At 47.6% G+C, this 288,358-nt stretch overlaps 1 protein-coding gene across 2 annotated transcripts; it reads left to right on the forward strand.

Moving 5' to 3' along the window:
- The first annotated feature begins 61,711 nt into the window (after positions 1 to 61,711).
- On the forward strand, positions 61,712 to 205,849 carry LOC138251274 (uncharacterized). 2 transcript variants are annotated; one of them, XM_069205637.1, is made up of 3 exons: positions 61,712 to 61,963; positions 118,888 to 119,011; positions 203,568 to 205,849. In XM_069205637.1, exons 2-3 carry the CDS (start codon positions 118,927 to 118,929, stop codon positions 205,637 to 205,639), a joined length of 2,157 nt encoding a protein of 718 aa, XP_069061738.1. In that variant the 5' UTR covers positions 61,712 to 61,963; positions 118,888 to 118,926; the 3' UTR covers positions 205,640 to 205,849. The 2 variants fall into 2 exon arrangements, with proteins under 2 accessions (XP_069061738.1, XP_069061739.1); XM_069205638.1 differs by lacking the exon at positions 61,712 to 61,963 and adding an exon at positions 70,691 to 70,819.
- The last annotated feature ends 82,509 nt before the right edge of the window (positions 205,850 to 288,358 follow it).

The raw sequence follows: 288,358 nt of genomic DNA on the forward strand, positions 1-288,358 counted from the left end.
TATGTTAAAATGACAGTAAGCTATTTTAAAAGTAGACACTTCAATTTTCAGCAGTTCCTGGGGGAGGTAAGTAAAGTACAGTTTCAGAGGTAAGTAACAGACTTACAGGTTCAGTCTCCAGGGTATAGGCAGCCCACTGTTGGGGGTTCAAGATAACCCCAAACACCCAGCAAGGTCAGGTGCAGAGGTCAAACAGGAGCCAAAATACCATAGGCGCCTATGGAGTCAGGGGGTACTCCGGTTCCGGTCTTCTTGCAGATAAGTACCTGCGTTTTCAGAGGACAGACCAGGGGTGTTTAGAGGGGCACTGGAGGGACCCCAAGTAGGCACAAAAACCACACCCTCAGTGGCACAGGGACGGCCGGGTGCAGAGTGCAAACAGGGCATCAGGTTTCCAATAGAATCCTATGAGGGGACCCCGGGGGTCACTTAGGTGCAGGGCACAGGGGGGCTTCTCGGGCAAGCCACTGACTGGATAGGCAAGAGGGCTGCCTGCTGGTCGTAGCTGCAGTGGTGGTCGGGTTCTCTCGAGTCTGGGGGCTGTGGGTGCAATGCTCTCCAGGTGTCAGATATCTTTGTCCCGGGCAGCCACGGTTAGGGGGGTCCTTGGATTACCTCTGCAGGCGTCGTCGTGGTGGTCTGGAGAGGTCAGCTTAGGGTGGACACTTGGTTGAAATCACCTGGGGATCCTCTCTGGCTAGTTGGTTCCTCTGGACATGGGCCAGGGGCGGCGGGTGCAGAGGGGTTTTGGACTTACGCTTCTGGAGTGAGGTGGGAGTCCCTTTAAAGATGGTTGCTTTTCTTTCTTCTTGGACAAGTCCGCTGTCCATGGGAGTTCCTTGGTCCTAGGTAAGGCAGGCAGTCCCCTGGAGGCTTTTCAGGGTTCGTTGGTCCTTCAGAACGTGTTGCTTCTTCTCTTGCAGCTTTTTGAAGCAGGAAAACGTGTTGCTTCTTCTCTTGCAGCTTTTTGAAGCAGGAGATGGTCCGGTAAGGCTGGGGCGAGTCAGTTGTTGTCTCCTTCTCTTCTCTGCGGGTTGGTCAGCTCAGCAGTCCTTCTTCCTTCTTGAAGTCATTCAGAATCTGATGAGCTGGGTTCAGGGAGGCCCTTCAATACAGGATTTAGGGGCGTTTTAGGGGTCAGACGGCACTAGCCAATGGCTACTGTCCCTGAGGGTGGCCACACCCTCCTTGTGCTCACTCCCTTTGGGAAGAGGGAGCACATCCCTATCCCTATTGGGTCTAAACCTCCTAAGCAAGATGGAGGATTTCTCAAAGAGGGGGTCACTTCATCTCTGGACACCTTAGGGGTGGTCCTGGCTGAGGGGGTGACTCCTCCTTGTTTTTCTCACTATCCCTCCCGACTTGTTGCCAAAAGTGGGGGCTTTGTCCGTGGAGTGGGTATCTCCACTAGCTGGAGTCCCCTGGGGCACCGTAACACCAGGCTTGAGCCTCTGAGGCTTACCACCAGGTGTTACAGTTCCTGCAGGGGGGAGCTGTGAAATACCTCCACCCAGGACAGGCTTTGTTTCTGGCCACAGAGTGCACAAAGGCACTCACCCCATGTGGCCAGAAACTCGTCTGGGAGTGGCAGGCTGGCAGAGACCAGTCAGCCTTGCACTAATAGTTGAACTAACATATAGGGGGCATCTCTGAGATGCCCTCTGTGTGCATTTTTCAAAAATACCCACACTGGCATCAATGTGGGTTTATTGTGCTGAGAAGTTTGATACCAAACTTCTCAGTATTTAATTAAGCCATTATGGTGCTGTGGAGATCGTAATGACAAACTCCCAGATCATATACTCAATATGGCTACCCCTACACTTACAATGTCTAAGAATTGACTTAGACACTGTAGGGGCATAATGCTAATGGAGCTATGCCCTCACCTGTGGTATAGTGCACCCTGCCTGAGTGACTTACCTATGCCACAGGCAGTGGTTTGTGGACAGGGCACCCTGAGGGGAGTGCCATGTCAACTTTATCTTTTCTCTCCACTAGCACATACAAGCTGCCAGGCAGTGTGCATGTACTGAGTGAGGGGTCCCTTAGGGTGACATAATACATACTGCAGCCCTTAGGGACCTTCCCTAGCCACAGGGCCCTTGATACCAGGGGTACCTTTTACAAGGGACTTACCTGTGTGCCAGGGCTGTGCCAATTGGGTAGGCAAAGGTACAGTTTGGGGAAAGAACACTGGTATCAACATTAGGCAAAAAGGTAGTGGGTAACCATGCTAAAGGTGGCATTTTCCCTACACAACCCCCCCCCAAACGAAAGAGGATGAGACTAACCTTTCCCAAGAGAGTCTTCATTGTCTAAGTGGAAGAACCTGGAAAGGCCATCTGCATGGGAAGTCCCAGGTCTGTGTTCCACTGCAAAGTCCATTCCCTGTAGGGATATGGACCACCTCAAAGGTTTAGGGTTCTCTCCTTTCATTTGCATAAGCCATCTGAGAGGTCTGTGGTCAGTTGGAACAACAAAGTGAGTGCCAAACAAGTATGGCCTCAACGTTTTCAGGGACCAAACCACATCAAAGGCCTCCCTCTTAATGGCACTCCTACACTGCTCCCTGGGGAGTAAACTCCTGCTAATGAAAGCAACAGGCTGGTCAAGGCCATCATCGTTGGTTTGGGATAGGACTGCTCCTATCCCATGTTCAGAGGCATCTGTCTACACAATGAATTGCTTATAATAATTTGGAGCTTTTAGAACTGGTGCTGAGCACATTGCTTCTTTCAGGGTGTCAAAGGCCTTTTGACAATCCAGGGTCCAGTTTACTTTCTTGGACATTTTCTTAGAAGTCAATTCAGTGAGGGGAGTCACAATGGACCCACATCCCTTCACAAACCTCCTGTAATACCCAGTCAAGCCAAGGAATGCCCTGACTTGAGTGGGTTTTTGGAGATTCTCAGTCCAGAATTGTCTGGATCCTGGGTTGTAATGGTTGCACTTCGCCTCCACCTACAGGGTGTACCAAGTATACAACTGTTCCCTGCCCTATATAGCATTTGGATGCCTTGATAGAGAGGCCTGTTGCTTGCAGGGCCTGCAAAACCTTTCCCAGGTGGATCAGGTGATCCTGCCAGTTGGAACTAAAGACAGCAATATTATCTAGATAACCTGCACTAAAGGACTCCAAACCAGCATGGTCTTCATTCACCAACCTTTGGAAGGTGGCAGGGGCATTCTTTAAGCGAAAGGGCATAACAGTGAACTGATAATGCCCATCAAGTGTAGAGAATGCTGTCTTTTCTTTTGCTCCTGGTGCCATCCCAATTTGCCAGTACCCTGCAGTTAAGTCAAATGTACTTAGAAACTTGGCTGCACCTAACTTGTCAATAAGCTCATCTGCTCTGGATTTGGGGTGTGCATCTGTCTTGGTGACAGAATTGAGTCCTCCAAATCCACACAAAACCTCATTTCTTTATTTCCATCCTTGGTATGAGGTTTGGGGACTAAGACCACTGGGCTAGCCTAGGGACTGTCAGAGTGCTCTATTATCCCTAACTCCAGCATCTTGTGGACTTCCACTTTGATGTTCTCCTTACTTGGTCAGACTGTCTGAATATTTTGTTTTTGACAGGTAAACTGTCTCCTGTGTCCACATCATGGGTACACAGAAGTGTCTGACCAGGGGTCAAAGAGAAGAGCTCAGCATACTGCTGTAGGACGAGCCTACAGCAGCCTGCTGTTGGGCAGGAGAGTCTCTGAGTAGACCACTCCATCTACTGTCTCACCTTTAGGGTCAGTTGAGAGGAGGTCAGGGAGAGGTTCACTCTCTGCTTCCTGATCCTCATAAGTAACCATCAGCATGGTTATCTCTGCCCTTTCATTGTAGGGTTTAAGGTGGTTAACATGGATCACCCTTTTGGGGGTCCTGCTAGTGCTCATGTCCACTAGGTAAGTGACCTGACTTTTTTTCTCAAGCAATGGGTGAGGGCCACTCCATCTGTCCTGAAGTACCCTTGGAGCCACAGGCTCCAGATCCCATACATTCTGCCCTGGCTGAAATTCAACCATTGCAGCCTTTTGGCCATACCACAACGTCTGGAGTTGTTGGCTGGCCTCAAGGTTTTTGGATGCATTTTCCATGTACTCAGCCATCCTTGAGTGTAGGCCAAGCACATAGTCCACCACATCTTGTTTAGGCTCATGGAGAGGTCTCTCCCAGCCCTCTTTAACAAGTGCCAGTGGTCCCCTTACAGGATGGCCAAACAAAAGCTCAAAGGGGGAAAACCCTACTCCTTTCTGTGGCACCTCTCTGTAGACGAAAAGCAAGCATGGCAGGAGGACATCCCATCTCCTTTTGAGTTTTTCAGGGAGCCCCATGATCATGCCCTTCAAGATCTTGTTAAACCTTTCAACAGGGCCATTGGTTTGTGGATGATACGGTGTGGTGAACTTCTAAGTCACCCACACTCATTCCACATGTGTTTGAGGTAAGCTGACATGAAGTTTGTACCTCTGTCAGAAACCACCTCCTTAGGGAAGCCCACTATGGTAAAAATACCTATTAGGGCTTTGGCTACTGCTGGGGCAGTAGTCGACCTAAGGGGAATTGCTTCAGGGTATCTGGTAGCATGATCCACTACTACCAGTATGTATTGGTTCCCTTATGCTGTGGGAGGTTCTAGTGGACCCACAATGTCCACCCCAACCCTTTCAAAGTAAACGCATAAAATTGCATCCCCACACTCTCGAAGTCCGGGAAAATGGGCCTTAAGTTCGTGGGGGCACCTCTGCTAGTGCAGGGGTGCGCTCACACACAGGTACTTTGCGCCCTTCCCTCTGGGCTAGAAGACCTATCATAGGGGTGACTTATAAGTAACCTGGTGTATTGACAAATGGCAGTGAAAGGGTGCTTACACCTTTTCACGCAGGCTGCAGTGGCAGTCCTGCAAAAGCCTTTGCATGGGCTCCCTATGGGTCCCAAAATATATGCTGCAGTCCATAGGGATCCCCTGGAACCCCAATGCCCTGGGTATGTATGTACCATATGCTATGGATTTATAAGGGGGCACCAGTGTACCAATTGTGGATGAAATACATGGTTTTTAGAGAGATAGCTGGAGAGTCCATCTGCATTGGAGTGGTTACTCCTAGGTCTATGTTCAGCTGTAAAGTCTATACCCTGTAGGGAAATGGACCAACTCAGCAATTTTGGGTTTTCTCATTTCATCTGCTTGAGCCATAAGATAGGTTTGTGGTCTGTCTGAACAATGAAGTGAGTACCAAAGGCGTATGGTCTCAACTTCTTCACGGCCTACACCACAGCAAAGGCCTCCCTGTCTATGGCTGACCAACACGTTTCTCTGGGGGACAACCTTGATCTTGGCCCTCTTCATTCAGTTGTGAGAGAACTGCCCCAACCCCTACATCTGAAGCATCAGTCTGAACTATGAACTTCTTGAAGTAGTTTGGGCTTTTTAGAACAGGTACAGAGCACATGGCCTGTTTGAGTTCCTTAAAAGCTTTGTGACAGCTGGCTGCCCATAATACCTTTTTAGGCATTTTCTTGGAGGTGAGGTCATTAAGAGGGGTACCAATGGAGCCATATTTCCTAATGAACCTCCTGTAATACCCAGTGAGACCTAAGAAGGCTCTGACCTGGGTCTGTGTGGTAGGGGGAGTCCAATCCAAGATGGTTTGGATAGTCCCCTGTAGTGGCTGAATCTGTTTCTCACCTACCAGGTGTCCCAGATAAACCACTTTCCACCCGCCCTATCTGGCACTTTGAAGCCTTGATAATAAGGCCTGCTTTCTGCAGAGCCTCCAAAACTTTCCAAATGTAGACATCCCAGGTGGAGCTAAATACAAATATATAATCTAGATATGCTACACTGAAGGCTTGCAGACCTTGGAGGACTATGTTCACCAACCTTTGAAAAGTGGCAGGTGCATTCTTCAGACCAAACTGCATTACTGTGAATTGGTAATGCCCTCCAATGGTTGAAATGCTGTTCTTGGTTTAGCATCTTCTGACAACTTAATCTGCCTATAGCCTACAGTAAGGTCAAAGGTGCTAAGATACTTGGCAGATGCTCGTGTATCTATAAACTCATTTGCCCTTGGGATTGGATGAGCATCTGTTTTGGTTACTGTATTGAGCCCTCTATAGTCAACACAAAACCTCATCTCTCTTTTCCCATTCTGAGAGTGTGGTTTTGGGACCAGCACCACTGGGCTAGCCCAGGGGCTATCTGAGTGCTCAATGAGTCCCAGGTCAAGCATCTTTTGCACCTCTGCTTTGGTGCAATCCCTTACATGATCAGGTTGCCTGTAGATTTTACTCTTGAGATGTAGACTGCCCCCTGTATCAATGGTGTGTTCACACCATGTGGTTTGACCAGGTGTAAGGGAAAACAATTCTGAGAACTGTCCCAGGAGATTTCTGCAGTCTTCTTTCTGAGAATGAGAATGGCAATCTGCTAAGACTACCCTCTCAACTGAACCATCAGCTTCAGAATTTGAAAAGAGATCAGGGAGAGGGTCACTCTCATCTTCCTGTCCCTCATCAGTTGCCATGAGCAGGGTTAAGTCAGCCCTGTCCTAGTAGGGCTTTAGGCGATTCACATTAAGTACTTTGAGAGGACTTCTTGGAGTGCCAAGGTCTACTAAATAAGTGACATCTCTGTTTTATTCCACTATGAGGTGTGGTCCACTCCATTTGTCTTGGAGTGCTCTTGGTGCCACAGGCTCCAGGACCCACACTTTCTGTACTGGTTGACACACAGTGAGGACAGCCTTCTGGTCATGCCATTGCTTTTGCAATTCTTAGTTTGCCTGAAGGTTCTTACTGGCCTTCTTCATGTACTCAGCCATCCTTGATTTGAGGCCAAGAAAATAATACACAATGGGGGTCATTATGACCCCGGCGGTCGGTGATAATGTGGTGGTAGTGTGAGAAGGTAGCCTCTTTCTAGCCTTGTTACCCCCACTTTTGGCCTGTTTGTGAGTGTATGTCAGGGTGTTTGTCACTGTTTTCACTGTCTCACTGGGATCCTGATAGCCAGGCCTCAGTGCTCATAGTGAAAACACTATGTTTTCAGTATGTTTGTTATGTGTCACTGGGATCCTGCTGGTCAGGACCCCAGTGCTCATAGGTTTGTGGCCTATATGTATGTGTCACTGGGACCCTGTCACACAGGGCCCCAGTGCTCATAGGAGTGCATGTATATGTTCCCTGTGTGGTGCCTAACTGTCTCACTGAGGCTCTGCTAACCAGAACCTCAGTGGTTATGCTCTCTCATTACTTTCAAATTGTCACTAACAGGCTAGTGACCAAATTTACCAATTTACATTGGCTTACTGGAACACCCTTATAATTCCCTAGTATATGGTACTGAGGTACCCAGGGTATTGGGGTTCCAGGAGATCCCTATGGGCTGCAGCATTTCTTTTGCCACCCATAGGGAGCTCTGACAATTCTTACACAGGCCTGCCACTGCAGCCTGAGTGAAATAACGTCCACGTTATTTCACAGCCATTTAACACTGCACTTAAGTAACTTATAAGTCACCTATATGTCTAACCTTTACCTGGTAAAGGTTAGGTGCAAAGTTACTTAGTGTGAGGGCACCCTGGCACTAGCCAAGGTGCCCCCACATTGTTCAGAGCCAATTCCCTGAACTTTGTGAGTGCGGGGACACCATTACACGCGTGCACTACATATAGGTCACTACCTATATGTAGCTTCACAATGGTAACTCCGAATATGGCCATGTAACATGTCTATGATCATGGAATTGCCCCCTCTATGCCATCCTGGCATAGTTGGCACAATCCCATGATCCCAGTGGTCTGTAGCACAGACCCTGGTACTGCCAAACTGCCCTTCCTGGGGTTTCACTGCAGCTGCTGCTGCTGCCAACCCCTCAGACAGGCATCTGCCCTCCTGGGGTCCAGCCAGGCCTGGCCCAGGATGGCAGAACAAAGAACTTCCTCTGAGAGAGGGTGTGACACCCTCTCCCTTTGGAAAATGGTGTGAAGGCAGGGGAGGAGTAGCCTCCCCCAGCCTCTGGAAATGCTTTCTTGGGCACAGATGTGCCCAATTCTGCATAAGCCAGTCTACACCGGTTCAGGGACCCCTTAGCCCCTGCTCTGGCGTGAAACTGGACAAAGGAAAGGGGAGTGACCACTCCCCTGACCTGCACCTCCCCTGGGAGGTGTCCAGAGCTCCTCCAGTGTGCTCCAGACCTCTGCCATCTTGGAAACAGAGGTGCTGCTGGCACACTGGACTGCTCTGAGTGGCCAGTGCCACCAGGTGACGTCAGAGACTCCTGCTGATAGGCTCCTTCAGGTGTTAGTAGCCTATCCTCTCTCCTAGGTAGCCAAACCCTCTTTTCTGGCTATTTAGGGTCTCTGTCTCTGGGGAAACTTTAGATAACGAATGCAAGAGCTCATCCGAGTTCCTCTGCATCTCTCTCTTCACCTTCTGATAAGGAAACGACTGCTGACCGCGCTGGAAGCCTGCAAACCTGCAACATAGTAGCAAAGACGACTACTGCAAATCTGTAACGCTGATCCTGCCGCCTTCTCGACTGTTTTCCTGCTTGTGCATGCTGTGGGGGTAGCCTGCCTCCTCTCTGCACCAGAAGCTCCGAAGAAATCTCCCGTGGGTCGACGGAATCTTCCCCCTGCAACCGCAGGCACCAAAAAGCTGCATTACCGGTCCCTTGGGTCTCCTCTCAGCACGACGAGCGAGGTCCCTCGAATCCAGCGACTCTGTCCAAGTGACCCCCACAGTCCAGTGACTCTTCAGCCCAAGTTTGGTGGAGGTAAGTCCTTGCCTCACCTCGCTGGGCTGCATTGCTGGGAACCGCAACTTTGCAGCTACTCCGGCCCCTGTGCACTTCCGGCGGAAATCCTTTGTGCACAGCCAAGCCTGTGTCCACGGCACTCTAACCTGCATTGCACGACTTTCTAAGTTGGTCTCCGGCGATGTGGGACTCCTTTGTGCAACTTCGGCGAGCACCGTTGCACGCATCCTCGTAGTGCCTGTTTTTGGCACTTCTCCGGGTGCTACCTGCTTTAGTGAGGGCTCTTTGTCTTGCTCGACGTCCCCTCTCTCTTCAGGTCCAATTTGCGACCTCCTGGTTTCTCCTGGGCCCCAGCAGCGTCCAAAAACGCCAAACGCACGATTTGCGTCTAGAAAGGCTTGTTGGCGTCCTTTCGGCGGGAAAACACTTCTGCACGACTCTCCAAGGCGAGTGGGATCCGTCCACCAAAGGGGAAGTCTGTCTCTAGCCCTTTTCGTTCCTGCAGAAACCTCAGCTTCTTCTGTCCAGTAGAAGCTTCTTTGCACCCGCAGCTGGCATTTCCTGGGCATCTGCCCATCTCCGACTTGCTTGTGACTTTTGGACTTGGTCCCCTTGTTCCACAGGTACCCTAGATTGGAAATCCACAGTTGTTGCATTGCTGGTTTGTGTCTTTCCTGCCTTATTCCTCTAACACGACTTCTTTGTCCTTAGGGGAACTTTAGTGCACTTTGCACTCACTTTTCAGGGTCTTGGGGAGGGTTATTTTTCTAACTCTCACTATTTTCTAATAGTCCCAGCGACCCTCTACAAGGTCACATAGGTTTGGGGTCCATTCGTGGTTCGCATTCCACTTTTGGAGTATATGGTTTGTGTTGCCCCTATCCCTATGTTTCCCCATTGCATCCTATTGTAACTATACATTGTTTGCACTGCTTTGTAAGACTATACTGCATATTTTTGCTATTGTGTATATATATCTTGTGTATATTTCCTATCCTCTCACTGAGGGTACACTCTAAGATACTTTGGCATATTGTCATAAAAATAAAGTACCTTTATTTTTAGTATAACTGTGTATTGTGTTTTCTTATGATATTGTGCATATGACACTAAGTGGTACTGTAGTAGCTTCACACGTCTCCTAGTTCAGCCTAAGCTGCTCTGCTAAGCTACCATTATCTATCAGCCTAAGCTGCTAGACACCCTATACACTAATAATGGATAACTGGGCCTGGTGCAAGGTGCAAGTACCCCTTGGTACTCACTACAAGCCAGTCCAGCCTCCTACATTGGCTGTGCAGTGGTGGGATAAGTGCTTGAGACTACTTACCACTCTTGTCATTGTACTTTTCATAAGAGAAAAATATACAAAACAAGGTCAGTGTATATACACATAGCCAAAAAGTTTTGCATTTCCTCTTTTCACTCTTATCTAAGTCCTGAAAAGTACTCCTAAACTTTCAAAAAGTTCTTAAAGGTTTAAAAAGTTTTTTTCTGTCTTTCCAAAAAGTTCTGAAAACTTTTTTCTCTTTTTCTATCACTTTAACTCTCTCTAAAAATGTCTGGCACAGGCCAAACTGTTGATCTGTCCAAACTTGCATATGACAACCTTAGCTGGAAAAGAGCAAGGAGTCTCTGTATAGAGAGAGGTTTGAGTGTAGGGAAGAATCCTTCCTTGGAACTGTTACTTAATATGCTTAGAGAACAGGATAAGGCCATAGGTGCCTCATCTGTTGAAAAAGTACCTAATAGTTCCCAATCTGATTCAGGGACTCCCCCAGGAAAAGATTCAGGAAAGAAACTTCCTAGCCTGCCCATTACTAGACAATCTAGCATAGATGGTAATGATGATGAGCCACACCATATAAATAGTGTTGTCTCACATCATAGCAAAAGCATTTATTCTCACCATACTGGTAGTAATGTTTCTGTTAACCAAGCTGTTAGGGTGGCTTCTGTAAGGGACAGGTCTCCTTCTGTTCATTCCCATCATAGCTCTGTTTCTAGGAATGTCCCTCCCACCAACCCTGATGACAGAATGTTAGAGAGGGAACTCAATAAGTTGAGGGTGGAACAAACCAGACTGAAGCTTAAAAAGCAACAGCTAGATTTGGATAGACAGTCTTTTGAATTAGAGAAGGAAAGACAGAAGTTGGGTTTAGATACCCATGGTGGCAGCAGCAGTATTCCCCATAGTCATCCTGCAAAAGAGCATGATTCCAGGAATCTGCATAAGATAGTTCCCCCTTATAAGGAGGGGGATGACATTAACAAGTGGTTTGCTGCACTTGAGAGGGCCTGTGTTGTACAGGATGTCCCTCAAAGGCAGTGGGCTGCTATCCTATGGCTATCATTTAGTGGAAAAGGTAGGGATAGGCTCCTTACTGTGAAAGAAAGTGATGCCAATAATTTTACAGTTCTTAAGAATGCACTCCTGGATGGTTATGGCTTAACCACTGAACAGTACAGGATAAAGTTCAGAGAGACCAAAAAGGAGTCTTCACAAGACTGGGTTGATTTCATTGACCATTCAGTGAAGGCCTTGGAGGGGTGGTTACATGGCAGTAAAGTTACTGATTATGAAAGCCTGTATAACACAATCCTGAGAGAGCATATACTTAATAATTGTGTGTCTGATTTGTTGCACCAGTACCTGGTAGACTCTGATCTGACCTCTCCCCAAGAATTGGGAAAAAAGGCAGACAAATGGGTCAGAACAAGGGTGAACAGAAAAGTTCATACAGGGGGTGACAAAGATGGCAATAAGAAGAAAGATGGTGAAAAATCTCAAGATAAGCATGGGGATAAGGGTAAAACCAAAGATCCCACTTCAAATCTTTAACACTCTTCAGAGGGTGGGGATAAAACAAATTCTTCCTCTTCTTCCCAACCTGCACACATTAAAAAGCCTTGGTGCTTTGTGTGTAAAAATAGAGGCCATAGGCCAGGGGATAAGTCCTGTCCAGGTAAACCCCCTGAGCCTACCACCACTAATACATCAAGCTCTAGTGCCCCTAGCAGTAGTGGTACTAGTGGTGGGACTGCTGGCAACAGTCAAGCAAAGGGTGTAGTTGGGTTCACTTATGGGTCCATAGTGGAAACTGATGTAATCAGTCCCAAGACAGTTTCTGTCACACCGAGTGGCAATCGCCTTGCCACACTGGCTGCTTGTCCCCTTACAATGGATAAGTACAGGCAGACAGTTTCAATAAATGGTGTTGAGGCCTTGGCCTACAGGGACACAGGTGCCAGTTTCACTTTGGTGACTGAAAACCTAGTGCCTCCTGAACAACACATCATTGGACAACAGTATAAGATTATTGATGTCCATAACTCCACTAAGTTTCTTCCCTTAGCTATAATTCAGTTTAGTTGGGGTGGAGTTACTGGCCCTAAGCAGGTGGTGGTATCACCTAGCTTACCTGTAGACTGTCTCTTAGGTAATGACCTAGAGGCCTCAGGTTGGGCTGATGTAGAGTTTTATGCCCATGCAGCCATGCTGGGCATCCCAGAGGAATTGTTCCCTCTCATTTCTACTGAAATGAAAAAGCAAAGGAGAGAAGGCCTGAAAACTCAGGATCCCTCTCCATCAACAGGTAAAAAGGGTATCACAGTATCCCCTAACCACCCTACCATTCAGGATACCATTCCTGTGGTGGGAGAAACCTCTCCTGGGGTGGCACCTGTTCCAAGGGAATCATCAGCTGGCATAGCTGGACTCCCTGAGGTAGAAGTACCTCTCTGTGGGATAACTAACATTGGTGACAAAAAGAGCACCATTTTAGTTAACATGGAGCATCGCTCCAACCCTCCCAGAGAAACTTTAGTGCAGAAACCCTGTACTGCCTCACAACACTTAGGACAGCATCCCTGCCCTAGTGTGGAGCTCATAGGACAGCATCCCTGCCCTGCTCCAACTCAAGAGAAACAGCATCCCTGTTCTCTCTTCCAGCCAAATGGACAAAGTTTTTGCCCAGCTATGGCTTTACTGAGACAGCATCCCTGTCTGGCATTTCCATCATTACAAATAGGTTCAGTGGATAATTCCCACTGCTCTAAACTAAAACTTACTGATAGAAACTCTGAAAATACATCTTCACATTGTTGGTTAGATAAACAACTTCAAACAGGGTGGTTTGCATCCCCACAGGGAAGTAACCATATAGTGGATGATAAAGGGAGTAACCAGTCTATTGCAGAGCTACTCTCTACTTATCACCACTTAGACAATAAAGTCTCAACTGGCCAAGATTAGCCTTATTGTCCTTCGTTTGGGGGGGGGTTGTGTGAGAAGGTAGACTCTTTCTAGCCTTGTTACCCCCACTTTTGGCCTGTTTGTGAGTGTATGTCAGGGTGTTTTTCACTGTTTTCACTGCCTCACTGGGATCCTGATAGCCAGGCCTCAGTGCTCATAGTGAAAACACTATGTTTTCAGTATGTTTGTTATGTGTCACTGGGATCCTGCTGGTCAGGACCCCAGTGCTCATAGGTTTGTGGCCTATATGTATGTGTCACTGGGACCCTGTCACACAGGGCCCCAGTGCTCATAGGTGTGCATGTATATGTTCCCTGTGTGGTGCCTAACTGTCTCACTGAGGCTCTGCTAACCAGAACCTCAGTGGTTATGCTCTCTCATTACTTTCAAATTGTCACTAACAGGCTAGTGACCAATTTTACCAATTTACATTGGCTTACTGGAACACCCTTATAATTCCCTAGTATATGGTACTGAGGTACCCAGGGTATTGGGGTTCCAGGAGATCCCTATGGGCTGCAGCATTTCTTTTGCCACCCATAGGGAGCTCTGACAATTCTTACACAGGCCTGCCACTGCAGCCTGAGTGAAATAACGTCCACGTTATTTCACAGCCATTTTACACTGCACTTAAGTAACTTATAGGTCACCTATATGTCTAACCTTTACCTGGTAAAGGTTAGGTGCAAAGTTACTTAGTGTGAGGGTACCCTGGCACTAGCCAAGGTGCCCCCACATTGTTCAGAGCCAATTCCCTGAACTTTGTGAGTGCGGGGACACCATTACACGCGTGCACTACATATAGGTCACTACCTATATGTAGCTTCACTCACAATGGTAACTCCGAATATGGCCATGTAACATGTCTATGATCATGGAATTGCCCCCTCTATGCCATCCTGGCATAGTTGGCACAATCCCATGATCCCAGTGGTCTGTAGCACAGACCCTGGTACTGCCAAACTGCCCTTCCTGGGGTTTCACTGCAGCTGCTGCTGCTGCCAACCCCTCAGACAGGCATCTGCCCTCCTGGGGTCCAGCCAGGCCTGGCCCAGGATGGCAGAACAAAGAACTTCCTCTGAGAGAGGGTGTGACACCCTCTCCCTTTGGAAAATGGTGTGAAGGCAGGGGAGGAGTAGCCTCCCCCAGCCTCTGGAAATGCTTTCTTGGGCACAGATGTGCCCAATTCTGCATAAGCCAGTCTACACCGGTTCAGGGACCCCTTAGCCCCTGCTCTGGCGCGAAACTGGACAAAGGAAAGGGGAGTGACCACTCCCCTGACCTGCACCTCCCCTGGGAAGTGTCCAGAGCTTCTCCAGTGTGCTCCAGACCTCTGCCATCTTGGAAACAGAGGTGCTGCTGGCACACTGGACTTCTCTGAGTGGCCAGTGCCACCAGGTGACGTCAGAGACTCCTGCTGATAGGCTCCTTCAGGTGTTAGTAGCCTATCCTCTCTCCTACGTAGCCAAACCCTCTTTTCTGGCTATTTAGGGTCTCTGTCTCTGGGGAAACTTTAGATAACGAATGCAAGAGCTCATCCGAGTTCCTCTGCATCTCTCTCTTCACCTTCTGATAAGGAAACGACTGCTGACCGCGCTGGAAGCCTGCATACCTGCAACATAGTAGCAAAGATGACTACTGCAACTCTGTAACGCTGATCCTGCCGCCTTTTCGACTGTTTTCCTGCTTTTGCATGCTGTGGGGGTAGCCTGCCTCCTCTCTGCACCAGAAGCTCCGAAGAAATCTCCCGTGGGTCGACGGAATCTTCCCCCTGCAACCGCAGGCACCAAAAAGCTGCATTACCGGTCCCTTGGGTCTCCTCTCAGCACGACGAGCGAGGTCCTTCGAATCCAGCGACTCTGTCCAAGTGACCCCCACAGTCCAGTGACTCTTCAGCCCAAGTTTGGTGGAGGTAAGTCCTTGCCTCACCTCGCTGGGCTGCATTGCTGGGAACCGCAACTTTGCAGCTACTCCGGCCCCTGTGCACTTCCGGCGGAAATCCTTTGTGCACAGCCAAGCCTGGGTCCACGGCACTCTAACCTGTATTGCACGACTTTCTAAGTTGGTCTCCGGCGACGTGGGACTCCTTTGTGCAACTTCGGCGAGCACCATTTCACGCATCCTCGTAGTGCCTGTTTCTTGCACTTTTCCGGATGCTACCTGCTTTAGTGAGGGCTCTTTGTCTTGCTCGACGTCCCCTCTCTCTGCAGGTCCAATTTGCGACCTTCTGGTCCCTCCTGGGCCCCAGCAGCGTCCAAAAACGCCAAACGCACGATTTGCGTGTAGCAAGGCTTGTTGGCGTCCATCCGGCGGGAAAACACTTCTGCACGACTCTCCAAGGCGTGTTGGATCCATCCTCCAAAGGGGAAGTCTCTAGCCCTTGTCGTTCCTGCAGTATTCACAGTTCTTCAGCCTAGTAAGAGCTTCTTTGCACCAACCGCTGGCATTTCTTGGGCATCTGCCCATCTCCGAGCTGCTTGTGACTTTTGGACTTGGTCCCCTTGTTCCACAGGTACCCTCAGACAGGAATCCATCGTTGTTGCATTGCTGATTTGTGTTTTCCTTGCATTCTCCCTCTAACACGACTATTTTATCCTTAGGGGAACTTTAGTGCACTTTGCACTCACTTTTCAGGGTCTTGGGGAGGGTTATTTTTCTAACTCTCACTATTTTCTAATAGTCCCAGCGACCCTCTACAAGGTCACATAGGTTTGGGGTCCATTTGTGGTTCGCATTCCACTTCTGGAGTATATGGTTTGTGTTGCCCCTATCCCTATGTTTCCCCATTGCATCCTATTGTAACTATACATTGTTTGCACTGTTTTCTAAGACTATACTGCATATTTTTGCTATTGTGTATATATATCTTGTGTATATTTCCTATCCTCTCACTGAGGGTACACTCTAAGATACTTTGGCATATTGTCATAAAAATAAAGTACCTTTATTTTTAGTATAACTGTGTATTGTGTTTTCTTATGATATTGTGCATATGACACTAAGTGGTACTGTAGTAGCTTCACACGTCTCCTAGTTCAGCCTAAGCTGCTCTGCTAAGCTACCATTATCTATCAGCCTAAGCTGCTAGACACCCTATACACTAATAAGGGATAACTGGGCCTGGTGCAAGGTGCAAGTACCCCTTGGTACTCACTACAAGCCAGTCCAGCCTCCTACAGTTGGTTCTTGCAATAACTCTAATCAAGACTTGTAGTGTGTCCTAAAGAAACTTGTAGTACTTTACTACTACTTTCCTGGGCTCTGGGGTGGTCTATTTTACTCACCTTTGTGGTTTTCCTACTCTCCCAGTGATTCTCTACACACTACAATTGTCTAGGGGGAATTTGTGATTTGCATTCCACTTTCTTAGTTTATGATTTGTGTTACCCCTAGACCTATTTTCTCCTATTGCATTCTATAGCATTTTCCATTGTTTGCACTATTATACGACTAATTACTTACCTTATTTTGGTGTCTAGTGTATATGTTGTGTATAATACTTACCTCCAGAATGAGTATTGCCTCTAGGATATTTTTGGCCTTCTGTCATCCAAATAAACTACCTTTATTTTTGGTAACACTGAGTATTGTCTTTACTTGTGTATAAGTACTGTGTAACTATAAATGGTATTGCAGGAGCTTTGCATGCATCCTAGTTCAGCCTAAGCTGCTCTGCTATAGCTAACTCTATCAGCCGAAGCTGCTAGAACACTACTACATTTCTCTAATAAGAGATAACTGGACCTGGTATAAAAGTACCTAGGGTACCCTCTACAAACCAGGCCAGGCTCCTACAGTGCCCCTAATGCCAGCTCAGACTCTTCCATGTCAGACAGGGCTTGGTGGGTCCCAGGAGAGGTGCAGTTGGTGGTGGGTGGCTCTCATCTTGCTGTGGTACCTAGCCAATTGAATGCCAGTGCGATGCATGGTGCTCAATTGTGATCCCTGTGTGTGACGGTAATGTGTATGCCTTCTGTGGTGTTGGTGCTGTAATTGACCCAGTGCTACCTTTCTCTCTCGCCTCCATTTCTTCTTCTGTCGTCCTATCCATGTGTGCATTAGCATCATCTGGCGGAGGAGCAGGGGCACCGGCGACAGAGGGAGGTGCATCCCACAGGACCCAGGAGGCAGAGTTCACCGACGCCGAGGGCACCAGTGGAACGGAGGGCGAGAGGAGCACCATGGCGGAGATAGGAGGGGTCAACACTGACTCTGATTCCTCCTCCGCTGGAAGCTCCGTGGTGGTGGCAGACCCCTCTGGGACCACCCCATCTACAGGTACAGCCACCACCACCTGTACCAGCACCACCCTCCCAGTAACCCCTCACTGAGTTGCCCGTGCCCTCTCACCCAGGAGGGTGGGCATCTCCTTCGCCCCAGGCACCTCAGGCCCTGTCCCAGTGAGCGCTGCTGTCTTGAGTGAGGAGGCTATTGACCTCCTGAGATACATCTCTGTAGGGCCGTCAACCATTGTAAATGCCATCCTGGGGCTGGCATCTCAGATGCATCAATGCAATGCATTCCCGGAGGGCATTCACAGTGTATTGGCGGCCCAACAGAGATTGTTTCAGGCTCTGGCCTCCTCTCTGATGGCAGCCATTGTCCCTGTTCCTACCGCTCCCCCTCCAACTACCACTTCCCAGTCCCAATCTCCTCAACTCCAACCCATCCCATGCACACATACAGACAAGCATGCACACAAAACATCACACAAGAATGGCACAGACAAACACAGGCAGCACAATTCATTCCACAGGCACGCACACAAACAACAGACAGTTGCACACACAACCAGATCCACTGCCTCCACTGTCTCTCACTCCTCCTCCTCTTTCACAATCACAACTATACACACCTGCATGCACTGCTTCAGCAGCCACCACCACCATCACCACACCAAGCAGCACACACACCTCTCTTGCAGACACCTCCACAACATCCATGCACGCGTCCCCTGTGTCCTCTCCCACCCCTGTCTGTCCCACCCCTCCTAAGGGACCCAAATGCACACACTCAGACACCCAACAGCCATCCACCTCACATCAGCACACTGCCCATGCACCTGCACCCAAGTCCAGCAGACGTACTCCTCCAACAACCACTCCCTCAACCTCCACCCCATCCCTCACCCCGCCCCAACGTCCCTAAGAAGCTTTTCCTTGCCCAACTTGACCTCTTCCCTCCCCTTCCACTCCCGGTCCTGCCCGTAAGTGCAGGGTCACAATGATCCAGCCCAGCACCTCAGCCAAACAGTCCACGGAGACAGTGAAGGCACCTCCTAGTCGTGGGGTTAAGAAAAAGAAAGGATCCCACTCCACCAGCCAAGCAAGGGGAAGGATTGTAGGAGGCTGGACTGGCTTGTAGTGAGTGCCAAGGGGTACTTACACCTTGCACCAGGCCCAGGTATCCCTTATTAGTGTATAGGGTGTCTAGCAGCTTAGGCTGATAGATAATAGTAGCTTAGCAGAGCAGCTTAGGCTGAACTAGGAGACGTGTGAAGCTACTACAGTACCACAAGTGTCACTTGCACAATACCATAAGAAAACACAATACACAGGTATACTAAAAATAAAGGTACTTTATTTTTATGACAATATGTCACAGTATCTCAGAGTGTACCCTCAGAGTGAGGATAGCAAATATACACAAGTTATATGTACACAGTACTAAAAATATGCAGTATAGTCTTAGAAAACAGTGCAAACAATGTATAGTTACAATAGGATGCAATGGAGACACATAGGGATAGGGGCAACACAAACCATATACTCCAAAAGTGGAATGCGAACCACGAATGGACCCCAAACCTATGTGACCTTGTAGAGGGTCGCTGGGACTATTAGAAAATAGTGAGAGTTAGAAAACTAGCCCTCCCCAAGACCCTGAAAAGTGAGTGCAAAGTGCACTGAAGTTCCCCAAGAGACAAAGAAGTCGTAATAGAGGAATAATGCAGGAAAGACACAAACCAACAATGCAACAACTGTGGATTTCCAATCTAGGGTACCTGTGGAACAAGGGGACCAAGTCCAAAAGTCACAAGCAAGTCGGAGATGGGCAAATGCCCAGGAAATGGCAGCTGCGGGTGCAAAGAAGCTTCGACTGGACAGAAGAAGCCGCGGTTTCTGCAGGAACAAAAAGAGCTAGAGACGTCCCCTTTGGAGGACAGATCCATCTCGCCTTGGAGAGTCGTGCAGAAGTATTTTCCCGCTGAAAGGATGCCAACAAGCCTTGCTAGCCGCAAATCGTGCGTTTGGCGTTTTTGGACGCTGCTGGGGCCCAGGAGATACCAGGAGGTCGCAAATTGGACCTGGAGAGAGAGAAGACGTCGAGCAAGACAAGAAGCCCTAACTGAAGCAGGTAGCTCCCGGAGAAGTGCCAGAAACAGGCACTACAAGGATGCATGAAACAGTGCTCGCCGAAGTTGCACAAAGGAGTCCCACGTCGCCGAAGACCAACTTAGAAAGTTGTGCAATGCAGGTTAGAGTGCCGTGGACCCAGGCTTGGCTGTGCACAAAGGATTTCCGCCGGAAGTGCACAGGGGCTGGAGAAGTTGCAAAAGTCGTGGTTACAAACAATGCAGTCTGGAGTGGGGAGGCAAGGACTTACCTCCACCAAACTCGGACTGAAGAGTCACTGGACTGTGGCAGTCTCTTGGAAAGAGTTGCTGGATCAAGGGCCCTCGCTCATCGTGCTGAGAGGAGACCCAAGGGACCGGTAATGCAGCTTTTGGTGCCTGCGGTTGCAGGGGGAAGATTCCGTCGACCCACGGGAGATTTCTTCGGAGCTTCTGGTGCAGAGAGGAGGCAGGCTACCCCCACAGCATGCACAAGCAGGAAAACAGTCGAGAAGGCAGCAGGATCAGCGTTACAGAGTTGCAGTAGTCGTCTTTGCTACTATGTTGCAGGTTTGCAGGCTTCCAGCGCGGTCAGCAGTCGATTCCTTATCAGAAGGTGAAGAGAGAGATGCAGAGGAACCCGGATGAGCTCTTGCATTCGTTATCTAAAGTTTCCCCAGAGACAGAAACCCTAAATAGCCAGAAAAGAGGGTTTGGCTACCTAGGAGAGAGGATAGGCTACTAACACCTGAAGGAGCCTATCAGAAGGAGTCTCTGACGTCACCTGGTGGCACTGGCCACTCAGAGCAGTCCAGTGTGCCAGCAGCACCTCTGTTTCCAAGATGGCAGAGGTCTGGAGCACACTGGAGGAGCTCTGGACACCTCCCAGGGGAGGTGCAGGTCAGGGGAGTGGTCACTCCCCTTTCCTTTGTCCAGTTTCGCGCCAGAGCAGGGGCTAGGGGGTCCCTGAACCGGTGTAGACTGGCTTATGCAGAATTGGGCACATCTGTGCCCAAGAAAGCATTTCCAGAGGCTGGGGGAGACTACCCCCTCCCCCTGCCTTCACACCATTTTCCAAAGGGAGAGGGTGTAACACCCTCTCTCAGAGGAAGTCCTTTGTTCTGCCATCCTGGGACAAGCCTGGCTTGACCCCAGGAGGGCAGAAACCTGTCTGAGGGGTTGGCAGCAGCAGCAGCTGCAGTGAAACCCCGGGAAAGGCAGTTTGGCAGTACCAGGGTCTGTGCTACAGACCACTGGGATCATGGAATTGTCCCAATAATGCCAGGATGGCATAGAGGGGGCCATTCCATGATCTTAGACATGTTACATGGCCATATTCGGAGTTACCATTGTGAAGCTACATATAGGTAGTGACCTATATGTAGTGCACACGTGTAATGGTGTCCCCGCACTCACAAAGTTCAGGGAATTGGCTCTGAACAATGTGGGGGCACCTTGGCTAGTGCCAGGGTGCCCTCACACTTAGTAACTTTGCACCTAACCTTTACCAGGTAAAGGTTAGACATATAGGTGACTTATAAGTTACTTAAGTGCAGTGTAAAATGGCTGTAAAATAACATGGATTATTTCACTCAGGCTGCAGTGGCAGGCCTGTGTAAGAATTGTCAGAGGTCCCCATGGGTGGCAAAAGAAATGCTGCAGCCCATAGGGATCTCCTGGAACCCCAATACCCTGGGTACCTCAGTACCATATACTAGGGAATTATAAGGGTGTTCCAGGAAGCCAATGTAAATTGGTAAAATTGGTCACTAGCCTGTTAGTGACAATTTGAAAGAAATGAGAGAGCATAACCACTGAGGTTCTGGTTAGCAGAGCCTCAGTGAGACAGTTAGCCACTACACAGGTAACACAGTCAGGCACACTTATGAGCACTGGGGCCCTGGAGAACAGGGTCCCAGTGACACATACAACTAAAACAACATATATACAGTGAAAAAATGGGGGTAACATGCCAGGCAAGATGGGTACTTTCCTACAAGGATCCTACTCCACCATCCAGGAAAGGAAAGGTTCCCACTCAACCACCAATGAAGTGAAAGGTTTCCACTCAACCACCAATGGAAGGAAAGGTTCCCACTCAACCACCAATGAAGGGAAATGTTCCCACTCAACCACCAATGAAACACAAGAGGCCCACTCAACCACCAATGAAAGGAAAGGTTACCACTCAACCACCAATGAAAGACAAGAAGCCCTCACCTCCAGGTGTGACAAAGCAGCCCTCACCTTCAGGAGAGGCTGCCAAGGAGACACCTTCACCAGCAGAGGCAAAACAGCCCTCACCTCCAGCAGAGGCTGCCAAGGAGACACCTCCACCAGCAGAGGCAAAGAAGCCCTCACCTCCAGTTGAGACACAGCAGGCCCCGCCTCCAGCAGGTAGCATGTAGGCCACCCCCCAGGACTGTTGTACAAGGAGCCCCCCTCCAGAACCAGTGGGCTAGTTCCCTCCTGAGAGACTGTGACCTTGCACTCCCCAGCATTGAGCAATGGGCTTGGAGCCCACTCCATAACCAGTGGGCAAATTCCCCACCTCAGAGACTGTGACCTTTCACTCCCCAGCATTGAGCAATGGGCATGGAGCCCCCTCCAGAACCAGTGGGCAAGTTCCCCACCTCAGAGACTGTGACCTTGCACTCCCCAGCATTGAGCAATGGGCTTGGAGCCCCCTCCAGCACCAGTGGGCAAGTTCCCAACCTCAGAGACTGTGACCTTCCACTCCCAGCATTGAGCAATGGGCATGGAGCCCCCTCAGAACCAGTGGCAAGTTCCCCACCTCAGAGACTGTGAGCTTGCACTCCCCAGCATTGAGCAATGGGCATGGAGCCCCCTCCAGAACCAGTGGGCAAGTTCCCCACCTCAGAGACTGTGACCTTGCACTCCCCAGCATTGAGCAATGGGCTTGGAGCCCCCTCCAGAACCAGTGGGCAAATTAACCACTTCAGAGACTGTGGCCTTACACTCCCCACCAGAGACAATTCGGCATGGAGCCCCCTCCTGAACCAGTGGGCATGTTCCCCACTTCAACTGAGGTGCCCCCCACCCACACACCCCCTATCACATGAGGTGCCTGCCTATTTCCAACATGATGCCCCTGCACAGTAGAGTCCGGAGAATGTCAGGAGTCACATTGGGGCTTAGACTGTGCCCTGTGGCCATATGGGCCTTTTGTACTTTGGACTGGGCATTGGCCCTTTCTGCACATCTACTCCTATTTATTTTCTTTGAAGACAATATGGTGACTGCTGCCATCAAATTTCAATATCAGTTTAACATAATTGTAGTCCTTGCATTTTTATGACGTGTGTCCTGTGACATTGGTTTTCCTCTGTAGTTGGTTGTGTGTATGGTGTTTGTGTGAATTGTGTGTGTTGTGCATGTGTGTGTCACTCTCCTTTCCTTCCCTCCCTCCCTTTTGTGCTAGGCGGCTGTGCTCATTGTCGTCGTCGGCGTTGGTGTTACAGGTGGATCATGGCGTAGAGGAGCATCGGGAAGACTTGCAGTTCCGTTTCCATGGTGGCGTTGATCTTCTCTGTGTCTCTGATGGTGAGTTTTTGGTCTTCTGTGTTCTATTTCAGCCAGGGTTTTGATGGCGTTGGTACCGCCCCGGAAATCCTAGCGGTTTGCTATGTCATAATATGGTGGGCGTTAGCTTGTCTTCCGCCTGGCTGTTGATGGCTACCACAGTGGTGAGTAGTGTTAACGCCCTGGCAGTTGGTGTGGTACATTGGCTGTCTATGGGAGTTATTACCACCATGGTCATAATTTGGCGGTAATTACCGCTAGCCTGTTGACGGTATTACTGCCACTTTAACAGTCACTGCCATTGTCATAATGACCACCTAGATCCTGTTCTAGGTATATATTTGTATAGCTCTAGGTACAGAGTACACTTTCCTGTGGAAAGCACCGGTGACAGAGTGATAAGGCAATTGCAAATACTTATCCCACTAGTGCACCACCAAAGTAGGGGGCTGGCCTGGTTTGTAGTGGGTACCAAAGGTAGTTACACCTTACACCAGGTCCAGTTATCCCTTATTAGTGAAATGTAGGCAGAGTCTAGAAGCCAGGCTGTCTAGGGGTAGCTGTGGATAAGCAGCCAAGGCTTATCTAGGAGACATGCAAAGCTCATGCAATACCACTTTAGTCACACAGTACTTACACACATGAAAGAAAATACTCAGTGTTACAAAAATAAATGTACTTAATTTTTAGTGACACAATGCCAAAATACCTTAGAGACTATACTCCCTTAGGAGGTAAGTAATATACACAGTATATAAACTAGAATGCAGAAATAGCTGTAAAAACAGTGAAAATAATGGAAATCACAATAGATAACAATGGTTCTAGGGGAACACAAACCATATACTAAAATAGTGGAATGTGAAAGTCGGTTTCCCACCTATGCAAGTGTAGTGTGTGGAGGGGTGCTGGGAGTGTAAGAAAACACCAGAGGTAAGTACTAGAACCCACCCCAGAGCCCAGGAAAACAGGAGTAAATCACAGTAAGTTTCCTAGAAAACACAAGATCACGTGATAGAAGATAATGCAAGAACCAGAAGAGACTGCAAGACACCATGATGGATTCCTGGACCTGAAGACCTGTGGAAGAAGGAGACCAAGTCCAAGAAGCACTGAAGAGTCCAGGGAGAACAGGAGCCCCTGCTAACTACAATGAAGGTGCAAAAGTGGAACCTCCGGTGAGAAGACAAAGTCAGTTATTCACTGAAGAAGACAGATGCGGGTTCCTGGTTGGTGCAGAAGATGTCCCACGCTGGATTGATGATTGCAGTCTGGTTTGTATCACTGGATTCCACTAACAAGCATTTGCACACCCAAAGCACGCAGCACGCAGCTAGCAGAAAATTATGCTTCCTGGGACCAGGAGGGACCGGGTGGCCTCTACCCAGGAGGGGTGACAAAGGGGGCTCTCAGCAACTCGGAAAGCCCTCAGAAGACCAGGCAGCTTGCACAGGAGTCCCACAGCACGGGGACAAAGAAGGTGGAAATGGAGGCCCACGCAGCACAACACAAAGGGATCCCACGCTGCTGGAGAACCACTCTGGAAGCCGTGCGTCGCAGGAAGGAGTGCTGGGGGCTGGCTCTGTGCTGTACATGAAGAACTTTGTGGAAGGTTACACACAAGCCTTGGCAACTGCAAATCAAGCGGTGCATGGGGGTACTGTCTTGCGTGGGGAGGCAAGCTCTTACCTCCACCAAAGTTGGACAGCTGGACCTTGGAACTGTCAGAGTCACTTTAGTACACCACCGTGATGCTGGATCCACACTCACTATCTGGATAGGGAACCTACGCTACCAGTCGTTGCTGCAGAGAGATGCCTGCTGAAGCAGAGAAGTGACTCCGTCACTACACAGGAGATTGCTTCGGTTCTTCTGGTGCAGGCTGAAGACAGGCAGACCTTGGAGGATGCAGGACCTGGAAACAGATGCAGTTGCTGGCAGGAGCTGAAGATACAATGTTGCAGAAGTCATCTTTGCTTCTTTGTTGCAGTTTGTAGAGGTCCTGGAGGGTCCAGATGCAGTTCTGTCGGTAGAAAATGAAGTAAAGGATGCAGAGGATTCCTGCTGGAGTCTTGCAATCCGAATCTGAGGAAACACCCAGGAGAGAGACCCTAAATAGCCCTGAAAGGGGGATTGGTCACCTAGCTGAGTGACCGCCTATCAAGAGGGGGCTCTGACATCACCTGCTGAGTCTGGCCACTCAGCTGCTCCCAGAGTTCCCTGCAAACCTAGAGCACCCCAGAGCTACACAGGTAAGCACGTATCAGGGGAGGGTTCTGATGCCTCCTGCTGGCACTGGCCACTCAGATGCTCCCAGAGTGCCCACCACCTTGGAATCCAAGATGGCAAAACCCAGGGACACTCTGGAGGAGCTCTGGGCACCACCCCTGGGGTGATGATTGACAGGGGAGTGGTCACTCCCCTTTCCATTGTCCATTTTCACGCCAGAGCAGGGACTGGGGTCCCTGAACTGGTGTAGACTGGATTACGCAAGAAGGGCACCATCTGTGCCCTTCAAAGCATTTCCAGGGGCTCTTGCAGGCTACCCCTTCCATGCCTGTAACACCTATTTCCAAAGGGAAAGGGTGTAACACCCTTCTCCCAAAGGAAATACTTTGTTTTGCCTTCCTGGGCTCGAGCTGCTTGATCAACAGGAGGGAAGAAACCTGTCTGTGAGGTGGCAGCAGCTGGGGATGCCTTGAAACCCTCAGAAGGCTGGTATGGCAGTAATGGCCGGCCACTGTGGAGCCCGCAGAGTACATGGAATTGTACAACTGTAGGAAAGCACCATCTTGCCTGGCATGTTACCCCCATTTTTTACATGTATGTTAGTTTGTTTTTGCCTGTCTCACTGGGATCCTGCTAGCCAGGACCCCAGTGCTCATAGTTGTGGCCTAAATGTGTGTTTCCTGTGTGTTGCCTGTAGGAAAGTACCATCTTGCCTGGCATGTTACCCCCATTTTTCACTGTATATATGTTGTTTTAGTTGTATGTGTCACTGGGACCCTGTTCACCAGGACCCAGTGCTCATAAGTGTGCCTGAATGTGTTACCTGTGTAGTGACTAACTGTCTCACTGAGGCTCTGCTAATCAGAACCTCAGTGGTTATGCTCTCTCATTTCTTTCAAATTGTCACTAACAGGCTAGTGACCAATTTTACCAATTTACATTGTCTTTCTGGAACACCCTTATAATTCCCTAGTATATGGTACTGAGGTTACCCAGGGTATTGGGTTCCAGGAGATCCGTATGGGGCTGCAGCATTTCTTTTGCCACCCATAGGGAGCTCTGACAATTCTTACACAGGCCTGCCACGTGCAGGCCTGAGTGAAATAACGTCCACGTTATTTCACAGCCATTTTACACTGCACTTAGGTAACTTATAAGTCACCTATATGTCTAACCTTTACCTGGTAAAGATTAAGTGCAAAGTTTACTTAGTGTGAGGGCAACCCTGGCACTAGCCACAGGTGCCCTCCCCACATTGTTCAGGGCCAATTCCTGAACTTTGTGAGTGCGGGGACACCATTACACGCGTGGCACTACATATAGGTCACTACCTATATGTAGCTTCACAATGGTAACTCCGAATATGGCCATGTAACATGTCTATGATCATGGAATTGCCCCCTCTATTGCCATCCTAGCATTATTGGGACAATTCCATGATCCCAGTGGTCTGTAGCACAGACACTGGTACTGCCAAACTGCCTTTCCTCGGGTTTCACTGCAGCTGCTGCTGCTGCCAACCCCTCAGACAGGTTTCTGCCCCCCTGGGGTCAAGCCAGGCTTGTCCAGGATGGCAGAACAAAGGAACTTCCTCTGAGAGAGGGTGTTACACCCTCTCCCTTTGGAAAATGGTGTGAAGGCAGGGGAGGGAGTAGCCTCCCCCAGCCTCTGGAAATGCTTTCTTGGGCACAGATGTGCCCAATTCTGCATAAGCCAGTCTACACCGTTTCAGGGACCCCCTTAGCCCCTGCTCTGGCGTGAAACTGGACAAAGGAAAGGGGAGTGACCACTCCTCTGACCTGCACCTCCCCTGGGAGGTGTCCAGAGCTCCTCCAGTGTGCTCCAGACCTCTGCCATCTTGGAAACAGAGGTGCTGCTGGCACACTGGACTGCTCTGAGTGGCCAGTGCCACCAGGTGACGTCAGAGACTCCTTCTGATAGGCTCCTTCAGGTGTTAGTAGCCTATCCTCTCTCCTAGGTAGCCAAACCCTCTTTTCTGGCTATTTAGGGTCTCTGGGGAAACTTTAGATAACGAATGCAAGAGCTCATCTGAGTTCCTCTGCATCTCTCTCTTCACCTTCTGATAAGGAAACGACTGCTGGCCGCGCTGGAAGCCTGCAAACCTGCAACATAGTAGCAAAGACGACTACTGCAACTCTGTAACGCTGATCCTGCCGCCTTCTCGACTGTTTTCCTGCTTGTGCATGCTGTGGGGGTAGTCTGCCTCCCCTCTACACCAGAAGCTCCGAAGAAATCTCCCGTGGGTCGACGGAATCTTCCCCCTGCAACCGCAGGCACCAAAAAGCTGCATTACCGGTCCCTTGGGTCTCCTCTCAGCACGACGAGCGAGGTCCCTTGAATCCAGCAACTCTGTCCAAGTGACTGCCACAGTCCAGTGACTCTTCAGTCCAAGGTTGGTGGAGGTAAGTCCTTGCCTCCCCACTCCAGACTGCATTGTTGGTAACCGCGACTTTTGCAACTTCTCCGGCCCCTGTGCAGTTCCGGCGGAAATCATTTGTGCACAGCCAAGCCTGGGTCCACGGCACTCTAACCTGCATTGCACGACTTTCTAAGTTGGTGTCCGGCGACGTGGGACTCCTTTGTGCAACTTCGGCGAGCACCGTTTCACGCATCCTCGTAGTGCCTGTTTCTGGCACTTCTCTGGAAGCTACCTGCTGCTGAGAGGGCTCCTTGTCTTGCTCAACGTCCCCTCTTCCTCCTGGTCCAATTTGCGACCTTCTGGTCCCTCCTGGGCCTCAGCAGCGTCCAAAAACGCTAACCACACGATTTGCAGCTAGCAAGGCTTGTTGGCATTCTTTCGGCGGAAAAACACTTCTGCACAACTCTCCACGGCGAGATGGATCTTTCCACCAAAGGAGAAGTCTCTAGCCCTTTTTGTTCCTGCAGAAAACTTTGCTTCTTCTGTACAGTAGAAGATCCTTTGCACCCACAGCTGGCATTTCCTGGGCATTTGCCCATCTCCGACTTGCTTGTGACTTTTGGACTTGGTCCCCTTATTCCACAGGTACCCTAGATTGGAAATCCACAGTTGTTGCATTGTTGGTTTGTGTCTTTCCTGCATTATTCCTCTATCACGACTTCTTTGTCCTCTGGGGAACTTCAGTGCACTTTGCACTCACTTTTCAGGGTCTTGGGGAGGGCTAATTTTCTAACTCTCACTATTTTCTAATAGTCCCAGCGACCCTCTACAAGGTCACATAGGTTTGGGGTCCATTCGTGGTTCGCATTCCACTTTTGGAGTATATGGTTTGTGTTGCCCCGATCCCAATGTGTCTCCATTGCATCCTATTGTAACTATACATTGTTTGCACTGTTTTCTAAGACTATACTGCATATTTTTAGTACTGTGTACATATAACTTGTGTATATTTGCTATCCTCACTCTGAGGGTACACTCTGAGATACTTTGGCATATTGTCATAAAAATAAAGTACCTTTATTTTTAGTATAACTGTGTATTGTGTTTTCTTATGATATTGTGCAAGTGACACTTGTGGTACTGTAGTAGCTTCACACGTCTCCTAGTTCAGCCTAAGCTGCTCTGCTAAGCTACCATTATCTATCAGCCTAAGCTGCTAGACACCCTATACACTAATAAGGGATAACTGGGCCTGGTGCAAGGTGCAAGTACCCCTTGGTACTCACTACAAGCCAGTCCAGCCTCCTACAGTGCCTAACTGTATCACTGAGGCTCTGCTAATCAGAATCTCAGTGTTTATGCTCTCTCTGCTTTAAAATTGTCACTGCAGGCTATCGACCGTTTTTACCAATTCTAATTGCCACACTGGAACACCCTTATAATCCACTAGTATATGGCACCTAGGTACCAAGGGTATTTGGGTTCCAGGAGATCCTATGGGCTGCAGCATTTATTTTGCCACCCATAGGGAGCTCAGTCAAACCTTTACACAGGCTGCCACTGCAACCTGAGTGAAATAAAGCACACGTTATTTCACAGCCATTTTACACTACACTTAAGTAACGTATAAGTCACCTATATGTATAGCCTTCACTTAATGAAGGTTAGGTGTGAGGGCACCCTGGCACTAGGCAAGATGCCCCCACATAGTTTAGGGCAAATTCCCCGGACTCACTTTTCAGGGTCTTGGGGAGGGTTATCCCTTATTAGTGTATAGGGTGTCTAGCAGCATAGGCTGATAGATAATGTTAGCTTAGCAGAGCAGTTTAGGATGAACTAGGAGACGTGTGAAGCTACTACAGTACCACAAGTGTCACTTGCACAATATCATAAGAAAACACAATACACAGTTATACTAAAAATAAAGGTACTTTATTTTTATGACAATATGCCAAAGTATCTTAGAGTGTACCCTCAGTGAGAGGATAGGAAATATACACAAGATATATGTACACAATACCAAAAATATGCAGTATAGTCTTAGAAAACAGTGCAAACAATATATAGTTACAATAGGATGCAATGGGGACACATAGGGATAGGGGCAACACAAACCATATACTCCAAAAGTGGAATGCGAACCACGAATGGACCCCAAACCTATGTGACCTTGTAGAGGGTCGCTGGGACTATTAGAAAATAGTGAGAGTTAGAAAAATAACCCTCCCCAAGACCCTGAAAAGTGAGTGCAAAGTGCACTAAAGTTCCCCAAAGGACAAAGAAGTCGTGATAGGGGAATAATGCAGGAAAGACACAAACCAACAATGCAACAACGATGGATTTCCAATCTAGGGTACCTGTGGAACAAGGGGACCAAGTCCAAAAGTCACAAGCAAGTCGGAGATGGGCAAATGCCCAGGAAATGCCAGCTGCGGGTGCAAAGAAGCTTCTACTGGACAGAAGAAGCTGAGGTTTCTGCAGGAACGAAAAGGGCTAGAGACTTCCCCTTTGGTGGACGGATCCGCCCTGCCGTGAAGAGTCGTGCAAAAGTGTTTTCCCGCCGAAAGAATGCCAACAAGCCTTGCTAGCTGCAAATCGTGCTGTAAGCGTTTTTGGATGCTGCTATGGCCCAGGAGGGACCAGGATGTCGCAAATTGCGTCAGGAGAGAGAGGGGACGTCGAGCAAGAAAAGGAGCCCTCTCAGCAGCAGGTAGCACCCAGAGAAGTGCCAGAAACAGGCACTACAAGGATGCGTGAAATGGTGCTCAACCGAAGTTACACAAAGGAGTCCCAAGTCGCCGGAGACCAACTTAGAAAGTCGTGCAATGCAGGTTAGAGTGCCGTGGACACAGGCTTGGCTGTGCACAAAGGATTTCCGCCTGAAGTGCACAGGGGCCGAAGTAGCTGCAAAAGTCGCGGTTCCCAGCAATGCAGTCTAGCGAGGTGAGGCAAGGACTTACCTCCACCAAACTTGGACTGAAGAGTCACTGGACTGTGGGAGTTACTTGGACAGAGTTTTTGGATTCGAGGGACCTCGCTCGTCGTGCTGAGAGGAGACCCAAGGGACCGGTAATGCAGCTTTTTGATGCCTGCGGTTGCAGGGGGAAGATTCCGTCAACCCACGGGAGATTTCTTCGGAGCTTCTAGTGCAGAGAGGAGGCAGACTACCCCGATAGCATGCACCACCAGGAAAACAGTCGAGAAGGCGGCAGGATCAGCGTTACAGAGTTGCAGTAGTCGTCTTAGCTACTTTGTTGCAGTTTTGCAGGCTTCCAGCGCGGTCAGCAGTCGATTCCTTGGCAGAAGGTGAAGAGAGAGATGCAGAGGAACTCTGATGAGCTCTTTGCATTCGTTATCTAAAGTTTCCCCAGAGACAGAGACCCTAAATAGCCAGAAAAGAGGGTTTGGCTACTTAGGAGAGAGGATAGGCTATCAACACCCGAAGGAGCCTTACAGAAGAAGTCTCTGACGTCACCTGGTGGCACTGGCCACTCAGAGCAGTCCAGTGTGCCAGCAGCACCTCTGTTTCCAAGATGGCAGAGGTCTGGAGCACACTGGAGGAGCTCTGGACACCTCCCAGGGGAGGTGCAGGTCAGGGGAGTGGTCACTCCCCTTTCCTTTGACCAGTTTTGCGCCAGAGCAGGGCTAAGGGGTCCCCTGAACCGGTGTAGACTGGCTTATGCAGAATTGGGCACATCTGTGGCCAAGAAAGCATTTCCAGAGGCTGGGGGAGCCTACTCCTCCCCTGCCTTCACACCATTTTCCAAAGGGAGAGGGTGTAACACCCTCTCTTAGAGGAAGTCCTTTGTTCTGCCATCCTGGGACAAGCCTGGCTTGAACCCAGGGGGGCAGAAACCTGTCTGAGGGGTTGGCAGCAGCAGCAGCTGCAGTGAAACCCCAGGTAAGGCAGTTTGGCAGTACCAGGGTCTGTGCTACAAACCACTGGGATCATGGGATTGTGCCAACTATGCCAGGATGGCATAGAGGGGGCAATTCCATGATCATAGACATGTTACATGGCCATATTCGGAGTTACCATTGCGAAGCTACATATAGGTAGTGACCTATATGTAGTGCACGCGTATAATGGTGTCCCCGCACTCACAAAGTCAGGGGAATTGGCCCTGAACAATGTGGGGGCACCTTGGCTAGTGCCAGGGTGCCCTCACACTAAGTAACTTTGCACCTAACCTTTACCAGGTAAAGGTTAGACATATAGGTGACTTATAAGTTACTTAAGAGCAGTGTAAAATGGCTGTGAAATAACGTGGACGTTATTTCACTCAGGCTGCAGTGGCAGGCCTGTGTAAGAATTGTCAGAGCTCCCTATGGGTGGCAAAAGAAATGCTGCAGCCCATAGGGATCTCCTGGAACCCCAATACCCTGGGTACCTCAGTACCATATACTAGGGAATTATAAGGGTGTTCCAGTATGTAGGAAAGTACCATCTTGCCTGGCATGTTACCCCCATTTTTCACTGTATATATGTTGTTTTAGTTGTATGTGTCACTGGGTCCCTGGTAACCCAGGGCCCCAGTGCTCATAAGTGTGCCTGAATGTGTTACCTGTGTAGTGTCTAACTGTCTCACTGAGGCTCTGCTAATCAGAACCTCAGTGGTTATGCTCTCTCATTTCTTTCCAAATTGTCACTGACAGGCTAGTGACCATTTTTACCAATTTACATTGGCTTACTGGAACACCCTTATAATTCCCTAGTATATGGTACTGAGGTACCCAGGGTATTGGGGTTCCAGGAGATCCCTATGGGCTGCAGCATTTCTTTTGCCACCCATAGGGAGCTCTGACAATTCTTACACAGGCCTGCCACTGCAGCCTGAGTGAAATAACGTCCACGTTATTTCACAGCCATTTTACACTGCACTTAAGTAACTTATAAGTCACCTATATGCCTAACCTTTACCTGGTAAAGGTTAGGTACAAAGTTACTTAGTGTGAGGGCACCCTGGCACTAGCCAAGGTGCCCCCACATTGTTCAGAGCCAATTCACTGAACTTTGCGAGTGCGGGGACACCATTACACGCGTGCACTACATATAGGTCACTACCTATATGTAGCTTCACCATGGTAACTCCGAATATGGCCATGTAACATGTCTATGATCATGGAATTGCCCCCTCTATGCCATCCTGGCATTGTTGGTACAATTCCATGATCCCAGTGGTCTGTAGCACAGACCCTGGTACTGTCAGACTGCCCTTTCCTGGGGTTTCTCTGCAGCTGCTGCTGCCAACCCCTCAGACAGGCAGCTGCCCTCCTGGGGTCCAGCCAGGCCTGGCCCAGGATGGCAGAACAAAGAACTTCCTCTGAGAGAGGGTGTGACACCCTCTCCCTTTGGAAAATGGTGTGAAGGCATGGGAGGAGTAGCCTCCCCCAGCCTCTGGAAATGCTTTGTTGGGCACAGATGTGCCCAATTCTGCATAAGCCAGTCTACACCGGTTCAGGGACCCCTTAGCCCCTGCTCTGGCGCGAAACTGGACAAAGGAAAGGGGAGTGACCACTCCCCTGACCTGCACCTCCCCTGGGAGGTGTCCAGAGCTCCTCCAGTGTGCTCCAGACCTCTGCCATCTTGGAAACAGAGGTGCTGCTGGCACACTGGACTGCTCTGAGTGGCCAGTGCCACCAGGTGACGTCAGAGACTCCTGCTGATAGGCTCCTTCAGGTGTTAGTAGCCTTTCCTCTCTCCTAGGTAGCCAAACCCTCTTTTCTGGCTATTTAGGGTCTCTGTCTCTGGGGAAACTTTAGATAACGAATGCATGAGCTCAGCCGAGTTCCTCTGCATCTCCCTCTTCACCTTCTGATAAGGAATCGACCGCTGACCGCGCTGGAAGCCTGCAAACCTGCAACATAGTAGCAAAGACGACTACTGCAACTCTGTAACGCTGATCCTGCCGCCTTCTCGACTGTTTTCCTGCTTGTGCATGCTGTGGGGGTAGTCTGCCTCCTCTCTGCACCAGAAGCTCCGAAGAAATCTCCCGTGGGTCGACGGAATCTTCCCCCTGCAACCGCAGGCACCAAAAAGCTGCATTACCGGTCCCTTGGGTCTCCTCTCAGCACGACGAGCGAGGTCCCTCGAATCCAGCGACACCGTCCAAGTGACCCCCACTGTCCAGTGACTCTTCAGCCCAAGTTTGGTGGAGGTAAGTCCTTGCCCCACCTCGCGGGGCTGCATTGCTGGGAACCGCGACTTTGCAAGCTACTCCGGCCCCTGTGCACTTTCGGCGGAAATCCTTCGTGCACAGCCAAGCCTGGGTCCACGGCACTCTAACCTGCATTGCACGACTTTCTAAGTTGGTCTCCGGCGACGTGGGACTCCTTTGTGCAACTTCGGCGAGCACCGTTTCACGCATCCTCGTAGCGCCTGTTTCTGGCACTTCTCCGGGTGCTACCTGCTTCAGTGAGGGCTCTTTGTCTTGCTCGACGTCCCCTCTCTCTGCAGGTCCAATTTGCGACCTCCTGGGCCCCAGCAGCGTCCAAAAACCCCAAACGCACGATTTCCGTGTAGCAAGGCTTGTTGGCGTCCATCCGGCGGGAAAACACTTCTGCACGACTCTCCAAGGCGTGGGGGATCCATCCTCCAAAGGGGAAGTCTCTAGCCCTTGTCGTTCCTGCAGTATTCACAGTTCTTCAGCCTAGTAAGAGCTTCTTTGCACCAACCGCTGGCATTTCTTGGGCATCTGCCCATCTCCGAGCTGCTTGTGAATTTTGGACTTGGTCCCCTTGTTCCACAGGTACCCTCAGTCAGGAATCCATCGTTGTTGCATTGCTGATTTGTGTTTTCCTTGCATTTTCCCTCTAACACGACTATTTTGTCCTTAGGGGAACTTTGGTGCACTTTGCACTCACTTTTCAGGGTCTTGGGGAGGGTTATTTTTCTAACTCTCACTATTTTCTAATAGTCCCAGCGACCCTCTACAAGGTCACATAGGTTTGGGGTCCATTCGTGGTTCGCATTCCACTTTTGGAGTATATGGTTTGTGTTGCCCCTATCCCTATGTTTCCCCACTGCATCCTATTGTAACTATACATTGTTTGCACTGTTTTCTAAGACTATACTGCATATTTTTGCTATTGTGTATATATATCTTGTGTATATTTCCTATCCTCTCACTGAGGGTACACTCTAAGATACTTTGGCATATTGTCATAAAAATAAAGTACCTTTATTTTTAGTATAACTGTGTATTGTGTTTTCTTATGATATTGTGCATATGACACTAAGTGGTACTGTAGTAGCTTCACACGTCTCCTAGTTCAGCCTAAGCTGCTCTGCTAAGCTACCATTATCTATCAGCCTAAGCTGCTAGACACCCTATACACTAATAAGGGATAACTGGGCCTGGTGCAAGGTGCAAGTACCCCTTGGTACTCACTACAAGCCAGTCCAGCCTCCTACACAGTAAGCCAATGTAAATTGGTAAAATTGGTCACTAGCCTGTTAGTGACAATTTGAAAGAAATGAGAGAGCATAACCACTGAGGTTCTGATTAGCAGAGCCTCAGTGAGACAGTTAGTCACTACACAGGTAACACATTCAGGCACACTTATGAGCACTGGGGCCCTGGAGAACAGGGTCCCAGTGACACATACAACTAAAACAACATATATACAGTGAAAAATGGGGGTAACATGCCAGGCAAGATGGTACTTTCCTACAGCTTGAAACTGGACAAAGGAAAGGGGAGTGACCTCTCCCCTGACCTGCACCTCCCAGGGGAGGTGCCCAGAGCTCCTCCAGTGTGCTCCAGACCTCTGCCATCTTGGAAACAGAGGTGTTGCTGGCACACTGGACTGCTCTTAGTGGCCACTGCCAGCAGGTGACGTCAGAGACTCCTTCTGATAGGCTCTTACCTGTGTTGCTAGCCTATCCTCCTTCCTAGGTAGCCAAACCTCCTTTTCTGGCTATTTAGGGTCTCTGCTTTGGGAAATTCTTTAGATAACGAATGCAAGAGCTCATCAGAGTTCCTCTGCATCTCTCTCTTCACCTTCTGCCAAAGGATCGACCGCTGACTGCTCAGGACGCCTGCAAAACCGCAACAAAGTAGCCAAAGACAACTACTGCAACCTTGTATTGCTTCTCCTGCCGCTTTCTCGCCTGTTTCCTGGTGGTGCATGCTGTGGGGGTAGCCTGCCTCCTCTCTGCACCAGGAGCTCTGAAGAAATCTCCCGTGGGATGACAGAATCTTCCCTCTGCCACTGCAGGCAACCAAAGACTGCATCACCGGTCCTCTGGGTCCCCTCTCAGCACAACGAGCATGGTCCCTGGAACTCAGCAACTCTGTCCAAGTGACTCCCACAGTCCAGTGACTCTTCAGTCCAAGTTTGGTGGAGGTAAGTCCTTGCCTCCCCACGCTAGACTGCATTGCTGGGTACCGCGTGATTTGCAGCTGCTCCGGCTCCTGTGCACTCATCCAGGATTTCCTTTGTGCACAGCCAAGCCTGGGTCCCCTACACTCTAACCTGCAGTGCACAACCTCCTGAGTTGTCCTCCGGCGTCGTGGGACTCCCTTTTGTGTCTTCGGTTGAGCTCCAGTTCACTCCTCTTCCAAGTGCCTGTTCTGGTACTTCTGCTGGTGCTGCCTGCTTCTGTGAGAGCTCCCTGACTTGTTGGGCACCCACTCTGTCTCCTCATCCAAGTGGCGATATCCTGGTCCCTCCTGGGCCACAGCAGCATCCAAAAACCCTAACCTCGACCTTTGCAGCTAGCAAGGTTTGTTTGCGGTCTTTCTGCGTAGGAACACCTCTGCATGCTTCTTCACGACGCGGGTGTAGGAAAGTACCATCTTGCCTGGCATGTTACCCCCATTTTTCACTGTATATATGTTGTTTTAGTTGTATGTGTCACTGGGACCCTGGTAACCCAAGGCCCCAGTGCTCATAAGTGTGCCTGAATGTGTTACCTGTGTAGTGACTAACTGTCTCACTGAGGCTCTGCTAACCAGAACCTCAGTGGTTATGCTCTCTCATTACTTCCAAATTGTCACTGACAGGCTAGTGACCATTTTTACCAATTTACATTGGCTTACTGGAACACCCTTATAATTCCCTAGTATATGGTACTGAGGAACCCAGGGTATTGGGGTTCCAGGAGATCCCTATGGGCTGCAGCATTTCTTTTGCCACCCATAGGGAGCTCTGACAATTCTTACACAGGCCTGCCACTGCAGCCTGAGTGAAATAACGTCCACGTTATTTCACAGCCATTTTACACTGCACTTAAGTAACTTATAAGTCACCTATATGTCTAACCTTTACCTGGTAAAGGTTAGGTGCAAAGTTACTTAGTGTGAGGGCACCCTGGCACTAGCCAAGGTGCCCCCACATTGTTCAGAGCCAATTCCCTGAACTTTGTGAGTGCGGGGACACCATTACACCCGTGCACTACATATAGGTCACTACCTATATGTAGCTTCACAATGGTAACTCCGAATATGGCCATGTAACATGTCTATGATCATGGAATTGCCCCCTCTATGCCATCCTGGCATAGTTGGCACAATCCCATGATCCCAGTGGTCTGTAGCACAGACCCTGGTACTGCCAAACTGCCCTTCCAGGGGTTTCACTGCAGCTGCTGCTGCTGTCAACCCCTCAGACAGGCATCTGCCCTCCTGGGGTCCAGCCAGGCCTGGCCCAGGATGGCAGAACAAAGAACTTCCTCTGAGAGAGGGTGTGACACCCTCTCCCTTTGGAAAATGGTGTGAAGGCAGGGGAGGAGTAGCCTCCCCCAGCCTCTGGAAATGCTTTGTTGGGCACAGAGGTGCCCAATTCTGCATAAGCCAGTCTACACCGGTTCAGGGACCCCTTAGCCCCTGCTCTGGCGCGAAACTGGACAAAGGAAAGGGGAGTGACCACTCCCCTGACCTGCACCTCCCCTGAGAGGTGTCCAGAGCTCCTCCAGTGTGCTCCAGACCTCTGCCATCTTGGAAACAGAGGTGCTGCTGGCACACTGGACTGCTCTGAGTGGCCAGTGCCACCAGGTGACGTCAGAGACTCCTGCTGATAGGCTCCTTCAGGTGTTAGTAGCCTATCCTCTCTCCTAAGTAGCCAAACCCTCTTTTCTGGCTATTTAGGGTCTCTGTCTCTGGGGAAACTTCAGATAACGAATGCAAGAGCTCATCCGAGTTCCTCTGCATCTCTCTCTTCACCCTCTGATAAGGAATCGACCGCTGACCGCGCTGGAAGCCTGTAAACCTGCAACATAGTAGCAAAGACGACTACTGCAACTCTGTAACGCTGATCCTGCCGCCTTCTTGACTGTTTTCCTGCTTGTGCATGCTGTGGGGGTAGTCTGCCTCCTCTCTGCACCAGAAGCTCCGAAGAAATCTCCCGTGGGTCGACGGAATCTTCCCCCTGCAACCGCAGGCACCAGAAAGCTGCATTACCGGTCCCTTGGGTCTCCTCTCAGCACGACGAGCGAGGTCCCTCGAATCCAGCGATGCTGTCCAAGTGACCCCCACAGTCCAGTGACTCTTCAGCCCAAGTTTGGTGGAGGTAAGTCCTTGCCTCACCTCGCTGGGCTGCATTGCTGGGAACCGCGACTTTGCAGCTACTCCGGCCCCTGTGCACTTCCGGCGGAAATCCTTCGTGCACAGCCAAGCCTGGGTCCACGGCACTCTAACCTGCATTGCACGACTTTCTAAGTTGGTCTCCGGCGACGTGGGACTCCTTTGTGCAACTTCGGCGAGCACTGTTTCACGCATCCTCGTAGTGCCTGTTTCTGGCACTTCTCCGGGTGCTACCTGCTTTAGTGAGGGCTCTTTGTCTTGCTCGACGTCCCCTCTCTCTTCAGGTCCAATTTGCGACCTCCTGGTCCCTCCTGGGCCCCAGCAGCGTCCAAAAACGCCAAACGCATGATTTGCGTCTAGAAAGGCTTGTTGGCATCCTTTTTCAGGAAGACACTTCTGCACAACTCACCAAGGCGAGAGGGATCCGTCCACCAAAGGGGAAGTCTCTAGCCCTTTTCGTTCCTGCAGAAACCTCAGCTTCTTCTGTCCAGTTGAAGCTTCTTTGCACCCGCAGCTGGCATTTCCTGGGCATCTGCCCATCTCCGACTTGCTTGTGAATTTTGGACTTGGTCCCCTTGTTCCACAGGTACCCTAGATTGGAAATCCACAGTTGTTGCATTGCTGGTTTGTGTCTTTCCTGCATTATTCCTCTAACACGACTTCATTGTCCTTAGGGGAACTTTAGTGCACTTTGCACTCACTTTTCAGGGTCTTGGGGAGGGTTATTTTTCTAACTCTCACTATTTTCTAATAGTCCCAGCGACCCTCTACAAGGTCACATAGGTTTGGGGTCCATTCGTGGTTCGCATTCCACTTTTGGAGTATATGGTTTGTGTTGCCCCTATCCCTATGTTTCCCCATTGCATCCTATTGTAACTATACATTGTTTGCACTGTTTTCTTAGACTATACTGCATATTTTTGCTATTGTGTATATATATCTTGTGTATATTTCCTATCCTCTCACTGAGGGTACACTCTAAGATACTTTGGCATATTGTCATAAAAATAAAGTACCTTTATTTTTAGTATAACTGTGTATTGTGTTTTCTTATGATATTGTGCATATGACACTAAGTGGTACTGTAGTAGCTTCACACGTCTCCTAGTTCAGCCTAAGCTGCTCTGCTAAGCTACCATTATCTATCAGCCTAAGCTGCTAGACACCCTATACACTAATAAGGGATAACTGGGCCTGGTGCAAGGTGCAAGTACCCCTTGGTACTCACTGCAAGCCAGTCCAGCCTCCTACATTGGTTGTGCAGTGGTGGGATAAGTGCTTGAGACTACTTACCACTCTTGTCATTGTACTTTTCATAAGAGAAAAATATACAAAAGAAGGTCAGTGTATATACACATAGCCAAAAAGTTTTGCATTTTCTCTTTTCACTTTTATCTAAGTGCTGAAAAGTACTCCTAAACTTTCAAAAAGTTCTTAAAAGTTTAAAAAGTTTTTTTCTGTCTTTCCAAAAAGTTCTGAAAACTTTTTTCTCTTTTTCTATCACTTTAACTCTCTCTAAAAATGTCTGGCACAGGCCAAAGTGTTGATCTGTCCAAACTTGCATATGACAACCTTAGCTGGAAAAGAGCAAGGAGTCTCTGTATAGAGAGAGGTTTGAGTGTACGGAAGAATCCTTCCTTGGAACTGTTACTTAACATGCTTAGAGAACAGGATAAGGCCATAGGTGCCCCATCTGTTGAAAAAGTACCTAATAGTTCCCAATCTGATTCAGGGACTCCCCCAGGAAAAGATTCAGGAAAGAAACTTCCTAGCCTGCCCATTACTAGACAATCTAGCATAGATGGTAATGATGATGAGCCACACCAAATAAATAGTGTTGTCTCACATCATAGCAAAAGCATTTATTCTCACCATACTGGTAGTAATGTTTCTGTAAACCAAGCTGTTAGGCTGGCTTCTGTAAGGGACAGGTCCCCTTCTGTTCATTCCCATTATAGCTCTGTTTCTAGAAATGTCCCTCCCACCAACCCTGATGACAGAATGTTAGAGAGGGAACTCAATAAGTTGAGGGTGGAACAAACCAGACTGAAGCTTAAAAAGCAACAGCTGGATTTGGATAGACAGTCTTTTGAATTAGAGAAGGAAAGACAGAAGTTGGGTTTAGATACCCATGGTGGGAGCAGCAGTATTCCCCATAGTCATCCTGCAAAAGAGCATGATTCCAGGAATCTGCACAAGATAGTTCCCCCTTATAAGGAGGGGGATGACATTAACAAGTGGTTTGCTGCACTTGAGAGGGCCTGTGTTGTACAGGATGTCCCTCAAAGGCAGTGGGCTGCTATCCTATGGCTATCATTTAGTGGAAAAGGTAGGGATAGGCTCCTTACTGTAAAAGAAAATGATGCTAATAATTTCCAAGTTCTTAAGAATGCACTCCTGGATGGTTATGGCTTAACCACTGAACAGTACAGGATAAAGTTCAGAGAGACCAAAAAGGAGTCTTCACAAGACTGGGTTGATTTTATTGACCATTCAGTGAAGGCCTTGGAGGAGTGGTTACATGGCAGTAAAGTTACTGATTATGACAGCCTGTATAACTTGATCCTGAGAGAGCATATTCTTAATAATTGTGTGTCTGATTTGTTGCACCAGTACTTGGTGGACTCTGATCTGACCTCTCCCCAAGAATTGGGAAAGAAGGCAGACAAATGGGTCAGAACAAGAGTGAACAGAAAAGTTCATACAGGGGGTGACAAAGATGGCAACAAAAAGAAGGATGGTAAGTCTTCTGACAAGGGTGGGGACAAATCTAAAAATGAGTCTTCATCAGGCCCACAAAAACACTCTGGTGGGGGTGGTGGGTCCAAATCCTCCTTTAATCAGAACAAGGAAAAGAAACCATGGTGCTATTTATGTAAAATAAAAGGCCATTGGACAACAGATCCCAGTTGTCCAAAGAAAGGCACCACAGCTCCTACCACTACAACCCCTACTGCTACACCTAGTGTCCCTACTAATAGCAGTAGTGGTGGGAGCAAACCTACTAATAGCCAATCCAAGGGAGTAGCTGGGCTCACTTTTGGTAATTTAGTTGGGGTTGGTCTGATTAGGGAGACCACAGAGGCTACTTTAGTCTCTGAAGGGGCTATTGATTTAGCCACTTTGGTTGCTTGCCCCCATAACTTGGAGAAGTACAAGCAACTAACCCTAATAAATGGTGTTGAGGTCCAGGCCTACAGGGACACAGGTGCCAGTGTCACAATGGTGATTGAGAAACTGGTGCACCCTGAACAACACATACTTGGACACCAGTACCAAGTAACCGATGCTCACAACATAACACAAAGCCACCCCATGGCTGTTGTAAATCTCAACTGGGGGGGGTAACTGGTCCAAAGAAAGTTGTGGTAGCTTCAGATTTACCTGTAGACTGTCTATTAGGGAATGATTTGGAGACATCAGCTTGGTCAGATGTGGAGTTGGAGGCCCATGCAGCAATGCTGGGCATCCCAGGGCATATTTTTGCTTTGACAAGGGCTCAGGCCAAAAAGCAAAAAGGACAGGGAAGCTTGGATCCTGGAACAATGGACCAAGTGCTCCCTAAAGCTAGGGCTAGTAGAAGCAAACCACTTCCTACTATCCCTCCCTCTACAGTGGATTCAACTTCTGAGGAAGAAGAATTCCCTCCCTGTGCAGAACCTACACCAGAGGAGCTGGAAGCAGACACTGCTGAGCTTTTGGGTGAAGGGGGGCCTGCCAGAGAGGAGCTGAGTGTGGCACAGCAAACCTATCCCACATTAGAGGGTCTCAGACAGCAAGCTGTCAAACAGGCTAATGGGGATGTCAGTGACTCTCACAGAGTTTACTGGGAGGACAACCTCTTGTACACTGAGAATAGGGATCCTAAACCTGGAGCTGCCAGGAGATTAGTGATTCCTCAGGAGTACAGAAAGTTCCTCCTAACACTGGCACATGACATTCCCTTAGCTGGGCATCTAGGACAAATGAAAACTTGGGACAGGCTTGTTCCCCTGTTTCATTGGCCTAGGATGTCTGAGGACACAAAGGAATTTTGTAAGTCCTGTGAAACCTGTCAAGCCAGTGGCAAGACAGGTGGCACCCCAAAGGCACCCCTTATCCCACTGGTTGGGGTTCCCTTTGAAAGGGTAGGGGTTGAGATAGTTGGCCCCCTTGACCCTCCTACTGCTTCAGGCAATAGGTTTATCTTGGTGGTAGTGGACCATGCCACAAGATATCCTGAAGCTATTCCTTTAAGGACCACTACAGCTCCTGCAGTGGCAAAGGCCCTCCTGGGAATATTTTCCAGGGTGGGCTTCCCAAAGGAAGTAGTATCAGACAGAGGAAGCAATTTCATGTCTGCATACTTAAAGGCCATGTGGAAGGAGTGTGGTGTAACGTACAAGTTCACAACACCCTATCATCCACAAACAAATGGACTGGTGGAGAGATTTAATAAAACTCTCAAAGGCATGATTATGGGTCTCCCTGAAAAACTCCGCAGGAGATGGGATATCCTTGTACCATGCCTCCTTTTTGCCTGCAGGGAGGTACCCCAGAAAGGAGTGGGCTTCAGCCCCTTTGAACTCCTTTTTGGACACCCTGTTAGGGGTCCACTCACACTTGTAAAGGAGGGTTGGGAACAACCTTTAAAAGCTCCTAAGCAGGATATTGTGGATTATGTACTTGGCCTCAGATCAAGGATGGCTGAGTACATGAAAAAGGCCAGTAAAAACCTTCAGGCCAGCCAAGAGCTCCAGAAGCAATGGCATGATCAGAAGGCTGTTTTGGTTCAGTACCAACCAGGGCAGAAAGTGTGGGTCTTGGAGCCTGTGGCCCCAAGAGCACTCCAAGATAAATGGAGTGGACCCCACACAATTGTTGAAAAGAAGGGTGAAGTCACCTACTTGGTTGACTTAGGCACTGCCAGGAGTCCCCTTAGGGTGCTCCATGTCAACCGCCTGAAACCCTACTATGACAGGGCTGATCTCACCCTGCTCATGGCAACTGATGAGGGACAGGAGGAAGACAGTGATCCTCTACCTGATCTCTTCTCTTCCACAGAACAAGATGCTCTTGTGGAAGGTGTAGTTTTGGCAGATTGTCTTACTGCTGAGCAGAAAGACAATTGCATAAATCTCCTAGGACAATTTTCAGAACTCTTCTCTACTGTGCCAGGCACCACTTCTTGGTGTGAGCACACTATAGATACTGGAGACAGTTTACCTGTCAAAAGTAAGATCTATAGGCAGCCTGACCATGTCAGGGACTGCATAAAGCAAGAAGTTCAGAAAATGTTGGAACTAGGAGTGGTTGAGCACTCTGACAGTCCATGGGCTTCTCCTGTGGTACTGGTACCAAAACCCAATTCTAAAGATGGAAAGAAGGAAATGAGGTTTTGTGTCGACTATAGAGGTCTCAACTTGGTAACCAAAACTGATGCTCACCCTATACCCAGGGCAGATGAGCTCATAGATACACTGGCATCTGCCAAGTATCTAAGCACTTTTGATTTGACTGCAGGGTATTGGCAGATCAAATTGTCAGAAGATGCTAAATCTAAGACTGCATTTTCTACCATTGGAGGACATTACCAGTTTACTGTAATGCCTTTTGGTCTGAAAAATGCACCTGCCACTTTTCAGAGGTTGGTGAACACAGTCCTGCAAGGGCTGTAAGGTTTCAGTGCAGCATATTTGGATGATATAGCTGTCTTTAGCTCCAGCTGGGATGATCACCTGGTCCACCTATGGAAAGTTTTGGAGGCTCTGCAAAAGGCAGGCCTCACTATCAAGGCTTCAAAGTGCCAGATAGGGCAGGGTAAGGTGGTTTATCTGGGACACCTTGTTGGTGGGGAACAGATTGCACCACTTCAGGGGAAAATCCAAACTATCATTGATTGGGTTCCCCCTACCACTCAGACTCAGGTGAGAGCCTTCCTAGGCCTCACTGGGTATTACAGGAGGTTCATTAAGAACTATGGCTCCATTGCAGCCCCTCTTAATGACCTCACATCCAAGAAAATGCCTAAAAAGGTATTATGGACAGCAAACTGTCAGAAAGCTTTTGAGGAGCTGAAGCAGGCCATGTGCTCTGCACCTGTCCTGAAAAGCCCTTGTTACTCTAAAAAATTCTATGTCCAAACTGATGCATCTGAATTAGGAGTAGGGGCAGTCCTATCACAACTTAATTCTGAGGGCCAGGATCAACCTGTTGCTTTTATTAGTAGGAGGTTGACCCCTAGAGAAAAGCGTTGGTCTGCCATTGAGAGGGAGGCCTTTGCTGTGGTTTGGGCTCTGAAGAAGTTGAGGCCATACCTGTTTGGCACTCACTTCATTGTTCAGACAGACCACAAACCTCTACTTTGGCTAAAACAAATGAAAGGTGAAAATCCTAAATTGTTGAGGTGGTCCATATCCCTACAGGGAATGGACTATACAGTGGAACATAGACCTGGGAGTAGCCACTCCAATGCAGATGGACTCTCCAGATATTTCCACTTAGACAATGAAGACTCATCAGGTCATGGCTAGTCTTATTGTCCTTCGTTTGGGGGGGGGGTTGTGTAGGAAAGTACCATCTTGCCTGGCATGTTACCCCCATTTTTCACTGTATATATGTTGTTTTAGTTGTATGTGTCACTGGGACCCTGGTAACCCAGGGCCCCAGTGCTCATAAGTGTGCCTGAATGTGTTACCTGTGTAGTGACTAACTGTCTCACTGAGGCTCTGCTAACCAGAACCTCAGTGGTTATGCTCTCTCATTACTTCCAAATTGTCACTGACAGGCTAGTGACCATTTTTACCAATTTACATTGGCTTACTGGAACACCCTTATAATTCCCTAGTATATGGTACTGAGGTACCCAGGGTATTGGGGTTCCAGGAGATCCCTATGGGCTGCAGCATTTCTTTTGCCACCCATAGGGAGCTCTGACAATTCTTACACAGGCCTGCCACTGCAGCCTGAGTAAAATAACGTCCACGTTATTTCACAGCCATTTTACACTGCACTTAAGTAACTTATAAGTCACCTATATGTCTAACCTTTACCTGGTAAAGGTTAGGTGCAAAGTTACTTAGTGTGAGAGCACCCTGACACTAGCCAAGGTGCCCCCACATTGTTCAGAGCCAATTCCCTGAACTTTGTGAGTGCGGGGACACCATTACACGCGTGCACTACATATAGGTCACTACCTATATGTAGCTTCACAATGGTAACTCCGAATATGGCCATGTAACATGTCTATGATCATGGAATTGCCCCCTCTATGCCATCCTGGCATAGTTGGCACAATCCCATGATCCAAGTGGTCTGTAGCACAGACCCTGGTACTGCCAAACTGCCCTTCCTGGGGTTTCACTGCAGCTGCTGCTGCTGCCAACCCCTCAGGCAGGCATCTGCCCTCCTGGGGTCCAGCCAGGCCTGGCCCAGGATGGCAGAACAAAGAACTTCCTCTGAGAGAGGGTGTGACACCCTCTCCCTTTGGAAAATGGTGTGAAGGCAGGGGAGGAGTAGCCTCCCCCAACCTCTGGAAATGCTTTGTTGGGCACAGAGGTGCCCAATTCTGCATAAGCCAGTCTACACCGGTTCAGGGACCCCTTAGCCCCTGCTCTGGTGCCAAACTGGACAAAGGAAAGGGGAGTGACCACTCCCCTGACCTGCACCTCCCCTGGGAGGTGTCCAGAGCTCCTCCAGTGTGCTCCAGACCTCTGCCATCTTGGAAACAGAGGTGCTGCTGGCACACTGGACTGCTTTGAGTGGCCAGTGCCACCAGGTGACGTCAGAGACTCCTGCTGATAGGCTCCTTCAGGTGTTAGTAGCCTATCCTCTCTCCTAAGTAGCCAAACCCTCTTTTCTGGCTATTTTGGGTCTCTGTCTCTGGGGAAACTTCAGATAACGAATGCAAGAGCTCATCCGAGTTCCTCTGCATCTCTCTCTTCACCTTCTGATAAGGAATCGACCGCTGACCGCGCTGGAAGCCTGCAAACCTGCAACATAGTAGCAAAGACGACTACTGCAACTCTGTAACGCTGATCCTGCCGCCTTCTCGACTGTTTTCCTGCTTGTGCATGCTGTGGGGGTAGCCTGCCTCCTCTCTGCACCAGAAGCTCCGAAGAAATCTCCCGTGGGTTGACGGAATCTTCCCCCTGCAACCGCAGGCACCAAAAAGCTGCATTACCGGTCCCTTGGGTCTCCTCTCAGCACGACGAGCGAGGTCCCTCGAATCCAACGACTCTGTCCAAGTGACCCCCAGAGTCCAGTGACTCTTCAGCCCAAGTTTGGTGGAGGTAAGTCCTTGCCTCACCTCGCTGGGCTGCATTGCTGGGAACTGCGACTTTGCAGCTACTCCGGCCCCTGTGCACTTCCGGCGGAAATCCTTCGTGCACAGCCAAGCCTGGGTCCACGGCACTCTAACCTGCATTGCACGACTTTCTAAGTTGGTCTCCGGCGACGTGGGACTCCTTTGTGCAACTTCGGCGAGCACCGTTTCACGCATCATTGTAGTGCCTGTTTCTGGCACTTTTCCGGGTGCTACCTGCTTCAGTGTGGGCTCTTTGTCTTGCTCGACGTCCCCTCTCTCTTCAGGTCCAATTTGCGACCTCCTGGTCCCTCCTGGGCCCCAGCAGTGTCCAAAAACGCAAAAAGCACGATTTGCATCTAGAAAGGCTTGTTGGCGTCCTTTCGGCGGGAAAACACTTTTGCACGACTCTCCAAGGCAAGAGGGATCAGTCCACCAAAGGGAAAGTCTCTAGCCCTTTTTGTTCCTGCAGAAACCTCAGCTTCTTCTGTCCAGTAGAAGCTTCTTTGCACCCACAGCTGGCATTTCCTGGGCATCTGCCCATCTCCGACTTGCTTGTGACTTTTGGACTTGGTCCCCTTGTTCCACAGGTACCCTAGATTGGAAATCCACAGTTGTTGCATTGCTGGTTTGTGTCTTTCCTGCATTATTCCTCTAACACGACTTCTTTGTCCTTAGGGGAACTTTAGTGCACTTTGCACTCACTTTTCAGGGTCTTGGGGAGGGTTATTTTTCTAACTCTCACTATTTTCTAATAGTCCCAGCGACCCTCTACTAGGTCACATAGGTTTGGGGTCCATTCGTGGTTCGCATTCCACTTTTGGAGTGTATGGTTTGTGTTGCCCCTATCCCTATGTTTCCCCATTGCATCTTTTTGTAACTATACATTGTTTGCACTGTTTTCTAAGACTATACTGCATATTTTTGCTATTGTGTATATATATCTTGTGTATATTTCCTATCCTCTCACTGAGGGTACACTCTAAGATACTTTGGCATATTGTCATAAAAATAAAGTACCTTTATTTTTAGTATAACTGTGTATTGTGTTTTCTTATGATATTGTGCATATGATACTAGGTGGTACTGTAGTAGCTTCACACGTCTCCTAGTTCAGCCTAAGCTGCTCTGCTAAGCTACCATTATCTATCAGCCTAAGCTGCTAGACACCCTATACACTAATAAGGGATAACTGGGCCTGGTGCTAGGTGCAAGTACCCCTTGGTACTCACTACAAGCCAGTCCAGCCTCCTACATTGGTTGTGCAGTGGTGGGATGAGTGCTTGAGACTACTTACCACTCTTGTCATTGTACTTTTCATAAGAGAAAAATATACAAAACAAGGTCAGTGTATATACACATAGCCAAAAAGTTTTGCATTTCCTCTTTTCACTCTTTTCTAAGTGCTGAAAAGTACTTCTAAACTTTCAAAAAGTTCTTAAAAGTTAAAAAAGTTTTTTTCTGTCTTTCCAAAAAGTTCTGAAAACTTTTTTCTCTTTTTCTATCACTTTAACTCTCTCTAAAAATGTCTGGCACAGGCCAAAGTGTTGATCTGTCCAAACTTGCATATGACAACCTTAGCTGGAAAAGAGCAAGGAGTCTCTGTATAGAGAGAGGTTTGAGTGTACGGAAGAATCCTTCCTTGGAACTGTTACTTAATATGCTTAGAGAACAGGATAAGGCCATAGGTGCCTCATCTGTTGAAAAAGTACCTAATAGTTCTCAATCTGATTCAGGGACTCCCCCAGGAAAAGATTCAGGAAAGAAACTTCCTAGCCTGCCCATTACTAGACAGTCTAGCATAGTTGGGAATGATGATGAGCCACACCATACAAATAGTGTTGTCTCACATCATAACAAAAGCATATATTCTCACCATACTGGTAGTAATGTTTCTGTTAACCAAGCTGTTAGGGTGGCTTCTGTAAGGGACAGGTCTCCTTCTGTTCATTCCCATGATAGCTCTGTTTCTAGGAATGTCCCTCCCACCAACCCTGATGACAGAATGTTAGAGAGGGAACTCAATAAGTTGAGGGTGGAACAAACCAGACTGAAGCTTAAAAAGCAACAGCTGGATTTGGATAGACAGTCTTTTGAATTAGACAAGGAAAGACAGAAGTTGGGTTTAGATACCCATGGTGGCAGCAGCAGTATTCCCCATAGTCATCCTGCAAAAGAGCATGATTCCAGGAATCTGCACAAGATAGTTCCCCCTTATAAGGAGGGGGATGACATTAACAAGTGGTTTGCTGCACTTGAGAGGGCCTGTGTTGTACAGGATGTCCCTCAAAGGCAGTGGGCTGCTATCCTATGGCTATCATTTAGTGGAAAAGGTAGGGATAGGCTCCTTACTGTGAAAGAAAATGATGCTAATAATTTCCAAGTTCTTAAGAATGCACTCCTGGATGGTTATGGCTTAACCACTGAACAGTACAGGATAAAGTTCAGAGAGACCAAAAAGGAGTCTTCACAAGACTGGGTTGATTTCATTGACCATTCAGTGAAGGCCTTGGAGGGGTGGTTACATGGCAGTAAAGTTACTGATTATGACAGCCTGTATAACTTAATCCTGAGAGAGCATATTCTTAATAATTGTGTGTCTGATTTGTTGCACCAGTACTTGGTGGACTCTGATCTGACCCCTCCCCAAGAATTGGGAAAGAAGGCAGACAAATGGGTCAGAACAAGAGTGAACAGAAAAGTTCATACAGGGGGAGACAAAAATGGCAACAAAAAGAAGGATGGTAAGTCTTCAGACAAGGGTGGGGACAAATCTAAAAATGAGTCTTCATCAGGCCCACAAAAACACTCTGGTGGGGGTGGTGGGCCCAAATCCTCCTTTAATCAGAACAAGGAAAAGAAACCATGGTGCTATTTATGTAAAATAAAAGGCCATTGGACAACAGATCCCAGTTGTCCAAAGAAAGGCACCACTGCTCCTACCACTACAACCCCTACTGCTACACCTAGTGTCCCTACTAATAGCAGTGGTGGTGGGAGCAAACCTACTAATAGCCAATCCAAGGGAGTAGCTGGGCTCACTATTGGTAACTTAGTTGGGGTTGGTCTGATTAGGGAGGCCACAGAGGCTACTTTAGTTTCTGAAGGGGCTATTGATTTAGCCACTTTGGTTGCTTGCCCCCATAACTTGGAGAAGTACAAGCAACTAACCCTAATAAATGGTGTTGAGGTCCAGGCCTACAGGGACACAGGTTCCAGTGTCACAATGGTGATTGAGAAACTGGTGCACCCTGAACAACACATACTTGGACACCAGTACCAAGTAACCGATGCTCACAACATAACACAAAGCCACCCCATAGCTGTTGTAAATCTCAACTGGGGGGGGGGTAACTGGTCCAAAGAAAGTTGTGGTAGCTTCAGATTTACCTGTAGACTGTCTATTAGGGAATGATTTGGAGACATCAGCTTGGTCAGATGTGGAGTTGGAGGCCCATGCAGCAATGATGGGCATCCCAGGGCATATTTTTGCTTTGACAAGGGCTCAGGCCAAAAAGCAAAAAGGACAGGGAAGCTTGGATCCTGGAACAATGGACCAAGTGCTCCCTAAAGCTAGGGCTAGTAGAAGCAAACCACTTCCTACTATCCCTCCCTCTACAGTGGATTCAACTTCTGAGGAATAAGAATTCCCTCCCTGTGCAGAACCTACACCAGAGGAGCTGGAAGCAGACACTGCTGAGCTTTTGGGTGAAGGGGTGCCTGCCAGAGAGGAGCTGAGTGTGGCACAGCAAACCTGTCCCACATTAGAGGGTCTCAGACAGCAAGCTGTCAAACAGGCTAATGGGGATGTCAGTGACTCTCACAGAGTTTACTGGGAGGACAACCTCTTGTACACTGAGCATAGGGATCCTAAACCTGGAGCTGCCAGGAGATTAGTGATTCCTCAGGAGTACAGAAAGTTCCTCCTAACACTGGCACATGACATTCCCTTAGCTGGGCATCTAGGACAAATGAAAACTTGGGACAGGCTTGTTCCCCTGTTTCATTGGCCTAGGATGTCTGAGGACACAAAGGAATTTTGTAAGTCCTGTGAAACCTGTCAAGCCAGTGGCAAGACAGGTGGCACCCCAAAGGCACCCCTTATCCCACTGCCTGTGGTTGGGGTTCCCTTTGAAAGGGTAGGGGTTGACATAGTTGGCCCCCTTGACCCTCCTACTGCTTCAGGCAATAGGTTTATCTTGGTGGTAGTGGACCATGCCACAAGATATCCTGAAGCTATTCCTTTAAGGACCACTACAGCTCCTGCAGTGGCAAAGGCCCTCCTGGGAATATTTTCCAGGGTGGGCTTCCCAAAGGAAGTAGTATCAGACAGAGGAAGCAATTTCATGTCTGCATACTTAAAGGCCAAGTGGAAGGAGTGTGGTGTAACGTACACGTTCACAACACCCTATCATCCACAAACAAATGGACTGGTGGAGAGATTTAATAAAACTCTCAAAGGCATGATTATGGGTCTCCCTGAAAAACTCCGCAGGAGATGGGATATCCTTCTACCATGCCTCCTTTTTGCCTACAGGGAGGTACCCCAGAAAGGAGTGGGCTTCAGCCCCTTTGAACTTCTTTTTGGACACCCTGTTAGGGGTCCACTCACACTTGTAAAGGAGGGTTGGGAACAACCTTTAAAAGCTCCTAAGCAGGATATTGTGGATTATGTACTTGGCCTCAGATCAAGGATGGCTGAGTACATGAAAAAGGCCAGTAAAAACCTTCAGGCCAGCCAAGAGCTCCAGAAGCAATGGCATGATCAGAAGGCTGTTTTGGTTCAGTACCAACCAGGGCAGAAAGTGTGGGTCTTGGAGCCTGTGGCCCCAAGAGCACTCCAAGATAAATGGAGTGGACCCCACACAATTGTTGAAAAGAAGGGTGAAGTCACCTATTTGGTTGACATAGGCACTGCCAGGAGTCCCCTTAGGGTGCTCCATGTCAACCGCCTGAAACCCTACTATGACAGGGCTGATCTCACCCTGCTCATGGCAACTGATGAGGGACAGGAGGAAGACAGTGATCCTCTACCTGATCTCTTCTCTTCCACAGAACAAGATGCTCTTGTGGAAGGTGTAGTTTTGGCAGATTGTCTTACTGCTGAGCAGAAAGACAATTGTATAAATCTCCTAGGACAATTTTCAGAACTCTTCTCTACTGTGCCAGGCACCACTTCTTGGTGTGAGCACACTATAGATACTGGAGACAGTTTACCTGTCAAAAGTAAGATCTATAGGCAGCCTGACCATGTCAGGGACTGCATAAAGCAAGAAGTTCAGAAAATGTTGGAACTAGGAGTGGTTGAGCACTCTGACAGTCCATGGGCTTCTCCTGTGGTACTGGTACCAAAACCCAATTCTATAGATGGAAAGAAGGAAATGCGGTTTTGTGTAGACTATAGAGGTCTCAACTTGGTAACCAAAACTGATGCTCACCCTTTACCCAGGGCAGATGAGCTTATAGATACACTGGCATCTGCCAAGTATCTAAGCACTTTTGATTTGACTGCAGGGTATTGGCAGATCAAATTATCAGAAGATGCTAAACCTAAGACTGCATTTTCTACCATTGGAGGACATTACCAGTTTACTGTAATGCCTTTTGGTTTGAAAAATGCACCTGCCACTTTTCAGAGGTTGGTGAACACAGTCCTGCAAGGGCTGGAAGCTTTCAGTGCAGCATATTTGGACGATATAGCTGTCTTTAGCTCCAGCTGGGATGATCACCTGGTCCACCTATGGAAAGTTTTGGAGGCTCTGCAAAAGGCAGGCCTCACTATCAAGGCTTCAAAGTGCCAGATAGGGCAGGGTAAGGTGGTTTATCTGGGACACCTTGTTGGTGGGGAACAGATTGCAACACTTCAGGGGAAAATCCAAACTATTATTGATTGGGTTCCCCCTACCACTCAGACTCAGGTGAGAGCCTTCCTAGGCCTCACTGGGTATTACAGGAGGTTCATTAAGAACTATGGCTCCATTGCAGCCCCTCTTAATGACCTCAGGTCCAAGAAAATGCCTAAAAAGGTATTATGGACAGCAAACTGTCAGAAAGCTATTGAGGAGCTGAAGCAGGCCATGTGCTCTGCACCTGTCCTGAAAAGCCCTTGTTACTCTAAAAAATTCTATGTCCAAACTGATGCATCTGAATTAGGAGTAGGGGCAGTCCTATCACAACTTAATTCTGAGGGCCAGGATCAACCTGTTGCTTTTATTAGTAGAAAGTTGACCCCTAGAGAAAAGCGTTGGTCTGCCATTGAGAGGGAGGCCTTTGCTGTGGTCTGGGCTCTGAAGAAGTTGAGGCCATACCTGTTTGGCACTCACTTCATTGTTCAGACAGACCCCACACCTCTACTTTGGCTAAAACAAATGAAAGGTGAAAATCCTAAATTGTTGAGGTGGTCCATATCCCTACAGGGAATGGACTATACTGTGGAACATAGACCTGGGAGTAGCCACTCCAATGCAGATGGACTCTCCAGATATTTCCACTTAGACAATGAAGACTCATCAGGTCATGGCTAGTCTTATTGTCCTTCGTTTGGGGGGGGGTTGTGTAGGAAAGTACCATCTTGCCTGGCATGTTACCCCCATTTTTCACTGTATATATGTTGTTTTAGTTGTATGTGTCACTGGGACCCAGGTAACCCAGGGCCCCAGTGCTCATAAGTGTGCCTGAATGTGTTACCTGTGTAGTGACTAACTGTCTCACTGAGGCTCTGCTAACCAGAACCTCAGTGGTTATGCTCTCTCATTTCTTTCCAAATTGTCACTGACAGGCTAGTGACCATTTTTACCAATTTACATTGGCTTACTGGAACACCCTTATAATTCCCTAGTATATGGTACTGAGGTACCCAGGGTATTGGGGTTCCAGGAGATCCCTATGGGCTGCAGCATTTCTTTTGCCACCCATAGGGAGCTCTGACAATTCTTACACAGGCCTGCCACTGCAGCCTGAGTAAAATAACGTCCACGTTATTTCACAACCATTTTACACTGCACTTAAGTAACTTATAAGTCACCTATATGTCTAACCTTTACCTGGTAAAGGTTAGGTGCAAAGTTACTTAGTGTGAGGGCACCCTGGCACTAGCCAAGGTGCCCCCACATTGTTCAGAGCCAATTCCCTGAACTTTGTGAGTGCGGGGACACCATTACACGCGTGCACTACATATAGGTCACTACCTATATGTAGCTTCACAATGGTAACTCCGAATATGGCCATGTAACATGTCTATGATCATGGAATTGCCCCCTCTATGCCATCCTGGCATAGTTGGCACAATCCCATGATCCCAGTGGTCTGTAGCACAGACCCTGGTACTGCCAAACTGCCCTTCCTGGGGTTTCACTGCAGCTGCTGCTGGTGCCAACCCCTCTCTTTTTCTATCACTTTAACTCTCTCTAAAAATGTCTGGCACAGGCCAAAATGTTGATCTGTCCAAAATTGCAAATGATCACCTTAGCTGGAAAGGAGCAAGGAGTCTCTGCATAGAGAGAGGTTTGAGTGTAGGAAAGAATCCTTCCTTTGAATTGTTACTTAACATGGTTAGAGAACAAGATAAGGCTAAAAGTTCCCCATCTGTTGAAAAAGTAGCTAATGGTTCTCAATCTGATCCAGGGACTCTCCCTGATGGGCCAGGCTGGTCATCTTGATCCAGTTGTGCAGAGCTGCTGTCATCACTGTGGGTCTCTTCTGTGGGGGGAGTGGATATGTCTGGTACCTCCTGTCCGGTGACGTTGGGTAGGGGTCCGGCAGGGGTGTAAAGGCATGATTATTGCATCTCTGTGTGCCATTGTGTGCAATGGGTGAGTGACCCTGTACTCCATTGCTTCATTCTTGTCTAGGTCCATGTGTGATAATTGGTTTGGTGTCTGGGTCGTTATCTGTAGTGGACATGCTTGGTTGATGGGTGTCGATGCATTTGTGGTACATGCAGGGCTTGGTTTTGGGATGTGTGGGATGTGTTGGTGGGGTATCTGTGGTTTGTTGGAGTGATGGGTGTGAGGGTAAGGGTGGGAGTATGTGTTGGCATGCAGGTGGGGTGGGGGGGTAAGGTAGTAAAGATTTGCCTTACCAGATTCCAGTCCTCCTCCTACTCCTGCGAGGCCCTCAGGATGCAGTATTGCTAAGACTTGCTCCTCCCATGATGTTAGTTGTGGGGGAGGAAGTGGGGCCCACCGCCAGTCCTCTGTACAGCAATCTGGTGTCTGGAGATCACGGAACGCACCTTCCCCCGTAGGTCGTTCCACCTCTTCCGGATGTCATCCCTAGTTCTTGGATGCTCTCCCACTGCGTTGACCCTGTCGACAGTTCTGCGCCATAGCTCCATCTTCCTAGCAATGGAGGTGTGCTGCACCTGTGATCCGAATAGCTGTGGCTCTACCCGGACGATTTCCTCCACCATGACCCTGAGCTCCTCCTCAGAGAACCTGGGTGTGGTTGAGGTGCCATGATGTGGTGTGGGTGATGTGTGAGGTGGTGTGTGTTGTGATGTGTGAGGGGATTGTTGTTGTGTGTTGTTTGAGGTGCGTGGATGTTGTGTGAGTGATGATGTTGTGTGTCTGTGGATGCTGGTGTTGTTTCTGGTGGTGTCTCTCTCTGGCGTGGTCAGAATTCTGCTAGTAAGTGTTTGTGGGTGATGTGGGTGTGTGTTTAACATTGGATTGGGTGTGTGGGTGAGGTGTGTGTATGTGTATCAGGTGTGTGTATTTCGAATTGTCAAATGTGGTTGTGTTTTGTAAATGTGTGTGTATTTTGAGCGCAGCATTGTGTACTGCCAATGGAATACCGTGGTTGAAAGACCGCTGCGTGGATTTGTCGGTTGTGATAGTGTGGGCGTATTCCTGTTGGCGTGACGGTGTCGGTTTTGTTATCGCCAGTTTATCACTGACCTTTGGTGTGGCAGACTTTTGTGGGTGTCTGGATTATGGCAGATTCCGAGCTGTGGGTCGTAATAGCTGTAGCGGAATTCTGCCGCCGCAGCGGTGTGTTGGCGGTCTTCTGCACGGTGGTAAGCGGGATTTACCGCCAGGGTTGTAATGAGGGCCATAATCTATTTTTATAAATTGGTGTTGGATTTTAATAGTATGGTGTTTTGCTTATTTTCTTTTTTATGATTTTTAAATGCGTTACACACCTGCCTCCTAATTTAAGTCTTGTCTCTCATTGCCAAGCTGCCAAGGGTTCAGCTGGGGTAATTTATTGAGACCTAACTGGACCTAGTGGGGGTTAGTGGCCTATTACTAAGTGTAGGTACTTACTTGCTCTTAGCATTAATCCACTTTCCAACTCACAAGGAATCTTGCTGCCCTGCCTAAAAAGAAAAGGGCAGGAATGCAGCATATCTATAAAATATGTCTTGTTCCTGTCCTTTTCCCCTGTGCTTCCACACAATGGGCTTCCATGCGCCAACGCAGGCACCCTTGCACAATGCTGCAAGGGTGTCTGCGTTGCAGAGAAGTGTTTTCTTATTTATGTGTGTGCTTCAAAATACAGAATACAGAATGCAGCACACACAGAAAAAGAAAAAAACAAGGAGAAATAAAGGTATTTCTGCTCATTGCGCCTCCCTTACAGGGGTGTAGGCTTTTGATGCAGTCACAGGTTTACAAATCCTTGTCAAATGTCATTGGTGTTACGTGGGAACACCCACCGGAACACTCATGGCTTACCTCTGTCACAGGGTGAGGCAACACAGTGGCTTGTGCTTCGTTGCCTCAGTCCAAATTTCCAAGGACATGAGAAGCCACTGGCAGTGCGCGCTGCCAGACCATCACTAAAAGTGAGGCTCCGGCAGCGCAGTGGGGCTTCTAAATAAGCCCCTCGATCTCTCTAGCTAGCGGGAACATTAAACAATAGAACTTTGTAGCAGGTATTTTAAAATACCTAACCATTTTAATCAGATCACAGGCCCGGATACTGTTTAGCGGTGCCCAGTTCCCAGGGCACCATCAGAGTCAGAAAAACACCAGCAAAAAGTTAGGGGGCTTCTACAATCAGCCAAGTTTTCTCACATTGTGACACAGCTCTGTGCCTAAACCTTGCAAATGAGGCCCTGAGTTTTGCCTTCTGGCAGTTCTGACTCCCCAAAAAGTGGCACAGAGTGTTAGTATGCCAGCTGCAAAGAACATAATTGTTTATGTAGATAGCTGTGTGAATTAGTAAAGCCAGCCTTTACCAACACTTTAAAAGAAATTAAATGTATGGGGCCATGAAGACATGAGGGGTGTTAGAGAAACTACTTCTCCAACCCTCCTCAGAGTGACGCAAAGAAAACACAAACACCAGACAAGGCTCCAGAACAGATGAAGGGGGTCATTCTGACCCTGGCGGTCCAAGGCCGCCAGGGCCACGGATGACTGAAGCACCGCCAACAGGCTGGCGGTGCTTCATTGCCCGGAAAACCGGTTCCGGCGGTTTCCCAACGGATTTCCCCCGGCTGGGCGAATCCTCCATGGCGGCGCTGCAAGCAGCGCCGCCATGGGGATTCCGACCCCCTTCCCGCCATCCTGTTTCTGGCGGTTTTCACCGCCAGGAACAGGATGGCGGGAACGGGTGTCCTGGGGCCCCCTAACAGGGCCCCAGTATGCTTTTCACTGTCGGAGCCGGCTTCAGTGTTGCAGGCCTCTTTCCCGCTGGGCCGGCGGGCGCTATATTGGCTAGCGCCCGCCGGCCCAGCAGGAAAGTCAGAATGGCCCCAGCGGTCTTTCGACCGCGGAGCGGCCATATGGCGGTTCCCGCCAGGCGGGCGGCGCCCGCCGCCCGCCGGGGTCGGAATGACCCCCGAAATGTTTGTTGAGGTACCAAGGTTTATTGGTAGACCAAGGAAGAAGGCAGACTCACATCCCAGTGTTCCGTCCTACAAGCTGGCACCTTGTGCCCTGAAGCATATAAGTCAGGCAGTTATATATGTTAATGTGTTATCACAGCAAAACCCCAAAAGGGTACATAGTCCAAACATGGGCACACATATACAAAAGAAACACTGCATATGCAAAACTTCAAGTCTACAGAGTAAAAATATACATAATGAAGTGTGAGCATGAACAAGTGAACAGACAACAGGTGGAATGTAAGAAAAAGGGGGCTGGGTTGCTGACTGCCTGAACTTAAAGTGTGAGTGTAGGAGGCTGGTCTGGCTTACTGTGGGTACCTGATGGTACTTACAACTTGTGCCAGGTCCAGTTATCCCTTATTAGTAGATTAGTAGTGTTCTAGCAGCTTAGGCTGATAGAGGTAGCTAAAGCAGAGCAGCTTAGGCTGAACTAGGAGACATGCAAAGCTCCTACTATACCACTAATATCCTATAGGTATTATATCATAAGAAACACAATACTCAGGGTTCCCAAAAATAAAGGTACTTTATTTTAGTGACAATGTGCCAAAAATATCTCAGAGGATTTATTCCCTTAGGAGGTAAGTAAAATACACAATATATACACACAAACCATAATCAGGTAAGTAAAACAGTCAGGAAGTAGTGCAAACACTGTGGAACACAATAGGATTCAATAGGTCTGCGGGCAACACAAACCATATACTAAGAAAGTGAAATGCGAACACGTAGGGACCCCAGGCCTAGTGTAGTGTCTAGAGGGTCACTGGGAGTGTAAGAAAACACTAAGGGTGTCCAATATACCCCACCCCAAGACCCTGGAAAGTATGAGTAAAGTACTACTATTTCCCCAGAAACACACTAAAGTTGTGATTGAGGATTTTGCCACAACAGACTGCAAAGCACTGAAGATGGATTCCTGGAACTGAAGACCTGCAAAGGAAGGGGACCAAGTCCAAGAGTCGCTAAAGTGTCCGGGGGGGACAGGAGCCCACCAAACCCTGGATGAAGGTGCAAAATGGCTGCCTCCATGTGGAAGAAGCTGAAGATTCTGCAACAACGAAAAGCGCCAGTAACTTTTCTTTTTTGCAGAAGATGTCACAGGGTGTGCTGGAGGATGCAGAGGTGTTTCTTTGGCAAAAGACTGCAAACAAGCCTTTCTAGCTGCAAGAGTCGTGTTTGAAGAAAAAGGGTGCTGCCCGGGCCCAGGAAGGACCAGGATGTTGCCACTTTGGAGAGGAGACTGAGGGGGCCTTCAGCAACATAGAGAGCCCATGCACAAGAAGGTAGCACACGCAGAAGTACTTGAACATGGGTTCAAGAAGTCTGAACATGGCGGTCTTCTCAACACTGCAAAAGAGGGTCCCACGAAGCCGGAGATCCACTTAGGGAGCTGAGCATTGCAGGGCAGAGTGCTGGGGACCTGGGATAGGTTGTGCATGAAGGATTTTGTAGAAATGTGCACAGATGCCCAAATAGCTGCAGTTCACGTGCTACACAGGATTACTGTCTGGAGCAAGGACTTACCTCCTCCAAATTATGGCAGATGGATCACTGTACAGTCTGGGTCACTTGGGTCCACCACCTGTGTTCCAGGGGCCATGCTCGTCACAATGAGAGGGGACCCAGAGGACCGGTGGAGCTGAGGTTTGGTGCCTGCTGAAGCAGAGGGAATACTCCATCAACCCACAAGAGATTTCTTCATAGCTTCCAGTGCAGGATGAAGGCAGGCAGCCCCCAAAGCATGCACCACCAGGAAACAGTCGAGAAAGCCAGCAGGATTAGGCGCTACAATGCCGCTGGTAGTCTTCTTGCTACTTTGTTGCAGTTTTGCAGGAGTCCTGGAGCAGTCAGCAGTCGATCTTTGGCAGAAGTCAAAGAGAGAGGTGCAGAGGAACTCTGGTGAATTCTTGCAAGTCGTTATCTGAGGAATAGCCCACAGGAGAGACCCTAATTAGCCCTCAGAGGAGGATTGGCCACCTAGTCAGGTAAGCACCTATCAGTAGGGGTCTCTGACGTCACCTGCTGGCACTGGCCACTAATTGGCCTCCAGAGTGCCCTCACACCTCTGGATCCAAGATGGGAGAGGTCTGGGGCACACTTGAGGAGCTCTGGGCACCACCCCTGGGTTGGTGATAGACAGGGGAATGGTCACTCCCCTCTCCTTTGTCCAGTTTCGCGCCAGAGCAGGGGCTGGTGGATCCCTGAACTGGTGTAGAGTGGCTTATGCAAGGAGGGCACCATCTGTGCCCTTCAAAGCATTTCCAGAGGCTGGGGGAGGCTCTCCTCCCCAGCCCTTAACATGTATTTATCAGAGGAAATTCTTTGTTCTGCCTTCATGGGACTGGGCTGCCCAGACCCCAGGAGGGCAATACCCTGTCTGTGGGTTGGAAGCAGCGGTAGCTGCAGAGAAAACCCCAAAGAGCTGGTTTGGCAGTACCCGGGGTCCAAAGTGGAGCCCCGGGGATGCATGGGATTGGCACCCCAATACCAGATTTGGCATGGGGGACAATTCCATGATCCTAAACATGTTACATGGCCATATTTGGAGTTACCATTGTGAAGCTACATATAGGTATTGACCTACATGTAGTGCACGCATGTAATGGTGTCCCCGCACTCACAAAGTCCGGGGAAATGGCCCTGGACTATGTGGGGGCACCTTTGCTAGTGCAAGGGTGCCCTCACACTGAGTAACTTTGCACCTAACCTTCAGCAAGTGAAGGTTAGACGTATAGGTGACTTATAAGTTACTTAAGTGCAGTGAAAAATGGCTGTGAAATAACGTGTGCATTATTTCACTCAGGTTGCAATAGCAGCCTGTGTAGAGATTCGTCTGAGCTTCCTATGGGTGGCAAAAGAAATGCAGCAGCCCATAGGGATCTCCTGGAACCCCAAATACCCTGGGTACCTAGGTACCATATACCAGGGAATTATAAGGGTGTTCCAGCATGCCAATTGAAATTGCTCAAAGTTGGTCATTAGTCTACAGTGACAAATGTAAAGGCAGACAGAGCATAAGCACTGAGGTTCTGATTATCAGAGCCTTAGTGACACAGTTAGGCACTACACAGAGTTACACATTCAGGCACAGACTATGAGCACTAGGGTCCTGGCTAGCAGGATCCCAGTGAGACAGGCAAAAAGAAACTGAGGTACATGTAAAAATGGGGGTAACATGCCAGGCAAGATGGTACTTTCCTACAGTGAGGCCGAGCTAAACTTAACAACGTGGCTTGGAGAAATGTGTTTGCATAGCTGGCATAGGTGTCAGAGAGATCTGCAGGGAAGTCTTGGTGAAGTGCTAAAATAGTATTGTGGATGAGTGGAGCCAACCTGTGGATGAGAGGAGCAAGGATCTTGGTAATAAAAAAGAATAAATAGCTTACTGGGATTCAGATAATGGAGGAGAGAATTGGGAATAAAGTATCACATCTATAGGTACATACATGTGTATATATATATATATATATATATATATATATATATATGTATACATATATATATGTTTATATATGTGTATATATATATATATATATATATATATATATATATGTATATATATATTTTTTTTATTTTATTTTTTCCTCAACAAGGGGCACTTTTGCTGGGTGGTGCTGAGGGATTCCAAGGAGGAGGTCATGGGGCGGAAAGTGCCAATAAAGACTGTTGCAGAGGATGCCACCAGCGCTAAAGCCAGCCCTGCATGCATATTTGGTAGAAGCAAAGATCTGACTTTTTGCACATGCCTAAAAATGACCTACTACATTTGTGCAAAGGGTACCCATAGCAAATACCTGCAAGTATATCACAGAACAGTGTGTTGTACTGTTAGAGGCCTTGTCAATTGCACTTTACCTCTAGCCTAATATATTTTGCACAGTTTCATTTTGACATGTGCAGAATGACGCACACACTCACATCTTGGTGTGGGGCAGCAGCAGATGAAAAGAAACCAATAAATCAGTGTTGTTAAATAGTAATAGATTGTTAGTTGTTCATCACACTAAGAGATACATTATTAGGCACTTTTATATTGAATGCTATAAAAATGTAGAATGTTAGTCAGATCAGTAGTCCAAGCTATATTGAAGAGCTGTTTAGTTACATTTTAGAATATTTCTTAAACATATCCTAGTCTTTGTTCGATTTCACTTCAGAAGTTTGTGCACGTCCTGAGTCGCCTTAACCTTCAGCAGCGTCCTTGTTGCTTGAACCCCGGTACCTACATCTGCAGCATTAGGTGCTTCATTTAGAGAGTGCACCTATGTTTAAGAAGGTTAAATATGTTTTAGGGCTCTGTTGACATATTTAGAATGTACTAGACTTATTTTTTTTTGCATTTGAATCGGTTTTGTGTTACTCACACTGTCGGGCCTGAGCTGCACATACAGGCCTAAACGTGATAAAACAACATTTTTGCTCACAAATAGTTGCCAAGATTCTTTACTGACTGCTGGCCTGCTGCAGGTGATTGATATCTTTGGTTCTGTGGAGAGTTTTTTCTCCCAGACCTTCCCCCTAATTTGCATTGAAGGACCTTTATCTAGCGAGATCTCTACTCCAGTTTCATCACTCACAGAAGCGAGCAGCAGAAAGACCTGACACAATCACTCCCCGAGGGGTGAACCCACCTGAGCTGACGGAAGAGGGCAGCAGGCAGTGGTGAGACCTCACACCATCACTCATTGAGTGTGGGAGATCTCACCTGAGGAGACAGGAGAGGGCAGCAGCCAGAAGTGAGATCTGGCACCATCATTCACTGAGCGTGGGTGATCCCTCCTGAGCTGACGGAAGAGGGCAGCAGGCAGAGGTGAGTCCTGACACCATCAGTGTGGAAGATCATATAAAAATGAATAATGTTAGCCAAATCAGTAGTTTAATTTATGTTTTAGAGCTGGTAATTAACATTTTAGAATATTGCTTAGACATGCCTTAGCCTTTCTATTTCACTTCCTGTTGTTCAGAAGTTAATGCGTGTCCTGGGTCACTTTCCCCTTCAGTAGCGTCCTTATTCCATGAACCCAGGTACCTACATCTGCAGCATTAAGGCCCATATTTATACTTTTTTAGCGCCGCCTTTGCGCCGCTTATTGACGCAAAATTACAAAATACAATGGCCCATATTTATACTTTTTTAGCGCTGCATTTGCGTAATTTTTTTACACAAAAGAGGCGCAAACTTCCAAAATACAATTGTATTTTGGAAGTTTGCGCCATTTTTGCGTCAAAAAGAGGCGCAAATGCGACGAAAAAAAAGTATAAATACGGCCCAATATTTGTAATTTTGCACCGCTTTGGCGTAAAAAAGCAGCGCAAAAGCAGCACTAAAAAAGTATAAATATGGATATAAGTGTTTTGTTTAGAAAGTGCACCTACTTTTTGGATGGTTGAATATGATTTAATGCACAGACTTTGTGATTTTTGCATAGATAAAAAAGCAGATGCCTCAGCAGGAAATCTGCTAAAAGTTACTTTGTGTGAGAAAAAGGTGATATAGTATTTGCAGCAATTGTTTTGAGAGACACTTAGGGCCATATTTATACTTTTCGACGCACAACTGCGCCAACGCAGTTGTGCGTCAAAAAAGTTAACGCCGGCTAACGCCATTCTGAAGCGCCATGTGGGCGCTGTATTTATTCAATGACGTTAGCCGGCGTTAGCCGGCGTTAGCCGGCGTTGCGGAGTGGTGTGCGCCACAAAAAACGACACACACCAGGCAGCGCCGGCGTAGGGGAAAATGGAGTTTGGGCGTTAAAAAATGAGGCAAGTCAGGCTGAGGCAAAATTATCGCCTCAACCCGATTTGCGCCATTTTTTTTGGGCGCCCAGACGCCATTAACATGACTCCTGTCTTAGCAAAGACAGGAGTCATGCCCCCTTGCCCAATGGCCATGCCCAGGGGACTTATGTCCCCTGGGCATGGTCATTGGGCATAGTGGCATGTAGGGGGGCACAAATCAGGCCCCCCTATGCCACAAAAAATAAATAAAAAAATACTTACCTGAACTTACCTTAATGTCCCTGGGGTGGGTCCCTCCATCCTTGGGCGTCCTCATGGGGTGGGCAAGGGTGGCAGGGGGTGTCCCTGGGGGCATGGGAGGGCACCTGTGGGCTCATTCCGAGCCCACAGGTCCCTTAACGCCTGCCCTGAGCAGGCGTTAAAAAATGACGCTAACACGGGAAGACGTCATTTTTTTTGACCCGCCCACTCCTGTGCGCCATTTTTGCACGGGAGTGTAAATACGGCGCACAGGCCTGGGAGTCATTTTTTAGACGGGAACGCCTACCTTGCATCTCATTAACGCAAGGTAGGTGTCCACGCTAAAAAATGACGCAAACTCCATGAACTTTGACGCTAGACGCGTCTAACGCCAAAAGTATAAATATGGAGTTAGTTTTGCGTCGAATTTGCGTAAAAAAAAAAACCGACGCAAATTCGGCGCAAACGGAGTATAAATATGCCCCTTAAATTGCAAACCCTCCTTTTACGTGACAAACATCAGGCGTCAGAAAATCAAAAAAATTGTACTAGACCTGCAGGTCAAATAACTTGAATAATCTACTAGACCTAACTGTAATGTACTTGACCCGTAAACGAGTCTCAAATTACGTGATCCTAGGCAAATAGTTTACAGAGTCACCTTTTTCTTAATTCTCACACATGATTGCACCTTCAAATATGTAACCTCGGCATTTCTGCAGTACAAAAAAACTCTTTTTTTTATTAAGAAAATTAAAGTTTGCTGCAGGTATCACAAGAATCTACCCACATAGAGGGGACAGATGACCCATGACTTGCTTTTAGTTTACTAACACATTGCCATCAGAGCAAGAGTGTTTCTTAGTTTGTTTAAACATTAATTTTTTGTAAATATACCATTAAGCCATGACATGGTAGCTTATTGTCATCTACACACAGTAAATTTCCAAGAAATATCCAAAAATCTTTCCACTAACTTGCAGCTTTACTGATAAAACTATATAGTGTATAAGTAATCTGTGAAAATTGGGTTTAAAAAAACATATCATTTGCACATCAACAAATAAAGAAAGTATTCTAATTTGTTTTCATCTTATTAAAATATTTTTTCATCGCACAGAAATACAAAAAATGGGCTTTCACAACTACTGAAATATATTTTGAAATGTGTTTACAGTTGACTTTGCCATTTAAATGTTATGTGTTAGGAAAACTTTAACACCCTATATCCTTTTATTTCACACTTTAAACAGCGGGTCAGACAGTTCACCTTACAAAATCATGGAACTCTGCAATCAGAAGGAAAATTAATTGTAAGACAAACTGACTTTTGACCTCTGTCTGTGAATATAGAGCAAATGTGACAAGAACTATAGGGGATATTTATAGTCCTCTAGCGCCACTTTGCGCCACATTAACGTCATTATTTATGATGTTAATGTGGCCCAACAAGGCTGAAATTTCTGCGCCGTATTTGCAGGGTGGCGCAATGCATGCATTGCGCCACCCTGTAACCCTTTGCACTACATTATGCCTGCGCTAGGAATAATGTATGCAAAGGGGGCGTTCTCCCACTAGGGGAACCAGAAAAATAGTGTAAGGAAATCTATGAGATTTCCTTGCATGATTTTTTACAGCACTTTTAACGTTTGCTCAAAAGCAGGAGTTAAAAGGGGCATTCCATTCTTTAGAATCTATGTACTCTGCAGGAGTAACACCAATATTTTGGCACTAATTCTGCAGAGTACATCAATAGCGTCATGTGAAATGACGCTATTGCCCCCTACCATGCGCCATGGTGCGGCATATTTTAAATATTGTGCACACATGGTGGCGGTAGGGGGGTGCCAAGGGGCACAGGGAAAGTGGCGCTGCACTCGGTGCAGTGTCGCTTTTCATAAATCTGCCCCAAGATTTCCAGGCCTCCTTTATTGCCCCTCCACTTTCTGACTGGGACAGTTAGAAGTTTAAGACTGGTCTTCCTCAGAAGGGTCTTCAGCTTGCAGCCTGTTGACCACTTAGTAAGGTGTTCTGATTCTGGCCACCAACACAGCTTACATAGATCATGCAAACCCCACCAACTTTCTCGTCACACAACACCACACAGGCCTACAGGATACTTCTCTCCATGATTGGGAATAAGTGCTGACTGCCACTGTGGTGTGGCACAATATTGTGTTCGAGGCACCCTGCCCCTCTGAAAGGATGGCACTGTGTCCATATCACCAGTACAGCTCAGCTGAGAAAGGCCTTCCACTTTATTAGTGTCTACATGGCATCCAGATGTGGAAGTGTCAGCGATCCGCTGCGCTGTGGTTCTACTGGGCATAATAATATAATATAATATAATATAATATAATATAATATAATATAGTATGATATAATATAATCTAATACAATGCAATATAATATAATATAATATAATATAATATAGTATGATATAATATAATATAATACAATGCAATATAATATAATATAATAAGATATAGTATGATATCATATGAACTTATATAATGTAATATAATATGATATAATATAATATATAAGGGACGTTGTAGTTAGGTTTTGAATTTACTCATACAAAACCCATAGAAATTCAACAGTTATAGTGAGAGTTCTTTCAAGTAGCTATAAGTAACTTGAAAGAACTGTAACTGATGAATTTTTATGGTTTTGTACGAGTAATTTCAGCACCTAACTATAACATCCCTGTTACCTTTGTTTTTTTAGTAAAAAAAAAAGAAATATATCTCTCTCTATATATATATATATATATACACACAACCTACTGGCAGTCATCAGTAGGTAGTCATAGTTAGGACCTAGTTTTCATAGGAGGAATGTTTTTTGTTTTGCCAGTAACTTTGGCGCTGCTTGATGGACAAATCTTCACGAAATATTCAAAACATATATGCTCAGTTTAGTTGCTATCTTGAAACTTTCGGGGTGATCCGTCAAGCAGGGGCTGAGAAAATGGGGGGTCCTAAAATGTGTTTTCCCATTTGTAGGAGGCTGGCCTGGCTTATAGTAGGTGCCTTGTGGTACTTACACCCTGTGCCAGGTCCAGTTATCCCTTATTAGTAGAATAGAGGTGTTTCTAGCACCTTAGGCTGATAGAAGGTAGCTATGGCAAAGCAGCTTAGGCTGAACTAGGAGACATGCAAAGCTCCTATTATACCACTTATATCATATAGCACAATATCATAATAAAACACAATACTCAGAGTAACTAAAAATAAAGGTACTTTATCTTAGTGAAAATATGCCAAACGTATCTCAGAGAATACCCTCACTTAGGAGGTAAGTAATATACACAAATTATATGTACACAAACCCAAAACAGGTAAGTAACAGTAAGAAACGGAGTGCAAACAATGTAGAATCACAATAGGATGCAATAGGTGAACATAGGTCTAGGGTCAACACAAACCATATACTCCAAAAGTGGAATGCAAATCACGAACGGACCCCAGACCTATTGTAGGTTGTAGAGGGTCGCTGGGACTGTAAGAAAACAGTAAGGGTGTCCAAGATACCCCACCCCAAGGCCCTGAAAAGTAGGAGTAAAGTTACCCTACTACCCTGGAAAGACGGAATAGTCGTGATAGGGGATTCTGCAGGAAACACAAGCACCAGCAAGAGCCACAAGCACCAACAAAACACTGAAGACGGATTCCTGGACGTGAGGACCTGTAAAAGAAGGGGACCAAGTCCAAGAGTCACGAAAGTGTCCAGGGGGGCAGGAGCCCAGAAAACCCCAGATGAAGGTTCAAGAGGGCTGCCTCCAGGTGGAAGAAGCCAAAGATTCTGGAACAACAAAAAGGGCTAGGAACTTCTCCTTTGGATGGAAGATGTCCCAAGGCAAGCTGGAGGTTTGCAGAAGTGTCTCCAGGCAGAAATACCACAAAAAAGCCTTGCTAGCTGCAAGAGTCACGGTTGAGGATTTTGGATGCTGCTGGGGCCCAGGAAGGACCAGGATGTCGCCCCTTGGAGGAGGAGACAGAGGGGGCGCTCAGCAATTCAGATAGCCCCCGCAGAAGCAGGCATCACCCGCAGAAGTACCTTAGCAGGCACTTGGAAGATATGAGGACAGTGGTCGTCTCAGAGCCACAAAGGAGGGTTCCACGATGTTGGAGTCCAACTCAGCATGTTGAGCACTGCAGGACGGAGTGCTGGGGACCCAGACTAGGCTGTGCACAAAGTAATCCTTGAAAAAGGGCACAGAAGCCGGAGCAGCTGCAAATCACGCAGTACACAGGTTTGCTGTCTTGCGTGGGGAGACAAGGACTTACCTCCACCAAATTTGGACAGAAGGGCCACTGGACTGTGGGAGACACTTGGACAAAGTTCCTGTGTTCCAGGGACCACGTTCGTCAGGATGAGAGGGGACCCAGAGGACAAGTGATGCAGAAGTTTGGTGCCTGCAGGGGGAAGATTCCGTCGACCCACTGGAGATTTTTTCTTGGCTTCCAGTGCAGGGTGAAGGCAGACAGCCCTCAGAGCATGCACCACCAGGAAACAGTCGAGAAAGCTGGTAGGATGAGGCGCTACAATGTTGCTGGTAGTCGTCTTGTTACTTTGTTGCGGTTTTGCAGGCGTCTTGGAGCAGTCAGCGTTTGATCCTTGGCAGATGTCAAAGAGGGAAGTGCAGAGGAACTCTGGTGAGCTCTTGAATTCGTTATCTGAGGAATAGCCCAGAGAAGAGACCCTAAATAGCCAGAAAAGGAGGTTTGGCTACCAAGAAAGGAGGTTGATTGTACGACGAAACAACGACTGCAAAAAAAACTACTGCCTTAACAACGAGGTCGGAACACCGACCTCGTTGCTACTACTAATGATTTTACCACGAATGCCTTAACAACGATATTTCGTTGTAAAGGCATTCCTGATAAAATCATTAGCAATAGGCACCATTCACCCTACATCCCTCACCCCACCCCCCAACCCCACCCCAAAACCTAAAACCCCCTGACCCCCCACCCACTCCCCAAAACCAAAAACGCCCCAACCCCCCAACCCCACCCCAAAACCTAAAACCCCCTGACCCCCCACCCACTCCCCAAAACCAAAAACGCCCCACCCCCCAACCCCACCCCAAAACCTAAAACCCCCTAACCCCCACCCACTCCCCAAAACCAAAAACGCCCCACCCCCCCAACCCCACCCCAAAACCTAAAACCCCCTGAGCCCCCACCCACTCCCCAAAACCAAAAACGCCCCACCCCCCCAACCCCACCCCAAAACCTAAAACCCCCTGACCCCCCACCCCCTCCCCAAAACCTAAACCCACCACATACCTTCGCCAAAACCCTTCTTTGTACCTTAACCACGCATGTTCGTTGTTCAGAACATACGTAGTTAAGGCACAAAAAACCGAAGTCGTGGTTAAAAAAAGCGTTGTTGCGCTTTTGTTAACCACGACCTTCGGAAAAAAAAGTCGTAAAAAAGGATGTTTCCCAAGGAGGTTTGGCTACCAAGAGAGGTAAGCACCTATCAGGAGGGGTCTCTGACGTCACCTGCTGGCACTGGCCACTCAGAGCAGTCCATTGTGCCCCAACACCTCTGAATCCAAGATGGCAGAGGTCTGGGACACACTGGAGGAGCTCTGGGCACCTCCCCTGTGAGGTGCAGGTCAGGGGAGTGGTCACTCTCCTTTCCTTTGTCCAGTTTCGCGCCAGAGCAGGGCTGGGGGATCCCTGAACCGGTGTAGACTGGCTTATGCAGAGATGGGCACCATATGTGCCCATCAAAGCATTTCCAGAGGCTGGGGGAGGCTACTCCTCCCCAGCCCTTCACACCTATTTCCAAAGGGAGAGGGTGTAACACCCTCTCTCAGAGGAAATACTTTGTCCTGCCTTCCTGGGACTGGGGTGCCCAGACCCCAGGAAGGCAGAATCCTGTCTGAGGGGCTGGCAGCAGCAGCAGCTGCAATGGAGACCCCGGAAAGGCAGTTTGGCAGTACCCGGGTTCTGTGCTAGAGACCCGGGGGATCATGGAATTGCCCAGAATGGTATTGGGGTGACAATTCCATGATCTTAGACATGTTACATGGCCATGTTCGGAGTTACCATTGTGACGCTATACATACGTAGTGACCTATGTATAGTGCACGCGTGTAATGGTGTCCCCGCACTCACAAAGTCCGGGGAATTTGCCCTGAACGATGTGGGGGCACCTTGGCTAGTGCCAGGGTGCCCACACATTAAGTAACTTGGCACCCAACCTTCACCCAGTGAAGGTTAGACATATAGGTGACTTATAAGTTACTTATGTGCAGTGAAAAATGGCTGTGAAATAACGTGGACGTTATTTCACTCAGGCTGCAGTGGCAGGCCTGTGTAAGAATTGCCTGAGCTCCCTATGAGTGGCAAAAGAAATGCTGCAACCCATAGGGATCTCCTGGAACCCCAATACCCTGGGGTACCTGAGAACCATATACTAGGGAATTATATGGGTGTTCCAGTATGCCAATGTGAATTGGTGAAATTGGTCACTAGCCTGTTAGTGACAATTTGGAAAGCAGAGAGAGCATAACCACTGAGGTTCTGGTTAGCAGAGCCTCAGTGAGACAGTTAGTCATCACACAGGGAACACATACAGGGCACATACTTCTGAGCCCTGGGGCCCTGCCTGGCAGGGTCCCAGTGACACATAGACTAAAACAACATATATACTGTACAGTGAAATATGGGGGTAACATGCCAGGCAAGATGGTACTTTCCTACACCATTCATTTTCCCATAGGGTCTTTAGACACGCCTACAGCCCAAACTGCTGAACGGAATTACACCAAATTTGGCAGAAAGCTAGATCGTGGTGCGTAGATTACTTTGGTGTAAATTCTTTCAGTAGTTACTGAGATATTAGAGTTTTAAAAATATGGATATATAGGGACACGGAGACTCTGCAGTTCTGGACTTGCGGATCCGGGGGAAAAGCAAGGCCCTGATTGGCTGGCTCCAACCTAACAGAAAAGTTGCGTCAGTTATTTTGTTTGTCCCATCGGCTGGGAGGGTGGGAAAGCAAGATTGAAAAAACACATATATCCTGACCCCATAGGACAAATAGAGGGGTCCCTTCCCTCGTGGGCAAAGAATTGCCCAATTATTATTATTTTTTGTGAGATCCGCGGGTCGGCCCATCCATCGGTGGATTCACGGATCCTTGGACCCATGGTTCAATCACTGGATTTGTGGTTCCTGAGAAAACTTGAAGAAAAAAACACCCACTGCAGCCAACCTCATGCTGCGCATGGCTGAAGGTCATGTACAGCTTGGGATTGGGTGCATGCAGGAGGGTTATCTGCTGGGTCTGACCCACAGCTTCAAGTAACAATGGTTTGTTGTCTCAGTACGAGTATTTATGTTATAGTGAACAAAGAAATATGTTTATAATTATCTGGCAGTTAGGAAGGGGAGAGCGTTATTTACATTTACAAAAGGAGGTCCGTCACTTTATGCTTTATTGGTATTTTAGGAATATAGTGAATAGGCATTGTAATGGCCGTAGTCCGTTGTCTAGCTTTAGCGGAATGTTGGGAAATTAGTCCTTCTACCATCTCGATGGAGGCGGAGTCTTCATAAATGGAGGAAGGCAACGTCGATCTCGGCGGTTTTATGGGCGTTTGGCGACAAGAGGAAGGACATCGGTATATTGACCGATGTTTCATTTTTGAAGGGAGTTTGAGGTAAGCGGCAAATAAAATTGTTGGAATCGGACAGCTCAGAGCATTTGTCCGAGTTAAAGTGGTGATATGAGGCAGACTAGTAAATTAGGGAATCGTAGGGTACGGAGGCTATTCGTGCTTTGCTAATAACTTAAGAGGCACAATCGGCACTTCAAGTCTCTATTGGAGAATGAGACGAGTGTTAAAACTATTCGGGGAAGGCATCGTATTAGTTATGCTTGTGCTTTCAAAGCCTAAAGCTGGTATTGATTCAGTCTGTGTGGTTACAAACACTATTCGTTGATAGCACACAATTAGGATGGTGACAGTATTGATACATTTCTAGATAATTCCTAAACAATTTTTTGGTTACAGAACAATCTCTGGAGATGAATAAATGAGCAGATTAGAGACAACAGCTATAGACTAATGGTGACAGTGGAAGAGCTACCGATTAGTAACTCCATTTAGACAGTTATTGGAATACCTTGAGGTAATTTTAGACCGGGCTTTTATTCCCAGGGTCATTTCAGGTACCTAGTTGCACTGATCTGCCTACTTATTTGTGTTGAGACATCAAATGAGGTATAATCTCATATAAGGGTTAACTGTAATTCTCTGTCTTTGGACTAGGTTCCCCTTTCTTCCTTCCTATATTAAGATATTTGGAGCGCATGCATATTGTGTTCTCTCTCTAAGTCACAACGTGTTGATTTTTAGTGCATGTATTAGGGCAGCCATGGATTGGGTGCATGTTAAATCAAGAATGGAATACCCTCAGAATTATCTGTGTCACTTATCACACTTACTCACGTAATTCTTTTTGGAGATGAACTTTCATGGTGACACTAAAACACTATGGATTGGTTAATTTATTTAATAATATTACATTAAAAGTTTGTGTTCTCTTTTAAAATGGCTCTTGGTTTCCAGAATTTCAAAATAAGAGATGCGACTTAAGTCCAGCCCTGAGGAAGTCAAATGACGAAACGCGTGTTGGCTGTGTAGTCGTTATAAAGAACTTGGGCTTGGTGATCTATTTTGGATTTCTACTTGAACGTTAAACAACTTCAAGGATCAATGGTAGTAATTGAAGTTAAAAGTTAAAGGACTGTGGCAACACATGGAACAACCCTGATGTTTCCAGTTTATTCATAAGGAGATGGACTGATGAAATTAGACTTTAATTTAGTTTAGTTTTGTGAAAGGAGTTTTTTGAATGTGGAAATGGACATTAATCAGATATTTAAAATATAAGATTCAAGGTTTACTTGACATGCTTATTTTGTATATTTTTGTATTTTTATTATTTAAATAGGTGATTGGTTATGTATGTGTCAAGGGGTACAATACACTAACACACGAGTGGTTTTTATTGCAGGCAACTTACTTTAGGGCGACGGGTGCCTCAGCGTGTATATGGGTCTGACCATTGGCCAGGCCCTTTGGCCAACCCACGCCACGCACAGCTGAAGGCTGTGTGTTGTACTGATTATATTTACGTGTGTGCATGCTAAAAAAAACATGGAAATTCACTTACAAAATCAAAGGTTACAGGGAGGTTATAGTTAGGTTCTGAATTTACTTGCACCATATTGAAATTCAGCAGTTATAATGGTGGCTAACTCAAGTAACTATTACTTGCACCCAAAGGTAACTATAACACACGTGCCTTCGCCATGCACATCTAATTACTCCAAATGCTACATCATTGAAGACACCTTCTGTGGCATCTTGATATTATTACTGCAACATTTGCAGTAGCATTGTTGATGAGAAAACTTTGCATGGTACGAGTTATAGTTACCATAGTGCATGAGTTAAAGTTACTTGAGTTAATCAGAGCTATCACTGCTGAATTTCAATGGTTTGTGCCAGTAAATTCAGAACTATAACGTCCCTGTAACCTTTGTTTTTTCATATATATATATATATATATATATATATATATATATATATATATATATAGATATATATATATATATATATATATATATATATACACATTTAACCGTAATTAATATATACATTTGTTAAGCAGGAAAAAAGAGTAAGTATATATTTTTTAAAACATAGTTTTTATACATGTTTGTACAGAGAAATACACATATCTTTAGATATACATATGATCAAATTATAAATGTTTACGTGCACAGGGACACACAGTCCATTGCTGTTTAAATACGGTGGTCATGTACGAAAGAGCCAACTCTTAGGTAGTCTTCTGAAGATAGGATAGTTATCCATGGACCTTGTTTTTGGGGTAATCAATTCCATAGTTTTGCTGCTTGAACAGAGAAAGATGTACCCCTATTGTCTTTTTCTTGTATGGTGGGGTTTTGAGAAGAGGTACCAATCTTGAGCGAAGTTTCCTCTGTTGAAAGTGTTTGGTGATTGTATTCCTGAGGAAAAGTGGTCTTGTTCCATGCATTGCTTTGTAGGTGAAACAAAGCAGCTTAAAGGAGGATCTTCTGGCCACCAGTAACCAATATAGGGCCCTCAGGGGAAAGCAAGCATCACACCTCGAAGGTGCAGCTTCCCACAGTACGTAGGAACTCCCCACCCACGACCCATGCACCTACTGCAAACAGGAGCCCCCTTTTTATATAGATGCTTGCGTACATGTTCACAATACCAATCCCACAACTTCATAATGAAGCCAACCAAGCTAATTTTTAAGGGGCTAAGAACAGATATTATCTCACTGAACTGTGCTTAATTTAGGTACCCTCCAATAGAAGAAATGCTGCTTCCCAGGCGTGACACTGATAGAGCGTTCCGACCATATAAATTTACCTGTATTTGGACGCTCTTGGGTCGATGAATCTTTTGACCAAGTGGGACTCACTTCACCCGAGAGTAATCAATTTATTCAAAATCAATAATCAATAACGAACATAAGCAATACCCTGATCAACATAACACTTCACAATTAATCCAGAATACATTTCGACGCAACCATGACCTTTCGGTCATGAATAACCACACCAGTTTATGCAAAGTTAATGAATTTATTTCCCTATATTAACAAAGCTAGCACAATGTAAATGTGTCTCAGCACCAAATGATATATGTAAATGAACATTAATAGCTGTCCATATCGGCGGAAAAGATGCAATCTATGCAGCATTTGAATAACAATGCCTTCAATGATAGCAACGCAAACCACTAAAACTACAATCTGTAATGGGCTAATTGCATACATTTAGTCAGCATAACAAGGTCTCAAATTGCATCGTGCGACAAATGAATCCCCATCTAACCTCGAATTAGCATCAGCATGTGGGACTTCATGCAAAACAATTTGGCAACATTAATTTGGAAAACTCCTAACTAGGGCTCTTATCAAAAATCAGCAGTTGGTTACCTAAAAAGAAACACAATGCAATTGTACATTTTTATCTTTCATATTTACCAAATTCGATCAGCATTCAAGGAAGTCTTCGTCTCACAGGTACCGGATTCAATCAGCATGGGACGGGGCAAAGGGGCAGGGTGGACGGGGCAATTGCCTCACAGCGGCAAGATAAACTACTACTTCATGCAAAGGGGGCAAATCAAAGTTAAAGTCTCTAGGGCGAGAATTACTCAAAGTCTCTTTCTCTCGATTAGAGAAAGCATCGAGGTCTCGTTCAAAATGGCGTCGCGGCAAGATGGGCCATAATATCTGCTGCAAAATGGCTGAATGTCTGTAATGGCTGTAATGGCGTACTTTCTCCTTGTGCACCTGGTTTAAATAAACAACAGTTCAAATCCAGTAGGGTCTTCCATTGGAGGGTTCATAGGTTGGCTTCAAATTGTCCAATCAAAAACAACAGTTCACAAGCTTCTACCTAGGCATACATTATCCTTGGAGTCGGGAACGCAAGTTGCAACATATTTTACCAATTAACTCACTTTCAGAGCTTCCATTGTCCGCACCTGCAGATTGACCTTGGAGTAAAGAAGAAGATGCCAGGCTGGCACAAAACCTTAAAGATAAGCATGTGAACCGATCTCACTGGAAAAATACAGCTTCAAGCAAAAATACACGTTTATTAGCACATTGGAAAAATACTAGCATCTAAACCGTGAGACAAGGCGACTAGGCCAAAGCCTCCACTAAAGTTATGCTAAGCTAGAACATTTCAAACAAGCAAATCATAGCACACGTTTACGAATATGTCAGATTAGTACAATTCTAATACATCACGTTATATAAAGCACGCTTATAAATGTTGGCAAACTACTCTGAGGGCACATTTGTCCCCGTACAATCTTTATTAATTCGGTTAAAGTCACACTTGATTATTGCAGTACTACGTTTATGCGCTAATAAATGTAAAACCTTCATTTCTGCGTCATCAATCCCTCCTCTGATGACTATTTGTCATCACACAAAACTATTCCCACAAATTGTATTCCATTAAAATTCTGTCAGTTCTGTTTGCCTTTTAGTTCCCCTTGTTTTTGCCTTGTATTCTTCTGCCATCCTTTTCATCATTTTCTCTTCCTTCCTTCTCTTAATTCTTTCCATGATCATTATTATTCCTCTTTTTTATTCCCCAAATCCCAAAGATGCAAATCAGTACTATTAGAATTCCCTGTATTATTTTTAGTAATATTCCATTCCAAATGCCACCAAGCCAATTTCCCACTGAAGCAATTCCCTTTCCAACCTTCTCCCAAACTCCTGGTTCTTTCAATTCTTTCAAGTCTGCACTCTCTTTTGTCAAATTTGCAAGCATTGTTTTAATCTTCACACTGTTGTCTGGAATATACGTGCAACAGTGACGCGCACCAAGCATTTTACAAACGCCGCCATCCTTTGCTAAAAGAATGTCTAGGGCAAGCCTGTTTTGAAGAGTCATAGCTCTTTCCGCTGCAAGTTCAGCATCCATCAGGATTATAGCACCTGAAAACTTTGTCAACATGTTATCCACTATAGTAGACAACTTTCTTATTTTGATGGAATTCAACACAACTCCCAATGAAGGAATCATGGCTCCAAATATATCTCCTACCACAGCAGCTGCGGTCTCTCTTTTCTGGATACGATGGGATCCAGACATCTTTGGAATCACCGATAGGTCATCCAGTTGATAAACCTTTGGGAATACTATACCCAAATAACATCTCCCCCACCATCCCTTTGGAAGACGATAATAGGCATTATACCCACAAATGTAATATACACCAGGTATGACAGGGTCAAGTCCGTTCAGCATGAATGTCCATTTGGCCTTAAAGATAAACGTGTGTTTACATTCACTCGCACCCACAAAAATATTATCATAATAAGACTCACCTCGATATATACAAAATTTCCCTACATGCCAAGCATCTAAAGCTATTTTCCCTTGTGTTCTTATTGCGGCAAAAGCATAATTATCTACTGAAGTCCTCTTATGTAGCTCATTTTCTAATTTCGCATTCATTTGTGCCCTTCTATCATCTGTGCGATCTAAAAAGCTTATTTCTACTGCAGTGAGCGAGCAGGTAAGGTTCTCCCTATGAGCGTGAGCTGTTTCAAAAGGTTGCATTGGCTCGAAAAATTCCCTCATTATTTTAGCATCCCAATCTTTAGCAATCTGGCTTAGCTGCGCTATTATAGGAAAAATACTGTATGTTGGTTTGACCATAAAATCTAGAAGTTACTATACTACATGTAATCCCGTATGTAAGAGGCATGTGATGATAAGTTACCCCTTCCGTTACCGATGTCGGTATCTGTGTACACACGTAACAATCTTTCGCATCCATAGTCTCCACATATTCTGTTAGTAGGCGATAGAAAACATTATATGAAAGCTCCTTCTTATCATGCAAGTGTCTCTCATCTAATTCTAGTCTTTTCAATGCGGTTAGTTCAGTGACAGTAACAGGAGCAAAAGTAGAAGCATCAATTTTCTCATTCTCACCCTTACCACGCATTCCAAGCACTATTGCCATTATTATTAATATACATGCAATTATCAATCCTATACACGCATATTTACAACATTTCATTCTACTCTTTTGTGTAGCGTACCTAGTCATGATCTGTACAGAATCAGAGAGCTGAAAACACTTATAAAAGAAACGATGTAGCAATTAGTTACAAAGCTGAACGAGCGCAATGTTCACACAGTTTTCTTCAGGAGGCCAGTCACTTATCGGTTAGCAGCATTTGTCTCAATTCGGCAATAACTCAGTCTTTTATCAGTTAGCAACGTTGTCTCAAATCGGGTTTAAAAGTCAATCAGGTTATCAAAGTCGTATCAAGTTAGCAAATGTCTCATCCGGTTTTAGCAATGTCCCAGCTGGTTGTATCACGTTAGATTATAGCAAGCAATGTCATTTACCCGCTTTTCAATCAACAGTGTCCATAAAACTTTTCTTTTCTATTGGTATCTCTTCTTCTTCGTTCTCGAGGCTAAGAGATACAAATTCATCGGTCCAATCGTCATTGACTACATATGCCCATTCTGGACCGGAATACCTCCTGTTTGGTATCCTTTTCCTTTTCAATTTTGCATCTCTCTTTGATTCTGCCTCGCTGGTACTTTCCTCTTTGGCCAAGTCTTTTCCCTCACTTGTCGTTGGTATCACGACAGACACTTCTTTTCTTTTCTCTTTCACTCTTGGCCCTTCACTCTCATTCAACTTTTCTCTAGTCTTTACTTTTACTGGTGATATACTCGGTCTTTTCTTTGCACTGTGTCCACTTGATGGACCTGCGATCTCTTCTGAAGACGTTTGAACAGTCTCGTTCTGTTCTGCCTCGTCCCCTCCTTCTGAGGAGTCAATCAGGTTTTCCTTTTCTTTTTCTGTACCGTCTGCTTCTGGGAAAGCCCTCCTCTGATCAGGCTCTCCTGCTTCTTCACCTCTTTCGAGCCCTTTGTCACCGTTACTTTCTTCAGGCTCTTTGTCACTTTCAGCTGCTTCAGGCTCCTTATCACCTTCAGCTGCTTCGTCGCTCTCTGAGGTTTCTCCTTGGTCTTCCCCAAGTGAATCGGTTGCTTCGTCCTCAGAGAATATTTCTCTCTCCTCTATTTCTGCCTGTTCGCTTCCAGTTCTGTTTTGCTCTGTCTCAGCGCTCAGCACTTTGTTATCAGGTACTGGCAGTTTCAGCGCTTCAACTTCCTCATCTGTGGGACACAACACTTTCTTTGTGTGACTGGCGTGAATCCAGTTGGGAACTCCCGCACACTTCACAGCGGTAGTTGTCGTCAGGATCACTTGGAAAGGGCCTTTCCAACGGGGTTCCAGACACGACTTCCTCACGTGCTTCTTTATCACGACCCAGTCACCTGCTTTCAGTGTGTGTCCTGGACCTGGGATCGGTGGCAAGGTGGTTGCTTCCACCTGGTGAGAGAAAGAGCGAACCACGTCAGCCAGACCTTTGCAGTAGTCTAACACCATATCATCTGTAATATTCAAAAGTGCGTTTGCGGGAACTGCAGGCAGTCTCATAGCCCTGCCCATGAGGATCTCGTGCGGGGACAATCCAGTCTTTCTGTCAGGGGTGTTTCTCATTGACATTAACACCAAAGGCAACGCGTCAGGCCATTTCAAATTTGTCGATGCACAAATTTTCGCCATTCTTGATTTCAGTGTACCATTCATTTGTTCCTCCAGTCCTGAGGCTTCTGGGCGATAGCTACAATGCAGTTTTTGCTCAATGTTCAGCGCTGCGCAAAGTAACTTTATCACCTCGTTATTGAAGTGACTTCCCCTATCTGATTCTAAAGAGATCGGGAATCCGAAACGTGGTATCAACTCCCTCAACAATAGTTTTGCAACTGTAAGGCTGTCATTTCTACGTGTAGGGTATGCTTCAATCCAGTGACTAAAAATGCACACAATCACCAACACATACTTCAGACCTCCATGCACAGGCATCTCAATAAAGTCCATCTGCATTCTGCTGAACGGGCCGCTCGCCCTGCCAATGTGGCTCATGTTCACAACTGTTCCCTTTCCTGGGTTCATCTGCTGACAAATGACACATCGATGGCAAACTGCTTCTGCAACTTGACGGAATCTGGGGTTAAACCAATCAGTTTTTAACAATCTTATCATGGCATCTCTCCCTAGGTGAGCCTGCCCATGATAGAACCGCGCTAGCTGTGATAAGAGACTATTTGGTAAAAAAAAATTCCCTCATTTGAAACCCATAGCTCATCTGGTCTCTTTGTACATTGTGACTTAATCCAGGAAGCCCTTTCATCCTCCCTGACGCTATTCTGTAATGCTTTTAGTTCATCCATTGTATCCACGACCTTCAAGGCAAATGCTTCAGCTGGTTCAAGCTCTGGCTCACTGATCGAATTCCATTCATCCCTGAGCAATATACAGTTCAAGGCACAAAATCTTGCGACTTGATCCGCATATGCATTTCCCAGGGAAACATAGTCCTGTCCTTTTGTATGAGCACTACACTTTACCACTGCAATTTCGGCTGGCATTTGAATGGCGTGTAACAATTCCCTTATTCTCTCCACGTTTTTCACTGGTGACCCTGAAGAGGTCAGGAAACCTCTCTGTGACCATAGTTGCCCAAAGTCGTGCACAATTCCAAACCCGTATTGACTATCAGTGTAAATGGTAACCTTCATCAATGTAGACAGCTGGCATGCTCTTGTAAGGGCTACAAGCTCTGCTACTTGTGCGGAATAAACTCCTTGAAGCCAGGATGCTTCCAAGACACCTGTTACAGTACATACAGCATATCCTGCTTTCAATATTCCCAATGCATCTCTTAAACATGACCCATCAACAAAAACAATTTGGTCATTTTCATCAAGCTTAGTATCCTTAATGTCAGGTCGGGGTTTGGTGCAAAATTCAGTCACCTGAAGGCAGTCATGCTCGACGTCTTCAGCGTTCTCAATTTCAGCATTTTCACCAGGAAGCAAGGTTGCTGGATTCAACGTAGTGCACCTTTTCAGCTGCACATTCGGTGAGCCCAGAATTATTGTTTCATACCTTGTGAGTCTTGCTCCAGTCAAGTGTTGCGTTCGGGAGCGGGTCAAAAGTATCTCAACTGAGTGAGGGACCATGACTGTTAATGGGTGTCCCATCACTATTCCTTCACTCTGAGTGAGGCTGATACCAACTGCTGCTACGGCGCGCAAACACCCTGGCAGTGCTGCTGCGACCGGATCCAAAGTAGCTGAAAAATACTCTACTGGTCTGTTTATGCCACCATGGGCTTGGGTCAAGACAGACAAAGAACATGCATCACGTTCATGACAAAACAATGTGAAAGGCTTTGTGTAATCAGGCATACCTAAAGCTGGAGCCCTGCACATGCATTCCTTTAATTCAATAAAAGCATCCATCTCATCTCCTTTCAGCTCAATCGCATCCAATGCATCCTTCTGGGTCAGTTTCAGTAAAGGCTTTGCTAGAGCTGAGAAGTTGGGGATCCACTGGCGACAGTAGCTCGCCATCCCCAAAAACTTCCTCACCTCCCTCCTCGTCTTTGGTGGACTCATTTGAAGTACACTTGTTATTCTTTCCTTCATTATTCTCCGTGACCCTTTCTCTATTTGATGACCCAAGTATTTCACTTTCTTCTGACAGAACTGCAACTTTGAAGGAGACACCTTGTGTCCATTCCTTCATAAGTGGTTCAGTAGAGCAATGGTGTCGGCTGTGCAGCCATTTTCTGTCCTGGATGCAATCAGAAAGTCATCAATGTACTGTACTAGGGTTGACTCAAATGGCAATTCTAACGCTTCCAAGTCTTTCTTTAGAATCTGATTGAAAATTGACGGTGACTCAGAAAACCCTTGAGGAATTCGACACCAACTGTAGACTCTGTCTAAAAATTTGAAACAGAAGAGAAATTGGCTGTCCTCATGAAGAGGCACCGAAAAGAATGCTTGTGACAAATCGATGACTGAGAACCATTCGGCATCGCAAGGGATTTGAAACATTATCACAGCTGGATTCGGTACTACAGGGCAGCACTTAATTACGATGTCATTTATTTTCCTCAAGTCCTGCACTAGTCGGACCTTTCCACTCGGCTTTATTAGTCCCATGATTGGTGAATTACATGGACTGCTTAACACTTCTTTCAGTACTCCCTGTTTTACAAACTCGTCAATGAGTTGGGCCACTTTCATGAGGGTGTCTTGTGCCATATGGTATTGTGGGGTCTGGGGAAATGTTACATTGGGTTTTACGGTCACTTTCACTGGTTCCACTCCTTTCACCAATCCCACCTCCTTTCCTGTCATATCTCACACTTCTTTTCCGACTGTTTCCCGTAATTCAGCTGGAATATCCTCTTCAGTTATCATCGGAAAAAGGTTCATCAGAGGATATTCTTCATTGACAGTTTCCATCTCGTCCCCTTCTACGCTGTCCTCTTCTTCCCCATCACTGCTCGTTTGAATTTTAATTCCATCGTTCGAACACATAATCGAACATCCCAATTTGCACAATAGGTCTCTCCCTAGCAGTGCTATCGGGCTTGTGTCACATACCACAAAACTGTGTAACCCTTGATAGTTACCAATTCTGACTGGTACTGGATCTGTGATTGGTTCGTCAGGTGCCTGTTTGCTACTCCCACTACTTGAACTGTTCTCCCTGAGAGTGGCAAATTTGGTACTTCAATGCTCCTAACAGTTGAACGTGTGGCTCCCGTGTCAACTAAGAATGAAACACAATGACCCATTACTCTTCCCTCCACATACGGACCCTTTTGATCAACTTCCAAGGATGCTGCAAGCACACAATCTCCCTCCTCTTCTGAACTTTCACTCTCCCATACATTGTTTATTCCATTCTCACTGTGTAATGGGAACTGTTGTACTGTGCCATTTGTATTCATCACCTGACCCGAGACCTGTGGAGGAACCATCACTTGCTGCTGATTCATTGGTGCCAAAGGTATTTGCATTTGCTGATTAGGTACCATAGGAAACTGCTGTTGCATTGGCTGCATTTGCGTCATCTGCATACGGGGCATCTGCATCTGCTGCGGCTGCATGGGCTGTAATCCTTGAAGCTGATTTATGGTCTGAAAATTTGGGTTTGGACCTCTCATTTTCGGTCCCCTCATTGTCTGGAATGCATTGACATCATTGTTCTGCTGACCAACACCTGCACCTTCCTGCACCACCATCGGACACTCGCGCTTCCAATGTCCGACAATTCCGCACACGTGACACGGCATCACCCTTTTCATTGTCTGCACACCATTTGGAGTCACAACAGTGTTCAAATCCGGACCATTACTCCCAAAACCTCCCCTGCCTCTGCCTCTCGCCTGTGGCTGAAACACCATATTTCCCTGCGGCTGCGGCTGTGGTATCTGCTGTTGGAACCCTTGCAACCCTTGCAAACCTGTCTGAGCTGCTTTAAGTTGGATCATCATCACTTTCTCTTTCAACCTTTTCTGTTTCACTTCAATTTCGTCGCTACAGTATTTCGCATAATTCAACACCTCATCAATCGGTTTCGACTGCCAACAAATCAAATGCGTCTTTATCATCTGAGTTATCTCTGGTCTCAGCCCTTCCACAAATCTAAACACAACATGAAGCATGTCCTTCGCCTCTATTGTTTCCGTACCACTGTAGTTCTTGAACGCCTTCAACAACCTCTCATAGTAACCATGAATCGACTCTTTAGCCTCTTGGGCAGTTCGATCAATCTTCTGCCGATCCACATTTTTCGCGGCAACCTTCGTCTTCAAATGCTCAATCACCTTATAGTACAAGCTCATCACCATAGGTGATGGTGCACCCGTATCCCTGTCTCTTTCAGGTTCACTTGTCGGCCAACCTACAGCCCTTTTGCAATCTTCCCACAAATCTGCCGGAACCACAATCTCAAAGAGGGTGTTCAGGTCTTCCCAAAGACATTTTGCAAGCTTCACAAACCTATCAGTCTGTTGATACCACTCAATCGGTTTCTCTCTCAGTTTGGGAAAATCATCCGTAAAAGACTGAATGTCGCTTCTGTGCCACGGTACATGTATCAACTTTCCCCCTGCTGTTTCCCTCATTGGTAGCATAGCTATTGCATCACTACTCTGTGGCCTTTTCTCGTTGTGCTCTGGGACACTGTCTTTCTTCTTTTCCTTTTTCCTCGCCCATCTGCTCTCCCATTTGTCTAAGCACCTCCACACTTGTGCACTCTGCAGCAATTCTCTAAGGTGCGTTTTCATGCCTGCTGACCTCATGTGTTCAAAGTCTGTGGTCCCGAAATCCAATCTATAGCTCCTGCTCAAGTGTTTTGTCTTGTCTATCTCAACCCCGTTTTTGTCAGCTATTTCTTGCAACCTTCTATGTACCTTGTTCACTTCTCTCATAATCCTGGGACATCGATACCTCAGCTCTTCTTCCGAGTAGGACTCTAACCTATTCAAACCCATAGTCCCTTCCACCAATTCTTCTGCTTCCATGTTCAACCTGACCCTATTCAGATAGTCTTCTCCCTTCCCACTGGCTGAGCTTTGTGTGGAATTCAGACTGTTGAACCACTGTGTCAGCTGTTGCGCATTCAACCCCATCAGTGTAGCATTCACATCGACTGCCATTGATGGTTGCGGCAACTTTTCAGTATTCGATGATAGCGGTATCATCAGTGGGGGACTCGACCTCACCACTGTTGACTGAGCACATATGGGACTAAACTCCATCAAGGACCCATATCCAGTTGGCTGAGCCACTATCGGAGTTGTCTCTGGAGTGTTTTCTATGTACCTTCTTTCCATCCCATTCTGCACCACTGATCCTTGACCGCTCACACCTGAGTTAGGCTGAATGTACAAAGGTACCGGTGGACCTACAGTAATGGGTAGGGATATCGCATCTGCGTTCTGTCCATTTCCCATGTTCTGGGGCATGTTCATTCCCACACTATGGGTCATCATTGCCGGCATGCCCGTCTGACTCCCCGTCATCTGAGCATGTGCGTTTTCCCCCTGCATCTGCTTTTGAGGCATCAAAAGCTGGGTTGACTCAGCTCGTGCCAATGTTGGGTTGCGACCATTCTGTACTCCCATTACGGTTGGATCTAGAATCAGTCCCGTACTGTTGTCATTGCTGTAGTACCTTGGGACCTGCGGCTGATAATTTTCTGCTGGTTTCAACATAGGCACATCTGGATATATTCTCCTAACCTGCGGTATCTGCGGGGTGAACAGTAAACTCGGGTCCTTAGATCCCGATGGCGTTTCTGAATTCGAAGTTTCATTATTCTGTACCGGTGCCGGAGGGGCAGAACTGGTACTTGGACCTTGTTCATTTTTTGCATAAGGTGGTGGACGGTCGTTCAGCAATTGAGTGATGAACTCCTCATCCTCTGACTCGTCTTCTCTATCTTTGGAACACCTCCCGTTTGTCTTACAGGTGGCTTTCTTGCCTGTCTCCTTTTCTTCCTCAACAATTGCGGGAAACATTTTTATCCCCTGCAATACATCTGACCTCCACACCTTCTGTGCGTTATCCCACCTAGCGTCCGCTAGTGTCTTTTCTACTTTTCTTATCCTGGTCTCGAACTTCTTTCGCTGTTGCTGTCTAGCCATTAGTTCCCAAATCGCTAGAGCCTCAAACTGTGCTGGCCTTGGAGGTACCTTCATGTCGTACATCGCGAATCTCAAATTCTCTAGGATCCTTATATTGAATGTCCCATGGATCGGGAACGCTACGCTCCCATGTTTCTCTGTCAGCTTGTGCCATTGCTTTAGCCAAAGGCACGGAGCTACCCCCCTTTCCTCCATTACAATGTAAGCTGGTGTACCTTCGGGTGGCGTCTCCTCTCCTACGCTCGCTTTAATGTAAGACTCCCCCTTCATCGCACTCTTTAATGCTTTCAAAAATTTCATTTTCTCGTCTTTTATTTCACAAAAATTTATAATCAATAAGTGACTTTAATTCCCGGAATACTCTCCTCGCTTGCCTTTCCCCTTCCAATCGAGCCCCACGGACTGCGTCCAATCCGTGCGCGACCCTTCTCTGCAACCAACCTATCCCAGCGCGGCTCCTAGTGACGTCACACTCACACACACTGCGGCTGACAAAGCCTCGCGGCTTGTCCTCCTTCACTCAGCTCCTCTCGTAACAACTCTGGCATGTATCGCGAGCAACCAAATAATAATAAAACAGATCTGTCGGTTTACTACAGGAAGGGTAACACAATCGCTTTAGGACCTTAGGGATTTTTCACTAGCCTCTGCAGTTATTCCATCTTTCTCAGTCCCCACTTTCGCAAGCAAATCTGACCCGCAGACTCTGCTCTCAACTTGTCAATGATCTATTCTAGTGCACTTAGAATTTGTCAAAGCCCGAAGTCGAAGTTTTCTTTCACTCCCTTAACACACGTACCGACTCGTTGACCACGCCCGGTCAACCTATTAAACCGACCAGACCACAACATAAAACAAGTGTCTCATACACTTTTCAACATACTCCGGAGTCTCTTGACCTCGCAGGGCCCGTCTCAACAACAACAACCACGTGGACCTTTTTCCTGCACAAAGCGCCACATTCACATGAAGTTCGACGACTTCCCTACTCCCACACTCGAAGTCGCACCTCCGCTACTCTCTATGAAGTTCGACGACTTCGCTACTCCTACACTCGGAGTCGCACCTCCGCTATTCTTAAAAATCCTCGCAACCTATTCATACAATCTGCGGCAATAAGCTGTGCAAGCGCAAAACCCTAACTTCACTCATACCGTCACTAGTACCGCCAACGCCGATCTCACACCTCCATTCTCTCCATTCGCAAGCTCCGAGATCCCGGGAAAGTCGCGGGGGACTTAGCCCATCATCATTCTCTCAATCTGTTTTGCCCAAGAAAAATCTAATTCAACACCAAACCTCTCGAGTGGGGTCTCAAAGGACGAAACCGTCAATTCACTGCTGAATTTCAATGGTTTGTGCCAGTAAATTCAGAACTATAACGTCCCTGTAACCTTTGTTTTTTCATATATATATATATATATATATATATATATATATATATATATATATATATACACATTTAACCGTAATTAATATATACATTTGTTAAGCAGGAAAAAAGAGTAAGTATATATTTTTTAAAACATAGTTTTTATACATGTTTGTACAGAGAAATACACATATCTTTAGATATACATATGATCAAATTATAAATGTTTACGTGCACAGGGACACACAGTCCATTGCTGTTTAAATACGGTGGTCATGTACGAAAGAGCCAACTCTTAGGTAGTCTTCTGAAGATAGGATAGTTATCCATGGACCTTGTTTTGGGGGTAATCAATTCCATAGTTTTGCTGCTTGAACTGAGAAAGATGTACCCCTATTGTCTTTTTCTTGTATGGTGGGGTTTTGAGAAGAGGTACCAATCTTGAGCGAAGTTTCCTCTGTTGAAAGTGTTTGGTGATTGTATTCCTGAGGAAAAGTGGTCTTGTTCCATGCATTGCTTTGTAGGTGAAACAAAGCAGCTTAAAGGAGGATCTTCTGGCCACCAGTAACCAATATAGGGCCCTCAGGGGAAAGCAAGCATCACACCTCGAAGGTGCAGCTTCCCACAGTACGTAGGAACTCCCCACCCACGACCCATGCACCTACTGCAAACAGGAGCCCCCTTTTTATATAGATGCTTGCGTACATGTTCACAATGACAATCCCACAACTTCATAATGAAGCCAACCAAGCTAATTTTTAAGGGGCTAAGAACAGATATTATCTCACTGAACTGTGCTTAATTTAGGTACCCTCCAATAGAAGAAATGCTGCTTCCCAGGCATGACACCATGTGACCCAGAGGCCTAGTTCTCGCCAGCAGGCACATTGACCCACAGTGCTGTCATAACAGCCTGCCAAAAGCTAAGTTGCACTTAATAGTTCCAAAATCGTAAACAAAAGAAAAAAGTGAACCTTGATCCCATGAACATCATTTAGCGATCGCCAGGAGTCACAGCTGCAACCCCTGGCTTGTCCTTTGGGACCCCTTACACTGACTTTGTGACTTCTGGCCCCAGAAGTGGCAAATTCAGTGTCAGGAACTCAGGGGCAACTAGTCCTTATGGACATCAGTTGAGGCTCCACTCTGTTTTCTGACAATTTTCTATTACGCTAACAGTGAACATTAATGTATTTTTTACTATTAGTGAAATAAAAATGGAGTACAATTAGCTAGAATATGCACTACTATGGCAGCTGAGGTAAGTAAAATCATGGTTTTAAGTGTATGCTGTGTGAGTGCTTGCAGGCCAGAGTGTGATTATATGTTAGTGTGAATATGTATGTATCTGTAAGTATGTGTGTATGAGTAAAAGTGGAGATCAAAGGCATGTGATGTCACTTCCGCTACCCCTGGCATTTCAGTGAATTGACATCCATAACTGATCCCTTAGCCAGATCTTCAGTTCCAGGGGTAGTTCATGGTAAACTCAGCCAGTTTAGGGGGCCTGGAATGTTTCCCAGCACCCGCACCTTTGCTTCCAGCCATTCCCCAGATTTTCTTCCTCCATCTGATTAGTAACAAGTGGCACCGCGTGGTTGGCAAGAGCACGCAGCACTATAGAAAGAACACCACATAAAGATTTATAAGACATCAAACCCAGTTGTTCCAGAACAAGTTGTTAATCATGCCCAGAAGCTCTAGACCTAAGCAGGGCAAGGGAAGCCATAGAAAGGAAATGGCTTGTGCAAGCACCACATGTAGGAAAGTACCATCTTTCTTGGCCTGTTACCCCCAAATTATTCCTGATTGTCAGTGTGCCTTGACTGTGTCACTGAGATCCTGCTAGTCAGGACCTCAGTGTGTATGGTTTGTGGCCTGCTCGTCAGTGTGTTTTACTGTTTTCTAAATTGTCACTGGAGTACTGCTAATCAGAACTTCAGTGCTCATTCTCTCTGTTTCTAAATTTATCACTACATACTGGTAACTCAGTATTTCACTTTAAATTGGCATACTGGACCACCCTTATAAGTCCCTAGTATATAGTCCCTAGGTACCCAGGGCAGGGTTCCAGGGGATCCATATGGGCTGCAGCATTTCTTTTGCCACCCATAAGGAGCCTATACAAACACTTCTTCGGGACGGCCATTGCAGCCTGTGTGAAATAATGTGTGCACTATTTCACAGCCACTTTTACTGCACCAGGTCACTTATAAGTCACCTATATGTCTAACCTTCAAACCCTGAAGGCTAGATGCAAAGTAACTGTGTGTGAGGGCACCCCTGCACTACCAGAGATGCCCCCATGTCATCCAGGCCCATTTTCCCAGACTTCATGAGTGCAGGGACGCCATTTTACGTGTGTACTATATATAGGTCAATATCCATATATAGCTTCACAATGGTACCCGTGAATATGGCCATGTAAGGTGTCTAACAACTGGGAATTGTACCCCAATACTGATTTCAGTATTTGTTGCACAATCCCATGCACTCTGGGGGCTCCACTATGGCCCCACAGTACTGCCATACCAGCCTTCTGAGGTTTCCACTGCAGCCTCAGCTGCTGCCACCTCAGACAGGCTTCTGCCCTCCTGGGGCTTGAGCAACTCAATCCCAGGAAGGCATAACAAAGCATTTCCTTTGGGAGAGGGGTGATGTACCCTCTCCCTTTGGAAATAGGTCAATCAATCAATCAATCAAGGATTTATAGAGCGCACTAATCATACGTTAGGGTCTGAAGGCGCTGGGGGGGGGAGCTACTGGTCATAAAGCCATGTCTTGAGGCGTTTCCTGAATGTCAAGTAGTCTTGGGTCTGGCAAAGGTGGAGAGGTAGGAAGTTCCAGGTCTTGGCGGCTTGGTGAGAGAAGGATATTCCTCCGGCGGTGGTGCGGCGGATGTGGGGGATGGAGGTGAGGGCGAGGCTGCCCGAGCGAAGATTGCGGGTGGGGGGTGGAAGGTGAGTCTGTCGTTGAGGTAGGCTGGGCCTGTGTCATGGAGGGCCTTTCGCACGTGGATGAGGAGTTTGAAGGTGATCCTCTTTGATACTGGTAGCCAGTGAAGGTCTCTGAGGGGGGGAAATGTGGTCGCGGCGTGGGATGTCTAGAATGAGGCGGGCGGATGCGTTCTGGATTCTTTGCAGCTTTGTTAGGAGTTTGGTTGTTATTCCTGCATTTAGGGTGTTTCCGTAAACCAATCGGCAGATGACCAGGGTGTGGGTGACAGTTTTCCTGGTTTCGACAGAAATCCACTTGAAGATTTTGCGGAGCATTTGGAGAGTGTTGTAGCAGGAAGAGGAGATGGCATTGAGTCATGCTGAGTGTGGAGTCCAAGATGAAGCCTAGGTTGCGTGCGTGGGTGGTGGGTGAGGGCGCCGTTCCTAGGGAGGTGGGCCACCAGGAGTCATTCAAAGTTGAGGGGTTGTGCCAAAGATGAGGATTTCTGTCTTGTCTGTGTTTACCTTGAATTCCATCCAGCTGGTGATGGCGCGAGGTCCCTTGTGGAGGTTGTTCTTTGCAGTTGTAGGGTCTTTCGTGAGGGAGAGGATGAGCTGAGTGTCGTCTGCATAGGAAACTATGTTGATGTGGTGGGTTCGTGCGATGTTGGCGAGGGGGGCCATGTAAACGTTGAAGAGCGTGGGGCTGAGTGAAGATCCTTGGGGAACGCCACAGATGATTCTGGAGGCTTCTGACAGAAACGGTGGGAGACGGACTCTCTGCGTTCTGCCTGAGAGAAATGATGAGATCCAGTTGAGTGCCTTGTCGCGGATTCCAGTATTGTGGAGGCGTGTGCGGAGAGTGTGATGACATACTGTGTCGAAGGCTGCGGAGAGGTCCAGGAGGATGAGTGCTGCTTTTTCTCCTTCGTCGAGCATAGTCCTAATGTGATCTGTGGCAACAATGAGTGCAGTCTCGTTGCTGTGGTTTCTGCGGAATCCGGATTGGGAGGTGTCGAGTACCTTGCTGTCTTCCAGGAACCGGGATAGTTGGCTGTTTACGATTTTTTCGATGACCTTGGCTGGGAAGGGGAGGAAGGAGATCGGCCTGTAGTTTTTGGGGTCATCTGGGTCTGCCTTTGGTTTCTTCAGCAGGGCGTTGATTTCTGCGTGCTTCCATCTTTCTGGGAAGGTGGCTGACTCGAAGGAGCTGTTGATGGTTTTGCAGAGGTGGGGGCGATGATGATGTTTGCCTTATTGAAGATATGGTGTGGGCAGGGGTCCGATGGTGATCCGGAGTGGATGGAGGCCATGGCGGTGGCGGTGTCCTCTATGTTGACTAGGGTCCAGGTGTGGAGGAGGTGGGTGTTGCTTGGAGCGTTGGGTTCTTGGGTGTTTTTAGTCAGCTGGTGGGTCTGAGGTTTGAAGCTATTGTGGATTTCTTCTATCTTTCGATGGAAGTGGCTTTCCAGTGAGTTGCAGAACTCCTGTGATGGCGGGGATTCGTTGGACCAGGTACTGGGGGTGGAGAGCTCATTGACGATGCCGAAGAGCTCTTTACTGTTGTGAGCGTTGGCGTCGATGCGGTTTTTGAAGTGGGTCCTTTTGGTGGTGCAGATCAGTTAGTGATGTTTGCGTAGGGCATCCTTAAAAGCGATGTGGTTGGAGTTAGTAGGGTCAAGGTGCCAGGTTTTTTCCATTCTGCGACATAGCCATTTGGATTCCTGTAGTTCTGGGGTGAACCAGCTGGCCTTGATTCTGTGGGAGGAGTTTGGGTTTTTTTTGAGCGGTGCGAGGGTGTTGGCACAATTTTCTATCCAGTGATGCAGGTTGGTGGTGGCTGTGTTGGGGTCCTGGGTCCCAGGGGGTGGGGCCCGGGTGAGAGTGGAGATCAGTTGATCCATTGCTATTATGCTCCAGTTGCGTTGGGGGGGTTGTGTGCGGTGTTGGTGAGTGACTGGTTTCGGGTAGGAGAAGTGGATGCAGCAGTGGTCTGTCTAGCTGAGCTCTTTGGTGTGGCTGAAAGAGACGTGGTTGCTGGCTGAGAAGATGGGGTCGAGTGTGTGGCCTGCGAAGTAGATGGGTGTAGTGACGAGTTGCTTGAGGCCGAAGTTGTCGAGTTTGTCGATTAGGTTGGTGGTGTTTATATCGTTGTTATTTTCTAGGTGGAAGTTTAGGTCACCAAGGAGGATGTAGTCTGTTGAGGCGAGGGCTTGGGAGCTGATGGCGTCGGCGATGTCATTGCAGAACTGCTGTCTGGGTCCAGGGGGTCTGTAGACCAGTGTTCCTCTGAGTGTGTTTTTGGTGCTGATGTGGATTTTGAAGTGGAGGTGCTCGGCGGAGTTGATGGTGTCGTGGGAGTTGGTGGTGACTCTTATGGTGTTTTTGTGGACTATGGCGATTCCTCCTCCTGGTCTGTTGATTCGGTCTCTTCTGGTGATCTTGTAGTTTTCTGGTATGGCTATGGCTACGTCTGGTTCCCAGGCCGGATTCATCCAGGTTTCGGTGAGGAATGCAACATCAGGCGAGTATGTGGTCAGGAGGTCCCAGAGTTCAATTGCATGTTTGTGGACAGAGCGGGTGTTAAGTAGGATGCATCTTAGGCCGTTGTCTGTTTTGATTTGGAGTTTGGAGGTTAGGTTGCAGGTGAAATTGCAGGCTTTGCAGGAGAAGGGTCCTTGGGTGTGCGTCGGTGTGGACTGGAAGCAGATGGAGGAGCATCCTGGATTAAGGGCGTGGAGTTCATTGGCAGTGTAAAGGTGTTCGGTGGTGCGGGAGGCGTTGTTGGCCAGGGGGTTACAGGCATGAGAGGGGTATCCTCTCAGAGCCTCTGGAAGGGCACAGATGGTGCATTCCTTGCATAATCTAGTCTACATTGGTTCAGGGACCCCCAGTCCCTGCTCTGGTGCAAAATTGGACAAAGGAAAGGGGAGTGACCACTCCCCTGTCCATCACCACACCAGGGATGGTGCCCAGCGCTCCTCCAGAGTGTCCCTGGGTTTTGCCATCTTGGATTCCTAGGTAGTGGGGCACTCTGGGAGCATCTGAGTGGCCAGTGCCAGCAGGTGATGTCAGAGACCCCTCCTGATAGGTCCTTACCTGGTTAGGTGATCAATCCCCCTCTGTGGGATATTTAGAGTCTCTCCTCTGGGTGTTTCCTCAGATTCAGATTGCAAGACTCCAGCAGGACTCCTCTGTATCCTTTGCTTCACCTTCTACCGTAGGATCAACCGCAGAACAGCTCCAGGAACTCTACACTGTGCAACAAAGTATCCAAGATGACTACTGCAGCAACTGCAACAGTTTCCAGGTCATGCATCCTCGGAGGACTGCCTGTCTTCAGCCTGCATCAGAAGAATTGGAGGAATCTCCTGTGGAGTGACGGAGTCACTTACCTGCTTCAGCAGGCACCTCTTTGCAGCGACGATCTGTGCTGTGGGTCCCCTCTACTGATGACGAGCATGGATCCTGGAACACAGTGGTGGGCTTAAGTGACCCTGACTGTCTAAAGGTCCAGCTGTCCAAATTTGGTGAATGTAAGAGCTTGCCTCCCTGTGCATGACAGTACCCCCATGCACAGTTGTAGGAAAGTACCATCTTGCCTGGCATGTTACCCCCATACTTCACTGTATATATGTTGTTTTAGTCTATGTGTCACTGGGACCCTGCCAGGCAGGGCCCCAGTGCAGATAAGTATGTGCCCTGTATGTGTTCCCTGTGTGATGCCTAACTGTGTCACTGAGGCTCTGCTAACCAGAACCTCAGTGGTCATGCTCTCTCTGCTTTCCAAATTTATCACTAACAGGCTAGTGACTAAATTTACCAATTCACATTGGCATACTGGTACACCCATATATTTCCTTAGTATATGGTACTCAGGTCCCCAGGGTATTGGGTTTCCAGGAGATCCCTATGGGCTGCAGCATTTCTTTTGCCACCCATAGGGAGATCTGACAATTCAGACACACGCCTGCCAGTGCAGCCTGAGTGAAATAACGTCCACGTTATTTCACAGCCATTTACCACTGCACTTAAGTAACTTATAAGTCACCTATATGTCTAACTTCACCTGGTGAAGGTTGGGTGCAAAGTTACTTAGTGTGTGGGCACCCTGGCACTAGCCAAGGTGCCCCCAAATCGTTCAGGGCAAATTCCCGAGACTTTGTGAGTGAGGGGACACCATTACACGCGTGCACTGTACATAGGTCACTACCTATGTACAGCGTCACAATGGTAACTCCGAACATGGCCATGTAACATGTCTAAGATCATGGAATTGTCACCCCAATGCCATTCTGGCATTGGGGGGACAATTCCATGGTCCCCTGGGTCTCTCGCACAGAACCCGGGTACTGCCAAACTGCCTTTCCGGGGTCTCCACTGCAGCTGCTGCTGCTGCCAACCCCTCAGACAGGTTTCTGCCCTCCTGGGGACCAGGCAGCCCTGGCCCAGGAAGGCAGAACATAGGATTTCCTCTAAGAGAGGGTGTAACACCCTCTCCCTTTGGAAATAGGTGTGAAGGCTGGGGAGGAGTAGCCTCCCCCAGCCTCTGGAAATGATTTGATGGGCACAGATCTCTGCATAAGCCAGTCTACACCGGTTTAGGGATCCCCCAGCAGTGCTCTGGCGCAAAACTGGACAAAGGAAAGGTGAGTGACCACTCCCCTGCACCTCCCAGGGGAGGTGCCCAGAGCTCCTCCAGTGTGTCCCAGACCTCTGCCATCTTGGAAACAGAGGTGTCTGTGGCACACAGGACTGCTCTGAGTGGCCAGTGCCAGCAGGTGACGTCAGAGGCTCCTTCTGATAGGCTCTTATGTCTCTTGGTAGCCAATCCTCCTTCCTAGGTAGCCAAACCTCCTTTTCTGTCTATTTAGGGTCTCTGCTTTGGGGAATTCTTCAGATAACGAATGCAAGAGCTCACCAGAGTTCCTCTGCAACTCCCTCTTCACCTTCTGCCAAAGAATCGACCGCTGACTGCTCAGGATGCCTGCAAAACCGAAACAAAGTAGCAAGACGACTACTAGCAACCTTGTATCACTTCATCCTGCTGGCTTTCTCGACTGTTTCCAGGTGGTGCATGCTCTGGGGGTAGCCTGCCTCCTCTCTGCACCAGGATCTCTGAAGAAATCTCCAGTGGGTCGACGGAATCTTCCCCCTGCAACCGCAGGCACCAAAAGACTGCATCACTGGTCCTCTGGGTCCCCTCTCAGCACAATGAGCATGGTCCCTGGAACTCAGCAACTCTGTCCAAGTGACTCCCACAGTCCAGTGACTCTTCAGTCCAAGTTTGGTGGAGGTAAGTCCTTGCCTCCCCACGCTAGACTGCATTGCTGGGTACCGCGTGATTTGCAGCTGGTCCGGCTCCTGTGCACTCTTCCAGGATTTCCTTTGTGCACAGCCAAGCCTGGGTCCCTGACACTCCTTCCTGCAGTGCACAACCTTCTGAGTTGTCCTCCGGCATCGTGGGACTCCCTTCTGTGACTTCGGGTGGACTCCGGTTCACTTTTCTTCTAAGTGCTGGTTCAGGTACTTCTGTGGATGATGCTTGCTTCTGTGAGGGCTCTCTACGTTGCTGGGCGCCCCCTCTGTCTCATCTTCCAAGTGGCGACATCCTGTTCCCTCCTGGGCCACAGCAGCAACCAAAAACCATAACCGCAACCCTTGCAGCTAGCAACGATTGTTTGCGGTCTTTCTGCATGTCAGGCTTAAGGAGAATAAAGGGTGCAAGCTTCTTCATGACGTGGGACATCCATTCTCCAAAGGGGAAGTTCCTAGTCCTCTTCTTTCTTGCAGAACACCAAGCTTCTTCCAACAGGGGGCAGCTTCCTTGCACCCTCAGCTGGCATTTCTTGGGCTCCTGCCCACTCTCGACACTGTCGCGACTCTTGGACTTGGTCCCCTTGTCTTACAGGTACTCAGGTCCGGAAATCCACTGTTGTTGCATTGCTGGTGTTTGTTCTTCCTGCAGAATCCCCCATCACGACTTCTGTGCTCTCTGGGGGTAGTAGGTGCACTTTACACCTTCTTTTCAGGGTCTTGGTGTGGGCTATTTTTCTAACCCTCACTATTTTCTTACAGTCCCAGCGACCCTCTACAAGCTCACATAGGTTTGGGGTCCATTCGTGGTTCGCATTCCACTTTTGGAGTATATGGTTTGTGTTGTCCCTATACCTATGTGTTCCTATTGCAATCTACTGTAATTTTACATTGCTTGCATTACTTCCTTTTGATATTATCTGCATAATTTTGGTTTGCATACAGATATCTTGTGTATATATCTATCCTCATACTGAGGGTACTCACTGAGATACTTTTGGCATATTGTCATAAAAATAAAGTACCTTTATTTTTAGTACTTCTGTGTATTGTGTTTTCTTATAATATTGTGCATATGACACCAGTGGTATAGTAGGAGCTTTACATGCCCCCTAGTTCAGCCTAAGCTGCTTTGCCATAGCTACCTTCTATCTTCCTAAGCTGCTAGAAACACCTCTTCTACACTAATAAGGGATAACTGGACCTGGCACAAGGTGTAAGTACCTCTGGTACCCACTACAAGCCAGGCCAGTATCCTACAACTGTCTGTTGCAGCTGCTATGTCTTCTGTGTGACTTTCCAAGAAGTTCTTCATGCACAGCACAGCCCAGGTACCCAACACTCTATCCTGTGATGCACAGCTCCCTGAGTTGTTCTCCGGCGGCGTGGGATCCCTTTGTGTATTGCTGCATGGACCGCCATTTGCACCTCATTTTTTGCTGTTCTGAGGGACTCCTGTAGGTTCTTCCTGGTCTTCTGAGGGCTCTCTGAGTTGCTGAGAGCCCCCTCTGTCTCCCCTTCTGAGTTGAGACCCTCAGGTCCCTCCTGGGCCTGGGCAGCGCCTTTTCCCGCCAAAAGTGTATCTTGCGCAAGCCAAGGCTTGTTGGCGGAATACAGCGGTGAAAAACAGCCTGCATTCATCTATTCGACGTGGGACACCTCCTTCACCAACCAGGACCCCGCAGCTGTCTTCTTTAGTGCATTTCTGTCTTTTTCTTCCAACCAGAGGTTCTACTTTTGCACCTTCATCCAGGTTAGCAGGGGCTCCTGTTCTCCCTGGAGTCTTCAGCGGTTCTTGGACTTTTTCTCCTCTCTCCACAGGTCTTCAGGTCCAGGAATCCATTGTTGGTGTCTTGCAGTCTTGTCTGGTTTTTGCATAATCTTCTATCACGACTTCTAGTGCTGTACTTTACTCCTGCTTTCCTGGGCTCTGGGGTGGGGTATTTTACTTACCTTTGGTGTTTTCTTACACTCCCAGCGCCCCTCTACACACTACACTTGCCTAGGTGGGAAACTGACTTTCGTATTCCACTCTTTTAATGTATGGTTTGTGTTTCCCCCGAGGCCTATTGCAACCTATTGTACTTACCTGATTTTGGTTACTAGTGTATATTTTGTGTATAATACTTACCTCCTAAGGAAGTATAGCCTCTAAGATATATTTGGATTGTGTCACTAAAATAAAGTACCTTTATTTTTGGAAACACTGAGGGGGTCATTTTGACCTTGGCGGACGGTGGAGGCCGTCCGCCAAGGTACCGCCGCTGAATGACTGCACCGCAGTCAAAAGACCGCGGCGGCCATTCAGACATTTCCTCTGGGCCGGCGGGCGCTCTCCAAAAGAGCGCCCGCCGGCCCAGAGGAAATGCCCCTGCAACGAGGACGCCGGCTCAGAATTGAGCCGGCGTAGTTGCAGGGGTGCGACGGGTGCAGTTGCACCCGTCGCGTATTTCAGTGTCTGCTTAGCAGAAACTGAAATACTTTGCGGGGCCCTCTTACGGGGGCCCCTGCAGTGCCCATGCCATGGGCATGGGCACTGCAGGGGCCCCCAGGGGCCCCGCGGCACCCCCTACCGCCATCCTGTTCCTGGCGGGAGACCCGCCAGGAACAGGATGGCGGTAGGGGGTGACAGAATCCCCATGGCTGCGGAGCGCGCTCCGCAGCCATGGAGGATTCACAAGGGCAGTGGTAAACCGGCGGGAGACCGCCGGTTTACCCTTTCTGGCCGCGGCTGAACCGCTGCGGTCAGAATGCCCTCGGGAGCACCGCCAGCCTGTTGGCGGTGCTCCCGTGGTCGGTGACCCTGGCGGTCACCGGCCGCCAGGGTCAGAATGACCCCCTGAGTATTGTCTTTCATGTGTGTGAGTACTGTGTGACTACAGTGGTATTTCAAGAGCTTTGCATGTCTGCTAGTTCAGCCTTGGCTGCTCTGCCTACAGCTGCCTCTAGGCAGCCTGGCTTCTAGACGCTGACTACACTACACTAATAAGGAATAGCTAGACCTAGTATAAGGTGTAAGTACCATAGGTACCCACTACACACCAGGCCAGCCTCCTACAAGGTATCAAGGAATCCTTTGTATATCAAAGTGGGCACAAGATAAGGTACTGAGAAGCAGTGGTTGTTGCACATCTCTGAATTCTGGGGTCCCCATAGTAGCATGTGAATTACAGCGCATTACTCAAACAGATGTCTTTTTTACACACTGTCTTACATTTGGAAATACAATATAGATACAAATGGTACCTCACTTGTGTGGGTAGGCCTAATTCCTGCGACAGGAAAGGCAACATGGACACATCACATTTTTACATTAAAATCTGACGTGATTTTTGGAAAGTGCCTAGCTGTGGAGTTTGGCTTCTAGCTCAGCCGTCACCTAGGAAAACCTACCAAAACCTGAGCATTTTTAAAAACTAGACACCTAGGGGAATACAGGATGGGGTGACATCTGGGGCTCTCACTGGGTTCTGTTACCCATAATCCTTTGCAAACCTCAAAATTTGGCAAAAAAAACACCTTTTCCTCACATTTCGGTGATAGAAAGTTCTGAAATCTGATAAGAGCCAAAAATGTCCTCCCACCCAGCATTCCCCCAAGTCTCCTGATACAAATGGTACCTCACTTGTGTGGGTAGGCCTAGTGCCAACAACAGGAAATGCCCCAAAACACATCGTGGACACATCACATTTTCCCAAAGAAAACTGACCTATTTTTTGCAAAGTGCCTAGCTGTGTATTTTTGCCTCTAGCTCAGCCGGCACCTAGGGAAACCTAGCAAACTTGTACATTTTTAAAAACTAGACACCTAGGGAAATTCATAATTGGGTGACTTGTGGGGCTCCCACCAGGTTCTGTTACCCAGAATCCTTTTCAAACCTCAAAATTTGGCACAAAACACTTTTTCCTCATATTTCGGTGATAGAAAGTTCTGGAATCTGAGAGGACCCACCAATTGTCTTCGAGCCCAGCATTCCCCTAAGTCTCCTGATAAAAATGGTACCTGATTTGTGTTGGTAGGCCTAGTGCCCTCAACAGGAAATGCCCCAAAACAGAACATGGACACTTCACATTTTCCTAAAGAAAACTAACATGTTTTTTGCAAAGTGCGTAGCTGTGGATTTTGGTCTCTAGCTCATCCGACACCCAGCAAACCTAGCAAACCTGAACATTTCTGAAAACTAGACACCTAGGGGAACCCAGGATGGGGTAACCTGTGGCTCTCTCACCAGATTCTGTTACCAAGAATCCTTAGCAAACCTAAACATCTGACAAAAAAACTTTTATTTCCTCACATTTCGGTCCTGCAAAGTTCTGGAATCTGAAGTGAGCCACAAACTTCCTGCTGCCCAGCATTCCCCCAGGTCTACCGATACAAATGGTACATCACTTGTGTGGGTAGGCCTAGTGCTCTCAACAGGAAATGTCCAAAACACAACGTGGACACATCAAAATGATCAAATACAAAACTACCTGTTTTTGCGGGTTGGGGGGCACTTGCGTTTTTGGTCCTGGGCTCAGAAGCCATCTAAGACAACCTACCAAACCCACACATTTCTGAAAACTAGACACCAGAGGGAGTCCAGGGAGGTTTGACTTGTGTGGATCCTCCAGTGTTTTGTTACCCAGAATCCTCAGCAACCACACATTTGGCTAAAAAAAAATCACATTTTCCCCACATTACTGTGACAAGGAAGAGCCAAAAACATGTCAAAATTGAGGGGGAACCAAAACGGGTCCAAAAGGGCAGTTTGGAAAAATACTTTTTTAGGCTGACAAGTGGGGCAGAATTTTTATCGGTATTGATGCAACAATATTGATTGATAGGAATTTTGTGGATTCCTGCAGATTCCGGAAGGTTCCATCACAATGTGGGGAAAATGTGTGATTTTAAGCAAAGCTGGAGGTTTGAAGGGCATTGTGGGTAAGAAAATTGTGTGGGGTGCATGTGAAGCACACCACCCTGGACTCACCAAGATGTTTAGTTTTTAGATGTGTCTAGGTCTAGTAGATTTTTCTACATGGCAGCGTCCCAAAGTCCAAAAAGTGCAGCCCTCACCATTCCATTGGGACAATTTTGAGAGTTAGACAATCTCTCATGGCCCAAATGTAAAACCAAAACCAAAAATAATCAACTGTCTTGCTTGTTGTTGGGATAAGATCTTTTAGTGTGCTGGGGAGAGCTGAAATACTCTTCAGTTGGGGTGGGGGCATAACCATGCCCATACTGGTTGGTAGCCACCACCCCACTATTTTTTACTTTTTTTAAATTCCCTGGCATCTAGTAGACTTTCTGCCCCCCTGGGGAGTGGATCGGGGGTAATGCCCCATCTGCCCACTGGTGGGCAGAATAACTTTCTCCCCATTTATTTGGGGTGGGTGTGTGGCAATACTCACACCCTTTTAAAAAAAAAAAATTCTTCCCTGGTGTCTGGTGGGCTTTCTGCCCCCATGGGGACAGATGGGCCTTACAAAAATAGGCTGATATGCCCCCAAGGAGGGCAGAAATGGCCAACAGTAATGTGCCCCCATAGGGAGCGACCCTTGCCCAAGAGGCTGCCGCAAACAAAACACACACACCTATCCCTGGTGTCTAGTTTTTTCTGCCCCCCCCCTTCGGGGCATATCGGACTAATTAAAAAATGGTGATCTTCCCCCAGGGAGGGCAGAAAAGGCCTTAAAAGAAATTGCTCCGTAGGGGAGTGACCTTTGCCCAAGGGGTCGCTCCCGTTCATTACAAATATAAAACAAAAACTCCATGGTGGGCATTTCTGCAGCCTGTTCACTTTAAGATCGGGCTGCAGAAATGCTCAGAAAGACATAAAAGGAAAGGAAAAGCCTTTCCTTTCCTTTCATGTCTCTCTGCCCACTCCCACTCCCTGATCGAAAAAGAAATGCAAGCATTTCTCTTCCGACGTTCCCGGGCAATGGGGACGATCGCTGATCACTGAGGAGGGAGGGGCTGGGAAGGCAGGGGTGGAGGGGGAGCGATTTCCCTTCCATCCCTGCCCTCGGCCAATGGGGGGAGCGCTAATGCTCCCCCCATGGGCCGGTCCCGTGACGTACTGGTTATGTCTGTGGCGCCTCAGCGCTGCACCACTGGATGTAGCCATTACGTCCTTGGCGGGGAAGGGATCAAAAGTGTTAACATCAAATAAACAACACTGTGGGTAAACCATGCGCCCTTGGCAGATTCCCACCACTAGTGAGGTAAATTAGCATTAGAATCATACAAAATGTGATACCAACATGAAACTTTGCACAGGGCTTAATGATAAGGTAAAAAATTAGTGATGATATAGACCCCATAGGAGATAAGGATGAAGATGCCTGGCGCATTCACAAAGGCATAAAGGGTTTCCCTCACACGGAAGGTACAATGCAAGCTTCCCTCACATAGAAGGTACAATGCAGGCTTTTCTCACACAGATTGTACAATGCAAGTTTCCCTCACAGACAAGGTTCAATGCAAGCTTCCCCCACAGAGAAGGAACAATGGGGTCAGGCCGACTGTTATGACATTGAGACCCCTGCTCCCAGCTGGGCCCATTACCACTAACAGATTTCACAGTGCCACATAACGCATTTAAATATACTTTTTAAAATTCATGTACTTTCCCTCTGTAGGGCATAAACCAGCTACTGCAAGGGTGCGAGGGCCCTACACTGAGCTAGGAAGATGGGCCTCTCTCCTGTTAGTAAAATAAAGCAATGCGCAGGGCATGGATGTCAATTCACCAAAATGACAGCAGAGGATACATCAATGGATCAGTGGATTTATAAAGTGTGATATATCACCCATGGGGGTATCCAGGTACTCTGTGAGAATAGTAGTGCATCGTTGTCAACCCCTCATGCAGCCATGTCTTGAGCTTTTTCCTGTAGTTGAGGAGGGTGAAGGGGAAGTTTGTACCAGGACTTTGCAGCAGGGGAATGAGCAACCTCCGCTTCAAGTAGCAAGGGCGAGACTTGTGGAATGAAGCAAGATGTTTGGCTGGTGAAAGGAGAGTTTGTGGTTTATCAGCTTGGGTCCATTATTGTAGCGGACTTTGAATGTGATGGTGAGGTCCTTGAATTTGCATCTCTTGTGTACGGGTAGCCAGTGTATGTAGGAGGCTGGCCTGGTGTGTGGTGCGTACCCAAGGTACTTACACCTTATACCAGGTATCCCTTATCAGTGTAGTGTAGTCAGTGTCTAGAAGCCAGGCTCTCTAGAGGTAGCTGTGGATGAGCAGCTACAGCTTATCTAGGAGACATGCAAAGCTCATGAAATACCACTGTAGTCACAAACAGTACATACACACATGAAAGAATACACTCAGGCCCTCATTACAACATTGGCGTCCAGCTCTGCCACGCTGGCAGTGGCGGTAAAACCGCTGACGGCGTGGCAGTGCCAGACCGCCAGATTATGACCACGGCGGTGAACAGGCTGCAAAGCAAGCAGTTCACTGTCTGTACCGCCAGGGCGGTTGGACTGCCAGGCGAGTGTGGACCTCCTTTGCCCTGTCAGTCCATCATATACCGCCAACGGTATTTGGAGCCTCTTTTTCGCCAGGGATTCTCCTGGCGGAAAGGATACTGGCAACAAGAATCTACATTCCTGTTGCCAGTATGTGACTCCCCCAAGTACCCCCCACACAGCCACGGTCCTCCCTCAGCCCCTAGAGACCCCCCACACCCTCACCCCATCCAAACATGCACACACTACACACACACACATGCAATCACGCATTCATGCACTCATACAGACACACACATACACTCTCACCCCCCCCACCACCCCTGCATCCATTTACGCACTCACACACTCACAATCCCACACGTACACAAATCCCACCCCCTCCATTCACACAAACGCACACCCCCATGCCCACACACACCACTCATCACCCCCCTCCCCTATTGGACATGCACTTACCTTTCCACAGTGGACGTCCCTGAGGGGACGGGATCCTTGGGGCCTGTTCCCCCGGCACTGCCCCATCGCCACAACAACGCCAGGCCTATTACCAATTCGTAATAGGTGTGGCGGTGTTGTGATGACGTGGCGGTGCAAACAGAGCAGCCGCCACTGCACCGCCGACCGCCAGTATGGCTGCTGGGGGCTCTTCGCCCAAATTCTGGCGGAGAGCCACCAGCAGTCATAATATGGCGGTCCGTTGACCACCATCCCTGGCAGTATAGGTTTTAGACCACCGAAGTCATAATGAGGGCCTCAGTGTTGCAAAAATAAAGGTACTTTATTTTGGTGATACAAATACCAAAAAATACTATAGAGGCAATACTGCCTTAGGAGGTAAGTACTACATAAGTTACATGCACTAGTATGCAGAAATAGGCATTAAAACAGTTAGAAAACAGAGCAATATCATGAAAATCGCAATAGGGAATCATGGCTGTTAGACCTGACAGCCTTAGGGTGGTCACCCCTAACTTTTTGCCTGCCTCCCTCCACTTTTTAGATACTGTTTTTGCTGGTTTTAAGACTCTGCGCACTTTACAGTTTACAGTTTACCATTGCTAACCAGTGCTAAAGTGCATATGCTCTCTCCCTTTAAACATGGTAACATTGGATCTTACCCAATTGGACTATTTAATTTACTTATACATCCCTAGTAGAGTGTACTATATGTGCCCAGGGCCTGTACATTAAATGCTACTAGTGGGCCTGCAGCACTGATTGTGCCACCCACTTAAGTAGCCCCTTAACCTTGTCTCAGGCTTGCCATTGCAAGGCCTGTGTGTACAATTTCCCTCCCAATTCAACATGACATTTAAAAGTACTTGCCAAGCCTAAAACTCCCCTTTTTCTACATATAAGACACCCCTAAGGTGTGCCGTAGGTAACCCATAGGGCAGGGTGCTGTGTAGGCAAAAGGCAGGACATATACCTGTGTAGTTTTACTCCTAAATTCGTTTTTACACTGCTGTTGTGCCTGCTCCCTTCATAGGCTAAGATTGGGGCTGCCCTCATACATTGTTTGAGTACAAGGGGACCTGGTGCACTTTTAAGTCACTCTTTGAAGTCTCCCCCACTTCAAAGGCACATTTGGGTATATAAACAGGACCTCTGCCCGTACCAACCCCAGACACTTCCTGGAGAAGAAACTGGAACCAAAACCTGCATCCTGCCCAGAAGAACTTCCTGGCTGCCCAAAGGACTCACCTGTCTGCTTTCTGTAAAGGGCTGCTGCCTTGCTGTTGCCCTTCTGCCTTGCTGCTCTCTGGCTGAGGTGAAGAAGTGCTCTCCAAGGGCTTGGATAGAGCTTGCCTCCTGTTCCCTGAAGTCTCAGGACCAAAAAGACTTCATCTCTATAAGAAGGACTCATTGTGTGGCGAAATTCGACTCCAGCCTGCCAGAAATGATGCACAGCCTGCACTACAGTGAAAATTTCACTGCACGCTGAACCGGAACGATGCAGCCCGACTTCGCAATGAGAAGATCGGCGCTGCGCCAGCATAGCGACCTGAAATTTGACTCACGGGCCACCGAATTGACGCACAGCCGAGCCGGAACGGCGTAGCCCAACTTCCAGAGAGGAATCGATGCAGCACCTACCTCGTGGTACAAAATTCCACGCAAAGCCCACCGAATCGATGCAGCTCCTGTGACTTCGTCCTGCTAGCACAGGAAATTCACGCATCCTCCTCGGGGAGTCTGAAAACCCCGCAACCTGAAGAGGATCCATGACCGAGCACCGGAAATCGATGCACAGCTGTCCCTAAATGACGCATCGCTGTGTGCGGCCCAAGAAATGTATGCACCCCTTTGTTTCCACGCATCTCCTCCTCACCGGTTCTTTGCAGAGATTTTTTACGCAAACCAGGTACTTTGTGCTTGAAAGAGACTTTGGCCCTCATTACAACATTGGCGGTAAAAGCCGCTTACTGCCGTGCAGAAGACCGCCAACACACCGCCGCGGAATTCCGCCCCAGCTATTATGACCCACAGCTCTGAATCTGCCAAAATTCAGACACCCACACAAGTCCACCACACCAAAGGTCAGTGATAAACTGGCGAAAACAAAACCTCCACCGTCACACCAACAGAAATATGCCCACACTATCACGACACACGAATCCACGAAGTGGTCTTTCAACCGCAGTATTCCATTGGCGGTACACACCGCCACGCTCAAAATACACACACATTTACAAAACACTGCCACATTGGACAAATCGAAATACACACACCTGATACACATACACACACCACTCCCACACACCCATTACAATATAAAACACACACCCACATCACCCACAAACCCCTACGACCACAATTACTGAGAGAAGGCTAGAGAGAGAGAGAGAGAGAGACACCACAAACAACTACCAAGCATCCACAGGCACACAATACCATCACCCACATAACTTCCACGCACCTCACACAACACACCACTAAATATCACCGCACTTATCACTACACACACCACCCCAAACATCACCCACACCACCCTATGGCACGGCAAAGACACCCCAGGTTCTCTGAGGAGGAGCTCAGGGTCATGGTGGAGGAAATCGTCCGGGTAGAGCCACAGCTATTCAGGTCACAGGTGCAGCACACCTCCATAGCTAGGAAGATGGAGCTATGGCGAAGAATAGTAACAGGGTTAACACAGTGGGACAGCACCCAAGAAATCGCAGTGACATCAGGAAGAGGTGGAACGACCTACGGGGGAAGGTGCCTTCCGTGGTCTCAAGACACCACCTTGCGGTTCAGCGGACTGGCAGCGGACCCCCACCTCCTCCCCCACAACTAACAACATGGGAGAAGAAGGTCTTGGTGATTCTGCATCCTGAGGGCCTCGCAGGAGTAGATGGAGGAAGAGACTCTGGTAAGTCAAATCTTTACTATTACATCCCCCACCCTATCTGCATGCCATCACATACCCCCACCCTCGCCCTCCCCCCATCACACCTACTCCTCACAAATGTCCCACTATCACAACCCACCCATCCCAACACCAAGCCCTGCATGCAACAACAAAGCATGGACACCCATCACAAAAGCATGGCCACTGCACATACCCATACACACCCCTAAACCACCATCACACAAGGACCCACACAGGAATGCAAGCACTAGGGTACACGGTCACTCACCTATTGCACACCATGGCACACACAGATGTAATAAACCTCCTTTTATACTCCTGCAGGACCCCTACCCAACATCACCGGACAGGAGGGTCAACACATCTCCACACCACCAACAGAAGAGGCCCACAGTGATGACAGCAGCTCTGTCCAACTGGATCTAGATGACCAGCCCGTCCCATCGGGGACCTCGGGATAATAGGTTCCCCTGACACAGGCCACTACAGAGCTTCCCCCCTCTGTAAACACCAGCACAGCACCCACCCAGCGGGCCCATACCTCTGTCCCCAGGACACGTCAATCAGCAGTGTGTCCACCACTACAGGGAACCCAGGCTAACCCACCACCCCAACAACAGGGACCTGGGGGCAGTGATAGTGGGCACACAATCCAGTGGACGGAGGCCCAGGAACACAGGGGAACTGGGAGGGCTGAGGTGCGACAGGGGGAGGACAGGCCAAGGGAACCCACTCTCCACAAGGCCCTCTCCAACATCATGGGAGCCTACCACCACTCCCAGTAGATGATGGCAACGGTACTGGCCAAGTTTCAGGAGACCCAGCGCCTGCAGGAGGAACAGTATTTGGGCTTCAGGGAGGAACTCAGAGCCATCAATTCCACCCTGGGCACCATCGTAGGGGTGCTGAAGGAAGTACTCAACACCAGGAGGGACACTGTGGCACAACAAGGGGCCCCTGACACTAGCCTGGACGATGAACTGCCCACCACCTCCACCGGTGCTAGTGGACAGGAGGCACTGCCACAGGACCACAACACCAGCATCCCACCCCCTGCAGAGGGAGAACCACCCCGCAAATGGTCCCTGAGATCCAGGACAAAGACAGAGAACTATGCCAAGACCCCCGCCAAGAAATGAGACCACCCTGAATGTCATCTTTCTGTCCCACTTTGTCACCCTGTCCATCCTCAAACTGCCCCAGCTCCACTTCCTATGCATTTGGGCAATGCACCTGTGAGACTAATAGACTGGACTCTGCCATGGACATTCCTCCATCATCACCCCTCACCATTTTACACTTAAATAAACACCCTTGAAGCACAAAACAATCTGGAGTCAGTCGGTGATTTCGAAATAGTGTATTAGCAATTACAGTGGCAAAATGCTCTTTCAATTGTAATGCCAACATACCTATGTCACACAGCTCTAGTCCATGAGGAAACAAAGCAGATGTCACACTGTGGGACACACATCTGTGAAATCGTAAGGGAAAGTGACAACTCAGTGACCATACACTGGGTGAAAACGACAGACAGTAGAGAGGTAGTAGTGTTAAAGTACATGTAGTAGGCAGGTTTGTATTCTTACCTGTGTCTCACTGGAAATATTGCAGGATCACCGAGTTCCTGTTGTCGATGTCCTCTTCTTATGCTTCCTCGTCTTCATTGTCCACAGGCTCCGCAGCTGCAACAACACCGCCATCTGGACCATCCTCCTGCAGAAAAGGCACCTGTCGTCGCAAAGCTAAGTTGTGAAGCATACAGCAGGCCACAATGATCTGGAACACCTTCTTTGGTGAGTAGAATAGGGATCCACCTGTCATATGGAGGCACCTGAACATGGCCTTTCGGAGGCCGAGGGTCCGCTCTATTATCCGCCGAGTTCGCCCATGGGCCTCATTGTAGCGTTCCTCTGCCCTTGTCCTGGGATTCCTGACTGGGGTCAGTAGCCATGACAGGTTGGGATAACCAGAGTCACCTGCAAATGTTGAGGGACAACTGTTAGACACACACTAACCTGTAGGTATATCCCCAGACCCAAACAACCATTCCCACTGACTTGCTTCCAGGTGCTCACCTAATAGCCACACACGGTGCCTCTGGAGTTGACCCATCACATAAGGGATGCTGCTATTCCGCAGGATGTAAGTATCATGCACTGAGTCAGGGAACTTGGCATTAACATGGGAGATGTACTGGTCTGCCAAACACACCATCTGCACATTCATTGAATGATAACTCTTACGGTTTCTGTACACCTGTTTACTCCTGCGGGGGGGTACCAACGCTACATGGGTCCCATCACTGGCACTTATGATGTTGGGGATATGTACCAGGGAATAGAAGTCTCCTTTCACTGTAGGCAAATCCTCCACCTGACGGAAAACAATGTAGCTCCGCATGTGTTTTAGCAGGGCAGACAACACTCTGGAGAACACGTTGGAAAACATAGGCTGGGACATCCCTGATGCTGTGGCCACTGTTGTTTGAAATGACCCACTTGCAAGGAAATGGAGTACTGACAGCACCTGCACTTGAGGGGGGATTCCTGTAGGATGGCGGAAAGCTGACATCAGGTCTGGCTCCAGCTGGGCACACAGTTCCTGGATTGTGGCACGGTCAAGCCTGTAGGTGATGATCCCATGTCTTTCCTCCATTGTCGACAGGTCCACCAGTGGTCTGTAGACCGGAGGATGCCGCCATCTCCTCACATGTCCCAACGGACGGTGCCTATGAAGGACAACAGCGAGCACAGAGTTAACCAACTCAGAGGTATGTACCCACAGCTTACACAGAACATGAATCATAATCCGAAATTTGGTCTGTATGAGTGTTGAGGCAAGGCCTAGGTATGTGTGACGCATTTAAAAATTAAGCCATGTGGGCCCCTGAAATGGCGGCTGCCTGACCTGTAAAGTGGGACAATGGGATGTGAGGTAACTGTGCTGGCGTTGTACACCGTCGCGGTAGGCAGTCGAAGACTGCGGCGCAATGCTGCATTGGTTAACATTGGACCCTATGGGTCCCAGGAGCCAATGACAATGTAAGCCGGCGGTGACGCCACGCACCGCTGCGGACGTGACTGCAATTTTCTGTCTGTTCAATCACTCGATACCTATTCTTCGACAGGAGAGGACCTACACTGCAAGTGCTGCTGTGACCTCGGTCTGGAAGAGACAATGGCTTGTGCATCTGGGGAAAGGGCCCCTGCCTTCACATCGGAGGAGTTGGAGAAACTCGTGGATGGGACCCTCCCCCAGTACACGCTACTCTACGGTCCTCCAGACAAACAGGTAAATACACTGGGAGCATGCTGTATGGGCTATGCCTGTGTGGAGTGGGGTGGATGAAAGATGGTGGGGGAGATTGAGGCGTGCATGAAACGACGGTGAGTGCATGTGCATTATGGCAAGGGAAGGGATGGGGGCCAATTACTTTGACAGTGCATTTGGTAATACCTTTTCTCTTCCCCCTGTACAATTTATGTAGGTCAGCGCCCACCAGAAAAAAGAGGTTTGGCGTGCCATCGCCAAGGAAGTCCGGACCCTGGGGCCTACCACAGACGGAGCACCCACTGCCGTAAGAGATGGGAGGACATTTGCCGCTGGAGCAAGAAGACGGTGGAGGCCCAGCTGGGGATGGCCTCCCAACGTGGGAGGGGTGCCCGTGCACCATGACCCCCCTGATATTCAGGATCCTGGCGGTTGCGTACCCGGAGTTGGATGGGCGCTTGGGGGCATCACAGCAGCCACAAAGGAGTGAGTACACTCTCATTCTGCTGATTTTGCGCACAGTGGAGGTGTCTGGGTGGGGGAGGTGGGCTGTGGGTTTCCTTAGGCCAGGGCGAATGTGCTACTTAGGTCCCCTTGTTCTGGCAGACCCTGTGGCACCCCACCCGTGTACAGTGCCAAGTACACCTAGTCAGGCTCTTGTGTCATCCATGTGTGCAGATGTCGTCTATTGCCTTGTAGGCCATGTCCGAGGGATTGAACAGTGGAGCCCAAGTGCGCGGCATAGTGCAGGGGGCTTCTGTCTGTCGTGTCCGCCCACGGTAGCAGTAATGCATGCACTCAACATGTCTTTCTTCTGTCGCCCCCCCCCCCTTTTTGTGGTCTCCCTGTTCTTGTGTTCATTAGCATCATCAGGCCAAGGAGCAGTGGCACCGGAGCAGGAGGGAGCTGCATCCCACATCACCTTCGCCCCAGGCACCTCAGCCCCTGCCCCAGTCACCCCTGCTGCCCTCAGTGTTGGGCAGTCTACCATTTTGAATGCCATCCAGGGTGTAGAAAGGCAGTTGCAACAAACAAATGCATTCCTGGAAGGCATTCATTCTGGTCAGGCGGCCCTTCAGCGAGCTTTTCAGACTCTGGCCTCAGCACTGATGGCAGCCATTGTCCCTGTCTCTAGCCTCCCCCCTCCAACTTCCTCCACCCAGACCCAATCCCCTCTACCTCAGCCTATCCCAAGCACACCTTCAGACCAGCATGCACACATGTCAACACACAAGGGAAGCTCAGGCAAACATAAGCACCACACATCCCACAGGCACTCATGCAAGCATCACACACAGGCAGACACACCAACATCCACTGCTTCCACTGTGTCCCCCTCCTCCTCGTCTCCCTCCTCCCTCCCAGTCTCGTCTACACTCACACCTGCATGCAGTACATCTACAGTCACTACTTCCATCACCAGCACACCCACCACCACACCCCGCTCACATGCAGTCACCACCCCCACTGCCATTCACACGTCCCCTGTTTCCTCTCCCAGTGTGTCTGTGACACCACCTCCCAAGATGCACAAATGCAGGCACACACCCACCCAACAGCCATCCACCTCACAATAGCCTCCAGCGCATGCACCTTCACCCAAAGTCTCCAAACGAACACCTCCTACAACCACAACCTCTTCCTCCACTCACAAACCCCCTCCAGCTACCCGTCCCAGTGTTCCAAAAAACTTTTCCTGTTCAACCTTGACCTCTTTCCCACACCTCCCCCACCCCATCCGTCTCCTAGGGCCCTACTCTCCAGGTCCGGGACCAGTGGTGCCTGTAGTCACCGGAATCTGGAGTGCACTGGCCACCAGGGCAGCCAGTGTGACATTGAGCCACAGCACGGACAGTGCCCCTACCTGTCAAGCATCAAAAGTTGGCCATTGCCCGGCGGGAGAGGGGGAAGACTCCAGCCACCAAAGCCGCTCCCAGGGATACATGTGGGAGTGTGGAGTCAGCTGCGACACCTTCCAAGGTGGGGAAGGGCCACAAGAAAGTCAGCAAGTCTGGGAAGAGCAGCAAGGCGGAGAAGACCGCCACCAGTCCTGCTGCCCAGGAGGCGACCGCCACCAGCCCTGCTGCCCAGGAGGCCACCGGCATCATCCCCGCTGCCCAGGAGGCCACCGCCAGCACCAGCCCTGCTGCCCAGGAGGTGACCGCCACCAGTGCCGCTGCCCAGGAGGCCACCGCCATCATCCCCACTGTCCTAGGAGGCCACCGCCACCAGCCCTGCTGCCAGGGGGCGACCGCCATCATCCTCGCTGCCCAGGAGGACACGGCTAGCACCAGCCCTGCTGCCCAGGAGGCCACCGCCAGCACCAGACCCGCTGGGCCAGACAGGACCGCCAGCACCAGCCCCGCTGGGCCATGAAGGACCGCCAGCACCAGCCCTCTGGGCCAGACAGGACCGCCAGCACCAGCCCCGCTGGGCCATGAAGGACCGGCAGCAGGTGAGTCACTGCAAAGGACCCAGCCGCAACAAGCACTGCTGAACAGGGAACTGCCGCAACAAGCACCGCTGAACAGGGCACCGCCGCCACTAGCACCGCTGAACAGGGTACCGCCGCCACAAGCACCACTGGCCCATGAGCACCAAGGGCACTGACTCTACTGAGTCCGTCACAAGCAGGATGAAGCACTCTGGGCACAAAGCCCCCTCCAGAACCAGTTCAGTATCTCATCCACTACCTGAGTCCTTGGCAGGATGAAGCACTCTGGGCACAAAGCCCCCTCAACCAGTGGAGTATCACATCCACTACCTGAGTCCTTGGCAGGATGAAGCACTCTGGGGAGCAAGAAGATAAGGGCTGGCAGGATCTGCAGCTCTGGTTCCATGGTGTCCTGGATCCTCGTGGGGTGTGTACAGGTGAGCGTTTTCCCTTCGGAGTCCTGTTTCCGCCGTGTTTTTGTTCGCAGTGAATCCACCCCGGAAAAGGTGGCGGATTGGTGGGTTGTGATACTGTGGGCGGTACATTGTCCTCCGCCTGTCTTTTGGCGGTGACCGCCGCGCTGTTTGTTTGTACCGCCGTGGCGGTCGGAGTGTTAAAGTGGCTATCTTTGTTGGCGGTTTCCGCCACTGTCGTGATTCCATATTATTTTTCCGCCGGCCTGTTGCCGGTCTTATCGATGCTTTAACACCGACTGCAAGGGTTAAAATGACCACCTTTGTTTGCTTTTAAAAACACTTAAGACACTTTATATCATTTACTTATTGCAATCTTATCTTTTTGACCTGCATTTATCCAGATAAATATTATATATTTTTCTAAACACTGTGTGGTGTATTTTTGTCATACTATATGGTGTTATGGTATGATTTATTGCAAAATACTTTACACATTGCCTTTTAAGTTAAGCATGACTGCTCAGTGCCAAGCTACCAGAGGGTGGGCACAGAATAATTTGGATTGCGTGTGACTTACCCTAACTAGAGTTAGAGTAAGGGTCCTTGATTGGACAGGGGGGTAACCTGACTGCCAAACAAAGACCCCATTTCTAAAAATGGCCCTAGGGAGAGCACAAACCATATAGTATAAAAATTGAGTGCGAGAGTCGGGCCTCCACCTAGGTAAGTGGAGTGTGTAGAGGGAAGCTGGGAGTACTAGGAACGCCCAAAGGTAAGTACCCCAACACCACCAGCAATCAGGAAAGCAGGGGTAAAGCACTATAAATTCCCTAGGAACAGCCACTTAGAAAAGAAGAAGAATAATGCAAAACCCAGAAGAGACTGTAAAACACCAACAGTGGATTCATGGACAAGAGGACCTGTGGAAGAAGGGGACCAAGTCCAGCAAGCACAGAAGAGTCCAGGAAGTGCAGGAGCCCCTACCCACCAGACTGAAGGTGCAAGAGATGAGACAACGGTGATGAAGGACAGTCAGCACTGCACCCCAGAAGATGGAGCTGAGTTCCTGGAGGTTGCAGGTGATGTGCCATGCCAAAAGGAAGATTGCAGTTGAGATTACATCTTCAGATATCACCATCAAGCCTTGGCACACACAAAACTTGCGGTTGGCGGAAAGTGGTGCTGTCGGACACCAGGAAGGACCAGGTGGACTCAACCCAGTAGGGGAAGTCAGAATGGGCCTTCAGTGACACAGAGAGCCCACAGATGCACAGGAAGCACCCACAGGACTCCCATAGGATTGAGACACAGAAGGAAACAACGCTGCATCCTCTGGCATGCCGTGGGACATCTTCTGCACAAAGGAGAACCTCCTTCCTCCTTTCACTGGTGTAAAACCAGCATCTTCTTCCAATTTTCTCAGACTCCCAGCGACCCTCTACACACTACACTCGCCTAGGGGTGAATTTGTGGTTCGTATTTCACTTTCTTAGTATATGGTTTGTGTTTCTCTAGGCCTATTGCATCCTATTGTGTTTTACAGTGTTTGCACTACTTTCTGACTGTTTTACTTACCTGATTTGGTTAGTTGTGTATATTTTGTGTATGTTACTTACCTCCTAAGGGAGTATATCCTCTGAGATATTTTTGGCGCATTGTCTAAAAATAAAGTACCTTTATTTTTAGTAACTATGAGTATTGTCTTTCTTATGACATAGTACCTATATGATATAAGTGGTATTGCATGAGCTTTGCATGTCACCTAGTTCAGCCTTGGCTGCTCTGCTATAGCTACCTCTATCAGCCTAAGCTTCTAGAACACTACTTCACTCTACTAATAAGAGATGACTGGACCTGGTATAAGGTGAAAGTACCAATGGTACCCACTACAAGCCAGGCCAGCCTCCTACATTGGTGGTGCAGCGGTGGGATAAGTACTTGTAACTGCTTTACCTCTTTGTGATTGGTGCTTTTCATAAGAAAACCATATTCCTAATACTTAGAAATATACACAAGTAAACTTAACAGTCTTACTTTCACTCTAAAAACTTTCTAAAAAGTTTCTAAAAAGTTTGAATTTTTTTTTTTATCTCTGTTCTTGAAAGCTCAAAACTTTTTATCTTATCCCTAACTTCTTTCTTTTCACCATGTCTATGGTAGAGGCTACTCCCCAAGTTGTGAAAACAACTTATGACAATCTTAACTTTAAAAGTTGGAGGGGTCTCTGTATAGAAATAAGTTTAGGGATTGGTAAGAACCCTACCAAGGATCTCCTTCTTAACCTTCTCCTTGAAAGTGACCAGAATGAGACTGGTCAAACCCAGGATCGGGAGGTAGAGGAGGGGGGTACCCAGATAGATTCTGGGGAGGGTCCTGAGAACTCTGGGGAATTAACAGGCCACCTAGTGAAGCTGGTAGTGGGAGGAGGTCACACAGCCGTAGGATACCTTTCACTCCTAAAGGCCAGGTCACTAGGATTCAGGCAGTCAGAGAAAGGTCCACTTCTGCACATTCTCACATTCCCTCTGTATCAGAGGTTACCCAAGCCTCCCACCCTGAGGATAACACCCTAGACAGGGAACTCAGAAAGCTGAGGCTGGAAGAGGCCAGGCTGAGGCTACAGGCCTTAGATGTAGGGAGAGAAAGACAGAAGTTGGGGTTAGTCCCCCATGGTGGCAGCAACAGCAGCAATCTTGATAGTCAACCTGTTAGAGAAACGGATTCAAGAAACCTGCATAAGATTGTCTCCCTTTCAAGGAGGGGGATGACATTAACAAATGGTTTCCTGCACTTGAGAGGGCCTGTATCGTACAGTTGGTCCCTCAAAGGCAGTGGGCTGCTATATTGTGGCTATCTTTCACTGGCAAAGGTAGGGAAAGACTCCTTACTGTCAGGGAGAGTGATGCCAATAATTACAAAGTTTTGAAGGATGCACTCTTAAATGGATTTGGTTTATCCACTGAACCATACTGGATAAAGTTCAGAGATACCAGAAAAGAGTCCTCTCAAGACTGGACAGACTTTGTAGACTGTTCAGTGAAGGCCTTGGAGGGATGGTTACATGACAGTAAGGTGACTGACTATGAAAGCCTATATAATCTAATTTTGAGAGAGCATATTTTGAATAATTGTGTGTCTGACTTGTTGCATCTGTACTTGGTAGACTCAAACCTGACCTCTCCCCAAGAATTGGAAAAGAAGGCAGACAAATAGGTCAGAACAAGGGTGAGCTGAAAAGCTCATACAGGGGGTGACAAGGATGGCAAGAAGAAGGATGGTATGTCTCATGAGAAGGGTGGGGACAAAGACAAAACAAATTCTGAGTCTTCATGAGGCCCACAAAAATCCTCTGGGGGAGGTGGGTCCAGATCCTCTTCTCAAATCAAAAGAAGCTATGGTGTTATTGATGTAAAAGTAAAGGCCATTGGGCAAGTGATCCCACTTGTCCAAAGAAAAACACCAAGGCTCCCACCACCACAAGCCAAACTGCGTCCACTAGTGCCCCTGGTAATAGCAGTGGTGGTGGGAAGAACACTACAAATATCCAGACAAAGGTTGTTGCTGGGCTCACCATTGGTAATGTAAAGGGGGTTGGTCTAGTTAGGGAGACCACAGAGGCTGTTTTAGTCCCTGATGGTGGTATTGACTTTGCAACCTTAGTTGCTTGTCCCCTTAATATGGGAAAGTACAAGCAACTACCCCTAATAAATCGTGTTGAGGTTGAGGTCTACAGGGACACAGGAGCCAGTGTCACCATGGTGATTGAGAAACTGGTTGCCCCTGTGCAACACCTACTTGGTCAGCAGTACCAAGTGACTGATGCTCATAACAACACTCTTAACCACCCCATGGCTGTTGTGAATCTCAACTGGGGGGTGTGGGGTTACTGGCACAAGGAAAGGTAAAGTAGCCCCTGATTTACCTGTAGACTGCTTACTAGGAAATGATTTGGAAACATCAGCTTGCAGCAATGCTGGGCATTCCAGGCCATATCTTTGCTCTCACAAGGGCTCAGACCGAGAAGCAAAGAGGACAGGGAAACTTGGATCATGGAACATGGACCAAGGGCTCCTAAACGCTAGGGATAGAAAGGGTAAATCCTTGCCCACTATCCCTCCCTCTCCAGAAGATTCCCCTTTTGAGGAAGAGAAATCCTCTCCTTGTGCAGAACCTACACCAGAGGAGCTGGCAGCTGACACTGCTGAGTTTTTGGGTGCAGGGGGTCTGCTAGGGAAGAGCTGAGTGTGGCACAGAAGACCTGTCCCACAATAGATGGTCTAAGACAGCAAGATGTCAAATAGCAAAATGGGGATGTCACTGATACCCACAAAGTCTATTGGGAAGACAACCTTCTCTATACTGAGGAAAGGGACCTTAACCCTGGAGCTGCCAGGGGATTGGTCATCCCTTTGCAGTACAAGAGATTTTCTTCTGACTTTGGCTCATAACATTCCTTTGGCTGGGCATTTGGGCCAAAGTAAAACATGGGACAGACGTGTTCCACTGTTTCACTGGCCCCAGATGTAAGAGGACCCAAAGGAGTTCTGTCGCTCCTGTGTGACCTGCCAAGCCAGTGGAAAGACTGGTGGCACACCTAAGGCCCCCTTAAACCCATTTCCAGTGGTTGGGGTCCTCTTTAAGAGGGTAGAGGTTGACATTGTTGGCCTCCTTCACCCTCCAACAGCATCAGGAAACAGATTCATCCTAGTAGTAGTGGACCATGCCACTAGGTATCCTGAAGCTATACCCTTAAGGACCACTACAGCTCCTGCAGTGGCAAAAGCCCTCCTGGGAATCTTTTCAAGGGTGGGTTTCCCTAAGGAAGTGGTATCAGACAGAGGTAATAACTTCATGTCTTCATATCTCAAAGCAATGTGGAAGTAGTGTGGTGTTACCAACAAGTTCACCACCCCTTATCATCCACAGACAAATGGATTGGTTGAGAGATTTAACAAAACTCTCAAAGGCATGATCATGGGACTACCTCTTTGGACAACTCGTAAGAGGTCCCCTTGCTCTTGTGAAGGAGGGTTGGTAACAACCTTTAAAAGCTCCCAAACAAGACATTGTGTACTATGTGCTTGGCCTCAGATCAAGGATAGCTGAGTACATGAAAAAGACCACTAAAAGCCTTCAGGCCAGCCAAGAGCTCCAAAAGCAATGGCATGACCAGAAGGCTGTCCTGACTCAGTACCAACCAGGACAGAAGGTGTGGGTATTGGAGCCTGTGGCACCAAGAGCTATCCAGGACAAATGGGGTGGACCCAATCGCATTGTGGAGAAGAAAGGTGAGGTCACCTATTTGGTAGACCTGGGCACAGCCAGAAGCCCCCTTGGGATGCTTTATGTCAATCGCCTTTAAACCTTACTATGACAGGGCTGACTTAACCCTGCTTATGGCCACAGATGAAGGGCAGGAAGAAGAGAGTGACCCTCTCCCTGACCTCTTCTCCACCACTGAAGCGGATTGCTTAGTGGAGGGAGTTGTACTGGCAGATTGCCTAACTGCTGAGCAGATGGACAACTGCATAAATCTCCTTGGACAATTCTCTGACCTCTTCTCACTAGTTCCAGATACAACTACCTTGTGTGAGCACACAATTGACATTGGAGACAGTTTACCTGTCAAAAGTAAAATTTATAGACAGCCTGACCATGTCAGCGACTGTATCAAACAAGAGGTACAGAAAATGTTAGATCTTGGAGTGATTGAACCCTCTGAAAGCCCTTGGGCCAGCCCAGTGGTGCTTGTCCCCAAACTTCATAGTAAAGAAGGAAAGAAAGAAATATGTTTTTTTGTGGACTATAGGGGTCTCAATCAAATAACGAAAACTGATGCTCACCCTATACCCACGGCAGATGACCTGATGGACACACTGGCTTCTGCCAAGAATCTAAGCACTTTTGATTTAACTGCAGGGTATTGGCAGATTGCATTATCGGAAGATGCTAAACCAAAGACAGCATTTTCAACCATTGGGGGGCATTATCAATTCACAGTTATTCCCTTTGGATTGAAAAAAGCACCTGCCACTTTTCAGAGGTTGGTGAACACAGTCCTCCAAGGATTGGAAGCCTTTAGTGCAGCATATCTAGATGATATTGCTGTTTTTAGCTCCACCTGGGATGATCACCTGGTCCACCTATTGAATGTTTTGGAGGCCCTGCAAAAGGCATGCCTCGCTATCAAGGCCTCAAAGTGCCAGATAGGGCAGGGGAGAGTGATTTATCTGGGCCATCTGGTAGGTGGGGAACAGATTGAACCACTGCAGGGGAATATCCAAACCATTATGGAATGGACTCCCCCTACAACGCAGCCCCAAGTGAGAGCCTTCCTAGGCTTCACTGGGTACTACAGGAGGTTCATCAAGAATTATGGCACTATAGCTGCCCCTCTTAATGACCTCACATCAAAGAAGATGCCTAAAAAGGTATTATGGACAGCTAGCTATCAAAAGGCTTTTGATGAGCTCAAACAGGCATTGTGCTCTGCACCTGTCCCCAAAAGCCCTTGTTACTCCAAAAAATTGATAGTACACACTGATGCTTCTGAATTATGGGTAGGGGCAGTTCTATCACAGCTAAACACAGAGGTCCAGGATCAACCTGTTGCTTTTATCAGCAGGAGGTTGACCCCTAGAGAAAAGTGTTGGTCTGCCATATAGAGCGGGAGGCCTTTGCTGTGGTCCGGGCCTTGAAAAAGTTGAGACCATACCTCTTTGGGACTCACTTTATTGTTCAAAGAGACCACAAACCTCTATCATGGCTTAAACAAATGAAAGGTGAAAACCCTAAATTGTTGAGTACTTTCCTACAGTGTAATTCTCTGAGGTGGGGGTGATGTGTACTTTTCTAAAGAGGTCTAGAATGAGTTTTGTGGCCGCCTCCTGAATGGTCTGAAGGCGGTGGTGGGCCATGGGGACAAGGAGGGATTATCCAGGTACGAGTAAACTACTTCCTTCTTTCTAGCAGTGTGGGGTACATCTTTCTCCCACTTTCCTCTACCTCTTTCTGATTTTCAAAGACAGAAGTAGTTTTAAACTGTCAGGAGTGGGAAATATCAACAGGAAGGTAGTAACTAGGGACGTGGGCTTTCACTGGTGCAGTGGCTCTGGGGCCCACTTTCCCCTGAAACCTGGTCTGGATCGCCTTTTGCAACCTCTGCCACTGCCTTTGCGACCCCTGGCCTCAAAGGTGGCAAAATCAGTGCCAGAAACACAGGAGAAGCTGGTCCTTATTGACATAAGCTGGGCTCTGTTCTCTTTCTTTCCTGTTAAATTCTTATTACAATAATAGTGAATAATAATAATACATTCTTCACATTATAATATATTATTCACTTAATAGTGAATAATGATATATTATTCACTATTAGTGTAATACAAATGAAGTACAATGAGATGGAATATGCACTTCTTGTAGGTGTGAGTGTGTGTATGTGGAGAGTGTAATTTTAACATTGTGTATATGTGTAACTATATGTGTGTGTGAGTGAAAGTGGAGGTCAAAGGGCATGTACAGACATGAACTCCTGGTATACACCATGCAACAATTCCAGTGCCAGGTTGTACACTGATGCAGACAGCAGTGGGCACCCCCACTCTATAACTCCTCACAATAACATCAGTGGTTATTGTAAACGCCACCTGTAAACGGAAAGGCTTTTCTGTTTTGGCATGTCCAGAGTGGCAGCAGTGCAGGAGTAAACTGTATATAACCTCTGTTAAACTAGGAAACAAAACTTCTGAGGTACTTGACTATGATAGTGCTGGGTATATATTCAATTTCTAATCTGGATACTGGAGCTCTTTGGGGGAATGGATGGGTCGAGTTAGTGCAAACTCCATTCCCTTTCTATGAAGACATTTCCAAGTTTAAAAATTTTAGGCACAAGGTTGTTCTTAGTAGTGTCACCTTCAGATAATTAAAGTTTCAAGTTGTCTTTGTTTTCAACATAAGTGATAAATGGTATTTCTCTGCCGTCCTATTCAGGAAGAAGACCCGGCTAGCAGTTCCCCCAGACCCAGCACCATGGGACCCCGGATACTAATGTACTCGCTGGCCATCACGCTGTCCATCCTGGGGAGTTCCTATTCTGGCCCAGTTGCCATTTACAGTAAGTTATCTGAGACAGGAGTCTGACCTATGTCAAGAGAAACAGTGACGTCATGAAGTGACAACAAAGGTCGTGACTCTATCAGACATCTTCTCCCCCCAGAGCAAGAAGGTTTGCAGGGCATCTCATCCTCACCAAGAGTTATACAAACAAGGGGTCATAGACTGACGGGTCGATTCATTGTTTGGAGGAACCCAAAATTTTGTAAAGCCAATACAACGCTCGATGTATGCTGCAGCTCTGAGCTTTAAGGATGTCTTCATAGTACACATGCTCTGAGATGGTGCTTAGGCTTAATTCTCTGAGCTGCTTTACCTGTGATTCAGGCACAAACAGTAGTTTCCACCTGATTCAGGATTAAAACTTTTCTGCAGGTTTTTTTCCACACTCCAATTTCAACTTCCTGTAACAGGGCTGAACTTCAGATATTACCACTTTATAACCAATTGATGAAGCAGAAAGCTTTGCCCCTTAGCATCTTTTAAATGAGAGCCCCAGAGCAGAACTCATACATGTGTGTAAAGAAATGGCTTAGGCAGTTAGTAGAAAGGGGTGAAAGCCATACGTGCCTCCGAAGGTGCAGAGCAGAGTGCATCCATGTATGTAAAGTCGTGGTTTGGGCACTTAAGAGAAAAGAACAAAAGCCACACACATTGCTCTGTCTAAAACAAGCTATGAGCCACACTGAAGAACAATATCCTTGATCACAAGTGCTATTTTGGCACAGCATTCCTTTCCCATTGAACCGATCAAGGCAGAAGTTGCTAACATATCCAGAGATGGTGCAGTCCAGAGAGTGCTGTATAACTTATCGACTTTCACATGCTCACTAAGCTAGAGCAGTACATAGATTCATACACAGCAGACCACAAGACCCTCATTTAGAATGGCCTGTTCAATCTGCGGTAAAATACTGACGTGGGTATGTTACATTTGCATTCTGAGATGGCTTCAGGTATTTGCCTACTTCTTATGGGTAGCAGCAACAACCCATCCATAAGGGTGGAGGGGCCACACCCCTGCACTTTTGGACATAAACACCTTTGCTCAGCCTGACAGACACTCTTTATTTTCAAGAAGGACATCTAGGAGCTAGATGTGCACTAAATGTGCGGGCTTCAGGCTGCCTGAGCTGAACTTTGCTGTGCTGAGGATGTAGCAGTTCCTGTAAGCATGAACTCCTCAGTGTAGGAGGCTGGACTGGCTTGTAGTGAGTACCAAGGGGTACTTGCACCTTGCACCAGGCCCAGTTATCCCTTATTAGTGTATAGGGTGTCTAGCAGCTTAGGCTGATAGATAATGGTAGCTTAGCAGAGCAGCTTAGGCTGAACTAGGAGACGTGTGAAGCTACTACAGTACCACTTAGTGTCATATGCACAATATCATAAGAAAACACAATACACAGTTATACTAAAAATAAAGGTACTTTATTTTTATGACAATATGCCAAAGTATCTTAGAGTGTACCCTCAGTGAGAGGATAGGAAATATACACAAGATATATATACACAATAGCAAAAATATGCAGTATAGTCTTAGAAAACAGTGCAAACAATGTATAGTTACAATTGGATGCAATGGGGAAACATAGGGATAGGGGCAACACAAACCATATACTCCAGAAGTGGAATGCGAACCACGAATGGACCCCAAACCTATGTGACCTAGTAGAGGGTCGCTGGGACTATTAGAAAATAGTGAGAGTTAGAAAAATAACCCTCCCCAAGACCCTGAAAAGTGAGTGCAAAGTGCACTAAAGTTCCCCTAAGGACAAAATAGTCGTGTTAGAGGGAGAATGCAAGGAAAACACAAATCAGCAATGCAACAACGATGGATTCCTGTCTGAGGGTACCTGTGGAACAAGGGGACCAAGTCCAAAAGTCACAAGCAGCTCGGAGATGGGCAGATGCCCAAGAAATGCCAGCGGTTGGTGCAAAGAAGCTCTTACTAGGCTGAAGAACTGTGAATACTGCAGGAACGACAAGGGCTAGAGACTTCCCCTTTGGAGGATGGATCCGCAACGCCTTGGAGAGTCGGCCAGAAGTGTTTTCCCGCCGGATGGACGCCAACAAGCCTTGCTACACGCAAATTGTGTATTTGGCGTTTTTGGACGCTGCTGGGGCCCAGGAGGGACCAGAAGGTCGCAAATTGTAACTGCAGAGAGAGGGGAAGTCGAGCAAGACAAAGAGCCCTCACTGAAGCAGGTAGCACCCGGAGAAGTGCCAGAAACAGGCACTACGAGGATGCGTGAAACGGTGCTCGCCGAAGTTGCACAAAGGAGTCCCACGTCGCCGGAGACCAACTTAGAAAGTCGTGCAATGCAGGTTAGAGTGCCGTGGACCCAGGCTTGGCTGTGCACGAAGGATTTCCGCCGGAAGTGCACAGGGGCCGGAGTAGCTTGCAAAGTCGCGGTTCCCAGCAATGCAGCCCAGCGAGGTGAGGCAAGGACATACCTCCACCAAACTTGGGCTGAAGAGTCACTGGACTGTGGGGGTCACTTGGACGGTGTCGCTGGATTCGAGGGACCTCGCTCGTCGTGCTGAGAGGAGACCCAAGGGACCGGTAATGCAGCTTTTTGGTGCCTGCGGTTGCAGGGGGAAGATTCCGTCGACCCACGGGAGATTTCTTCGGAGCTTCTGGTGCAGAGAGGAGGCAGACTACCCCCACAGCATGCACAAGCAGGAAAACAGTCGAGAAGGCGGCAGGATCAGCGTTACAGAGTTGCAGTAGTCGTCTTTGCTACTATGTTGCAGGTTTGCAGGCTTCCAGCGCGGTCAGCGGTCGATTCCTTATCAGAAGGTGAAGAGGGAGATGCAGAGGAACTCGGCTGAGCTCATGCATTCGTTATCTAAAGTTTCCCCAGAGACAGAGACCCTAAATAGCCAGAAAAGAGGGTTTGGCTACCTAGGAGAGAGGAAAGGCTACTAACACCTGAAGGAGCCTATCAGCAGGAGTCTCTGACGTCACCTGGTGGCACTGGCCACTCAGAGCAGTCCAGTGTGCCAGCAGCACCTCTGTTTCCAAGATGGCAGAGGTCTGGAGCACACTGGAGGAGCTCTGGACACCTCCCAGGGGAGGTGCAGGTCAGGGGAGTGGTCACTCCCCTTTCCTTTGTCCAGTTTCGCGCCAGAGCAGGGGCTAAGGGGTCCCTGAACCGGTGTAGACTGGCTTATGCAGAATTGGGCACATCTGTGCCCAACAAAGCATTTCCAGAGGCTGGGGGAGGCTACTCCTCCCCTGCCTTCACACCATTTTCCAAAGGGAGAGGGTGTCACACCCTCTCTCAGAGGAAGTTCTTTGTTCTGCCATCCTGGGCCAGGCCTGGCTGGACCCCAGGAGGGCAGCTGCCTGTCTGAGGGGTTGGCAGCAGCAGCAGCTGCAGTGAAACCCCAGGAAGGTGCAGTCTGGCAGTACCAGGGTCTGTGCTACAGACCACTGGGATCATGGAATTGTACCAATAATGCCAGGATGGCATAGAGGGGGCAATTCCATGATCATAGACATGTTACATGGCCATATTCGGAGTTACCATGGTGAAGCTACATATAGGTAGTGACCTATATGTAGTGCACGCGTGTAATGGTGTCCCCGCACTCACAAAGTTCAGTGAATTGGCTCTGAACAATGTGGGGGCACCTGGGCTAGTGCCAGGGTGCCCTCACACTAAGTAACTTTGCACCTAAACTTTACCAGGTAAAGGTTAGACATATAGGTGACTTATAAGTTACTTAAGTGCAGTGTAAAATGGCTGTGAAATAACGTGGACGTTATTTCACTCAGGCTGCAGTGGCAGGCCTGTGTAAGAATTGTCAGAGCTCCCTATGGGTGGCAAAAGAAATGCTGCAGCCCATAGGGATCTCCTGGAACCCCAATACCCTGGGTACCTCAGTACCATATACTAGGGAATTATAAGGGTGTTCCAGTAAGCCAATGTAAATTGGTAAAAATGGTCACTAGCCTGTTAGTGACAATTTAAAAGCAATGAGAGAGCATAACCACTGAGGTTCTGGTTAGCAGAGCCTCAGTGAGACAGTTAGGCACCACACAGGGAACACATACATGCACACCTATGAGCACTGGGGTCCTGTGTGACAGGGTCCCAGTGACACATACATATAGGCCACAACCTTATGAGCACTGGGGTCCTGACTAGCAGGATCCCAGTGACACATAACAAACATACTGAAAACATAGTGTTTTCACTATGAGCACCGAGGCCTGGCTATCAGGATCCCAGTGAGACAGTGAAAACAGTGACAAACACCCTGACATACACTCACAAACAGGCCAAAAGTGGGGGTAACAAGGCTAGAAAGAGGCTACCTTCTCACACAACCCCCCCCAAACGAAGGACAATAAGGCTAACCTTGGCCAGTTGAGACTTTATTGTCTAAGTGGTGATAAGTAGAGAGTAGCTCTGCAATAGACTGGTTACTCCCTTTATCATCCACTATATGGTTACTTCCCTGTGGGGATGTAAACCACCCTGTTTGAAGTTTTTTAGCTAAGCAACAATGTGAAGATGTATTTTCAGAGTTTCTATCAGTAAGTTTTAGTTTAGAGCAGTGGGAATTGTCCACTGAACCTATTTGTAGTGATGGAAATGCCAGACAGGGATGCTGTCTCAGAAAAGCCATAGCAGGGCAAAAACTTTGTCCATATGGCTGGAAGAGAGAACAGGGATGCTGTTTCTCTTGGGTTGGAGCAGGGCAGGGATGCTGTCCTATCAGCTCCACACTAGGGCAGGGATGCTGTCCTAAGTGTTGTGAGGCAGTGCAGGGTTTCTGCACTAAAGTTTCTCTGGGAGGGTTGGAGGGATGCTCCATGTTAAATAACATGGTGCTGTTTTTCTCACCAATGTTAGTTATCCCACAGAGAGGTACTTCCACCTCAGGGAGTCCAGCTTTGCCAGCTGATGATTCCCTTGGAACAGGTGCCACCCCAGGAGAGGTTTCTCCCACCACAGGAATAGTATCCTGAATGGTAGGGTGGTTAGGGGATACTGTGATACCCTTTTTACCTGTTGATGGAGAGGGATCCTGATTTTTCAGGCCTTCTCTCCTTTGCTTTTTCATTTCATTTGAAATGAGAGGGAACAATTCCTCAGGGATGCCCAGCATGGCTGCATGGGCATAAAACTCTACATCAGCCCAACCTGAGGCCTCTAGGTCATTACCTAAGAGACAGTCTACAGGTAAGCTAGGTGATACCACCACCTGCTTAGGGCCAGTAACTCCACCCCAACTAAACTGAATTCTAGCTAAGGGAAGAAACTTAGTGGAGTTATGGACATCAATAATCTTATACTGTTGTCCAATGATGTGTTGTTCAGGAGGCACTAGGTTTTCAGTCACCAAAGTGAAACTGGCACCTGTGTCCCTGTAGGCCAAGGCCTCAACACCATTTATTGAAACTGTCTGCCTGTACTTATCCATTGTAAGGGGACAAGCAGCCAGTGTGGCAAGGCCAGTGCCACTAGGTGTGACCGAAACTGTCTTGGGGCTGATTACATCAGTTTCCACTATGGACCCATAAGTGAACCCAACTACACCCTTTGCTTGACTGTTGCCAGCAGTCCCACCACTAGTACCACTACTGCTAGGGGCACTAGAGCTTGATGTATTAGTGGTGGTAGGCTCAGGGGGTTTACCTGGACAGGACTTATCCCCTGGCCTATGGCCTCTGTTTTTACACACAAAGCACAAAGGCTTTTTAATGTGTGCAGGTTGGGAAGAAGAGGAAGAATTAGTTTTATCCCCACCCTCTGAAGAGTGTTTAAGACTTGAAGTGGGATCTTTGGTTTTACCCTTATCCCCATGCTTATCTTGAGATTTTTCACCATCTTTCTTCTTATTGCCATCTTTGTCACCCCCTGTATGAACTTTTCTGTTCACCCTTGTTCAGACCCATTTGTCTGCCTTCTTTCCCAATTCTTGGGGAGAGGTCAGATCAGAGTCTACCAGGTACTGGTGCAACAAATCAGACACACAATTATTAAGTATATGCTCTCTCAGGATTGTGTTATACAGGCTTTCATAATCAGTAACTTTACTGCCATGTAACCACCCCTCCAAGGCCTTCACTGAATGGTCAATGAAATCAACCCAGTCTTGTGAAGACTCCTTTTTGGTCTCTCTGAACTTTATCCTGTACTGTTCAGTGGTTAAGCCATAACCATCCAGGAGTGCATTCTTAAGAACTGTAAAATTATTGGCATCACTTTCTTTCACAGTAAGGAGTCTATCCCTACCCTTTCCACTAAATGATAGCCATAGGATAGCAGCCCACTGCCTTTGAGGGACATCCTGTACAACACAGGCCCTCTCAAGTGCAGCAAACCACTTGTTAATGTCATCCCCCTCCTTACAAGGGGGAACTATCTTGTGCAGATTCCTTGAATCATGCTCTTTTGCAGGATGACTATGGGGAATACTGCTGCTGCCACCATGGGTATCTAAACCCAACTTCTGTCTTTCCTTCTCTAATTCTAAAGACTGTCTATCCAAATCCAGCTGTTGCTTCTTGAGCTTCAGTCTGGTTTGTTCCACTCTCAATCTATTGAGCTCCCTTTCTAACAATCTGTCTTCAGGGTGGGTGGGAGGGACATTTCTAGATACAGAGGTATGATGGGAATGAACAGAAGGAGACCTGTCCCTTACAGAGGGCACCCTAACAGCTTGGCTAACAGTATAATGTGAGAGCACACCATCAGTATGGTGTGATTCAACCTCTGTACCAACTATGCTAGACTGTCTAGTAATGGGCAGGCTGAGAAGTTTCTTTCCTGAATCTTTTCCTGGGGGACTCCCTGGATCAGATTGAGAACCATTAGCTACTTTTTCACCAGATTGGGCACTTATGGCCTTATCCTGTACTCTAAGCATGTTAATTAACAGTTCTAAGGAAGGATTCTTCCCTACACTCAAACCTCTCTCTATGCAGAGACTCCTTGCTCCTTTCCAGCTAAGGTGATCATATGCAAGTTTGGACAGTTCAACATTTTGGCCTGTGCCAGACATTTTTAGAGAGAGTTAAAGTGATAGAAAAAAGTTTTCAGAACTTTTTGGAAAGACAGAAAAAAAAACTTTTTAAACTTTTAAGAACTTTTTGAAAGTTTAGAAGTACTTTTCAGCACTTAGAAAAGAGTGAAAAGAGGAAATGCAAAACTTTTTGGCTATGTGTATATACACTGACCTTGTTTTGTATATTTTTCTCTTATGAAAAGTACAATGACAAGAGTGGTAAGTAGTCTCAAGCACTGATCCCACCACTGCACAACCAATGTATGAGGCTGGACTGGCTTGTAGTGAGTACCAAGGGGTACTTGCACCTTGCACCAGGCCCAGTTATCCCTTATTAGTGTATAGGGTGTCTAGCAGCTTAGGCTGATAGATAATGGTAGCTTAGCAGAGCAGCTTAGGCTGAACTAGGAGACGTGTGAAGCTACTACAGTACCACTTAGTGTCATATGCACAATATCATAAGAAAACACAATACACAGTTATACTAAAAATAAAGGTACTTTATTTTTATGACAATATGCCAAAGTATCTTAGAGTGTACCCTCAGTGAGAGGATAGGAAATATACACAAGATATATATACACAATAGCAAAAATATGCAGTATAGTCTTAGAAAACAGTGCAAACAATGTATAGTTACAATAGGATGCAATGGGGAAACATAGGGATAGGGGCAACACAAACCATATACTCCAGAAGTGGAATGCGAACCACGAATGGACCCCAAACCTATGTGACCTTGTAGAGGGTCGCTGGGACTATTAGAAAATAGTGAGAGTTAGAAAAATAACCCTCCCCAAGACCCTGAAAAGTGAGTGCAAAGTGCACTAAAGTTCCCCTAAGGACAAAATAGTCGTGTTAGAGGGAGAATGCAAGGAAAACACAAATCAGCAATGCAACAACGATGGATTCCTGTCTGAGGGTACCTGTGGAACAAGGGGACCAAGTCCAAAAGTCACAAGCAGCTCGGAGATGGGCAGATGCCCCAGAAATGCCAGCGGTTGGTGCAAAGAAGCTCTTACTAGGCTGAAGAACTGTGAATACTGCAGGAACGACAAGGGCTAGAGACTTCCCCTTTGGAGGATGGATCCCCCACGCCTTGGAGAGTCGTGCAGAAGTGTTTTCTCGCCAGATGGACGCCAACAAGCCTTGCTACACGCAAATCGTGCGTTTGGCGTTTTTGGACGCTGCTGGGGCCCAGGAGGGACCAGAAGGTCGCAAATTGGACCTGCAGAGAGAGGGGACGTCGAGCAAGACAAAGAGCCCTCAATGAAGCAGGTAGCACCCGGAGAAGTGCCAAAAACAGGCACTACGAGGATGCGTGAAACGGTGCTCGCTGAAGTTGCACAAAGGAGTCCCACGTCGCCGGAGACCAACTTAGAAAGTCGTGCAATGCAGGTTAGAGTGCCGTGGACCCAGGCTTGGCTGTGTACAAAGGATTTCCGCCAGAAGTGCACAGGAGCCGGAGTAGCTTGCAAAGTTGCGGTTCCCAGCAATGCAGCCCAGCGAGGTGAGGCAAGGACTTACCTCCACCAAACTTGGGCTGAAGAGTCACTGGACTGTGTGGGTCACTTGGACGGTGTTGCTGGATTCGAGGGACCTCGCTCGTCGTGCTGAGAGGAGACCCAAGGGACCGGTAATGCAGCTTTTTGGTGCCTGCGGTTGCAGGGGGAAGATTCCGTCGACCCACGGGAGATTTCTTCGGAGCTTCTGGTGCAGAGAGGAGGCAGACTACCCCCACAGCATGCACAAGCAGAAAAACAGTCGAGAAGGCGGCAGGATCAGCGTTACAGAGTTGCAGTAGTCGTCTTTGCTACTATGTTGCAGGTTTGCAGGCTTCCAGCGCGGTCAGCGGTTGATTCCTTATCAGAAGGTGAAGAGGGAGATGCAGAGGAACTCGGCTGAGCTCATGCATTCGTTATCTAAAGTTTCCCCAGAGACAGAGACCCTAAATAGCCAGAAAAGAGGGTTTGGCTACCTAGGAGAGAGGAAAGGCTACTAACACCTGAAGGAGCCTATCAGCAGGAGTCTCTGACGTCACCTGGTGGCACTGGCCACTCAGAGCAGTCCAGTGTGCCAGCAGCACCTCTGTTTCCAAGATGGCAGAGGTCTGGAGCACACTGGAGGAGCTCTGGACACCTCCCAGGGGAGGTGCAGGTCAGGGGAGTGGTCACTCCCCTTTCCTTTGTCCAGTTTCGCGCCAGAGCAGGGGCTAAGGGGTCCCTGAACCGGTGTAGACTGGCTTATGCAGAACTGGGCACATCTGTGCCCAACAAAGCATTTCCAGAGGCTGGGGGAGGCTACTCCTCCCCTGCCTTCACACCATTTTCCAAAGGGAGAGGGTGACACACCCTCTCTCAGAGGAAGTTCTTTGTTCTGCCATCCTGGGCCAGGCCTGGCTGGACCCCAGGAGGGCAGCTGCCTGTCTGAGGGGTTGGCAGCAGCAGCAGCTGCAGTGAAACCCCAGGAAGGGCAGTCTGGCGGTACCAGGGTCTGTGCTACAGACCACTGGGATCATGGAATTGTACCAATAATGCCAGGATGGCATAGAGGGGGCAATTCCATGATCATAGACATGTTACATGGCCATATTCGGAGTTACCATGGTGAAGCTACATATAGGTAGTGACCTATATGTAGTGCACGCGTGTAATGGTGTCCCCGCACTCACAAAGTTCAGTGAATTGGCTCTGAACAATGTGGGGGCACCTTGGCTAGTGCCAGGGTGCCCTCACACTAAGTAACTTTGCACCTAAACTTTACCAGGTAAAGGTTAGACATATAGGTGACTTATAAGTTACTTAAGTGCAGTGTAAAATGGCTGTGAAATAACGTGGACGTTATTTCACTCAGGCTGCAGTGGCAGGCCTGTGTAAGAATTGTCAGAGCTCCCTATGGGTGGCAAAAGAAATGCTGCAGCCCATAGGGATCTCCTGGAACCCCAATACCCTGGGTACCTCAGTACCATATACTAGGGAATTATAAGGGTGTTCCAGTAAGCCAATGTAAATTGGTAAAAATGGTCACTAGCCTGTTAGTGACAATTTAAAAGTAATGAGAGAGCATAACCACTGAGGTTCTGGTTAGCAGAGCCTCAGTGAGACAGTTAGGCACCACACAGGGAACACATACATGCACACCTATGAGCACTGGGGTCCTGTGTGACAGGGTCCCAGTGACACATACATATAGGCCACAACCTTATGAGCACTGGGGTCCTGACTAGCAGGATCCCAGTGACACATAACAAACATACTGAAAACATAGTGTTTTCACTATGAGCACTGATGCCTGGCTATCAGGATCCCAGTGAGACGGTGAAAACAGTGACAAACACCCTGACATACACTCACAAACAGGCCAAAAGTGGGGGTAACAAGGCTAGAAAGAGGCTACCTTCTCACACTCAGGCCATTAAAAGACCTCAAGGCCTTCCCTCTCATGATGAGGGGGGCATCAGTGATATCCTAATACCTGGGCACTTCAGTTTTAATCCCTTGAAGTGCTGAGGGCCAAGTGTCCATCACTGACACCTCATCACAGTCTGCATAGGGCCTCAAGTCTCTTTGACCCCATCCTACTCTGTGATGAGTTAGAGACTGCTGCCTCCCCTCATTGACTGACGTAAGGTCAGGGAATGAGGGGAGTCAGCAGTCCCAACCCTCCTGACACCTCCAAGGCTGCCCTCTCTGAGAGCTGCAGCATATGAGTGTTGTGCTTTTATTGACTGGTACTCATGTCTTTGTATGAATGTATATGTATTTGTGAGTGAGTGTTGTGAATTGGTGTAGGATGCTGGCTTGGCTTATGGTGGGTACCAATGGTACTTACACCTTATGCCAGGTCCAGGTGTCCCTTATTAGTAGAGTGTAGTAGTGTTCTAGGAGCTTAGGCTGATAGAGGTAGCTGTAGCAGAGCAGCCAAGGCTGAACTAGGAGACATGCAAAGCTCATGCAATACCACTTATATCATATAGGTACTATATCATAAGAAAGACAATACTCATAGTTACTAAAAATAAAGGTACTTTATTTTAGTGACAATGTGCCAAAAATATCTCAGAGGATATACTCCTTTAGGAGGTAAGTAACATACACAAAATATACACAACTAACTAAATCAGGTAAGTAAAACAGTCAGCAAGTAGTGCAAACATTGTAGAATACAATAGGATACAATAGGCCCAGGGGCAACACAAACCATATACTAAGAAAGTGAAATGAGAACCACGAATGGACCCCTAGGCTAGTGTAGTGTGTAGAGGGTCGCTAGGAGTGTAAGAAAACACTAAGGGTGTAAAAGATACCCCACCCCAAGACCCTGGAAAGTAGGAGTAAAGTACTACTATTTCCCCCAAAAACACTCTAAAGTTGTGATAAAGGATTTTGCAAAGACCACAACAGACTTCAAAGCACAGAAAACGGATTCCTGGACCTGAGGACCTGCAAAAGAAGGGGACCAAGTCCAAGAGTCGCTAAAGTGTCCAGGGGGGGCAGGAGCCCACTAAACCCCGGATGAAGGTGCAAAATGGCTGCCTCTGGTTGGAAGAACCTGAAGATTCTGAAACAACGAAAGGAGGTAGGAGGTTCTTCTTTGTGCAGAAGATGTCCCATGGCGTGCTGGAGGATGCAGAGTTGTTTCCTTGGCAAAACAAGCCTTGCTAGCTGCAAGAGTCGCAGTTGGAGACAAAGGGTGCTGCTTGGGCCCTGGAAGGACCAGGATGTCGCCACCTGGAAGAGGAGACAGGGGGGGCACTCAGCAATCTAGAGAGCCCATGCACAAGAAGGAAGCACCCGCAGAAGTCCTTGAACATGGGTTCAAGAAGACTGAACACAGCGGTCGTCTCAACACTGCAAAGAGAGGTCCCACGACACCGGAGATCAACTCAGGGAATTGTGCATCGCAGGAGAGAGTGCTGGGGACCTAGGCTCAGCTGTGCATGCAAGATTTCTTGGAAATGTTCACAGATGCCCTTGTAGCTGCAGATCACACAGTGCACAGGATTACTGTCTGGGGAGGGGAGGTAAGGACTTATCTCCTCCAAATTCAGACAGTTGGACACTTGGGTCCACCACCTGTGTTCCAGGGACCACGCTTGTCAGGATGAGAGGGGACCCAGAGTACCGGTGACGCTGAAGTTTGGTGCCTGCTGAAGCAGGGGGAAGATTCCGTCGACCCACAGGAGATTTCTTCATGGCTTCCAGTGCATGGTGAAGGCAGGCTTCCCCCAGAGCATGCCCCACCAGGAAACAGTTGAGAAAGCCGTCAGGATTAGGCGCTACAATGTCACTGGTAGTCTTCTGGCTACTTTGTTGCAGTTTTGCAGGCGTCCTGGTGCAGTCAGTGGTCGATCCGTGGCAGAAGTCGAAGAGAGAAGTGCAGAGGAACCCTGATGAATTATTGCAAGTCATAATCTGAGGAAAAGCCCACTGGAGAGACCCTAAGTAGCCCTCAGAGTAGGATTGGCCACCTAGTCAGGTATGCACCTATCAGGAGGGGTCTCTGACGTCACCTGCTGGCACTGGCTACTCAGAGGCCTCCAGAGTTCCCCCACACCTCTGAAAGCAAGATGGCAGAGGTGTGAGACACACTGGAGGAGCTCTGGGCACCACCCCTGGGGTGGTGATGGACAGGGGAGTGGTCACTCTCCTTTCCTTTGTCCAGTTTTGCACCAAGAGCAGGGACTGGGGGTTCCCAAAGCCAGTGTAGACTGGCTTGTGCAAGGAGGGCACCATCTGTGCCCTTAAAAGCATTTCCAGAGGCTGGGAGAGGCTACCCCTCCCCAGCCTGTAACTCCTATTTCCAAAGAGAGAGGGTGTGACACCCTGCTCTCAGAGGAAATGCTTTGTTCTGCCTTCCTGGGACTGAGCTGCCCAGACCCCAGGAGGGAAGAACCCTGTCTGTGGGGTGGCAGCAACTGTAGCTGTGGAGAAAACCCCAAAGAGCAGTACGGGGGTCCATAGTGGAGCCCCCAGGATGCATGGAATTGGCTCCCCAATACCACATTTGGAATGCGGGGACAATTCCATGATCTTAGACATGTTACATGGCCATGTTCGGGGTTACCATTGTGAAGCTACACATAGTTATTGTCCTATTTGTATTACACGCATGTAATGGTGTCCCCGCACTCACAAAGTCTGGGGAAATGGCCCTGAAGTATGTGGGGGCACATTTGCTAGTGCAAGGGTGCCCTCACACTAAGTAACTTTGCACCTAACCTTCAGCAAGTGAAGGTTGGACATATAGGTGACTTATAAGTTCCGTAAGTGCTGTGAAAATGGCTGTGAAATAGGGTGTGCAGTATTTCACGCAGGCTGCAATGGCAGCCTGTGTAAGGGTTTGTCTGAGCTCCCTATGGGTGGCACAAGAAATGCTGCAGCCCATATGGATCTCCTGGAACCCCAATACCCTGGGTACCTAGGTACCATATACTAGGGAGCTATAAGGGTGTTCCAGTAGGCCGATTGAAATTGGTAGATGTAGTCACTAGCCTACAGTGACAAATTTAAAGGCAGAGGGAGCATGAGCACTGAGGTTCTGATTAGCAGAGTCTCAGTGACACAGTTATGCACTACACAGGTATACACGTTCGGGCCACAGACTATGAGCACTGGGGTCCTGGCTAGCAGAATCCCAGTGAGACAGGCAAAAACATACTGACATACATGTAAAATTGGGGGTAACATGCCAAGAAAGATGGTACTTTCTTACAATGGGTGCATGTGCGCATGTCTGCATGTGAATGCATGGGTGTAAGTGAGTTTGTATCTGTGTGGGAGCCCCTACACCACCCTCTAAGCTGTACTTGCCGGCTGCCACTACATGTTAATATACTCCGGACATAGGTAGGGATAGGTGTGCTTCCACCTTATGAGAAGAAATGTTATCAGTCAAAATAAGCAAAAAAAAATAATACAAATAAAATAAGCAAAATACCCAGTTGCTTCAAATTTCTCTTTGTGGCATTCAGGTCACAAAAATGTTTGATGCCAAAATAAGGACCTTGTGTAGAGCTTCATGAGTACTCGTTTGATTCTGTGAGTGTTCCAGATATGTGGAGTATTCACTCAAAATGTAGGAATTATCCCACCTTTTAAAACCAATCCTTTGTATATGTGACATCTGCAGTCTTATCCCACTCTGTTAGTCTAAAGGGCCAGTCCCATACTGATGTTCTATCTGATGACCTTCCATTTTTTTAATACCAGATTTTATTGTTTTTTAAAACAGTTGAATACAACTTATACATTGTTTTCCTCTTCCCATCTCTCGGTTTATCACATTTTATCTTAGTCACTTATGTACACAGTCTGGTAGAGGTTCTTATTTAGTGTTCATCATGCACTTTTCGTAGTAACAAATTCCAACCCCCCCCCTCCCCAATCCCACCCTAACCCCTCTGTCCGAGATCTTGTTTTGGCAATGTCATATTTGTAGCAGGAAGGCTACAGATTTTTAGTTAACTCTTATGAGTCCTTGGCAGCAGTTTGTAAGGATTGGGGTTTCTATTCTTGTTTATGGTTGAGTCTTGTTCTGTTTTCGAGTATTGTATGTTATTGTGTTTTGGTATTGATATCATGGTCCTGGTTATGGAGTGTTGGGGGGGTGCTGTTGTATTAGCTCAGTTCTAAGTGTATCCATAATTATTTCCCAGCTTTCTGATATTTCCGGAGGTCTGATCCCGGTTTTGGCCTCTCTTTGCAGCAGTGTACCCTCAGCAGTTGCCCACCTAATTAGTTAATTTTTCCAGTTTATTACTCTAGGGCCCACAGGATTTTTCTAATTGCTAGCTATTTCTCCTTTTGCTAGTGTTAGGGCCAAGTCCAGGAATCTGTCTGAGGCTTTGTGTTTAGTAGAATGTGTAAATGAGTGCAGGAGGCAGATATCCACAGAGCATGTCACAGTCTTATTTAGTATCTGGGACAATTTTTGACAAATCTCAGTCCAGTAAGATTTCAGTATTTGGCATTCCCAAAACACGTGATTAAATTCGGCATCTATTAATCTGCATCTTGGGCAACACTCTGTGGATTTACGGAAGTAGTTATTAATATGGGCAGGCGTTAAGTAGGCTTGATGCAGGATATAAAAATTGATTAGTTTAAATCTGGCATTCCGCAAAGCTTTGGGCAGGTTTTGCAGTATGTGTTCCCATTCTATTTCTGGGATGTCGCGATTGATTGTTTTTTCCCATTGTTGTTTAAGGTAGGGTAGAGGGTCTGTAATGTATTAAAGCATACAGTATAGATATAGCCATAGTCTTGGCATTTGAGGATGTCAGATATGTGCACATTGCTTGCGTTGGGGGTTCAGTGTTTTTTGTTCGCCAGTGATTGTGTATACTGGCTTTTATGGTCCCGTATGTTAAAAAATGTTTTGCCAGGATGTCATATTGTGCTCTAATGGTCTCAAAGGATTTCAATTTATTGTTCTCGAATAGCATGCCTACAGTATTAATTCCGGCCTCCAACCAGTCTCTAAGCTCCAGTTCAGACCTCTTCTGTGTTATTGCCTGCAGCGCGCTGAAGGGGAATTCCGCAGAATAGGGAGTCCTAGTTTTTGTTTTACGTAGGTATGCTTTCCAAAATTTAGTTATTATTTTCAATTCTGGACTGTCTTGTTTCTCATCTCTGTGAGAGCCCAGTAATATCTCAAACAGTCTTGCCTTCTGCGGTGAGGAGGTTTCTGCATTTGGTTTTAACAACAAGCTGTTCGAGATCCAGAGTGCCGGCCCCCATCTGTCGCCTGTCTTTGAAGCTTTGTTAAAGCAACTCTTTTCCTGCCGTTACCCCATATTAATGAGCTTACTGTTGTATTCAGGTCCCTGAAGAAGGACTTAGGAATCCAGATCGGGAGGGCTGAGAAATGGTATAACAGTCTTGGAAGTACTATCATTTTAAGAATCGCAATGCGACTTGTCACTGATAGTGGGAGTGTTTGACAGAATGTCATGCAGGATTTTATGGAGCGGACGGCGCTGCCTAAATTTCCATCAAGAATATCCCTGGCATTGTGATATATTTTCACCCCTAGATATGGGAGCCCATCGGGTATCCATCTTACCATTCCTAGATTCAGGGGGGGCTGATGGTGTTTTACAAGGGGGGATAAACCTGTTTTATCCCAGTTTACTTTTAGGCTTGAGTGATCTTTGAAGTTGGATAGCATTAGTTGAGCCAGGGGTAAATCTCTTTGAATGTCGTTCCAAAAAATTAGGAGGTCGTCCGCGTACAGGGCTATGTAATGTCTCACGTTTCTGACCAGTATTCCAGGCCACCCCCTGTCCTGCCCTGGCCGCAGCGGCCCGAGGTTCCATTACCAGTGCAAACAGCAGGGGGGAAAGGGGAGGCCCTGTCTCGTCCCGCGTTCCACTGTGTATCTGGACGATATTATATGCCCCGTACAGACTCTAGCTGAGGGGTTAGTATAACGTAATTTCACCCATGCAAAGTATTCTGGGCCTATTCCTAGTTTGGACATAACTTTATAAAGGAAGTCCCATTCCAAGCTATCAAAGGCTTTTTCGATATCTACTGCCAGGATGCCCGGGGACTCCGCTGTGGGATTTAAATCCCTCATAACTGCAATTAGTCTGCTAATATTTCCCACTATGTTGCGTCCTGGAATGAAACCTGCTTGGTCTGGGTGGATTAAAGAGGGCATCAGAGGGAGGAGTCTGGTTGCCAGGATCTTGCTGAAGATTTTATAATCGAGGTTCAGCATGGAGAGGGGTCTATATGTTCCCACTCTGGTTGGATCCTTGCCGGGCTTGAGCAGCAGGACTATAATTGCTTCCCTAGTAGTTTCTGGTAAGAGGCCTTGGTCTCTGGCGCATTTAAACATTTTTTCTAGTCTGGGTGAGAGAATTTCAGGATAGGCTTTGTAAAATTTGGCAGGAAGGCCGTCAGTGCCGGGTGATTTTCCCCCTGCAAGTCTCTTCATAGCATCCTTGAACTCATCTAGTGTGATATTCTCCTCTAGTGTGTCAGCGGGTGTTGGTTCCCAGGGTTTCAAGTTTATTGTTGTTAAGTAATGTTCAGTTAGGTCCCTGTTTAAGTTGAGTCTTTTTTGGTATAGTGACTCGTAGAAAGCTAAGAACTGGGCGTTAATCTGTTCAGGGTCATGCAGTATGCAGTTGGGTCCCTGCCCTTGAGATCAGGTTCATTATGGGGGGGGGGGGGTTCTGATTGAGAGACCACCCAGGCAAGCAGTTTACCTGCTTTATCTCTTTCGCCATGCACTCTTGCAAGATAGTGTTTATGGTCGAAACATCTGAGGCGTTCGACACAAAGTGCTACTTCTGACCTGTGCTCTTGTATTAGGGCTTGTAGGTGTGGGTTTCCAGGTCTATTTTTCTTTGTTTCTCTCAGTTTAGCCTCAGCTCTCTCAGTGTCTCCTAACAAGGTCCTATGGATTCCTACTGTTTCGGCAATACATCTCCCCCTTATTACTGCCTTGAAGGCGTCCCATTCTACCAGACTGCTAGTTGCGGTGCTGTCATTTTCTTTGAAGTATTGTAATATGCAATGGGGGATATCGTCTCGGAAGGGGGGATCCTCCAGTAATTTGGGTTTGAGTCTCCACGTGGGTATACACGGGGTGGGGGACCCCCACTTCAAAGACAGCAACAGGGGATTATGGTCAGATATTGTACGAGACAAGTATTCCATGTTTGATATAAGTGCGTGTATAGCTGGTGAGCATAAAAAGGAGTTTAATCTAACATGGAGTTCATGGAGGGCAGAGAAAAAGGAGTAGTCCTTGGTATTAGGGTGTAATTTATGCCAGGCATCTATGAGGCCCCAGTTCGCCTGCCAGGTAGTGAACTGTCGAGCTATTTTTACCAGCGGGGAATGCGGTAGGGGAGGATGTGATCTGCCTGCATTAAGCTCGCTTACACAATTAAAATCACCCCCCACTATTACCGGTGATTGTAGGTATAACGCTAGCAAGTTGGATAGTCAAGATTATCACTCTGTGGCTCCTCGCGCGCTTCTATTTCTGATTTCTGCTGCATTTCTTATGTTGATTCCTGCGCGCGCTCACTCCTACACCCGGATGTGCAGGAGGCGCTGCGCTATCTGACAGGATTTCAGTCACTGCTGCTCCGCTCATTTTATTTGGATTGGAAAAGTGGTGCTGTTTGCGAGGAGGGGCAGTTGAGTGGGCACTTGTGAGCAGGAGGAGGGGCCAGCCGCCACACGTCAGGGCAAGGAGCCCTTTAAAAACATTGTCGCGCTCCCGCTGCCGCGGGTAGCGCACTTGTGAGCAGGAGGAGGGGCCAGCCGCCACACGTCAGGGCAAGGAGCCCTTTAAAAACATTGTCGCGCTCCCGCTGCCGCGGGTAGCGCACTTGTGAGCAGGAGGAGGGGCCAGCCGCCACACGTCAGGGCAAGGAGCCCTTTAAAAACATTGTCGCGCTCCCGCTGCGCGGGACGCACGCGGGCGGCGCCCGGGCGAAGCCCGGGCCAAGGGCGGGCCCGTCCTTGCCCGTCATTGCCAGGAAGAGCCAGGGCAGGGCCACCCCCCTAATAATTTGAACGAGGTAGGCTCAAATGTGATGCCCCTTAAAAGCAGTGCGCCTGGGTCTATTTAAGTACAAACAATCTTACCCATATCGCACTACCTCCCAATTAGGGCCTATCGGCTTCTGGAATTTATTACCCAAGGCATTCATAACTCCCCCTTCGCGCACCAGTTATAAACGTCTTTGAGGCAAATAGCTTACCAAGATGGGGAAAAGGAAAGCTACCAGTAATCCTACTGAGCAGGGAAGGGCAAAAAGAGCACCTCGACACGCGGCTGAAAATTGTACGCTCACCCAAATTGACGATCTTATAGAGGAAGTGGAGAGTTTGCTAGCCACGAAACCCTCAAAATCTCGTAGGAAAGATGCTTCTTCCTCCTCTAATGGCATAAAATCTTTCTTCGCTCCTGTACACAGAGATTCGCAGATATCTATACCCCAAGGCACCAGCACAGAACTTAGGAAGTTAGACATTTTAAAGAATCCAACAGAGAGCCCTAACTTAAATCTGCCTAACCAGCAAGATGGTGTACCCCCCCTGCCAAACTGCAATAACCGCTTCTTACCCCTTGTCCTACCATCGCCAGCTGAATTAGAGAGAACCATCTCAAGGGAAATTGAGAAACCAGTCCCAGTCATAGCCACCCAAGATGAACATCTAGCTGTCTTCCAGCTAGTACAGATAAGAGATGAAATTTTAAGCCTTAGAGAGCATCTTACATCTTTTACTCATATGATATATGAGAAGCTGGACGGCATATCTGCAGTAATTGGGGATATAAGGAAGATACCACAAAAATTAGACCTTAATTCCTTACCAAAGTCAGTTGAAATATCGGAAACACCCATCCCACAGAGGCGTAGGCGTCAAAGGGTCGAAATGGTAACACAGACTACTCAGGGGGGCAATAGCGCACCTCCTGCAGCGTGTGTTCGTAATAACTACAATCCACCCTTGGACACAGGGAATAATTGGAAGGTGCACAGAGAAAGACACCTAGATACAAGCTCCAAATGCCCCTTGGGAAATAACCTCCAATGCCAGACTAGACATAACGTCTATGATATTTACATAACAAACGTCCCGAAGCTAAGTAAAGATCAATTTGAGCAAGGGGATTCCCTTAAAAATAAAGTTATACATTGGATAAGAAGGACAAAGAAGTGTAGATCCATTATAAGGGACGATATAGTCATTGCACAGAGACTTATAAAAATAGGTTCAACATCAGATCTCATAGGGATAAAATTGACCAGTCAGAATCTAGTCAAGGGCCTTTTGGCACTTGAGGAAAGAATGAGACCGGGCACCTCCTCCCAAATGACACTTGTTCACAAACTTCCGCAATCATTGACAAACCGGTCTCCACAAGAAATAAATAGTACTATAATGGCCCAATATTCTTGCCCGCAGAGAAGGGATCGAAAGCAAACCCATACTTCAGACATAGATTGACGCGAAGTCTCTGCCGTTGAAGTTCCTGCCGTTGAAGTTGGGAGCAATGGCATACCCAATCCCGACTCTTATACTACAAAAAATGACTTACCTAATATCCTGGGAGCAGAGCCTAATACTTATTGTAGTGGCTCGCCAAAGGAAAAATCCCAGCAAGAAATATTTTGTACATATGAGACTAGGGAAAATCTACCAGAGAATGGGCATGACCATGACCCACCGATTAAGATTCTATCCTGGAATGTGGAAGGCCTGACTCAGAAAATAGCTAATCCTGACTGGTGCAGACTTATAGATCAACACCATATCATTTTATTACAGGAGACCTGGGCGCCATCTGTAGTAAATAGAGAAGGCTATTGGACCTTCCAGAAGGCTGCATTACCATCACCATCAGGTAGGGCTTCAGGCGGCCTGATAATTTGGTTAAAACACGACTTGTTCCCAAAAGTTAAAGAGATAGTATCCCCTTTGAGGGATTTATTAGCCGTTGCAGTTGAAATTAGTACTGTTAAAGGTCTTGTTAACATAATAATTGTAAATTTATATATTAGACCTGGCACCCAAAGGACCCAGACCATCCAGATGAGTTCAATAGTAGAATTTCTTAACTGTTTACCTATTGGGCGGGGTATAATGGTTGCGGGCGACTTCAATATGCAATTGAACCGCGGAGATGGCAATCAGCAAGAGAGATCCCAGTTCACAGACTCATGGGATAGATCAGGGCCGGTGCAAATTACATCTAAGAAAGAAGGAGGAGCCTTAGACCTACTGGAAGACCTAATAAAAATAAAGGGATTAAGAATAGTAAATGGGAATACCAGATCAGACAATCCGGCGTCACCTACATATAGGAGAGGTGTATATACTAGCCACCTGGACTATGTCTTAGTAAATGACGCCCTCTGGAAATCCCTAACTGACATGATAGTTCTCCCTCGCATTGATAGTGACCATCTAGCCTTAAGCACCTCCTTTTCCACTATCTTATTTAGTTCCAAGACACTATCAACGTGGACTTCAAATAGTGCCCTCATTAGGACCAATGACCGTAAAAATGTGAAATGGGATCGGGTTGAAAGTGATGTAAATTTCCAGCTAGCGATCTATAGAACAGTTGCAACAACACTTTCCCCCCTGAAACATACAAATATCAAATTGGTTGATTTGGTCTATCTTCATAATATCTTGGCCATCCGACTAAAACCACACTTTCAAACGGTAAGGAGGCGGACAGAGACTGTGATTAAAACCTCTAGGTGGTTCTCCAACTCCTGCCGTCAAGCTAAGATACACTTACTGGGAGCACTTAAGGAAGGGAATTCAAGAGAGATAAGGAAGAGCAGGACTGTATATAAAGATGTACTTAAAAATGCAAAAAAAGAATGGGCGAATAGGAATTGGAACAAGATGGTTGTGGCGCTCCAGGAGAAAGATCTTAACCTATTCTGGACATTAGTGTCAGATAAGAGTAGCCCTCAAGAAATGGAAAGTTACCCTGTCATCCAGCCAGAAATTTGGATGACGCACTTTTCAAATATATACAGAAAACCACATACCAATACCACTATTACACCCCTACTAAAACCTAATGATCCTGTTGGCAATACCCTAACGTGGGGGAGTACAACACCACCCAAATTTGACCTGGACTTATTCTCCATAAAAGAAACAACAGAGGCTCTCCAATCCACACGCAAGGGAAAGGCCCCTGGTCTTGATGGTATCCCAGGAGATTTATATCTTTCTCGTCTGACAACGTGGTCATTGTATCTAAACGCACTTAGTAACGAAATACTGAGGGGGGGAGGACTCCCTACTACATGGCAAGGAGCAGTTATAGTCCCTATTTACAAGAAAGGGCCAAGGGAACAACCTAACAACTATAGACCTATCTGTCTTATTGATGTTAGCCAAAAAATCTTCGCTAAGCAAGTGCTGAACAGATTACAGACATGGATAGATGATGCCCAAATTCTCTCAGAATCCCAGGGAGGCTTCAGAAGAGGAGTGAGTACAATAGACCAGGTATTTAGGTTTAACCTCCTCTGCTGGAAATACCTGTCATTCAACAAAAGTCAACTGTATGTAGCTTTTATCGACTTAAAAGCTGCTTTTGACATGGTACCTCGGGATACATTATGGGAAGTTATGGAGAGTTATCAACCCAATAGCGAACTATTAAGACTGATTAGATATCTCCATGAAGGGACTTACGCTCATGTACGTTGGTCAGATAGTGGCGACCTAACGGAAGCCATACCCGTCAATAGAGGGGTTAGGCAGGGCTGCATCTTGGCACCAACACTATTTAACCTCTACATAAACGGTGCTGTGGACCAATTGCTACACTGTAATCATCATGCCCCTAGATTAGCTGGAACCCCAGTCCCTATTTTAATGTTCGCTGATGACACCTTACTAATTTCAAGAACACCTATGGGCTTGCAAAATGAATTGGACACTTTTATAATTTTTGCTCTAACAGAGGACTTGAAATTAATTCAACAAAATCTAAGTTTATGGCCTATAACCCACACAAACTATTTAGGGGGAAAATGATGATAGCAGGTCAACCAGTGGAGAGAGTCAGACAATTTGATTATTTGGGGATTAGTTGGTCGGCACAGATTAAGAAGAGTCTGACAACACTTAGGCAAAGGTCTATAGTGATAGCTAAGAAAATAGCTAATACTTGTGAAGGGGAGATAACACCTGCCATCACCGTTTACAAATCAGTGGCAGTAGCGGCCTCAATTTATGGTGCCGAGCTTTGGGGTCATACCAACTCTAGGTGTCTGACCACTGTAGAAAACCGGTTTATTCGAAATTTCCTAAAGTTGCCGATGAGCACCCCTCTCACTCCACTAAGATTTGATTTAGCCCTAAATGAAATACACAATGAAATTGCATTAAGACCCCTAATGTATTGGATTAATCTTTGGTCCTCAGAGGACCGGTCCATTCTCCATAAAGCACTAGATGAATTTCTTGCAAATGACAGCGTATTAAAGATCCCTTGGTTCAGATATATCAGAGATACGTGTAAATTTCTTAAAATGGAGGAGGTGTGGAGTGCTCCCCACAATTTGGCAAAGGGAACAAAGGAACGTGTAAAAAGGTGTTACTGGGAGAGCATTCTGACCCAAATTTGGTTAAAAAATCATGGTAGTCTGACTTTGCAGTTCTTAGACCATAAATGTAGTCCCAAGTTCGAGGCTTATATGGATAATGTAAATCCTCCATATACCAAAACACTATTTATTAAATTTAGACTAGGGACTCTTCCGCTTAAGTCATTTACAGCGCAATGGAGACCGGAGGACTGCAATTCAATATACTGCCATCATTGTCAAAAGACAAAAGAGTCACTCGCGCACTTTATGTTTTTCTGCCCTAGATATTTGGTACCTAGGAAAAAGTGGATTGCTCCACTATGTAGGGCTATTGGGATAAGGGAATGGAATACGGCATTACGACTCCTAACAACTGATACAAATGATAAAATAGTTTTTTCTGTGGTGGGATATCTGCGAAGTGCATGGTTACTAAGAACAAAAGAACTATTATAAATGTGTAATTTTAATACATTGGTTCTAGACTATATTCACTTAATACATCAGTTTTTAACCGGATGAACCTAAAACCTAAACGGTCTGGATTTTAGTTTAAAGAATAATGACGATTTGTATGTTTTATAAATATATGACCTCACTATTTATTTAGGGTTCTTAAAAAAAAAAAGTAAATTATGCAATTTTCTTCTTTTAGCTCGGATAACAGAGACAAATGTTAAAATTGGTCACTCAGCGGCAAGGTTCTTGTAAAATACACAGGTGACACGAACTAGAATTCTGATAATCATGTGCTTCTAATGTCTTGATTTTAGATTATATTTAATTAGTTTGATAAAATTTTAATTAATTGAAGTTAAATTTTAACAACCTAATACTTTTATATGTCTTTGAGATTTCGTAAAAACAAAAAATGTTTAAAAATAACGTTGTCTATACATTCTTAAAATTTTTAAAGTGCTATGCTTCTTAATCATGTTATGTCTTGTATTGTTTACTTTTATGGCTTATAGCCGAAATAAAGTTATATATGGATAGGGATAGTCAAGTGAAGAATTCACCCTGCCCTGTATTGGGGGCGTACACATTAATTGGAGCCAGGTCTTTCCCCTCGAGTCTGCCTTTGATCGCCACAAACCTCCCCTCAGGATCTATGAGGATGTCTGTCAATTGGAAAGGGACCCCTGCTCGGATCCAAATCAGGGTGCCCCTCGAGTATGCTGAATAGGTAGTGAAGAATGCCTGCCCTCTCCACCTTTTCTGTAAGGCCTTGCCCTCTGTTGATGTTAAGTGAGTTTCCTGTAGCATGGCTATTTGAATACCCCTTCTCTGCAAGTAAGATGATATCTTATACCTCTTGACCATTGAATGCATACCTCTGATGTTCCATGTAAGGAACTTATATGGTTTTGGTGTAGTTATAGTGGCGCTTTTGTTATTCTATTCAGGTGTGGTTTCTGGTGACCCTGTGTCAAGGTATGCCCCCTTGTATTTTCCTGCTCCCTGCTCCATTTTGTATTTTTTGTGATGATTCTCGGTACAGAATTAAACCCCAGAAGGTTCCCCAACATATTAACTACCCAACTACCCAACTCCCCATCCCCAGGACAAAAGTCAAACCTCTCTCGCCCAAACTTGCGTAAAAATGTTAACTGTCCAACAACGTGGGGGGTGCTCCAGATAGGAAACCGAAGCTCAGCAAGGCGACCCCTCCTCAACCCCCAGGTGGAAGACAGACTGGGATTTCGTGGCTCCAGGATTTCGTTCATCAGGATATCAGAAGGCCTATTCCACTTTTCAACTTTTTAGTGCGGTCTTAAAAGCTGAGGCTGTATTCTTGGTTACTAGATATGTTTACGTAAAAAAAGTCTCTGTTTGTGAGTCAGGTTTGTTCTTCAGATTATGTTATCTGATGTTCCCAGGGTTATCTCTGGGCCCCTCTGGTCAGGTGTGAGTGAGAGGTCCGACTTAGGTGAACTCTGTTCTGAGCAGCTGAGGGATGCAGCTGCCTCCACTGCTTTTTGACGGTCGTTCAGAATTTCAAGAGGTGATGGACTAGTATGTCTAGTAGATTTACTGTAATTAGTCTTTACTTTAAGGTTTAGATGGTGCTTTTTAGGGCTGAGTCTTTTCTCTTTAGGTGGTTGTTTATCCATCCAGTTCCAGACTTCTTCCGCTCTGCTAAAGAACTGTGAGCCTGTTGCAGTTATTATTCGTAGTTTGGCTGGGAATAGCATCCCGTATTGTATCCCCATATTGCAGAGCCTTTGTTTGGCTTCCCTGAAGGAGGCCCTCAGTCACAGCACCTCTCGAGAGAAATCAGGGAAGATTCGGATCACTTGGTTGTCGAGCGTGCAGTCTCCTTTTTTCCTACTTTGGGTGAGTAAATGGTCCCTGTCTTTATAGTGTAGCAGCTTGGCTATTATTGGTCTAGCAGGGGCGCCCGGTGGGGGCTGACGTGCTGGGACTCTGTGTGCTCTCTCCACCGCAAAGAACTGGGATAGGCCTTCCTCCGCTATGTTTTCCTTCAGCCATTTTTCTAGGAAGTCAACCATGTTGGTTCCCTCCACCCTCTCTGGTAGTCCTATGATCCTGATATTATTTTGCCGCGATCTATTTTCGGCATCTTCAGCCCTAAGTTCCAAATCCTTTATTCTTTTCTCCATTTGACGCAATATTTTGGAAATGCCTTGAATCTCAGGCCCTATTTCTTCCATCTGTTTGTCTGTGGAGGTCACGCTCTCTGCTAGGCGATGATGGTCATCTCTAAGCACTGAAAAGTCGGATGTTAAAGAGTCTATTTTCTCCTCGAGAGCAGTTCTGGAGGCAGTGATAGCTTGCATTACATCTTGCAGGGTAGGTTCCCTTGGTGCTGTTTCCTCCCTAGAGGGAGATTTCCTCGCAGTCTCTTGTTCTGGGGGTGCACTGTTTGGGATATCCCTGGTATTATCAGTTTCTCGCCGTCTGCCTGTTTTGCCCATTGCGGAAGGTGCCCGTTGTGTTTGCTGGTAGCTGTTTGCTTTTAAGAGGATGCTTTTCCCTTGTTAGGGGAAGAGCAATATGGTGCCGATGTTAGTGTTTATTTATCTGCCTTCCAGATGTTTTTGGGTGTAAGGGGGGGTCGACAGGGAGACTGAGCATTGATCTAGCATCAGGGGGGATATGCTACGCCTTTTATTGAGCCAGCAGTTGGCCTTTATACAAGTTTTTTCAGCCGACTCGATGAATATTCTGTTGGTCTTTCAGTTTTGAGCCGTTGGCTAGGTTTGTCATAGTACGGGGTGCTAGGGTATCGAAAGTGGAACAGGTACGGATTTTCCAGTGTTATAACCCCAGCCTCTATTCAATTACTAGTCCTTTATTGGCTATCCCATATGGTGGCTCTGCTTAGTTTATGTTGGGCAGGGGTTTTTCCCAGTGATCGCTTCCTAATTTCCGAGATTTCCCCAATGTCGGACCCCAGTAGCCCCAACCCAAGCCACTCGCTGAGCGCGCGATTTTTCGGGAGGCGGGTAAGAGAAAGCCTCTTCCTTTCCTGGGCCAATTCGCCCCGGGCCCTGGGGTCCCTCCAGGCTGCACTTCTTCTTAGGAGCACCCCTCCGCTCCGATTTCTTGGGAACACCTCTTGTCGGGCCAGGCCAATCTGACCAGGTCCCCAGAGCGCCCCCTCACGGTACGGGGATGGGCCTCAACCTCGCTGCGCCGGGCCTCTCCTTACCTTTTATGCAGTTCTCGCTGCTCGGGTCTGTTGGGCTCCGGTTCACCGGGTCGGCCCGTCCTAGGGGGCCGAGCACGGTCCGCGGAGCCAAACGGTTGCGCCTCCGCTCCCGATTTGACGCCAGGCCTCCTCTCCTCCCCGCTCAGCTTCAGCGCAAGGTCGGGCCGCTCCCTCCGGCACCGCCCGGCCTGCCCCGCTCTTTCTTCTCTCCACTCACCTTGGGCCGGCAAGGACCGGTCAGGGCTGCCGCGCATCAACTTGTCAACCGGGGCGTACAGCGGCAGTGGACCGAGGGCACCCCGAGCGTCTAGGCGCCCCGGTTGCCGCCATCTTGTCGCTTTGATTATTCTCCATCCTCACTTCTAGCCCGCTCACGCCAGGGCCCGAATCAGTGGCAACTGGGGGTCAGGAGCTGAAAAGCGATAACCTGGGAGGGTCACCGCTCATTCCGCCACCTCATTGTGGTTCCTGGAGCCAATCTAAGTACTATAGCCCCGGGGGTGAGGAGAGAAGAATGGGAGCTTCAGAAAGAAGCTGCAACCGCCATGGCGCCAAGGCACGCCCCCTCATTTGATGACCTTCCATGACACAAAAAAGTAGTGAAAGGCTTGTTCACTGTCAGAGATGCCTTCTTGGAGTCATGGTACTAGAATATTGCTGTCCCAAATATCCCCCACAAGTATATATCCCCATTGGAGTTAATAATAGAAAAGGTACATTGATTGTGACAATGTTTTGACAAACAATATTTGGCGGACAAGAATTATGTCAAATGCTTTTTTCTGAATATACTATTGTGACATACAACCCTATTTGCTTCCTGCTCTGTATTGCCTACACATGGAAACATGTTTCATTGGTTTTTATTTATAAAAATTGATCAGATCATTAAAAATAAAATTTGAATGGTGAGAATTTTCACTCTGGACAAAGCATGTAACATACATCATATAACCATCTGCATTGGTGTGGCTGGCCCACAGTGCAGATTGCAAATCAGGGACTCTTTCACTTTGTAGAGCAGAGACACATTTTAGATTGTAAATCCCATTAGATCAGTTATTTTTTCAAATGCCTTCTCATATGAGGAAATCATACTTTAGTAGGGCGGCAGTGTGTAATGGTGGGGCACCTATAAAAATGGTAGAGGCAAAAAGATGTGACAGCACTCCCACTACTACAAACAAAGCTAGCATTGGTAAACCAATTTGTGTTGCTCTGCCAATGGTTGTATAAGATTTGCCAATACAACACAAGCATTTGTAAAGCCATTTTGATCGGGAATTCATCTTAGAATTCAATGTTTCAATGTCGCACATCCTTATTACCACAACAGCATGGTAGCCATCTACTATAACAATATTAATGAATACAGGAATTGAATTCCAAGATGGCTGCCTTATGGTGTTTGTTGGACTTAAACCTATTTGCAGGATCACCACCCTAACTTTTGCCTTCTCCCCTCCTGTGTTGCTGCATTCAATTATGTTGGCCTTAGGACTTTATACACTTTACCACTGCTAACTATGATAAACTGCTTGTACCCACCCCCTAAAACATGGTAAAATTGGCTTATACCCAAATGGCACTTTTAATTGACTTATACTTCCCTAGGAAAGTGGTGCTACATGTACCCGTGGGCTGTACATTAAATACTACTAGTGGCCTTGCTGCACTTATTGTGCCACACACTTACATAGCCTTTTTAAACATGTCTCAGGTCTGCCATTGCAGCTTATGTGCAGTTGTAAACTGCCAATTTAACTTGGCAAAATTTAACTTTTGTTTTACTTGTCCTGGTAGTAAAAAACTAACCAATTTTTTTTTTAACATTAGATTACCTTATTACACTTAATAAGTAATAACATTTACTTGAGAGTAGGTAGAAAGGAGTTGTAAAAAAGGCAAGTAAATGGTAAAATAAGATTTTAAGTCACCATTCTGAAATGCCACTTCTAGAAAGGTGACAGATTCTTGTTCTAACCATTTGGGGCCTGCAGCTTGTTCCTGGGTCACATATCTAGGTGTAGTTGTCAGTTATCCTTTGTGTATTCTTCCCAGACAGCCACATATTCGAGGGACTGGGTGGTGGTAGGATGGGCCATCCAAGAAGGATGGGGGGATGGAACTGTGCACAGACCCACATGCACTTCAAAGACACTGCCTCAACTCAAAAACAAAGAAATTCACACTAACCTCTTCTGTCTTCAGACAGCCTGGGACCAGGGCAAGGAGGAAGGAAATTCTAAACATTTCTGTGGGTGGAAAACTCCAGAGGTTTCTTTCACTTCAAAGCTTGCACCAGGCATAAAAATAGGGACCCTCAGTCCCACTCTTCAATTCACTTCTGAACCTGCGGAAAGACTCTCACAGGACTGCCCTGCTGTACGTAGAGGACTACCCTGCTGCCTAAAGTTTGCCTTGTACCCTCAAAGAACTGCCCTGCAGCTTGAAAACTGCTTTTCTCCTTCAAACTAAGACTTTCAGTGGGATTCCAAGGGATATATGGATGGCCTTCTGATCAGGGCCTCAGGGACAGACAAGGTTCCAATCATCTTAAACCTGAATCTGGACCCAGCCTGTGTGAGTCCTGACCTTCCCATTGGTGCCTCCCCAGTAGTAGACCCTTTGAAGTGGTGCTAAATGTGCCCAGATATACAAAATCCAAAACATGGGACTTAAAACAATTTTGGCTAAAAACTGTTTGGAGAACCAAGAGGAGACAGGGACCAACCTGGTTATCTGTCCGCCCTCGGTGCATCAACGGTCGCAGGAGGCCATCCAACCAGTCACTCTGGTAGTCCTGGGTTTAAGAATTGGACCTTGGTACAAACAACAGGGCAAGCCTCTGGGTGATCAAGGATAGCTTCAGGCAGCACAGTAGCCCTTCCAGGTGTGGCAAAGCAGTCATCTGAAGTACATAGCATGCCATATCAGTAGGAAGTTTTTTAAGAGTTCTTTCACAAGTACAGAAAGTGAGCTGAAGAGTGGATCTGCTGGTCTTATTTTTATACCTGGTGCCTTTTTTGGAGTAGGAGAAGTAACTAGAGAGTTCCCTTCAAAGTGCTTAACGTTTCCTGCTTCCCCTGCCCTGGCTCCTGGATGTCTACATGAACAATACAGTGCTGGCAAGCCCTTTGTGTGAAAGCAGGACACAGCCTATTCAGTTGCAAATGAGACTGTGCCCAGCTGTGCCCCCTCACCTGACAGTGATCGCCTATCCAGGCACACCTAAGCCCCCTATTGCCTGTCTCTCTGGGAGGAATAAACAAAGTTCAACTGCCAACTACACCCAGTCATGTGACCTAGAAACAGACTGTGAGCACTAAATTGCTGGAGCAGGAAAACGGCAACTTTCTTAATGTGGCACTTTCAAAATTGTAACCCAAAATCTTACTTAACCATTAAAGAGGACTTTTAACTACAATTTCTACGACACAAAACATAACATATTTAACTGTTTCCAATTAAACATTAGCACTTATTAAATGCCATAACGCAAATCAATGTTATCCTACCAGAGAGGTAGGCCTCACAGTAGTGAAAAATGAATTTATGAGTTTTTCACTGTCAGGACATGTAAAACATAAATGTGCATGTCCAACCTTTTAATTCCAATGCACCCTCGCCTATGGGCTTCCTAGGGCGTACTTTAGTGGTGACTTCCTCCTTCTTCTCACTTTTCTACCATCCCTTGTCTCCCTCGCTGCCTCTCTTAACCAGGAAGTCGCATAGACTTCTGGGTGGTGGTCCATCCGTAGTCCCCAGAGGGACTGGGGAAACAGCCCGTCACTGGCAGAGGATCCTGCGTCATTTCGCCTCTCAGTGGCTTCCCTGCTACACTGCACTCCGTCCAGGCATGGCTGTTTGGGCCATGAAGAAACCTGCATGTGGGAGAGAAAATCGGCTGTGGTTTGGCAATTCCCAGGGATGTGCAGGGTCTGAAAAGAGAAGGGTTGAAGAGCCAAAATCCATCGTAAGACACTGGGGTCAGTGTCCTTTTTGCATGAGAGCTGGGCTAAAGGTGCATGATCAGTCGATAGTGTAAAAGACTAGCCCAATAGGTAGTACTAAAGGGCCTTGATAGCCCATTGGATGCATAAACATTCATTTTCAATGGTAGGGTATTGCATTTCATGAGGCAAGAGTTTACGGCTAATGTAGGCCACGGAATGAAGATGGTGAGACTTATTAGGATGGGAGTAAAAAATCTCCTGTTCTCAGGGTGTGAGGTTCAGTACTTTGTTGGGGTGTGACTTTTTTAAGAGATCAGTGAGAGGGTCACTCTTTCCTGCAAACTGTGGGATGAAGTGCCGGTAATATCCAATCAGCCCCAGAAAGGATCGGACTTCCTTTTTTCTTGTAGGGTAGGGGAGATCCTGTATAGCTTTCGCCTTTTCTACTTGGGGACTTATGGTACCATTCAAAATGTTATAACCTAAGTATTGAATGGAGTTTCTTGTTAAGTGGCATTTTTCAGGATTAGCTGTTAAGCCAGCTTCTCGAAGGGTAGTTAAAACATTCTTTAAGTGGAGTAAATGGGAATCCCAAGAAGGACGGAACATCATGACATCATCAAGATATGCAGCTGTGTGACTTTTGTGTTTCTGTAGAATTACATCCATTAATCATTGGAAGGTGTCAGGTGCACCATGTAGCCCAAAGGAGTGGAAAAAGCAGTTTTCTCCCCATCATTTTCAGATAGGAGTATCAGCCAGTATCCTTTCGTTAGGTCTATGGTAGAGAGATATAGGGCTTTCCCTAGTTGTTCCATAAGTTCATCTACTCGGGCATGGAGTATGCATCATACTTGGAGATGGCGTTTAGTTGGTGAAAGACCATGCAGAATCTAACTGTCCCATTAGGTTTAGGTAACAGGATGATGGGTGAACACCAGGGGCTTTTAGATGGCTCAGTAACCCTAGCTTCTGGCATTTAGTTTAACTCTTGCTCTAAAGCTATAGGGCGAGTTTTCGGTATCCTACATGGCCTCAACCTGATGACCTTGTCTGGTTCTGTCTGAATTGTATGTTGTATGAAGGAAGTCAGTCCTGGTTTTGGGGAGAATTATCTTGGTTCTGGTCAACTACTCCTATTATCTGTTCTCGTTTATTTTCTGTTAAAGTAGGACCTATGGAGGGGAGGTTTTCCAGTTCATTGTCATCATACAGTGGGAACTGGATGTCAAGGGACTGTGTATCAGTAATAAGCGAGACAGGTTGTGCCTCAGAGGTACAGGGGTTTGCTTTTTTCCACTCTTTTAATAAATTAACAGAGAAAATGTGTCCGTCTCTTCTAGTCTGGGGTATTGCAATCCTGTAGGTGACAGGAGTAACTTGGTCTAGTACAGTATAAGGACCCTGCCACTTTGCTAGGAGTTTGTTATAGGAGGTGGAAAGGAGTATGAGTACTTTACTCCCTATCGTCATGTGTCTTAGCCTGCTGTTCCTATCATAGCAACGTTTTTGTTGGTCCTGGCTTTTTTCTATATGTTGGTGTACCTCCCCCCAGAGTGCATGTATTTTGTCTTCTAATGTTTGAGCATACTCCAGCAGATTTTTCTCCTTCTCCCAATGTTCAGCTGCCATGTCCAGCAAGGTTCTGGGTTGCCTCCCGAACACGAACTCAAAAGGACTATTTCAGGATGAAGATTGAACAAGAGTATGCATAGCATATAGGGCAAGGGAACATTTTCTGTTCCAATCCCATTCAGCTTCGGAAATATTTTTTTTCAATAGTGTTCTGATTGTTTGGTTGTGTCTTTCCACCAAATCATCTGTTTGTGGGTGGTACACTGATGTCCAGAATTGTTTTATCCCTAGCAGATGGCAGATGTGTACCATGAGTTTAGACATAAAAGGAGTGCCTTGGCCAGTTAGTAATTCCTTAGGGAAGCCAATCCTTGAAGAAAACTCAACCATAGCCTGAGCCACTGTTTTCGTGGTCATACTGTTTAGGGGAATCGCCTTGGAATACCTTGTAGCATAGTCAACCAGTACCAATATGTATAGGTATCCTTTAGAGGAGGTTACCCAGGGTCCCACTAAGTCCATGTCCTTTCGGGATAAGGGTACATCAATAATAGCAAGGGGTTGTAATGGTTCTTTTAGGGGTGTGTAGGGGTTAACAAACTAATATCTACTATGAGATGCACAGTACTTCCGTACATCAGAATATACTCTGGGCCATTAAAAATGAGACAAGATGTATTGCTCAGTCTTATCCCTGCATTAATGCCTCCCCCATTTGACTGTGGGCTAAGTGGAGCACCTGTGTCCGGTATGGAGCTTGGACTATTAGTTGTGTCCGTATTGTGTCTTGTGATTTTGTATTTTGATACAGTAGTCCCCGCCGTACAGAAAAGAATACTCCTACCTTCTCACAAGTGTTGGGAATGACCTAGGGCCATGCATGTTTTAGTGTTGGGTCCCCCCTCTGACAGGCCTGAAAGCATCTCAGATTTTCCTTGTTAGGATGGACTATTGGAGAGAGAGAAAAGATGTTAGTATGGTTGGATGTTAGGAGTGTTTGAATTTCTCTCAATTTTTTCTCTTTACAATCTAGCTTTTATCTCCCTCAGTCATTTCAGTATGACAAGGGTCTTTTAACTGCCCTCAAGTGTATCTTCTAAGCGAGATAGTATTTGCAATATTAGTGAAAAGTCTGCATAGTCTGTACCCAGGAGCATATCTTCAATAAGGTGAGGGATGCCACCAACTCTGAAGGGTTCCTTATATCCCCTCCATTCAATCTCTACCGAAGCCACAGGGTATATCCGGGTTCCCCATGTACACAGGTTATGGCTGCTTTTTCGCCCTTCCTCCACTGATCAGGGGATACCATTGCTGCCTTTATAACTGAATGTCAACACCCTGAATCGACTAATGTGTTAACCTGTCTGTTGTTTACTTGCATCTCGTAATAAAGTACCTTCTTTTTGCCTTGGTTACTCCAATTTTCTGCCTGATGTCAGTGTGCTTGACTGTATTCACTGGGATCCTGTTAACCAGGACCCCAGTGATTATGTTCTCTCTCTACTTAATTTTGTCACTACATACTGGTAACCCAGTATTTAACCCAAAATTGGCATACTAGTGCCAACTTATAAGTCCCTAGTGTAAGGTACCTAGTGCCCAGGGTACTGGGGTTTCAGGGGATCCCTATGGACTGCAGCATTTCCTTTGCCTCCCATAGGGAGCCCATGCAAAGGCTTCTGCAGGATTGCCATTGCAGCCTGCGTGAAAAGGTGCATGGACCCTTTCACTGCCATTTACACTGCACCAGGTCACTTATAAGTCACCCCTATAGCAGGCCCACCAGTCCTGAGGGCAGGGTGCAGAGTATCTGTGTGTGAGGGCACCCCTGCAGTAGCAGAGGTGCCCCCATGAGATCCAGGACCATTTTCCCGGACTTCGTAAATGCAGGGACGCCATTTAACGCGTGTACTGGACATAGGTCACTACCTATGTCCAGCTACAAATGGTAACTCCGAACATAGGCATGTTTGGTATCAAACATGTTGGAATCATACCCCAATGCTTTTACAAGCATTGATTGTAGGATTCCATGCACTCTGGGGGCTCCTTGGAGGACCCCCAGTATTGCCATTCCAGCGTTCAGAGGATTTCTAGGCAGCCCAGCTGCTGCCACCTCTCAGACAGGTTTCTGCCCTTCTGTTGCTTGAGCAGCTCAAACCCAGGAAAGCAGAACAAAGGATCCCTTTGGAAATAGGTGTTACAGGCTTGGAAGGGGTAGCTTCCCTAAGCCTCTGGAAAAGCTTTGAAGGGCACAGATGGTGTCCTCCTTGAATAATCCAGTCTACACTGGTTCAGGGACCCCCAGTCCCTGCTCTGGCGTGAAACTGGACAAAGGAAAAGGGAGTGAACACTCCCCTGTCCATCACCCCCCTAGGGGTGGTGCTCAGAGCTCCTCCAGAGGGTCCCTGGGTTTTGCCATCTTGGATTCCAAGTTAGCAGGGAACTCTGGGAGCAGTGGCCAGTGCCAGCAGGTGATGTCAGAGCCCTCCCCTGATAGGTGTTTAGCTGACTAATCTCCCTCTCAGGGCTATTTACAGTCTCTCTCTTGGGTGGGTCTTCAGATTCAGATTGCAAGACTCCAGCAGGAATCCGCTGCATCCTTTACTTCACCTTCTCACCAAAGAAACTGCATCTGGACACTCCAGGAACTCTACAAACTGCAACAGAGAAGCAAAGACGACTTCTGCAACATTGTATCTTCAGATCCTGCCAGCAACTGCAACTGTTTCCCAGTCGTGCCTGCTCAGAGGACAGCCTGTTTCAGCCTGCACCAGAAGAATGAAGGAATCTCTCTTGGTTTGAAGGAGTCACTCCCCTGCTTCAGCAGGCACCTCTCTGCAATTACGACCTGATGTGTGGGACCCCTCTCCTGACAAGCTGCGTGTATCCTGCATCACGGGTGGTGCACAGAAATGGTCCAGACTGTCCTGATGTACAACTATAAAACTTTGGTGGAGGTAAGAGCTTGCTTCCCCACGCAAGACAGTACCCCTGCACTGCATGTTTTGCAGTTGCCAAGGCTTGTTGGCATCCTTCCACGAAGTTCCATGTGCACCGTGCAGCTCTGGCCCCCAGCACTCCTTCCTGCGATGCACAGCTTCGGCAGCGTGGGACCCTTTGTTGTAGTGCTGCATGGGCATCTATTTGCATCTTCTTTGTCCCTGTTCTGTGGGACTCCTGTGCACGCTGCCTGGGCTTCTGAGGGCTCTCTGAGTTACTGAGAGCCCCTGGGTAGTGTCAACCAGATCCATCCTGGTCCCAGGCAGAGCCATTTTCCTCTAACCGTGAAATTTGCAAGTGCCAAGGCTTGTTGGCAGAATCCAGCAACGCAAACCAGCCTGCAATCATCCATCCGGCGTGTGACATCATCTGCACCAACCAGGAACCCGCATCCATCTTCTTGGGTGCAGTACTGACTGTTGTTATTCACCAGTGGTTCTTCTTTTGCACCTTCATCCGAGATAGCAGGGGCTCCTGTTCTCCCTGGACTCTTCTGTAGTTCTTGGACTCAGTCCCCTTCTTCCACAGGTCTTCAGGTCCAGGAATCCATCATTGGTGTCTTTCAGTCTCTTCTGGTTCTTGCATAATCTTCTTTCTTGTGTGTGCTAGGAACGTTACTGTGATTTACTCCTGCTTTCCTGGGCTGTGGGGTGGGTTCCATTACTTACCTTTGGGGTTGTCTAATACTCCCAGCACCCCTCTACACACTACACTTGCCTAGGTGAGAAACCAACATTCACATTCCACTTTCTCAGTATATGGTTTGTGTTCCCCCAAGGCCCATTTCTGACTATTGTGATTTTCACTATTTGCACTGTTTTCTAACTGTTTTTACAGTTATTTCTGCATACTGGTGTATATAATTTGTGTATTACTTACCTCCTAAGGGAGTTTAGTCTCTCTGGTATTTTTGGCATTTGTGTCACCAAAATAAAGTACCTTTATTTTTGTAACACTGAGTATGTTCTTTCATGTGTGTGAGTACTGTGTGACTACAGTGGTATTGCATGAGCTTTGCATGTCTCCTAGATAAGCCTTGGCTGCTCAGCTATAGCTACCCCTAGAGAGCCTGGCTTCTAAACACTGTCTACATTTCACTAATAAGGGATAACTGGTCCTGGTATAAGGTGTAAGTACCTTAGGTTCCCTCTACAAACCAGGCCAGCCTCCTACATCTCGATTACAAAAGGGGGTACACTAGAGGTTGTACAACAGACCCTCCCTCTTGAAAGCCCCACCTCCATGGGTTCAGGACCTTGTACCTTCTGTGGGCAGTTACGAGCTATATGGCCCCATTCTGCACAGTGGAAACACTGTTGCATTTGTCCCATCTCCCTTCCCGGGAGCTGGAGAGTTTTGGGGAACTCAAAAAGACTTCTAGGGGGAGTTTTGTTAGGTATACTAGTTTTTAAAATTGGTAGGGTTAAGGATAACCAATGAGGGAGAACCCCCCAAGACTCAGTTGAGCGATGATAAGCACAGGCTAAGGTGCTTATCATCGGTGGTGCTGCTGGTGGGGCGCCTTCATACCTCGGCCAATCAGCACAGACAAAGGAATCAGGTAAGTGTTCCCTTTGGGTTAGGGTTTAGGGAGGGGTAGTGCTCTTGAGGGGAGTATGGGGGTGATAATGGTTCACCTGTGTAGACTTCTGGCTCCTTGGTACTCCCCATTTTCTACATCCATAAATGGGCCAGGTACTGCCTTAGGACCCTTTCATATAACCCCTTTCCTGGTGTACTTTCCTTCCCCCTCCCTTTTCACTCTTTTTCTCAATCTCTTTCTCATGGTGCATCTGTAAGACCTAGCAGGCGTCCTCGCCCTAATATGGTCCGTACCTTTGAAAGCCACATCCCTCCTGGAATGTGGCTGGAAGTTTGCGTCTGACATCCCTCTCTCCTCCGTTGGACTCCTCTGCTTCACCTTTCCTCATTCATGACAGTCCTCCTGGCCTCGGTCGTCTCTCCACAAGTCTCCATCTCCACTCCTTCGTCTGACATTGCAGTTCCTTGAGTCACATTCTCCTCCTTCTCCTTCTCACTTTCCTGGCATCCGTCGTCATTTCTCTCACTGCCTCTTTTAAACTGGAAGTCACAGAGACTTCCGGGTGGGGAAAGGCCTGTCACTGGCCGAGGCTCCCAAGTTGTTCTGCCTCTCAGCGGCTTCCCTGTTTCACCAATGAAATCATGTTTAGGGGAGTGAGCACAAGCATGTTAGCACAGCTTAGCACTGGTAAAGTGCACAGAGTCCTAAGGTCAACAAAAACAACTTCAGCAAAATAGGAGGGTGAAGGCAAAAAGTTTGGGGGTGACCCTGCAGAGACAGCCAAGACTAACACTCTTGCCATTCAAACAGCTCAATTTCAAAATGTACATAATGGTACGAATACAAAGGACATAAAGGAACCAATAATACATGAACATGCAGAGGGAAGTTAAAGTTAGTAAAAAAGATCCCTGTATGTTTACCATAACACAGTCAAGTTACTCATGATACCCAGGGGTTATCGTATTTTGAAAATAATTTACACAGTGTGAGTTTGGTTTACAGCAGATTGCACAAGGCAGGGTAACAAACTGAGGAGGTGTGAGGAGGTGGAGGAACTATCAGAGAATCCCTAAATAAAACAAGCATTTGCAATGCAATGGGTCTCGCATTTGCTTCAGTTACAGCTATTGGTGTTGTAAATTCCTAACTGGGCTTTTCCTGCCACATAAATTGAAAATGAAAAGTAAAACATTAGTTAACTTAAGCAAACCAATTCAAAGTGCCAAGGCTGCCATGAGCATGAGTGCGAAGGAGGGACAAAAAAGGAAAAATAACTGCGCTCTCAGTCAAACATATCGACAATCATGCAATTATCCATGTAATGGGGACAGTCTGCAAGGTGGTAACAAACCGCCCCAAGGAGGGACCAAGATCAGTATACCTAACAGCAGGTAATTTAACTGCGGGCCGTTTGCTTCAGCAAGTTTAACAAAGTAACACGCCTGACGTCCCAAGGAACTTTGGAGCCCGGCGATAGAGCTCCAATCCTGTCTTTTTGACTCAAGCACAACAAACCGTGTTAGTCAGTACAAACCTGCCTCTCCCTGAAGATGTGCCATGTAAAGGTGTAAAGGCGGCATCCGCAGCCCCTGTAACCAGGCTGTTTGCAGGCCACACACACCGCACTCTCAACTTCTCATTCTCCTGCTACAGTCACAATGCTCCCTGAAAGGACTGCACTGCTGACGGGAGCTCTGTAAAATAAAACAAAGTATCCATATTTCCCGGGGTCTTTGAAATGTTAGTTCAAAGCAAAGTCCAGCTATGTAATTTACTGGGACTCCCTTGTTTAGGGTATAGCTTCGCAATTGTTTAACTTACTGACTGCTAAAAGATTTTCTTAATCCAATGTAATTGAATAAAACCATGTAATGGTCCAAACTGTCAGTCCATACGCTCACTTTCACATGTTTCCACCAAGTATTACAATATCAGCTGTACAGATTTCTTTCCGATACATCCTCAGTGGCTTTTCATAGGTCCGTGCCACCTTAAGCTCGCACACAGGTGTCCTCCAGGAGCCCATCATAATCAGTAAACTCAGGAGCACAATTATAACACACATTCCATTCTGCGGCATGTTGAGTGAAGGTTGAGACTGGCACGCGCACCCATAGAAATAACGCTAACAGCGTCCGTGAGGTCCGAGACACACACACAGGCATGTCTCTGATATAGTCCCACTGGGGCCTAAGATGCACACTCGCAACACACAGATGAAGGTGTCATACTCGCAACGCACAGGTCTATATATCACACTCACACCGCACATATGTAGATGTCATGCTCACAACACACAGATGAAGGTATCGCCCTCACAACTCACAGATGTGACACAACACACAGATGCAGGTGTCATACTCACAATGCACAGATCTGTATATCACAGAAATAAAGCACAGATGTAAGTATCACACTCACAGATCTTATATCACTCGACACACGGATCAATAAATCACACTAACAACGCACAGATGTAGGTGTAAAACTCGCAACGCCCAGATGTAGGTATCACACTCACAAAGCACAGATGTAGGTGTCACACTCACAATGCACAGATCTATATATCACACTCACAACACAAAGATTTAGGTGTCACACTCACAACACACAGATTTAGGTGTCACACTCACAACACACAGATTTAGGTATCACGCTCACAAAGCACAGATGTAGGTATCACGCTCACAAAGCACAAATGTAGGTATCACGCTCACAAAGCACAGATCTACATATAATACTCACAAAGCACAGATGCAAGTATCACACTAACAACACAGATATGTATATCACACTCACAAAGTAGAGCACGATGTATCACACTCAGTGCACAGATGAAGGTATCACACTCACAACTCACAGATGAAGGTATCACACTCACAGCTCACAGATGAAGGTATCACGCTCACAACTCACAGATGAAGGTATCGCACTCACAACTCACAGATGTAGGTATCGCACTCACAACGCACAGACGAACGCATCACACTCACAACGCACAGATGAAGGTATCACACTCACAACGCACAGATGTAGGTATCGCACTCACAACACAATGTAGGCATCGCACTCACAACACAGATGTAGGTATCACACTTACAACACACAGATGTAGGTATCAAACTCAAAACAAAGCTCTACATGTCACACTCACAACACACAGCTCACAACGAATGCACAGATGTAAATATACTTATAAAACGCAGATGTAAGTATAATTGTGAGACAGTCGGAATTTTGTGCTCGCTTGCAACGCACAGATGTAACATGTCACTCTGAACGCACAGATGTGGCTAGAGTTCTGGCACAGCTCCGGTGTGTTTAGAGGTGCACACTTTGAACCAACACACAAATGTGAGGGCTCAGCGCACTGTTTTCTCTCCTCGCTTTCCCTAAACTCCTTTGTGATGCAGCTCTCTCGATGTTGTTGCTTCAGAAAATTGCTCCAAGGCCCTTCCCCCAAGTTCAAAAGTTCGCCTTTTATGACCTCCAGTGACTTCTCACATGTTACTAATAAAACCTGCCCATTGCTAATACCAGGGGGGAATGTCTCAAGCAAATACAAGCATTTGCAATGCAGTGGGTCTCGCATTAGAGCTATTAGTGTTGTGAATTCCTAACTGGATTTTTCTTTTTTGCCACCCAAATTGAAAATACGGGTCTCACGTTTGCTGATTTTAGAGCTGATAGCGTTAAAACTCCTAACCCGACTTTTCACCTTTAGGTCAAAAGTGCATTTATATACGTAACCGAAAAAGTGCAATTAACTATGTAAAGCGCTCGACTTCTGCCAAGCGAGATCACGCTCGTAAATTAGAGAAAAAGAAGTCCACGAGCCCGATGGAAAACAGCGAGCCTCGCATGTTTTCTGTACTTGGTCACTGCGCTCGAGGAGGGCTAGCCATCGGATAAGGCATGCCATATGCGTGCCTTCGACTAATGAAAGCAAGCAGATTTTATTAGGCAAGCCCGCGAACCAATAAAAAACACTGACGTGATGTTGACAGGGCTCCGAGCCCTTTTCTAAACACTAAAGAGTCTCGCTGCGATACGCATGCGTGAGCGCATGCAACGCAGGCTCGACCCTAAAAATGGAATGACAGCAGAATAACTGCTAGCTAATGTTTAACAGCTATAACACACTTGGAAAATGCCTATAATGAAATTTACAGTTGCAGTAAATTTTCAAATTAATTTTCTGACAGCCTTGTAAAGTTTTTGTTTAACTTTGCAAAAAATAATCAACAAACTACTACAACATATTAAAGTAAGGGAACAAAAAGAGAGTGTTCAAAATCAGCAAAGTTAAGGTTTTATAATTATAAGCAGTGTCTCTGGAAAAGAAATATGACTAAGGTATCAACAGCCGAAAGGTATATTCCTAACACTAATCATCCCCCTACCTCTTACCAGCACTGTTAGAAATGGAGTCTCTACTTGACAGAGGTATACACCCTTGTCCCAGTAGGGACCATCCTAGTCAGGGTAAGTCACAACACAATCCAAATTATCCTCTGTCCATCCTCCAGTAGCTTGGCACTGAGCAGTCAGGCTTAAATTAGAAGTCAATGTGTAAAGTATTTGTGTAGAACTTTATACAATAACACAGCGAAAACACCACCTAAAGACACCACAGCGGTTTAGAAAAATAGTGAATATTTATCTGAATAAAAAACTGTTGGAACAATGAAAATCCAATGTACACAAGCAAAGTTATGATTTTTTAAAGATTAAATATAACCAAAGCACCTAGAAACACAATAGCTCCAACTGGGACTATCACGGTGTCGTTGACGGAGTCGTTCTCAACAATCCATCACCACCGATGCCAGTCAAGGAGTCACACGGACCCCAGGTACAGTACCTTATGAAAACAAAGAACAAGGACATCGCACAGAGTCAGTCGCTGGAGTCAGTGCGACGTCAGTCCCTGTCAGCTTCTGAGAAAAGAGGTGTGGGATCTGCGCTGCGAAGCAGGTAGAGGTGAGGCATTGGTTCCTAACACATGGAGAGGAAGATGATGCAGCGGCGTCCACGATGCGTGGATTCCTTGTGACCCAGCGGGGTCACTGTTTCCGTTCCGTCAGTACATGATGTGTCGACTTCACAGTGTCACAATGACCCTGAGTGATGTTAGCGGAGTCACGGCAACGTCGGACTTATGTTGAAGGCCTTGGTCATTGCATGCAGTGAGGTCCACAGATCAGGAACAGGCTGCGGCGTCACTGAAGTCATTCTGGAGTCACTAGAGTCGGGTACTAGCAAAAAACTAGTAGTTGAAGTCTTTGCTGTCCCTGAGTCATCAGAACAGGAGCCAAGCTCAATCCAAGCCCTTGGAGAGCACTTTTGGGGGAAGGCAGAGTCCTTCCAGCACAGTCAGAGGCAAACAGGGCAACAGCAGGGCAGCAGTCCTTTTCAGCAAAGCAGTCCAGAGAGTCCTTTGGGCAGCCAGGCAGGTCTTCTGACAGAGTTCAGGTGCAGGTCCAAAGTTGTCTGATGTGGTGGGGTCAGAGACACAGATAAATATACCCAAAAATGCCTTTGAAGTTGGGGAGACTTCAAACAGTGGTTTTGAAGTGCACAAGTTCCCCTTACAGCCCAGTCCTGTCTGCCAGGGTCCCTGTGGGGGGTTATCAGTCATTTGTGTGAGGGTAGGCCACTGGCCTTTGAAATGTAAGTGTCAGGACCTCCACCCATACAGCCCAGGAAGACCCATCCAGTATGCAGATGAATTCAGATGTGACTGAATGTCATGTATTTGTGGTTGTCTGGGTCAAATGCACAAGAGAGCTGCTAACCAGCACATACCAGACGTTCATTGGAGACAGGCTATAAGGCACAAATGGTTTTAAGTGCAGATAAATGCTGACTTTCTAAAAGTAGCATTTCTAAAATAGTAATGTAAACTCCAACCTCGCCAATAAGTAGGATTTTCTATTACCATTCTGGCCATACTAAATATTAGCAGGTTACTGTAGGAGGCTGGACTGGCTTGTAGTGAGTACCAAGGGGTACTTGCACCTTGCACCAGGCCCAGTTATCCCTTATTAGTGTATAGGGTGTCTAGCAGCTTAGGCTGATAGATAATGGTAGCTTAGCAGAGCAGCTTAGGCTGAACTAGGAGACGTGTGAAGCTACTACAGTACCACAAGTGTCACTTGCACAATATCATAAGAAAACACAACACACAGTTATACTAAAAATAAAGGTACTTTATTTTTATGACAATATGCCAAAGTATCTTAGAGTGTACCCTCAGTATGAGGATAGCAAATATACACAAGTTATATGTACACAATACCAAAAATATGCAGTATAGTCTTAGAAAACAGTGCAAACAATGTATAGTTACAATAGGATGCAATGGGAACACATAGGGATAGGGGCAACACAAACCATATACTCCAAAAGTGGAATGTGAACCACGAATGGACCCCAAACCTATGTGACCTTGTAGAGGGTCGCTGGGACTATTAGAAAATAGTGAGAGTTAGAAAATTAGCCCTCCCCAAGACCCTGAAAAGTGAGTGCAAAGTGCACTAAAGTTCCCCAAAAGACAAAGAGTTGTGTTAGAGGAATAATGCAGGAAAGACAAAAACCAACAATGTAACAACTGTGGATTTCCAATCTAGGGTACCTGTGGAACAAGGGGACCAAGTCCAAAAGTCACAAGCAAGTCGGAGATGGGCAGATGCCCAGGAAATGCCAGCTGCGGGTGCAAAGAAGCTTCTACTGGACAGAAGAAACTGCGGTTTCTGCAGGAATGAAAAGGGCTAGAGACTTCTCCTTTGGTGGACGGATCCCTCTTGCTGTGGAGAGTCGTGCAGAAGTGTGTTCCCGCTCAAAAGGACGCCAACAAGCCTTGCTAGCTGCAAATCGTGCGGTTAGCGTTTTCGGACGCTGCTGAGGCCCAGAAGGGACCAGGAGGTCGCAAATTGGACCAGGAGAGAGAGGGGACGTCGTGCAAGACAAGGAGTCCTCTCTGAAGCAGGTAGCACCCGAAAAAGTGCCAGAAACAGGCACTACGAGGATGCGTGAAACGGTGCTCGCCGAAGTTGCACAAAGGAGTCCCACGTCGCCGGAGACCAACTTAGAAAGTCGTGCAATCCAGGTTAGAGTGCCGTGGACCCAGGCTTGGCTGTGCACAAAGGATTTCCGCCGAAAGTGCACAGGGGCCGGAGAAGCTGCAAAAGTCGCGGTTCCCAGCAATGCAGTCCAGCGAGGTGAGGCAAGGACTTACCTCCACCAAACTTGGACTGAAGAGTCACTGGACTGTGGGAGTCACTTGGACAGAGTTGCTGGATTCGAGGGACCTCGCTCGTCGTGCTGAGAGGAGACCCAAGGGACCGGTAATGCAGCTTTTTGGTGCCTGCGGTTGCAGGGGGAAGATTCCGTCGACCCACGGGAGATTTCTTCGGAGCTTCTGGTGCAGAGAGGAGGCAGACTACCCCCACAGCATGCACAAGCAGGAAAACAGTCGAGAAGGCGGCAGGATCAGCGTTACAGAGTTGCAGTAGTCGTCTTAGCTACTATGTTGCAGTTTTGCAGGCTTCCAGCGCAGTCAGCAGTCGATTCCTTATCAGAAGGTGAAGAGAGAGATGCAGAGGAACTCTGATGAGCTCTTGCATTCGTTATCTAAAGTTTCCCCAGAGACATAGACCCTAAATAGCCAGAAAAGAGGGTTTGGCTACTTAGGAGAGAGGATAGGCTACTAACACCTGAAGGAGCCTATCAGAAGGAGTCTCTGACGTCACCTGGTGGCACTGGCCACTCAGAGCAGTCCAGTGTGCTGGCAGCACCTCTGTTTCCAAGATGGCAGAGGTCTGGAGCACACTGGAGGAGCTCTGGACACCTCCCAGGGGAGGTGCAGGTCAGGGGAGTGGTCACTCCCCTTTCCTTTGTCCAGTTTCGCACCAGAGCAGGGGCTAAGGGGTCCCTGAACCGGTGTAGACTGGCTTATGCAGAATTGGGCACATCTGTGCCCAAGAAAGCATTTCCAGAGGCTGGGGGAGGCTACTCCTCCCCTGCCTTCACACCATTTTCCAAAGGGAGAGGGTGTAACACCCTCTCTCAGAGGAAGTCCTTTGTTCTGCCATCCTGGGACAAGCCTGGCTTGACCCCAGGGGGGCAGAAACCTGTCTGAGGGGTTGGCAGCAGCAGCAGCTGCAGTGAAACCCCAGGAAATGCAGTTTGGCAGTACCAGGGTCTGTGCTACAGACCACTGGGATCATGGAATTGTCCCAATAATGCTAGGATGGCATAGAAGGGGGCAATTCCATGATCTTAGACATGTTACATGGCCATATTCGGAGTTACCATTGTGAAGCTACATATAGGTAGTGACCTATATGTAGTGCACGCGTGTAATGGTGTCCCCGCACTCACAAAGTTCAAGGAATTGGCCCTGAACAATGTGGGGGCACCTTGGCTAGTGCCAGGGTGCCCTCACACTAAGTAACTTTGCACCTAACCTTTACCAGGTAAAGGTTAGACATATAGGTGACTTATAAGTTACTTAAGTGCAGTGTAAAATGGCTGTGAAATAACGTGGCCGTTATTTCACTCAGGCTGTAGTGGCAGGCCTGTGTAAGAATTGTCAGAGCTCCCTATGGGTGGCAAAAGAAATGCTGCAGCCCATAGGGATCTCCTGGAACCCCAATACCCTGGGTACCTCAGTACTTATACTAGGGAATTATAAGGGTTTTCCAGTAAGCCAATGTAAATTGGTAAAATTGGTCACTAGCCTTTTAGTGACAATTTGAAAGAAATGAGAGAGCATAACCACTGAGGTTCTGATTAGCAGAGCCTCAGTGAGACAGTTAGTCACTACACAGGTAACACATTCAGGCACACTTATGAGCACTGGGGCCCTGGAGAACAGGGTCCCAGTGACACATACAACTAAAACAACATATATACAGTGAAAAATGGGGGTAACATGCCAGGCAAGATGGTACTTTCCTACACAACCCCCCCCAAACGAAGGACAATAAGACTAGCCATGACCTGATGAGTCTTCATTGTCTAAGTGGAAATATCTGGAGAGTCCATCTGCATTGGAGTGGCTACTCCCAGGTCTATGTTCCACTGTATAGTCCATTCCCTGTAGGGATATGGACCACCTCAACAATTTTGGATTTTCACCTTTCATTTGTTTTAGCCAAAGTAGAGGTTTGTGGTCTGTCTGAACAATGAAGTGAGTGCCAAACAGGTATGGCCTCAACTTCTTCAGAGCCCAGACCACAGCAAAGGCCTCCCTCTCTATGGCAGACCAACGCTTTTCTCTAGGGGTCAACCTCCTACTAATAAAAGCAACAGGTTGATCCTGGCCCTCAGAATTAAGTTGTGATAGGACTGCCCCTACTCCTAATTCCAATGCATCAGTTTGGACATAGAATTTTTTAGAGTAACAAGGGCTTTTCAGGACAGGTGCAGAGCACATGGCCTGCTTCAGCTCCTCAAAAGCTTTCTGACAGTTTGCTGTCCATATTACCTTTTTAGGCATCTTCTTGGAAGTGAGGTCATTAAGAGGGGCTGCAATGGAGCCATAGTTCTTAATGAACCTCCTGTAATACCCAGTGAGGCCTAGGAAGGCTCTCACCTGAGTCTGTGTAGAAGGGGGAACCCAATCAATAATTGTTTGGATTTTCCCCTGAAGTGGTGCAATCTGTTCCCCACCAACAAGGTGTCCCAGATAAACCACCTTACCCTGCCCTATCTGGCACTTTGAAGCCTTGATAGTGAGGCCTGCCTTTTGCAGGGCCTCTAAAACTTTCCATAGGTGGACCAGGTGCTCATCCCAGCTGGAGCTAAAGACAGCTATATCGTCCAGATATGCTGCACTGAAAGCTTCCAGCCCTTGCAGGACTGTGTTCACCAACCTCTGAAAAGTGGCAGGTGCATTTTTCAAACCAAAAGGCATTACAGTGAACTGGTAATGTCCTCCAATGGTTGAAAATGCAGTCTTAGGTTTAGCATCTTCTGACAATTTGATCTGCCAATACCCTGCAGTCAAGTCAAAAGTGCTTAGATACTTGGCAGATGCCAGTGTATCTATGAGCTCATCTGCCCTGGGTATAGGGTGAGCATCAGTTTTGGTTACAAGATTGAGACCTCTATAGTCTACACAAAACCGCATTTCCTTCTTTCCATCTTTGGAATGGGGTTTTGGTACAAGTACCACAGGAGAAGCCCATGGACTTTCAGAGTGCTCAACCACTCCTAGTTCTAACATTTTCTGGACCTCTTGCTTTATGCAGTCCCTGACATGGTCAGGCTGCCTATAGATCTTACTTTTGACAGGTAAACTGTCTCCAGTATCTATAGTGTGCTCACACCAAGAAGTGGTACCTGGCACAGTAGAGAAGAGTTCAGAGAATTGATCTAGGAGATTTATGCAATTATCTTTCTGCTCAGCATTAAGACAATCAGCCAAAACTACACCTTCCACAAGAGCATCTTGTTCTGTGGAAGAGAAGAGATCAGGTAGAGGATCACTGTCTTCTTCCTGTCCCTCATCAGTTGCCATGAGCAGGGTGAGATCAGCCCTGTCATAGTAGGGTTTCAGGCGGTTTACATGGAGTACCCTAAGGGGACTCCTTGCAGTGCCTAAGTCAACTAAATAGGTGACTTCACCCTTTTTCTCAACAATTGTGTGGGGTCCACTCTATTTATCTTGGAGTGCTCTTGGGGCCACAGGCTCCAAGACCCACACTTTCTGCCCTGGTTGGTACTGAACCAAAACAGCCTTCTGATCATGCCATTGCTTCTGGAGCTCTTGGCTGGCCTTAAGGTTTTTACTGGCCTTTTTCATATACTCAGCCATCCTTGATCTGAGGCCAAGTACATAATCCACAATATCCTGCTTAGGAGCTTTTAAAGGTTGTTCCCAACCCTCCTTCACAAGTGTTAGTGGACCCCTAACAGGGAGTCCAAAAAGAAGTTCAAAGGGGCTGAAGCCCACTCCTTTCTGGGGTACCTCCCTGTAGGCAAAAAGGAGGCATGGTAGAAGGATATCCCATCTCCTGCGGAGTTTTTCAGGGAGACCCATAATCATGCCTTTGAGAGTTTTGTTAAATCTCTCCACCAGTCCATTTGTTTGTGGATGATAGGGTGTTGTGAACTTATAAGTTACACCACACTCCTTCCACATGGCCTTTAAGTATGCAGACATGAAATTGCTTCCTCTGTCTGATACTACTTCCTTTGGGAAGCCCACCCTGGAAAATATTCCCAGGAGGGCCTTTGCCACTGCAGGAGCTGTAGTGGTCCTTAAAGGAATAGCTTCAGGATATCTTGTGGCATGGTCCACTACCACCAAGATGAATCTATTGCCTGAAGCAGTAGGAGGGTCAAGGGGGCCAACTATGTCAACCCCTACCCTTTCAAAGGGAACCCCAACCACAGGCAGTGGAATAAGGGGTGCCTTTGGAGTGCCACCTTTCTTGCCACTGGCTTGACAGGTTTCACAGGACTTACAAAATTAATTTGTGTCCTCAGACATCCTAGGCCAATGAAACAAGGGAACAAGCCTGTCCCAAGTTTTCATTTGTCCTAGATGTCCAGCTAGGGGAATGTCGTGTGCCAGAGTTAGGAGGAACTTTCTGTACTCCTGAGGAATCACCAATCTCCTGGCAGCTCCAGGTTTAGGATCCCTTGCCTCAGTGTATAAGAGGTTGTCCTCCCAGTAAACTCTGTGAGAGTCACTGACATCCCCATTCGCTTGTTTGACAGCTTGCTGTCTCAGACCCTCTAATGTGGGACAGGTTTGCTGTGCCACACTCAGCTCCTCTCTGGCAGGCCCCCCTTCACCCAAAAGCTCAGCAGTATCTGCTTCCAGCTCCTCTGGTGTAGGTTCTGCACAGGGAGGGAATTCTTCTTCCTCTGAAGTTGAATCCACTGTAGAGGGAGGGATAGTAGGAAGTGGTTTGCTTCTACTAGCCCTAGCTTTAGGGAGCACTTGGTCCATTGTTCCAGGATCCAAGCTTCCCTGTCCTTTTTGCTTTTTGGCCTGAGCCCTGGTTAAAGCAAAAATATGCCCTGGAATGCCCAGCATTGCTGCATGGGCCTCCAACTCCACATCTGACCAAGCTGATGTCTCCAAATCATTTTCTAGTAGACAGTCTACAGGTAAATCTGCGGCTACCACAACTTTCTTTGGACCAGTAACCCCCCCCCCAGTTGAGATTAACAACAGCCATGGGGTGGCTAAGTGTGTTGTTGTGAGCATCGGTTACTTGGTACTGGTGACCAAGTAGGTGTTGTTCAGGGTGGACAGTTTCTCTATGACCATAGTCATACTGGCACCAGTGTCCCTGTAGACCTGAACCTCAACAACATTTATTAGGGGTAGCTGCCTGTACTTATCCATATTAAGGGGACAAGCAGTTAAGGTGGCTAAATCAATAGCCCCCTCAGAGACTAACACAGCCTCTGTGGCCTCCCTAACAAGGCCAACCCCAACTAAATTACCAAAAGTGAGCCCAGCTACTCCCTTGGATTGGCTATTAGTAGGTTTGCTCCCACCACCACTGCTATTAGTAGGGACACTAGGTGTAGCAGTAGGGGTTGTAGTGGTAGGAGGCTTGGTGCTTTTCTTTGGACAACTGGGATCTGTTGTCCAATGGCCTTTTATTTTACATAAATAGCACCATGGTTTCTTTTCCTTGTTCTGATTTGAAGAGGATTTGGTCCCACCACCCCCACCAGAGTGTTTTTGTGGGCCTGATGAAGACTCATTTTTAGATTTGTCCCCACCCTTGTCTGAAGACTTACCATCCTTCTTTTTGTTGCCATCTTTGTCACCCCCTGTATGAACTTTTCTGTTCACTCTTGTTCTGACCCATTTGTCTGCCTTCTTTCCCAATTCTTGGGGAGAGGTCAGATCAGAGTCCACCAAGTACTGGTGCAACAAATCAGACACACAATTACTAAGAATATGCTCTCTCAGGATTAAGTTATACAGGCTTTCAAAGTCAGTAACCTTACTGCCATTTAACCACCCCTCCAAGGCCTTCACTGAATGGTCAATGAAATCAACCCAGTGTTGTGAAGACTCCTTTTTGGTCTCTCTGAACTTTATCATGTATTGTTCAGTGGTTAAGCCATAACCATCCAGGAGTGCATTCTTAAGAACTTGGAAATTATTGGCATCACTTCCTTTCACAGTAAGGAGCCTATCCCTACCTTTTCCACTAAATGATAGCCATAGGATAGCAGCCCACTGCCTTTGAGGGACATCCTGTACAACACAGGCCCTCTCAAGTGCAGCAAACCACTTGTTAATGTCATCCCCCTCCTTATAAGGGGGAACTATCTTATGCAGATTCCTGGAATCATGCTCTTTTACAGGATGACTATGGGGAATACTGCTGCTGCCACCATGGGTTTCAAAACCCAATTTCTGTCTTTCCTTCTCTACTTCTAAGGATTGTCTATCTAAATCCAGCTGTTGCTGTTTAAGCTTCAGTCTGGATTGCTCCACTCTCAATCTATTGAGCTCCCTTTCTAACATTCTGTCATCAGGGTGGGTGGGAGGCACATTCCTAGACACAGAAGTATGGTGAGAATGGACAGAAGGAGACCTGTCCCTTACAGAGGGCACCCTAACAGCTTGGCTGACAGTGTAATGTGAGAGCACATCATCTGTATGATGTGACTCCACCTCAGTACCAACTATGCTAGACTGTCTTGTAATGGGAAGGCTAAGAAGTTTCTTTCCTGAACCTTTACCTGGGGGTGTCCCTGGATCAGATTGAGAACCATTTGCTACTTTTTCAACAGATGTGGCCACCTTGGCCTTATCTTGTTCTCTAAGCATATTAAGCAATAGTTCCAAGGAAGGATTCTTCCCTACACTCAAACCTCTCTCTATGCAGAGACTCCTTGCTCCTTTCCAGCTAAGGTGATCATATGCAATCTTAGACAGGTCAACATTTTGGCCTGTGCCAGACATTTTTAGAGAGAGTTAAAGTGATAGAAAAAGAGAAAAAAGTTTTCAGAACTTTTTAGAAAGACAGAAAAAAACTTTTTAAACTTTTAAGAACTTTTTGAAAGTTTAGATGTACTTTTCAGCACTTAGAAAAGAGTGAAAAGAGGAAATGCAAATCTTTTTAGCACTGTGTACACACACTGAACTTGTTTTGTATATTTTTCTCTTATGAAAAGTACAATGACAAGAGTGGTAAGTAGTCTCAAAGCACTTATCCCACCGCTGCACAACCAATGTAGGAGGCTGGACTGGCTTGTAGTGAGTACCAAGGGGTACTTGCACCTTGCACCAGGCCCAGTTATCCCTTATTAGTGTATAGGGTGTCTAGCAGCTTAGGCTGATAGATAATGGTAGCTTAGCAGAGCAGCTTAGGCTGAACTAGGAGACGTGTGAAGCTACTACAGTACCACAAGTGTCACTTGCACAATATCATAAGAAAACACAATACACAGTTATACTAAAAATAAAGGTACTTTATTTTTATGACAATATGCCAAAGTATCTTAGAGTGTACCCTCAGTATGAGGATAGCAAATATACACAAGTTATATGTACACAATACCAAAAATATGCAGTATAGTCTTAGAAAACAGTGCAAACAATGTATAGTTACAATAGGATGCAATGGAGACACATAGGGATAGGGGCAACACAAACCATATACTCCAAAAGTGGAATGTGAACCACGAATGGACCCCAAACCTATGTGACCTTGTAGAGGGTCGCTGGGACTATTAGAAAATAGTGAGAGTTAGAAAAATAACCCTCCCCAAGACCCTGAAAAGTGAGTGCAAAGTGCACTAAAGTTCCCCAAAAGACAAAGAGTTGTGTTAGAGGAATAATGCAGGAAAGACACCAACCAACAATGCAACAACTGTGGATTTCCAATCTAGGGTACCTGTGGAACAAGGGGACCAAGTCCAAAAGTCACAAGCAAGTCGGAGATGGGCAGATGCCCAGGAAATGCCAGCTGCGGGTGCAAAGAAGCTTCTACTTGACAGAAGAAGCTGCGGTTTCTGCAGGAATGAAAAGGGCTAGAGACTTCCCCTTTTGTGGACGGATCCCACTCGCCGTGGAGAGTCGTGCAAAAGTATTTTCCCGCTGAAAGGACGCCAACAAGCCTTGCTAGCTGCAAATCATACGGTTAGCGTTTTCGGACGCTGCTGAGGCCCAGAAGGGACCAGGAGGCGCAAATTGGACCAGGAGAGAGACGGGACGTCGTGCAAGACAAGGAGCCCTCTCTGAAGCAGGTAGCACCCGAAGAAGTGCCAGAAACAGGCACTACAATGATGCGTGAAATGGTGCTCGCCGAAGTTGCACAAAGGAGTCCCACGTCGCCGGAGACCAACTTAGAAAGTCGTGCAATGCAGGTTAGAGTGCCGTGGACTCAGGCTTGGCTGTGCACAAAGGATTTCCGCCGGAAGTGCACAGGGGCCGGAGTAGCTGCAAAAGTCACGGTTCCCAGCAATGCAGCCCAGCGAGGTGAGGCAAGGACTTACCTCCACCAAACTTGGACTGAAGAGTCACTGGACTGTGGGAGTCACTTGGACAGAGTTGCTGGATTCGAGGGACCTCGCTCGTCGTGCTGAAAGGAGACCCAAGGGACCGGTAATGCAGCTTTTTGGTGCCTGCGGTTGCAGGGGGAAGATTCCGTCGACGCACAGGAGATTTCTTCGGAGCTTCTGGTGCAGAGAGGAGGCAGACTACCCCCACAGCATGCACAAGCAGGAAAACAGTCGAGAAGGCGGCAGGATCAGCGTTACAGAGTTGCAGTAGTCGTCTTAGCTACTATGTTGCAGTTTTGCAGGCTTCCAGTGCAGTCAGCAGTCGATTCCTTATCAGAAGGTGAAGAGAGAAATGCAGAGGAACTCTGATGAGCTCTTGCATTCGTTATCTAAAGTTTCCCCAGAGACAGAGACCCTAAATAGCCAGAAAAGAGGGTTTGGCTACTTAGGAGAGAGGATAGGCTACTAACACCTGAAGGAGCCTATCAGAAGGAGTCTCTGACGTCACCTGGTGGCACTGGCCACTCAGAGCAGTCCAGTGTGCTGGCAGCACCTCTGTTTCCAAGATGGCAGAGGTCTGGAGCACACTGGAGGAGCTCTGGACACCTCCCAGGGGAGGTGCAGGTCAGGGGAGTGGTCACTCCCCTTTCCTTTGTCCAGTTTCGTGCCAGAGCAGGGGCTAAGGGGTCCCTGAACCGGTGTAGACTGGCTTATGCAGAATTGGGCACATCTGTGCCCAAGAAAGCATTTCCAGAGGCTGGGGAGGCTACTCCTCCCCTGCCTTCACACCATTTTCCAAAGGGAGAGGGTGTAACACCCTCTCTCAGAGGAAGTCCTTTGTTCTGCCATCCTGGGACAAGCCTGGCTTGACCCCAGGGGGGCAGAAACCTGTCTGAGGGGTTGGCAGCAGCAGCAGCTGCAGTGAAACCCCAGGAAAGGCAGTTTGGCAGTACCAGGGTCTGTGCTACAGACCACTGGGATCATGGAATTGTCCCAATAATGCTAGGATGGCATAGAGGGGGCAATTCCATGATCTTAGACATGTTACATGGCCATATTCGGAGTCACCATTGTGAAGCTACATATAGGTATTGACCTATATGTAGTGCACGCGTGTAATGGTGTCCCCGCACTCACAAAGTTCAAGGAATTGGCCCTGAACAATGTGGGGGCACCTTGGCTAGTGCCAGGGTGCCCTCACACTAAGTAACTTTGCACCTAACCTTTACCAGGTAAAGGTTAGACATATAGGTGACTTATAAGTTACTTAAGTGCAGTGTAAAATGGCTGTGAAATAACGTGGACGTTATTTCACTCAGGCTGTAGTGGCAGGCCTGTGTAAGAAATGTCAGAGCTCCCTATGGGTGGCAAAAGAAATGCTGCAGCCCATAGGGATCTCCTGGAACCCCAATACCCTGGGTACCTCAGTACCATATACTAGGGAATTATAAGGGTGTTCCAGTAAGCCAATGTAAATTGGTAAAATTGGTCACTAGCCTGTTAGTGATAATTTGAAAGAAATGAGAGAGCATAACCACTGAGGTTCTGATTAGCAGAGCCTCAGTGAGACAGTTAGTCACTACACAGGTAACACATTCAGGCACACTTATGAGCACTGGGGCCCTGGAGAACAGGGTCCCAGTGACACATACAACTAAAACAACATATATACAGTGAAAAATGGGGGTAACATGCCAGCCAAGATGGTACTTTCCTACAGTTACCTCTTTCAGATCAGAATTTACCACCCAAAAAGTATATAGGGCAGTCCGAATGCTACTCAATGAAAGGAGCAGGCCTCACAGTAGGTGAAAACAAATTTAGGAGTTTTCACTTCCAAGACATATAAAACACATATGTACATGTCCTTCTTTTTAACTATATTGCACCCTGCCCTCTGGGTTACCTAGGGCCTACCTTTAAGGCTTGGCAACTACCTTTAAATGCCAAGTCGAAGTGGCAGTGAAACTGCACACACAGGCCTGAGACAAGGTTAAGGGACTACTTATGTGGGTGACACAATCAGTGCTAGAGGCCCACTAGTAGCATTTAATTTAAAGGCCCTCTGCACATGTAGTGCACTTTATTAGGGACTTGTAAGTAAAGCAAATGTGCCAATTGTCAATGAACCAATGTTACCATGTTTAAGGGAGAGAGCATATGCAGCTTAGCACTGGTTAGCAGTGGTAAATTGTGCAGAGTCCTAAAACCAGCAAAAACTGTCTGAAAAGTGGAGGGAGACAGGCAAAAAGTTGGAGGATGACCACCCTAAGGCTGTCAGGTCTAACAAACACCATTTATTTTCTATAATGATTTAGGCAGTTAAATTTGTGCCCCCAAAATCAGGACTGTCCCACTAGCCTAAAATTCCAGGCAATATGAGGAGCATTAGTACACCTCAGAAGGTGAGTGACATACCAACAACATAAATAGAATAAAAGACCACCCCAAACAACTGGGACTTTTGGTACTAAGGACAGGATTTACAAGAAAATGATGGAGCGTGAAGTTGCACAAAAATAAAAAAAAATGCCGGGATGCACCACATTTAATAGCAAATGGAGCACCCCTGTGTTGCCCCCTGCGTCGGCACTAAATTTGCTGCAGAGCGCCAGCGCAGCCTTCCTTGCTGCATGGTGCAAGGATGGCTGCACTGTAGGGAGATCTTCCTGCACAAAAACAACCTTCCATGGACTTTTGCTCTTTCTATTTGTGCTGCAGAATGTGCCATGCTAACGCCAACCCTGGGGTGGCGTTAGATTTTGGTGCTGCCTCATGTTTGCAAAAACTTGTATATCTGGTGAGGCGTGAAAATGAAATGGGTCTACCCAGCCAATGTTAAGCAGCAAAACCCAACTCCACTGCATACTACTCAACATCCGATCTCTCTGCAAGCACGCCATAGAAATTAGGGACACCATCACCACCCTCGCACCCAACATCATGTTCATCACTGAAACCTGGTTCACCCCTGCCTCTGCACAAGATATCGACACTGCCACACCCTCCGGATACAAGATGATTCGCTGTGACTGCCCAACAAACACGGTGGAGGCATCACCATCATCCACAAGGACTCCCTCCACTGCTCCACCTCTGACGATGACACTATATTGATCATTAACCACCTCGACTTCCAGATCAAACCTGATGCCAAAACCAACATCAAAGGAACCCTCGATTATAGACCCACTGGCAACCACCTCTGCTCCTCAAACTCCATCCTAGACTTCATCACCCCCTTAGCCATTGAATCAAGCCACTTCATCTTCCTAGGGGACCTGAACTTCCCTCTAGAAGACCGTAACGATGCCAACTCCACCTCACTACTCTACAACATGAGCATCATCGGCTTCTCTTAGCTGGTCACCGTGCCCATGTACAGCGCAGGACACACACTAGACTGCATCTTGTCATCCAGCAAGAAAACTAAATTCTCCGTCGGAGGTAACATGGACTGACCACAACCTTGTCTGCTTCACCATCAAGGGACCACCAGAAGCCCTGGTGAGACACCCCCACCCTCCCACGATGAAAGCAGAGTACCATCACAGAATCTGCCTGGACCACCACCCTCAAAAAGACCTGACCCACCCCCACAGACACTCTCGAACACCTAGTGCAAAACGTCTCCAACTGGATCTAATCAGCTGCCAACACCATCGCCCCGCTAAAGAAGATCATCAGGAGCAAGCCCACCAAACAAGCCAAATTCTTCACACCGGGACGTCTGACCCTCAATCGACACTGCAGGAGACTAGAGAGACACTGACACTCCAACAAGACCACCGCCAACCTTGACGCATTCAAGACCACCCTCAAAAGATCCCACCATGGACTCAGAGAGACCCAGAAAGAAGGACTCACCACCTGAACCGAACAAGTACCAACAATGCCAGAGAACTCTTCAACATTGTCAGAAAATTCTCATACCCCGTCACCACAGAGGACACAATCCACCCCTCCCATGACCTCTGTGATAACCTATTGAACTACTTCCACCACAAGATCACTGACATCTACAGCAACTTTGACCCTCAACCCACCAGCCTTCATCACACCCAAACCCCATCCCACCACTCCCCCCTGACAAGACCATCGAATGGAAGTAGCTTTCCACAGTGTGTATGTTTGTTTTTGCCTGTGTCACTGGGATCCTGCTAGCCAGGACACCAGTGCTCATAAAGCGTGCCCTGTATTTTCTCCCTGTGTGGTGCCTAACTGTATCACTGAGGCACTGCTAACCAGATCCTCAGTGTTTATGCTCTCTCAGCTTTTAAAATTGTCACTGCAGGCTAGTGACTAATTTTACCAATTCTGATTGGCACACTAGAACACCCTTATAATTCCCTAGTACATGGTACCTAGGTACCCAGGGTATTGGGGTTCCATGAGATCCCTATGGGCAGCAGCATTTCTTTTTCCACCCATAGGGAGCTCAGACAATTCTTACAAAGGACTGCCACTGCAGACTGCAGGAAATAACGTCCACTTTATTTCACAGCCATTTTACACTGCACTTAAGTAACTTATAAATCAAGTATATGTCTAACCCTCACTTGGTGAAGGTTAGGTGCAAAGTTACTAAGTGTGAGGGCACCCTGGGACTAGCTAAGGTACCCCCCACATCGTTCAGGGCAATTTCCCCGAACTTTCTGAGTGCGAGGACACCATTACACGCGTGCCTTACATATAGGTCAATACCTATGTGTAGCGCCACAATGGTAACTCCAAACATGTCTAGGATCATAGAATTGTCCCCCAATACCATTCTGGTTTTGGGGGGGCAATCCCATGCATCCCCGGGGATCTAGCATAGAACCCGGGTACTGCCAAACTAACTCTCGGAGGTTTTCCTTGCAGTTGCAGCTGCTGCCATCCCTCAGACAGGTTTCTGCCCTCCTGGGGTCTGGGCAGCCCAGTCCCAAGAAGGCAGAACAAAGAATTTCCTCTGAGAGAGGGTGTTACACCCTCTCCCTTTGGAAATAGGTGTGAAGGGCTGGGGAGAAGTAGCCTCCCGCAGCCTCTGTAAATGCTTTGAAGGGCACAGATGGTGCCCTCCTTGCATAAGCCAGTCTACACCGGTTCAGGAATCCCCCCAGCCCTACTCTGGCGCAAAACTGGACAAAGGAAAGGGGAATGACAGCTCCCCTGACCAGCACCTCCCCAGGGTAGGTGCCTAGAGCTCCTCCAGTGTCTCCCAGACCTCTGCCATCTTTAATGCAGAGGTGTGAGGGCACAATGGACAGCTCTGAGTGGCCAGTGCCAGCAGGTGATGTCAGAGACCCCTCCTGATAGGCGATTACCTCTTTCTGTAGCCAATCCTCCTCTGAGGGCTATTTATGGTCTCTTCTGTGTGCTTCTCTTCAGATAACGACCTGCAAAGATTCACCAGAGTTCCTCTGCATCTCCCTCTTCGACTTCTGCCAAGGATCGACCGCTGACTGCTCCAGGTCGCCTGAAAAACTGCAACAAAGTAGCAAGAAGACTACAAGCGACACTGTAGCGCCTAATCCTGCCGGCTTTCTCGACTGCTTCCTGGTGGTGCATGCTCTGAGGGCTGTCTGCATTCACCCTGCACTGAAAATCCTGAAGAAATCTCCTGTGGGATGACGGAGTCTTCCCAATGCTAACACAGGCACCAAAACATCTGCTTCACCAGTCCTCTGGGTCCCCTCTCATCTCAACGAGCCTGGTACCTGAAACACAGGAGCTGGATCCAAGTGACCCCCACAGTCCAGTGGTCCTTCTGTCCAAATTTGGTGGAGGTAATTCCTTGCCTCCCCACGCCAGACAGTAATCCTGTGTACTGCGTTAACTGCAGCTGCTAGGGCTTCTGTGCACTCTTGCAAGGATTCCTTCGTGCACAGCACAGCCCAGATCCCCAGCACTCCGTCCTTCATTGCCCAACTCGCTGAGTTGACCTCTGGCTTAGTTCGTCCCTCTTTTGTGTTGCTGAGTTGACTGTCGTGCTCAGATTTCTTGAATGCCTGTTCAAGTGCTTCTGCGGGTGCTGCCTGCTTCTGCGTGGGCTCTCTGTCTTGCTGGGTGCCCCCTCTGTCTCCTCCTCCAAGTGGCAACCTTCTGGTCCTTCCTGGGCCCAGGCAGCACCCTTTATCACCAGCCATGACTTTTGCAACTAGCAAGGCTTGTTTGCAGTCTTTCTGTATGGAAACAACTCTGCATCCTCCAGCACACCGTGGGACATCTTCTGACCAAAGGAGAAGCTCCTGGCACCTTTCGTTGTTGCTGAATCTTTGGCTTCTTCCACCCAGAGGCAGCCCTTTTGCACCTTCATCTGGGGTTTAGTGGGCTCCTGCCCCCCCTAGACACTTTTGTGACTATTGGACTTGGTTCCCTTCCTTTACAGGTCCTCTGGTCCAGGAATCCGTCTTCAGTGCTTTGCAGTCAGTTGTTGTCCTTGCAGAATCCCCGATCTCGTCTTTACTGTCTTTCTGGGGTAGTAGGGTAAGTTTACTCCTACTTTTCAGGGTCTTGGGGTGGGGTATCTTGGACACCCTTAGTGTTTTCTTACACTCCCAGCAACCCTCTACACACTACACTAGGCCTGGGGTCTCTTTGTGGTTTGCATTCCACTTTCAGTGTATATGACTTGTGTTGCCCCTGGGCCTATTGTCTCCTATTGCGTTCTACTGTGTTCTGCAGTGTTTGCACTACTTTTATAAGTGTTTTACTTACCTGATTTTGATCTGTCTGTATATTTTGTGTATTTTACTTACCTCCTAAGGGAGCATATCCTCTGAGATACTTTTGGCATATTGTCACTAAAATAAAGTACCTTTATTTTTAGTAACTCTGAGTATTGTGTTTCTTATGATATAATGCTGTATGATAAAAAGTGTTATAGTAGGAGCTTTGCATGTCTCCTAGTTCAGCCTAAGCTGCTCTGCTATAGCTACCTCTATCAGCCTAAGCTGCTAGAACACTTCTAATCTACTAATAAGGGATAACTGGACATGGCACAAGGTGTAAGTACCACTAGGTACCCACTGTAAGCCAGGCCAGCCTCCTACAGTCGCACTCACTTAATTCCTCAACATATCCATCTTCGCAACCACTGTCCCCAGCATCTGGAAGAACGCTGAGGTAAAGCCCCTCCTCAAGAAACCCTTAGACGACCCCAGCGAACTCAAGAACTAATGGCCAATCTAGCTCCTCCCCTTCCCCAACAAAGTCCTGGTAAAGGGCATCAACTGTCACCTCACAGACTACCTCAAGCACAACAACCTGTCGACCCATCTCAATCTAGTTTCCGGACAAATCACAGTATCAAAACTGCATTGATCTCAGCTGCAGATGACATCAGGTGCCTACTCTACCAAGGAGCAACAGCAGCCCTCATTCTCCTCGACCTGTTTGCAGCCTTCAACACCCTCTCACACCATATGTTCCTCCCTCCAAAGATATCACCTGTGGCATCCTCCAGGGCTCGCCCCTCAACCGTGCCCTCTTCAGCATCTACATGACTCCTCTGGCAGACATCACATGCACCCACGGACTCAACATTGTTTACTACGCTGATGTCACCCAGCTCGTCCTTTCCCTCTCAAAAGATACTGCATGGACCAGCTTCCAAAACACCATGACCGACATTGCCTCCTGGATGAGGACCACCTGCCTCAAACTTAACTTGGACAAAACAGAGATCCTCATCTTCGGGAACAAACCCTCCCCCTGTGGGATGACACGTGGTGGCCCACCGTCCACAGTCCCCCACCCACTCAGACCAACCACGCATGCAGCGACTTCCCCTCCACCTATACTACTTCCCTTTCCTGAAGGTCTTCAGGAAGCAGCTCAAAACATGGCTGTTCGGCTGCTGGAAACAGCGTGACGAGGCTTGCAGCATACCCCAAGTGCCTAGAGATCCCTCAGACTGAAAAGCTCATGCTCAACATGAAGTAGTGTATTGTATTGAATTAAATGCTTTTAGTGGACCTACACCAGTGATTGTATCACCCACTTATGTATACCTCTGCCATTGCAGAGCCTGTATATGCAGTTTTACACTACCATGTCGGCCTGGTAGAATAAATCTTTTGCTGAGCCCAAACCTTCTTTTTTAAAACATATAAGTCACCCATAAGTTAGGCCCTAGAAGCCCTATAGGCAGTGCGCAGTGTATTTAAAACGTTGGGCATGTACTTTTGATTTTTTTATGTCCTGGTAGAAAAAAACTCTTAAATTAAATCTTCACTACTGCAAGGCCTATTTCTCCCATAGCTTAACATTGAAGCTACCTTAATACATTTTGAAGCTACCTTAATAAATTTTATAAGTGTAATTTGCAATCTGGAAGATTTAAACTCATTCATATAGTAATGAATACTTACACCAAAATAAAGATTGTGTATGTCATTGGTTTGTGTGATGTACAGGTGTGACCACATTAACGTCTGACACAGTTGTGTTACAGACATATGTATGTCACATGTTGTTTTAAAAAAAAAAAAATTCTGTGATATGTATATGACTGCAGTGGTCCTGAGTTAATGTGAAATGACCACACTGTATAAAATTATTTTGGAATGCTTACCTTTGAGTCAGGCGACGATGGTGTTGTGTGTGTTCTCCATGGTCCAGTGCCAGCAGCAACGACAGATCTTGTCCAATCATGTGCAGGCCAAAACAGAAGTTACACTGCCACAGTTGGCTTGGCAGGAGGGCACTTTGTGATTAGTTTGGCGGGAACAGTAGCTGGAGACCCGACGCCAACCAATATTTCCATTGCCTCCGTCGACACGGGTGGAGATTCCTGGTAAAATCGTCTGGACTTGGGCGGTCTTTCGTCAATGGTCCCTCCAACATCCAAATAGGGCAGGCGGACCGCCAAGGCAGTGGGTGGGTTTTCAGACAGAAAACTAATGGCGGGACCAATACTAGGTATATGCGTAGTATGACCATACCCCCTGACATGATCACAATATTTAGTTGATTGGATTAATGAAAACACTTGTAAATCTGCACTTAGAGAATTCCACCTTTGCACTGGGCATATTTACTATTTTCTCCAGGCTACGAAAAGATGAACTAGTTGTCCTGGGAAACTTTGCATTTTCCAGGCATGATTGGGTAAAACAACCCTACTAAGGTATTGGCTGGAGTGGGACCTTGTCCTCGAGCCTCCTTAGCGTGCAAGGAGGGACCCAGCAGTTGATGGCGTGCTCTAAAGTGCCGAACTTCACTCGCATCCTTGGTTTTACTCAAAAGCTGTTTTCTCTGCCTGCACTACCCGCAACGCTACTAAGGTCCTGGCTGCGGTGGGACTACACCCCCCAGGCTCTCCAGCTCACAAGGCGGGGACACAGCAGCTGGCAGCACACCCTAAAGCACCAGACTTCTCCTGCAGCGCAGGTTCAACTTATAAGGACTACCTCCCCCAACCACCTTGGCTCAAAAGGAGGGGCCCAGCTGCTGGTGATGTGCTTTAAAATGCAAGACTTTGCCTGCAGTGTGGGACACGTGCTGGATGCGTCCAGACGTGCGTCCGGGTGAAGACTGGGCTAAGAGCTGGCCCGTCTGCACCCGTCCATGGCCAGACGTGGCTGGTATGGGCCTAATCCCTTGGCCCTGCATTTGTAACTTTGCGCCATCATGGGCAAAATAAAACTGCCCATCTCCAAGACTCAGAGCAAGCCCATCATCTCTATAATAAACCTTCTGTCAAGTGTGATGGGTGTGAGCGATAAACAAATCACCTGGGCTGAGGCAAGAGTGGGGGCATGCCTACATACATCAGCAGACATATTAAGTGCTGTTCCTTCTACTGCAACAAATTTTAATGATGGGGGCTGTAAATGTTAGACTACACGCTCAGCTGATAATGGGTGTATCAAGATAATTTCCGAGGAAATCTCCCCCAATTTCCCTGCAGACTCGTCTTCTCCCCCTCTGTGAAGGGCAAGAATCTGCCAACCTCCTCTATGGAAGCAGTGGGCTACAGCTCCCGAGCCGACACAGTGATTGCAGTGAGGCCCAGCAGGCCACCTAACAATAATGGTAAATCCACCTTGTAACCTCTCTAGTGAACTCAGAAGTATACTTACAACTGAACAATCTTTGGAAGACCTAATGAAATCATCACTAGACTCATTGTCTACTAGATTATCTGTCATCGAAAACACCTCTGCTAGTTGCATAGAATCAATGCACTCCCATGGTAAATCTAACTCACATGATAGTCCATCTTCTAACAATATAGCTCCATTGATTATTCTCTAACTCACATGATACTCCAACCTCTAACAATATAGCTCCATTGATTGTTCCTTCCGATACTCATATGCTGCTTTCTAACATTCAACCTAGTCTTACGCCACCTGAGTCTATTATTGCAGACCCTCCAATCACTGTTCCACCTACCAATCTGCGTCTTCCATCCTCCCACTACACTGTGCAATCTAACATCCCTCAAACTCTTCCTTTTTCACCAAGAGTATGCCTGTCTCCAGTTCTGGACCAACCCCCTGAGGCCACTCAGTTGTCATTCCGTGGGACGTTCAGACCCTTCCTCAACTTGACTCTGAATCCTGGGAAAACCTAAAACGCAAAGTCATTCACTGGGTGGGCAGGAAAACTGGCTGACCCAGTGCCCTCATCATAGACTTGAAAATGGTGAGAAGGTTGGATAGGTCCGCAAGGAAGCCAAATTATTCTCTGGTGACCGGGTTATACTGTCTTTCACATCTCCCTGCTTGCTGGAACTAATTGTGCACAGAACTAGATCCAGGAACCCACCCACTTCCCCTCACCAAGCAATAACCCTTCCACTGTGGTATTTCTATCACCGGCAGGCAATAAAGGAGGGATATGATACCATCACCAAGGCTGGTCCCGTCCAGTCCCCTACTTTTTATCCATCACTCACAACGCCTAATTGATTTACCCCTCTGTCTGAACTTAATGACAATGATTGACAGCCAATTATTACAACGAAGAACAACTCCCTGCCTGATTGTATGTCCGTCGCCCTTGGATTATTTAATTAACATTGCAGAGTTGAGCTCTCCATCTGTCTCTGATTCTGCCTCCTATAAACCTCCCTCTTCGCCCAGTGTGGACTGTCAGACCCAGTTAGTTCCTGTGCCTGAGAATTCATGAGTTTTCCATCATGCAAGTTCCTATTCTGGAATGTGGCAGGCCTGTGCTCTGAATTGTCATCAATCTCTTGGGTCAAGATTATCCAGGATTTCCGCTTTCCGTGTCTCCATGAGACTTTGGCAATTGAACCTATCCACAACAATGCCTTCAGGACATTCCACCAGACAGCAGTTCCTTTCAACCTTGCTAGACCTGAAAGCTGATTGGCTATTTTTGTCTCCAATACCTTGCCTTCTCTCTCTCTTAAGACAGAGTCTGATTCTCCATAATATTTGATTATTGCCTGGGAAGTATCGCACAACCTTAATTTTATAATTGTTAACCTGTGTGTAGGAAAGTACCATCTTGCCTGGCATGTTAACCCCATTTTTCACTGTATATATGTTGTTTTAGTTGTATGTGTCACTAGGACCCTGTTCTCCAGGGCCCCAGTGCTCATAAGTGTGCCTGAATGTGTTACCTGTGTAGTGACTAACTGTCTCACTGAGGCTCTGCTAATCAGAACTTCAGTGGTTATGCTCTCTCATCTCTTTCAAATTGTCACTAACAGGCTAGTGACCAATTTTACAATTTACATTGGCTTACTGGAACACCCTTATAATTCCCTAGTATATGGTACTGAGGTACCCAGGGTATTGGGGTTCCAGGAGATCCCTATGGGCTGCAGCATTTCTTTTGCCACCCATAGGGAGCTCTGACAATTCTTACACAGGCCTGCCACTGCAGCCTGAGTGAAATAATGCACACATTATTTCACAGCCATTTTTCCCTGCACTTAAGTAACTTATAAGTCACCTATATGTCTAACCTTTACCTGGTAAAGGTTAGGTGCAAAGTTACTTAGTGTGAGGGCACCCTGGCACTAGCCAAGGTGCCCCCACATTGTTCAGGGCCAATTCCCTGAACTTTGTGAGTGCGGGGACACCATTACACGCGTGCACTACATATAGGTCACTACCTATATGTAGCTTCACAATGGTAACTCCGAATATGGCCATGTAACATGTATATGATCATGGAATTGCCCCCTCTATGCCATCCTGGCATAGTTAGCACAATCCCATGATCCCAGTGGTCTGTAGCACAGACCCTGGTACTGCCAAACTGCCTTTCCTGGGGTTTCACTGCAGCTGCTGCTGCTGCCAACCCATCAGACAGGTTTCTGCCCCCCTGGGGTCAAGCCAGGCTTGTTCCAGGATAGCAGAAACAAGGACTTCCTCTTTCCTTTGGAAAATGGTGTGAAGGCAGGGGAGGAGTAGCGTCCCCCAGCCTCTGGAAATGCTTTCTTGGGCACAAATGTGCCCAATTCTGCATAAGCCAGTCTACACCGGTTCAGGGACCCCTTAGCCCTGCTCTGGCGGGAAACTGGACAAAGGAAAGGGGAGTGACCACTCCCCTGACCTGCACCTTGTAGGAGGCTGGACTGGCTTGTAGTGAGTACCAAGGGGTACTTGCACCTTGCACCAGGCCCAGTTATCCCTTATTAGTGTATAGGGTGTCTAGCAGCTTAGGCTGATAGATAATGGTAGCTTAGCAGACCAGCTTAGGCTGAACTAGGAGACGTGTGAAGCTACTACAGTACCACTTAGTGTCATATGCACAATATCATAAGAAAACACAATACACAGTTATACTAAAAATAAAGGTACTTTATTTTTATGGCAATATGCCAAAGTATCTTAGAGTGTACCCTCAGTGAGAGGATAGGAAATATACACAAGATATATATACACAATAGCAAAAATATGCAGTATAGTCTTAGAAAACAGTGCAAACAATGTATAGTTACAATAGGATGCAATGGGGAAACATAGGGATAGGGGCAACACAAACCATATACTCCAAAAGTGGAATGCGAACCACGAATGGACCCCAACCCTATGTGACCTTGTAGAGGGTCGCTGGGACTATTAGAAAATAGTGAGAGTTAGCAAAATAACCCTCCCCAAGACCCTGAAAAGTGAGTGCAAAGTGCACTAAAGTTCCCCTAAGGACAAAGAAGTCGTGTTAGAGGAATAATGCAGGAAAGACACAAACCAGCAATGCAACAACTGTGGATTTCCAATCTAGGGTACCTGTGGAACAAGGGGACCAAGTCCAAAAGTCACAAGCACGTCGGAGATGGGCAGATGCCCAGGAAATGCCAGCTGCGGGTGCAAAGAAGCTTCGACTGGACAGAAGAAGCTGAGGTTTCTGCAGGAACGAAAAGGGCTAGAGACTTCCCCTTTGGTGGACGGATCCGACTCGCATTGGAGAGTCGTGCAGAAGTGTTTTCGCGCCGAAAGGACGCCAACAAGCCTTTCTAGACGCAAATCGAGCGTTTGGCGTTTTTGGACGCTGCTGGGGCCCAGGAGGGACCAGGAGGTCGCAAATTGGACCTGAAGAGAGAGAGGACGTCGATCAAGACAAAGAGCACTCACTGAAGCAGGTAGCGCCCGGAGAAGTGCCAGAAACAGGCACTACGAGGATGCGTGAAACGGTGCTCGCCGGAGCTGCACAAAGGAGTCCCACGTCGCCGGAGACCAACTTAGAAAGTCTTGCAATGCAGGTTAGAGTGCCGTGGACACAGGCTTGGCTGTGCACAAAGGATTTCCACCAGAAGTGCACAGGGGCCGGAGTAGCTGCAAAGTCGCGGTTCCCAGCAATGCAGCCCAGCGAGGGGAGGCAAGGACTTACCTCCACCAAACTTGGGCTGAAGAGTCACTGGACTGTGGGGGTCACTTGGACAGAGTCGCTGGATTCGAGGGACCTCGCTCGTCGTGCTGAGAGGAGACCCAAGGGACCGGTAATGCAGCTTTTTGGTGCCTGCGGTTGCAGGGGGAAGATTCCGTCGACCCACGGGAGATTTCTTCGGAGCTTCTGGTGCAGAGAGGAGGCAGGCTACCCCCACAGCATGCACAAGCAGGAAAACAGTCGAGAAGGCGGCAGGATCAGCGTTACAGAGTTGCAGTAGTCGTCTTTGCTACTATGTTGCAGGTTTGCAGGCTTCCAGCGCGGTCAGCGGTCGATTCCTTATCAGAAGGTGAAGAGAGAGATGCAGAGGAACTCGGCTGAGCTCATGCATTCGTTATCTAAAGTTTACCCAGAAACAGAGACCCTAAATAGCCAGAAAAGAGGGTTTGGCTACCTAGGAAAGAAGATAGGCTACTAACACCTGAAGGAGCCTATCAGCAGGAGTCTCTGACGTCACCTGGTGGCACTGGCCACTCAGAGCAGTCCAGTGTGCCAGCAGCACCTCTGTTTCCAAGATGGCAGAGGTCTGGAGCACACTGGAGGAGCTCTGGACACCTCCCAGGGGAGGTGCAGGTCAGGGGAGTGGTCACTCCCCTTTCCTTTGTCCAGTTTCGCGCCAGAGCAGGGGCTAAGGGGTCCCTGAACCGGTGTAGACTGGCTTATGCAGAATTGGGCACATCTGTGCCCAAGAAAGCATTTCCAGAGGCTGGGGGAGGCTACTCCTCCCCTGCCTTCACACCATTTTCCAAAGGGAGAGGGTGTCACACCCTCTCTCAGAGGAAGTCCTTTGTTCTGCCATCCTGGGCCAGGCCTGGCTGGACCCCAGGAGGGCAGATGCCTGTCTGAGGGGTTGGCAGCAGCAGCAGCTGCAGTGGAACCCCAGGAAGGGCAGTTTGGCAGTACCAGGGTCTGTGCTACAGACCACTGGGATCATGGAATTGTGCCAACTATGCCAGGATGGCATAGAGGGGGCAATTCCATGATCATAGAAATGTTACATGGCCATATTCGGAGTTACCATTGTGAAGCTACATATAGGTAGTGACCTATATGTAGTGCACGCGTGTAATGGTGTCCCCGCACTCACAAAGTTCAGGGAATTGGCTCTGAACAATGTGGGGGCACCTTGGCTAGTGCCAGGGTGCCCTCACACTAAGTAACTTTGCACCTAACCTTTACCAGGTAAAGGTTAGACATATAGGTGACTTATAAGTTACTTAAGTGCAGTGTAAAATGGCTGTGAAATAACGTGGATGTTATTTCACTCAGGCTGCAGTGGCAGGCCTGTGTAAGAATTGTCAGAGCTCCCTATGGGTGGCAAAAGAAATGCTGCAGCCCATAGGGATCTCCTGGAACCCCAATACCCTGGGTACCTCAGTACCATATACTAGGGAATTATAAGGGTGTTCCAGTAAGCCAATGTAAATTGGTAAAATTGGTCACTAGCCTGTTAGTGACAATTTGAAAGTAATGAGAGAGCATAACCACTGAGGTTCTGGTTAGCAGAGCCTCAGTGAGACAGTTAGGCACCACACAGGGAACATATACATGCACACCTATGAGCACTGGGGCCCTGTGTGACAGGGTCCCAGTGACACATACATATAGGCCACAAACCTATGAGCACTGGGGTCCTGACCAGCAGGATCCCAGTGACACATAACAACCATACTGAAAACATAGTGTTTTCACTATGAGCACTGAGGCCTGGCTATCAGGATCCCAGTGAGACAGTGAAAACAGTGACAAACATCCTGACATACGCTCACAAACAGGCCAAAAGTGGGGGTAACAAGGCTAGAAAGAGGCTACCTTCTCACACAACCCCCCCCCAAACGAAGGACAATAAGGCTAACCTTGGCCAGTTGAGACTTTATTGTCTAAGTGGTGATAAGTAGAGAGTAGCTCTGCAATAGACTGGTTACTCCCTTTATCATCCACTATATGGTTACTTCCCTGTGGGGATGTAAACCACCCTGTTTGAAGTTTTTTAGCTAACCAACAATGTGAAGATGTATTTTCAGAGTTTCTATCAGTAAGTTTTAGTTTAGAGCAGTGGGAATTATCCACTGAACCTATTTGTAATGATGGAAATGCCAGACAGGGATGCTGTCTCAGTAAAGCCATAGCTGGGCAAAAACTTTGTCCATTTGGCTGGAAGAGAGAACAGGGATGCTGTTTCTCTTGAGTTGGAGCAGGGCAGGGATGCTGTCCTATGAGCTCCACACTAGGGCAGGGATGCTGTCCTAAGTGTTGTGAGGCAGTACAGGGTTTCTGCACTAAAGTTTCTCTGGGAGGGTTGGAGGGATGCTCCATGTTAACTAAAATGGTGCTCTTTTTGTCACCAATGTTAGTTATCTCACAGAGAGGTACTTCTACCTCAGGGAGTCCAGCTATGCCAGCTGATGATTCCCTTGGAACAGGTGCCATCCCAGGAGAGGTTTCTCCCACCACAGGAATGGTATCCTGAATGGTAGGGTGGTTAGGGGATACTGTGATACCCTTTTTACCTGTTGATGGAGAGGGATCCTGAGTTTTCAGGCCTTCTCTCCTTTGCTTTTTCATTTCACTTGAAATGAGAGGGAACAATTCCTCAGGGATGCCCAGCATGGCTGCATGGGCATAAAACTCTACATCAGCCCAACCTGAGGCCTCTAGGTCATTACCTAAGAGACAGTCTACAGGTAAGCTAGGTGATACCACCACCTGCTTAGGGCCAGTAACTCCACCCCAACTAAACTGAATTATAGCTAAGGGAAGAAACTTAGTGGAGTTATGGACATCAATAATCTTATACTGTTGTCCAATGATGTGTTGTTCAGGAGGCACTAGGTTTTCAGTCACCAAAGTGAAACTGGCACCTGTGTCCCTGTAGGCCAAGGCCTCAACACCATTTATTGAAACTGTCTGCCTGTACTTATCCATTGTAAGGGGACAAGCAGCCAGTGTGGCAAGGCCAATGCCACTAGGTGTGACAGAAACTGTCTTGGGACTGATTACATCAGTTTCCACTATGGACCCATAAGTGAACCCAACTACACCCTTTGCTTGACTGTTGCCAGCAGTTCCACCACTAGTACCACTACTGCTAGGGGCACTAGAGCTTGATGTATTAGTGGTGGTAGGCTCAGGGGGTTTACCTGGACAGGACTTATCCCCTGGCCTATGGCCTCTGTTTTTACACACAAAGCACCAAGGCTTTTTAATGTGTGCAGGTTGGGAAGAAGAGGAAGAATTTGTTTTATCCCCACCCTCTGAAGAGTGTTTAAGATTTGAAGTGGGATCTTTGGTTTTACCCTTATCCCCATGCTTATCTTGAGATTTTTCACCATCTTTCTTCTTATTGCCATCTTTGTCACCCCCTGTATGAACTTTTCTGTTCACCCTTGTTCTGACCCATTTGTCTGCCTTCTTTCCCAATTCTTGGGGAGAGGTCAGATCAGAGTCTACCAGGTACTGGTGCAACAAATCAGACACACAATTATTAAGTATATGCTCTCTCAGGATTGTGTTATACAGGCTTTCATAATCAGTAACTTTACTGCCATGTAACCACCCCTCCAAGGCCTTCACTGAATGGTCAATGAAATCAACCCAGTCTTGTGAAGACTCCTTTTTGGTCTCTCTGAACTTTATCCTGTACTGTTCAGTGGTTAAGCCATAACCATCCAGGAGTGCATTCTTAAGAACTTGGAAAATATTAGCATCATTTTCTTTCACAGTAAAGAGCCTATCCCTACCTTTTCCACTAAATGATAGCCATAGGATAGCAGCCCACTGCCTTTGAGGGACATCCTGTACAACACAGGCCCTCTCAAGTGCAGCAAACCACTTGTTAATGTCATCCCCCTCCTTATAAGGGGGAACTATCTTGTGCAGATTCCTGGAATCATGCTCTTTTGCAGGATGACTATGGTGAATACTGCTGCTGCCACCATGGGTATCTAAACCCAACTTCTGTCTTTCCTTCTCTAATTCAAAAGACTGTCTATCCAAATCCAGCTGTTGCTTTTTAAGCTTCAGTCTGGTTTGTTCCACCCTCAACTTATTGAGTTCCCTCTCTAACATTCTGTCATCAGGGTTGGTGGGAGGGACATTTCTAGAAACAGAGCTATGATGGGAATGAACAGAAGGAGACCTGTCCCTTACAGGAGCCACCCTAACAGCTTGGTTTACAGAAACATTACTACCATTGAAAGTTTAGGAGTACTTTTCAGCACTTAGAAAAGAGTGAAAAGAGAAAATGCAAAACTTTTTGGCTATGTGTATATACACTGACCTTGTTTTGTATATTTTTCTCTTATGAAAAGTACAATGACAAGAGTGGTAAGTAGTCTCAAGCACTGATCCCACCGCTGCCACCAATGTAGGAGGCTGGACTGGCTTGTAGTGAGTACCAAGGGGTACTTGCACCTTGCACCAGGCCCAGTTATCCCTTATTAGTGTATAGGGTGTCTAGCAGCTTAGGCTGATAGATAATGGTAGCTTAGCAGAGCAGCTTAGGCTGAACTAGGAGACGTGTGAAGCTACTACAGTACCACCTAGTGTCATATGCACAATATCATAAGAAAACACAATACACAGTTATACTAAAAATAAAGGTACTTTATTTTTATGGCAATATGCCAAAGTATCTTAGAGTGTACCCTCAGTGAGAGGATAGGAAATATACACAAGATATATATACACAATAGCAAAAATAATGAAACAGTGCAAACAATGTATAGTTACAATAGGATGCAATGGGGAAACATAGGGATAGGGGCAACACAAACCATATACTCCAAAAGTGGAATGCGAACCACGAATGGACCCCAACCCTATGTGACCTTGTAGAGGGTCGCTGGGACTATTAGAAAATAGTGAGAGTTAGCAAAATAACCCTCCCCAAGACCCTGAAAAGTGAGTGCAAAGTGCACTAAAGTTCCCCTAAGGACAAAGAAGTTGTGTTAGAGGAATAATGCAGGAAAGACACAAACCAGCAATGCAACAACTGTGGATTTCCAATCTAGGGTACCTGTGGAACAAGGGGACCAAGTCCAAAAGTCACAAGCACGTCGGAGATGGGCAGATGCCCAGGAAATGCCAGCTGCGGGTGCAAAGAAGCTTCGACTGGACAGAAGAAGCTGAGGTTTCTGCAGGAACAAAAAGAGCTAGAGACTTCCCCTTTGGTGGACGGATCCCTCTCGCCTTGTACAGTCGTGCAGAAGTGTTTTCCCGCCGAAAGGACGCCAACAGGCCTTTCTAGACGCAAATCGTGCGTTTGGCGTTTTTGGACGCTGCTGGGGCCCAGGAGGGACCAGGAGGACGCAAATTGGACCTGAAGAGAGAGGAGACATCGAGCAAGACAAAGAGCCCTCACTGAAGCAGGTAGCACCCGGAGAAGTGCCAGAAACAGGCACTACGAGGATGCGTGAAACAGTGCTTGCCGGAGTTGCACAAAGGAGTCCCACGTCGCCGGAGACCAACTTAGAAAGTCGTGCAATGCAGGTTAGAATGCCGTGGACCCAGGCTTGGCTGTGCACAAAGGATTTCCGCCGGAAGTGCACAGGGGCCGGAGTAGCTGCAAAGTCGTGGTTCCCAGCAATGTAGCCCAGCGAGGGGAAGCAAGGACTTACCTCCACCAAACTTGGGCTGAAGAGTCACTGGACTGTGGGGGTCACTTGGACAGAGTCGCTGGATTCGAGGTACCTCGCTCGTCGTGCTGAGAGGAGACCCAAGGGACCGGTAATGCAGCTTTTTGGTGCCTGCGGTTGCAGGGGGAAGATTCCGTCGACCCACGGGAGATTTCTTCGGAGCTTCTGGTGCAGAGAGGAGGCAGGCTACTGTAGGAGGCTGGACAGGCTTGTAGTGAGTACCAAGGGGTACTTGCACCTTGCACCAGGCCCAGTTATCCCTTATTAGTGTATAGGGTGTCTAGCAGCTTAGGCTGATAGATAACGGTAGCTTAGCAGAGCAGCTTAGGCTGAACTAGGAGACGTGTGAAGCTACTACAGTACCACTTAGTGTCATATGCACAATATCATAAGAAAACACAATACACAGTTATACTAAAAATAAAGGTACTTTATTTTTATGACAATATGCCAAAGTATCTTAGAGTGTACCCTCAGTGAGAGGATAGGAAATATACACAAGATATATATACACAATAGCAAAAATATGCAGTATAGTCTTAGAAAACAGTGCAAACAATGTATAGTTACAATAGGATGCAATGGGGAAACATAGGGATAGGGGCAACACAAACCATATACTCCAGAAGTGGAATGCGAACCACGAATGGACCCCAAACCTATGTGACCTTGTAGAGGGTCGCTGGGACTATTAGAAAATAGTGAGAGTTAGCAAAATAACCCTCCCCAAGACCCTGAAAAGTGAGTGCAAAGTGCACTAAAGTTCCCCTAAGGACAAAATAGTCGTGTTAGAGGGAAAATGCAAGGAAAACACAAATCAGCAATGCAACAACGATGGATTCCTGACTGAGGGTACCTGTGGAACAAGGGGACCAAGTCCAAAAGTCACAAGCAACTCGGAGATGGGCAGATGCCCAAGAAATGCCAGCGGTTGGTGCAAAGAAGCTCTTACTAGGCTGAAGAACTGTGAATACTGCAGGAACGACAAGGGCTAGAGACTTCCCCTTTGGAGGATGGATCCGACACGCCTTGGAGAGTTGTGCAGAAGTATTTTCCCGCCGGATGGACGCCAACAAGGCTTGCTACACGCAAATCATGCATTTGGTGTTTTTGGACGCTGCTGGGGCCCAGGAGGGACCAGGAGGTCGCAAATTGGACCTGCAGAGAGAGGGGACGTCGAGCAAGACAAAGAGCCCTCACTGAAGCAGGTAGCACCCGGAGAAGTGCCAGAAACAGGCACTACGAGGATGCGTTAAACGGTGCTCACCGAAGTTGCACAAAGGAGTCCCACGTCGCCGGAGACCAACTTAGAAAGTCGTGCAATGCAGGTTAGAGTGCCGTGGACCCAGGCTTGGCTGTGCACGAAGGATTTCCGCCGGAAGTGCACAGGGGCCGGAGTAGCTTGCAAAGTCGCGGTTCCCAGCAATGCAGCCCAGCGAGGTGAGGCAAGGACTTACCTCCACCAAACTTGGGCTGAAGAGTCACTGGACTGTGGGGGTCACTTGGACGGTGTCGCTGGATTCGAGGGACCTCGCTCGTCGTGCTGAGAGGAGACCCAAGGGACCGGTAATGCAGCTTTTTGGTGCCTGCGGTTGCAGGGGGAAGATTCCGTCGACCCACGGGAGATTTCTTCGGAGCTTCTGGTGCAGAGAGGAGGCAGACTACCCCCACAGCATGCACAGCAGGAAAACAGTCGAGAAGGCGGCAGGATCAGCGTTACAGAGTTGCAGTAGTCGTCTTTGCTACTATGTTGCAGGTTTGCAGGCTTCCAGCGCGGTCAGCGGTCGATTCCTTATCAGAAGGTGAAGAGGGAGATGCAGAGGAACTCGGCTGAGCTCATGCATTCGTTATCTAAAGTTTCCCCAGAGACAGAGACCCTAAATAGCCAGAAAAGAGGGTTTGGCTACCTAGGAGAGAGGAAAGGCTACTAACACCTGAAGGAGCCTATCACAAGGAGTCTCTGACGTCACCTGGTGGCACTGGCCACTCAGAGCAGTCCAGTGTGCCAGCAGCACCTCTGTTTCCAAGATGGCAGAGGTCTGGAGCACACTGGAGGAGCTCTGGACACCTCCCAGGGGAGGTGCAGGTCAGGGGAGTGGTCACTCCCCTTTCCTTTGTCCAGTTTCGCGCCAGAGCAGGGGCTAAGGGGTCCCTGAACCGGTGTAGACTGGCTTATGCAGAATTGGGCACATCTGTGCCCAACAAAGCATTTCCAGAGGCTGGGGGAGGCTACTCCTCCCCTGCCTTCACACCATTTTCCAAAGGGAGAGGGTGTCACACCCTCTCTCAGAGGAAGTTCTTTGTTCTGCCATCCTGGGCCAGGCCTGGCTGGACCCCAGGAGGGCAGCTGCCTGTCTGAGGGGTTGGCAGCAGCAGCAGCTGCAGAGAAACCCCAGGAAGGGCAGTCTGGCAGTACCAGGGTCTGTGCTACAGACCACTGGGATCATGGAATTGTACCAACAATGCCAGGATGGCATAGAGGGGGCAATTCCATGATCATAGACATGTTACATGGCCATATTCGGAGTTACCATGGTGAAGCTACATATAGGTAGTGACCTATATGTAGTGCACGCGTGTAATGGTGTCCCCGCACTCACAAAGTTCAGTGAATTGGCTCTGAACAATGTGGGGGCACCTTGGCTAGTGCCAGGGTGCCCTCACACTAAGTAACTTTGCACCTAACCTTTACCAGGTAAAGGTTAGACATATAGGTGACTTATAAGTTACTTAAGTGCAGTGTAAAATGGCTGTGAAATAACGTGGACGTTATTTCACTCAGGCTGCAGTGGCAGGCCTGTGTAAGAATTGTCAGAGCTCCCTATGGGTGGCAAAAGAAATGCTGCAGCCCATAGGGATCTCCTGGAACCCCAATACCCTGGGTACCTCAGTACCATATACTAGGGAATTATAAGGGTGTTCCAGTAAGCCAATGTAAATTGGTAAAATTGGTCACTAGCCTGTTAGTGACAATTTAGAAAGAAATGAGAGAGCATAACCACTGAGCTTCTGATTAGCAGAGCCTCAGTGAGACAGTTAGTCACTACACAGGTAACACATTCAGGCACACTTATGAGCACTGGGGCCCTGGGTTACCAGGGTCCCAGTGACACATACAACTAAAACAACATATATACAGTGAAAAATGGGGGTAACATGCCAGGCAAGATGGTACTTTCCTACACAACCCCCCCCCAAACGAAGGACAATAAGACTAGCCATTACCTGATGAGTCTTCATTGTCTAAGTGGAAATATCTGGAGAGTCCATCTGCATTGGAGTGGCTACTCCCAGGTCTATGTTCCACTGTATAGTCCATTCCCTGTAGGGATATGGACCACCTCAACAATTTAGGATTTTCACCTTTCATTTGTTTTAGCCAAAGTAGAGGTTTGTGGTCTGTCTGAACAATGAAGTGAGTGCCAAACAGGTATGGCCTCAACTTCTTCAGAGCCCAGACCACAGCAAAGGCCTCCCTCTCAATGGCAGACCAACGCTTTTCTCTAGGGGTCAACCTTCTACTAATAAAAGCAACAGGTTGATCCTGGCCCTCAGAATTAAGTTGTGATAGGACTGCCCCTACTCCTAATTCAGATGCATCAGTCTGGACAAAGAATTTTTTAGAGTAACAAGGGCTTTTCAGGACAGGTGCAGAGCACATGGCCTGCTTCAGCTCCTTAAAAGCTTTCTGACAGTTTGCTGTCCATAATACCTTTTTAGGCATTTTTTTGGATGTGAGGTCATTAAGAGGGGCTGCAATGGAGCCATAGTTCTTAATGAACCTCCTGTAATACCCAGTGAGGCCTAGGAAGGCTCTCACCTGAGTCTGAGTGGTAGGGGGAACCCAATCAATAATAGTTTGGATTTTCCCCTGAAGTGGTGCAATCTGTTCCCCACCAACAAGGTGTCCCAGATAAACCACCTTACCCTGCCCTATCTGGCACTTTGAAGCCTTGATAGTGAGGCCTGCCTTTTGCAGGGCCTCCAAAACTTTCCAAAGGTGGACCAGGTGATCATCCCAGCTGGAGCTAAAGACAGCTATATCATCCAAATATGCTGCACTGAAACCTTACAGCCCTTGCAGGACTGTGTTCACCAACCTCTGAAAAGTGGCAGGTGCATTTTTCAGACCAAAAGGCATTACAGTAAACTGGTAATGTCCTCCAATGGTAGAAAATGCAGTCTTAGATTTAGCATCTTCTGACAATTTGATCTGCCAATACCCTGCAGTCAAATCAAAAGTGCTTAGATACTTGGCAGATGCCAGTGTATCTATGAGCTCATCTGCCCTGGGTATAGGGTGAGCATCAGTTTTGGTTACCAAGTTGAGACCTCTATAGTCGACACAAAACCTCATTTCCTTCTTTCCATCTTTAGAATTGGGTTTTGGTACCAGTACCACAGGAGAAGCCCATGGACTGTCAGAGTGCTCAACCACTCCTAGTTCCAACATCTTCTGAACTTCTTGCTTTATGCAGTCCCTGACATGGTCAGGCTGCCTATAGATCTTACTTTTGACAGGTAAACTGTCTCCAGTATCTATAGTGTGCTCACACCAAGAAGTGGTGCCTGGCACAATGGAGAAGAGTTCTGAGAATTGTCCTAGGAGATTTATGCAATTATCTTTCTGCTCAGCAGTAAGACAATCAGCCAAAACTACACCTTCCACCAGAGCATCTTGTTCTGTGGAAGAGAAGAGATCAGGTAGAGGATCACTGTCTTCTTCCTGTCCCTCATCTGTTGCCATGAGCAGGGTGAGATCAGCCCTGTCATAGTAGGGTTTCAGGCGGTTGACATGGAGCACCCTAAGGGGACTCCTGGCAGTGCCTAAGTCAACCAAGTAGGTGACTTCACCCTTCTTTTCAACAATTGTGTGGGGTCCACTCCATTTATCTTGGAGTGCTCTTGGGGCCACAGGCTCCAAGACCCACACTTTCTGCCCTGGTTGGTACTGAACCAAAACAGCCTTCTGATCATGCCATTGCTTCTGGAGCTCTTGGCTGGCCTGAAGGTTTTTACTGGCCTTTTTCATGTACTCAGCCATCCTTGATCTGAGGCCAAGTACATAGTCCACAATATCCTGCTTAGGAGCTTTTAAAGCTTGTTCCCAACCCTCCTTTACAAGTGTGAGTGGACCCCTAACAGGGTGTCCAAAAAGAAGTTCAAAGGGGCTGAAGCCCACTCCTTTCTGGGGTACCTCCCTGTAGGCAAAAAGGAGGCATGGTAGAAGGATATCCCATCTCCTGCGGAGTTTTTCAGGGAGTCCCATAATCATGCCTTTGAGAGTTTTATTAAATCTCTCCACCAGTCCATTTGTTTGTGGATGATAGGGTGTTGTGAACTTGTAAGTTACACCACACTCCTTCCACATGGCCTTTAAGTATGCAGACATGAAATTGCTTCCTCTGTCTGATACTACTTCCTTTGGGAAGCCCACCCTGGAAAATATTCCCAGGAGGGCCTTTGCCACTGCAGGAGCTGTAGTGGTCCTTAAAGGAATTGCTTCAGGATATCTTGTGGCATGGTCCACTACCACTAAGATAAACCTATTGCCTGAAGCAGTAGGAGGGTCAAGGGGGCCAACTATGTCAACCCCTACCCTTTCAAAGGGAACCCCAACCACAGGCAGTGGGATAAGGGGTGCCTTTGGAGTGCCACCTGTCTTGCCACTGGCTTGACAGGTTTCACAGGACTTACAAAATTCTTTTGTGTCCTCAGACATCCTAGGCCAATGAAACAATGGTACCAATCTGTCCCAAGTTTTCATTTGACCCAGGTGCCCAGCTAAGGGAATGTCATGTGCCAGTGTTAGGAGGAACTTTCTGTACTCCTGAGGAATCACTAATCTCCTGGCAGCTCCAGGTTTAGGATCCCTATGCTCAGTGTACAAGAGGTTGTCCTCCCAGTAAACTCTGTGTGAGTCACTGACATCCCCATTAGCCTGTTTGACAGCTTGCTGTCTGAGACCCTCTAATGTGGGACAGGTTTGCTGTGCCACACTCAGCTCCTCTCTGGCAGGCCCCCCTTCACTCAAAAGCTCAGCAGTGTCTGCTTCCAGCTCCTCTGGTGTAGGTTCTGCACAGGGAGGGAATTCTTCTTCCTCAGAAGTAGAATCCACTGTAGAGGGAGGGATAGTAGGAAGTGGTTTGCTTCTACTAGCCCTAGCTTTAGGGAGCACTTGGTCCATTGTTCCAGGATCCAAGCTTCCCTGTCCTTTTTGCTTTTTGGCCTGAGCCCTTGTCAAAGCAAAAATATGCCCTGGGATGCCCAGCATTGCTGCATGGGCCTCCAACTCCACATCTGACCAAGCTGATGTCTCCAAATCGTTCCCTAATAGACAGTCTACAGGTAAATCTGAAGCTACCACAACTTTCTTTGGACCAGATACCCCCCCCCAGTTGAGATTTACAACAGCCATGGGGTGGCTTTGTGTTATGTTGTGAGCATCGGTTACTTGGTACTGGTGTCCAAGTATGTGTTGTTCAGGGTGCACCAGTTTCTCAATCACCATTGTGACACTGGCACCTGTGTCCCTGTAGGCCTGGACCTCAACACCATTTATTAGGGTTAGTTGCTTGTACTTCTCCAAGTTATGGGGGCAAGCAACCAAAGTGGCTAAATCAATAGCCCCTTCAGAGACTAAAGTAGCCTCTGTGGTCTCCCTAATCAGACCAACCCCAACTAAATTACCAAAAGTGAGCCCAGCTACTCCCTTGGATTGGCTATTAGTAGGTTTGCTCCCACCACCACTGCTATTAGTAGGGACACTAGGAGTAGCAGTAGGGGTTGTAGTGGTAGGAGCTGTGGTGCTTTTCTTTGGACAACTGGGATCTGTTGTCCAATGGCCTTTTATTTTACATAAATAGCACCATGGTTTCTTTTCCTTGTTCTGATTAAAGGAGGATTTGGGCCCACCACCCCCACCAGAGTGTTTTTGTGGGCCTGATGAAGACTCATTTTTAGATTTGTCCCCACCCTTGTCAGAAGACTTACCATCCTTCTTTTTGTTGCCATCTTTGTCACCCCCTGTATGAACTTTTCTGTTCACTCTTGTTCTGACCCATTTGTCTGCCTTCTTTCCCAATTCTTGGGGAGAGGTCAGATCAGAGTCCACCAAGTACTGGTGCAACAAATCAGACACACAATTATTAAGAATATGCTCTCTCAGGATCAAGTTATACAGGCTGTCATAATCAGTAACTTTACTGCCATGTAACCACCCCTCCAAGGCCTTCACTGCCTGGTCAATGAAATCAACCCAGTCTTGTGAAGACTCCTTTTTGGTATCTCTGAACTTTATCCTGTACTGTTCAGTGGTTAAGCCATAACCATCCAGGAGTGCATTCTTAAGAACTTGGAAATTGTTAGCATCATTTTCTTTTACAGTAAGGAGCCTATCCCTACCTTTTCCAGTAAATGATAGCCATAGGATAGCAGCCCACTGCTTTTGAGGGACATCCTGTACAGCACAGGCCCTCTCAAGTGCAGCAAACCACTTGTTAATGTCATCCCCCTCCTTGTAAGGGGGAACTATCTTGTGCAGATTCCTGGAATCATGCTCTTTTGCAGGATGACTATGGGGAATACTGCTGCTGCCACCACGGGTATCTAAACCCATTTTCTGTCTTTCCCTCTCTATTTCTAAAGACTGTCTATCCAAATCCAGCTGTTGCTTCTTGAGCTTCAGTCTGGTTTGCTCCACTCTCAATCTATTGAGCTCCCTTTCTAACAATCTGTCATCTGGGTGGGTGGGAGGGACATTTCTAGATACAGAGGTATGATGGGAATGAACAGAAGGAGACCTGTCCCTTACCAAGGGCACCCTAACAGCTTGGCTACCAGCATAATGTGAGAGCACATCATCAGTATCATGTGATTCAACCTCTGTACCAACTATGCTAGACTGTCTAGTAATGGGCAGGCTGAGAAGTTTCTTTCCTGAACCTTTTCCTGGGGGAGTCCCTGGATCAGATTGAGAACCATTAGCTACTTTTTCTACAGATTGGGCACTTATGGCCTTATCCTGTACTCTAAGCATATTAATTAACAGTTCTAAGGAAGGATTCTTCCCTACACTCAAACCTCTCTCTATGCAGAGACTCCTTGCTCCTTTCCAGCTAAGGTGATCATATGCATGTTTGGACAGTTCAACTTTTTGGCCTGTGCCAGACATTTTTAGAGAGAGTTAAAGTGATAGACAAAGAGAAAAAAGTTTTCTGAACTTTTTGAAAAGACAGAAAAAAACTTTTTAAACTTTTAAGAACTTTTTGAAAGTTTTAGAAGTACTTTTCAGCACTTAGAAAAGAGTGAAAAGAGGAAATGCAAAACTTTTTGGCTATGTGTATATACACTGACCTTGTTTTGTATATTTTTCTCTTATGAAAAGTACAATGACAAGAGTGGTAAGTAGTCTCAAAGCACTTATCCCACCGCTGCACAACCAATGTAGGAGGCTGTACTGGCTTGTAGTGAGTACCAAGGGGTACTTGCACCTTGCACCAGGCCCAGTTATCCCTTATTAGTGTATAGGGTGTCTAGCAGCTTAGGCTGATAGATAATGGTAGCTTAGCAGAGCAGCTTAGGCTGAACTAGGAGACGTGTGAAGCTACTACAGTACCACTTAGTGTCATATGCACAATATCATAAGAAAACACAATACACAGTTATACTAAAAATAAAGGTACTTTATTTTTATGACAATATGCCAAAGTATCTTAGAGTGTACCCTCAGTGAGAGGATAGGAAATATACACAAGATATATATACACAATAGCAAAAATATGCAGTATAGTCTTAGAAAACAGTGCAAACAATGTATAGTTACAATAGGATGCAATGGGGAAACATAGGGATAGGGGCAACACAAACCATATACTCCAGAAGTGGAATGCGAACCACGAATGGACCCCAAACCTATGTGACCTTGTAGAGGGTCGCTGGGACTATTAGAAAATAGTGAGAGTTAGCAAAATAACCCTCCCCAAGACCCTGAAAAGTGAGTGCAAAGTGCACTAAAGTTCCCCTAAGGACAAAATAGTCGTGTTAGAGGGAAAATGCAAGGAAAACACAAATCAGCAATGCAACAACGATGGATTCCTGACTGAGGGTACCTGTGGAACAAGGGGACCAAGTCCAAAAGTCACAAGCAACTCGGAGATGGGCAGATGCCCAAGAAATGCCAGCGGTTGGTGCAGAGAAGCTCTTACTAGGCTGAAGAACTGTGAATACTGCAGGAACGACAAGGGCTAGAGACTTCCCCTTTGGAGGATGGATCCCCCACGCCTTGGAGAGTCGTGCAGAAGTGTTTTCCCGCCGGATGGATGCCAACAAGCCTTGCTACACGCAAATCGTGCGTTTGGCGTTTTTGGATGCTGCTGGGGCCCAGGAGGGACCAGGAGGTCGCAAATTGGACCTGCAGAGAGAGGGGACGTCGAGCAAGACAAAGAGCCCTCACTAAAGCAGGTAGCACCCGGAAAAGTGCCAGAAACAGGCACTACAAGGATGCGTGAAACGGTGCTCGCCGAAGTTGCACAAAGGAGTCCCACGTGGCCGGAGACCAACTTAGAAAGTCGTGCAATGCAGGTTAGAGTGCCGTGGACCCAGGCTTGGCTGTGCACGAAGGATTTCTGCCGGAAGTGCACAGGGGCCGGAGTAGCTTGCAAAGTCGCGGTTCCCAGCAATGCAGCCCAGCGAGGTGAGGCAAGGACTTACCTCCACCAATCTTGGGCTGAAGAGTCACTGGACTGTGGGGGTCACTTGGACGGTGTCGCTGGATTCGAGGGACCTCGCTCGTCGTGCTGAGAGGAGACCCAAGGGACCGGTAATGCAGCTTTTTGGTGCCTGCGGTTGCAGGGGGAAGATTCCGTCGACCCACAGGAGATTTCTTCGGAGCTTCTGGTGCAGAGAGGAGGCAGACTACCCCCACAGCATGCACAGCAGGAAAACAGTCGAGAAGGCGGCAGGATCAGCGTTACAGAGTTGCAGTAGTCGTCTTTGCTACTATGTTGCAGGTTTGCAGGCTTCCAGCGCGGTCAGTGGTCGATTCCTTATCAGAAGGTGAAGAGGGAGATGCAGAGGAACTCGGCTGAGCTCATGCATTCGTTATCTAAAGTTTCCCCAGAGACAGAGACCCTAAATAGCCAGAAAAGAGGGTTTGGCTACCTAGGAGAGAGGAAAGGCTACTAACACCTGAAGGAGCCTATCACAAGGAGTCTCTGACGTCACCTGGTGGCACTGGCCACTCAGAGCAGTCCAGTGTGCCAGCAGCACCTCTGTTTCCAAGATGGCAGAGGTCTGGAGCACACTGGAGGAGCTCTGGACACCTCCCAGGGGAGGTGCAGGTCAGGGGAGTGGTCACTCCCCTTTCCTTTGTCCAGTTTCGCGCCAGAGCAGGGGCTAAGGGGTCCCTGAACCGGTGTAGACTGGCTTATGCAGAATTGGGCACATCTGTGCCCAACAAAGCATTTCCAGAGGCTGGGGGAGGCTACTCCTCCCCTGCCTTCACACCATTTTCCAAAGGGAGAGGGTGTCACACCCTCTCTCAGAGGAAGTTCTTTGTTCTGCCATCCTGGGCCAGGCCTGGCTGGACCCCAGGAGGGCAGCTGCCTGTCTGAGGGGTTGGCAGCAGCAGCAGCTGCAGAGAAACTCCAGGAAGGGCAGTCTGGCAGTACCAGGGTCTGTGCTACAGACCACTGGGATCATGGAATTGTACCAACAATGCCAGGATGGCATAGAGGGGGCAATTCCATGATCATAGACATGTTACATGGCCATATTCGGAGTTACCATGGTGAAGCTACATATAGGTAGTGACCTATATGTAGTGCACGCGTGTAATGGTGTCCCCGCACTCACAAAGTTCAGTGAATTGGCTCTGAACAATGTGGGGGCACCTTGGCTAGTGCCAGGGTGCCCTCACACTAAGTAACTTTGCACCTAACCTTTACCAGGTAAAGGTTAGACATATAGGTGACTTATAAGTTACTTAAGTGCAGTGTAAAATGGCTGTGAAATAACGTGGACGTTATTTCACTCAGGCTGCAGTGGCAGGCCTGTGTAAGAATTGTCAGAGCTCCCTATGGGTGGCAAAAGAAATGCTGCAGCCCATAGGGATCTCCTGGAACCCCAATACCCTGGGTACCTCAGTACCATATACTAGGGAATTATAAGGGTGTTCCAGTAAGCCAATGTAAATTGGTAAAATTGGTCACTAGCCTGTTAGTGACAATTTAGAAAGAAATGAGAGAGCATAACCACTGAGCTTCTGATTAGCAGAGCCTCAGTGAGACAGTTAGTCACTACACAGGTAACACATTCAGGCACACTTATGAGCACTGGGGCCCTGGGTTACCAGGGTCCCAGTGACACATACAACTAAAACAACATATATACAGTGAAAAATGGGGGTAACATGCCAGGCAAGATGGTACTTTCCTACAGCTACCCCCACAGCATGCACAAGCAGGAAAACAGTCGAGAAGGCTGCAGGATCAGCGTTACAGAGTTGCAGTAGTCGTCTTTGCTACTATGTTGCAGGTTTGCAGGCTTCCAGCGCGGTCAGCGGTCGATTCCTTATCAGAAGGTGAAGAGAGAGATGCAGAGGAACTCGGCTGAGCTCATGCATTCGTTATCTAAAGTTTCCCCAGAGACAGAGACCCTAAATAGCCAGAAAAGAGGGTTTAGCTACCTAGGAGAGAGGATAGGCTACTAACACCTGAAGGAGCCTATCAGCAGGAGTCTCTGACGTCACCTGGTGGCACTGGCCACTCAGAGCAGTCCAGTGTGCCAGCAGCACCTCTGTTTCCAAGATGGCAGAGGTCTGGAGCACACTGGAGGAGCTCTGGACACCTCCCTGGGGAGGTGTGTGAGAAGGTAGCCTCTTTCTAGCCTTGTTACCCCCACTTTTGGCCTGTTTGTGAGTGTATGTCAGGATGTTTGTCACAGTTTTCACTGTCTCACTGGGATCCTGATAGCCAGGCCTCAGTGCTCAGTGAGAGAGACTAGCTGAGCAGCAGATTAGTTTTGTTAGGATTAAATGTCAGAATGGAAGTGTTAACTCCTCCAGCTCAGCAGCGGCGGCTGCTGACTATAACGCTTTGTGGGGCAGCGCACGGCGGGGGGTCAGAATAATAAAATAAAAAAAACACCTATCTGCTGCTGCCAGACACTGCCTTGGTGTTCCCTGCGGCCTCTGTGCTTCTCTGCTTGCTCCCCTCCCCTCCCCACCCAATCCAGACTCTTCTCTCATACTGTTACTCAGCATGAGAGAAGTGCAGGGATTGGTCTGAGTGGGCTAAAATGACGCTCAGTTGGGGATCGGGAGTGTGCCAGGTTCTCCACCCGGCTGTGCAACAGAGCTCGGGTGGAGAGTTCTAAGTGTGCATGTCAGTTTGGCCGGCCTAGGATGGACGGTCAAACTATCATGTGCACTTAGAGTGCACCACTCCTCCTTCCTGCTGCTGATCCTAGACTGGCAGACTTGATAAATGAAAAATAAAATGATAGTAAAACAGTTTTATTATAATTTTATTTTTCTACTTTCTGCTGCCTTTCAGCAATGGAGCGGCGCTCCACCGCATAACGGAGGAGCCGCCCGGGATGTTTGTTGTTAGCCCTTGACTTCTCTTATGTTTAATGGTAATTAGCATAATGAATATAACTTTCTTTCTGAAACTCTTTTCTACAGGATTCAAGAGGGAAGTTGCCTGTAAAACCACAGCTGTGAATCTCAACAATGCAGTTAGGAGTGTCACCAAAGCCCAGGATGTGAGGCTGGAAGCAGAGCTGATGATGAAATCCTACACTAACTGGGAAGAGTTTTTGGTGCCTGCTCCCATCTCCATCGCTATCATAGGAGAGCTGGCAGCCATTTCATCAGCCGGAGGGGACTTCTCTGTCAACCTAAATCCACCACAAGATGGGTTCAAGTACATGAAATACCCACAGTCGTTTGCTGCCACCCTAATGCAGGTCTGCAATACAGCCTGGAGTTCCTTCAACACAGCAAACAAAAACATGGATCAGATCAGGCTCCTCTCAGGTTCCATGTTAAGTTCTACTAAAGGAATAGTCGCTATTCTGTCCCAGAAAACTGCTATTGTTAATGCCCTGCTCCCTATGCAGCTAAGCTCTTTGCTTAATGTGTCCGATGAATGCACATCTTTAGCTAAGTCTGTGGAGATGAGTTTTGGGGAGACCATTCATCTAGTCAAGGAGGTGCTTGACGCTAGTTTGGAATCCAAGAAGGGCTACGAGAAGAAGATGGCCGATGTCAAGACCGCACTGGAGCAGCTCAGTTTAAGAGAATCATCCTCAAGGAAATCTTTGCAACTGGCAGAGGAGTTGAGGAAGACTACTGAAACACAGCTAAATGATGCAATTGCAGTGTTCAAGGATGCTAGGGATAAAGTACCCTCTGTGTGGGAAAGCATGGCTGCTAATTTTGTAGGTGGCCTTCTTGACACACCGTCTTTCACTATAAACAAAGGTATACACATGAAACTTGGCATAGATAGTCCTGCCAGAGGGACTGTGGGTACTGCTGGTACTGCTGGCATGAGTGTCGTGAAGACCATCCATGCGACCAGCACTATTTGCTCCAAGTCCAACCAGATGACAGCTATCACAGAAGGCCTTCTAAAAGTCTTGGGCAGTAATGGGGAAACTATTAACATGAACATTGTTTATGATGAGAGGGAAAAGTCAGTGACAACAAACTATGTAAAAGGACTGGTATTGTCTTTGAAACTGGATATCGCAGATAAAGCTGAGTGTTTAGCAAAAAAAATAATGAACGCAGTTCTACAATATACTGTTGCTATGTGTGAAGACTTGGAAAGAGCTGCATTATCTGAGAATTCAGATGACATGAACTTCAAATCAATTGCTCAAAAATTAAACTCACTCTTTAGAAGCTCATTAAAAGTTGACTCATACTGTAAACTAGTGACGAATTCACAGCCTTTGCAGCACAAGCCACCAAATGCAGCCAGCACTCAGGGTCCTGTTGGTATAGGCACTCAGTCTGCACAAATGGCACAGGCACGAGTGGAACAGGCCGTACTTCAGTTACAAAAAACTCAAGACAGTTACAATTACTCCTTCGAGAACTTCAAAAAAGAAAATGAGAAACTAACAGCAATCCTGGTTGAAATGAGGAGCCACAAACTGGAACAGATTGATTTTGGCACAGCCAAAAAGATGCTCATTAAAGGGCTGGACTCCCTGGGGAAGGTGAAGGAGCAGTGGGAGAAGATGATCCGCTTCTTTCAGATGTTTTCCAGCCTCATTAAGTCTTGCCTCTCAACAAATGTCAATGAATTAGTACAGTCCATTAACTCAGTGCAGAGCATTCCTAACTACTCTAATGATGCCTTTGTGAAGGACATGTTGTACAACCAAGCATTCAAAGTCAGTAACATTGCCAACCTAGTCAACATGATCTCATCTACCTACTGCGAGGTGTCCCAACGCTACCTGATGGACCGCGTGAGCACTTTAGGAAGACTCCTCACCATGACTCCCTCAAACCCTGAATTCCAGATACAGCGGGAGAAGTTACAAAGTGATTGTGCAGAGGCTCAAAAATCAATCCAAGCTTTGGTGATTTCAGAAAAGCAAGAGTTTGACATGAGTATAGAGGCAAGAGTTGATGCAATAAATTGCCAGCTGGGAGCAGCCATCCCACCCATGTCAGCAGCAGAAAAGAAGCTCATCAGTGAGGCTGTAAATGCAGGGGCAAGTGCAGTGGAAGGTTGAGGCAACATGAATCTAAAAGTTTGATTTTGCTAAGAGAGCAAATATATTGTCTTTAAGTCACTTTGATTCCTTGAAACTTTGCTTAGAAAATAATTAATTTGAGTTGTTTGGTGTACGGTATTTCCATTCCAGTGGGTGTAGGTGGTAGCTACTTTAAATTTGATATACTAAATTTATTTTTCCAAATAAAGAGTGTCCATTCATTTCAAATCATACTTGCTATGTCATTCTTCGGAAAATAAATTAAAGGCAGATAGCAAACAATGAAGGTTCAGTTATTTGTATTGGTATGTTAGTTACCTCAATCTATGAACCCAAAGCATACCTGAAATGTCTGCCTTGAAATCAAAGCATTGTTAAATAGCATGGTCCTTCACCTTAAGGGGGTATCTAAAGGGCCATAAGATGCATCTGATTTTGAACTCATAGGTATGTTCTTGGACAGAGTCTCAAATGCCTCAATCTTTGGAATCAAACCATTGTCAGGTACCTCTTATTCCAATGCCTTGATCTGACCAGAATTCTGAATTTAAAGCACCACTGCTTCAGAACATGTTTCTGCTTAGTACAGGGTTTACAGGCCAATCCCAAAGCAGACCTAGGGGCAGATTTACTAATATTTGGGGAACACAATGCAGCAAGACAGCTTACTGTGCTGCATCAAATGGAGAGGACAGGAATGCACCATATCTGCTAAGATATGGTTCATTCCTGCTCTCCTACGCTGGCGCATTGGTGGCTGCTATGCACAATGGCAGACAGTCTTGCACCATGCTGCAACAGTGTTGTGTTTCACCAGGATGGGATTGTTTTCTTGCAAGAGGAGAAATCTTCCTGCTCAGTCCTCTGAGACTTTTTCCTTCTTCAATGTGTGCTGCAGGAAAAACCGAGGAGAAATAAACATATTTCTCCCTGTTATGCCTTCTCTGGGAAGGTGTACCATTTTGAGGCATTGACAGGTTTACTGGTGTTAGTAAATCTGTTAGTAAATCTGGAAATGTGCCATAAACCAGGGGTGCATGCATAAGAACACGCACACTCCACCCATGATACACCTTCCTAGGGCAAAGTAACGCAAGCCAGTGACTTGCAAGGTGAGTCTGCATGGCATAGTAAATCTCAGTTAATGGCTTGCATCACCTTTGCATCATCTTCCATGATGTAAGAGCAACATTGATACATCTGGCCCTTAATGTTTTAGGTAGGCGTTACACTATTAAACATTGCACTTTGAGTATAAACTAAACAGAACAAAAGCTTCCTATAGGCTGTCCCTGTACAACAATATTATTGGTGTTCAGTACTTTAACTAAAACATGTCCACCAATTTTGTTCGCATTTTATGTAAACCATATGAGTGCTTTTGTTTCTAATTATTGTAAGGTAACACAATAAGGTTTCTACTTATGATTTATTTTTATTTTCAGTACTTTTTCATAGGTGGGGACCTTTTCCTATTTCTAAACTGTTAGAAATTGGGTTTCTAGTTGACTGGGGTATGAGCCCTGGTCAAGCAGCAACCACCATACTAGTCAGGTTAGGTGTAGGAGTCTGGCCTGGTGTGTGGTGGGTACCTATGGTATTTACACCTTATGCCAGGTCCAGGTATCCCTTATTAGTGTAGTGTAGTCAGTGTCTAGAAGCCAGGCTCTCTAGAGGTAGCTGTGGATGAGCAGCCAATGCTTATCTAGGAGACATGCAAAGCTCCTGCAATACCACTGTAGTCACACTCAGTACTCAAGAAAACGCTCAGTGTTACAAAACAAAAGGTACTTTATTTTGGTGACACAAATACCAAAAATACCATAGAGGCTATACTCCCTTAGAAGGTAAGTAATAGACCAAAATATATATACTAGTATGCAGAAAGAGGCATACAATGAGTTAGAAGACAGTGCAATTAGTGAAAATCACAATAGAGAGAAATAGCACTAGGGGGAGCACAAACCATATACTAAACAAATAGAATGAGAGAGTGTAGGAGGCTTGCCTGGTTTGCAATGGGTACCTATGGTACTTAAGCCTTATAGCAGGTCCAGTTATCCCTTATTAGTGAAATGTAGGCAGTGTCTGTAAGCTAGGCTCTCTAGAGGTAGCTGTAGCTGAGAAACCAAGGCTTATCTAGGAGACATGCAAAGCTCATGCAATACCACTGTAGTCAAACAGTACTCACACACATGAAAGAAAATACTCAGTGTTACAAAAATAAAGGGACTTTATTTTGGTGACCCAAATGACAAAAATACCATAGAGACTATACTCCCTCAGGAGGTAAGTAATACACAAATTATATACACTAGTATGCAGAATTAGCTGTAAAAACAGTTAGAAAACAGTGCAAATAGTGAAAATCACAATAGTAAGAAATGGGCTTAGGGGGAACACATATACTAAGAAAGTAGAATGTGAATGTCGTTTTCCCACCTAGGCAAGTGTAGTGTAGGTAGGTGGAGAACAGATTGCCCCACTGAGGAGAAGATCCAAACCATTGTGGAATGGACTCCTCCCGCAACTCAAACCCAGGTGAGAGCCTCCTAACCCTCACCTGGGTTAGGAGGTTTATTAAGAATTAATGCTTCATTGCAGCCCCTCTTAATGATCTCACTAGTAAAAAGATGCATAAAAAGGTATTGTGGACAGCTGGCTGTCACAAAGCTTTTGATGATCTCAAACAGACCATGTGCTCTGCACCTGTCCTAAGAAGCCCTTGCTACTCCAAAAAGATCATAGTCCAGACTGATGCTTCTGAATTGGGGGTTGGGGCAGTGCTATCACAGCTTAATACTGAGGGCCAGGATCAACCTGTTGCTTTTATCAGCAGAAAGTTGACCCCTAGAAAAAAGCGTTGGTCTGCCATAGAGAGGGAGGCCTTTGCTGTGGTCTGGGCACTGGAAAAGTTGAGACCATACCTGTTTGGTACTCACATTATAGTTCAGAGAGACAACAAACCTCCACTCTACTAATAAGGGATAACTGAACCTGGCACAAGGTGTGAGTACCCTTGGTACCCACTCTAAGCCAGGGCAGCCTCGTAGAACCCCTATGGCAGGCTTCGAGCCCAGTGGGCAGGCTGCAAAGTACCTGTGTGTGATTGCACCCCTGCACTAGCAGAAGTGCCCCCACGACCTCTAGGACCATTTTCCCAGGCTTCGTGAGTGCGGGGACTGAAGGAGGCTGGACTGGCTTGTAGTGAGTACCAAGGGGTACTTGCACCTTGCACCAGGCCCAGTTATCCCTTATTAGTGTATAGGGTGTCTAGCAGCTTAGGCTGATAGATAATGGTAGCTTAGCAAAGCAGCTCAGGCTGAACTAGGAGACGTGTGAAGCTACTACAGTACCACTTAGTGTCATATGCACAATATCATAAGAAAACACAATACACAGTTATACTAAAAATAAAGGTACTTTATTTTTATGACAATATGCCAAAGTATCTCAGAGTGTACCCTCAGTGAGAGGATAGGAAATATACACAAGATATATATACACAATAGCAAAAATATGCAGTATAGTCTTAGAAAACAGTGCAAACAATGTATAGTTACAATAGGATGCAATGGGGAAACATAGGGATAGGGGCAACACAAACCATATACTCCAGAAGTGGAATGCGAACCACGAATGGACCCCAAACCTATGTGACCTTGTAGAGGGTCGCTGGGACTATTAGAAAATAGTGAGAGTTAGCAAAATAACCCTCCCCAAGACCCTGAAAAGTGAGTGCAAAGTGCACTAAAGTTCCCCTAAGGACAAAATAGTCGTGTTAGAGGGAAAATGCAAGGAAAACACAAATCAGCAATGCAACAACGATGGATTCCTGACTGAGGGTACCTGTGGAACAAGGGGACCAAGTCCAAAAGTCACAAGCAGCTCGGAGGTGGGCAGATGCCCAAGAAATGCCAGCGGTTGGTGCAAAGAAGCTCTTACTAGGCTGAAGAACTGTGAATACTGCAGGAACGACAAGGGCTAGAGACTTCCCCTTTGGAGGATTGATCCCCCACGCCTTGGAGAGTCGTGCAGAAGTGTTTTCCCGCCGGATGGACGCCAACAAGCCTTGCTACACGCAAATCGTGCGTTTGGCGTTTTTGGATGCTGCTGGGGCCCAGGAGGGACCAGGAGGTCGCAAATTGGACCTGCAGAGAGAGGGGACGTCGAGCAAGACAAGGAGCCCTCACTGAAGCAGGTAGCACCCGGAGAAGTGCCAGAAACAGGCACTACGAGGATGCGTGAAACGGTGCTCGCCGAAGTTGCACAAAGGAGTCCCACGTCGCCGGAGACCAACTTAGAAAGTCGTGCAATGCAGGTTAGAGTGCCGTGGACCCAGGCTTGGCTGTGCACACAGGATTTCCGCCGGAAGTGCACAGGGGCCGGAGAAGCTTGCAAAGTCGCGGTTCCCAGCAATGCAGCCCAGCGAGGTGAGGCAAGGACTTACCTCCTCCAAACTTGGGCTGAAGAGTCACTGGACTGTGGGAGTCACTTGGACGGTGTCGCTGGATTCGAGGGACCTCGCTCGTCGTGCTGAGAGGAGACCCAAGGGACCGGAGATGCAGCTTTTTGGTGCCTGCGGTTGCAGGGGGAAGATTCCGTCGACCCACGGGAGATTTCTTCGGAGCTTCTGGTGCAGAGAGGAGGCAGACTACCCCCACAGCATGCACAAGCAGGAAAACAGTCGAGAAGGCGGCAGGATCAGCGTTACAGAGTTGCAGTAGTCGTCTTTGCTACTATGTTGCAGGTTTGCAGGCTTCCAGCGCGGTCAGCGGTCGATTCCTTATCAGAAGGTGAAGAGGGAGATGCAGAGGAACTCGGCTGAGCTCATGCATTCGTTATCTAAAGTTTCCCCAGAGACAGAGACCCTAAATAGCCAGAAAAGAGGGTTTGGCTACCTTGGAGAGAGGAAAGGCTACTAACACCTGAAGGAGCCTATCACAAGGAGTCTCTGACGTCACCTGGTGGCACTGGCCACTCAGAGCAGTCCAGTGTGCCAGCAGCACCTCTGTTTCCAAGATGGCAGAGGTCTGGAGCACACTGGAGGAGCTCTGGACACCTCCCAGGGGAGGTGCAGGTCAGGGGAGTGGTCACTCCCCTTTCCTTTGTCCAGTTTCGCGCCAGAGCAGGGGCTAAGGGGTCCCTGAACCGGTGTAGACTGGCTTATGCAGAATTGGGCACATCTGTGCCCAACAAAGCATTTCCAGAGGCTGGGGGAGGCTACTCCTCCCCTGCCTTCACACCATTTTCCAAAGGGAGAGGGTGTCACACCCTCTCTCAGAGGAAGTTCTTTGTTCTGCCATCCTGGGCCAGGCCTGGCTGGACCCCAGGAGGGCAGCTGCCTGTCTGAGGGGTTGGCAGCAGCAGCAGCTGCAGAGAAACCCCAGGAAGGGCAGTCTGGCAGTACCAGGGTCTGTGCTACAGACCACTGGGATCATGGGATTGTGCCAACTATGCCAGGATGGTATAGAGGGGGCAATTCCATGATCATAGACATGTTACATGGCCATATTCGGAGTTACCATTGTGAAGCTACATATAGGTGGTGACCTATATGTAGTGCACGCGTGTAATGGTGTCCCCGCACTCACAAAGTTCAGTGAATTGGCTCTGAACAATGTGGGGGCACCTTGGCTAGTGCCAGGGTGCCCTCACTAAGTAACTTTGCACCTAACCTTTACCAGGTAAAGGTTAGACATATAGGTGACTTATAAGTTACTTAAGTGCAGTGTAAAATGGCTGTGAAATAACGTGGACGTTATTTCACTCAGGCTGCAGTGGCAGGCCTGTGTAAGAATTGTCAGAGCTCCCTATGGGTGGCAAAAGAAATGCTGCAGCCCATAGGGATCTCCTGGAACCCCAATACCCTGGGTACCTCAGTACCATATACTAGGGAATTATAAGGGTGTTCCAGTAAGCCAATGTAAATTGGTAAAAATGGTCACTAGCCTGTCAGTGACAATTTGGAAATAAATGAGAGAGCATAACCACTGAGGTTCTGATTAGCAGAGCCTCAGTGAGACAGTTAGTCACTACACAGTTAACACATTCAGGCACACTTATGAGCACTGGGGCCCTGGTTACCAGGGTCCCAGTGACACATACAACTAAAACAACATATATACAGTGAAAAATGGGGGTAACATGCCAGGCAAGATGGTACTTTCCTACACAACCCCCCCCCAAACGAAGGACAATAAGACTAGCCATTACCTGATGAGTCTTCATTGTCTAAGTGGAAATATCTGGAGAGTCCATCTGCATTGGAGTGGCTACTCCCAGATCTATGTTCCACTGTATAGTCCATTCCCTGTAGGGATATGGACCACCTCAACAATTTAGGATTTTCACCTTTCATTTGTTTTAGCCAAAGTAGAGGTTTGTGGTCTGTCTGAACAATGAAGTGAGTGCCAAACAAGTATGGCCTCAACTTCTTCAGAGCCCAGACCACAGCAAAGGCCTCCCTCTCAATGGCAGACCAACGCTTTTCTCTAGGGGTCAACCTTCTACTAATAAAAGCAACAGGTTGATCCTGGCCCTCAGAATTAAGTTGTGATAGGACTGCCCCTACTCCTAATTCAGATGCATCAGTTTGGACATATAATTTTTTAGAGTAACAAGGGCTTTTCAGGACAGGTGCAGAGCACATGGCCTGCTTCAGCTCCTCAAAAGCTTTCTGACAGTTTGCTGTCCATAATACCTTTTTAGGCATTTTCTTGGATGTGAGGTCATTAAGAGGGGCTGCAATGGAGCCATAGTTCTTAATGAACCTCCTGTAATACCCAGTGAGGCCTAGGAAGGCTCTCACCTGAGTCTGAGTGGTAGGGGGAATCCAATCAATAATAGTTTGGATTTTCCCCTGAAGTGGTGCAATCTGTTCCCCACCAACAAGGTGTCCCAGATAAACCACCTTACCCTGCCCTATCTGGCACTTTGAAGCCTTGATAGTGAGGCCTGCCTTTTGCAGGGCCTCCAAAACTTTCCAAAGGTGGACCAGGTGATCATCCCAGCTGGAGCTAAAGACAGCTATATCGTCCAAATATGCTGCACTGAAAGCTTCCAGCCCTTGCAGGACTGTGTTCACCAACCTCTGAAAAGTGGCAGGTGCATTTTTCAAACCAAAAGGCATTACAGTAAACTGGTAATGTCCTCCAATGGTAGAAAATGCAGTCTTAGGTTTAGCATCTTCTGACATTTTGATCTGCCAATACCCTGCAGTCAAATCAAAAGTGCTTAGATACTTGGCAGATGCCAGTGTATCTATTAGCTCATCTGCCCTGGGTATAGGGTGAGCATCAGTTTTGGTTACCAAGTTGAGACCTCTATAGTCTACACAAAACCTCATTTCCTTCTTTCCATCTTTAGAATTGGGTTTTGGTACCAGTACCACAGGAGAAGCCCATGGACTGTCAGAGTGCTCAACCACTCCTAGTTCCAACATCTTCTGAACTTCTTGCTTTATGCAGTCCCTGACATGGTCAGGCTGCCTATAGATCTTACTTTTGACAGGTAAACTGTCTCCAGTATCTATAGTGTGCTCACACCAAGAAGTGGTGCCTGGCACAATGGAGAAGAGTTCTGAAAATTGTCCTAGGAGATTTATGCAATTATCTTTCTGCTCAGCAGTAAGACAATCAGCCAAAACTACACCTTCCACAAGAGCATCTTGTTCTGTGGAAGAGAAGAGATCAGGTAGAGGATCACTGTCTTCTTCCTGTCCCTCATTTGTTGCCATGAGCAGGGTGAGATCAGCCCTGTCATAGTAGGGTTTCAGGCGGTTGACATGGATCACCCTAAGGGGACTCCTGGCAGTGCCTAAGTCAACCAAGTAGGTGACTTCACCCTTCTTTTCAACAATTGTGTGTGGACCACTCCATTTATCTTGGAGTGCTCTTGGGGCCACAGGCTCCAAGACCCACACTTTCTGACCTGGTTGGTACTGAACCAAAACAGCCTTCTGATCATGCCATTGCTTCTGGAGCTCTTGGCTGGCCTGAAGGTTTTTACTGGCCTTTTTCATGTACTCAGCCATCCTTGATCTGAGGCCAAGTACATAATCCACAAAATCCTGCTTAGGAGCTTTTAAAGGTTGTTCCCAACCCTCCTTTACAAGTGTGAGTGGACCCCTAACAGGGTGTCCAAAAAGAAGTTCAAAGGGGCTGAAGCCCACTCCTTTCTGGGGTACCTCCCTGTAGGCAAAAAGGAGGCATGGTAGAAGGATATCCCATCTCCTGCGGAGTTTTTCAGGGAGTCCCATAATCATGCCTTTGAGAGTTTTATTAAATCTCTCCACCAGTCCATTTTTTTGTGGATGATAGGGTGTTGTGAACTTGTAAGTTACACCACACTCCTTCCACATGGCCTTTAAGTATGCAGACATGAAATTGCTTCCTCTGTCTGATACTACTTCCTTTGGGAAGCCCACCCTGGAAAATATTCCCAGGAGGGCCTTTGACACTGCAGGGGCTGTAGTGGTCCTTAAAGGAATAGCTTCAGGATATCTTGTGGCATGGTCCACTACCACCAAGATAAACCTATTGCCTGAAGCAGTAGGAGGGTCAAGGGGGCCAACTATGCCAACCCCTACCCTTTCAAAGGGAACCCCAACCACAGGCAGTGGGATAAGGGGTGCCTTTGGAGTGCCACCTGTCTTGCCACTGGCTTGACAGGTTTCACAGGACTTACAAAATTCTTTTGTGTCCTCAGACATCCTAGGCCAATGAAACAGTGGTACCAATCTGTCCCAAGTTTTCATTTGACCCAGGTGCCCAGCTAAGGGAATGTCATGTGCCAGTGTTAGGAGGAACTTTCTGTACTCCTGAGGAATCACTAATCTCCTGGCAGCTCCAGGTTTAGGATCCCTATGCTCAGTGTACAAGAGGTTGTCCTCCCAGTAAACTCTGTGTGAGTCACTGACATCCCCATTAGCCTGTTTGACAGCTTGCTGTCTGAGACCCTCTAATGTGGGACAGGTTTGCTGTGCCACACTCAGCTCCTCTCTGGCAGGCCCCCCTTCACCCAAAAGCTCAGCAGTGTCTGCTTCCAGCTCCTCTGGTGTAGGTTCTGCACAGGGAGGGAATTCTTCTTCCTCAGAAGTAGAATCCACTGTAGAGGGAGGGATAGTAGGAAGAGGTTTGCTTCTACTAGCCCTAGCTTTAGGGAGCACTTGGTCCATTGTTCCAGGATCCAAGCTTCCCTGTCCTTTTTGCTTTTTGGCCTGAGCCCTTGTTAAAGCAAAAATATGCCCTGGGATGCCCAGCATTGCTGCATGGGCCTCCAACTCCACATCTGACCAAGCTGATGTCTCCAAATCATTCCCTAATAGACAGTCTACAGGTAAATCTGAAGCTACCACAACTTTCTTTGGACCAGATACCCCCCCCCAGTTGAGATTTACAACAGCCATGGGGTGGCTTTGTGTTATGTTGTGAGCATCGGTTACTTGGTACTGGTGTCCAAGTATGTGTTGTTCAGGGTGCACCAGTTTCTCAATCACCATTGTGACACTGGCACCTGTGTCCCTGTAGGCCTGGACCTCAACACCATTTATTAGGGTTAGTTGCTTGTACTTCTCCAAGTTATGGGGGCAAGCAACCAAAGTGGCTAAGTCAATAGCCCCTTCAGAGACTAAAGTAGCCTCTGTGGTCTCCCTAATCAGACCAACCCCAACTAAATTACCAAAAGTGAGCCCAGCTACTCCCTTGGATTGGCTATTAGTAGGTTTGCTCCCACCACCACTGCTATTAGTAGGGACACTAGGTTTAGCAGTAGGGGTTGTAGTGGTAGGAGCTGTGGTGCCTTTCTTTGGACAACTGGGATCTGTTGTCCAATGGCCTTTTATTTTACATAAATAGCACCATGGTTTCTTTTCCTTGTTCTGATTAAAGGAGGATTTGGGCCCACCACCCCCACCAGAGTGTTTTTGTGGGCCTGATGAAGACTCAATTTTAGATTTGTCCCCACCCTTGTCAGAAGACTTACCATCCTTCTTTTTGTTGCCATCTTTGTCACCCCCTGTATGAACTTTTCTGTTCACTCTTGTTCTGACCCATTTGTCTGCCTTCTTTCCCAATTCTTGGGGAGAGGTCAGATCAGAGTCCACCAAGTACTGGTGCAACAAATCAGACACACAATTATTAAGAATATGCTCTCTCAGGATCAAGTTATACAGGCTGTCATAATCAGTAACTTTACTGCCATGTAACCACCCCTCCAAGGCCTTCACTGCCTGGTCAATGAAATCAACCCAGTCTTGTGAAGACTCCTTTTTGGTATCTCTGAACTTTATCCTGTACTGTTCAGTGGTTAAGCCATAACCATCCAGGAGTGCATTCTTAAGAACTTGGAAATTGTTAGCATCATTTTCTTTTACAGTAAGGAGCCTATCCCTACCTTTTCCAGTAAATGATAGCCATAAGATAGCAGCCCACTGCTTTTGAGGGACATCCTGTACAGCACAGTCCCTCTCAAGTGCAGCAAACCACTTGTTAATGTCATCCCCCTCCTTGTAAGGGGGAACTATCTTGTGCAGATTCCTGGAATCATGCTCTTTTGCAGGATGACTATGGGGAATACTGCTGCTGCCACCATGGGTATCTAAACCCATCTTCTGTCTTTCCCTCTCTATTTCTAAAGACTGTCTATCCAAATCCAGCTGTTGCTTCTTGAGCTTCAGTCTGGTTTGTTCCACTCTCAATCTATTGAGCTCCCTTTCTAACAATCTGTCATCAGGGTGGGTGGGAGGGACATTTCTAGATACAGAGGTATGATGGGAATGAACAGAAGGAGACCTGTCCCTTACATAGGGCACCCTAACAGCTTGGCTACCAGTATAATGTGAGAGCACATCATCAGTATGATGTGATTCAACCTCTGTACCAACTATGCTAGACTGTCTAGTAATGGGCAGGCTGAGAAGTTTCTTTCCTGAACCTTTTCCTGGGGGAGTCCCTGGATCAGATTGAGAACCATTAGCTACTTTTTCTACAGATTGGGCACTTATAGCCTTATCCTGTACTCTAAGCATATTAATTAACAGTTCTAAGGAAGGATTCTTTCCCTACACTCAAACCTCTCTCTATGCAGAGACTCCTTGCTCCTTTCCAGCTAAGGTGATCATATGCAAGTTTGGACAGTTCAACTTTTTGGCCTGTGCCAGACATTTTTAGAGAGAGTTAAAGTGATAGACAAAGAGAAAAAAGTTTTCTGAACTTTTTGGAAAAGACAGAAAAAAAAACTTTTTTAAACTTTTAAGAACTTTTTGAAAGTTTAGAAGTACTTTTCAGCACTTAGAAAAGAGTGAAAAGAGGAAATGCAAAACTTTTTGGCTATGTGTATATACACTGACCTTGTTTTGTATATTTTTCTCTTATGAAAAGTACAATGACAAGAGTGGTAAGTAGTCTCAAAGCACTTATCCCACCGCTGCACAACCAATGTAGGAGGCTGGACTGGCTTGTAGTGAGTACCAAGGGGTACTTGCACCTTGCACCAGGCCCAGTTATCCCTTATTAGTGTATAGGGTGTCTAGCAGCCTAGGCTGATAGATAATGGTAGCTTAGCAAAGCAGCTCAGGCTGAACTAGGAGACGTGTGAAGCTACTACAGTACCACTTAGTGTCATATGCACAATATCATAAGAAAACACAATACACAGTTATACTAAAAATAAAGGTACTTTATTTTTATGACAATATGCCAAAGTATCTCAGAGTGTACCCTCAGTGAGAGGATAGGAAATATACACAAGATATATATACACAATAGCAAAAATATGCAGTATAGTCTTAGAAAACAGTGCAAACAATGTATAGTTACAATAGGATGCAATGGGGAAACATAGGGATAGGGGCAACACAAACCATATACTCCAGAAGTGGAATGCGAACCACGAATGGACCCCAAACCTATGTGACCTTGTAGAGGGTCGCTGGGACTATTAGAAAATAGTGAGAGTTAGCAAAATAACCCTCCCCAAGACCCTGAAAAGTGAGTGCAAAGTGCACTAAAGTTCCCCTAAGGACAAAATAGTCGTGTTAGAGGGAAAATGCAAGGAAAACACAAATCAGCAATGCAACAACGATGGATTCCTGACTGAGGGTACCTGTGGAACAAGGGGACCAAGTCCAAAAGTCACAAGCAGCTCGGAGGTGGGCAGATGCCCAAGAAATGCCAGCGGTTGGTGCAAAGAAGCTCTTACTAGGCTGAAGAACTGTGAATACTGCAGGAACGACAAGGGCTAGAGACTTCCCCTTTGGAGGATGGATCCCCCACGCCTTGGAGAGTCGTGCAGAAGTGTTTTCCCGCCGGATGGACGCCAACAAGGCTTGCTACACGCAAATCGTGCGTTTGGCGTTTTTGGACGCTGCTGGGGCCCAGGAGGGACCAGGAGGTCGCAAATTGGACCTGCAGAGAGAGGGGACGTCGAGCAAGACAAGGAGCCCTCACTGAAGCAGGTAGCACCCGGAGAAGTGCCAGAAACAGGCACTACGAGGATGCATGAAACGGTGCTCGCCGAAGTTGCACAAAGGAGTCCCACGTCGCCGGAGACCAACTTAGAAAGTCGTGCAATGCAGGTTAGAGTGCCGTGGACCCAGGCTTGGCTGTGCACACAGGATTTCCGCCGGAAGTGCACAGGGGCCGGAGAAGCTTGCAAAGTCGCGGTTCCCAGCAATGCAGCCCAGCGAGGTGAGGCAAGGACTTACCTCCACCAAACTTGGGCTGAAGAGTCACTGGACTGTGGGAGTCACTTGGACAGTGTCGCTGGATTCGAGGGACCTCGCTCGTCGTGCTGAGAGGAGACCCAAGGGACCGGAGATGCAGCTTTTTGGTGCCTGCGGTTGCAGGGGGAAGATTCCGTCGACCCACGGGAGATTTCTTCGGAGCTTCTGGTGCAGAGAGGAGGCAGACTACCCCCACAGCATGCACAAGCAGGAAAACAGTCGAGAAGGCGGCAGGATCAGCGTTACAGAGTTGCAGTAGTCGTCTTTGCTGCTATGTTGCAGGTTTGCAGGCTTCCAGCGCGGTCAGCGGTCGATTCCTTATCAGAAGGTGAAGAGGGAGATGCAGAGGAACTCGGCTGAGCTCATGCATTCGTTATCTAAAGTTTCCCCAGAGACAGAGACCCTAAATAGCCAGAAAAGAGGGTTTGGCTACCTAGGAGAGAGGAAAGGCTACTAACACCTGAAGGAGCCTATCACAAGGAGTCTCTGACGTCACCTGGTGGCACTGGCCACTCAGAGCAGTCCAGTGTGCCAGCAGCACCTCTGTTTCCAAGATGGCAGAGGTCTGGAGCACACTGGAGGAGCTCTGGACACCTCCCAGGGGAGGTGCAGGTCAGGGGAGTGGTCACTCCCCTTTCCTTTGTCCAGTTTCGCGCCAGAGCAGGGGCTAAGGGGTCCCTGAACCGGTGTAGACTGGCTTATGCAGAATTGGGCACATCTGTGCCCAACAAAGCATTTCCAGAGGCTAGGGGAGGCTACTCCTCCCCTGCCTTCACACCATTTTCCAAAGGGAGAGGGTGTCACACCCTCTCTCAGAGGAAGTTCTTTGTTCTGCCATCCTGGGCCAGGCCTGGCTGGACCCCAGGAGGGCAGCTGCCTGTCTGAGGGGTTGGCAGCAGCAGCAGCTGCAGAGAAACCCCAGGAAGGGCAGTCTGGCAGTACCAGGGTCTGTGCTACAGACCACTGGGATCATGGGATTGTGCCAACTATGCCAGGATGGTATAGAGGGGGCAATTCCATGATCATAGACATGTTACATGGCCATATTCGTAGTTACCATTGTGAAGCTACATATAGGTGATGACCTATATGTAGTGCACGCGTGTAATGGTGTCCCCGCACTCACAAAGTTCAGTGAATTGGCTCTGAACAATGTGGGGGCACCTTGGCTAGTGCCAGGGTGCCCTCACACTAAGTAACTTTGCACCTAACCTTTACCAGGTAAAGGTTAGACATATAGGTGACTTATAAGTTACTTAAGTGCAGTGTAAAATGGCTGTGAAATAACGTGGACGTTATTTCACTCAGGCTGCAGTGGCAGGCCTGTGTAAGAATTGTCAGAGCTCCCTATGGGTGGCAAAAGAAATGCTGCAGCCCATAGGGATCTCCTGGAACCCCAATACCCTGGGTACCTCAGTACCATATACTAGGGAATTATAAGGGTGTTCCAGTAAGCCAATGTAAATTGGTAAAAATGGTCACTAGCCTGTCAGTGACAATTTGGAAATAAATGAGAGAGCATAACCACTGAGGTTCTGATTAGCAGAGCCTCAGTGAGACAGTTAGTCACTACACAGGTAACACATTCAGGCACACTTATGAGCACTGGGGCCCTGGGTTACCAGGGTCCCAGTGACACATACAACTAAAACAACATATATACAGTGAAAAATGGGGGTAACATGCCAGGCAAGATGGTACTTTCCTACAGGGACGCCATTTTACGTGTGTACTGTACAAAGGTCACTATCTATGTGCAGCTATATAATGGTAACTCCGAACATAGGCATGTTTGGTGCCAAACATTTTGGAATCATACCCCAATGCTCTTGCTCTTGGAGAGCTCCTCCAGTGTGCTCCAGACCTCTGCCATCTTGGAAACAGAGGTGCTGCTGGCACACTGGACTGCTCTGAGTGGCCAGTGCCAGCAGGTGACATCAGAGACACCTTCTGATAGGCTCCTTCAGGTGTTGCTAGCCTATCCTCTCTCCTAAGTAGCCAAACCTCCTTTTCTGGCTATTTAGGGTCTCTGCTTTGGGGAATTCCTTAGATAACGAATACAAGAGCTCATCAGAGTTCCTCTGCATCTCCCTCTTCACCTTCTGCCAAGGAATGACTGCTGACTGCGCTGGAAGCCTGCAAAACTGCAACAAAGTAGCTAAGACGACTTCTGCAACTCTGTAACGCTGATCCTGCCTCCTTCTCGACTGTTTTCCCGGTGGTGCATGCTGTGGGGGTAGTCTGCCTCCTCTATGCACTAGAAGCTCCGAAGAAATCTCTCGTGGGTCGACGGAATCTTCCCCCTGCAACCGCAGGCACCAAAGAACTTCATCACCAGTGCCTTGGGTCTCCTCTCAGCACGACGAGCGAGTTCCCTTGAATCCAGCAACTGTGTCCAAGTGACTCCCACAGTCCAGTGACTCTTCAGTCCAAGTTTGGTGGAGGTAAGTCCTTGCCTCCCCACGCCAGACTGCATTGCTGGGAACCGCGACTTTTGCAGCTACTCCAACCTCTGTGCACTTCCGGTGGAAATCCTTTGTGCACAGCCAAGCCTGGGTCCACAGCACTCTAACCTGCATTGCACGACTTTCTAAGTTGTCCTCCGGCGGCGTGGGACTCCTTTCTGCAACTTCGGGTGAGCACCGTTTCACTCCTATTCGTAGTGCCTGTTCCGGCACTTATGCGGGTGCTGCCTGCTTCTGAGAGGGCTCCTTGTCTTGCTCGACACCCCCTCTGTCACCAAACGCAATTGGCGACATCCTGGTCCCTCCTGGACCACAGCAGCATCCAAAAACCCTAACTGCACGATTTGCAGCTAGCAAGGCTTGTTGGCGGTCTTTTTTCAGGAAAACACTTTTGCACGACTCTCCACGGCGTGGGGGATCCATCCTCCAAAGGGGAAGTCTCTAGCCTTTGTTGTTCCTGCAGATTCCTTAGCTTCTATTGTCCAGTAGCAGCTTCTTTGCACCCACAGCTGGCATTTCCTGGGCATCTGCCCATCTCCGACTTGCTTGTGACTTTTGGACTTGGTCCCCTTGTTCCACAGGTACCCTCGACTGGAAATCCATCATTGTTGCATTGCTGGTTTGTGTCTTTCCTGCAGAATTCCCCTATCACGACGTCTATGTCCTTTGGGGAACTTTAGTGCACTTTGCACTCACTTTTCAGGGTCTTGGGGTGGGCTATTTTTCTAACCCTTACTATTTTCTAATAGTCCCAGCGACCCTCTACAAGGTCACATAGGTTTGGGGTCCATTCGTGGTTTGCATTCTACTTTTGGAGTATATGGTTTGTGTTGCCCCGATCCCTATGTGTCCCCATTGCATCCTATTGAAACTATACATTGCTTGCACTGTTTTCTAAGACTATACTGCATATTTTTGGTATTGTGTACATATATCTTGTGTATATTTGCTATCCTCATACTGAGGGTGCTCACTGAGATACTTTGGCATATTGTCATAAAAATAAAGTACTTTTATTTTTAGTATATCTGTGTATTGTGTTTTCTTATGATATTGTGCAAGTGACACTAGTGGTACTGTAGGAGCTTCACTCGTCACCTAGTTCAGCCTAAACTGCTCTGCTAAGCTACCATTATCTATCAGCCTAAGCTGCTAGACACCCTATACACTAATAAGGGATACCTGGGCCTGGTGCAAGGTGCACCCCTTGGTACTCACTACAAGCCAGCCCAGCCTCCTACACCCCTGTATGAACTTTTATGTTCACTCTTGTTCTGACCCATTTCAGGATTAGATTACACAGGCTTTCATAGTCAGTCACCTTACTGCCATGCATCCAACCCTCCAAGGCCTTCACTGAACAGTCTACAAAGTCTGTCAAGCCCTGAGAGGACTCTTTTCTGGTGTCTCTGAATTTAATCCTGTATTGTTCAGTGGTTAAGCCAAATCCATCCAAGAGTGCATCCTTCAAAACTTTGTAATTGTTAGCATCTCTTTCTCTGACAGTAAGGAACCTATCCCTACCTTTACCAGTGAAAGATAGCCACAAGATAGCAGCCCACTGCCTTTGAGGGACCAACTGTACCATACAGGCCCTCTCAAGTGCAGCAAACCACTTGTTAATGTCATCCCCCTCCTTGTAAGGGGGGACTATCTTATGCAGGTTTCTGGAATCTTGCTCTCTAACAGGATTGCCATCAAAAACACTACTGCTGCCACCATGGGGAACTAACCCAATCTCTGCCTTTCCCTCTCTACATCCAGAGATTCCCTGCCTAAGGCCATCCTCAGCTTTCTGAGTTCCCCTTCCATTAAGTTATCCTCAGGTTGGGAGGCTTGGTAATTGTGAGACACAGTGGAAATGTGGGAATTAGCAGAAAGCGACCTGTCCCTAACTGACTGGACCCTAGTAACCTGGCCTTTAGTAGTGAAAGGTGCCCCACTAGTGTGTGACCCCCTCCCACCACCAGTGTCACTAGATGGCCCGTTAGCTGGCAGGTCCTTGGAAGAACCCCCCCCAGCATCCTCAAGGGACTCCTCTGACTCTGGCTGGGTATCCCCCTCCTCTACCTCATGATCCTGGGATGGGCCAGACTGGTTCTGGTCACTTTCTAGGAGAAGGCTAAGGAGAAGATCCTTTGTAGGATTCTTACCAATTGCTAAACCTCTTTCAATGCAGAGACCCTTCGAACTTTTAAAGTTTAGATTCCCATATGTTGCCTGGTCAACTGTGGGATGAAGCTCTACTGCAGACATGACAGAAAAGGTTTAGAACAGAGAGAGAAAAAGTTTTTAGAAATTTGGAGAGAAAACTTTTTAGAACTTTGGAGAGAAAACTTTTTCAAGTTTTCAGAAACTTTTCAGACAGTTTTAGAGAAAGAAAGTAAAACTGTTTAAGTTAACTGCGTATATTTTTAAGTATTTGGAATATATTATTCTTATGAAAAGCACCAATGACAAAGTGGTAATGCAGTTACAAGTACTTATCCCACCGTTGCACCACGAATGTAGGAGGCTGGCCTGGCTTATAGTGAAACTGTAAACTTCACACTTGTATAGCGCACTGCTCACCTGTTAGGGTCTCAAGGCGCTGTACGCGTACCACTATGGAACCCCTCCTGGCTTTTCCCTGTGGGGTGCCTACTCCTGGGCATCCAAGCGCTGTCAGGGCCGTTGTGGAGATTAAGCAAGCTATTGCCCAGAGTTACATTAATTAGATTAGGCACTGAGGCAAGAATTATCTGGTCCATGGGAATTGAGCCTAAGACCTGCCAATGCGGGACTTGACCCCAGGTCCCGGGCCAGATCTTTGCATCAGGGTCTGCCGCTCTAACCATTGTGCCACACTTCTCCACTCTGAGTGGGTACCAAGTGGTATATCATAAGAAACACAATACTCAGAGTTACTAAAAATAAAGGTACTTTATTTTATTGACAATGTGCCAAAAATATCACAGAGGATATACTCCCTTAGGAGGTAAGTAAAATACAAAAAATATACACACAAACCAAAATCAGGTACGCAAACAGTTAGAAAAGTAGAGCAAACACTGTAGAATACAATAGGATGCAATAGGCCTAGGGGCAACACAAACCATATACTAAGAAAGTGGAATGCAAACCACTTAGGGACCCCAGGCCTATTGTAGTGTGTAGAGGGTCACTGGGAGTGTAAGAAAACACTAATGGTGTCCAAGATACCCCACCTCAAGACCATGAAAAGTAGGAGTAAAGTTACCCTACTTCTCCAGAAACACACTAAAGTTGTGATAGAGGATTCTGCAAAGACCACAACTGAATGCAAAGCACTAAAGACGGATTCCTGGACCTGAGGACATGTAAAGGAAGGAGACCAAGTCCAAGAGTCACGAAAGTGTCCAGGGGGGGCAGGAGCCCACTAAACCCCGGATAAACGTGCAAAATGCCTGCCTTCAGGTGGAAGAAGCTAAAGATTCTGCAACAATGGAAGATGCCATGAACTTCTGCTTTTCACTGAAGATGTCCCACTGTGTGCTGGAGGAAGCAGAGTTGTTTCTATTCAGAAAGACCGCAAACAAGCTTTGCTAGCTGCAAAGGTCATGGTTGAAGGAAAAGGGTGCTGCCCGGGCGCAGGAAGGACCAGGAGGTCGCCACTTGGACCAGGAGACAGAGGGGGCGCTCAGCAACACAGAGAGGCCACGCAGAAGCAGGCAGCACCCGCAGAGGTACTTTGTGAGAAGGTAGCCTCTTTCTAGCCTTGTTACCCCCACTTTTGGCCTGTTTGTGAGTGTATGTCAGGGTGTTTGTCACTGTTTTCACTGTCTCACTGGGATCCTGATAGCCAGGCCTCAGTGCTCATAGTGAAAACACCATGTTTTCAGTATGGTTGTTATGTGTCACTGGGATCCTGCTGGTCAGGACCCCAGTGCTCATAGGTTTGTGGCCTATATGTATGTGTCACTGGGACCCTGTCACACAGGGCCCCAGTGCTCATAGGTGTGCATGTGTATGTTCCCTGTGTGGTGCCTAACTGTCTCACTGAGGCTCTGCTAACCAGAACCTCAGTGGTTATGCTCTCTCATTACTTTCAAATTGTCACTGACAGGCTAGTGACCATTTTTACCAATTTACATTGGCTTACTGGAACACCCTTATAATTCCCTAGTATATGGTACTGAGGTACCCAGGGTATTGGGGTTCCAGGAGATCCCTATGGGCTGCAGCATTTCTTTTGCCACCCATAGGGAGCTCTGACAATTCTTACACAGGCCTGCCACTGCAGCCTGAGTGAAATAACGTCCACGTTATTTCACAGCCATTTTACACTGCACTTAAGTAACTTATAAGTCACCTATATGTCTAACCTTTACCTGGTAAAGGTTAGGTGCAAAGTTACTTAGTGTGAGGGCACCCTGGCACTAGCCAAGGTGCCCCCACATTGTTCAGAGCCAATTCACTGAACTTTGTGAGTGCGGGGACACCATTACACGCGTGCACTACATATAGGTCACTACCTATATGTAGCTTCACCATGGTAACTCCGAATATGGCCATGTAACATGTCTATGATCATGGAATTGCCCCCTCTATGCCATCCTGGCATTGTTGGTACAATTCCATGATCCCAGTGGTCTGTAGCACAGACCCTGGTACTGCCAGACTGCCCTTCCTGGGGTTTCACTGCAGCTGCTGCTGCTGCCAACCCCTCAGACAGGCAGCTGCCCTCCTGGAGTCCAGCCAGGCCTGGCCCAGGATGGCAGAACAAAGAACTTCCTCTGAGAGAGGGTGTAACACCCTCTCCCTTTGGAAAATGGTGTGAAGGCAGGGGAGGAGTAGCCTCCCCCAGCCTCTGGAAATGCTTTGTTGGGCACAGATGTGCCCAATTCTGCATAAGCCAGTCTACACCGGTTCAGGGACCCCTTAGCCCCTGCTCTGGCGCGAAACTGGACAAAGGAAAGGGGAGTGACCACTCCCCTGACCTGCACCTCCCCTGGGAGCTGTCCAGAGCTCCTCCAGTGTGCTCCAGACCTCTGCCATCTTGGAAACAGAGGTGCTGCTGGCACACTGGACTGCTCTGAGTGGCCAGTGCCACCAGGTGACGTCAGAGACTCCTGCTGATAGGCTCCTTCAGGTGTTAGTAGCCTTTCCTCTCTCCTAGGTAGCCAAACCCTCTTTTCTGGCTATTTAGGGTCTCTGTCTCTGGGGAAACTTTAGATAACGAATGCATGAGCTCAGCCGAGTTCCTCTGCATCTCCCTCTTCACCTTCTGATAAGGAATCGACCGCTGACCGCGCTGGAAGCCTGCAAACCTGCAACATAGTAGCAAAGACGACTACTGCAACTCTGTAACGCTGATCCTGCCGCCTTCTCGACTGTTTTCCTGCTTGTGCATGCTGTGGGGGTAGTCTGCCTCCTCTCTGCACCAGAAGCTCCGAAGAAATCTCCCGTGGGTCGACGGAATCTTCCCCCTGCAACCGCAGGCACCAAAAAGCTGCATCTCCGGTCCCTTGGGTCTCCTCTCAGCACGACGAGCGAGGTCCCTCGAATCCAGCGACACCGTCCAAGTGACCCCCACAGTCCAGTGACTCTTCAGCCCAAGTTTGGTGGAGGTAAGTCCTTGCCTCACCTCGCTGGGCTGCATTGCTGGGAACTGCGACTTTGCAAGCTTCTCCGGCCCCTGTGCACTTCCGGCGGAAATCCTTCGTGCACAGCCAAGCCTGGGTCCACGGCACTCTAACCTGCATTGCACGACTTTCTAAGTTGGTCTCCGGCGACGTGGGACTCCTTTGTGCAACTTCGGCGAGCACCGTTTCACGCATCCTCGTAGTGCCTGTTTCTGGCACTTCTCCGGGTGCTACCTGCTTCAGTGAGGGCTCCTTGTCTTGCTCGACGTCCCCTCTCTCTGCAGGTCCAATTTGCGACCTCCTGGTCCCTCCTGGGCCCCAGCAGCGTCCAAAAACGCCAAACGCACGATTTGCGTGTAGCAAGGCTTGTTGGCGTCCATCCGGCGGGAAAACACGTCTGCACGACTCTCCAAGGCGTGGGGGATCCATCCTCTAAAGGGGAAGTCTCTAGCCCTTGTCGTTCCTGCAGTATTCACAGTTCTTCAGCCTAGTAAGAGCTTCTTTGCACCAACCGCTGGCATTTCTTGGGCATCTGCCCATCTCCGAGCTGCTTGTGACTTTTGGACTTGGTCCCCTTGTTCCACAGGTACCTTCAGACAGGAATCCATCGTTGTTGCATTGCTGATTTGTGTTTTCCTTGCATTCTCCCTCTAACACGACTATTTTGTCCTTAGGGGAACTTTGGTGCACTTTGCACTCACTTTTCAGGGTCTTGGGGAGGGTTATTTTTCTAACTCTCACTATTTTCTAATAGTCCCAGCGACCCTCTACAAGGTCACATAGGTTTGGGGTCCATTCGTGGTTCACATTCCACTTTTGGAGTATATGGTTTGTGTTGCCCCTATCCCTATGTTTCCCCATTGCATCCTATTGTAATTATACATTGTTTGCACTGTTTTCTAAGACTATACTGCATATTTTTGCTATTGTGTATATATATCTTGTGTATATTTCCTATCCTCTCACTGAGGGTACACTCTAAGATACTTTGGCATATTGTCATAAAAATAAAGTACCTTTATTTTTAGTATAACTGTGTATTGTGTTTTCTTATGATATTGTGCATATGACACTAAGTGGTACTGTAGTAGCTTCACACGTCTCCTAGTTCAGCCTGAGCTGCTTTGCTAAGCTACCATTATCTATCAGCCTAAGCTGCTAGACACCCTATACACTAATAAGGGATAACTGGGCCTGGTGCAAGGTGCAAGTACCCCTTGGTACTCACTACAAGCCAGTCCAGCCTCCTACATTGGTTGTGCAGCGGTGGGATAAGTGCTTGAGACTACTTACCACTCTTGTCATTGTACTTTTCATAAGAGAAAAATATACAAAACAAGGTCAGTGTATATACACATAGCCAAAAAGTTTTGCATTTCCTCTTTTCACTCTTTTCTAAGTGCTGAAAAGTACTTCTAAACTTTCAAAAAGTTCTTAAAAAGTTTAAAAAGTTTTTTCTGTCTTTCCAAAAAGTTCTGAAAACTTTTTTCTCTTTGTCTATCACTTTAACTCTCTCTAAAAAATGTCTGGCACAGGCCAAAAAGTTGAACTGTCCAAACTTGCATATGATCACCTTAGCTGGAAAGGAGCAAGGAGTCTCTGCATAGAGAGAGGTTTGAGTGTAGGGAAGAATCCTTCTTTTGAACTGTTAATTAATATGCTTAGAGTACAGGATAAGGCCATAAGTGCCCAATCTGTAGAAAAAGTAGCTAATGGTTCTCAATCTGATCCAGGGACTCCCCCAGGAAAAGGTTCAGGAAAGAAACTTCTCAGCCTGCCCATTACTAGACAGTCTAGCATAGTTGGTACAGAGGTTGAATCACATCATACTGATGATGTGCTCTCACATTATACTGGTAGCCAAGCTGTTAGGGTGCCCTCTGTAAGGGACAGGTCTCCTTCTGTTCATTCCCATCATACCTCTGTATCTAGAAATGTCCCTCCCACCCACCCTGATGACAGATTGTTGGAAAGGGAGCTCAATAGATTGAGAGTGGAGCAAACCAGACTGAAGCTCAAGAAGCAACAGCTGGATTTGGATAGACAATCTTTAGAAATAGAGAGGGAAAGACAGAAAATGGGTTTAGATACCCATGGTGGCAGCAGCAGTATTCCCCATAGTCATCCTGCAAAAGAGCATGATTCCAGGAATCTGCACAAGATAGTTCCCCCTTACAAGGAGGGGGATGACATTAACAAGTGGTTTGCTGCACTTGAGAGGGCCTGTGTTGTACAGGATGTCCCTCAAAAGCAGTGGGCTGCTATCCTATGGCTATCATTTACTGGAAAAGGTAGGGATAGGCTCCTTACTGTAAAAGAAAATGATGCTAACAATTTCCAAGTTCTTAAGAATGCACTCCTGGATGGTTATGGCTTAACCACTGAACAGTACAGGATAAAGTTCAGAGAGACCAAAAAGGAGTCTTCACAAGACTGGGTTGATTTCATTGACCATTCAGAGAAGACCTTGGAGGGGTGGTTAAATGGTAGTAAAGTTAATGATTATGAAAGCCTGTATAACACAATCCTGAGAGAGCGTATACTTAATAATTGTGTGTCTGATTTGTTGCACCAGTACCTGGTAGACTCTGATCTGACCTCTCCCCAAGAATTGGGAAAGAAGGCAGACAAATGGGTCAGAACAAGGGTGAACAGAAAAGTTCATACAGGGGGTGACAAAGATGGCAATAAGAAGAAAGATGGTGAAAAATCTCAAGATCAGCATGGGGATAAGGGTAAAACCAAAGATCCCACTTCAAATCTTAAACACTCTTCAGAGGGTGGGGATAAAACAAATTCTTCCTCTTCTTCCCAACCTGCACACATTAAAAAGCCTTGGTGCTTTGTGTGTAAAAACAGAGGCCATAGGCCAGGGGATAAGTCCTGTCCAGGTAAACCCCCTGAGCCTACCACCACTAATACATCAAGCTCTAGTGCCCCTAGCAGTAGTGGTACTAGTGGTGGGACTGCTGGCAACAGTCAAGCAAAGGGTGTAGTTGGGTTCACTTATGGGTCCATAGTGGAAACTGATGTAATCAGTCCCAAGACAGTTTCTGTCACACCTAGTGGCATTGGCCTTGCCACACTGGCCGCTTGTCCCCTTACAATGGATAAGTACAGGCAGACAGTTTCAATAAATGGTGTTGAGGCCTTGGCCTACAGGGACACAGGTGCCAGTTTCACTTTGGTGACTGAAAACCTAGTGCCTCCTGAACAACACATCATTGGACAACAGTATAAGATTATTGATGTCCATAACTCCACTAAGTTTCTTCCCTTAGCTATAATTCAGTTTAGTTGGGGTGGAGTTACTGGCCCTAAGCAGGTGGTGGTATCACCTAGCTTACCTGTAGACTGTCTCTTAGGTAATGACCTAGAGGCCTCAGGTTGGGCTGATGTAGAGTTTTATGCCCATGCAGCCATGCTGGGCATCCCTGAGGAATTGTTCCCTCTCATTTCAAGTGAAATGAAAAAGCAAAGGAGAGAAGGCCTGAAAACTCAGGATCCCTCTTCATCAACAGGTAAAAAGGGTATCACAGTATCCCCTAACCACCCTACCATTCAGGATACTATTCCTGTGGTGGGAGAAACCTCTCCTGGGGTGGCACCTGTTCCAAGGGAATCATCAGCTGGCAAAGCTGGACTCCCTGAGGTGGAAGTACCTCTCTGTGGGATAACTAACATTGGTGAGAAAAACAGCACCATTTTAGTTAACATGGAGCATCCCTCCAACCCTCCCAGAGAAACTTTAGTGCAGAAACCCTGCACTACCTCACAACACTTAGGACAGCATCCCTGCCCTAGTGTGGAGCTCATAGGACAGCATCCCTGCCCTGCTCCAACTCAAGAGAAACAGCATCCCTGTTCTCTCTTCCAGCCAGATGGACAAAGTTTTTGCACAGCTATGGCTTTTCTGAGACAGCATCCCTGTCTGGCATTTCCATCACTACAAATAGGTTCAGTGGACAATTCCCACTGCTCTAACCTAAAACTTACTGATAGAAACTCTGAAAATACATCTTCACATTGTTGCTTAGCTAAAAAACTTCAAACAGGGTGGTTTACATCCCCACAGGGAAGTAACCATATAGTGGATGATAAAGGGAGTAACCAGTCTATTGCAGAGCTACTCTCTACTTATCACCACTTAGACAATAAAGTCTCAACTGGCCAAGGTTAGCCTTATTGTCCTTCGTTTGGGGGGGGGTTGTGTGAGAAGGTAGCCTCTTTCTAGCCTTGTTACCCCCACTTTTGGCCTGTTTGTGAGTGTATGTCAGGGTGTTTGTCACTGTTTTCACTGTCTCACTGGGATCCTGATAGCCAGGCCTCAGTGCTCATAGTGAAAACACCATGTTTTCAGTATGGTTGTTATGTGTCACTGGGATCCTGCTGGTCAGGACCCCAGTGCTCATAGGTTTGTGGCCTATATGTATGTGTCACTGGGACCCTGTCACACAGGGCCCCAGTGCTCATAGGTGTGCATGTGTATGTTCCCTGTGTGGTGCCTAACTGTCTCACTGAGGCTCTGCTAACCAGAACCTCAGTGGTTATGCTCTCTCATTACTTTCAAATTGTCACTGACAGGCTAGTGACCATTTTTACCAATTTACATTGGCTTACTGGAACACCCTTATAATTCCCTAGTATATGGTACTGAGGTACCCAGGGTATTGGGGTTCCAGGAGATCCCTATGGGCTGCAGCATTTCTTTTGCCACCCATAGGGAGCTCTGACAATTCTTACACAGGCCTGCCACTGCAGCCTGAGTGAAATAACGTCCACGTTATTTCACAGCCATTTTACACTGCACTTAAGTAACTTATAAGTCACCTATATGTCTAACCTTTACCTGGTAAAGGTTAGGTGCAAAGTTACTTAGTGTGAGGGCACCCTGGCACTAGCCAAGGTGCCCCCACATTGTTCAGAGCCAATTCACTGAACTTTGTGAGTGCGGGGACACCATTACACGCGTGCACTACATATAGGTCACTACCTATATGTAGCTTCACCATGGTAACTCCGAATATGGCCATGTAACATGTCTATGATCATGGAATTGCCCCCTCTATGCCATCCTGGCATTGTTGGTACAATTCCATGATCCCAGTGGTCTGTAGCACAGACCCTGGTACTGCCAGACTGCCCTTCCTGGGGTTTCACTGCAGCTGCTGCTGCTGCCAACCCCTCAGACAGGCAGCTGCCCTCCTGGAGTCCAGCCAGGCCTGGCCCAGGATGGCAGAACAAAGAACTTCCTCTGAGAGAGGGTGTAACACCCTCTCCCTTTGGAAAATGGTGTGAAGGCAGGGGAGGAGTAGCCTCCCCCAGCCTCTGGAAATGCTTTGTTGGGCACAGATGTGCCCAATTCTGCATAAGCCAGTCTACACCGGTTCAGGGACCCCTTAGCCCCTGCTCTGGCGCGAAACTGGACAAAGGAAAGGGGAGTGACCACTCCCCTGACCTGCACCTCCCCTGGGAGGTGTCCAGAGCTCCTCCAGTGTGCTCCAGACCTCTGCCATCTTGGAAACAGAGGTGCTGCTGGCACACTGGACTGCTCTGAGTGGCCAGTGCCACCAGGTGACGTCAGAGACTCCTGCTGATAGGCTCCTTCAGGTGTTAGTAGCCTTTCCTCTCTCCTAGGTAGCCAAACCCTCTTTTCTGGCTATTTAGGGTCTCTGTCTCTGGGGAAACTTTAGATAACGAATGCATGAGCTCAGCCGAGTTCCTCTGCATCTCCCTCTTCACCTTCTGATAAGGAATCGACCGCTGACCGCGCTGGAAGCCTGCAAACCTGCAACATAGTAGCAAAGACGACTACTGCAACTCTGTAACGCTGATCCTGCCGCCTTCTCGACTGTTTTCCTGCTTGTGCATGCTGTGGGGGTAGTCTGCCTCCTCTCTGCACCAGAAGCTCCGAAGAAATCTCCCGTGGGTCGACGGAATCTTCCCCCTGCAACCGCAGGCACCAAAAAGCTGCATCTCCGGTCCCTTGGGTCTCCTCTCAGCACGACGAGCGAGGTCCCTCGAATCCAGCGACACCGTCCAAGTGACCCCCACAGTCCAGTGACTCTTCAGCCCAAGTTTGGTGGAGGTAAGTCCTTGCCTCACCTCGCTGGGCTGCATTGCTGGGAACCGCGACTTTGCAAGCTTCTCCGGCCCCTGTGCACTTCCGGCGGAAATCCTTCGTGCACAGCCAAGCCTGGGTCCACGGCACTCTAACCTGCATTGCACGACTTTCTAAGTTGGTCTCCGGCGACGTGGGACTCCTTTGTGCAACTTCGGCGAGCACCGTTTCACGCATCCTCGTAGTGCCTGTTTCTGGCACTTCTCCGGGTGCTACCTGCTTCAGTGAGGGCTCCTTGTCTTGCTCGACGTCCCCTCTCTCTGCAGGTCCAATTTGCGACCTCCTGGTCCCTCCTGGGCCCCAGCAGCGTCCAAAAACGCCAAACGCACGATTTGCGTGTAGCAAGGCTTGTTGGCGTCCATCCGGCGGGAAAACACTTCTGCACGACTCTCCAAGGCGTGGGGGATCCATCCTCCAAAGGGGAAGTCTCTAGCCCTTGTCGTTCCTGCAGTATTCACAGTTCTTCAGCCTAGTAAGAGCTTCTTTGCACCAACCGCTGGCATTTCTTGGGCATCTGCCCATCTCCGAGCTGCTTGTGACTTTTGGACTTGGTCCCCTTGTTCCACAGGTACCTTCAGACAGGAATCCATCGTTGTTGCATTGCTGATTTGTGTTTTCCTTGCATTCTCCCTCTAACACGACTATTTTGTCCTTAGGGGAACTTTGGTGCACTTTGCACTCACTTTTCAGGGTCTTGGGGAGGGTTATTTTTCTAACTCTCACTATTTTCTAATAGTCCCAGCGACCCTCTACAAGGTCACATAGGTTTGGGGTCCATTCGTGGTTCACATTCCACTTTTGGAGTATATGGTTTGTGTTGCCCCTATCCCTATGTTTCCCCATTGCATCCTATTGTAATTATACATTGTTTGCACTGTTTTCTAAGACTATACTGCATATTTTTGCTATTGTGTATATATATCTTGTGTATATTTCCTATCCTCTCACTGAGGGTACACTCTAAGATACTTTGGCATATTGTCATAAAAATAAAGTACCTTTATTTTTAGTATAACTGTGTATTGTGTTTTCTTATGATATTGTGCATATGACACTAAGTGGTACTGTAGTAGCTTCACACGTCTCCTAGTTCAGCCTGAGCTGCTTTGCTAAGCTACCATTATCTATCAGCCTAAGCTGCTAGACACCCTATACACTAATAAGGGATAACTGGGCCTGGTGCAAGGTGCAAGTACCCCTTGGTACTCACTACAAGCCAGTCCAGCCTCCTACATACTTGAGCACAGGTTCAAGAAAACTGAGCATGGCGGTCATCTCAACACTACAAAGGAGGGTCCCACGAAGCCGGAGATCAACTCAGCAAGTTGAGCAATGCAGGACAGAGTGCTGGGGACCTGGGCTGTGCATGAAGGAATCCCTGCAAGAGTGCACCGAAGCCCTAGCAGCTGCAGTTCACGCAGTAAACAAGATTACTGTCTGGCTTGGGGAGGTAAGGACTTACCTCCACCAAATTTGGACAGAAGGACCACTGGATTGTCGGGGTCACTTGGATCCAGCTCCTGTGTTCCAGGGACCACGCTTGTCACGATAGAGGGGACCAAGAGGACCGGTGAAGCAGAAGTTTGGTGCCTGCGGTAGCAGGGAGAAGACTCCGTCAACCCACAGGATATTTCTTCTTGGCTTTCAGTGCAGGGTGAAGGCAGACAGCACCTAGAGCATGCACCACCAGGAAACAGTCGAGAAAGCCGGCAGGATTAGGCGCTAAAATGTCGCTGGTAGTCTTCTTGCTACTTTGTTGCAGTTTTGCTGGCGTACTGGAGCAGTCATCGGTCGATCGTTGGCAGAAGTCGAAGAGGGAGATGCAGAGGAACTCTGGTGAGCTCTTGCATTCGTTATCTGAAGAGAAGCCCACAGGAGAGACCCTAAATAGCCCTCATATGAGGATTGGCCACCTAGTCAGGTAAGCACCTATCAGGATGGGTCTTTGACGTCACCTGCTGGCACTGGCCACTCAGAGGCCTCCATTGTGCCCTCACACCTCTGCATTCAAGATGGCAGAGGTCTGGGACACACTGGAGGAGCTCTGGGCACCACCCCTGGGTTGGTGATGAACAGGGGAGTGGTCACTCCCCTTTCCTTTGTCCAGTTTCACTCCCAGAGAAGGGGCTGGGGGATCCCTGAACAGGTGTAGACTGGTTAATGCAAGGAGGGCACCATCTGTGCCCTTCAAAGCATTCCCAGAGGCCAGGACAAGCTACTCCTCTCAGGCCCTTAACACCTATTCCCAAAGGGAGAGGGTGTAACACCGTCTCTCAGAGGAAATCCTTTGTTCTGCCTTCCTGAGACTGGGCTGCCCGGACCCCAGGAGGGCAGAAGCTTGTCTGTGGGTTGGCAGCAGCGGTAGCTGCAGTGAAAACCCCAGTGAGCTGGTTTGGGCAGTACCCGGGGTCCATGCTGGAGCCCCGGGGATGCATGGGATTGGTGCCCAATACCATATTTGGCATGGGGGGACAATTTCATGATCTTAGACATGTTTGCCCTGAACTATGTGGAGGCACCTTGGCTATTGCCAGGGTGCCCTCACACTTAGTAACTTTGCACCTAACCTTCACTAAGTGAGGGTTAGACATATAGGTGACTTATAAGTTACTTAAGTGCAGTGTAAAATGGCTGTGAAATAATGTGGACGTTATTTCACTCAGGATGCAGTGGCAGTCCTGTGTAAGAATTGTCTGAGCTCCCTATGGGTGGCAAAAGAAATGCTGCAGCCCATAGGGATCTCCTGGAACCCCAATACCCTGGTTACCTAGGTACCATGTACTAGGGAATTATAAGGGTGTTCCAGCGTGCCAATTAGAATTGGTGAAAATGGTCACTAGCCTGCAGTATATATATTTACATATCCATACACAATTTAAAGCAAGAAATTAGTAAAAATTCATCACCATGGGGCACAGCTGCTTCTTCATATTTCTCTCAGTAGCTTCAAGCCATAGATTCCAAAATCGGCTGTGGAAGAGAAAGAGAGATCTACCCTTGTAGGAAAGTACCATCTTGCCTGGCATGTTACCCCCATATTTCACTGTATATATGTTGTTTTAGTTGTATGTGTCACTGGGACGCTGCCAGCCAGGCCCTCAGTGCTCATAAGTGTGCCCTGTATGTGTTACCTGTGTGATGACTAACTGTCTCACTGAGGCTCTGCTAACCAGAACCTCAGTGGTTATGCTCTCTCATTTCTTTCCAAATTGTCACTAACAGGCTAGTGACCAATTTCACCAATTTACATTGGCATACTGGAACACTCTTACAATTCCCTAGTATATGGTACTGAGGTACCCAGGGTATTGGGGTTCCAGGAGATCCCTATGGGCTGGAGCATTTCTTTTGCCACCCATAGGGAGCTCTGACAATTCTTACACAGGCCTGCCATTGCAGCCTGAGTGAAATAATGTCCACGTTATTTCACAGCCATTTACCACTGCACTTAAGTAACTTATAAGTCACCTATATGTCTCACCTTTACCTGGTAAAGGTTGGGTGCTAAGTTACTTAGTGTGTGGGCACCCTGGCACTAGCCAAGGTGCCCCCACATTGTTCAGGGCAAATTCCCTGGACTTTGTGAGTGCGGCGACACCATTACCTGCGTGCATTATACATATGTCACTACATATGTATAGCGTCACAATGGTAACTCGAACATGGCCATGTTACATGTCTAAGATCATGGAATTGTCACCCCAATGCCATGCTGGCATTGGGGAGACAATTCCATGATCCCCCGAGTCTCTAGCACAGACCCTTGTACTGCCAAACTGCCTTTCCCAGGGTTTCACTGCAGCTGCTGCCAACCCCTCAGACAGGTTTCTGCCCTCCTGGTGTCCAGCCAGGCTTGGCCCAGGAAGGCAGAACAAAGGACTTCATCTGAGAGAGGGTGTTACACCCTCTCCCTTTGGAAAAAGGTGTCAGGGCTGGAGAGGAGTAGCCTCCCCCAGCCTCTGGAAATGCTTTGATGGGCACAGATGATGCCCATCTCTGCATAAGCCAGTCTACACCGGTTCAGGGATCCCCCAGTCCTGCTCTGGCGCGAAACTGCACAAAGGAAAGGGGAGTGACCACTCCCCTAACCTGCACCTCCCAGGGGAGGTGCCCAGAGCTCCTCCAGTGTGCTCCAGACCTCTGCCATCTTGGAAACAGAGGTGCTGCTGGCACACTGGACTGCTCTGAGTGGCCAGTGCCAGCAGGTGACATCAGAGACTCCTTCTGATAGGTTACCTGTGTTGCTAGCCTATCCTCCTTCCTAAGTAGCCAAACCTCCTTTTCTGGCTATTTAGGGTCTCTGCTTTGGGGAATTCTTTAGATAACGAATGCAAGAGCTCATCAGAGTTCCTCTGCATCTCTCTCTTCACCTTCTGCCAAGGAATCAACCGCTGACTGCTCTGGACGCCTGCAAAACCGCAACAAAGTAGCAAAGACGACTACTGCAACCTTGTATCGCTGATCCTGCGGCCTTCTCAACTGTTTTCCTGGTGGTGGATGCTGTGGGGGTAGTCTGCCTCCTCTCTGCACTAGAAGCTCCGAAGAAATCTCCAGTGGGTCGACGGAATCTTCCCCCTGCAACCGCAGGAACCAAAAGACTGCATCACCGGTCCTCTGGGTCCCCTCTCAGCATGACGAGCGTGGTCCCTGGAACTCAGCAACTCTGTCCAAGTGACTCCCATAGTCCAGTGACTCTTCAGTCAAAGTTTGGTGGAGGTAAGTCCTTGCCTCCCCACGCTAGACTGCATTGCTGGGTACTGCGTGATTTGCAGCTGCTTCGGCTCCTGTGCACTCTTCCAGGATTTCCTTTGTGCACAGCCAAGCTTGGGTCCCCGACACTCTAACCTGCAGTGCACGACCTCCTGAGTTGTCCTCCGGCATTGTGGGACCTTCTTTTGTGACTTCGGGTGAGCTCCGGTTCACTCTTCTTCGTAGTGCCTGTTCCAGCACTTCTGCAGGTGCTGCTTGCTTCTGAGTGGGCTCCTTGTCTTGCTGCACGACCCCTCTGTCTCCTCACACAATTGGCGACATCCTGGTCCCTCCTGGGCCACAGCAGCATCCAAAAACCCTAACCGCGACCCTTTCAGCTAGCATGGCTTGTTTGCGGTCTTTCTGCACGGAAACACCTCTACAAGCTTCTTCACGACGTGGGACATCCATCCTCCAAAGGGGAAGTTCCTAGTCCTCTTCGTTCTCGCAGAATCCACAGCTTCTACCATCCAGTGGCAGCTTTTTTGCACCCACAGCTGGCATTTTCTGGGCATCTGCCCACTCCCGACTTGAGTGAGACTCTTGGACTTGGTCCCCTTGTTCCACAAGTACTCTTGTCTGGAAATCCATAGTTGTTGCATTGCTGGTGTTGCTCTTCCTTGCAGAATTCCCCTATCACGACTTCTGTACTCTCTGGTGAACTTAGGTGCACTTTACACCTACTTTTCAGGGTCTTGGGGTGGGCTATTTTATTAACCCTCACTGTTTTCTTACAGTCCCAGCTACCCTCTACAAGCTCACATAGGTTTGGGGTCCATTCATGGTTCGCATTCCACTTCTAGAGTATATGGTTTGTGTTGCCCCTATACCTATGTGATCTTATTGCAATCTATTGTGACTGTACATTGCTTGCATTGCTTTCTATTGCTATTACTGCATAATTTTGGTATTGTGTACATATATCTTGTGTATATTTGCTATCCTCATACTGAGGGTACTCACTGAGATACTTTTGGCATATTGTCATAAAAATAAAGTACCTTTATTTTTAGTATATCTGTGTATTGTGTTTTCTTATGATATTGTGCATATGACACCAGTGGTACAGTAGGAGCTTTACACGTCTCCTAGTTCAGCCTAAGCTGCTCTGCTAAGCTACCTTTTCTATCAGCCTAAGCTGCTAGACACCTCTTCTACACTAATAAGGGATAACTGGACCTGGTGCGTAGTGTAAGTACCCCTTGGTACCACTACAAACCAGGCCAGCCTCCTACAACCCTCAAGGGATGTCAGATATTTTGATGTCTCAATCCTGACCGAAGTTTCTGAATCTCTCCACTGTCAATCCTGGGTCTCTTGTGTACCTTAAACAGACCAGAGAGGAGATTTCTAGAAACCACCCCTCTCTCTCCTCGTTATTCAGAAATGCTGGCTACTTCAGGTTAGTTTTGAATGGAACATGTCGGAATTGGCCAAGATCCCAAGGTGCCCTCTCTCAAAACAAAAGCATTCCCTGCCGTACCATAAACATCATCCTAGTGCATTCTTATCAGTCTAAGCCCTCGGTGAGAAAGCACATGCAGACGCGCAGAATAAAAACATGAGCAAAAAGCACATTGTATAACGTGAGCATGGAAAAATACTTGCAGCTTTTAACGGGGCGGTGGCTAATGCTAAAATAAAATCAATAGGCAAAATGAATCTGGTGTTCACTAATGTGACGGTGTGCTGCAAGGCTAAGTGCAACATGGAGTCAGTGGTCAAAACACAAATATCATTACAAGGCGAAGCATTGGTTCCAAGATGCGATGGGCTGCTGTGTGAAGTCCTGTTGCATTGTCGTCGAGGAAACAGCCTTAACAACACGGCTCGAGTCACGTTGCGGCTTTACAACGCGGCCTGAACCACGAATGTGTCTTTACAACGCATTCCTTTACCACTCAAGTCATTACAACAACTTGCCTTAGTGAAAGTGTTGTTGGACTGATGTTGGACTTTAAGTCCAACACTTTCCCTACAGTGGCGCTGACTGGAGTTGGAATAGTAAACTATACTATTCCAAAGTCCAGCGCTTTCCCCAAGGCAAGTCGTTGTGATGTCTTGCATGGTAAAAGAATGCGTTGCAGAGACGTATTCGTGGTTTGGGCCGCGTTCTTAAGGCAGGCGTGCTGATTGAGGTGTTGAGGATGCATGGCAAAGCAGAGGCGATGCGTTCATTCCAATGAGCGGTAAAGCTGCGGTGTAAATGTTCCGAGTCGTCAAGGCTGCCATTAATAAAAGGGTGTGAGGAGTTTGCGTCAGAGGAATCGTCATGCAGCTGTGGTTATAAAGGCGATGTATCATCTCAAGTTGCTGGATGGGCTGTGATGCGAGTCTTTGTAAGGGTTGAACCCATGCAGTGGTGTTGATGCTTTGGTTCTGCTCAGAATTGTGCATGCAGCAGAGGTTGCATCAGTTCTGATGGAGTATTTGTGATGGATCCAAACCACGAAGCAATGTTGCTGCATTGGTTCTCCTCGGGATTGCACCACACAGCAAAGGATGCATCAGTTCTGAAGTATTCACTGAAAGCAATTCACCTTAGGCCCACTGCCAAGGATCCAGGACTGGGGTGGCACCATTTGGCAGTATAAATTCAAAGATGGCAGACTCTAGGTACAGGATTGTTGAAAGTCTGTTATCTCCCTGGTCTTCAGATCAGCCATTGGAGTCACTTTGGGTTCTGGGTTCAAGTGATACAGAACCAGTCCTTCTCACCCAGGCACGAGGGCAGCAGGCCAGCACAGCAAAGCAGGAGTCCTGCAAAGTAGAGCTCCAGTAGAGTGGCAGTCCTTGTACCATCACAGCAGTCCTTCCTGACAGAGTCTCCACTGGTCCAGAAGTATACTAAAGTGATGGTATCTGAGGTCCAGTACTTATACCCGGTGGTGACTTTTAAGTGGGGGAAACTTCAAAGACTTGCCTTTGAAGTGCACAGAGGTTCTTCCTTCCTGCCCTGGCTCTGTACTCACTAAAGGGGAGTATGCAGCCCTTTGTGTGGGGACAGGAGGCAGACTAATCAGGTGCAAGTGAGGCTTTGCCCAGCTTCTCTCTCCCATCGTGCCAGGATGGCCCATCAAGTCACACCTAAGCTTCGATTGTATCTGACTGTCTAGGAGGAATACACAAAGCCTAAATGCCAATTACCCCAGACATGTGATCAGAGATAAACTGCATTCATCAAATGGCTAAAGCGAGAAAATGCCAGATTTGTAAAAGTGTCATTTTCAGAATTGCAGTTTAAAATCTGACCACTATTGGTTAGGATTTTAAATTGTGATTCCAGAGACATGAGACTTGAAAGATTTATCTTCTCCTACATAGGAATTACAGTTATAAAGTGTAATAAGGTAATCTCAATGTTATCACATGGGAGAGATAGCCGTTGTAGTAGTGAACACGAATTTGAAAGTTTTTCACTACCAGAAAATGTATAATGTAAAAGCACATATCCTGCCTTTTTCATCCATTGCACCCTGCACTATGGGTTAGCTAGGGCTTACCTGGGGTGACTCATATGTTTAAAAAGGGACAGTTTAGGCCTGGTAAAAGGTTTTTTTGTCAGATTGTCATGGCAGTGTACAACTACCCACAGACACTCTGAAATAGAAGGCTTGGGCCGTGTCTAAAGGACTACTTCAGTGAGTGGTATAATAAGTGCTGTAGGCCCACTAGTAGCATTTCATTTAATTTACAGGCCGTGGGTACTGTAGGAAAGTACCCTCTCTCTTAGCATGGTTACCCCCTTTTTCTGCCTGATGTCAGTGTTCTTGACTGTGATCACTGGGATCCTGCTAACCAGGACGCCAGTCATTATTCTCTCTCTCCAAAAACCCTGTATTTCACCCACAATTGTGTGAGAAAGTAGCCTCTTTTTAGTATAGTTACCCCCATTTTTGGCCTGTTTGTCAGTGTGTTTAACTGTGTCACTGAGCTCCTGCTAATCAGGACCCCAGTGCTCATGCTCTCTCCCCTTTTAAATTGACTGTTGGATACTGTTAACACAGTATTCCACTCATTATTGGCATACTGGTGCCCTCCTATAAGTCCCTAGTATATGGTACTTAGGTACCCAGGGCATTGGCGCACCAGGGGATCCCTATGGGTGAAGCATTACTTTTGCCGCCCATAGGGAGCCCATGCAAAGGAGTCTACAGAAAAGCCATTGCAGCCTGGGTGAAATGGTGCATGCACCCTTTCACTGCAATTTTCACTGCACCAGGTTTATTATAAGTCACATATATGTCAGGGCTTCCAAACATGAAGACTAGGTGCAATGTACCTGTGTGTGAGTGCACTCCTGCACTAGAGGTGCCCCCACGGCGTCCAGGACCATTTTCCCAGATTTCGTGAGTGCGGGGATGCCATTTTACGTGTGCACTGGACATAACTCAATACCTATGTCCAGCTTCACAGTGGTAACTCCGAATATGGCCATGTAAGGTATCTAACACCTAGGAATTGTACAGCAATACTGATTCTAGTATGTGTTGTTGTAGGAGGCTGGCCTGGATTATAGTGGGTACCTAGTGGTACTTAAACCTTGTGCCAGGTCCAGTTATCCCTTATTAGTAGATTAGAAGTGTTAAAGCAGCTTAGGCTGATAGAGGTCGCTATAGCAGAGCAGCTTAGTCTGAACTAGGAGACATGCCAAGCTCCTACTATACCACTTATATCATTTAGCACTATATCATAAGAAACACAGTACTCAGAGTTACTAAAAATAAAGGTACTTTATTTTAGTGCCAATATGCCAAAAATATCTCAGAGGATATACTGCCTTAGGAGGTAAGTAAAATACACAACATATACACACAATCCAAAATCAGGTAAGTAAACAGTGAGAAAAGTAGTGCAAACACTGTAGAACACAATAGGATGCAATAGGCCTAGGGGCAACAAAAACCATATACTCTGAAAGTGGAATGCGAACCACAAAGAGACCCCAAGCCTAGTGTAGTGTGTAGAGGGGCACTGAGAGTGTAAGAAAACACTAAGGGTGTCCAAGACACCTGTGAGAAGGTAGCCTCTTTCTAGCCTAGTTACCCCCACTTTTGGCCTGTTTGTGAGTGTATGTCAGGGTGTTTGTCACTGTTTTCACTGTCTCACTGGGATCCTGATAGCCAGGCCTCAGTGCTCATAGTGAAAACACTATGTTTTCAGTATGGTTGTTATGTGTCACTGGGATCCTGCTGGTCAGGACCCCAGTGCTCATAGGTTTGTGGCCTATATGTATGTGTCACTGGGACCCTGTCACACAGGGCCCCAGTGCTCATAGGTGTGCATGTATATGTTCCCTGTGTGGTGCCTAACTGTCTCACTGAGGCTCTGCTAACCAGAACCTCAGTGGTTATGCTCTCTCATTACTTTCAAATTGTCACTAACAGGCTAGTGACCAATTTTACCAATTTACATTGGCTTACTGGAACACCCTTATAATTCCCTAGTATATGGTACTGATGTACCCAGGGTATTGGGGTTCCAGGAGATCCCTATGGGCTGCAGCATTTCTTTTGCCACCCATAGGGAGCTCTGACAATTCTTACACAGGCCTGCCACTGCAGCCTGAGTGAAATAACGTCCACATTATTTCACAGCCATTTTACACTGCACTTAAGTAACTTATAAGTCACCTATATGTCTAACCTTTACCTGGTAAAGGTTAGGTGCAAAGTTACTTAGTGTGAGGGCACCCTGGCACTAGCCAAGGTGCCCCCACATTGTTCAGAGCCAATTCCCTGAACTTTGTGAGTGCGGGGACACCATTACACGCGTGCACTACATATAGGTCACTACCTATATGTAGCTTCACCATGGTAACTCCGAATATGGCCATGTAACATGTCTATGATCATGGAATTGCCCCCTCTATACCATCCTGGCATAGTTGGCACAATCCCATGATCCCAGTGGTCTGTAGCACAGACCCTGGTACTGCCAAACTGCCCTTCCTGGGGTTTCACTGCAGCTGCTGCTGCTGCCAACCCCTCAGACAGGCAGCTGCCCTCCTGGGGTCCAGCCAGGCCTGGCCCAGGATGGCAGAACAAAGAACTTCCTCTGAGAGAGGGTGTGACACCCTCTCCCTTTGGAAAATGGTGTGAAGGCAGGGGAGGAGTAGCCTCCCCCAGCCTCTGGAAATGCTTTGTTGGGCACAGAGGTGCCCAATTCTGCATAAGCCAGTCTACACCGGTTCAGGGACCCCTTAGCCCCTGCTCTGGCGCGAAACTGGACAAAGGAAAGGGGAGTGACCACTCCCCTGACCTGCACCTCCCCTGGGAGGTGTCCAGAGCTCCTCCAGTGTGCTCCAGACCTCTGCCATCTTGGAAACAGAGGTGCTGCTGGCACACTGGACTGCTCTGAGTGGCCAGTGCCACCAGGTGACGTCAGAGACTCCTGCTGATAGGCTCATTCAGGTGTTAGTAGCCTATCCTCTCTCCTAAGTAGCCAAACCCTCTTTTCTGGCTATTTAGGGTCTCTGTCTCTGGGGAAACTTTAGATAACGAATGCATGAGCTCAGCCGAGTTCCTCTGCATCTCTCTCTTCACCTTCTGATAAGGAATCGACCGCTGACCGCGCTGGAAGCCTGCAAACCTGCAACATAGTAGCAAAGACGACTACTGCAACTCTGTAACGCTGATCCTGCCGCCTTCTCGACTGTTTTCCTGCTTGTGCATGCTGTGGGGGTAGTCTGCCTCCTCTCTGCACCAGAAGCTCCGAAGAAATCTCCCGTGGGTCGACGGAATCTTCCCCCTGCAACCGCAGGCACCAAAAAGCTGCATCACCGGTCCCTTGGGTCTCCTCTCAGCACGACGAGCGAGGTCCCTCGAATCCAGCGACACTGTCCAAGTGACCCCCACAGTCCAGTGACTCTTCAGCCCAAGTTTGGTGGAGGTAAGTCCTTGCCTCACCTCTCTGGACTGCATTGCTGGGAACCGCGACTTTGCAGCTGCTCCGGCCCCTGTGCACTTCCGGCGGAAATCCTTTGTGCACAGCCAAGCCTGGGTCCACGGCACTCTAACCTGCATTGCACGACTTTCTAAGTTGGTCTCCGGCGACGTGGGACTCCTTTGTGCAACTTCGGCGAGCACCGTTTCATGCATCCTTGTAGTGCCTGTTTCTAGCACTTCTCCGGGATCTACCTGCTTCAGTGAGAGCTCTTTGTCTTGCTCGACGTCCCCTCTCTCTTCAGGTCCAATTTGCGACCTCCTGGTCCCTCCTGGGCCCCAGCAGCGTCCAAAAACGCCAAACGCACGATTTGCGTGTAGCAAGGCTTGTTGGCGTCCTTCCGGCGGGAAAACACTTCTGACGACTTTCCAAGGCGAGAGGGATCAGTCCACCAAAGGGGAAGTCTCTAGCCCTTTTCGTTCCTGCAGAAACCTCAGCTTCTTCTGTCCAGTCGAAGCTTCTTTGCACCCGCAGCTGGCATTTCCTGGGCATCTGCCCATCTCCGACTTGCTTGTGACTTTTGGACTTGGTCCCCTTGTTCCACAGGTACCCTAGATTGGAAATCCACAGTTGTTGCATTGCTGGTTTGTGTCTTTCCTGCATTATTCCTCTAACACGACTCTTTTGTCCTTAGGGGAACTTTAGTGCACTTTGCACTCACTTTTCAGGGTCTTGGGGAGGGTTATTTTTCTAACTCTCACTATTTTCTAATAGTCCCAGCGACCCTCTACAAGGTCACATAGGTTTGGGGTCCATTCGTGGTTCGCATTCCACTTTTGGAGTATATGGTTTGTGTTGCCCCTATCCCTATGTTTCCCCATTGCATCCTATTGTAACTATACATTGTTTGCACTGTTTTCTAAGACTATACTGCATATTTTTGCTATTGTGTATATATATCTTGTGTATATTTCCTATCCTCTCACTGAGGGTACACTCTAAGATACTTTGGCATATTGTCATAAAAATAAAGTACCTTTATTTTTAGTATAACTGTGTATTGTGTTTTCTTATGATATTGTGCATATGACACTAAGTGGTACTGTAGTAGCTTCACACGTCTCCTAGTTCAGCCTAAGCTGCTCTGCTAAGCTACCATTATCTGTCAGCCTAAGCTGCTAGACACCCTCTACACTAATAAGGGATAACTGGGCCTGGTGCAAGGTGCAAGTACCCCTTGGTACTCACTACAAGCCAGTCCAGCCTCCTACATTGGTTGTGCAGTGGTGGGATAAGTGCTTGAGACTACTTACCACTCTTGTCATTGTACTTTTCATAAGAGAAAAATATACAAAACAAGGTCAGTGTATATACACATAGCCAAAAAGTTTTGCATTTCCTCTTTTCACTCTTTTCTAAGTGCTGAAAAGTACCTCTAAACTTTCAAAAAGTTCTTAAAAGTTTAAAAAGATTTTTTCTGTCTTTCCAAAAAGTTCTGAAAACTTTTTTCTCTTTTTCTATCACTTTAACTCTCTCTAAAAAATGTCTGGCACAGGCCAAAGTGTTGATCTGTCCAAACTTGCATATGACAACCTTAGCTGGAAAAGAGCAAGGAGTCTCTGTATAGAGAGAGGTTTGAGTGTAGGGAAGAATCCTTCCTTGGAACTGTTACTTAACATGCTTAGAGAACAGGATAAGGCCATAGGTGCCCCATCTGTTGAAAAAGTACCTAATAGTTCCCAATCTGATTCAGGGACTCCCCCAGGAAAAGATTCAGGAAAGAAACTTCCTAGCCTGCCCATTACTAGACAATCTAGCATAGATGGTAATGATGATGAGCCACACCAAATAAATAGTGTTTTCTCACATCATAGCAAAAGCATTTATTCTCACCATACTGGTAGTAATGTTTCTGTAAACCAAGCTGTTAGGGTGGCTTCTGTAAGGGACAGGTCTCCTTCTGTTCATTCCCATCATAGCTCTGTTTCTAGAAATGTCCCTCCCACCAACCCTGATGACAGAATGTTAGAGAGGGAACTCAATAAGTTGAGGGTGGAACAAACCAGACTGAAGCTTAAAAAGCAACAGCTGGATTTGGATAGACAGTCTTTTGAATTAGAGAAGGAAAGACAGAAGTTGGGTTTAGATACCCATGGTGGCAGCAGCAGTATTCCCCATAGTCATCCTGCAAAAGAGCATGATTCCAGCAATCTGCACAAGATAGTTCCCCCTTATAAGGAGGGGGATGACATTAACAAGTGGTTTGCTGCACTTGAGAGGGCCTGTGTTGTACAGGATGTCCCTCAAAGGCAGTGGGCTGCTATCCTATGGCTATCATTTAGTGGAAAAGGTAGGGATAGGCTCCTTACTGTGAAAGAAAATGATGCTAATAATTTCCAAGTTCTTAAGAATGCACTCCTGGATGGTTATGGCTTAACCACTGAACAGTACAGGATAAAGTTCAGAGAGACCAAAAAGGAGTCTTCACAAGACTGGGTTGATTTCATTGACCATTCAGTGAAGGCCTTGGAGGGGTGGTTACATGGCAGTAAAGTTACTGATTATGAAAGCCTGTATAACACAATCCTGAGAGAGCATATACTTAATAATTGTGTGTCTGATTTGTTGCACCAGTACCTGGTAGACTCTGATCTGACCTCTCCCCAAGAATTGGGAAAGAAGGCAGACAAATGGGTCAGAACAAGGGTGAACAGAAAAGTTCATACAGGGGGTGACAAAGATGGCAATAAGAAGAAAGATGGTGAAAAATCTCAAGATAAGCATGGGGATAAGGGTAAAACCAAAGATCCCACTTCAAATCTTAAACACTCTTCAGAGGGTGGGGATAAAACTAATTCTTCCTCTTCTTCTCAACCTGCACACATTAAAAAGCCTTGGTGCTTTGTGTGTAAAAACAGAGGCCATAGGCCAGGGGATAAGTCCTGTCCAGGTAAACCCCCTGAGCCTACCACCACTAATACATCAAGCTCTAGTGCCCCTAGCAGTAGTGGTCCTAGTGGTGGGACTGCTGGCAACAGTCAAGCAAAGGGTGTAGTTGGGTTCACTTATGGGTCCATAGTAGAAACTGGGGTAGTCAGTCCCAAGACAGTTTCTGTCACACCTAGTGGCACTGGCCTTGCCACACTGGCTGCTTGTCCCCTTACAATGGATAAGTACAGGCAGACAGTTTCAATAAATGGTGTTGAGGCCTTGGCCTACAGGGACACAGGTGCCAGTTTCACTTTGGTGACTGAAAACCTAGTGCCTCCTGAACAACACATCATTGGACAACAGTATAAGATTATTGATGTCCATAACTCCACTAAGTTTCTTCCCTTAGCTATAATTCAGTTTAGTTGGGGTGGAGTTACTGGCCCTAAGCAGGTGGTGGTATCACCTAGCTTACCTGTAGACTGTCTCTTAGGTAATGACCTAGAGGCCTCAGGTTGGGCTGATGTAGAGTTTTATGCCCATGCAGCCATGCTGGGCATCCCTGAGGAATTGTTCCCTCTCATTTCAAGTGAAATGAAAAAGCAAAGGAGAGAAGGCCTGAAAACTCAGGATCCCTCTCCATCAACAGGTAAAAAGGGTATCACAGTATCCCCTAACCACCCTACCATTCAGGATACTATTCCTGTGGTGGGAGAAACCTCTCCTGGGGTGGCACCTGTTCCAAGGGAATCATCAGCTGGCAAAGCTGGACTCCCTGAGGTGGAAGTACCTCTCTGTGGGATAACTAACATTGGTGAGAAAAACAGCACCATTTTAGTTAACATGGAGCATCCCTCCAACCCTCCCAGAGAAACTTTAGTGCAGAAACCCTGCACTACCTCACAACACTTAGGACAGCATCCCTGCCCTAGTGTGGAGCTCATAGGACAGCATCCCTGCCCTGCTCCAACTCAAGAGAAACAGCATCCCTGTTCTCTCTTCCAGCCAGATGGACAAAGTTTTTGCCCAGCTATGGCTTTTCTGAGACAGCATCCCTGTCTGGCATTTCCATCACTACAAATAGGTTCAGTGGACAATTCCCACTGCTCTAAACTAAAACTTACTGATAGAAACTCTGAAAATACATCTTCACATTGTTGCTTAGCTAAAAAACTTCAAACAGGGTGGTTTACATCCCCACAGGGAAGTAACCATATAGTGGATGAGAAAGGGAGTAACCAGTCTATTGCAGAGCTACTCTCTACTTATCACCACTTAGACAATAAAGTCTCAACTGGCCAAGGTTAGCCTTATTGTCCTTCGTTTGGGGGGGGGGTTGTGTGAGAAGGTAGCCTCTTTCTAGCCTTGTTACCCCCACTTTTGGCCTGTTTGTGAGTGTATGTCAGGGTGTTTGTCACTGTTTTCACTGTCTCACTGGGATCCTGATAGCCAGGCCTCAGTGCTCATAGTGAAAACACTATGTTTTCAGTATGGTTGTTATGTGTCACTGGGATCCTGCTGGTCAGGACCCCAGTGCTCATAGGTTTGTGGCCTATATGTATGTGTCACTGGGACCCTGTCACACAGGGCCCCAGTGCTCATAGGTGTGCATGTATATGTTCCCTGTGTGGTGCCTAACTGTCTCACTGAGGCTCTGCTAACCAGAACCTCAGTGGTTATACTCTCTCATTATTTTCAAATTGTCACTAACAGGCTAGTGACCAATTTTACCAATTTACATTGGCTTACTGGAACACCCTTATAATTCCCTAGTATATGGTACTGAGGTACCCAGGGTATTGGGGTTCCAGGAGATCCCTATGGGCTGCAGCATTTCTTTTGCCACCCATAGGGAGCTCTGACAATTCTTACACAGGCCTGCCACTGCAGCCTGAGTGAAATAACGTCCACGTTATTTCACAGCCATTTTACACTGCACTTAAGTAACTTATAAGTCACCTATATGTCTAACCTTTACCTGGTAAAGGTTAGGTGCAAAGTTACTTAGTGTGAGGGCACCCTGGCACTAGCCAAGGTGCCCCCACATTGTTCAGAGCCAATTCCCTGAACTTTGTGAGTGCGGGGACACCATGACACGCGTGCACTACATATAGGTCACTACCTATATGTAGCTTCACCATGGTAACTCCGAATATGGCCATGTAACATGTCTATGATCATGGAATTGCCCCCTCTATACCATCCTGGCATAGGTGGCACAATCCCATGATCCCAGTGGTCTGTAGCACAGACCCTGGTACTGCCAAACTGCCCTTCCTGGGGTTTCACTGCAGCTGCTGCTGCTGCCAACCCCTCAGACAGGCAGCTGCCCTCCTGGGGTCCAGCCAGGCCTGGCCCAGGATGGCAGAACAAAGAACTTCCTCTGAGAGAGGGTGTGACACCCTCTCCCTTTGGAAAATGGTGTGAAGGCAGGGGAGGAGTAGCCTCCCCCAGCCTCTGGAAATGCTTTGTTGGGCACAGAGGTGCCCAATTCTGCATAAGCCAGTCTACACCGGTTCAGGGACCCCTTAGCCCCTGCTCTGGCGCGAAACTGGACAAAGGAAAGGGGAGTGACCACTCCCCTGACCTGCACCTCCCCTGGGAGGTGTCCAGAGCTCCTCCAGTGTGCTCCAGACCTCTGCCATCTTGGAAACAGAGGTGCTGCTGGCACACTGGACTGCTCTGAGTGGCCAGTGCCACCAGGTGACGTCAGAGACTCCTGCTGATAGGCTCCTTCAGGTGTTAGTAGCCTATCCTCTGTCCTAAGTAGCCAAACCCTCTTTTCTGGCTATTTAGAGTCTCTGTCTCTGGGGAAACTTTAGATAACAAATGCATGAGCTCAGCCGAGTTCCTCTGCATCTCTCTCTTCACCTTCTGATAAGGAATCGACCGCTGACCGCGCTGGAAGCCTGCAAACCTGCAACATAGTAGCAAAGACGACTACTGCAAGTCTGTAACGCTGATCCTGCCGCCTTCTCGACTGTTTTCCTGCTTGTGCATGCTGTGGGGGTAGTCTGCCTCCTCTCTGCACCAGAAGCTCCGAAGAAATCTCCCGTGGGTCGACGGAATCTTCCCCCTGCAACCGCAGGCACCAAAAAGCTGCATCACCGGTCCCTTGGGTCTCCTCTCAGCACGACGAGCGAGGTCCCTCGAATCCAGCAACGCTGTCCAAGTGACCCCCACACTCCAGTGACTCTTCAGCCCAAGTTTGGTGGAGGTAAGTCCTTGCCTCACCTCGCTGGGCTGCATTGCTGGGAACCGCGACTTTGCAGCTGCTCCGGACCCTGTGCACTTCCGGCGGAAATCCTTTGTGCACAGCCAAGCCTGGGTCCACGGCACTCTAACCTGCATTGCACGACTTTCTAAGTTGGTCTCCGGCGACGTGGGACTCCTTTGTGCAACTTCGGCGAGCACCGTTTCACGCATCCTCGTAGTGCCTGTTTTTGGCACTTTTCCGGGTGCTACCTGCTTCAATGAGGGCTCTTTGTCTTGCTCGACGTCCCCTCTCTTTTCAGGTCCAATTTGCGACCTCCTGGTCCCTCCTGGGCCCCAGCAGCGTCCAAAAACGTCAAACGCACGATTTGCGTGTAGCAAGGCTTGTTGGCGTCCTTCCGGCGGGAAAACACTTCTGCACGACTTTCCAAGGCAATAGGGATTCGTCCACCAAAGGGGAAGTCTCTAGCCCTTTTCGTTCCTGCAGAAACCTCAGCTTCTTCTGTCCAGTCGAAGCTTCTTTGCACCCGCAGCTGGCATTTCCTGGGCATCTGCCCATCTCCGACTTGCTTGTGACTTTTGGACTTGGTCCCCTTGTTCCACAGGTACCCTAGATTGGAAATCCACAGTTGTTGCATTGCTGGTTTGTGTCTTTCCTGCATTATTCCTCTAACACGACTCTTTTGTCCTTAGGGGAACTTTAGTGCACTTTGCACTCACTTTTCAGGGTCTTGGGGAGGGTTATTTTTCTAACTCTCACTATTTTCTAATAGTCCCAGCGACCCTCTACAAGGTCACATAGGTTTGGGGTCCATTCGTGGTTCGCATTCCACTTTTGGAGTATATGGTTTGTGTTGCCCCTATCCCTACGTTTCCCCATTGCATCCTATTGTAACTATACATTGTTTGCACTGTTTTCTAAGACTATACTGCATATTTTTGCTATTGTGTATATATATCTTGTGTATATTTCCTATCCTCTCACTGAGGGTACACTCTAAGATACTTTGGCATATTGTCATAAAAATAAAGTACCTTTATTTTTAGTATAACTGTGTATTGTGTTTTCTTATGATATTGTGCATATGACACTAAGTGGTACTGTAGTAGCTTCACACGTCTCCTAGTTCAGCCTAAGCTGCTCTGCTAAGCTACCATTATCTATCAGCCTAAGCTGCTAGACACCCTCTACACTAATAAGGGATAACTGGGCCTGGTGCAAGGTGCAAGTACCCCTTGGTACTCACTACAAGCCAGTCTCCTACAACACCCCACCCCAAGACCCTGTAAAGTAGGAGTAAAGTTACTCTACTACCCCAGAAAGACAGTAAAGTGGACATAGGGGATTCTGCAAAGACAACAACTGACTGCAAAGCACTGAAGATGGATTCCTGGACCTGAGGAGCTGCAAAGGAAGGGGACCAAGTCCAAGAGTCACGCAAGTGTCCAGGGGGGGCAGGAGCCCACTAAACCCTGGATGAAGGTGCAAAAGGGCTGCCTCCGGATGGAAGAAGCCAAAGATTCGGTAACAACGGAAGGTGCCAAGAACTTCTCCTTTGGTCAGAAGATGTCCCACCGCGTGCTGGATGATGCAGAGTTGTTTCCACGCAGAAAGACCGCAAACAAGCCTTCCTAGCTGCAAGAGTTGTGGTTGAAGATAAAGGGTGCTGCACGGGCCCTGGAGGGACCAGGAGGTCGCCACTTGGATGAGGAGACAGAGGGGGCACTCCACAACACAGAGAGAACATCCAGAAGCAGGCAGCATCCACAGAAGCACTTGAACAGGCGTTCAAGAAATCTGAGCAAAATGGTCGATTCAGCAACACAAAAGAGGGTCCCACGAAGCCGGAGGTCAACTCAGTGAGTTGAGCAATGCAGGACTGAGTGCTGGGGACCGGGGCTGTGCTGTGCAGGAAGGAATCCTTGTAAGAGTGCACAGAAGCCCTATCAGCTGAAGTTCATGCAGTTCACAGGATTACTGTCTGCCATGGGGAGCCAAGGACTTACCTCCACCAAATTTGGACAGAAGGACCACTGGACTGTGGGGGTCACTTGGATCTAGCTCCTGTGTTCCAGGGACCACGCTCGTCGAGATGAGAGGGGACCCAGAGGACCGGTGAAGGAGAAATTTGGTGACTGCAGTAGCAGGGGAAAGACTCCGTCAACCCACAGGAGATTTCTTCTTGGATTCCAGTGCAGGGTGAAGGCAGACGGCCCTCAGAGCATGCACCACTAGTAAACAGTTGAGAAAGTCGGCAGGAGAAGTCACTGCAATGTCGCTGGTAGTCTTTTTGCTACTTTGTTGCAGTTTTGCAGGCGTCCTGGAGCAGTCAGCGGTCAATCCTTGGCAGAAGTTGAAGAGGGAGATGCAGAGGAACTCTGGTAAGCTCTTGCATTCGTTATCTAAAGAGAAACCCACAGGAGAGACCCTAAATAGCCCTTAGAGGAGGATTGGCTACAGAGAGAGGTAAACACCTATCAGGAGGGGTCTCTGACATCACCTGCTGGCACTGGCCACTCAGAGGTCTCCATTGTGCCCTCACACCTCTGCGTTCAAGATGGCAGAGGTCTGGGACACATTGGAGGAGCTCTGGGCACCACCCCTGGGGTGGTGATGGACGGGGGAGTGGTCACCCCCCTTTCCTTTGTCCAGTTTTGTGCCAGAGCAGAGCTGGAGGGATCCCTGAACCGGTGAAGACTGGCTTATGCAAGGAGGGCACCATCTGTGCCCTTCAAAGCATTTCCAGAGGCTGGGGGAGGCTACTCCTCCCAAGCCCTTCACACCTATTTCCAAAGGGAGAGGGTGCAACACCCTCTCTCAGAGGAAATTCTTTGTTCTGCCTTCCTGGGACTGGGCTGCCCAGACCCCACGAGGGCAGAAACCTGTCTGAGGGTTGGCAGCAGCTGTAGCTGCAGAGAAAACCCCAGAGAGCTAGTTCAGCAGCAGTACCCGGGGACCATGCTGGAGCCCCGGGGATGCATGGCATTGGCACCCTAATACCAGATTTGGCATGGGGGTACAATTCCATAATCTTAGACATGTTACATGGCCATATTCGGAGTTACCATTGTGAAGCTGCACATAGGTATTGACCTATATGTAATGCACAGGTGTAATGGTGTCCCCGCACTCACAAAGTCCGGGGAATTTGCCCTGAACGATGTGGGGCACCTTGGCTAGTGCCAGGGTGCCCACACACTAAGTAACGTAGCACCCAACCTTTGCCAGGTAAAGGTTAGACATATAGGTGACTTATAAGTTACTTAAGTGCAGTGTAAAATGGCTGTGAAAAAATTTGTGCGTTATTTCACTCAGGCTGCAGTGGCAGCCTGTGTAAAGGTTTGTCTGAGCTCCCTATAGGTGGCAAAAGAAATGCTGCAGCCCATAGGGATCTCCTGGAACCCCAATACCCTGGGTACCTAGGTACCATATACTAGGGGATTGTAAGGGTGTTCCAGTGTGTAGGAAAGTACCATCTTGCCTGGCATGTTACCCCCAAATTTCACTGTATATATGTTGTTTTAGTGTATGTGTCACTGGGACCCTGCCAGCCAAGGCCCCAGTGCTCATAAGTGTGCCCTGTATGTGTTCCCTCTGTGATGACTGTCTCACTGAGGCTCTGCTAACCAGAACCTCAGTGGTTATGCTCTCTCTGCTTTCCAAATTGTCACTAACAGGCTAGTGACCAATTTCTCCAATTTACATTGGCATACTGGAACACCCTTATAATTCCCTAGTGTATGGTACTGAGGTACCCAGGGTATTGGGGTTCCAGGAGATCCCTATGGGCTGCAGCATTTCTTTTGCCACCCATAGGGAGCTCTGCCAATTCTTACACAGGCCTGCCACTGCAGCCTGAGTGAAATAACGTCCACGTTATTTCACAGCCGTTTACCACTGCACTTAAGTAACTTATAAGTCACCTATATGTCTAACCTTTACCTGGCAAAGGTTGGGTGCTAAGTTACTTAGTGTGTGGGCACCCTGGCACTAGCCAAGGTGCCCCCACATCGTTCAGGGCAAATTCCCCGGACTTTGTGAGTGCGGGGACACCATTACACAGCCCCACCCTCTACAACGTCTACATGAGCCCCCTCGCAGCCATCGCGCGCCAACACAACCTCAACATCATCTCCTACGCCGACGACACCCAGCTGATCCTCTCCCTCACCAACGACCCAGCCACCGCCAGAACCAACCTGCACGAAGGGATGAAAGACGTAGCCGAGTGGATGATGAACAGCCGCCTGAAACTGAACTCAGACAAGATGGAAGTCCTCATCCTTGGATCATCACCCTCTGCCTGGGACGACTCCTGGTGGGCCCCTGCCCTGGGCAGCGCACCCAAACCAATGGACCACGCACGCAACCTGGGCTTCATCCTGGACTCCTCCCTCTCGATGACCAGACAAGTCAACGCCGTCTCATCATCATGCTTCAACATCCTACGCATGCTCCGGAAGATCTCCCGATGGATCCCCACCGAAACCAGGAAGACGGTCACCCATGCACTCGTCACCAGCCGACTGGACTACGGTAACACCCTCTACACCGGAACCACGGCCAAACTATAGAAAAGACTCCAACGCATCCAGAACGCCTCCGCACGCCTCATCCTTGACATCCCCCGTCACAGCCACATCTCCGGACACCTGAGAGACTTGCACTGGCTCCCCGTCAGCAAGAGAATCACGTTCCGTCTCCTCACCCACGCACACAAGGCCCTCCACGACCTGGGCCCCAGGTACCTCAACAACCGCCTGACCTTCTACACTCCCACCCGCCAGCTACGATCGACCAACCACGCCCTCGCTGCCGTGCCACGCATTAGAAAAGCCACCATGGCAGGAAGATCCTTTTCCTACCTGGCAGTCAATACTTGGAACTCCCTCCCCATCCACCTCCGTCTGACCCAAGACCACCTCTCCTTCAGGAAGCAACTCAAGACCTGGCTGTTCGAGCAGTAGCGGTCTCCTCTCCCCCAGCACCTTGAGACCCTCCGGGTGAGTAGTGCGCTATACAAATTTCTTGATTGATTGATTACACGTGTGCACTGTACATAGGTCACTACCTATGTACAGCGTCACAATGGTAACTCCGAACATGGCCATGTAACATGTCTAAGATCATGGAATTGTCACCCCAATGCCATTCTGGCATTGGGGAGACAATTCCATGATCCCCCGAGTCTCTAGCACAGACCCGGGTACTGCCAAACTACCTTTCCCGGGGTTTCATTGCAGCTGCTTCTGCTGCCAACCCCTCAGACAGGTTTCTGCCCTCCTGGGGTCCAGCCAGGCTTGGCCCAGGAAGGCAGAACAAAGGACTTCCTCAGAGAGAGGGTGTTACACCCTTTCCCTTTGGAAAAAGGTGTCAGGGCTGGGGAGGAGTAGCCTCCCCCAGCCTCTGAAAATGCTTTGATGGGCACAGATGGTGCCCATCTCTGCATAAGCCAGTCTACACCGGTTTAGGGATCCCCCAGCCCTGCTCTGGCGTGAAACTGGACAAAGGAAAGGGGAGTGACCACTCCCCTGACCTGCACCCAGGGGAGGTGCCCAGAGCTCCTCCAGTGTGTTCCAGACCTCTGCCAACTTGGAAACAGAGGTGCTGCTGGCACACTGGAGTGCTCTGAGTGGCCAGTGCCAGCAGGTGACGTCAGAGACTCCTCCTGATAGGCTCTTACCTGTGTTGCTAGCCTATCCTCCTTCCTAGGTAGCCAAACCTCATTTTCTGGCTATTTAGTGTCTCTGCTTTGGGGAATTCTTGAGATAACGAATGCAAGTGCTCATGAGAGTTCCTCTGCATCTCTCTCTTCACCTTCTGCCAAAGGATCGATCGCTGACTGCTCAGGAAGCCTGCAAAACCGCAACAAAGTAGCAAAGACGACTTCTACAACCTTGTATCGCTGATCCTGCCGCCTTCTCGAATGTTTTCTTGGTGGTGCATGCTGTGGGGGTAGCCTGCCTCCTCTCTGCACTAGGAGCTCTGAAGAAATCTCCCGGGGGACGACAGAATCCTCCCCCTGCAAACGCAGGCAACAAAAGACTGCATCACTTGTCCTCTGGTTCCCCTCTCAGCACGACGATCGTGGTCCCTGGAACTCAGCAACTCTGTCCAAGTGACTCCCACAGTCTAGTGACTCTTCAGTCCAAGTTTGGTGGAGGTAAGTCCTTGCCTCCCCACGCTAGACTGCATTGCTAGGTACCGCGTGATTTGCAGCTGCTCCGGCTCCTGTGCACTCTTCCAGGATTTCCTTTGTGCACAGCCAAGCCTGGGTCCCAGACACTCTAACCTGCAGTGCACAACCTCCTGAGTTGTCCTCCGGCGTCGTGGGACTCCATTTTGTGTCTTCAGGTGAGCTCCGGTTCACTCCTCTTTGTAGTGCCTGTTCCTGCACTTCTGCGGGTGCTGCCTGCGTCTGTGAGGGCTCCCTGACTTGCTGGGCGCCCCCTCTGTCTCCTCACACAAGTGGCGACATCCTGGTCCCTCCTGGGCCACAGCAGCATCCAAAAACCCTAACCACGACCCTTGCAGCTAGCAAGGCTTGTTTGCGGTCTTTCTGCGTGGGAACACCTCTAAAAGCTTCTTCACGACGTGGGACATCCATCCTTTAAAGGGGAAGTTTCTAGCCCTCTTCGTTCTTGCAGAATCCACAGCTTCTACCATGCGGTGGCAGCTTCTTTGCACCCTCAGCTGTCATTTCCTGGGCATCTGCCCAAGCTCGACTTTGTTGCGACTCTTGGACTTGGTCCCCTTGTTCCACAGGTACTCTCATCCAGAAATCCACTTTGGTTGCATTACTGGTGTTGGTCTTCCTTGCAGAATTCCCCTATCGCGACTTCTGTGCTCGCTGGGGAATATAGGTGCACTTTACACCTACTTTTGATGGACTTGGGGTGGGCTATTTTTCTAACCCTCACTGTTTTCTTACAGTCCCAGTCACCCTCTACAAGCTCACATAGGTTTGGGGTCCATTCGTGGTTTGCATTCCACTTTTGGAGTATATGGTTTGTGTTGCCCCGATACCTATGTGCTCCTTTTGCAATCTACTGTAACTTTACATTGCTTGCATTACTTCCTTTTGCTATTACTGCATATTTTAGGTATTGTGTAAATATATCTTGTGTATATTTGGCATCCTCATACTGAGGGTACTCACTGAGATACTTTTGGCATATTGTCATAAAAATAAAGTACCTTTATTTTTAGTATATCTGTGTATTGTGTTTTCTTATGGTATTGTGCATATGACACCAGTGGTATAGTAAGAGCTTTGCATGTCTCCTAGTTCAGCCTAAGCTGCTCTGCTATAGCTACCTTCTATCAGCCTAACCTGCTAGAAACACCTCTTCTACACTAATAAGGGATAACTGGACTTGGTACAGAGTGTAAGTACCCCTTGGTACCCACTTCAAGCCAGGCCAGCCTCCTACATTGGTTGTGCAGCGGTGGGATAAATACTTGCAACTACTTACCACTTTGTCATTGTGTGCTTTTCATAAGAGAATAATATACAAAACAAGTCAAGTGTATGTACACCTAACCAAAAAAGTTTTGCTTTTCTTCTCTTACTCTATTTGCTAAGTGATGAAAAGTACCTCTAAACTTTCAAAAAGTTTCTAAAAAGTTGAAAAAAATTGTTTTTCTGTTTCCTCAAAAAGTCCTGAAACTTTTTCTCTCTTTTTCTGTCCCTAAACCTTTCTTCTATCATGTCTGATACAGGTCCTACTCTTGATCTGGTCAGCTCTGCTTATGATAATCTTAGCTGGAAAGGGTTGAGGAGTCTCTGCATTGATAGAGGTTTAGGGGTAGGGAAGAATCCCTCTAGAGAATTGTTATCTAACATGCTCATTGAGAATGATAAGGCCGTAGCTGGCACATCTGTTGAGAAGTTAGGAGATGGTTCACACTCTGACTCTGGGGCACCCCCAGTAAGAGTGTTAGATGGTAACCTTCCCAATCTGCCCCTTAGCAGGCCACCTAGCATAACTGGTACTAATGTGAGCTCTCACCACAGTAGGGATGTCATTCCTGCAGGCCAGGTTGTTAGGGTGCCAACTGTTAGGGACAGGTCTCCGTCTGTTCATTCACATCATTCTTCTGTGTCAAACAATGCCCAACCCACCCACCCTGATGACAGAATGTTAGAAAGGGAGCTCAATAGATTGAGAGTGGAAGAGTCCAGGCTGCAGCTTAAACAGCAACAGCTGGCTCTAGACAGGGAATCTTTAGACTTAGAAAAAGAAAGACAGAGGTTGGGGTTTGGAACCCATGGTGACAGCAGCAGTATTCCAGATAGTAATCCTGTGAAAGAGCATGATTCTAGGAATCTGCATAAGATAGTTCCCCCTTACAAGGAGGGGGATGACATTAACAAGTAGTTTGCTGCACTTGAGAGGGCCTGTGTTGTACAGGGGGTCCCTCAAAGGCAGTGGGCTGCTATCCTATGGCTATCTTTCAGTGGAAAGGGTAGGGATAGGCTCTTTATGTGAGAAAGTAACCTCTTTCTAGCCTTGTTACCCCCACTTTTGGCCTGTTTGTGAGTGTATGTCAGGGTGTTTGTCACTGTTTTCACTGTCTCACTGGGATCCTGATAGCCAGGCCTCAGTGCTCATAGTGAAAACACTATGTTTTCAGTATGTTTGTTATGTGTCACTGGGATCCTGCTGGTCAGGACCCCAGTGCTCATAGGTTTGTGGCCTATATGTATGTGTCACTGGGACCCTGTCACACAGGGCCCCAGTGCTCATAGGTGTGCATGTATATGTTCCCTGTGTGGTGCCTAACTGTCTCACTGAGGCTCTGCTAACCAGAACCTCAGTGGTTATGCTCTCTCATTTCTTTCCAAATTGTCACTAACAGGCTAGTGACCATTTTTACCAATTTACATTGGCTTACTGGAACACCCTTATAATTCCCTAGTATATGGTACTGAGGTACCCAGGGTATTGGGGGTCCAGGAGATCCCTATGGGCTGCAGCATTTCTTTTGCCACCCATAGGGAGCTCTGACAATTCTTACACAGGCCTGCCACTGCAGCCTGAGTGAAATAACGTCCACGTTATTTCACAGCCATTTTACACTGCACTTAAGTAACTTATAAGTCACCTATATGTCTAACCTTTACCTGGTAAAGGTTAGGTGCAAAGTTACTTAGTGTGAGGGCACCCTGGCACTAGCCAAGGTGCCCCCACATTGTTCAGAGCCAATTCCCTGAACTTTGTGAGTGCGGGGACACCATTACACGCGTGCACTACATATAGGTCACTACCTATATGTAGCTTCACCATGGTAACTCCGAATATGGCCATGTAACATGTCTATGATCATGGAATTGCCCCCTCTATGCCATCCTGGCATAGTTGGCACAATCCCATGATCCCAGTGGTCTCTAGCACAGATCCTGGTACTGCCAAACTTCCCTTCCTGGGGTTTCACTGCAGCTGCTGCTGCTGCCAACCCCTCAGACAGGCATCTGCCCTCCTGGGGTCCAGCCAGGCCTGGCCCAGGATGGCAGAACAAAGAACTTCCTCTGAGAGAGGGTGTGACACCCTCTCCCTTTGGAAAATGGTGTGAAGGCAGGGGAGGAGTAGCCTCCCCCAGCCTCTGGAAATGCTTTGTTGGGCACAGATGTGCCCAATTCTGCATAAGCCAGTCTACACCGGTTCAGGGACCCCTTAGCCCCTGCTCTGGCGTGCAACTGGACAAAGGAAAGGGGAGTGACCACTCCTCTGACCTGCACCTTCCCTGGGAGGTGTCCAGAGCTCCTCCAGTGTGCTCCAGACCTCTGCCATCTTGGAAACAGAGGTGCTGCTGGCACACTGGACTGCTCTGAGTGGCCAGTGCCACCAGGTGACGTCAGAGACTCCTTGTGATAGGCTCCTTCAGGTGTTGCTAGCCTATCCTCTCTCCTAGGTAGCCAAACCCTCTTTTCTGGCTATTTAGGGTCTCTGTCTCTGGGGAAACTTTAGATAACGAATGCAAGAGCTCATCCGAGTTCCTCTGCATCTCTCTCTTCACCTTCTGATAAGGAATCGACTGCTGACCACGCTGGAAGCCTGCAAACCTGCAACATAGTAGCAAAGACGACTACTGCAACTCTGTAACGCTGATCCTGCCGCCTTCTCGACTGTTTTCCTGCTTGTGCATGCTGTGGGGGTAGTCTGCCTCCTCTCTGCACCAGAAGCTCCGAAGAAATCTCCCGTGGGTCGACGGAATCTTCCCCCTGCAACCGCAGGCACCAAAAAGCTGCATCACCTGTCCCTTGGGTCTCCTCTCAGCACGACGAGCGAGGTCCCTCGAATCCAGCGACTCTGTCCAAGTGACCCACACAGTCCAGTGACTCTTCAGCCCAAGTTTGGTGGAGGTAAGTCCTTGCCTCACCTCGCTGGGCTGCATTGCTGGGAACCGCGACTTTGCAGCTACTCCGGCCCCTGTGCACTTCCGGCGGAAATCCTTTGTGCACAGCCAAGCCTGGGTCCAAGGCACTCTAACCTGCATTGCACGACTTTCTAAGTTGGTCTCCGGCGACGTGGGACTCCTTTGTGCAACTTTGGTGAGCACCGTTTCACGCATCCTCGTAGTGCCTGTTTCTGGCACTTCTCCGGGTGCTACCTGCTTCAGTGAGGGCTCTTTATCTTGCTCGATGTCATCTCTCTCTTCAGTTGCAATTTGCGACCTCCTGGTCCCTCCTGGGCCCCAGCAGCGTCCAAAAACGCCAAATGCACGATTTGCGTCTAGAAAGGCTTGTTGGCGTCCTTTCGGCGGGAAATCACTTCTGCACGACTCTGCAAGGCGAGAGGGATCCGTCCACCAAAGGGGAAGTCTCTAGCCCTTTTCGTTCCTGCAGAAACCTCAGCTTCTTCTGTCCAGTTGAAGCTTCTTTGCACCCGCAGCTGGCATTTCCTGGGCATCTGCCCATCTCCGACTTGCTTGTGACTTTTGGACTTGGTCCCCTTGTTCCACAGGTACCCTAGATTGGAAATCCACAGTTGTTGCATTGCTGGTTTGTGTCTTTCCTGCATTATTCCTCTAACACGACTTCTTTGTCCTTAGGGGAACTTTAGTGCACTTTGCACTCACTTTTCAGGGTCTTGGGGAGGGTTATTTTTCTAACTCTCACTATTTTCTAATAGTCCCAGCGACCCTCTACAAGGTCACATAGGTTTGGGGTCCATTCGTGGTTCGCATTCCACTTTTGTAGTATATGGTTTGTGTTGCCCCTATCCCTATGTTTCCCCATTGCATCCTATTGTAACTATACATTGTTTGCACTGTTTTCTAAGACTATACTGCATATTTTTGCTATTGTGTATATATATCTTGTGTATATTTCCTATCCTCTCACTGAGGGTACACTCTAAGATACTTTGGCATATTGTCATAAAAATAAAGTACCTTTATTTTTAGTATAACTGTGTATTGTGTTTTCTTATGATATTGTGCATATGACACTAAGTGGTACTGTAGTAGCTTCACACGTCTCCTAGTTCAGCCTAAGCTGCTCTGCTAAGCTACCATTATCTATCAGCCTAAGCTGCTAGACACCCTATACACTAATAAGGGATAACTGGGCCTGGTGCAAGGTGCAAGTACGCCTTGGTACTCACTACAAGCCAGTCCAGCCTCCTACATTGGTTGTGCAGTGGTGGGATAAGTGCTTGAGACTACTTACCACTCTTGTCATTGTACTTTTCATAAGAGAAAAATATACAAAACAAGGTCAGTGTATATACACATAGCCAAAAAGTTTTGCATTTCCTCTTTTCACTCTTTTCTAAGTGCTGAAAAGTACTCCTAAACTTTCAAAAAGTTCTTAAAAGTTTTAAAAGTTTTTTTTTCTGTCTTTCCAAAAAGTTCTGAAAGCTTTTTTTCTCTTTTTCTATCACTTTAACTCTCTCTAAAAATGTCTGGCACAGGCCAAAGTGTTGATCTGTCCAAACTTGCATATAACAACCTGAGCTGGAAAAGAGCAAGGAATCTCTGTATAGAGAGAGGTTTGAGTGTAGGGAAGAATCCTTCCTTGGAACTGTTACTTAATATGCTTAGAGAACAGGATAAGGCCATAGGTGCCCCATCTGTTGAAAAAGTACCTAATAGTTCTCAATCTGATTCAGGGACTCCCCCAGGAAAAGATTCAGGAAAGAAATTTCCTAGCCTGCCCATTACTAGACAGTCTAGCATAGATGGTAATGATGATGAGCCACACCATATAAATAGTGTTGTCTCACATCATAGCAAAAGCATTTATTCTCACCATACTGGTAGTAATGTTTCTGTAAACCAAGCTGTTAGGGTGGCTCCTGTAAGGGACAGGTCTCCTTCTGTTCATTCCCATCATAGCTCTGTTTCTAGAAATGTCCCTCCCACCAACCCTGATGACAGAATGTTAGAGAGGGAACTCAATAAGTTGAGGGTGGAACAAACCAGACTGAAGCTTAAAAAGCAACAGCTGGATTTGGATAGACAGTCTTTTGAATTAGAGAAGGAAAGACAGAAGTTGGGTTTAGATACCCATGGTGGCAGCAGCAGTATTCCCCATAGTCATCCTGCAAAAGAGCATGATTCCAGGAATCTGCATAAGATAGTTCCCCCTTATAAGGAGGGGGATGACATTAACAAGTGGTTTGCTGCACTTGAGAGGGCCTGTGTTGTACAGGATGTCCCTCAAAGGCAGTGGGCTGCTATCCTATGGCTATCATTTAGTGGAAAAGGTAGGGATAGGCTCCTTACTGTGAAAGAAAATGATGCTAATAATTTCCAAGTTCTTAAGAATGCACTCGTGGATGGTTATGGCTTAACCACTGAACAGTACAGGATAAAGTTCAGAGAGACCAAAAAGGAGTCTTCACAAGACTGGGTTGATTTCATTGACCATTCAGTGAAGGCCTTGGAGGGGTGGTTACCTGGCAGTAAAGTTACTGATTATGAAAGCCTGTATAACACAATCCTGAGAGAGCATATACTTAATAATTGTGTGTCTGATTTGTTGCACCAGTACCTGGTAGACTCTGATCTGACCTCTCCCCAAGAATTGGGAAAGAAGGCAGACAAATGGATCAGAACAAGGGTGAACAGAAAAGTTCATACAGGGGGTGACAAAGATGGCAATAAGAAGAAAGATGGTGAAAAATCTCAAGATAAGCATGGGGATAAGGGTAAAACCAAAGATCCCACTTCAAATCTTAAACACTCTTCAGAGGGTGGGGATAAAACAAATTCTTCCTCTTCTTCCCAACCTGCACACATTAAAAAGCCTTGGTGCTTCGTGTGTAAAAATAGAGGCCATAGGCCAGGGGATAAGTCCTGTCCAGGTAAACCCCCTGAGCCTACCACCACTAATACATCAAGCTCTAGCGCCCCTAGCAGTAGTGGTACTAGTGGTGGGACTGCTGGCAACAGTCAAGCAAAGGGTGTAGTTGGGTTCACTTTTGGGTCCATAGTAGAAACTGGGGTAGTCACTCCCAAGACAGTTTCTGTCTCACCTAGTGGCATTGGCCTTGCCACACTGGCTGCTTGTCCCCTTACAATGGATAAGTACAGGCAGACAGTTTCAATAAATGGTGTTGAGGCCTTGGCCTACAGGGACACAGGTGCCAGTTTCACTTTGGTGACTGAAAACCTAGTGCACCCTGATCAACACATCATTGGACAACAGTATAAGATTATTGATGTCCATAACTCCACTAAGTTTCTTCCCTTAGCTATAATTCAGTTTAGTTGGGGTGGAGTTACTGGCCCTAAGCAGGTGGTGGTATCACCTAGCTTACCTGTAGACTGTCTCTTAGGTAATGACCTAGAGGCCTCAGGTTGGGCTGATGTAGAGTTTTATGCCCATGCAGCCATGCTGGGCATCCCTGAGGAATTGTTCCCTCTCATTTCTACAGAAATGAAAAAGCAAAGGAGAGAAGGCCTGAAAACTCAGGATCCCTCTCCATCAACAGGTAAAAAGGGTATCACAGTATCCCCTAACCACCCTACCATTCAGGATACCATTCCTGTGGTGGGAGAAACCTCTCCTGGGGTGGCACCTGTTCCAAGGGAATCATCAGCTGGGAAAGCTGGACTCCCTGAGGTAGAAGTACCTCTCTGTGGGATAACTAACATTGGTGACAAAAAGAGCATCATTTTAGTTAACATGGAGCATCCCTCCAACCCTCCCAGAGAAACTTTAGTGCAGAAACCCTGCACTGCCTCACAACACTTAGGACAGCATCCCTGCCCTAGTGTGGAGCTCATAGGACAGCATCCCTGCCCTGCTCCAACTCAAGAGAAACAGCATCCCTGTTCTCTCTTCCAGCCATATGGACAAAGTTTTTGCCCAGCTATGGCTTTTCTGAGACAGCATCCCTGTCTGGCATTTCCTTCACTACAAATAGGTTCAGTGGACAATTCCCACTGCTCTAAACTAAAACTTACTGATAGAAACTCTGAAAATACATCTTCACATTGTTGCTTAGCTAAAAAACTTCAAACAGGGTGGTTTACATCCCCACAGGGAAGTAACCATATAGTGGATGATAAAGGGAGTAACCAGTCTATTGCAGAGCTACTCTCTACTTATCACCACTTAGACAATAAAGTCTCAACTGGCCAAGGTTAGCCTTATTGTCCTTCGTTTGGGGGGGGTTGTGTGAGAAAGTAGCCTCTTTCTAGCCTTGTTACCCCCACTTTTGGCCTGTTTGTGAGTGTATGTCAGGGTGTTTGTCACTGTTTTCACTGTCTCACTGGGATCCTGATAGCCAGGCCTCAGTACTCATAGTGAAAACACTATGTTTTCAGTATGTTTGTTATGTGTCACTGGGATCCTGCTGGTCAGGACCCCAGTGCTCATAGGTTTGTGGCCTATATGTATGTGTCACTGGGACCCTGTCACACAGGGCCCCAGTGCTCATAGGTGTGCATGTATATGTTCCCTGTGTGGTGCCTAACTGTCTCACTGAGGCTCGGCTAACCAGAACCTCAGTGGTTATGCTCTCTCATTTCTTTCCAAATTGTCACTAACAGGCTAGTGACCATTTTTACCAATTTACATTGGCTTACTGGAACACCCTTATAATTCCCTAGTATATGGTACTGAGGTACCCAGGGTATTGGGGGTCCAGGAGATCCCTATGGGCTGCAGCATTTCTTTTGCCACCCATAGGGAGCTCTGACAATTCTTACACAGGCCTGCCACTGCAGCCAGAGTGAAATAACGTCCACGTTATTTCACAGCCATTTTACACTGCACTTAAGTAACTTATAAGTCACCTATATGTCTAACCTTTACCTGGTAAAGGTTAGGTGCAAAGTTACTTAGTGTGAGGGCACCCTGGCACTAGCCAAGGTGCCCCCACATTGTTCAGAGCCAATTCCCTGAACTTTGTGAGTGCGGGGACACCATTACACGTGTGCACTACATATAGGTCACTACCTATATGTAGCTTCACCATGGTAACTCCGAATATGGCCATGTAACATGTCTATGATCATGGAATTGCCCCCTCTATGCCATCCTGGCATAGTTGGCACAATCCCATGATCCCAGTGGTCTGTAGCACAGATCCTGGTACTGCCAAACTGCCCTTCCTGGGGTTTCACTGCAGCTGCTGCCAACCCCTCAGACAGGCATCTGCCCTCCTGGGGTCCAGCCAGGCCTGGCCCAGGATGGCAGAACAAAGAACTTCCTCTGAGAGAGGGTGTGACACCCTCTCCCTTTGGAAAATGGTGTGAAGGCAGGGGAGGAGTAGCCTCCCCCAGCCTCTGGAAATGCTTTGTTGGGCACAGATGTGCCCAATTCTGCATAAGCCAGTCTACACCGGTTCAGGGACCCCTTAGCCCCTGCTCTGGCGCGAAACTGGACAAAGGAAAGGGGAGTGACCACTCCCCTGACCTGCACCTCCCCTGGGAGGTGTCCAGAGCTCCTCCAGTGTGCTCCAGACCTCTGCCATCTTGGAAACAGAGGTGCTGCTGGCACACTGGACTGCTCTGAGTGGCCAGTGCCACCAGGTGACGTCAGAGACTCCTTGTGATAGGCTCCTTCAGGTGTTGCTAGCCTATCCTCTCTCCTAGGTAGCCAAACCCTCTTTTCTGGCTATTTAGGGTCTCTGTCTCTGGGGAAACTTTAGATAACGAATGCAAGAGCTCATCCGAGTTCCTCTGCATCTCTCTCTTCACCTTCTGATAAGGAATCGACTGCTGACCGCGCTGGAAGCCTGCAAACCTGCAACATAGTAGCAAAGACGACTACTGCAACTCTGTAACGCTGATCCTGCCGCCTTCTCGACTGTTTTCCTGCTTGTGCATGCTGTGGGGGTAGTCTGCCTCCTCTCTGCACCAGAAGCTCCGAAGAAATCTCCCGTGGGTCGACGGAATCTTCCCCCTGCAACCGCAGGCACCAAAAAGCTGCATTACCGGTCCCTTTGGTCTCCTCTCAGCACGACGAGCGAGGTCCCTCGAATCCAGCGACTATGTCCAAGTGACCCCCACAGTCCAGTGACTCTTCAGCCCAAGTTTGGTGGAGGTAAGTCCTTGCCTCACCTCGCTGGGCTGGATTTCTGGGAACCGCGACTTTGCAGCTACTCCGGCCCCTGTGCACTTCCGGCGGAAATCCTTTGTGCACAGCCAAGCCTGCGTCCACGGCACTATAACCTGCATTGCACGACTTTCTAAGTTGGTCTCCGGCGACGTGGGACTCCTTTGTGCAACTTCAGCGAGCACCGTTTCACGCATCCTCGTAGTGCCTGTTTCTGGCACTTCTCTGGGTGCTACCTGCTTCAGTGAGGGCTCTTTGTCTTGCTCGACGTCCCCTCACTTTTCAGATCCAATTTGCGACCTCCTGGTCCCTCCTGGGCCCCAGCAGCGTCCAAAAACGCCAAACGCACGATTTGCGTCTAGAAAGGCTTGTTGGCGTCCTTTTGGCGGGAAAACACTTCTGCACGACTCTCCAATGTGAGAGGAATCGGTCCACCAAAGGGGAAGTCTCTAGCCCTTTTCGTTCCTGCAGAAACCTCAGCTTCTTCTGTCCAGTCGAAGCTTCTTTGCACCCGCAGCTGGCATTTCCTGGGCATCTGCCCATCTTCGACTTGCTTGTGACTTTTGGACTTGGTCCCCTTGTTCCACAGGTACCCTAGATTGGAAATCCACAGTTGTTGCATTGCTGGTTTGTGTCTTTCCTGCATTATTCCTCTAACACGACTTCTTTGTCCTTAGGGGAACTTTAGTGCACTTTGCACTCACTTTTCAGGGTCTTGGGGAGGGTTATTTTTCTAACTCTCACTATTTTCTAATAGTCCCAGCGACCCTCTACAAGGTCACATAGGTTTGGGGTCCATTCGTGGTTCGCATTCCACTTTTGGAGTATATGGTTTGTGTTGCCCCTATCCCTATGTTTCCCCATTGAATCCTATTGTAACTATACATTGTTTGCACTGTTTTCTAAGACTATACTGCAGGAAAGACACAAACCAGCAATGCAACAACAATGGATTTCCAGTTGAGGGTACCTGTGGAACAAGGGGACCAAGTCCAAAAGTCACAAGCAAGTCGGAGATGGGCAGATGCCCAGGAAATGCCAGCTGTGGGTGCAAAGAAGCCTCTACTGGACAGAAGAAGCTTAGGTTTCTGCAGGAACGACAAGGGCTAGAGACTTCCCGCCGTGGAGAGTCGTGCAAAAGTGTTTTCCGGCCGAAAGACAGCCAACAAGCCTTGCTAGCTGCAAATCGTGCGGTAAGCATTTTTGGATGCTGCTGTGGCCCAGGAGGGACCAGGATGTCGCAAATTGCGTCAGGAGAGAGAGGGGACGTCGAGGAAGACAAGGAGCCCTCTCAGCAGCAGGTAGCACATGGAGAAGTGCCAGAAACAGGCACTACCAGGATGCGTGAAATGGTGCTCACCCGAAGTTACACAAAGTAGTCCCACGTCGCCGGAGACCAACTTAGAAAGTTGTGCAATGCAGGTTAGAGTGCCGTGGACCCAGGCTTGGTTGTGCACAAAGGATTTCCACCGGAAGTGCACAGAGGCCGGAGTAGCTGCAAAAGTCGCGGTTCCCAGCAATGCAGTCTGGCGTGGGGAGGCAAGGACTTACCTCCACCAAACTTGGACTGAAGAGTCACTGGACTGTGGGAGTCACTTGGACAGAGTTGCTGGATTCGAGGGACCTCGCTCGTCGTGCTGAGAGGAGACCCAAGGGACGGGTTATTGTAGGAGGCTGGACTGGCTTGTAGTGAGTACCAAGGGGTACTTGCACCTTGCACCAGGCCCAGTTATCCCTTATTAGTGTATAGGGTGTCTAGCAGCTTAGGCTGATAGATAATGGTAGCTTAGCAGAGCAGCTTAGGCTGAACTAGGAGACGTGTGAAGCTACTACAGTACCACAAGTGTCACTTGCACAATATCATAAGAAAACACAATACACAGATATACTAAAAATAAAGGTACTTTATTTTTATGACAATATGCCAAAGTATCTCAGTGAGTACCCTCAGTATGAGGATAGCAATTATACACAAGTTATATGTACACAATACCAAAAATATATGCAGTACAGTCTTAGAAAACAGTGCAAACAATGTATAGTTACAACAGGATGCAATGGGGACACATAGGGATAGGGGCAACACAAACCATATACTCCAAAAGTGGAATGTGAACCACGAATGGACCCCAAACCTATGTGACCTTGTAGAGGGTCGCTGGGACTATTAGAAAATAGTGAGGGTTAGAAAAATAGCCCACCCCAAGACCCTGAAAAGTGAGTGCCAAGTGCACTGAAGTTCCCCAAAAGACAAAGAGTCGTGATAGAGGAATAATGCAGGAAAGACACCAACCAACAATGCAACAACTGTGGATTTCCAATCTAGGGTACCTGTGGAACAAGGGGACCAAGTCCAAAAGTCACAAGCAAGTCGGAGATGGGCAGATGCCCAGGAAATGCCAGCTGCGGGTGCAAAGAAGCTTCTACTAGACAGAAGAAGCTGCAGTTTCTGCAGGAACGAAAAGGGCTAGAGACTTTCCCTTAGGTGGACGGATCCCCCTTGCCGTAGAGAGTCGTGCAAAAGTATTTTCCCGCCGAAAGAATGCCAACAAGCCTTGCTATCTGCAAATCGTGCGGTTAGCGTTTTTGGACGCTGCTGAGGCCCAGGAGGGACCAGGAGGTCGCAAATTGGACCAGGAGAGAGAGGAAACGTCGAGCAAGACAAGGAGCCCTCTCTGAAGCACGTAGCACCCAGAAAAGTGCCAGAAAAAGGCACTACAAGGATGCGTGAAAGGGTGCTCGCCGAAGTTGCACAAAGGAGTCCCACGTCACCGGAGACCAACTTAGAAAGTTGTGCAATGCAGGTTAGAGTGCCGTGGACCCAGGCTTAGCTGTGCACGAAGGATTTCCGCTGGAAGTTCACAGGGGCCGGAGTAGCTGCAAAAGTCGCGGTTCCCAGCAATGCAGCCCAGCGAGGTGAGGCAAGGACTTACCTCCACCAAACTTGGACTGAAGAGTCACTGGACTGTGGGGGTCACTTGGACAGAGTTGCTGGATTCGAGGGACCTCGCTCGTTGTGCTGAGAGGAGACCCAAGAGACCGGTAATGCAGTTTTTTGGTGCCTGCGGTTGCAGGGGGAAGATTCCGTCGACCCACGGGAGATTTCTTCGGAGCTTCTGGTGCAGAGAGGAGGCAGACTACCCCCACAGCATGCACAAGCAGGAAAACAGTCGAGAAGGCGGCAGGATCAGCGTTACAGAGTTGCAGTAGTCGTCTTAGCTACTATGTTGCAGTTTTGCAGGCTTCCAGCGCGGTCAGCAGTCGCTTCCTTATCAGAAGGTGAAGAGAGAGATGCAGAGGAACTCTGATGAGCTCTTGCATTCGTTATCTAAAGTTTCCCCAGAGACAGCGACCCTTAATAGCCAGAAAAGAGGGTTTGGCTACCTAGGAGAGAGGATAGGCTACTAACACCTGAAGAAGCCTATCAGAAGGAGTGTCTGACGTGACCTGGTGGCACTGGCCACTCAGAGCAGTCCAGTGTGCTGGCAGCACCTCTGTTTCCAAGATGGCAGAGGTCTGGAGCACACTGGAGGAGCTCTGGACACCTCCCAGGGGAGGTGCAGGTCAGGGGAGTGGTCACTCCCCTTTCCTTTGTCCAGTTTCGCACCAGAGCAGGGGCTAAGGGGTCCCTGAACCGGTGTAGACTGGCTTATGCAGAATTGGGCACATCTGTGCCCAAGAAAGCATTTCCAGAGGCTGGGGGAGGCTGCTCCTCCCCTGCCTTCACACCATTTTCCAAAGGGAGAGGGTGTAACACCCTCTCTCAGAGGAAGTCCTTTGTTCTGCCATCCTGGGACAAGCCTGGCTTGACCCCAGGGGGGCAGAAACCTGTCTGAGGGGTTGGCAGCAGCAGCAGCTGCAGTGAAACCCCAGAAAAGGCAGTTTGGCAGTACCAGGGTCTGTGCTACAGACCACTGGGATCATGGAATTGTACCAATAATGCCAGGATGGCATAGAGGGGGCAATTCCATGATCTTAGACATGTTACATGGCCATATTCGGAGTTACCATTGTGAAGCTACATATAGGTAGTGACCTATATGTAGTGCACGCGTGTAATGGTGTCCCCGCACTCACAAAGTTCAGGGAATTGGCTCTGAACAATGTGGGGGCACCTTGGCTAGTGCCAGGGTGCCCTCACACTAAGTAACTTTGCACCTAACATTTACCAGGTAAAGGTTAGACATATAGGTGACTTATAAGTTACTTAAGTGCAGTGTAAAATGACTGTGAAATAACGTGGACGTTATTTCACTCAGGCTGCAGTGGCAGGCCTGTGTAAGAATTGTCAGAGCTCCCTATGGGTGGCAAAAGAAATGCTGCAGCCCATAGGGATCTCCTGGAACCCCAATACCCTGCGTACCTCAGTACCATATACTAGGGAATTATAAGGGTGTTCCAGTAAGCCAATATAAATTGGTGAATTGGTCACTAGCCTGTTAGTGACAATTTGGAAAGAAATGAGAGAGCATAACCACTGAGGTTCTGATTAGCAGAGCCTCAGTGGGACAGTTAGTCACTACACAGGTAACACATTCAGGCACACTTATGAGCACTGGGGCCCTGGAGAACAGGGTCCCAGTGACACATACAACTAAAACAACATATATACAGTGAAAAATGGGGGTAACATGCCAGGCAAGATGGTACTTTCCTACAGTAATGCAGCTTTTTGGTGCCTGCGGTTGCAGGGGGAAGATTCCGTCGACCCACGGGAGATTTCTTCGGAGCTTCTAGTGCAGAGAGGAGGCAGACTACCCCCACAGCATGCACCACCAGGAAAACAGTCGAGAAGGCGGCAGGATCAGCGTTACAGAGTTGCAGTAGTCGTCTTTGCTACTTTGTTGCAGTTTTGCAGGCTTCCAGCGCGGTCAGCAGTTTTTTCCTTGGCAGAAGGTGAAGAGAGAGATGCAGAGGAACTCTGATGAGCTCTTGCATTCGTTATCTAAAGTTTCCCCAGAGACAGAGACCCTAAATAGCCAGAAAAGAGGGTTTGGCTACCTAGGAGAGAGGATAGGCTAGCAACACCTGAAGGAACCTATCATAAGGAGTCTCTGACGTCACCTGGTGTCACTGGCCACTCAGAGCAGTCCAGTGTGCCAGCAGCACCTCTGTTTCCAAGATGGCAGAGGTCTGGAGCACATTGGAGGAGCTCTGGACACCTCCCAGGGGAGGTGCAGGTCAGGGGAGTGGTCACTCCCCTTTCCTTTGTCAAGTTTCGTGCCAGAGCAGGGCTAAGGGGTCCCCTGAACCGGTGTAGACTGGCTTATGCAGAATTGGGCACATCTGTGCCCAAGAAAGCATTTCCAGAGGCTGGGGGAGGCTACTCCTCCCCTGCCTTCACACCATTTTCCAAAGGGAGAGGGTGTAACACCCTCTCTCAGAGGAAGTCCTTTCTTCTGCCAACCTGGGACAAGCCTGGCTTGACCCCAGGAGGGCAGAAACCTGTCTGAGGGGTTGGCAGCAGCAGCAGCTGCAGTGAAACCCCAGGAAAGGCAGTTTGGCAGTACCAGGGTCTGTGCTACAGACCACTGGGATCATGGGATTGTGCCAACTATGCCAGGATGGCATAGAGGGGGCAATTCCATGATCATAGACATGTTACATGGCCATATTCGGAGTTACCATTGTGAAGCTACATATAGGTAGTAACCTATATGTAGTGCACGCGTGTAATGGTGTCCCCGCACTCACAAAGTCTGGGGAATTGGCCCTGAACGATGTGGGGGCAACTTGTCTAGTGCCAGGTTGCCCTCACACTAAGTAACTTTGCACCTAACCTTTACCAGGTAAAGGTTAGACATATAGGTGACTTATAAGTTACTTAAGTGCAGTGGTAAATGGCTGTGAAATAACGTGGACGTTATTTCACTCAGGCTGCAGTGGCAGGCCTGTGTAAAAATTGTCAGAGCTCCCTATGGGTGGCAAAAGAAATGCTGCAGCCCATAGGGATCTCCTGGAACCCCAATACCCTGGGTACCTCAGTACCATATACTAGGGAATTATAAGGGTGTTCCAGTAAGCCAATGTAAATTGGTAAAATTGGTCACTAGCATGTTAGTGACAATTTGTAAGAAATGAGAGAGCATAACCACTGAGGTTCTGGTTAGCAGAGCCTCAGTGAGACAGTTAGGCACCACACAGGGAACACATACATATAGGCCACAAACTTATGAGCACTGGGGTCCTGACTAGCAGGGTCCCAGTGACACATAACAAACATACTGAAAACATAGGGTTTTCACTATGAGCACTGGGCCCTGGCTGGCAGGATCCCAGTGAGACAGTGAAAACACCCTGACATACACTCACAAACAGGGCTAAAGTGGGGGTAACAAGGCTAGAAAGAGGCTACTTTCTCACATCACCCCACACTCCTTCCACATGGCCTTCAAGTAAGCAGACATGAAATTGCTTCCTCTGTCTGAAACTAACTCTTTTGGGAAGCCCACCCTGGAAAAGATTCCCAGGAGGGCCTTTGCCACTGCAGGAGCTGTAGTGGTCCTTAGAGGGATTGCTTCAGGATATCTGGTGGCATGGTCCACTACCACCAAGATAAACCTATTGCCTGAAGCAGTAGGAGGGTCAAGGGGGCCAACTATGTCAACCCCTACCCTTTCAAAGGGAACCCCAACCACAGGCAGTGGAATAAGGGGTGCCTTTGGAGTGCCACCTGTCTTGCCACTGGCTTGACAGGTTTCACAGGACTTACAAAATTCCTTTGTGTCCTCAGACATTCTAGGCCAATGAAACAAGGGAACAAGCCTGTCCCAAGTTTTCATTTGCCCCAAATGTCCAGCCAGGGGAATGTCGTGAGCAAGAGTTAGAAGGAACTTTCTGTACTCCTGAGGAATCACTAATCTCCTGGCAGCTCCAGGTTTAGGATCCCTTGCCTCAGTGTACAAGAGGTTGTCCTCCCAGTAAACTCTGTGAGAGTCACTGACATCCCCATTAGCTTGTTTGACAGCTTGCTGTCTTAGACCCTCTAGTGTGGGACAGGTTTGCTGTGCCACACTCAGCTCCTCCCTGGCAGGCCCCCCTTCACCTAAAAGCTCAGCAGTGTCTGCTTCCAGCTCCTCTGGTGTAGGTTCTGCACAGGGTGGAAATTCTTCTTCCTCAGAAGTAGAATCCACTGTAGAGGGAGGGATAGTAGGTAGTGCTTTACTTCTACTAGCCCTAGCTTTAGGGAGCACTTGGTCCATTGTTCCAAGATCCAAGCTTCCCTGTCCTTTTTGCTTTTTGGCCTGAGCCCTGGTTAAAGCAAAAATATGCCCTGGGATGCCCAGCATTGCTACATGGGCCTCCAACTCCACATCTGACCAAGCTGATGTCTCCAAATCATTTCCTAGTAGACAGTCTACAGGTAAATCTGAGGCTACCACAACTTTCTTTGGACCAGTAACCCCCCCCCCAGTTGAGATTTACAACAGCCATGGGGTGGCTAAGTGTGTTGTTGTGAGCATCGGTTACTTGGTACTGGTGACCAAGTAGGTGTTGTTCAGGGTGGACCAGTTTCTCTATGACCATAGTCACACTGGCACCAGTGTCCCTGTAGGCCTGAACCTCAACACCATTTATTAGGGGTAGATGCTTGTACTTATCCATATTAAGGGGACAAGCAACTAAGGTGGCTAAATCAATAGCCCCCTCAGAGACTAACACAGCCTCTGTAGTCTCCCTAACCAGACCAACCCCAACTAAGTTACCAAAAGTGAGCCCAGCTACTCTCTTGGATTGGCTATTAGTAGGTGTGTTCCCACCACCACTGCTATTAGTAGGGACACTAGGTGTAGCAGTAGGGGTTGTAGTGGTAGGAGGCTTGGTGCATTTTTTTGGACAACTGGGATCTGTTGTCCAATGGCCTTTTATTTTACATAAATAGCACCATGGTTTCTTTTCTTTGTTTTGATTAGAAGAGGATTTGGGCCCACCACCCCCTCCAGAGTGTTTTTGTGGGCCTGATGAAGACTCATTTTTAGATTTGTCCCCACCCTTGTCAGAAGACTTACCATCCTTCTTCTTGTTGCCATCTTTGTCACCCCCTGTATGAACTTTTCTGTTCACCCTTGTTCTGACCCATTTGTGTGCCTTCTTTCCCAATTCTTGGGGAGAGGTCAGATCAGAGTCCACCAAGTACTGGTGCAACAAATCAGACACACAATTATTAAGAATATGCTCTCTCAGGATCAAGTTATACAGGCTGTCATAATCAGTAACTTTACTGCCATGTAACCACCCCTCCAAGGCCTTCACTGAATGGTCAATGAAATCAACCCAGTCTTGTGAAGACTCCTTTTTGGTCTCTCTGAACTTTATCCTGTATTGTTCAGTGGTTAAGCCAAAACCATCCAGTAGTGCATTCTTAAGAACTTTGTAATCATTGGCTTCATTTTCTTTCACAGTATGGAGCCTATCCCTACCTTTTCCACTAAATGATAGCCATAGGATAGCAGCCCACTGCCTTTGAGGGACATCCTGTACAGCACAGGCCCTCTCAAGTGCAGCAAACCACTTTTTAATGTCATCCCCCTCCTTATAAGGGGGAACTATCTTGTGCAGATTCCTGGAATCATGCTCTTTTGCAGGATGACTATGGGGAATACTGTTGCTGCCACCATGGGTTTCTAAACCCAACTTCTGTCTCTCCTTCTCTACTTCTAAGGTCTGTCTATCCAAATCCAGCTGTTGCTTCTTGAGCTTCAGTCTGGTTTATCCACTCTCAACCTATTGAGCTCCCTTTCTAACAATCTGTCATCATGGTGGGTGGGAGGGACATGCCTTGACACAGAAGTATGGTGAGAATGGACAGAAGGAGACCTGTCCCTTACAGAAGGCACCCTAACAGCTTGGTTTACAGAAACATCACTTCTACTGTGGTGAGAATGAATGCTCTTGCTATGATGTGAGACACTATCTGTATGGTGTGACTCTTCATCATTACCAACTATGCTAGACTGTCTAGTAATGGGCAGGTTAGGACGTTTCTTTCCTGAATCTTTTCCTTGGGGAGTCCCAGGATCAGATTGGGAACCATTAGCTACTTTTTCAGCAGATGGGGCACTTTTGGCCTTATCTTGTTCTCTAAGCATGTTAAGCAACAATTCCAAGGAAGGATTCTTCCCTACACTCAAACCTCTTTCTATACAGAGACTCCTTGCTCCTTTCCAGCTAAGGTGGTCATATGCAAGTTTGGACAGATCAACATTTTGGCCTGTGCCAGACATTTTAGAAAGAGTTCAAGTGACAGAAAAAGTGAAGAAAAAGTTTTTCAGAACTTTTAGAAAGACAGAAAAAAAAACTTGTAAAACTTTTTAGAACTTTTTAGCAAGTTTAGAAGTACTTTTCAGCACTTAGAAAAGAGTGAAAAGAGGAAATGCTAAACTTTTTAGTTATGTGTACACACACTGAACTTGTTTTGTATATTTTTCTCTCATGAAAAGTACAAATGCAAGAGTGGTAAGTAGTCTCAAAGCACTTATCCCACCGCTGCACAACCAATGTAGGAGGCTGGACTGGCTTGTAGTGAGTACCACCTTGCACCAGGCCCAGTTATCCCTTATTAGTGTATAGGGTGTCTAGCAGCATAGGCTGATAGATAATGGTAGCTTAGCAGAGCAGCTTAGGCTGAACTAGGAGACGAGTGAAGCTCCTACAGTACCACTAGTGTCACTTGCACAATACCATAAGAAAACACAATACACAGATATACTAAAAATAAAGGTACTTTATTTTTATGACAATATGCCAGAGTGTAACCTCAGTAAGAGGATAGCAAATACACACAAGATATATGTACACAATACCAAAAATATGCAGTATAGTCTTAGAAAACAGTGCAAACAATGTATAGTTACAATAGGATGCAATGGGACACATGGGGGTAGGGGCAACACAAACCATATACTACAAAAGTGGAATGCGAACCACGAATGGACCCCAAATCTATGTGACCTTGTAGAGGGTCGCTGGTACTATTAGAAAATAGTGAGGGTTAGAAAAATAGCCCACCCCAAGACCCTGAAAAGTGAGTGCAAAGTGCACTAAAGTTCCCCAAAGGACAAAGAAGTCGTGATAGGGGAATTCTGCAGGAAAGACACAATCCAGCAATGCAACAACAATGGATTTCCAGTCGAGGGTACCTGTGGAACAAGGGGACCAAGTCCAAAAGTCACAAGCAAGTCGGAGATGGGCAGATGCCCAGGAAATGCCAGCTGTGGGTGCAAAGAAGCTGCTACTGGACAGTAGAAGCTTAGGTTTCTGCAGGAACGACAAGGGCTAGAGACTTCCCCTTTGGAGGACGGATCCCTCATGCCGTGGAGAGTCGTGCAGAAGTGTTTAACCGCCAGAAGATTGCCAACAAGCCTTGCTAGCCGGCAAGTTGTGCAGTTAGCATTTTTGGATGCTGCTGTGGCCCAGGAGGGACCAGGATGTTGCCAATTGCGTCTGAGGACAGAGGGGGCATCGAGCAAGACAAGGAGCCCTCTCAGAAGCAGGCAGCACCCGCAGAAGTGCCGGAACAGGCACTACAAAGAGGAGTGAAATGGTGCTCACCCAAAGTTGCACAAAGGGGTCCCACGTCGCCGGAGACCAACTTAGAAAGTCATGCAATTCAGGTTAGAGTGCCGTGGACCCAGGCTTGGCTGTGCACAAAGGATTTCTGCCGGAAGTGCACAGAGGCCGGAGTGGCTGCAAAAGTCGCGGTTCCCAGCAATGCAGTCTAGCGTGGGGAGGCAAGGACTTACCTCCACCAAACTTGGACTGAAGAGTCACTGGACTGTGGGAGTCACTTGGACACAGTTGCTGGATTCAAGGGACCTCGCTCGTCGTGCTGAGAGGAGACCCAAGGGACCGGTGATGCAGTTCTTTGGTGCTGCGGTTGCAGGGTGAAGATTCCGTCGACCCTCTGGAGATTTCTTCGGAGCTTCTAGTGCAGAGAGGAGGCAGACTACCCCCACAGCATGCACCACCAGGAAAACAGTCGAGAAGGCGGCAGGATCAGCGTTACAGAGTTGCAGTAGTCGTCTTAGCTACTTTGTTGCAGTTTTGCAGGCTTCCAGCGCGGTCAGCAGTCGATTCCTTGGCAGAAGGTGAAGAGAGAGATGCAGAGGAACTCTGATGAGCTCATGCATTCGTTATCTAAACAAATCCCCAAAGCAGAGACCCTAAATAGCCAGAAAAGAGGGTTTGGCTACTAAGGAGAGAGGATAGGCTAGAAACACCTGAAGGAGCCTATCAGAAGGAGTCTCTGACGTCACCTGGTGGCACTGGCCACTCAGAGCAGTACAGTGTGCCAGCAGCACCTCTGTTTCCAAGATGGCAGAGGTCTGGAGCACACTGGAGGAGCTCTGGACACCTCCCAGGGGAGGTGCAGGTCAGGGGAGTGGTCACTCCCCTTTCCTTTGTCCAGTTCCGCGCCAGAGCAGGGCTAAGGGGTCCCTGAACTGGTGTAGACTGGCTTATGCAGAAATGGGCACCAAATGTGCCCATGAAAGCATTTCCAGAGGCTGGGGGAGGCTACTCCTCCCCTGCCTTCACACCATTTTCCAAAGGGAGAGGGTGTAATACCGTCTCTCAGAGGAAGTCCTTTGTTCTGCCATCCTGGGCCAGGCCTGGCTGGACCCCAGGAGGGCAGAAACCTGACTGAGGGGTTGGCAGCAGCAGCAGCTGCAGTGAAACCCTTGAAAAGGCAGTTTGGCAGTACGAGGGTCTGTGCTACAGACCACTGGGATCATGGGATTGTGCCAACTATGCCAGGATGGCATAGAGGGGGCAATTCCATGATCATAGACATGTTACATGGCCATATTCGGAGTTACCATTGTGAAGCTACATATAGGTAGTGACCTATATGTAGTGCACGCGTGTAATGGTGTCCCTGCACTCACAAAGTCCGGGGAATTGGCCCTGAACAATGTGGGGGCACCTTGGCTAGTGCCAGGGTGCCCTCACACTAAGTAACTTTGCACCTAACCTTTACCAGGTAAAGGTTAGACATATAGGTGACTTATAAGTTACTTAAGTGCAGTGTAAAATGGCTGTGAAATAACGTGGACGTTATTTCACCCAGGCTGCAGTGGCAGGCCTGTGTAAGAATTGTCAGAGCTCCCTATGGGCGGCAAAAGAAATGCTGCAGCCCATAGGGATCTCCTGGAACCCCAATACCCTGGGTACCTCAGTACCATATACTAGGGAATTATAAGGGTGTTCCAGTATAATTGTAAATTGGTAAAATTGGTCACTAGCCTGTTAGTGACAATTTGAAAGTAATGAGAGAGCATAACCACTGAGGTTCTATATAGCAGAGCCTCAGTGACACAGTTATTCACTACACAGGTAACACATTCCGGCACACTTATGAGCACTGGGGCCCTGGCTGGCAGGGTTCCAGTGACACATACAACTAAAACAACATATATACAGTGAAAAATGGGGGTAACATGCCAGGCAAGATGATAATTTCCTACAAGAACCTACACCAGAGGAGCTGGAAGCAGACACTGCTGAGCTTTTGGGTGAGGGGTAGGTGGTTTATCTGGGACACCTGGTAGGTGGAGAACAGATTGCACCACTTCAGGGGAAAATCCAAACTATTATAGATTGGGTTCCCCCTACTACTCAGACTCAGGTGAGAGCCTTTTTAGGCCTCACTGGGTACTATAGGAGGTTCATAAAGAACTATGGCTCCATTGCAGCCCCTCTTAATGACATCACATCCAAGAAAATGCCTAAAAAGGTATTATGGACAGCAAACTGTCAGAAAGCTTTTGAGGAGCTGAAGCAGGCCATGTGCTCTGCACCTGTCCTGAAAAGCCCCTGTTACTCCAAAAAATTCATTGTCCAAACCGATGCATCTGAATTAGGGGTAGGGACAGTCTTATCACAACTTAATTCTGAGGGCCAGGTTCAACCTGTTGCTTTTATCTGCAGGAGGTTGACCCCTAGAGAAAAGCGTTGGTCTGCCATAGAGAGGGAGGCCTTTGCTGTGGTCTGGTCACTGAAGAAGTTGAGGCCATACCTGTTTGGCACTCACTTCATTGTTCAGACAGAGCACAAACCTCTACTTAGGCTAAAACAAATGAAAGGTGAAAATCCTAAATTGTTGAGGTGGTCCATATCCCTACAGTGGATGGACTATACAGTGGAACATAGACCTGGGAGTACCCACTCCAATGCAGATGGACTCTCCAGATATTTCCACTTAGAAAATGAAGACTCATCCGGTCATGGCTAGTCTTATTGTCCTTCGTTTGGGGGGGGGGGAGGTGTAGGAAAGTACCATCTTGCCTGGCATGTTACCCCCATTTTTCACTGTATATATGTTGTTTTAGTTGTATGTGTCACTGGGACCCTGCCAGCCAGGGCCCCAGTGCTCATAAGTGTGCCCTGTATGTGTTACCTGTGTTATGACTAACTGACTCACTGAGGCTCTGCTATCCAGAACCTCAGTGGTTATGCTCTCTCATTTCCTTCCAAATTGTCACTAACAGGCTAGTGACCAATTTCACCAATTCACATTGGCATACTGGAACACCCTTATAATTCCCTAGTATATGGTACTGAGGTACCCAGGGTATTGGGGTTCCAGGAGATCCCTATGGGCTGCAGATTTTTTTTTGCCACCCATAGGGAGCTCTGACAATTCTTACACAGGCCTGCTACTGCAGCCTGAGTGAAATAATGCACACATTATTTCACAGCCATTTTCACTGCACTTAAGTAACTTATAAGTCACCTATATGTCTAACCTTTACCTAGTAAAGGTTGGGTGCTAAGTTACTTAGTGTGTGGGCACCCTGGCACTAGCCAAGGTGCTCCCACATTGTTCAGGGCAAATTCCCTGGACTTTGTGAGTGCGGGGACACCATTACATGCGTGCACTACACATAGGTCACTACCTATGTGTTTCTTCACAATGGTAACTCCGAATATGGCCATGTAACATTTCTAAGATCATGGAATTGCCCCCTCTATGCCATCCTGTCGTTGTTTGCACAATCCCATGATCCCACGGGTCTGTAGCACAGACCCGGGTACTGCAAAACTGCCTTTTCAGGGGTTTCACTGCAGCTGCTGCTGCTGCCAACCCCTCAGACAGGTTTCTGCCCTCCTGGGGTCCAGCCAGGCTTGGCCGAGGAAGGCAGAACAAAGGACTTCCTCAGAGAGAGGGTGTTACACCCTCTCCCTTTGGGAAAAGGTGTTAAGGCAGGGGAGGAGTAGCCTCCCCCAGCCTCTGGAAATGCTTTCATGGGCACAGATGGTGCCCATTTCTGCATAAGCCAGTCTACACCGGTTTAGGGACCCCTCAGCCCTGCTCTAGCGTGAAACTAGACAAAGGAAAGGGGAGTGACCACTCCCCTGACCTGCACCTCCCCTGGGAGGTACCCAGAGCTCCGCCAGTGTGCTCCTGCCCTCTGCCATTTTGGAAACAGAGGTGCTGCTGGCACACTGGACTGCTCTGAGTGGCCAGGGCCAGCAGGTGACGTCAGGGACTCCTTCTGATAGGCTCCTTCAGGTGTTGCTAGCCTATCCTCTCTCCTAAGTAGCCAAACCCTCTTTTCTGGCTATTTAGGGTCTCTGCTTTGGGGAATTCCTTAGATAACTAATGCAAGAGCTCATCAGAGTTCCTCTGCATCTCTCTCTTCACCTTCTGCCAAGGAATCGACTGCTGACCGCGCTGGAAGCCTGCTAAACTGCAACAAAGTAGCAAAGACGACTACTGCAACACTGTAACGCTGATCCTGCCGCCTTCTCAAATGTTTTCCTGGTGGTGCATGCTGTGGGGGTAGTCTGCCTCCTCTCTGCACTAGAAGCTCCGAAGAAATCTCCCGTGGGTCGACGGAATCGTCCCCCTGTAACCGCAGGCACCAAAGAACTGCATCACCGGTCCCCTGGGTCTCCTCTCAGCACGACGAGTGAGGTCCCTTGAATCCAGCAACTGTGTCCAAGTGACTCCCACAGTCCAGGTACTCTCATCTGGAAATCCATCGTTGTTGCATTGCTGGTGTTGGTCTTTCCTGCAGAATTCCCCTATCACGACTTCTGTGCTCTTTGGGGAACTTTAGTGCACTTTGCACTCACTTTTCAGGGTATTGGGGTGGGCTATTTTTCTAACCCTCACTGTTTTCTTACAGTCCCAGCGACCCTCTACAAGGTCACATAGGTTTGGGGTCCATTCGTGGTTCGCATTTCACTTTTGGAGTATATGGTTTCTGTTGTCCCTATCCCTATGTGCTCTCATTGCAATCTATTGTGACTGTACATTGCTTGCATTGCTTTCTATTGCTATTACTGCATATTTTTGGTATTGTGTACATATATCTTGTGTATATTTGCTATCCTCATACTGAGGGTACTCACTGAGATACTTTTGGCATATTGTCATAAAAATATAGTACCTTTTTTTTTTAGTATATCTGTGTATTGTGTTTTCTTATGATATTGTGCATAAGACACCAGTGGTATAGTAGGAGCTTTACACGTCTCCTAGTTCAGCCTAAGCTGCTCGGCTAAGCTACCATTATCTATCAGCCTAAGCTGCTAGACACCCTATACACTAATAAGGGATACCTGGGCCTGGTGCAAGGTGTAAGTACCCCTTGGCACTCACTACAAGCCAGTCCAGCCTCCTACAGTATCTCAGTACCATATACTAGGGAATTATAAGGGTGTTCCAGTATGCCAATGTGAATTGGTGAAATTGGTCACTAGCCTGTTAGTGACAATTTAGAAAGCAGAGAGAGCATAACCACTGAGGTTCTGCTTAGCAGAGCCTCAGTGAGACAGTCATCAGACAGGGAACACATACATGGCACACTTATGAGCACTGGGGCCCTGGCTGGCTTGTTGTAGTTTATCAACAATTAGATTAAGCATTAGCAGAAGACATCTTGTATTTAGCAACTATTGTGAACATTTCACGGAATCCATTTTGTATTCTTGGCAGCCATTTTCTCTGCCACATGCTGCCATGTGCTCACCATGTGCTCTGTCCTACCTTTCTGTTAACTACTCTTGAAAATCTGCCTAGTGACAAGCTATATTTAGCATTTCCCACTTTCGCACATGCCCAGTAAGGTCTGCAGCTGTTAGTCTTTGAAAACTGTTAGCCCCTCCTATCTGTCGACTGTGCATTTCCACATGACCTTATATGTATAGAAGTCTTGCTTCTATAACTGTACCACCTCCTTTTAGCTCCTGCTTGGGTATAAAAGGACCATGTTCTCTCAGTTCAGTGTGCTACTTCAAACATTACCGAAGGGTGCTGTTTGAACTGTAGTACCACCTCATGAGGTTTAATAAACTTTGTCTTTTATTTCAGTTTCTGTGCCAACTTCTTCCTATATGGTCTGAGGACTTTGTGCAGAGAAGGGTGAACCCCTTGCACTAGTAGGCCTTGCTGAGGCTTACTTCAACAAATTGGCGCCCGAACAGGGACTCATCGGCGACTCGGACGCCCAACGGATTGGTCGCGATGAAGGATTGGGATCTCGCTGTGGACAATCAATGCCTGAGGAGACCCGAGTCTTGGCAACCACGGCGTTTTTCCCTTCCTTCTGACTTGACCATCCAGGTGGCGCCAGTCCTCGACTGAGATCCTTTTTGTTCATTCGTCATGCAGTGACCATTTGGTCGATTTTAGAACTTGGCAGTTGGAACCTGAACACCCTTTGATTGGTAAGAGCCGTTTTACGGCACTTGCTGTGGGTTTTGATGCATTTGTTTGGTAATGAAGTTTAGCACTACTTCCTGTGGCTCTCGTGTTTTGGGTGACTAGTCAATTTGTGTTCTTTGAATTGATATATAAATTGCAATTTATATAGGCAGGTAATGAGGAGAATTTTCTCCAATTTAATTTTGATTTGAACAGCACCTTAAGTGCTACTTTGATTATAATACTGCATATTCTGCACTATTTTTGGCATGCCTGTTTTTAGTGCACTTCGTAGGATGTGTTGCTTTTGTAATGGTACCTATTTGAGACTGGAAGAATCGCAACCAGCACCCCCAGAGGGGACGCCCAATAGAGATATTTATGTTAAATATGGTCTTTCTTCTATAATGTACAGCACATTATGGAATAAATACACTTGTGCGGATCCTGAGTTACGTTGGCCTATGCAGGGGTCATTTGATTTGCGAAAGATTGAGTATGTGGAACAATGTATGTGGAAGCGAAAGTCTAGGCAAGATATGTTTGACTGTGTACGAATGTGGGAGAAAGAAGTGCGTGGACGAGTGAAGAATGAGCAAGCCTTGCTTGAGAAAGAGCAGCGGAAGAATGTATATGTGAAAGCATTGGAAATGAGAAAGAAAGAAATAAATGACTTAAAGGAGCTAGAAGAGAAAGAACGTAAATTACAGGTAACTGGCCAATACACCGTTAGGCAACCTCTCTATCCTATTCTTAATAAATCACTCAATGATTTTTGTTACTAGAACACCCTCCACCTCCGTATGTCGTTCCTTCTGCCCCTCATGAGTTAGCTAAGGCCTCCGGTTCGGAGCAACAGAAGATGCGAGTCAGTCGCTCTATGTTGCCTGCTGACCGTGCGTCTGAGCTTAGATCTATTGCTCGTAAAACAATTTGTAGCGTTGTCTCTGCTTCTGAACTTTTAGACAACATGAAAGGGTGGACGGAAAAGGAGCAGCTATATTTTACTGAGGCATTTGGCACAGAAGTTATTGAACTATATCGGAAATATTCTGATGAGTTAGAGCCCGATGATGTAGCAGCTGATCATAAGCAAATGCGTGATGGTCTTTTTGTTTTCTCCCAGGTGGCTGATGCAATCAGGCATTTGGTGAAATTATGTGTTGTGGCAGTCCGTTTGCAAGAGGAGAAAAGGGCTGTGGACGTAGTTGCACGGACATCTCAGACCGGCGGGGTGCAAGCTTCCATCTTTGGAACAGATAAGACTATGATAGTTCCCGCGAAACCAATGAGGGAGGCCGCGCCTTTGTATGTTCCTCCTAAAGGATTGGGTACAAGACATGATAAAACTTCTGTTGATGTTAAGGGTTATTTTATTTATAATTGGGTGTATACTCCTTGGAATAGGGCAGATGTAATGGCACTTAAAATAGCATTACCTGACCCGCGGAAAAACACAGCCGCCTTTTATGAGAAAGTTGAGGGAGCAATTAGTTCTTGTACTATGACTTTGGACAACTTGATTCTTTTGTTTTGCCTGAAGGTGTGGCTCTCATACAATATTATAATGATATTTTGTTGGCAGCTGATACCCCTGAGCAATGTGAAAAGTGCACTTTGTCCTTACTTTCTTTTCTTGCTTCACACCATCATAAAGTGTCACGAAAGAAATTGCAATATTGCAGACCAAAGGTAACCTATTTAGGTCACCTTTTGTCTAAGGAGGGCCGTGCACTTACATCAGATCGTATTTAAGCAATTTTAGACACACCAGTACCCTCTACTCAGAAAGATGTTTGTGCATTCCTTGGTCTTACTTCTTTTTGTAGGCAATGGATATTAGGGTTTTCACACATTGTCAAACCTTTGCTAGCACTTTTGACTAAAGATACTCCAATGCCCCTCACATGGACAGATGGATGTGAGACTGCTTTCCGGCAGCTTCAACAAGCCCTTTGTTCAACACCAGTGTTAGGTACTCCAGATTACAAGAAGCCTTTTGCACTTTACATACAGGAGAAAGATGGATGTGCATTGTCAGTTTTAGTACAGACACATGGCGATGAGCAGCATCCCTGTGCATATTTTTCAGCAGTACTTGATCCTGTCGCTCGAGCATTGCCTGGGTGTTTTCGTTCAGTTGCGGCAACAGCTGTGTCAATACGTCAGAGTGAAGGGATAGTTTTGTCACATAAGCTGTTGGTGTTAGTACCCCATGCGGTTGATGCTCTTTTAAATCAAACAAAGACACAACATTTAACTAGCGCTCGCATGACAGGATATGAATTGACATTGCTGGCTCCTCACATTACACTGAAGAGATGTGCAACACTAAATCCAGCCACTTTGTTGCCATATTCAGTGACTCAGCCTCAGTCACAAGAACCACATGATTGTATATTCCTTACCGAAGAACAGACAAAGGGTCGTATTGATTTACAAGATACTCCCCTTCCAGATGTAGACAGGGAATTGTGGGTTGATGGGTCTTGTTTGAAGTTGCCAGACGGTACGACCTCAGCTGCATATGCAATCACCACAATACACACAGTAGTGGAGACAGCTCGCATACCACAGAAGTCAGCTCAAGCAGCTGAACTAATAGCTTTGACACGAGCATGTGAGCTTAGCACTGACTTATGTGTGAACATTTATACAGACAGCCGCTATGCTTTTGGAGTGGCTCATGATTTTGGTTTGCTTTGGAAGGATTGAGGCTTTCTCACATCCCACTGGATGCAGATAATGCACGGAGAATTAGTGCATAACCTCTTGACTGCATTGACATATCCAAAGAAACTAGCTATTGTGAAATGTAGTGCACATAAGAAAGTGACCGATAAGATAGGGCAAAGTAATACTCTTGCGGACCGCGTAGCACGTGAGACTGCGATGCAGCAAAGTACTACTTCTAGGTATATAGTGAAGTCACAAGCTGAACGTTGGCATAATGCTAGACAAGACGTATTAGATATACAGAAATCTGCTTCTGTGAAAGAACGTAAGCAATGGTCTGAAGAAGGAGAATTGGATGATGAGGGCTGTTGGCGGAATAAGCAGATGGATAAATGGAAATTGCCTATAGCTTTTGTACAACCTATGGTTCAGATGGCACATGGGCTGGCACATGTTGGAGCTTCAACAATAACAAAGTTGCTTACGCAAGTTTGGGAGCATCCAGAAATTTCCAGTACAGCTAAGAGAGTAGTACAGTCTTGTTTGATCTGTTTACAATACAATCCTGGAAAAGGGACACGTACTCCTGCAGGAGCGTTTGCTGCACGAACTGCACCTTTTGAAGTTCTACAAATGGATTATATTCAGCTTGAACGCTGCAACAATTTAAAGTATGTCTTGGTAGTGGTATGTGCCTTCAGTAAATGGATAGAGACGTACCCCACAAAGGATAATACTGCCATTACCACAACGAAGGTGCTTTTGAAATAATTTTTCCCTAGGTTTGGTGTTTGCAGCCTTTTATGGAATGATAACGGACCCCATTTTGTTGGGGAAGTTATTAAGAATATCCTGAAACGATTAGGGATCAAACAGAAGTTCCATGCGGTTTTCCACCCACAATCAGCAGGGTTGGTGGAAAGGTATAATGCTACTTTGAAGCTGAAGTTAGCGAAGATACAGGCTTCCACATCCTTAACTTGGCCGAATGCATTACCATTGGCATTATTGTCTATTAGGTCAGTGCCCCACTCTCGAATTGGCATTCCTCCCTAAGAAGTGATGTTTGGAAGGCCAATGAACATTTGGGGAGTTCCTAAGCCAAATTCTGAATATGATATACCTTGTGTCCTGATCAATGATTATTTGGCACAGTTAACCAACAATTTGGTTTCTATTCATCAACAGGTTCGAGAAGCACTTCCTGACAGATCTACAGGTGAAGGCCATGAACTCCGACCTGGTGACCAGGTCATGATTAAGTCCTTTGAAAGATCAAGCAGCTTGGAACCAAGGTGGCGAGGCCCAGAACAGGTGCTCCTTGCGACAAGGACAGTAGTTCGAGTGACGAACCGAAAGAATTGGGTCCATAGTACTCACTGCAAGAGAGTGCTACCTACCTTGGTGGAACCTGCTGTGCTGACCAATCATCGAGAGATTTTGACTACAGAGAAAGGCCGTGCAATATCACCTGACGAATCTGCAGAGTTCTTCCCGGACCATACGACTTCTGGAGTGTCACGATATAATTTGAGACCGAGGAAAGAATCTGGAATTTTTTTGAAAAAAACTGGTTGAGCTACCGCCCTGGGTTAGTGAAATGGAGAGCCAATGTGGCAAGGGGGGGTGGATCAGCCATGCATTAGAGTAGTGACACCCGTCTTGGCCCGTGATGAAGAAATCAGCGGCTGCCCAGGGATAAGAGCTCCAACGATTGTTTTTAATTAATTTCTGAAAGCGTCGATTATCACTGTTGCTAAAATGAATAACAAACTGATCATTAGTACTATGGGGTTTGTTGTTGTTTTGGTGGTTATAGCAATAATCACTTGGTTTGTTGAAAAGAAGGCTCCTGCTTGTGAGTTTTTTGTTGCCACTACTCCAGTACCAGAGGATCACTATTACTTTACGCTTCCCTATCATGAGCAGAAGCACCGTCAATCGTACTTCAATAATACTTTCATTCAGATGTTGCATCATACTCATAATGCTACAAATACTACTAACTGTTGGGTATGTGGAATGATACCTGCGCATCAAAAGAAAGGAGGAACACCTTTCATTCCTCTTCCTTTTTCACACAATGGTTCTTTTCAAGCTTGGTACACACTTTTGTTTGCATCTGGAAAACGTACAGAGGGTGGACTTCTTTTTTGCCTTAATAAAGTATGCTACCAAGACAAAGATGGGTATCCCCAAGCC

The sequence above is a fragment of the Pleurodeles waltl genome, chromosome 1_2 (genome assembly GCF_031143425.1).
Source record: "Pleurodeles waltl isolate 20211129_DDA chromosome 1_2, aPleWal1.hap1.20221129, whole genome shotgun sequence".
Taxonomy (NCBI): Eukaryota; Metazoa; Chordata; class Amphibia; order Caudata; family Salamandridae; genus Pleurodeles; species Pleurodeles waltl.

Coding starts and splice junctions, on each gene's coding strand:
- LOC138251274 (XM_069205637.1), top strand. CDS start 118,927: ATGGGACCCCGGATACTAATGTACTCGCTGGCCATCACGCTGTCCATC. Junction 119,012..203,567: donor TGGCCCAGTTGCCATTTACA/GTAAGTTATCTG, acceptor TCTTTTCTACAG/GATTCAAGAGGGAAGTTGCC.